This window comes from Pelodiscus sinensis, chromosome 1, assembly GCF_052426305.1.
Source record: "Pelodiscus sinensis isolate ZL-2025 chromosome 1, ASM5242630v1, whole genome shotgun sequence".
Lineage (NCBI taxonomy): Eukaryota > Metazoa > Chordata > Testudines > Trionychidae > Pelodiscus > Pelodiscus sinensis.
Genome location: NC_143052.1, coordinates 82,180,642 through 82,427,329, shown reverse-complemented (window position 1 = coordinate 82,427,329; position 246,688 = coordinate 82,180,642). Strand labels below are relative to the sequence as shown.

General features: G+C 43.3%; 2 protein-coding genes and 1 long non-coding RNA gene across 6 annotated transcripts; 2 read left to right on the top strand and 1 right to left on the bottom strand.

The window, feature by feature from the left end:
* Nucleotides 1-3,142: 3,142 nt before the first annotated feature.
* Nucleotides 3,143-51,197, top strand: CEP83 (centrosomal protein 83). Of its 3 annotated transcripts, XM_075933359.2 has the most exons (17): nucleotides 3,143-3,622; nucleotides 15,160-15,429; nucleotides 16,015-16,165; nucleotides 20,038-20,130; nucleotides 20,303-20,434; nucleotides 22,711-22,962; nucleotides 24,750-24,881; nucleotides 29,596-29,710; nucleotides 31,853-31,997; nucleotides 32,150-32,299; nucleotides 33,020-33,095; nucleotides 35,582-35,739; nucleotides 39,721-39,850; nucleotides 43,142-43,245; nucleotides 48,650-48,827; nucleotides 49,689-49,921; nucleotides 50,991-51,197. In XM_075933359.2, the coding sequence occupies exons 2-16, from the start codon at nucleotides 15,278-15,280 to the stop codon at nucleotides 49,872-49,874; spliced, it is 2,154 nt and encodes a 717-aa protein (XP_075789474.2). In that variant the 5' UTR covers nucleotides 3,143-3,622; nucleotides 15,160-15,277; the 3' UTR covers nucleotides 49,875-49,921; nucleotides 50,991-51,197. The 3 variants fall into 3 exon arrangements, with proteins under 3 accessions (XP_075789474.2, XP_075789459.2, XP_089636471.1); XM_075933344.2 differs by having other exon boundaries at nucleotides 49,689-51,197; XM_089780345.1 differs by lacking the exon at nucleotides 3,143-3,622 and adding an exon at nucleotides 10,736-10,757 and having other exon boundaries at nucleotides 49,689-51,197.
* Nucleotides 51,198-55,851: 4,654 nt separating this feature from the next.
* On the bottom strand, nucleotides 55,852-141,742 carry PLXNC1 (plexin C1). 2 transcript variants are annotated; one of them, XM_075933330.2, is made up of 31 exons: nucleotides 140,626-141,742; nucleotides 124,919-125,047; nucleotides 122,726-122,860; nucleotides 120,147-120,247; nucleotides 110,854-110,968; nucleotides 107,297-107,456; nucleotides 103,291-103,351; nucleotides 101,347-101,446; nucleotides 101,144-101,227; nucleotides 94,655-94,794; nucleotides 91,858-92,037; nucleotides 90,621-90,708; nucleotides 89,886-90,089; nucleotides 89,598-89,789; nucleotides 87,999-88,101; nucleotides 86,097-86,198; nucleotides 85,635-85,738; nucleotides 81,534-81,587; nucleotides 80,103-80,227; nucleotides 79,313-79,511; nucleotides 76,408-76,554; nucleotides 69,087-69,264; nucleotides 68,035-68,138; nucleotides 65,089-65,143; nucleotides 64,065-64,096; nucleotides 63,876-63,974; nucleotides 61,740-61,903; nucleotides 61,114-61,261; nucleotides 60,738-60,875; nucleotides 60,580-60,654; nucleotides 55,852-58,418 (listed from the first exon to the last, which is right to left on the bottom strand). In XM_075933330.2, exons 1-31 carry the CDS (start codon nucleotides 141,595-141,597, stop codon nucleotides 58,314-58,316), a joined length of 4,593 nt encoding a protein of 1,530 aa, XP_075789445.2. In that variant the 5' UTR covers nucleotides 141,598-141,742; the 3' UTR covers nucleotides 55,852-58,313. The 2 variants fall into 2 exon arrangements, with proteins under 2 accessions (XP_075789445.2, XP_075789448.2); XM_075933333.2 differs by lacking the exon at nucleotides 55,852-58,418 and adding an exon at nucleotides 58,425-58,892.
* Nucleotides 141,743-179,094: 37,352 nt separating this feature from the next.
* On the top strand, nucleotides 179,095-186,805 carry LOC142830159 (uncharacterized). The gene is made up of 3 exons (XR_012905149.2): nucleotides 179,095-182,823; nucleotides 185,917-186,341; nucleotides 186,666-186,805. It is a non-coding gene; the product is annotated as an uncharacterized LOC142830159 (long non-coding RNA).
* The last annotated feature ends 59,883 nt before the right edge of the window (nucleotides 186,806-246,688 follow it).

Below are 246,688 nucleotides of genomic sequence, written 5' to 3'. Positions count from 1 at the left end.
TAGGTGTTCGTCTGTGTGGGATTGGAGCAGATCCGGTTGTATCTTAGGGCTTAGCTGTAGACAATTGTGATATGTATCCTGGATAGAAGCTACAAGCATATAGATAAGAATGGCAGTCTGTAGGCTTCTGGTATAGGATGGTATTTATTTGTACTGTAGCATACAAGAAGTAATGGACTCCTCCAGGTTGAGGCTGATAGTTGGGTCAAAATTGTTGAACTCCCTGTGAAATTCATGATAGGGATGTAAGTGAGTAGTCGAGGAGTACTTGACTCCTCGCTTCCCCCTGCCACCCTCATTCCCACTGCCTCTGTATGAGTGGTAGCAAGGGGCTGAGAATAGGAGCTGGTGCTGGGGGGAGCTGTCTTAAAAGCTGGTTCCTCCCAGCACAGTCTCCACAGTGCCACCCATTCCCCCCTCCCCCCACACACTGCCTCCTTGAGAAGCAGTGGGGAGCGGGGGGTAGGGGAGGCTGTCCTGGCTACAGCCAGTTGGGCCACTATGAACAGGGGCTGCTGGACCCAGCAAAAGCTGGGACTGAGCAGTGCCGGCTCACGTGTATCCAGGATTGCTAAGCCTCTGCATTTTAAATTTAGTGAGAGCCAGGGGGCTTTAGTTGCAGCAGTGCAACCTTACTTAAGGGTCATGGAGATATCACTGACCCTAGAATGTGGTACTCACAGTGATGATGCACAAAGTGGGAAAAAAACATGATTGAACTACAGAGCAGGGCTGACGCAAAAAATCATTTCCTTTTAAATGAAACATTTGATATGGAAATCAGGAGTAACAGTACTTATTGAATCCTATGGGGCCTTTTAAACTATTCTTTTTTTCTGACAACACTTTACAGTTCTGTAAAACTACTGGGCTTTACATCCAAACTAATCTTAAGTTTTTAAAACAAAATTTTTGACTTTGGAGAAGAAACTTATCTATATTCATGTTATTTTAGTATTGTAAAATACTTTTATAAATCTGAATGCTTTTCTTCCTAAAAGCTCCAGTTCCCATTTTACTACTAAAATTGTCAAGATATTTATCATGACCGAATGATTATAAAATGTATATAAAACTATCAATTTCTACATGATTTAATCTAAAATGAAACACATATTAAACTATTTTACCTACACTTACTGTGCTAGATCTTTTGGAAATAATTATGACAGCCTGTTCCATACCTAGCATTACAGCAACCTCTAGAGGAATTAATTGTAACTGTAATTCTTTATCCAGATTTATTTTAAAAGAGGTGATATTTAACTTGTTTTTGGTGTGGGTTTTTTTGTATGGGGCTTGGAACATGAGTGAATCACATTTTGTCATATGCTTTCACATCCCTAGTCTGTATAACCATGTGGGTTAACTGGTGAGCCTACTATTTGTTAGAATGTATTTGTTCTTGTTAAACAGTTGTGTAATGGGGTATAGGCATTAGTGACATCCACCTGACATGATCTGGATCCATTGTTGAGTATGAAATATGTCTAGCTACACGTAGGGATGTTAGATAGCTGGTAATAGAATAACTGCATGAATTCTTACAGTTAGTTGACTATTTTACAGGCCCTGGGGGCGGGGCTGGCAGCCAGTGTGCTCCTGATCCCATGCACAAGGTGCCAGGTGGGAGTTGGTCCATGAGAGAAGCCAGTTTAAAAACCAGCTCCCCTTGTGGAGCAGCTCCCTCCCACCCTGCAGTCTCTGATACACAGGCAGCAGCTCAGGGTGACAACAGCCTCCGTCCATGGCAGGCCCAAGCTAGAAACCCAAGAGAAATCTGTCTGCAGCAAGCCAGGGCCTGCCATGGGCAGAGGCTGCTTTGCAGTAGCCTCCCCTGTACCCACACCCTGCCTCTGATAGAGGCTAGGGGTGTAAAAGAGTAGTCGATCAGTCGACTACCCGATAAGCCTAAGCTTACTGGAGTCAACTATTTGCATTCCCCCCCTTGCTGCCTCTATGGCAGCAAGGAAGGCGAGTAGGAGCCCGTGCTAGGGGGAGCCAGCTTAAAAGCTGGTTCCTCCCAGCACTGTCTGTGGTGCTGCTTGCCCCTCTGTGCTGCTGCCTCTCTCAGAAGCAGCAGTGCGTGGGGGCCAGGGGAGTCTGCTCTAGCTCCTATTCACGAGGGGTCCCAGCTACCTGCTGAGACCCCCCCCCCCCACAGACAGCGGCTGCTGGACCCAGCAAGCCAGAACTGAGCAAGCCCGGCTCAGCCCAGCTCACACTGGGTCTAGAAGCTACCCCTGCTGCGACTCCATAGTTTAAATGTAGTAGGAACCAGGCTGCCTGCACAACCAGCTTACTACATTTAAACTGCAGAGCCACAGTGGGGGTAGCTCCTTCTGAGAATCTTCCCTTAATCACTAATCATGTAGTTGCTACAAACTTTATGGACTACATGATTACCCACTTCTTAATAGAGGCAGCAGTGCTGGGACAGGTGGCACTGTGGAGCCAGTGCTGGGGGGAACCAGCTCCTGGCCCCCCCCTTGCTGCCTCTAATACAGATGCAGCAAGGGGGGTGGAATGTGAGTAGTCAACTAGCGTAACAGACAAGCGCAGGCTAATTGGTTAATTGTCTAGTCAGCTACTCATTGACATCCCTAGCTACAGGTTGAACCTCCCTGACCCATATTTCCCTAGTCCAGCAACATCAATACCCTAGTGAGTGCTCCAGCCCCATGGGGTAGACCAGCAGGCTCTAGTCATGAGTGTTGCAAGACCAGAGACGAGCAGAGCCTTGGTGCCCCAGCAGCACCCTTGCACCCTGGGGATTGTTGGAACCCCAGCTGGCCAGCAGAGCAAAAGGGGAGCCCTGGCCAGCTGGTGGAAGGGCGCTCCAGCAATCTGGGGGCTAGCAGTGGATGTCCAGCACTGGGGGGTGGGTGGGAAGAGGCTGGAAAGAGAGTGCATTGCAGTGGTAGCAGAAAAGCCTCCTACAGTGCCTGAGCCGGGTTTCCTATTGCAGTTGTAAATCCCCCCTTCAGGGCCAGCAGTTAGGTGGTGGATGGAAAAACTCTGCCTGTTCCCTCCACCCACCAGGGTGGCTACTCGCCTCCTGGGAGAGTGGAGCCTACAGCAGCGTGGGACGTGCCGCCGTGGCCCTTTATGACACATGGGCAGTCACAGTGGGGGGGGGGTGCAGTTTACGAGACTGTAACCTGTGCTTGATACAAAGAATGTTACATGTCAATCAGCACTAGCACATTCTGCCTGTGAACGTACAAGAGCCCCCCCCAGCGCAGTGTTTCACCGCCCGGAGCCACGCAGCGGGGCTGACCCGTTCCCGGGCGCAGGCCAGGCCGGAGGCTGCGGTGGGGAGGAAAGCGCCGCCGGGCAGGGGCACAGCCCGGGCCTTAGCGCCCTTCTCGGCGGGGGGCGGGGCCCAACGTTCGCGCGCCGCAGTCGCGAGCCGGTTTCCACAGCAACCCCTCGCGGCTCTGCGCCCATCGCTTCCGCGTTCCCGTGAGGCTCAGCGCGCGGCCGGCCGGGGGGAGGCGGAGGGCTCCCGAGCGGGGTCACAGGCGGAATGGGGAAGGGGCGGAGCGGGCCGCCGGAGCGGGAGGCGAGGCGCCATTTTTAAACTCTCTTGGAGGCGGCTGCTGCCGGTAGCGGATCCCGGGTGAGTGAGGGGGCGGCTCGGGGCCTCTTGCGCGGCGGCGTCCCGCAGGGCGGAGCGGTCTCTGCCTGCTCCGCTCTCCGCCGCGGGCGGGGCTCGCCGGCCCCGCTAGGGCCTTGTGCCCGGCGCTGCACGGACCCAGGCCCCCCGCCTGGGGGGAGTTGCCCGGGGGCTCCGTGGTGCCGCGAGGGGGACACAAGCCGGGCCTGCGGGGCGCTGCCTGTCGGGGGGTCGTTTCCTTCCATGGGTGCTGGGGCGCGCGGGCGGTGCTGGCTCCTCGCCGGCTTGGGATGCCGCACGGCCCCGGGCATGGGTGTGAGGGGGCGAGAAGGCGATGGCCAGTGGGTTGGCAAGTGGCGGGAGAAAATCATCCGGGCGGGAGCGAGCTTGCAGGGTCGCTGCGAATTGAATCTGCTCGTCAGCCTAAGGATGTGAACGACTAGTCGCTCCTGGCCTCCCCCGACTTGCTGCCTCTGTCAGAAAGCAGCAGCAGCAGCAAGGGGTGGGGAGAGCAGGAGGTGCTTCAAAGGGGCAGTGCCCTGTGGAGCCTGGGGCCAAACCCTATGCTCCATGCGGTGTTGCCATTTTGAAATGCCACATCGAGCATGGGGTCTGCTGCTTTCAAAGGCCAGTGCAGCCCTTGGCCAGCTGGGAGTCCCTAGCTGGTCCTGGTATACATCAGGCCTTTCAAAGCAGCAGTGGAGCCTGGGGTCAATCAGAGACTCTCCCTGACTCTGGGATCTATGCAGCACTGCGGATTTGAAACCCCAGTTGGAGCACAGCTCCCTGCTACCCACAGCACTTTCACCCAACCCTGAGGTTAGCCTTATCGACTAAGCAAATAGTTGATGCAAATTTCATCGACTATTCAATTAGCTGATTAATCTAAATTTAACATCCCTACATCAGCCCCCATGAACAGCATAGCTTTTGTAATGAAACCTGCAGGATGCATAAGCACAGCAATGTGGGTTGTAATTGCTATAACAGGGCTACTCATTTTTCTAGTGTAATTGAAACCAGGAAGGTCTGTAGAAATGTGACCTTATCAGCACAATGTGCATTGTGAAATTAATATTATAATTATCTATTGCTTCTGTGGTGGTTTTAAATAGCCCATTGCTATCTTAGAACTATATAGTTCACACATTATGGAAGTGGTGACAGTTGAACTGATATTGGTGCCTCTGTTTCAATATATATAAGAGCTTTAAAAATATTTTGCAGAAGGGGTGAGGTAATCTCTACCTTGTCTGTTTAATATCCTAGGACAGGTCTGCAGCCAAATATGGCTCGTTTGTCATTTCCAAAATACACAACTTTTTAAATGAAAAATTAATTCAAAATTTAAAAAATGTGAAATTACTCATGTCAAGATAATTATTTTTTGTCTATTTCACCTTTAGCTGTTCATTGTAATAACCATCCATCCTCTCTCACTCATTGGGGGTCATGCATAGTCTCTTTTTTTTTTTTTTTTTTTTCCCCCGATTGGTCCATGATAGTGAACTCTATAACCCCTAACAGTAAAAATAGCAAAGAGTAAGAGGGGTGATGAGTACCAAAAATGTCAAAAGGAATGAACATAAGAATGGCCATACTGGGTCAGACCAAAGGTCCGTCCAGCCCAGTATCCTGTCTGCTGACAGTGGCCAATGCCCTAGAGGGAGTGAAGCAAACAGGAAATGATCAAGTGATCGCTCTCCTGCCATCCATCTTCATTCTCTGACAAACAGGCTAGGGACACCGTTCCTTACCCATTCTGGCTAATAGCCATTAATGGGCTTAACCTCCATGAATTTATCTAGTTCTCTTTTTAAATCTTGTTATAGTCCTAGCCTTCACAACCTCGTCAGACAAGGAGTTCCACAGGTTGACTGTGCGCTGTGTGAAGAAGAACTTCCTTTTATTTGTTTTAAACCTGCTGCCCATTAATTTCATTTGGTGGCCCCTAGTTCTTATATTATGGAAACAAGTAAATAACTTTTCCTTATTCTCTTTCTGCACGCCACTCATGATTTTATAGACCTCTATCATAACCCCCTTTAGTCTTCTCTTTTCCAAGCTGAAAAATCCCAGTCTCTTTAATCTCTCCTCATATGGGACCCATTCCAAACCCCTAATCATTTTAGTTGCCCTTATTTGAACCTTTTCTAATGCCAGTATATCTTTTTTGAGATGGAGACCACTTCTGTACACAGTATTCCAGATGTGGGCGTACCATGGATTTATATAAGAGCAATAAGATATTCTCCATCTTATTTTCTATCCCTTTTTTAATGATTCCTAACATCCTGTTTGCTTTTTTGACTGCCACTGCACACTGCCTGGATGTCTTCAAAGAACTATCCATGGTGACTCCAATATCTCTTTCCTGATTAGCTGTAGCTAAATTAGCTCCCATCTTATATGTAGTTGGGGTTATTTTTTCCAATGTGCTTTACTATACATTTATCCACATTAAATTTCATTTGCCATTTTGTTGCCTAGTCAATTAGTTTGGTGAGATCTTTTTGAAGTTCTTCACAGTCTGCTTTGGTCTTAACTACCTTGAGCAGTTTAGTATTATCTGCAGACTTTGCCACCTCACTGTTTATCCCTTTCTCCAGACCATTTATGAATAAGTTGAATGGGATTGGTCCTAGAACTGACTCTTGGTGAACAGCATTAGTTAACCCTCTCCATTCTGAAAATTTACCATTTATTCCTACCCTTTGTTTCCTGTCTTTTAACCAGTTCTCAGTCAATGAAAGGATCTTCAGCCTTTGGTGAGGGACCTTGTCAAAGGCTTTCTGGAAATCTAAGTACATTATATCTACTGGATCCCTCTTGTCCACATGTTTGTTAACCCCTTCAAAGAACTCTAATAGATTAGTAAGACACGATTTCTCAACCATGTTGACTTTTGTCCCCAAAATTATGTTCTTCTATGTGTCTGACAATTTTAATCTTTACTATTGTTTCAGCTAATTTGCCTGATACTGACGTTAGACTTACCAGTCTGTAATTGCTGGGATCGCCTCTAGAGCCCTTTTTAAATATTGGCGTTATATTAGCTATCTTCCAGTCGTTGGGTACAGAAGCTGATTTAAAGGATAGGTTACAAACCATAGTTAATAGTTCCACAATTTCACATTTGAGTTCTTTCAGAACTCTTGGGTGAATGCCATCTGGTCCCGGTGACTTGTTACTGTTAAGTTTATCAATTAATTCCAAAACTTCCTCTAATGACACTTCAATGTGAGAGAGGTGCTCAGATTTGTCACTAACAAAGGACGGGTCAGGTTTGGGAATCTCCCTAACATCCTCAGCCGTGAAGACTGAAGCAAAGAATTCATTTAGTTTCTCTGCAATGACTTTATCGTCTTTAAGTGCTCCTTTTGTATCTCAAACGTCTAGGGGCCCCACTGGTTGCTTAGCAGGCTTCCTGCTCCTGTTGTACTTAAAAACATTTTGTTACCTGTGGAGTTTTTGGCTAACTGTTCTTCAAACTCCTCTTTAGCTTTTCTTATTACATTTTTACATTTAATTTGGCATTGTTTATGCTCCTTACTATTTACCTCACTAGGATTTGACTTCCACTTTTTAAAAGATGTCTTTTTATCTCTCGCTGCTTCTTTTACATGGTGGTTAAGCCACGGTGGCTCTTTTTTAGTTCTTCTATGTTTTTTAATTTGGGGTATACATTTAATTTGGGCCTCTATTATGGTGTCTTTGAAAAGTGTCCATGCAGCTTGAAGGGATTTTACTTTAGTCACTGTACCTTTTAATTTCTGTTTAACTAACCTCCTCATTTTTGCATAGTTTCTATGGAACATATTGATTCATTTAAGATTTTTACTTCATTTGATTCTAAATTTTCTTTCACATATAGTTCCGCTCCCCCCACCCGCACGACTAGTTCTGTCCTTCCGATATATTTTGTACCCTAGAATGATTGTGTCCCATTGATTGTTTCACTCCACCAGGTTTCTGTGATGCCTATTATATCAGTATCCTCCTTTAACACAAGGCACTCTCGTTCACCCATTTTTTTTAGACTTCTTGCATTTGTGTACAATCACTTTAAAAACTTGTCACTATTTAGTTGTCTGCCCTTTTCTGATGTGTCAAATTCTTTTTTATGTGAATGTTTTTCATCTGATCTGGCCCATACTTTATCCTCTTCCATCCTCTCCTCCTGACTAAAACCTAGAGAATCTCTATCACTAGACTCTCCTCTAAAAGACGTCTCTGTCGGATCCACGTGCTCCTCCACACCAATCGGCTTTCCCCATCTCTTAGTTTAAAAACTGCTCTGCGACCTTTTTAATGTTAAGTGCCAGCAGTCTGGATCCACTATGGTTTAGGTGGAGCCCATCCTTCCTGTATAGGCTCCCCCTATCCCAAAAGTTTCCCCAGTTCCTTATAAAGCTGAATCCCTCTCCCTACACCATCATCTCATCCACGCATTCAGACACTGAAGCTCTGCCTGCCTACCTGGCCCTGTGTGTGGAGCTGGAAGCATTTCCAAGAATGCCACCACAGAGGTCCTGGATTTCAGTCTCTTTCCTAGCAGCCTAAATTTGGCTTCCAGTACATCTGTACTTGTCACACAACACCAGGACATCTCCAACTGTAACTTGAGATCATTGTTCCTTGTTCTGCTATCCGTCACTACTGAGAATAGCCTCTCTCCATCTTCTTTAGAACCTCCCTTTAGGAACTTGGAGGCTGCTTATCAAATCCCCCCTCTTTCCTTCTGCAGACTAAATAAACCCAAATCTCTTAGCATCTTCTCGTAAGTCATGTGCTCCAGCCCCCTAATAATTTTGCTTGCCCTCCGCCAGACTCTCTCCAGTGCGTCCACATCCCTTCTGTAGTGGGGGGCTCAGAATTGGACACAGTTCTCCAGATGTGGCCTCACTGGAACTGAATAAAGGGGAATAATCACTTCTCTGGATCTCCTGGTAATGCTCCTCCTAATGAACCCTAAAATGCCATTAGCCTTCTTGGCTACAAGGTCACACTGTTGACTCATATCCAACCTCTGTAATTGTAATTCCCAGGTCCTTTCTGCTGAACTACTACTTAGCCAGTTAGTCCCCAGCCTGTAAGAGTGCTTGAAATTCTTCCACTCCAGGTGCAGAACTCTACCCTTGTCCTTGTTGAACCTCATCAGATTTCTTTTGTCCCAATCCTCTAATCCAGTGGTTTTCAAACTTTTTGGGCTCTGGAGCCCTTTACATACATAAAAATATATGCGGAGCCCCAGCAGTACACTGATTGTATGTGTTGTACCTATCAATGTTTCCAGTTTGTCAACCTCGCAGAGCCCCTGGAGATGTCTCGCGGAGCCCTGGGGCTCCATGGAGCACAGTTTGAGAAACACTGCTCTAATGTGTCTAGGTCACTCTGGACCCTATCCTTGCCCTCCAACGTATCTACCTCTCCCCCTTGTTACTTCCTTTTTTCAGTATTGGAGATTTGAGCTGCATTTAGTTCTTGCATGAAGCATGCTTTGTCATACCCATTTAGGCAGGAATACACTCATTAATAAGCCTATAAAGATGAGATGCATATTATATTTATAAAGTAAATATAAGAGTGTTTGAATAATACACAATTCCAGAGTATTACATTTGTCCCATCTCAATACAATAGGTGTTGTATATTCAATAATATCTGTTTATAAAAATATTTATGTAGGTATTGCTATTGTATTCCTCGCTGTGGCATATATCAGAGAATGTTCTGTTTCTCTCTCCATTTGTTGTTTCTCGTTGGTGGATAGGTGTTTTGTTTTTGGTTTTTATGGGATGGGTAGGTCAAATCAGTGACTTTCACGATGCTTTGAATTTCCTCCAGTGATGAGTGCCTCAGTCATTAGTATGTTCCCAAGAGAGCTGTGTTTCCTGCAGCAGAGAGTCTTATTCTGTTGGGCTGATTAGTAGTATTAATTGACACTATCACAGGTGCTCTGAGAGGTCATGTTAGGTAATCACAGGGAGATGGTACTGACTTTGCATTCTAGAAAACTGAAATAAGTATGTAAACAGTTTATTCTATACATTATATGAAACTACTGTTTAATTTTACGGTAATAACTTTTTTAAAAAGTCTGATGCAGTTAGCTGACAATGTGGAACACCACTTGTCCTTTTTGCATTGATTGCAAAATTATAACCAGCCTTGTTATCTAACTGTATTGATCATAGAAGTGTTAAAATATGGTAATATTTTGTAGGTTCGACAAGTCTATAGTGATGGAAGCAGAACCATGAATGAGCTATGGAGATAATCTGAAACGATGGTTATGCCTAGGGTCCTACCAAATTCACAGCCATGAAAAACATTGCCGTCTGTAAAATCTGGTCTCCCCCATGAAATCTGCCCTTTTGAGTGCTTTTACGCCTATTTCAGGAATGGAGAACCTACAGCCTGGGAGCTAGATGCAGCCTTGATCTGGCCCACGTGGCTTAAGGCTCTCCTCCCACAGGTGGGGCTGAGGGAATGGGAGTGCAGAGGAAGCTAGTACCACCACTTGCTGGCAGGGGGTTGCTTTCAGAAGCAGTGCTGACATAGCAATGCCATGCTATGACACTCTTGCTTCTGTAGTGCTTCTGTAGTACTCCAGTCCGGCTGCCAGCTCTGAAGGCAGCGCCACCACCTATGGTAATACAGAAGTAAGAGTAGTAGTTTTGCAACCTCTGCCCTTACAATAACCTTGATCCTCCTTTTTGGATCAAGAGGACCTCTACAATTACAATGCTTTGGAGTTTTCAAAATTTAAATTGGTACGATTATATAATTTTCTCTAAATTCAGGTTGACTTAGTTACCATTTGCAAATAATTGTGATATGGTGAGAACCTGAAGCAAAAGTTGTAGTCCACTTTTTTTTTTTTTAGATTGATACATTCTGTCTCCACTTAAGTGAGAGGGATTATGAGGGACGGAATTAAGGCGGTTGGAAGTCTAGCAGGAAGCGTATTCACCTTAGCATTTTATTCTCTCTCTAACATTTTAAAGTACATATTAAGGTTTTTTTTTTTTTAAGGGAACACACCCACCTACTGATCTGTTTTACCGATTTAAAGAATTGACACCTATTCCTGCAGGTATATGTATGCAGGATGATGTGTTAAAAAGTTTTGCAGGTATGAATTTGGGATGGCTGTTTTAGTCAGGCACAACATGCCACCAAATATTTTATATGCCAGATATTTTACAGAAAAAGTATCTTTAGAAATGCTTGAGTGTGTTAATTTGAACTATATAAATATTTCAGATTTCTGTTTTTCTGAAATTAGATAATCTTAGTTATATTATGATAAGTTAAAATGTGTACAGTCCCTAGAGGGAGAGGAAAATTATAACTAATTTTAGAACTCTCTTAAAAAAAATCCAAAGTTGTGTATGTACTATTTCATCTTGTTGCAGATTTAATGTGCAGTAAGTATATGGCTTATTCCATTAGCTGGAAGTAATGCTTGGCTTACTAATGTATAATGCTCACAATAGTAGCCCTGATAAGACAATTCAATATTTTTACTTATCCAAGAGTGAATATTGCCTGTCCTGGAGCATGGACTGATGTAATTTGGTAGGAGAAATTCCTTGTTGGAATGCAAACCAAAGAAACATTTATTTAGCATATTGTTTTTGTTTTTTAAATGGTGATTAGACTGAATATTAGTCACTGACCATGGATTGATCAGCAAAGTGCTGCTTAAATGGTAATAGGTGTGCGTAATATGCAATGTAACATTCAGATGGCAACTATGTGTATGTACTTGCTAGGGATGTCAAAGGTTAACTGGTAAGCATCACCCTAAATGGTTAACTGGTAACTGGTCGCAACTGGCACAGCTACTTGCCGGCTATGGATAGGGGGCTATTCTTATCCCCCCTAGCTGGGAGCCCACCGCAGACAGGGACTGCTCTCATCTAGAGAAGCCCCTGTCCACAGCAGGCCCACGTGCCCTGCAGAAAAGGGCTGCTGTGGCATCCAGAGCACCATATCACAATGTGCACTTGGAGTCCAGGCACATCATAAGCAGGGGCTGCACCGGTGGGGGCTGGGAGCTAGGAGGCAGCATAGGACTGGGGGTGCAAGCCCCACAGGCTGTGGGATGCTGCTGCCTTACTGGAGCGGTCCCCAGCCCTGGATCCCACTTTAGTCAGTTAACTGGCTAATCATTAGGCTAACCTAACGTTAACCAATTAACTGATTAACCAGTATTTTACATCCCTAGTAATGCAAGTCAGTGTTTCCTAAACTGACAGCTTCAGACTTCTATGCAGATTTTTAAATCTACCACAAGATGTCACTGTAACCTAAAACAGATTGGTTTCTTTAAGTAGTACCATGGACTGTTCTGATGTTTTAAAAACATACTTTGTAAACACAGAATGTCACAGATTAGTTGGGCTTTGCTTATTTGCTTGTTTATTATCTCTAAAAATTGTTTTCACAATTCCAAAGCTTGGAGCTTGAAATTTAGTTTCATGGCAATACAGATCTGTGCCATAGTACAGTTAAATTTTAGTGCTGGCATTCTTTTCAGATGGCAGCTTCTAGCTTGGAAATTCCTCAGTGTTGCCTTGATTTTCTTCATCTGGAAGATTTGCTGTCCTAAATGTTCTTGGTAGCCCTCAGAATGTTGATCTGTTTTTGACCACCTGTCCTTGCACAGCTATTGCTGCGCTTATTGAGAAATATTATACAGTTGTACTTGTAATTGCTGTCTGATCCTTATTCTTGCTCTTGAAAAGCCTGGGTTGAACAGTAGATTTGTTTATTCAGAGGGTTCTTTGGAATTTGTTATCGAAGGATTATTGTACAACTTTGGAAAAGCAGTGGCAAGGAGAACAGTCACTGGAAGAATAACAAAACATGTAGATGGTATCATGAGCTTTCATGGGTATAACCCACTTCTTCAGATCGGAAGAAGTGTGTTGTATCCATGAAAGCTCATGATACTATCTACATGTTTTGTTACTCTTTAAGGTGCTGCTACACTTTTTGTTGTTGGTTTTTTTTTTTTTAGTTTTTCCAGTTACAGACTAACCACGATACCTCTCTGAAGCACGGTCACAGTTCTAATTTCTTCCTCCTGTGGGCTAGTTTGGTCAAGACTATCCAAAAGAAAAGCAAATCATTTCTGGCATTTTTCCTGTATCAGCACTTCAACTGTTACCAGAACTGGTATATCTGACCGTAATTTTAGTAATGTCAGGAAAAATCTCAGGACAGAAATTAAGGTTGACAAAGCCTTGCATTTCATAGCCATTATTTTATAATGGACAAGAGTGGGTGGTGCAGAGTTAAGCAACCTTGGCTTCTCTCCCCCAGGTGTGGCAGCCCTAGCCTGCTCTGGCTCTCTCCCCCAAGCCTCTGTGGGGTTGGGCTGGACTGATGCTGGCCTGGATTTCTCCTCCTGGCTGCCAGGGGGTTGGGCCGAAGCTGAGGCTCTTTTCCTCCTCTCTGGAGGGTCTGAGGCCTCCCTGGCCTTCTGTCGCCCAGAGGCCACTCCTGCTCTTACCCCCAAGCCCCTCTCTCCCACTGGCCCTGGCTCTTCCCCCTGGTCCTGAGGCCACCTCTGCTCTTGCCCCTCAGCTCCTTCCACCCACACTCACCAGCCCTGGCTCTTTCCTCCCCCCCAGCCACCAGGGAGGATGGCCAGGGCAAGGTTGGCCTAGCTCTCCCCCTGACCTAGGGGGCGTATAATGGGGCTAAGGTAAGGTGCAGGGAGGAGGCGTGGCTCCCTCCCTTCTGGATCCCCGGAGAGGGGGAGGTCCTCTGGAGCACCAGGGAGAGGAGGAACAGAGAGGCCATTTGGCTTCCTTCCCACCCCCAAACACTGGAGGAGGGGAGCGGAGGGAGGAAAAGCCACACAGATTCAGCCCCTGGCTCCTGGAACGCTGGGGAGAGGGGGAGAGGAAAGGCCGTAAAGCTCCTGGGCCATGCAGCTCACGGCTTTGGGTCTTTCCAGGAGGGGGGCCACTCCAGGGCATCAGCTGAGCACTGGGGAGAGTGGAGGGAGGGAGAGAGGGAGGAAGGGGGCAGGTGGGGCATAGTGCCATGATGATGTCACTGTCATCCCACAGGAAAACCTTTTTTATATATAGATAATGTGGTACGTGTTTTTCCTCTGTGCGCGAAGCACATGATTTTTGAGTAAAGTCTTGTAGATTGAAATACTTTCTTCAGAATAAAATTAACATTAAAATGGATCTACCAGAGTTTAGTGAGGGTTGGAATGCTGGAAAACGAGTTATGTAGAAGGTCCTCGTTGATTTGGATGATGATTGTCACTAATTGTGGCCGAATTGGGGACAAGACACAAAAAATGGCAGAAAAGTAATAATGGACCTTTAGTTACTGGTGGTAATTTGGAAAAGCCAGAAAAGACCTATTTGCTTAAGAAAAAATATAAACACTCAAGTATTATGAGACGCCTAGTAACTTTTTAATAATCAGATATTTTGCTGCACTTATGTTACTGTCATTTATATCCAGAGCTGATAGTGAGAGATTAATATTGCAGAATCTGCAATTTCCACAATATCATAAATTAAATAGGGCCTTCGTTATACACAGCACCTCAACTATGTTTGAAAACAACTTAAAGTACTTTGCTGTAACAATACCTAAAGTTTAAGGAACTAGATTTGGAGTGGGAGGAAATAAAAATACTTTAAAAATAGAAATAGCAAATCGAATTGTCTGCATTAAGACTCATGCATTGTCAGCACTGGGATTTTACTCATCAGTGTAGCTGCACCAACAGCTGAAATCAAATAGCCAAGGTTAAAGAAGTTATGAAGCTTTGCAACATCACTCTCTATATATTAAAAAAAATTTCCTTTGGGATGACAGAGTGACATCATACGTCACTCTGTGTCCCGTAGCTCCTCCCTCTGCCCTCAGCTGCTTTGCCTCCCCTGTGCTCCAGGGAAAAGTGAGGAGAGCTGGGGTTGGCCTGGCCTCGCCCCCCCCTCCCCCTCAGTGGCTGGGGAGAGAGCCAGGTGAGTCTTTGGCCCAGCAATGCTTCATGCCGGCCCTTCCCAGCGTCCAGGGACAGAGAGGGTAAGGACTGGGACCTCCCCAGAAGCCTGGGGGGAAGCTGGGCACGACTTTGCCCCAGGCGGCCAGGTGGGCTCAAGAGCCAGGGCTGACAGGGGGCGAGGGCCCAAGAGGTGGGGCTACCTCCACCTCTTGGGGGGGGAAAGAACAGTTGGGGTCAGGGTGGCATAAGACACCCCCCCTCCCCCAGTGGATGGGAGGAGGAGAAGAGGCGGAGCCACCCTGGGCCCTCTCCAGTAGCTGAGGGCAGAAGGGAAGGGCCAGAGTGGCCTTGGACCCTTCCCAGCAGCTGGCAGGGGAGAAGAGCTGGGGTTGGGGTGGCCTTGGCCCCAGGCCCTCCCTGGCCAAGAGGGGAGTTGGCAAGTTTAGCAAGCATGTGTGCAGCCCCTTAGTGAAAGAATAAAATAGTGTGAAGCCTTTTGAACCATGAATGAGTATTACTAATTAATTGCACATGTGTTTTTTAACAGGTAATTTGGCCTCCTGGGATGCTGTCAAGAGTAAAAGTGGATGGAATCCTTCTGAAAGTGGTAGATTTGGGCTAAACTAATTTTTACCTGGTTGTCAACTCAATAATATTTAGCCGGAATGGATGCTTTCAACAACATACTTCCTCCAATAAGTGGAAACAGTGATCTTGTTGGTTCACAAGCAGAAATACAAAAACTTTTAATTGATGAAAGAATGAGGTGTGAAAATCACAAAACAAATTATCAAACTCTAAAGGCAGAGCATACAAGGTACAGTATTCAAATGTCTATTTTCCTTATTTTGTTTGAACTACTAAAAGGTAAAATTAAATATTGGAAGGAAGGGTTTTAGTTTTAGCTAGTTACTTTCTGACTTTAATTTGTAATAGTAGCAATATAAGTATTTACAGGAGTTAGGCATAATTCTGTAACTTGCTCCATCAAAGGAAGGCTTTGATTATTAAAATGCTCAGTGTCCTATAGAAATGTATGTTACTTCTCAAATTTATGCTTAAGGATGAGTTCGACTGTCAGTTTTCTAAAATAATACTTTCATTGGTTATAACAGTAATTTAAAAATCTCAACATATGCCAGGTGAGAGAGTTCTTGAAATTATTGCATATTTACAGATGCACTGAATATTTCAGAATTTAACAACATAATCATGTCAAATTAATTTTTGGGGGGTTGTGAAGGATACCCAGTAAGTATATTGTCAGATTTAATGTTTCTCTACTTTTGCTTCTGTATCTCTCTTATTATTTGACTTCAGATTAATCAGCAGAAGAAAGATCTGATGTTATAGAAGTTTAATGGGCATTCTTAGTCTAAAATAAAAATTTTATATTTTGCAGATTACAGGATGAGTATACAAAATCACAGAATGAGTTCAAACGGTTGTTAGCTGAAAAGCAAACCATCCATGAAAAATTTCAGTTTCTTCTTGCTGAGATCCGAGGGGAATTATTAGATAAAACTAGGGAACTAGAGGAACTGAAGATGCAGGTGAGATAATAGTTACCAGAACTTACTATGAATTTTGCAGAAATTCTGCAGAAACATTTCTATAATCTTTATCAATGTTACATATTTTAGCTTTGGCTTTTCTTTCTACTTGTTATATTGTCTCTCTTGCAGCCATGTACTCAAATCCTCAACTGAGTTGTGCTCCTATTGTAATTTGGCAGGAGCAGAAATGAAATGACAGTTAAAACTCCTAGTATCGTTTATATTTTCTAAATTAGTAGTCTCAAACTTGAAGCCTCTGAGTGCAATGGACTGCAAAGAAAAAAGAAAGACATTATTTAGCACACACACAATTTCCTATACAGGCAGTCCCCGGGTTACATACAAGATAGGGACTGTAGGTTTGTTCTTAAGTTGAATTTGTATGTAAGTCGGAACTGGTACATATTGTAGGGGAAACTCTAGCCAAACATTTCTCCAGAGCTCAGTTTTATTCTCCCACACCTCACTTCCCTCAGTCCTTTATTCTCAAGCTGAGGTGTCTGCTGAGAAAGCCGCTCCGCGTCTCCCTGGTCTGCTGGGGGGGGGGGGGGAGGGCGCTAGCTTCGTGTCTCTCTGGTCTGCTGGGGGGAAGCAGCTAGTGCGGGGTTGCCTCACCCCGTTTGTAAGTAGGGATCCGTTGTAAGTTGGATCCATGTAACCTGGGGACTGCCTGTATTCCCCCATGGGTTTGCCACAGCAAAACAGTCATGGCTTCTTGGTGTGACACACACCCTATCTGGGAGTATTTAGAAAAAAATTGTTTCTTGTGTAAAAAGGGAAAATGTGTCAAGTGTAAGCAGTGCAGGAAGATGATGCAGGGCCTAGTTGCAAGAATGAACCATCATAAGGAAAACTGCTTATTAGGAGAAGATGATGTAAATGAAGATATGGATATGGCTGACTGGATCAACTGGTTAGAAACTCAAATAATTCACTTTACAAACCTCTATGCCTTGTAGTATAAATATTATTTTACAAGTAAATTCCCAAACTTTTTGCTGTATTAGATGTTGCTAGAAAAAGAGGTTTAGCATAGCTAATCCTTATGGCTTGTTTAATTAACTAGGTTTAGCGTTTCACTCAAGTATACAATACAAAAAGCTGCAGTAAGGGAAATCTAGAGTTGCCAGTTGCAAATGACTGTCATTTTCTTATTTTATATTGCATAATATATGCCCCTTATTTTGGAACATTATGGCCACAGACCATAATGGTGATGCCATAAGTACTGTTCCCTATTTTGCTTCAGTATATCTCAGCTTTTCCAAAGAAACCCCCTTCTAGACTTGTTTTCTCAAAAAGCAGAAGTGCCAGTAAATTCAGTAGCTCTTAATCCAAAATTAAATGCACTCTAAGCACAGTCTCTTAGCTTTTTTGGTAACTTGATTTAAATCAGTGGGTTTTTTTGGTGATTTAAATCAATCCATCCCGATTTAAAGGTATTTTGGCAGTCAGCTTCATGGTTTTATGTTAGCTATTCAACTGTCAGTGAAATCGCTTTCTAGCATTCTTTCTGAGCAAACCTATATCTCTTGAATCAATCCTTCTGCCAGTCAACATTTGCCTCAGGTTCTTGACTTACATTTTAACAGTGGTATCAGCCTTCCTCAACTGGGATGGGATTGTAATGATCCTGTTCCTGTGTGACACATTCAGATGGGTTCTTTAGTTTCTTTTGCATCTGCAGTCTGCTTGTCGGATTATGAAGGCCTGTGTGATCCTTTCTCCTGAATATAAAAACTAGGGCTGCCAAACGATTAAAAAATTTAATCGCGATTAATTGCGCGCTCCTCCCCTTTGAAACGCCACAGTGGCATTTCAACAGGGCAGTGCTGTGTGGAGCCTAGGATCAGCTGGAGTCCCCAGCTGACCCCAGGCTCCATGCAGTGCTGCCCCTTGGGAAGCACCGTGGAGGCGTTTCCAAAGGGCATCCTGTTAGAAGCTCGGCTCCGCTGTTCGAAGGACCTTTGAAGTGCTGGAGCCAGAGCTGTCTCGAATTATTTTGGCACCCGGGTGTGCGCACGGCGCATGTGCTGCCCAGTCGCTGGTGCGCAGCCCGCGGCCCGCCCCCGGGGTGCATGGCGCATGCGTTGCCTGGCCTGGCCACCACTGCTGGTACGCAGTGCCTGGCCATGCAGGGCCCCGCAATTGTGGGGGGAAGGGCGCTGCTGGCCGGCACCATGGGGATGGTGGGGAGCTGGTACTGCAGGAGCCGGGTGCACTGCACCTGATGGCAGCTATAAGGGACGCCGTGCGCCCCTTACAGCTGCCATCAGGTGTCCCCCATCGGTTGGTGCCCTGGGCAGCTGCTCTGCTCGCCCACCCCTTAGTCCAGCCCTGGCTGGAGCAGTACTTCAAAAAGGCTTTGCAACTGGAGCCGGGGATCAGCTGGGCACTCCTGCTGATCCCTGGCTCTGCTTGCGCTGCTCCTTTGAAGTTCTGTTTTGGTGCTTTAAAGGGGCAGCACATTAGGAGCCTGGGATCAGCTGGGGACTCCAGCTGATCCTCGGCTTTGCCTGCGATTAATATGTTAAAAAAATTAACATGTTACTCCTGTCCTGAGTTAATCGCAGGCGTTAACACAGGTCAATTGATAGCCCTAATAAAAACATCAATTCCTAGTAATTTAATATAATTTGGTCAGGGAAAGACAATCCTATCTGATAGAAAATTCTAAAGATCTGTCTTCCCCACAGTTCATTCAAAATATACTGAAGTAGATAAATCTTTTTACTGCTTCTGGAGTGGGTCTTTAGAGTCTGAAACACTTTTGGGGCTCAGAATGGCAGAAGACAAGTAGACCTTCTCAGGGATTTTCTACTTATGGGAGGCAATTGAGAGTTGGTACAGGAGCTGCCTTGCAATCCACCATCTTGCCATGTTGGATTTAAGCCATTGTGGTCTGGGCTTTTCTAAAAGAATTTTAGGAGCATTTGTTCTAGTATTTGTAGGAGTCACTTTTTGACTCTCAAGGTTGAGAGAGTTCTTAAAGGCAGGCTACGTAACTGTAAAATTTTTTTTAATGAATTGACCTATTCTATTAATTCTATCTAATTCTAGTAAATCAAAATGGAGACATTCTAAACACTCTTCCCACCTTTTCCCCACATTTCTGTTTGTTGCTAATAGTAATGCTACATTTCTCTAGTGCATTGAAATCCAGTCAAAATTAAATGATGGGTGCAACTCTGGCCAATCTGATTTGATGTATGCAAAAGCAGACACCAACAGAGGTTAAAAATTGTCTAATTTAAGAAATATTGTAACTGAGAGCAGAATGATCTATAGTCTTTAAAAACAACAACACTTTTTTTCTAGTGTGGAGAACTGTAACCCAAAATCTTTCCTTCGTCATCAGGAAAATAAGAATGCAGTAAGACCATGCCAATTGCACTTCTCTGAGGGATTTTTCTTTTCTTCCTTGGTCTGTACTTATCGATGGTATCTTCATTCTTCTGAATCTATTCAGAACATTTTAATTTAATAAAGAAATGAGCAAATCACTGAAAAAAATAAGTGTGAAGAAAGCAAGCCCTTTACTATTTGAGCCTTAGACTTGAACTACAGCCTTATCTGAAGAACATGAAAGATGAGGGGTAGTGGCTGGATTTATTTTATATATACTTAATATTGTTAGCCTTTGCTATGTTAATGTTTTCACTCAGAAAACACATCAATTATAGTTGGATTGATTAGCTTTATTTGAAGTAGGAAAAAACTTAATTTTATAAATGGCATGCATTCATAAATAATTTTTTTAAAATTGTATATGTAAGTTTCATTGCCCAACATTTGTTTTCCAATATCAATTGTTTAATATGACTCTTTGATTACTATTCTATTGTACATTTGTTTTGTGTATATGACAGGTACTAACTCCTCAAAAGCTGGAGTTGTTAAAAGCACAAATACAACATGAATTGGAAACCCCTATGAGAGAACGCTTTCGGAAGTTAGATGAAGTAAGTAAGGAGTATTTAACTTTGTTTCCTGTAGATTAAGGGAAGGGTTTCCCCTCCAACCCTCCTGAAAGGTGTCAGGAAAATTCTATGGAATCTTCAGGAAATAAGTATTTACTTTTATATGTTTATCTACTTTTGTGCTCAAGTGAATCTCTCCCACTTTCTAATTTAGGAGGTAGAAAAATACAGAACTGAATATAACAAACTTCGTTATGAACATACGTTCCTCAAATCAGAATTTGAACACCAGAAGGAAGAACATACACGTATTTTAGAAGAGAAAAAAATGAAGTATGATTCTGAGGTAGGTAGAGAATACATAACGTAAGCTATACCATTATAGAAGTAAAATATTTGAGGTGTTTATTTTTTTAATGTAACTTTAACTATTCTTAAAATTTTGTCATTGTTTGTACTCTTTTAATATGCTATCCAAGTACTCTCAGCTTTCTTAAATTGTATGAACTGTCATGGCCTGGTCCATAACAATTTATATCAGTTTGTACAAGATACCTTGCAGGAATATCAGTTGTCCTTTTGCAAATACAGGCTTGTCTTTAAATAGCAGCTAATAACAATGTTTGCATACCTTTTTGAATTAACTTTGAGAGATTTATATAGATCAGTACATCTTCAATCCTAAATTAGTAGCTCTAATTGTCTAAATATATGTAAGTATAAAATGTAGGTTATATACCTGGTTACTAACCCAAGAAAAGGGCAGCAGGAAATACGAAGGTGAGCAGGAAAACTTGTCCTTCAAGTGTCTCAGTATCCTTTTGTTTGCCACTTCTGAAAAATTTTCCTGATCTCTCCGCTATAAATCCCCTAATCTGTTTCAAAATTTGTCTTTACCTACCATTTACCTTTTGGGTAAAATATTAGATGATCAGTTTTGTTTGTAGTCAACTTTTCAAGAAAGAGACTAAACTGAAAATGCAAATATTTGGACGAGTATGTATATACTTACCAATTGCATCCTCAGATGTATCTCTTGCATATTATATTTACATGCTTACCTGAAAATTTAGCCAGAAGTTATATCTATTCTGAGACCTACAGTATGTGGCTCTGTTATAATATGCACAATCAAGACTTGTGTCTAAAACTAATTCAGGTCTTCTCTCATCAACATCTTAAGATTTGAGAATCACAGTTCAGCTTTTGAAGCTTTGCAGTTCAAAATCTACATTTGTGTCAGAATTATAGGTGAAATTATTTCCACACTCTTATTGCAAAGACTGCTTTGCTTTGTTTTCCATCTTACAGTTAAAACACGGTAACTTCACCAAACTTTCCAAAATCAGAAACTGGGGTCTGATCCACACTGAAGAGTGAGGTAGACATAAGACAGGTTATGTCAAACTAATTGTCAGTCTACACACTACAGCCTTGCTCTCTTCAATGTATGTGCCCTATGACACCAACATAACTCCATCTCCACAAGAGGTGTAAGGCTTATGTGGTTTAGGATAATGCAGTGTCCATGTAGATGCTGCATTACTTACATTGGCTGTCATTTTTGTCAGTTTCACAACTCTATGCCAGAGCTGTGAAATGGAGAAGAAAGCTGCAGGGCAGGTTGCCTCAGACTCCCTGCTTCTAGCCAGACTGCACCTGCCCCACTCCAAGCCCTATTGCCCCCTTAGCTCTCAGCTTCCCACTGATGGGTAGCAGAGAACCGAGATCTGGAGAGTGAGCCTCTCTTAACCTCTCTTAAGTCCATGGAAGCACTCCTGTGGAGGGGACATACTACTGACTGGAGGAAGATAGTGTGGACATGAACAACTACAGTAATTACTGTGGTGGTAGTAAGTCAGTCTACAAAAAGGTGGCTTACCTTTCTAGTGTAGACATGCCCTGACTATGTAAGTTCTCAACTGGCAGGCTCTTGCGGAAGGGACAGTCCTTCTTGCCATTGACTGAGAGCATGTCTACATTGCAACGAGACACCTGCAGCTGGGCTGAAGGCTTTTTAATTGTGGTGTAGATATTTGGGATAGGGTTACAGACAGAGTTCTGGGATCCTCTCTCACAGGAATCTTGTAGCCTTCTCTCCAGCCAGATCCCGAACATCTACACTGCAGTTAAACAGCCCCTTAATTTGAAGCTGGCTGAGGCCAGTCATGGGTTTTTTAATTGCAGGTGCCGACTGGCCCACTTTTGTTTCCTTCACAACTGCCAGGCTGAAGTCCCATTGTAGTGGTTCTGCAGATCTTATTACTCAACAAAATTAACATGAGTTAATGCCTGTGATTAACACAGGGCAGAATTAACATGTTAAAAAAATTAACGGTGTTTCAAAGAGAGCGCCGAGTGAAGCCCGGGATCAGCTGTGTGGTGCTGGCCCTTTGAAACGCCGCAGCGGCATTTCAAAGGGGCAACGCAACGTGGAGCCTGAGGTCAGCTGGAGTCCCATTATTATTTAACAATGCGATTAATTGTGATAAATGTTTTTAATCGCGGTTAATATTTTTTAATCATGAGACAGCCCTATTAACATTTAAATGCACATAGACTTCTCTATTTAATGCAAATTGCTTAATGTAACAATTATATATTTTTCTGTGTAACTATTAGATAGCAAGACTGGATAAAGATAAAGAAGAACTGCATAATCAGCTGCTTAGTGTTGATCCCACAAGAGACAATAAGCGCGTGGAGGTACTCCTAAGAGAAAAGGCTCAGCTACATCAAAAATTAAAAGGTTTAGAAGCTGAGGTAGCAGAACTAAGAGCAGAGAGAGAAAATAGTGGTATGCAAGCAGAAAATGTTCAAAGAATACAGGTACGACAGTTGGCAGAGATGCAGGCTACAATGAGATCTCTGGAGGTAAGAAGTATGTCTCCCAGTGGAACATTTAAAATAAGTTTGAGTAGGCTCTGGTTCTATGTACATGGTAAAAAATTTAAAATTTTGCATTTTCCACACTTGCAATGACTTAAAATTATAAGTATATAGTATCTCTAACTCTGTCATAGAATTGGCTACATGTTAATTGAAAGAGTCTTATAGACCAGTGTTTCTCAACCAGTGGTAAGAGTACCCTTAGGAGCACTTGAGAGAAGACTGGGGGGGGCGTACATCAACACAACTTAAATTTGGAGAAAACTGAATTTTTGTTTTAAGTTTTACAGCCTTTATTATTTTTGTACTTTTTACACCCAAAAATGTCATTGCCCGCCTGGCTATGATTAAGTTGTTTAAACAAATGTGTTGAAATTGCAGAAAAAAAATTGTCTGAAAACTGTAGCTACTAGGGGTACTTAAAAAAAAATTTTTTTTTTTGAAAAAAGTGTATTTTATGAAAAAAAGGTGAGAAACACTGTTATAGACTGTCCCTTCTCACCCACACAATCCTATTTGCAATCACTTAAGATGCATGTGTGAACAGCAGTTGATTAACTGGAATATAATACTGAGATAGTGTGTTTTAATTGTATTTAATACAGCACAAAGTGTTGTCCTTTTGAAAAATGTTAATTATATGATCTTCTATTGCTCTTACTTTAATCATCCCCAGTCGTGTTCATGTGTCTTCTTCCTTGCTTACCATGTATTACCTATCTCCTGCACATGTTGCCACAACTTTGTAGTTTTCTTTTCTTGTTCCCTTGCACATACTTCCCTGCTATAATGTCCGGTCTTCTGTATATGCTTTATAGGTTTCTCTTCTCCACTGAACATTTCTTACTGGTTTGGGTAGCTGCAGCCCCTAGTGAGGCTTGTAATCTTCCCATATTCTTCACTACTAAAGGGTGACCAGGCATCCCAATTTTATAGGATCGGGGGCTGTCTTTTATAGGCACCTATTAAACTCCTGCCCCTTGTCTCAGTTTTTCACAATTACTATATGGTCACTGCAATGAGCTGTAATCCTGTAAAAGCAGCTGGGAACAAGGAAGAACCAGCATGTTATGCCTACCATATTGCTGTGGATTACAACCAATGGGTGTGAAGACCCCAAACACTGCTGTAGATTTTTTTTTTAAATGGGGAAGATATCTTAAAGAGCTATCAAAATGCACTTCAGTATGCTTATTTCTACTCTAATCTTAATTTAGGAATTAAAAAAATTATTACAGAAAAATAACTTGATTGAAGGTCAATGTCCTAGGTTAAGCATCTACTTGAAATTTTACTAATATGCTGTCTCCGAACACCGCAAAATACTCAAATTTGTTATTTATCCTTCATAATACTGACTTTACAGAGATATACTGTAAATTGTTTTTTGCTGGGCTGTGTATCTACAAAAGTCTTTTTTTGGAGCACTGCTCATAGACTTTTATAGCCTAATAGGTTACTGGTTGAGGGTATAAGTACCTATCACTTCTAACCACTCCTTGGTTCCTTTTAGCTCCAGAAGGCATAAGCAATATAGGGTGTGAATGAACATCGGAAGAGGCAGTGTAGTTGGAGAACAAGTGTTACTCGGAGTAAATTAGAGACTGAACATATTGTGTAACAAACCTCTATTACATATTCATATGTAAGCTGGTAATGCCCAAAAGCCCTCATCATAATTGGGACTCACATTTGTACACTGTATAACGCAATCTCAAAAAAGAGTTGCTGCTCTAAAGAGCTTATAAATACTTTTTTTTTTTTAATTCAAGGCAGAAAAGCAGTCAGCTAAGCTCCAGACTGATCACATTGAAAAAGAACTACAAATGAGTAATGAGCAGAATACTCTCTTAACCAGCAAATTGCACAAAGCTGAACGAGAAATCAATGCCTTGACCACTAAAGTAAGTACTTTCCTGATATCAGCAATATATTTTCACATCTGGTTTCATGCTGAGAAAGGGCAGTTTCATCTGACTTTTTTTAAAACCATACTTCATTTTTTCCCTTTCGGAATTTATAGTAACTGTAATAAATGCTGTTTAATTATAGCTGGCAGGACACATATGGCATCTGTAATGCTACAGATAAACATCACTATAATTGTCTCTGGAGGCTGAAATTTTATCCTTATCTCATTTTGCGGATTTTTATTTTGTTTTTTTTATAATATGGTGCTTAAAGAGCCATGTTTTAATACCATACTAGGTTTTTCTAACAGTTAATAAAATATACTTTGTGCTATCAAATAAGGGTTGTGTTTTCTTACTTCAATAAAAATAATCAGGCTGTAGTAACAAATCTAAACAAACAGTGCTAGAACTTGAAATTAAAAAAAATTGGATTATCAAGATTTGGTTTCTGGTGATTTTAAAAAAAAATAATTCTAGCTAAGAACAAGAGCAATACTACTTGTCTAATGAATCATTCACTTTATAGACTGAAGTAAAGAACTCTGTTTTGTATTTTCCTTTTCTCGTGGAACTGGTCTAAAAAAATGCTTACCTGGTAGCTTTCTTCTAGCAGTCAAAACAGAACTTAATTTTCAACAAACAATATTTGATTTAATGTTAGCTTTGCTTCTCGTTTGAATATCAGAAAATATAATGTAGAATCGTATATAAAAAACCAAGCCTCTGCATTTCCTTGGGAACAAGAAATTTGTTATCCATGTCCTTTAACTAGAGCAAATCAATCCTGGACCACAGTGACAGTATGATTACAGATTAAAAAAATAACAAAATTTGCTGAAAGTGTGCAGGTATTAGTTTTCAAGTCTGTTGTTTTCAAGTCTTTGTCAATAAAGAAAGCAATATTTGGGTGAACCAATGTGTAGTATATTACTGGATAACAGCTGTGGCCTCCTACTGTTGAGTAGGAATAAGTTCTCTTTGTTCCTTTCAATTGAAAGAGTTGCCTCAGTGTGGGGCTTAATGCAAACATGAAATAGAGAATTCTTCTCATGTTTTATTTATGAAGAGTATCGGTCATTCAAGGAGATAGAAAGATTTAAAGTGAAGGAAGTATGTGGCAAATTGTGGTTAAAATAGTTAAAACTTCTGAAATTAGCATCCTTAATTGACGCTAATTAAACAGATCATAACACTTTCAGAGTAATTTATGGACAGAAAACAACTTAAGTATCTGGAAATGCTTAAAGAAATTAAGATTCTTATTTTGTTGTTCCAACCAGTATACATCTAGTTGCTATTCTATTACTTTTTTCCTCAAATAAATGGGAACAAGACCTAAAATAATCTGAGTTGACCCAACAGTACCAAATGGAAACTCAGAATTTTTTTTTGGTTCAGTTACTGCATCACTCACTTTCTTACCACACCACATTTGAGGTGAAACTAAATATAGCAGATTTAGACACACAGGCAGAACTAAATTATTAATAGATTTTCAATACCACCAAATGATACAGAAACAAATTAGCTGTTTATATAAAAGATAAATATGACCCAGAATTCTAATCACTGCTTGGACAGACATTAATTTAACAATGTTCACCACTTCTCCCCACGACTTCTTGGAGAAAATTCCAATAGAAATTAATTCTACAAAGTAAACCTTAATACTTTCAGTTTCTCCTGGAGAGACTGTGGTTACGTTGCCCACATCATTTCTGAGATGTCCACAGATTCACAACTTATGGTCTTACGTACACATTATTATTCAGAATACCTTCAATGCAGTTTTCTTTTAAAACTTTTTTAAACCAGAAACAAAATCTGAAACACTAGTCTACTGCCTTTGGGAACATACCATTCAAAATGTTACATTATTGAGCAGCTGTTTTCACCATAATATGAGTAAAAAAATTAGACATCTAATATGAGAAATGTGAGCGGAGGAGTCCAAATATAACAGTCCCAGAACTGGTTCAAGATGAGCTTAAGTATACCCAATACTTACAATACAAATCAACCAAAAAGACCTCGACCCTGAACTATGTTTCCCCATGAAAAGTCTAACCTTCTGTAGGGAGAGGATAAAACTGCACCAAACAATCCACGTGCAACCTACTCCCGTAACATGCCACAACTAGTTCTTATTTATCTAATAGTTTGATCTTTTTATTTATATTACAGTAGCATCTGGGGCTCTATCAAGATAGACATTGTATGAGCAAATAAGAAGAAAACCCCTCTCCCAGAAAGTGTGTGTCAGATAATGTTTTAAAAAAGGAAAATGAGTTAAACACTGTCTTGCCCTTCCATCCCTTTTCTGTCTTGTTTGCTCTAAGGATGTTAAGTATTGATTAATTTACTAGTCAAGTAATCAATGGAATTTCCATCGACTAGTTGTTAAGGAAAGGCACATTAAGTGCTCACTTCCAGCTCAGGCTGCACAACTGAGCACAACTGCTGGCTGCCACTATGCACTCTTAAAAAGCACAGAGAGGAGCTGGCATGCAAAGATGTGGGTTCATTCTCTGGTCCTCTGCTGAGTCTCAGGACAACCCTCATGCTGCCACTCTGTATTTTTTTTTTAAAGGGATGCAGCAGCTGGCTTGTGCTGAGACAGACAGACTGGATGCTGCTGTTGTGTCCCTTAAAAAATGCAGAGGCGCAGCGCGTGTGTGGGGGTGGGGAGGAAGGAGCAACTGCCACTGCTGTGTCTCTTTTAAAAATGCAGAAGGGCAGTGTGAGGGTTATCCTGAGACCTAGCAGGGGACCAGAAAATGAGCCGGCGTCTTTATACACCAGCTCCACTCTGTCCCTTTAAGAGTGTAGGGTGGAGTGGAAGGAAGGAGAGTGGTGGAGTAGTTGATAGTGCTACCTGATAAGCTCCTGCTTATCAGGTAATCGACTACTCCTTCACATCCTTAGTTTGCTTCCCATCAGAAGCTGTACAAGAGCATGAAGCCTTGGGCTTGTGTTCTTATTTGTAAGACCACAGAAGTGTTGAGGAGTTTGACTAGGTAGTAGTGTTATTGGAAGGTAAAAACTTCCACCTAAGCATGCCTGCTCCAAGAATGCATGCATTTGAATGCACAGGTGATTTATGTATCCTCTAGGGTTTGTGCCTCAGAAAGAGCCTTAAGTATTTGCTGAATAGTGTTTTAAGATGTTCTCAAGTTCATATTTAAGCATCCCAAATCCACAGTGTAGTTACTTAATAAGCTATTGTGTCATTCTTAACCTTTTACAACTCGTAAGTGCTAGCAGGTTGTAATTACATTTGTCATTGCAAATGGATTTTCATTATAAGTGCTTTCCTCCAGATATTTAATTCTCACTGACCATGTAATTACTGTGCAGTAAGAACCTAAACTATAGAAATTTTCATGTAGGCAGCAATTACCGTTAGTGATTTGCTGTCCAATTTAAACCTACTTATTTTATGAGGCAATTTTATGCATTACAGTTTCAGAAAAGATGCATCTGGTTTCAAATTATTTTAAAATTAATGAACAATTGTAAGAAGAACACTAGGTAGCAATCTGTAACTCCTAGATCAATGTTTCCCAAATGGTGTTCCGTGGAACCCCAGGGATAGGACCATGCCTCCCATCCACCTTCCCACAAATCTCAGTAGTGGAAGTGGAAGAGGTACTCTGTGAAGGCACTGGTGGCTGACACTGTGGACACCAAATAGCCTTTTCACTGCTGCACTCTGTGAGCAGTGCTGTAACTGCCAGCGCTTTACAGATGCCAGTGTGAATATGGCCTTAGTTTAAGATTTGCTTTAAAGATATTTCATTAGTGTATTTCTGAAGATTATAAAATCACAACACTAAAAAATTGTGATTTCCCCTGCCCCTCTTCCGTCGCCTCCCCCTAAGGTGCCATTGAGCATAGGAGCACCAGTTTAATAGTACTGCGTAGGGCTCCATAATCCTAAGCATGGCCCTTTTTGAGGTTGTAAATGAGTTTTGGTTTCTATGTGTGGATGTTTGTAAGTCAGATATTTGTATCTCCGGGAATGCCTTTATATTAATAGCCTTATTGCTATGGGCATATGGGATTTATAACATCATTAATCTGGATGCTTGGTTACTCTGAAGTGGCTGTATGAAAAACAGTGGATGAAAATAATTTGTTGAACCTTCCTAATCAGGCCTTATATAGTCTGGCAACACCCCTGGTCTGGCATGGTCAGTGACCTCATGGGAGCACTCACTGGGACAAGCCATCAGGCTGGAGCGAGGAGTGTTGCTGGGCTAGCACGCCGGGGAACAGCAGAGTCCCCGGGGGCTGGAGGAAAGTGCAGGCCCAGGCAGCAGTGGAGCCTCCAGGGGAAAGTGGAGCTCTCGGTGGCTGGGGAGCAGCAGAGCCACCAAGGGAAAGTGAAGCCTCAGCTGCTGCCAAGAGAAAGCAGGGTAGTTGGGGAAAATCAGGGCAATAGGGCAGCCTGGGGAGGAGAGCAGAACCCCAGATGGCTGGCAAAAAGGGGAGTCCTGAGCCACGCTGTCTTCTCCTGGTTTGAGACTTGTCAGGTCCCAAGGGTGCTGGACCAGGGAGGTTCAAACTGTATATATTCTGCAATAAGCATCGATTGCCATTGTTTAAAGTATTTTATCGTAAGCAAGATGTTATATAAAAGCTTGGATCATAGTAATGGCTAGGATGTAATATTAGTGATTTGGTTTTATTTTCTAATTAACAGGTAGATGAACTTAAGCATTCACACAAATTAGAAGTAACTAATGTCAGACTGGAGGCAGCAAGAGCCAAGAGTGAGGTAGAAAGAGAGAGAAACAAGATTCAAAGCGAAATGGATGGTAATGTGTAATTAGTTTCTAATGGTTTCTGTTAAAACTTGCAGCTCCTATCACACTACAATAAAAATTAACCTCAGAAGAAACAGTCTAGTCTAGTGCAGATAGTCAATCTGAAAATTAATTTGCTGTCTAAAAACATTGTTGTATGCCCTTATCCATCAAGTATAGAGCGTGTGTATGAATGACTCCCAGTTTATGTAAGTAATGAACCCGGGAGACATTTTAGCATAATCTGTGTTTATTTGCATATTACATACCATGTGTTGTCAATTTTATTGAATCTTGCCAAATTGTATAGCCATTGTCTTTTTCTCTATTATAATTAGTGTTTTGAACTAAGGTTTTTATGCCTATAGAAGACTGCCACCAGGACCTCCTATATTCTGTTATTCTAGAGCTATGGAACTTGCCACAGGGCTAAACTCAAGGATCTAGGCTTTCATTTGAAGAAAATATAATAGTTTTGGGGGGTGTAAATGCCAAAGCTTTCAGGAGGCACTTTAAATATCAACACAGTTCACTGAAGCATTTTAGCAGAATTTTTCACTTTATCCAGCAATCCCAAAATAAATCCCTCATTTTCCTGGATGAAAAAAGCAGCTGTCAAAATCTCTAACTCTCTCCCTTGTCCCTCTCTCTTCCCTCCAAAAAACTTCAAGAAATACAGAAATATAGTTATTTACTGTGAATACAAAAATGTGTACACAGTTTATTGAAAACTGAAAATGCAAGAACAAAGTAAAACAATTAATTTACTTTTAAAATATGTAACGTGTATATTTAATTACTTACTTTGATATTTAATTCCACAAACTAGGGTGTAAAAAAAATCACAGTTAATCAGTTTACCAGTTAACTGACTAAGCAGGATCCTGGTGGAGAATCGCTCCAACCTGGCTGGAGCAGATCTCAAAATGCGGGGGCCGGAGCTACGACCATCTCCTAGTCCCCTGCTTGTGGGGCAGCTGGGCTCCCTGTGGATGGAAGCTGCTCTGGATGAAAGCAGCCCTTGTCTGTGGCAGACCCCCTGTAGGACTGGAGCAGCCCTCTGCCCTCGCAGGTGGGGATCTGCTCTAGCCCCCAACAATTATTGATTAACTTTTCACATCCCTACCACATAACCCTTCAGTTTTAAACTTACCTGAAACTATTGTAGAATTTCCAATCTCTTACTGGATTGCCTGAGTACATGGGCTCTGAATATCACGTTAGTTTTCTCATTTCACTCTTCTCCCTATTTTGTGATTCTGAATGACTATGGTTGATAACTTTGCCACTACTGTTTATAGTTCCACAAATCTGTTGTCCCTTATTACTGGTATGTGGTACATCAGAGTTTGAGGTTTTAAATATACACAATATTTTTCTCTCACTTCTATGCGCTAACCAGTTCATTAAAGTTCCATTAGTGATTTTATTATTAGTTTCCTATCAACTTCTGCTTATACTCTGTAGGTATAATGCATTTGTTTTCTTAACCCTTCCATATCCACAATGGAATGTTTTATCCAGAAGCATTTATTTAGTTAATATGGCTGTTTAGTAAATCTAAATAGCAGACTCGGGTCTTAATGCAAGTCTGAGCTGTTTATTTTAGTATTTTTAGAAAAACGGTTAGTAATTATTACATAAGAATTGGCCTCTAAATGTGCTGTCTGTTTTAAAGTATTGTTATTTAACAATGATAAGGCATGACATTTTGGGCATGTCTAGACTACGTTTTAATTTAGAAAGAAATTAAAGAAATAAATCTTCCAATTGCTTTTTCGAAAGCGGGTATTTCGAAAGTGAAAGCAGTCTGGATGCTTTTTTTCGAGGGGAGAAAAACCCTTTTTCGAAAAACTGCGTGAACCTCCTTTTTTAAGGAAGAGCAGGGTTTGTTTTTTTTTTTTAAAAAGGTTTTTCTTCCGAAAAAGTGTCCATACTACTTTCACTTTAAAAAGACCCACTTTAAAAATGCTCCGATGAAGATATGTAAATTCCCAGGGAAATTAAAACATAGTCTAGACATGCCCTTCATGTCTTTAAAATGCTTGAATATTTGTGCGTGAACAGTAGATAGTTTGATTTTTAATCAGTGTTTGTAAAATGATATTTAATACATTCAATATTTCATGCTGATGTATATGTTGTATAAAACAGGATTGCATTCAGACAATGAAATTCTCAAGGCAGCTGTCGAACGTCACAAAGTGCTTTTAGTAGAAAAGGATCGTGAGCTCATTCGTAAAGTACAAGCTGCCAGAGAAGAAGGCTTTCAAAAACTTGCAGCATTACAGGAAGAGAAGTATGTTCTCTTTTTTTACTGCTCCTTTTTAAAAAAAGAATAGGGTAGAGCATGAGTTAAGCAACTTGTTTTAATATTACATTTAACTGCATATTTTTGCCGTCATTTTGTCCTTGTAATAGTTCTTGTGTAAATATTGAATATTATTTCAGATTAGAACTTGAGAACAGGTTAGCAGAGTTAGAAAAAATGAAAGTTGAACAAGATGCTTGGAGGCAATCTGAAAAGGATGAATATGAAGAGAAATTGCGTGTTATGCAGCTGGCAGAAGAGTCTAGCAGAAGGGAGCTTCAGAATGTTAGGTAATGTATGTGTTTTTTTTTAAAAAAACTTGTTTAAAATATACAATGTATATTTTTGAAATATTGTTTGATTTTTTTGTTTATATTCAGTAAAAAGGATTACACTTAAGGAGTAGGGTGTTGTTAAATTATACCACTAATCAGTATGATCACTCTGGCAGAAAAAAGGCAAACAAAGAATTTATAGTTTGAAAAACAAAACTCCAAGTAGGTTGCAGAATATATATATTTTTTTCAATAAGTGATGTTTAAGTAATTGTTTTAATTAGTTAAATGTTAAAAACTGATCTTCTGGTGCCCACAGCAGATGAAAGCACTCTTTCACCTCCCCTCCCCAAGTTGGGCTTTTGTAACGTGACAAATCAGGAGGCCCTTATTTGATGCTCCTCCTCTATATGCTCTCTGTTTTGTACAAGTTTTATCTTAGCAATTGTCAAAGTGATGTTCTACAACTTTGTCACGTCCATGCACCTCAGGGTTAAGTCAAGGATGTATAAAATGAGGCAAAACATAGGAATCCTTGACATTAGTATAGTGCTAATCATACAGTAGAAACATGGCTTCTTTTATAATTAATGCTCGAATATATTATTCAGTCATCAGCCTTGCAAAAGGTTAAACAGATTGACATGTTTAACTACTAACAATCTGAATAGTTACCTTCTAGAATAGTTACATTTTTATTCAGACAAAAATAATTATACCTATATTGAATTTTAGGTTAAAACTTCAACAGCAAATTATTCAATCTGAGGAGTTAGAAAAAGAAAAAAGTGAAAATACTGATCTTAAACAGGTAAGCATTTGTATCACTCTATGATATTTTATTTTGAAAGGTCTTCATCTCTTAATTTGTTTAAATCAAAACTCTGTGGTCCATCTCAGGACTTTACTACATAAGCCACAACATCAGGGGCTCATACAGTTGTATATCCTCTAATGTGATATATGCCAGCGATGCCCCTTTGCAACGTATATTGGCCAAATCGTACAATCTCTGCGACAAAGGATAAATGGACTCAAATCAGACGTCAGAAATGGTAACACACACAAACCCGTAAGGGAACATTTTAACCTACCTAGACCCACTCAGTCATGGATTTAAAAGTAGCCATTCTTGTACAAAGGAATTTCACTAACCAGTTACAGAAAGAATCTGCAGAATTGATTTAATGTACAGATTTGCAGTTTCCTTGGGCCTAAACAAAGACATGAATCAGTTGGCACATTACAAAACCAATATCTCCTCCATTAACATCTGCATTTCCACATCAAAAGCTATGTATGGGACACAACCATCACTTAATGTGAGTCCTGCAAGTAACAGGTACTACTTTTGGTGTTATATATGTCTCTTGGTTTCCATTCCAATTCATGTGATTGAGTGGGTTTTACCCACAAAGCTCATGATTCTATATATTTTGGTTAGTCTCTAAGGTGCCATAGGATTATTTTTAAAGCTACAGACTAACTCAGTTACCCCTCTGAGATTTCAAACTCTTATGATTTATAGTGAAACATTTTTTTTTAATCCTTTTTAAAATTGTGTGCAAAAATGTATAGAGGGCAGGCATTTTCTGAGCCCATATCAACTGATTTATCAAAGTATTTGTGTATTCTCGCAATTTCAGAACTCAGAATGTTGCTGGTCCTTTGGCCTAATAAATACTGTTAACTGGAGACCCAGGTTCTATACACTAAGCCTATATCTAAACAAGAGTGTTATTTCAAAATAACCAAGCGTTATTTTGAAATAATGTCAAAATACTGCCAAGCTGGAAGACTTCTTACCCCAAATCCTGTAACCCTCATTGTATGAGGAGTAAAGGAAGTTGGAGGAAGAGTGCTCTATTTTGAAATAAGTGCTTCATAGACACTCCCAATTTCGAAATAAGCTATGCAATTGATGTAGCTCAATTTGCGTAGATTATTTCAAGTTAAGCCCTGTTGTATTAGATGCACTCTCTTATAAGTTGCTTCTGGACAATACTTTGCATTTACATTGTGCCTCTCTCCCAAGGGTATCTAAATACTTTACAAACATAGGTGAATAAACTCAGGTGAAATGGCTTACCAGAATTGCACCATGAACTAGTAACAGTGTATAAAAATACAATCCTAAATTTCCTAACTCCTGAAAAGCCATGTTGTCTCCTGTGTAATTAATTAACCTAACAGAACCTTAAGGAAAAGGGGACTGCAGTACGTATTTCATGCTTCCATAAAATCCAGTTATAAAGCTGTATCTTTGAAAAAGCTGGCTACTTATTTAGCCAGAGTGAATTTACCAATCACAGTTTCAGCTGAAAGGAAAAATAGGTAGATGTCTACAGTGAGAAAGATCAGTTCAGATAAAAGACATTAGTAACTAACTGTCTCTTAAAAAGCTCATTTCTCATAGAAAAAGTCAGTAAAACTATCAAAAATATTCAAGTATTGGCCAAACTCTGCTCCAGGTGAAGTCTGGTAAAAATTCTTTCTTCAATGGGAGCGGAGTCAGACCGGTACTTAACACTCCTGAAAATCCCACACATTAACTTAAGAAGAAAGTGAGTGCTGTGCCCTATTGCGCAGATGCTCTCTTCCAGATAAGCATGGAGGGGAAATAAAGCCCAGGTTTGGTTACCCAGCAATCTTCTAACACAAAAAACAATACATAGTATTTTTCACTGTTGACACTGTGAAAGAGATTTATGAAAGAGATTTAAATTTATAATTCTGGCACTTGCATGAGATTCAATTAATTACCAGATTTTAAGTGTGGTCTAATACTCCAAAACTTCTGCAATTTACATTTATCTTCTAAAATTTCATAACAGCTATGTTATGGGTGAAAAGGTACTCGTATTATGTGCCCTTGGTTTCAGACACATGTAATTTACCCCACCAAAAAAAAAAAAATCCCTTTTGGACTAAAATTTCTCATAGTTGTTTACAGTCAGGAGGTGAATCTGCTTGTGGTTTGTTTTTTTAGAGTTTAAGGACAATCCATTTAGTGATTTTTGAGTTAAATGTGTGGCAAAAATTTGTTCACGTTAAAAAAAAAATTGTTTGTGTTTTCTACACTTGCAGCTGACATGGAGGGAGGTTATGCAGGGGAGTGCAGAGATCATACTCCCCTTCACAGTCATTTAAAGTTGGGTCACAAACCTGGCCCTTTGTGTTTTTGCATAATTGACTTATTTTGTTAAATTTGTCTGTGATGCTTCAATAATTTGAGTGTTGATTTCTCACTTCTGGGCTGTGTTATGTCCAATAAAAGCTTACATATTTCTTTGGTAGCAAATTAATGATTTACAACTCCAAGTGGCCTCACTGTCTCAGTCTGAAAGCGACTTGCTTGAGTCTAATCAAAAGCTGAAGGAAATGTTGGAGAGATTAAAACAAGAATGTCGCAATGCAAGAAGTCAAGCAGAAAAAGCTCAGCTAGAAGCAGAGAAGTATGGTTTGCTTTTTCATCTGTTTTAATTCAATTTTTTTCCCACGTAGGCATGTAATTCTTTAATAGTATTTCTCACCACTGGCATGACTTACAATGTAATGAAGCCCCTTTTTGTCCAGATCTTCTTGCTAGTATCATGAAAAAAGTGAGAGTTCTTAAATGTGCTTTTAATTTCAACTTCCTAGTGTAAAAATAGATTTCTGCCTTGTAATAGATTTAACAGTATGCATATGCATCCATTTGACTTTCACTTATCGGTTACTAGGGGGCTGCGCCTCCTGCTCTCTATGCTCGCCAATCCCCCTGTCTCTGTGGGGAGGTGTCTGGCCACGGGGGAGGGTGCTAGAGCAGGTCGTGGGTGTGGGGTCTTAGTGAAACAGGCAAGTGAGGGTGCTGGGGATGTGAGGTCTTGGCAGGGTGGTGAAGTGAGGGGATTAGGGGTCAAAGGTCTCAGCTTGGGGTGGGATGTGAGTGAACAGGCTTGGAGTGCAGAGTCTCAGCCAAGGGTATGTGTGAGGGGGTTGGGAGTGTGGGGTCTCAGCCTAGGGAGTATGTGAGGGGTTTGGGAGGGCTCACGGCCTCCCGAAGCACCAGGGAGGCCACGCAGCTCCTCCCCTCTAGCACCAGGGAGGTAGGGAGGGAGGAGGCCGAGTGGCGGGGTGCAGAGTGACATGATGATGTCACTCTGTCGTCCCACAGGACTTTATATATATAAAAAACAATATTATATATAAGACAGACAATTAACCCTTGTTGAAGTGTGTCATGGCTCCTTCCCCACTCTGGCATGATAAATGCAGAAGTGGGGGCCAGCAAGTGTACCCCAAAGCCTTATCTACCAGGCTTTGGTATAAAACTTCCCCCAAGATCTTAAAAACCTAGATCTTGGGAATAAAACTTCCGCTGCCACCACCCAAATGTTGCTAAAGAAACCAGGGGAAAGATCATTTGGGAAATCTTCCCCCTAAGACAAAAATCAGGGCACACCATTAACCACTGCCAGGTTAATAAAAGAAAAGAAAGAACTTTTATTATTACAACAATATTCTGGTTGCAAGTATAATGACTGGAGAGGAAGGTAACAAAATATACTCATGGAGAAACTCCATGGGCCTAGAACTTAGTTACAAAGAAAAGCCAAAATATCTTTTAAACAGTGCCAGATCTCAGATCCCATACCCAATCCTTAAAACAATAAAACCTAACGAAACTGCCTAAACTTTACCCTACTTACAGAAAATGAAGAATGGTGTTTTGGAGAGAGAGAGAGACATGCTTGTCCCTCTCTGTAGCTGCAGAGAACTCACAGAGAGACAAAAGGGAGAAAAGAAAAAAACCCAAATTCCTTTGTCCCAGTTTGAAAAGTCCCACCTACATTCCTATTGGTCACTCCACCTGGCTAGGTGTAGTTAACCCCTTAATCCCCAGGCTGCTGGCTAACCCTCATAATCATGACAAAGTGATTTAAATATTTGGGGTGAAATTCTGGTTGCCATTGACATGGGTACAAAACTTCCAATGACTTTGGTAGTGCCAGGATTTCCCTTATGGCTTCTGTCATAGCAATAGATAAAGGCAAAAATGTAATCTTTATGTACTTTGAAAGGGGTTTCAAGAATCACCCCAGCCTTTTCTTCAGAGTGTTCTGCTTTCTATGTGGTAGATGCATTTACTTTAAGTAACTCCTATCAGATTGTAAAGTGAAAATCTAGTCAACAATTCTGACATACTCAAAACTGAACGATTTTTTGGTTCTTTCCTGAACCTACCAGTGGCATTGGTATGTTCAATAAGAACTTGGTAATAAACACTGAAGGAAACAGAATAGTGATAGAAATGTAGCCGTGTTAGTCTGGGGTAGTTGAAGCAAAATGCAGGACACAATGTAGCACTTTAAAGACTAACAAGATGGTTTATTAGATGATGAGCTTTCGTGGGCCAGACCCACTTCCTCAGATCAAATAGTGGAAGAAAGTAGTCACAACCATATATACCAAAGGATACCATTTAAAAAAAAATGAACAAATATGAAAAGGACAAATCACATTGCAGAACAGGAGGGGGATGCGGGGGGGGGGGGAGGAAGGAAGGTAAGTGTCTGTGAATTGATGATATTAGAGGTAGGGAGAGTGGGATGTTTGTGAGTTAATGGTATTAGAGGTGATAATTGGGGAAACTATCTTGGTAATGGGTGAGATCGTTCAAATGTTTAAGTCCTTGTTGGAAAGTGTCGAATTTTAACATGAATGACAGTTCAGAGGATTCCCTTTCAAGTGCAGATGTAAAAGGTCTTTGTAGCAGAATGCAGGTGGTTAAGTCATTGAGAGAGTGTCCTTTCTGGTTAAAATGGCAAGAAACTGTTTTCTCTTTGTGATCTTGTCTGATATCTGTTTTGTGGGCATTAATCCTTTGGCGAAGTGTCTGAGATGTTTGTCCAATGTACATAGCAGACGGACACTTTCGGCACATGATAGCATAGATTATATTTCTGGATGCGCAGGAATATGTGTTCTTGATCTTATAACTCACTTGGTTAGGTCCAATAATGGTATCAGCAGAATGAATATGTGGACAAAGCTGGCAACGGGGTTTGTTGCAAGGGAAGGTACCAGGGTTGGTATTAGTGTGGTATGTCCTGTGGTGGTTGGTAAGAATCATCTTGAGGTTAGGTGGTTGTCTATAGGAGACTATGGGTCTGTCTCCCAGAGCCTCTTTGAGTATGGTATCCTGTTCCAATATAGGCTGTAGTTTATTGATAATGTGTTGGACAGGTTTAAGTTGGGGGTTGTAGGTGATGACAAGTGGTGTTCTATTGTTGGTTTTCTTGGGTCTGTCTTGAAGTAGATGGTTTCTAGGTATTCGTCTGGCTCTTTCAATTTGCTTTTTTATTTCTCTGGGTGGGTAGTTGAGATTTTGAGTTGAAGGAAACAGAGATTCTTATCCAGGGCAAGCTTGCCTACAAGCCTTCTTTCTTGGAACTTAAAGACTGCGACTAGACCCTTGTTAGTTAGAAAAACATTAGGAAAGTTTTCAATAAAATACTAAATTGTTATAAACATGGTAGTTATTTCCTTTTATAGTTTTGTTCTTTGTTTTTAAATAAGTGCATTTCCCAAAGCAAGAAGCCACATACCAGAAGATATATGTGTTTGGCCTTATCTGTGATTTGATTGACCAAGAACTATGGTGGGTGTTGCTTTTGTTCAGAAGAGCAGTAAACTGTGTTACAGCAACCCACCCTTGTCTATTCATGCATTCGCAAGGTAGACCGCTCTTGTAACTACAGTTTGGCACTGCTCTGGTCACTCTTCACTAGACTGTAATGTGGCTCTCACAGGAAAAGGCAGAAATTTGTCCTGTGCACTAGGGATGTAAAATCCTGTTTTAATTTAACTGGTTAAACATTCTGTTTAACTGGTAAACTGATTAAGGGAGAGATGGGCAGGCTGGAGTGGTGGCTGGACCAGCGCCCTCTCCCATCCCTCCTCTCCCCCTCTGCGGGCAGGGACTGGTCCAGACCAGCCCTTTCTGTAGTGGGCCCATGGTAAACGGGCTGCTCCAGATGACAGGAGCAGTCCCTGCCTACAACACACTAGGGCCCTCCTCAAAGCTGGAGCAGCCCATTCCCAGGTGGGGGCTGCTCCAGCCCCCACTGTTTACTAGTTAACCAGTTAACCTTTCATGTCCCTATTGTACATATAATTTATGGATTATCAAAATGCTAATCCAAAGGACAAGCCTGTTTACAAAATTAAGCACTTTATTTGAATTAAGCCAATAATGAAGTAAATTCAGAAGTTCAAATTTGTTGAATTTCAAGCACAGTTCAAAATTGTTAGCTATTTCAAACATATGGTTGGTTCATGAAGGAATAGTGGGTGGAGTAAAGTGTATATGTCAGGGATCCTAGATGCTGATATTTATTTAAAAGAATTAAGTGTTTTGATTACAACACCACTCTTTAATGTTCTTCTCCCAGGATGTTGGAAGACAAACGTGTAGAGTGGTTGGAAGAAAAGCATAAACTTATTCAGCGTACTACAGAAAAAGAAGAGAAGTATGACCAGGTAAAAGAGAAACTACACCGGGCTGCTATTGCTCAAAAAAAGGTATGTTGACTGTTTGCTTCAGTGCTTATGAAGGGACAGAAAGCTCAGTTCTCAGTTTAGGTGTGCAGACTTATTTTTATATTGACTTTTTAATTCCAGCATCTATGTGATTACATGTATAATAGCAAAATATACCAGGTGCTTCAAGATAGGCATAATTTCATGTATTTGAGGTGACAGTGGTTGTAATATGTTGTAATAGGAGCCAACCATGTTCTTCAATTAAATACTTTAGGTCAGCCTGGAGATGGACCAAGAATTAACCAATAGGCTGTTGTTAGATGCTAGCAGGATGACATTTCCCTTTTCAGTAATATCTAGATGGTACATTGTTCATATCCAATCTGCTACATCCCCACATGTTAATACTATTAATGGAAATATTGAATTTTGTATTTTTGTTTCCCCTAATATTGCATGCTATGGAACATTAGCACAAAAGGAGAAACTGGTTATTATTTATTCCAACTTCACATGTTTTAGCTCTTAATAAAGCTCAGGATTAGTTAGTAATTTCATGTACCATAAAGACACATACAGGATGCCTGCAACTAGTTTATAAAACATAAAGCTGATGTTATTGATGTCATCATTAGCAAGTGATGTTAGAGAGGAAATAAAATCTATGCTGTTTATATTACTAAACAGTTGCAAATGATGAGCTTATGAGTATGTCTATCAATTTGTCATTGTCTTATACAAGACTTAGTAGCTCTTTCATTTTCCCAACAGGAGGTTTGGAATTGTCTATAACAGCAGATTCTCATCCCACAGCCCAATTTGCACACAGTTGAAGTTCAGCTGTGTTATAAAAAAAGAAAAAATTCAGAATCTGTTGCTCTGATCTAGCAGGGGGTGCAGTACTGGCTGAGGCAGACACAATGTCTTGCAGCCAGCACCAGCATTCGTGCCAGCAGGGGGCTGGTGAGCACCTGGGGAGAAGGGATGGAAGAGTGGTCTAGGGCTATGAACACCAACCAGTCAATCGCGAATGACTGGTCGATCCCGAGGCCTCGAACAGTAGGTCCTGAGGCGTTTTGGGCCTCCCATTTCCCCCCCACCCCCAAGAAGCCCCACTACCTACCTTGAGCAACAATGGAGGTAGTGGCAATTTCCCATGGGGTGGACGGAAGTCCTACAGCTGCGCGTCACTTCCAGGGGTTCCAGAAATGCGTTAGCTGCTTCCTTGCCCCAGCTCCCTGGCGTTCTGGGAACTTACCGGGTAAGTCCCCAGAGGTGCGCACTGGGACTTCCCTTCTCTGCGGGAGGGGGAGTCAGGCCCGGAGGGGGCATGCCACGGAGGCTTCCTTGCTCCGTGGGGGAGAGGAGGTCGGCCCTGAGGACTTGCATGCGCGGGCTTCTCTGCTCCGCGGGATGGAGGAGGAGTGGGAGTCAGGTCCGGTGGAGGTGTGTGACGGGGCTTCCTTCCTCCATGGGGAGGTCGGCCCTGGAGGGACCGTGCAATGGAGGCTTCTCTCCGAGGCTGGTATAGGGGACTCCCTGCCTCCACTGGCACCTGGCCTCCGAACCTTGTCCGCACTCTCCAGCCCCCCTGTTCCCTGCCCCCTGTCCCCCTGCTGCAGAAACCAGTCCCCACTAGCACCCTACCCCCTACTGCAGAAACCTGTTCCCCTACCCTCTGCTGCAGAAACCTGTCCTCCTGGCACCCTGTTCCCTCTCCCCTACTCCCAGCCACAGAACCCTGCCCCCCACTGGCACCCTGTTCCCTGCCCCAGCACCCACTAGCATTCTTCCCCAGTACCATGTCCCCTGCTCCCAAACTGATTTTTCTGTGTCAGTGACCCTGACTCAAGACAGGTTCCCTGCCCTTCTTATAAATAAAGACAATGCAGAAGCTTTTTGTGTTTGACATAGTATTTTATTTAAAAATGAAGCCTGGCCAACAAACCCCCAATTGGGGCCAAGCCCCCATTTGGCCACAACCACTCCTGCATTCCCCCTTCCTCAGACCCTAGATCTGAGCCTATCATACACTGGAACCCCCTGCTCTGAGCCCCTCACATACTCCAACCCAAATTCCTGCACCCTCACATCCACAAGTCTGTGGCTTGCCTAGTACCCCAACACTGCCCAGCCTGGAGCCCTCTCCCTGAGCCAGCGTCCCCTTTTCTACCTCCTCCTGCATCCAGATTTCCTCCCAGAGCTTACACCTCTCGCCCCTTCCCACACCCAAATCCCTCATTCCCACCCCAGAACCCACATATCCTGTCTCAACCCAGCGAGGATACGGCTAGACTGCAGGAATTTTTCAGGATTCTGGAGATATCCCATAAACACTCTTCTGCATCCAGAGATACGTTTGTTCTTCCGCTTTTTTTAGTGGAAGAGTAAACATGCTCTTTCAGTTACCCCTATATTCCTCTTTCCATGAGGAATAAGGGGGCTTCCAAAAGAAGGGGTTTTTCTGACATTTGGTCCAGTCTAGACAGGCCAAATGTTGGAAAAACCTCTTCCTACAGAAAAATTGGGGGAAAAAAATCAGCAGTATAAAGATTGGGGATAGCAAGTGATGGAGAGGAGGAGAATAGAGAGGGCGGGGCTTCAAGGAAGGGGCAGGGCGGTAGATCTTGGCTTGGTCTGTCATTTAAAAAGTGATCTTGGGTGTAAAAAGGTTGGAGACCACTGGTCTAGGGGTTTGCCCCAGTGCTATACTACTCCCAGCTGGCTCTCAGCATCTGGTGGGCACTCCATTCCTGGACCAATGCCATGTGTCTCAGCTGCATGGCCCCACAAAGCAGGATCCAGACCTGGCTGCTGCCTGTCTCTGCATGGTAGAGTATGGCTCTTCTTCTAGCTCCACTTTGGGGGTTGCGTGGAGGGACACTGGGCACAGGGAACTGTGGGCAGAGGACATTAGGCATAGGGGACTGGGTGATTTGTCGGGGGTGCTGTAGTTCTCAACCTCTAACCCATTTAACACTTCGTGAGCCTCAATGATAAACAGCTTGAGAACCTATTCAGACAAATTGATACTTTGTGTGTTGCTGTTTTATGTCATTAACACTGGGCATTTGGGGAACTAACCCTCTTTTTTGATACTCACTTTGATTTAGCAAAGTAATGTATGGAAAGCAAATATGTGCTTATGGGTTTGTTTGGGGTTTCCCCCCCCCCCACCATTTTCAACAAAAATACATCTCTTTATAAGGAAATGCTAAAAACTATGGAATCTTGTAACTGAAATGCAAGTGCAAAGTATTAGTGACTTGATCAAAGTGATTGTAACTGTTGACACAGTTTCTAAGTGTTCAAAATATGTGTGTTTGACAGAGAAAGGCTCTCAATGACAACAAACAAAAGAGGCTGCAAGAGAAAATAGAACTCTTGGAAGCAAAGAGAGAAGAACTAGAAACAGAAAACCAGGTGTTAAATAGGTAATAAAATATTAGATTTTGTTACAGTTGGTCCTTAGAATTGTAAACCAGTTATTTTGATGTACTTTGTTTCTAAATTGAATAATGTAATAATTCTTTACATTAATAGACACAAAATATTGGAGAGGATGTGTATAACTTACAGATTAGTCACTGGGGCCCAATCCAACTGCATCCTTGTGGGCAGACCTCTGACCCTACATGGAGACCCATTGAAGTCCATGTGGTGTTGTAGGATCAGGACTAGGTGGAACGAGGTGTACCGGTAGTTCGGAATAGGAATTCTAGTCCGAACTACCTAGTTCGAGCCCCGTGTAGCCGCGCTGCACGGGGTTCGAACCAGCGGGGTTTTAAAAATGGCGGCTCCCCGCTTATGCAAATGAAGCCCGGGAAATTCAAATCCCAGGCTTCATTTGCAAGTGCGGTATGCCTACATTACCCTCCTAGTTCGAACTAGGAGGGTAGTGTAGACATACCCTAAGATATTCTCTGATTCTTTATCCCTTTCATAATGATTCCTAACAGTCTGTTTGCTTTTTTGTCTGCTGCTGCACATTGAGTGGATGTTTTCAGAGAACTATCCACGATGACTCCAAGATCTCTCCCTTGAGTGGTAATAGCTAATTAAGTCCTCATCATTTTATACGTATTGTTGGGAATAAAAAAAATAGTAGAAGAACTAAAAAAGAGCCAATGTGGCTTGGCTTAACCATGTAAAAGAAACAGTGAGAGATAAAGACATCTTTTAAAAAGTGGAAGTCAGATCCTAGTGAGGTAAATAGAAAGGAGCCTAAACACTGCCAAATTAAGTGTAAAAATGTAATAAGAAAAGCCAAAAAGGAGTTTGAAAAACAGCTAGCCAAAAACTCGAAAGGTAATAAAATGTTTTTCAAGTACATCAGAAGCAGGAAGCCTGCTAAACAACCAGAGGCCTCTGGGCAATCGAGATGCAAAAGGAGTACTTAAAGACGATAAAGTCATTGTGGAGAAACTGAATTCTTTGCTTCAGTCTTCATGGCTGAGCATGTTAGGGAAATTCCCAAACCTGACCCATCCTTTGTAGGTGACACATCTGAGGACTTGTCACAGATTGAAGAGTCATTAGAGCTCATTTTGGAATTAATTGATAAACTTAACAGTAACAAGTAACCGGGACCAGATGGCATTCACCCAAGAGTTCTGAAAGAACTCAAATGTGAAATTGTGGAACTATTAACTATGGTTTGTAACCTATCCTTTAAATCAGCTTCTGTACCCAACGACTGGAAGTTAGCTAATGTAACGCCAATATTTAAAAAGGGCTCTAGAGGCAATCCCGGAAATTACAGACTGGTAAGTCTAACGTCAGTACCGGGCAAATTATTTGAAACAATAGTAAAGATTAAAATTGTCAGATACATAGAAGAACATAATTTGTTGGGCAAAAGTCAACATGGTTTCTGTAAAGGGAAATCATGTCTTACTAATCTAATAGAGTTCTTTGAAGGAGTCAACAAACGTGGACAAGGGGAATCCAGTAGATCTAGTGCACTTAGATTTCCAGAAAGGCTTTGACAAGGTCCCTCACCAAAGGCTCTTACATAAATTAAGTTGTCATTGGATAAGAGGAAAGATCCTTTCATGGACTTGAGAACTGGTTAAAAGACAGGAAACAAAGGGTAGAAATAAATGGTAAATTTTCAGAATGGAGAGGGATAACTAATGGTGTTCCCCAAGAATCAGTCCTAGGATCAATCCTATTCAACTTATTCATAAATGATCCGGAGAAAGGGGTAATCAGTGAGGTGGCAAAGTTTGCAGATGATACTAAACTGCTCAAGGTAGTTGAGACCAAAGCAGACCATGAAGAACTTCAAAAAGATCTCACCAAACTAAGTGACTAGGCAACAAAATGGCAAATGAAATTTAATGTGGATAAATGTAAAGTAATGCACATTGGAAAAAATAACCCCAACTATACATATAATATGATGGGGACTAATTTAGCTACAGCTAATCAGGAAAGAGATCTTGGAGTCATTGTGGATAGTTCTCTGAAGACGTCCACACAGTGTGCAGCGGCAGTCAAAAAAGCAAACAATGTTAGGAATCATTTAAAAAAAGGACAGAGAATATCTTATTGCCCTTATATAAATCCATAGTACGCCCACATCTTGAATACTGCGTACAGATGTGGTCTCATCTCAAAAAAGATATACTGTCAGTAGAAAAGGTTCAAAGAAGGGCAACTAAAATGATTAGGCATTGGGAACAGGTCCCATATGAGGAGAGATTAAAAAGACTGGTGCTTTTCAGCTTGGAAAAGAGGAGACTAAGGGGGGATATGATAGAGGTCTATAAAATCATGAGTGGTGTAGAGAAAGTGAATAAGGAAAAGTTATTTACTTGTTCCCATAATATAAGAACTAGGGGCCACCAAATGAAACTAATGGGCAGGAGGTTTAACACAAATAAAAGGAAGTTCTTCTTCACACAGTGCATAGTCAATCTGTGGAACTCCTTGCCTGAGGATGTTGTGAAGGCTAGGACTATAACAGGGTTTAAAGGAGAACCTCTATGAATTTATCTAGTTAAGTCCAAATGGCTATTAGCCAGTATGGGTAAGGAATGGTGTGTCCCTAGCTTCTGTTTGTCAGAGGGTGGAGATGGATAGTAGGAGAGAGATCGCTTGATCACATTACCTGTTCAATTCACTCCCTCTGGGACACCTGGCATTTGCCACTGTCGGCAGACAGGGTACTGGGCTGGATGGACCTTTGGTCTGACCCATATGGCCATTCTTATGTTCTTGTGCATTATTTTGTAATTAACATTAAAATTTATCTGCCATTTTGTCGCCCAGTCACCTAGTTTTTGCGAGATCCTTTTGAAGCACTTCACGGTCTGCTTTGGACTTAACTGTCTTGAGCAGTGTAGTATCATTGCAAATCTTGCCACCTCACTATCCCATTCTCCAGATCATTTATGAATATGTTGAATAGGATTGGTCCTTATAGGATACCATTAGTTACCTCTCTCCATTCTGAAAACCTACTGTTTGTTACCTAGCTTGTAACCAGTTATCAGTCCATGGGAGGACCTTCCCTCTTATCCCATGACCGCTCACTTTGCTTTAGAGCCTTTGATGAGAGATCTTGTTAGAGAATTTCTGGAAATCTAAATACACTATATCCACTGAATGTATGTTGTCAAGTATCAGAGGGGTAGCCGTGTTAGTCTGAATCTGCAAAAGCGGAATCTGACATGCATCTGACGAAGTGGGTCTTTGCTCACAAAAGCTTATGCTCCTACACTTCAGTTAGTCTATAAGATGCCACAGGACTCCTCGCTGAATTTATGTTGTCCACGTGCTTGTTAACCCTCTCAAAGTATTCTCGTGGATTAGTGAGGCATGATTTCCATGTTGACTTTACCTCAACAAATTATGTTCATTTATATGCATGAAAGTTCTGTTCTTTACCAGGGAAATTGGTTGAAACCATAACACTGAAGTTAGACTTACCAGTCTGTAATTGCCAGGATCAACTTAGCATTTCACAGTCACTGTCACTCTCCTGGTCAGGTGGTCGGTAATAGATCACATTGCTATATTCATATTATTAGAGCATGGAATTATTATCTATACAAATTCTATGGTACAGTTTGGTCATTTAAGAGTTTTACTTCATTTGATTCTACGCTTTCTTTCACATATATTGCCACTCCCCCAACAACACTACCTGTTCTCTCTCTGATATATTTTGTACCCTGGTATTACTATGTCCATTGATTATCCTGATTCACCTATTTTCTGTGATGCCTATTTTTTCAATATCTTCATTCAATGAGGCACTCTAGTTCACCCATCTTATTATTTAAATTTCTAGTGTTTGTATATAAGCACTTCAAAAGCTTATCACTATTTAGCTGCCTACTAAAATGTTGGCAGCTAACCTAATGAAATTGAATGCAACTTTTTCATTTTGTTTCTTATCTGATCTTACACAGATCTTATCTTTTATCCTCTCCTCTTTACTAGGACATAGAGAATTTTTATTAATAGATCCTTCCCTAATGGATGTCTCTGTCCAGTCCATGTGCTCCTCTGCACCTATTGGCTTTCTCCCCTGCCTTTAGTTTAAAAACTGCTCTACAGCAGTTTTAATTTTAAGTGCCAGCAGTCTGGTTCCATTTAGGTTTAGATGATGTGCATCCTTCCTGTATAGGCTCCTCCTTTCCAAAAGGACAAGCAACTGATTTGGTTTTCACTTTAACAAATCCTTGGTGTACCAATTGCCTGACATGTCCATCCAACTTAGACTGGAAATGAAACACTGGTCTCCATCCTTACTTTCCTTTAGTGCTTAATTTGTAAAGAAAGAGGTGCCAATGGTCAAGCAGTAATGACGGCATCCCTGCACAGCATAATCTGGTGTCCTTGTGACAGAAGAGGTGCCAAGAATGCACCTCAGCATGAAAAGAGGCACTGTAGTTGAGCTCCAGCACAAATCAAGCTCTGCTTTCCTTGTAAATTTCACTGAGTGGCAGCTATGCTCTGTTCTACACTTTTTAGAGAGTAGGTTCAACATTTGATGTGTAAAATAGGGAACTACTGCCTGAGGGGAGTAAGAGGATGATTAGATCATGTTAGTGGGCCAAGAAGGCAAATTATCTGTTTCTTGTCCTGCTCAGTGACAAAAAATTCTTCCAGGAGAGACTGGCTTTCACCCTGTGGTTGAATGCACTGGTCAGTTAACAGATAGTGGGGTACACACACAGTGATGTTCATTCTCTTATGCTAGTTAGACACTGATCAGACTGCAGTAGGAGGATTGCATCAGAAGGTTCTATTGCAATCATATTTTGGACAGTTGGGGAAAGAGGCTATAAAGAGTGTGTGACCGTATCAGGAGTCTCTTGAGGAGGAGGACTGGGAATAACAGTGCTAAGGGAAGGTTAAAAGAAATAGCAGGGTTCAGTGTGTGAGACGAGTAGCATCACAGATGTGCATATAATTGGGAGGGAAAAACAGGGAAACAACCCAGCAGGATGTAAAAGAACCGGTCTAAAATCCGCTTGAGGGAGTTCCTAGGTATTCCACTACCTTTAGAGCATATGGAGGGTCTAACTCATCTTTGAATTAAAAAGTAGTCTTAACTATAGTGCTGCTCACTAATGTGAATGTGACATTAACATTTATATTTATTTTTCTGCTGCTGAGTACATTCTAAATCTATAAGTCTATATTTTATATCATTTGAGATTAAAATTTGGGAAGTCCCTTTTACAGCACAAAGTGCTTCTTTTTGTACTATACACATCCAATCTGAAGCAGTTTTTATTGGAAGTGTATCTAGCAATGTGTTAGAGAGAGATGATTCTGTGATATGGACTCTAAGCATTTTGAAAATATCTTATTTCATAGACAGAACGTTCCCTATGAAGAATACACACGCCTTCAGAAAAGACTAAAGGATTTACAGCGCAGACACGATGAATTCCGGAGTTTAATTCTGGTTACTAACATACCGTCACTCAAAAGAGTCAACGGGATCTCGTCTACTTTAGTTCCCAGGCCTGAAATAACTTTTCCCCATGTGCAGGTGATGATGTAGTAACTATTACTTACATTCACATTATTTCATATAGTGTAGCAAAGGATGGAGTTGGTTACTAAACTGGGGCATAAATAGTGGTTACAAAAGTGGTTTCTGCACTAATAGTCTAGGCTATTTAAGCTAGTAATCAGACATACTGTTTATAAGCATAAAGGGAGGAGTAATGCCATCATTGTGGCCTAATAATGCTCAATACATAGATGGTAATCTTTTGCTTCATTTTTGTTACGCAATTACAAAAATTGGTGGTGGTGGTGGTTTGTGGATAGCGTTTTAGACTTATCTGGGCAGTCTGTTGCTGTGTTGTATCAAGAACTGTTTTAATTTTGTGAAAGTGCTCCCATCTCTAGAGCAGCTATCCTGACTTTACTACTTTTTTCCTTGTGCAGATTTTATTCAGTGCTTTGCCAAAAACATATTTGTATGTGTCTCAGATTAGAAGAAAGAATGGAATACATTCTGCATTGTTTTGTAGTGAAGCCACGGTAGAAGAGTCAGCTCCCTTTGCTTCCCTCTGACCACATAGTTTGCTTTTCCCTTGAGAGGTTGCACTGATGTTGGCTCTTGCCTCTCCAGCTGTGTCCATTTGTTAGTTTCTGATGTGCATTGCCCAGGTAGCACTCCTCATTCATATATACATTCCCCACTGCTGTTCATGTTAATGTCAGGGGCAATGTTTGAAAGCCAATAAAATAATTTAAAGCAACAAATCTTTTTTTCACATAAGTAACTTTAAAAGCACTTTTTTTAAGTAAAGGGGACAGGGAGTAGGGGACAATGCTCTTGCCAGGGTTACAAAATGTAATTTTTTTTTTTTTTTTTTTGCGCGTTGTCCCTAACTCCAAGGAGGAACAGCATCAAAGGGAGCTCTCTCTACTTCGCAAGCGACTGGAAGATCTGGAAACCACACAGAAAAAACAGCTGGAAGAGCTTGGCCCGTATGGAGAGCGAGTTAGGCTAGGAGTGCACTGTGACTCTAGTAGAAGCAGGATGGTTGAGGAGGATGATCTACAAAATGACGACTCCAAATAATGCCTGCAAATCTTAACTACCACTTGACTTCACTCTCTTTTTCTTGTGTAGGTTTTATTGAGTGCTTTGCCAAAAAATATTTTTATGTACCTCAGATTAGAAGAAAGTATGAAATATATTCTCCATAGTTCTGTATTTTTGATAGAATCCAATGCGTTTAGTCAAAATCATAATTCAAGATAAAGTCTAGACTTTGAGAAATTTGTCTTCCAGGTTACATGTATAGCTAAAAAATATGTAATGATTGTGTTGCACAAAAATGATTCTTTAAAAAGAATTGTCAAATTTGAGGTTGCATTGTGAGCCATTTAAAAAAAAAAAAACTTGTTTGGAAAAATCTCTTGGAATAACTGTTTCTTCAGGGATCTTCCCTGCCCTTTCATGCCTTCCTCCCCACTAGGGATGGAAAAACAATTTAGTTTAGTCATTTAATCAAGTCGATGGATTTTCCATCAACTTGTTGATTAGCTGATAAGTGGAGAGGTGCACCAGGTTTAGTTCCCATCCTGGGAACTAACCCTGCTGAGGCTGTATTAAGAGCCTGTTGGCTCTTAATACATTTAAAAGGCTAAAGTGCAGCAGGAGGGACTGAGTGTGAGCCAGGACAGCTGATTCCTGGCTCACGCAGGGTCCCCCACCCTCACTGCGCCCCAGCCTTTTAAATGTATTTAAATATTCAGCTGGAATCAGCTGTTCCAGCTCGGGCAGTGTCCCTCCTATTGCGCTGTAGCCTTTTAAAGAGCTATACATATAACCTTAATACGTTTAAAAGGCAGGTGTGCAGGAGGTGGGACCCTGCGTGAGCTAGGAATCAACTGATTCCAGGCTCGCGCCTAGTCCCCACTACCACCCTGCCTTCTGCAGAGATGGTGCTGGGGGGAACTGGCTTTTAAGTTAGTTCCCCCCAAGCACCAGCTCCTGTTCCCCCCCCTCCCCACCCTTGCTGCCTCTGATAAAGGCAACAAGGGGGGGAGCACCTAGTTGAGGGACTAGTTGACTATCTGATACAGGATTTTGCGTGATACAGGATTTGCAAAGAGATGAGAGAGGAAAATGGGTGAGACTTTGGACCCAAATGAAGCGTAACAATGTACCTTTTGTATTTTTATATTGCAGTGGCTTAAAAACGAAGTTATGGGAGGACATGGGCTAAGTAACAATCAAGGTTTTTATCAAATGCCGCATTATAGATGAAGTATGACTATTTGCCTTATATTTTTTACAGAAGTCTCAGTTTGTGTTGATTAATGTATTGTGTGTCATTGTTTACTTATTCCTGATCACATCTATTTATTCAAGGTTTAATATATTTTTTTAACTCTCCATCTTTTTATATTTGTTTTTCATTTAACTAAAGAATTGGTTTATCAGGGTGCTGATTGGATACCAGAAAACAACTTAGTCCCCTATGAAAATTGAAATCTTCCTGGTAATGCAGGAATGGGTTCTCTTTCCTAGGTCATGTGCCTGAAGCTGTGTCTTAAACAAGCACATGTTCTATTTCTTTACATAAGGAGATACAGTTAGCTGATAGTATTAAGTACTACAATGGTATGAAAAAAAGTGGCTGAATCTCAGACTCTAACACCTTTCCATTAGCATCTATCCACATTTCTCTTCTCCCCAACCCCTACATTTCAGATCCTCCCAGAAGTGCACATGTTTGAACACTACCTCTTTCTGGGAAAAATCTAAAATTCCACACTTACTTTCTAAAGAATAAGCTGTATTCATGTACCAAGCGTATAATTATAATTGTTTATCATAGTGGATGTTGTTTCTAAAATCTTTAGAAGTGATCTGCTATAATTTGATCCTTGATTGTATTTGCGCTAGGTTTCCCAAATTTAATGCACATTAAAATGTATGTATATTAGTACTGTGATATACATATTCAGATATAACATGTAATGGGCAGAAATAAAATCTGAACACTTTAACCTCTCTCCGCAGCTACGTAGTATTCAATAAGAAAAGGCTTTGTTGTAGGAACAACTATCACTTTGTCAGAGGTAATTTACACAGTCTAGGTACCTCTTTGGAGCCTGGTTCCTGCATGGAAAAAGAGAGGGCCATGACAAGAGTAAGGACAAAACAGTCTCTTCACAGGTTTAGGGGGCCCTTCCCCACAGATCCTGATGCTCTAGGGGTTTGGGAAGCCAAAGCCATGTTCCTACACTGGCTCTTTATACATTCCTTTTGACAAGACTTGTTAGAAACCCTGCAAAGTAAATCTCCCTTCCCTTCTGTGAACTAACACTTCTGACAACAGGCCTTGACAAGCTGAACACACATTTTAAATGGGCCATTTAAATGCTGGTATTGAGAATGGCATTCTGGCACTGATCTCAAGCCTTAGTACACTGAAATCATAGTTCTGCTGCTCAAAACTACATTGCTGAACTCAGAATGAATCTACTTGTCCTGCATTCTTCCCAACAGCTGCTACCTCTCTTGGAACACATACAGGGGATGCCCCCACCTCCCACTTCCTATACAGCTGCAGAAAGGCAGTAGCTCAGGGTTTCATGCCAGTAACTCTCCACCGCACTGTCAGCTGATGTGGTGTGGCACGTGTCTGTTTTGTGTTTCTGCTTCCAAGAAGGAAGAAAGATTTGTCATTTAGCTGGTTAGTAGGGCTCACATTAGAATCACAATAGATTAGAAGTCTAACTTATGAGCAATAGTGTGTTATACCGTAGTCACTTAACCCAGGTGTTATTAGAAACCAAGTCTGTTGTGAGATGTTCCTCCTAAAGTAACCATGTTTTGACTTGAACATTAGGAATTAAAAAAAAAACACTCAAGGACAAAATAAGATAGTTAACTAAATTTTAAATACATTTATTCTGAATATCATAGACATCTGGATGCATCTCTGCAATTATTTGAAACATCTATTTTAAACAGCTTAAGTTCTGTACAAGAGACTATTTTACATGTTAGAAGAATTTAACATTACATTATATTAACTGCAAAATAATGCTTTGCAAGCTAGTGTTAGAGGGGTTGGTTAACTATTTATGAACAGTATTTGTTTTTGTAACGTATTTTCAGATGTTTTACAGGCATATTGTTTCCGTTAGAGCTGCTACAGTTACAATTACCAGTTATCTGAAGGATTGCTTTAATCCACAGACTTTCCAGAACAGATACATGAGTTGACAGTTGATGTTCGCTGGGTGATGAAATATCCGTTGAGTATAAATAAGTGCATTCCTTAATGGTTTACAGTCTCACCCAAGATTCTCAACCAAGCTACAAACACTTCATTATACATTTAATTACACTGTGGAAGACCCACTTCACAGGTTAGTAAGCACCTATGTAGGTTTAAACTATTCACTAAAAATTGGAGTAAAGCTAATGCCAAGACTTACACTTGTATCTTACACAAGAACCAGATTCTTGCATTTTATGTATCACACCTGCTTCTCCATTTTACCTACACTCATAAGTAATGATTATAGACAACAAGCAGTGGCCAAACAGCACTCATTTCTCTAGCCCTCTAATGACACAATGATTATGAGGATCTGCCAGAAGAGGGCTAGTTCTATTTCTTCCACCTGCGAGCATGGTACCTCAAACAGCACTGTTTCTGCATCTGCTAATGAGGTGCTCCTGGATGGCAGCCTTCACTACATCGGGCTACACAGGAGGTACAGTTGTGCAAAAGATTGAATTTCCTTTTACAGAACAGTCAAGGGCAAGCTGAACTCCTTCCTGCTAGGCAGGCCTCACAAATCTGCCCCACACCTATAATATTCACTTCAAATATTCCATTTAAAAACAGCTAAGGTGAATAGCTGTGTGTGACAATTGTATCCACATGTGCTTCTTTTGCTTTTGCCAGCTGGTTGCCCCACTTCAAACCCTCCTCTCCCCCCCCCCCCCCCCAAGAACAGTTCCCATATTCTGCCCCCTTCCCTGAGCCACCTCCTGCTTGCTCATTTCTTCCCCTTCTACATAAAGGCAATGAGGGGGATGCAGAGAGGACTGAGTGTCAGAGCAGTCTCACTCAACTAAAAAGGTAGGGCAGCTATTTAAGACCTGAGGGGGGGTACATAGCCAGCCCCAGCCATCTGTATGGGTGCTGGGTGGTACTCTAGTTTTTTCTCTCCTGGTACTGGAGCCCCTGAATACCCACAGAGTTGGTGCACCAATGGGTAAGAGGGTGAAACCACCCTGAAACTATTTTTTACCACTGGGCCTCATTGCCCTTCATAAAATCTGCTTTGTGAGCTAAAGTGGAACTAGCTAAAAGCAAGTAAGTTTTTTCTAATTACAAAATTGTTCTGGGTAAATTACTGAAACTAATTAACTAAACCTATGCAAAAGAAAGTACGCTTAGTCCAGTACTACAAAACTGCCCCAGTAAGTGGTGCTGTAGCTAGTAATAAAAAGCTCACATTAAACAGATGGATATAGACTGTCACACATTGCCATATGTTCAACCCCCTGCCATCTCCCTTACAAGAAGGGTTGCCATGCAACAATGTTTTACTTCTGTTTGGATGCCAATGTTGTCTAAAGTATTCATTGGCCACCAAAAGCAGAAGTAAAAAATTCAGTTGCATGGCAACTCTTCTTGTAAGGGAGATGCAAGGGGTTGAACATATGGAGAGAGGCATCAAGTTATCAGACTCAGTCAGGACTGCCTTCTCAGCCACCTTGTCAGGCTGCAGTGGCTCTCAGCCCAGCCCCAGAACAGAGGGAGCCTGGCTGTGTGTGTTATGGTGGGTGCAGCGGCAGGGCCTGGGGCAAGTCTAATTTCTAGCAGTTAGAAAGAGGGCCTGGTGCTTACTGGACTATGTTCAATGCTTACTGTGTAAGGTATTTGAAAACTCCATTTGCTCCTGCTTATTTTTCTGGTAAAATGTGGCAATGCTGTAAGAGAGAAATCTGACTCTGGTATTAACCAGACCATGTTCTGGGGGGCAGTCCTAACCGAGTTTCCTAGACACAAAAGGATGGCCAACAGCTCAGCCAGGGGTCAACCAGATTAATTGGCCAACCACCTGATTAAGTGGCCACGCTTCAGCAGGAGACACACAGTGGGCAGAAAAATCTACATTCTGACACGGGTTTCTAGCCCCACCAACTCTGTGTCCTGCACAGCAGCAGATTATTTTTGTGCAAGAAGAGAAAGTCCTAGATAAGGAGAGCTCAGAAGGCCAAATCATCTTTTCCTTGCTCACTACCCATAGCATCTATGCCGAAACAGCACGGGTGTGTCTAGACTGGCAAGATTTTGTGCAAAAGCAATTGCTTTTGCGCAAAAGCTTGCCAGCTGTCTACACTGGCCGCTTGCATTTGCACAAGAACACTGACTTTGTAATGTACGAAATCATTGCTTCTTGCACAAATACTTTCATGCTCCCACTCGGGGGAAAAAAAGCCCTCTTGTGCAAGAATAATTGCTCAAGAGGGCCAGTGTAGACAGGGAAGAACTGTTTTGCACAAAAAAAGCCCTGCTGGCTAAAATGGCGATAGGGGCTTTCTTGTGCAAAATCGCATCTAGACTGGCCATGGATGCTTTTGCACAAAAGCATTCTTGCCAATCTAGATGCTCTTTTGTGGAAATACTTAACGGAAAAGTTTTTCCATTAAGTATTTCTGCAAAATCATGCTGGTCTAGATGTAGCCCACTGGACTAGGAGAGAAAGAGATCCTGAATTAAAGAGATTTAGTGAGAAGGCTTCTGGAACATAGGGGCTGCGTCTAGACTGGCATGATTTTGCGGAAATACTTTTAACGGAAAAGTATTGCGCAAGCGAGCATCTATACTGGCATGTGCCTTTGCACAAAAGCATCTGTGCCAGTGTAGACGCTCGCTTGCGCAAGAAAGCGCTGATGGCCATTTTAGCCATCGGGCTTTCTTGCACAAGACATTAACATTGCTGTCTACACTAGTCCACTTGCGCATGAGGGTTATCCTTACACGGGAGCGTCAGAGTATTTGTGCAAGAACCACACATTACAAAATCAGTGTTCTTGTGCAAATACTCGTGGCCGGTGTAGACAGGCAGCAATTAGCTTTTAGGTGGGTTTTACATTTTATTTCCTTGTCACTAAGTCTGCCACATAATGTCACATTACTTGCAGTCCCCTAAAAATCTTTAAATTTGTTTTATCTATCTGTGTTGGTGTTTGGGGCACTCATTTGAGAGACTATTGATAGAAAATGATATGCACAAATCTTAAAGGACATAACTTGTATTATCCAGTCTACACATTTCTGGGGGAAAGTCTGGGATAGGCGTTTACTTGCAGTGCTCTTCAGTGTAATTCAGGGATGGCTTGTGATAGCACCTAGCCCATAGAGCTGGGAGGGAGCTGCATGCTAGTGGCTCTAAGAGCAGATCAGGTGTGGGAGTTCTCACAGTGAAGCAGCGTAAAAGGCATGGCAGAGGGACACAGCTATCCAGCAGGCGTGACTGTACCTTGGGTATGTCATACAATGTTTTTACAGTGGATACATTCCGTGAACTACAACCATCATATAAAAGGTGGGGTTATCCATGCTACTCAAAGTGTGAATTAAGGCTCCTGTGGGGGGCGGGAGGAGGAATGGAAAGGAAGTAGAGCTACAGTCAACCTCCCCAGTTAATAGCCAAGCCTTGCTGATCCCAGGGAGTGGTTAGCATGCCTCAGATATGGAGATGCATAGTCTGTTTGGCACTGCCTGGTCAACCCATAGCATTGCCTACAGATATCAGAGCTAGTGTTAATGGTGCCTGCTATCCTCAGAGTGAGGCAGTCAGTACCAGCAGGACTCCTAGGAGCTATATTGTCTGGGGTGCACTATAAAGGGGCTCTTCATACACATGGCTGCTCAGAGCCCTAGAGTACCAACCAGCTCAAGGACCATGCTTCCTCCTTCAGGAAGATACTGCACCATTCTTTTCCCCTTCTCTACTCCTCTTCTGGCAAGTGGTTGATGACGCAAACTCAGTGCAGGGTTTCCTAAGTAACTGTTACCCCTTTGTGTTTTGCTGTGAAAGGCAATAGATCCTTTAATCTCATACCATGTCTAGCAGAAAGCTTTACCCTTAGAGAGCCTAGCTGTACAGCAATTTAAAATAGGTCAAAAAAATGTAGCTACAAAACAGTTCCAATGTGTAGCACAGACAGGCCCTTACTTATGTGCTATTGGCCGAAGCCCTGCAAGCACCAAAATGGAACTACATTGCATTGGGAATCCCAGTTATTACTGCAATATACATGAGTCCTGAGCTGAATCTGGAGGCCTATAGGACTTTAAGGCAGTCAGGCAAAGATCTCACTAGCAAAGCCCAGCTCTACTGTAAGTATAAAAAAGTAGCACCATATACACAGCAGTAACAACATTGGAAACTATGATCAACTTGCTTTTTTGCAATGTCTTAGAATAACACTAAATGTCCAACAGAACATTTCACTTGTATTCTCAGCTATACTACTAGTTTTATACATTAGAGAACGTAGTAGCCATGGAGAAAACTATCACATGGAGTCCTCTGGTCCACTAAAGTAATTTACTAATCTGAACTGTAACAGTAACTCTTCTGTCACCCAAATATCCAACCTCCATTTGACATAGGACGGCTCTGGTGAAATAACTGGAATGTGCTAATGCAGTGTAATTAGATACTGTCATCAAACATAAATGTGTTCAAGAGTGTCTTGATCCTCTCAAATCTTATTAAAAAATAAGGACGGTACACTATGGAAAATGTGCTTGGAACAAACAGTTGATTGTACCAGCAACCTAATGACGGACGTTTGGATTCTTTCACAGTGAGAATTTCTAAAACAAGAACCAATATACCTTGAGTTTAAAAAAAAAAAATCCCTGGAATCTCTTAGCCAGCCTTATTGTAAATACTCAATTGACTGGTTGTAAGAGCTACTCTTATATCGTTTTCAAACAAACCCAGCACATCTTTATGCTTAAGGGAGAACAAGGGAGGGAAACTGTACTTAAAATAGTATTGAAGGCTGCACTTTTCACCCATAGATCAATGAGATGTCAGGGTGTATGATCAATTAGCAATATTCTCTGTTGATAAGGTGGCAGTGATCTACAAGAAACAAGCTTACATGAAAGTTTCTCTAACTTACAGTGAGCACACTGGGTGCTGGAGGACCATTGTTTTTTTCTGCATGTTTGTTTAATCTTAAAACATGGGGCAGACTTTCAGATCGGAAGAGCTAGGCACAAAAAATTTGTGTATATATTAAGCAAGTTGTACATATGAGCATCGGGTTCACGTGCACTTTTACTTGCCCATATTTGAAAGTCTAGCCCTGTTGTTTATACTGTAAATGGTCACAGAAGAGACCAGTGTCCACATGTTAAAAAAGAAACACATAACCAGCCAAAATACTAGTTTGGTATCAGGACCTCTAGTTTAGAAATTCACCACATCATAGTCATGGGCCTGTATGCTTTGTTCACATCCACTTGCATTTTTTCTTTTCTTCAAATAAGGCTTTTACATGCAGGAGATCTTTCTGGGCATCTTCTAGTCCTTGTTCTTTCTCTAGTTTATGCAGAATCTGTCAACAATTAATTAGAAAAAGGTGGGGTTTTTTTTGCTACTTGTTTTAAGCACACACTTCTCATCTGAAGGTATCAGTGGTAAGAATCATCTGAACTTGTGCCTATAACTTTTTTTTCAAACGTTAACACACTATTTCTATGCCTTGTTTCACAAGTCATTACAATCGCAGGATCTATAACGCTTCTGCTGAAAATAGCAACCACAGTTTCAAAAAAAATACCCTCCTGCCCCACCCTTGACTTAGTAAATGCAAGGTCAGCACACTACCTGCAGCACAGTCTAATTTAGAATTGCTCCTGTACATCACCCTCAGGGTCCTGTGTAAGTCGGTGTTGTCCAGGTGTATCACTTCCTATAAATAATACACTTGGCCTTGGGCCAAAGGATGTGAAGTAGAGCAGTGCTGCACTTTAAAACACACCTTGCTGGCATTTAAATCCATAATGTGGCATAGGAAGGACCTCTAAGCCTGTAGATACCACAGATTAATAAAACATAATTACTAGGTTAGCGGCAATTGTAATTTAAGGTTCTGGAGGCAACAGTTTAAGTACCTCAATAAAGACAGATGAAAGACATTTAAAAGGCACCAGTAGAGTCATTTAACAATTATCTTAAATGGCAAAGGACATGCTTGGATGCAGAATCCAGGTAAGTTGAGCTGGAAACTAATCAGCAGAATCTGCTAGTGCTATGTTCTGTAGGAGGGTCAGATCTGCTAGAAATGCCCCACACAACTCTATACTATAGTCTCACTTCTCTGCCCCTCCTCCCCCCTCCAAATGTCTCCCACATCTCTCCAGGGCCAGGCTCAGATCAGCACCTTTACTTCATTCACCCAGAGTGGGGGAGCCCAAAATCAAAGCAGGGTGCAGGGAATTTTCTGACATGGAGAATAGTCCTCCGTGCTGGAACATACTGAGCAGGAATTGACTCTGCTTTGGTGTGAAATTTAGCTCCTGGATTGAATAAAATGATAACCATACCAATGACAATGAATTCTGGCTCAGCTCCACAATAGCAGATAGGCTCTTACCTTCTATTGAAAACAACAGGAGTTAGGAGACTAAATAACGGGGGGAGGAGGGGTCTAGGCTTCTAATTTTACTTGATCTAGCACACCAAACCCCAGACAGTTCCAGACTCTCCAGGGAAATGCAAACCACAACCAGAAAGGACACTCTCTCAATGACTTAACCACCTGCATTCTGCTACAAAGACCTTTTACATCTGCACTTGAAAGGGAATCCTCTGAACTGTCATTCATGTTAAAATTTGACACTTTCCAACAAGGACTTAACAAACATTTGAACTATCTCACCCATTACCAAGATAGTTTCCCCAATTATCACCTCTAATACCATTAACTCACAAACATCCCACTCTCCCTACCACTAATATCATCAATTCACAGACACTTACCTTCCTTCCTTCCCCCCCCCCCTGCATCCTCCTCCTGTTCTGCAATATGATTTGTCCTTTTCATATTTGTTCATTTTTTTTAATTGTATCCTTTGGTATATATGGTTGTGACTACTTTCTTCCACTATTTGATCTGAGGAAGTGGGTCTGGCCCACGAAAGCTCATCATCTAATAAACCATCTTGTTAGTCTTTAAAGTGCTACATTGTCCTGCATTTTGCTTCAACTACCCCAGACTAACACAGCTACATTTCTATCACAACCCTCTGTGCACTGTGACTTCTATTTAAGAATCACTCAGCAATATTTCCAAACCTTTTGGGACAGGAAACATAAAACACAGTGTCCTTCTGCAACTGCTGGGGGAACTTAAAGTCACTTTGGAAAGTGGTGGCAGGGAATAAGATATGTTCCAACAGCTTAGTCCAAAGATGGTATAAATACAGGACATTTACCCCCATGCCAGATATTGGTTCTTCACAGAGTCAAACAATATCTGATTCTCAGTGCACAGAGGGTTGTGGGTTACATTTCCCTGTAGAGTCTGGAACTGTCTGGGGTTTGATGTGCTCGATCACATAGCATTACAAGCCTAGATCCCCCATTCTCCAGTTACCAGTAGCCTCTCTCTGACATTTTCTTGGAGGGTTTCCAGACTAGACACTGCTTAGCTTGAAAAGTCAAAGCTGTAACTCTCCATTAACTGCATAAATAGGAATAATATATAGTCTTACTTCATCAAAATATTTTGCTATGTATTTGTAGATTTCAGTCAAGGCCACATCTTCATTAAATTCATTTTCATGTTTCTAAAGAAGAAAAGAGCTGATGAAACAGTTTTGTTTTTTAAAAAGTAACAAAGTCAGTGAAATATCTGCTTTTTTAATGATACCTTAGATTCCTGAGTTAAAAATTCTTCTGCTTCTGAGGGCAATAGAGGCAAATCCCTGATGGCTTTATAGTAAGCTTTTACCTCCTCCTTGTACAGTGGAATATCCTTAGCATAGAGAAGTTTATTTGTTGGTGCTTCCTTAAAAAGAAAACATTATGAAAACTTGTAAATTCGTAGAAAATTCTTTCAAAGCAACATCTACCTAGATTGTTCAATTTGTTATTTTCCTATGAGATAGAGTAACAAAGGGTGAAATAGAGGAGTTTCACCACTGACTTTTTCACTTGAGCCAGGATTTCATTAAAAAAGCATTACACAGTTTAAAATAACATTTTTGGTCAGAAAACAGCAAAATAATATGAAGGCAAGGCATTACCTTTCCCAACTGTTGTTCTGTTAGAGAAAAGGCATCCATGAAAGCTTGTGCAATTACTGACAAACAGCCATCTATATGTGGTGTCTTTTTAATATCAAAGACAAACTGAGGGTTCTTTAATATGTTCACCCAGAAGCGAAGAGGAAGACTAATCAAAGAAAGGACAAACACTTTAAATTCAGCAGTGTATATCAGATGACTAGCACCATACTGACAGGCACAATTCTCAGCTACTCATTCATGCAGTAACAAGCATTAGTGAATGCCACAAAGCTACCACACCAGTCAAAGCCTCTCTGGATTTGTAAAGACTTCCTTTGGATAAGGACATCGGTGTTTTAAATCAAATTTCTAGAAGCTATGATGCTGCATATCAGAATCTAACTGATATATTAGAGCTCCAGGCAGATAGATAACTTGGATCCATGCAGTCAAACCACAAAAACCAGTGAGCAATACTCAATTTTAACTACGTGATACATTTTTTTCACAAACAGCAAGAGGGCTAGATTGTTTGCTTCATCACTAAAGTTACAGCATTAACTCCAAGACAGATTATATAATAAAGTGTAAGCAACCTGTTCCAATTCCATTTATGTACAGTAAGAACACACACACACACAAACCTGTTGGTTTTCCATATATGGACCACATCAGGATCTGTAATTTTTTTACTTTCAGCCTGAGCATCCAAAAAGTCAAAAAAGTATTTGATGGCAATTGGAGCTTTATTGTTGGGTAAACTCCAAATGCTTTTAAAGAGGTTTTCAACAACTAAATGGATTGCAACCTGAAAAGCAAGAAAATGAGTCCTGTTAATACAAGTTAAAAGGACAACCTTTCTCCAGATGGAAAAGGGAGCTGAAACACAATCCAAGTGAAACATACATAGAAATTAAGGTGAGGGGTTGATGCATGTGTATGCATGCACTCATACACTCTATAGTATAGGTAAAATTGACTTAACAGGCATGGAGAGAAACAGAAACAGCGAAGAAAACCTGGAGAATTATCACCATCAGCAATGCTAATGGCTCCCCAGTGATGCTATGTTTCATCAACAGGGAGAATTGTGGCAAATGTAAAGATGAACTCTATGTTAGAGGAGGGACTGTCTTGAGCTCTTTCCTGCTTCTTTCAAATACATCAGGTAACACCACACAATTGTAACAGAATTTTTTTACCTTTTCCAAAAAGATACTTGAGATCAGAAATACCTCAGGCGCTCACTTTATTATTTTTTGGGAGGGAAAGGTCTTATCAAGATTTCTAGAGGACCTGACTAATGATGTCACATGAGAGTGTAAACCAAGCTGTTGTTCTACTGCCCTGGTTCACAACTGAGAGAAGAGGTGTTGTTTGTTTGTTTTGCATCTTAAGACTCAACAACAGCAGGGCCAGGCAGTTAATAAAAATGTATGGACACTATTCAGACATTATTAAGGCAGCGGGAACAGCAAAAAACATAACATTATGAAAGCTAAAAGTATAACTGGGTTTAAAAGATGAATTTGACAACTACATAAAGAACAGGTTTATCATTCATCAGGATGGTCAAGGACTCAATCTCTGAACCTCCAACTGCTAGGAGCTGGGACGAGAGTTCATACAATGTGGCCCAACATAACAACATTTCATTTAGTCCATGGTACATACATACAGCATGTTAGTGTAATAGTTTCAAAGCATTGTTTTAGTCTCCTGCTCACACTGGATGCAGTATATTATTATAAGGTAGCAGATGATTAATTTCCTTTAAAGAACTTTAAGACTATTTCTGTTTTGTGGTTTCTCAGCCTCTAAAAACTGATCTTTTCCACAGCAGCTAGATTCTAGGTCAGTTTGCCAACAATACTAGGCATCAAGAATTGCAGGACCAGGATTGATTTTTTTGGATCTTGGTCTTCATTCTCTTTTGAAAGTACCCTGACATATTCTGGGTGTTTTCATAACCCTAATCATTACAGACTGCTCGATTTAAGGCCATGTTTGAACGCCTAAACACAGAATTTAATCCAGTAAGAGACCTGATAAGAATGCTGTTGCTAAGAGCTTTTAATTTATATTATGTTGCATTTATTTCAGATAACTCACTCTCATATAGTAAGGTTGTGGGGATTTTTGATAATGATGGTGGGGAATGTTTCTAAAATTATGGACTGTACGAATTAGATCCCTGCACTCTAAACATTATGATCTACTTTTTCAACAGTAACTTATATTTTTAAAAATAATAATGGGTGCACAGCGCTTTCTATAAAGCAGACGCTTTCAAGGTATCTCAAGCAGGATACCCAAAGTCTCAAATAATTTTAGAACACTTAGGCCATAGTCTATGCATCCAGAAAGTGAAATCCCGGCTCTATGGAAGACAACAGTAAAACTCACACTAGCTTCAACAGGGTCGGGTTTCACCAAAATTTTTATAAACACTGACCTCTCCTTTGCCTAATATAACAAGTAGGAACCCCATTTCCTCCAGTAACTACAATCGTAATCCTCAAAAGGCCAGGAGAATAATTGGTCTCATAATTATGCTGAGATGGTCGAATGCTTTACTAGATTGCTATCTTAGGGCTCCACTTTGCCAATCTGTAAAATATAGTTAGTTGTGAGAGTGATAAAAATCTGCAGCTAGTAGTGATTTTACTGTTTAACATTGTCATACACGTACATCCGGTTTGCATAATAATTTCCATTCCATTTTTTGTCATGTCAAGCATGCAACCCAGCCTACCCCAAAATGAATCCTGAATTATTACCTTGGTAGATAGCAGCTTTGTCAAATACATTTCTTTCATTTCAAATTTCTGTTTTCCTTTGTGCATTGCTCCCTGTGGCTCCTCAGAATCAGGTAAAATCTACAGGAAGGGAAAGACAGATATTATCCTGATATAATCATGCAGGCATTAGATATATGAACCATTACGTGGCTGGTTAATTTAACTCACCAAATGGCAGTGGTCATTAGCATATTCTGCATCTAAGCAATGGGAAAAGAATAAAAAGCATGAATGGCTGTCAGTTAAATGCACGCCACAATGGCTATATCTTTATTTTGGGCTATGCACCCATGCCAGGAAGTAAGACCTTCACTATACATTTTAGGCAGGCTATCAGACTGTAGGTGAGAGTTCACAGGTCCTGCATTTCACTTACTCCCTCTACATAAGTGGGCAGGGAGGGGTTAGGGAAATGAACAGAGCCATGTTTCCAATTGCCCCTTCCTTCTGTGGCCAGCAAACTGAGCCAGCCCTGGGCTATCATAATTTGTTGCTGGTGTAGGACAGTAGGAAATTACTTCTCTCTTGGTGCAAGGTGGGGGGCATGATGGAATTGTAACTCCAAAATGTTAATAGTGGTACAATTTTGTAATGCTGACAAATCCTGAAAGGGAGATGGAAGTCAGCTTCTGCCTGGGACAGCCTGTGTAGGGGAAGCATGGTTTACAGAAAAGAGACCAACAGTGAATGGCATGGGAGAGAGCAACTTCAGCATGCAGCAATCCTAGACCACACTCAGTGTTGCTTGACATCTACCATGTATCTTGTACTTACTGGTGTGTTATTGAAATAGCTGAGTCAAAAATTCTAGGTTTACTAAGTGCTTAATGGAGCTGCCTTGAAGTTCTGTCTTTAACTGCTTACTGTTCTAGTTCATACAATTGTTCATAAGTTTCCTGTGCACCATTTACATTTTCATTAGACAACAGTTGTGATGTTTATACTTCTTTGCCTTGCCATCTAGCCACTCAATCTCTGTGTCTTTTGATCTCTTCTTCCCAATGCCCTGTGGAGGTGTTGCCTGTCAGGCTCAGAGCAAGATTAAAATGGATGTCCCTGTTCTCAGTTACAGTTCAATGTCAAGTTTTTAGTATTGTACCTCTGAGATATAAACTACTATAAACACAACTTTCTACAACTTTATTACAGTCTTAATATACAAAATAAATAAATAATTCAGTTCCTTTGTTACCTGATGTGAAATTAGTTTCCTTTTTAAAGACTTTTATAGTTGCTCCATCTGAAATCTGAAAGCACAAACAAATACCTCTTACTGAAATATATGTCCATAATTAACGAAGCCCTAGGTTTCACTTCCTCATCCCTACGATACACCTCAAATCATACAAAATGTGAGTTGTACTGGCATTATCCATTCTCAGCATAGCACACATAGCTCACTACACATTTAGGCCCAGATCCTCAAAGGTATTTTGGCTCCCAAGTCTCATTGATTGCATCAACTTTGAAGATCTGGGCCTTAAAGCCTTATTTTCAGAGATGCTGGGCTTTAACTGGAGTAACAGAAATTCATCACCTCTGAAAATCAACTGCTAAGGCTTTCCTCCTTGCCAGATTTAGCTGGTTTATCTATGCTCTGCATCTATCTCCTTAGGTTTCATTAATCTTTCCCTGTTTTCTGCTCTCCCTTCACATTCCTACATCTGTGGATTCCCTACAGGGTTGATACAATAAAGATTTGCAACCCCTTAGCCTGGCTTCCCACCAAACCCCTTCCCATGTGGGGATGATGCAGTGAAGGCAAAGGATGCCTTTGTTTACTCTTCGCAAAGGAGGCTGAGATCTGCATTTTGCAGATGATGAGGCCTCAAGTTCCTAATAGTTAACTTCCAGTCTTCAATTTCCAAAGGGATGAAGATCAAACTTGTGTATTGTAGCTTTCTTCACTTCAGCTGCCTGGAGACTTCTAGGAAAATCCTCATCCTCCCTCTATGAATAAATTCCAATGTGAAGGCAGTAAATCTCCTCTTAAAAAGAAACTGGTGAGTCATACTGTTACTGTCAAAGAATGGATCCAAAGCCAATCCTGTGTAGTGCTAAGTGTAGTCAGTTGTTGAATTCTTTGCTTTGCCAAGTGCCTGCACACTCTGCTCTATAATTACAAAAACAGCTGTCCAACCCCATGAAGGAGCTCTGCCAAAATAATTTAAATGCCTTTTATAGCCTTGGCAGGCAGCCCACTGCTGGGAAGCAGCATGAGCATGAAGATACTTTGTAGAAAGCTGTGCCCTCTAGGAATGTGAACGTTTAACCAGTTAACAAGTAAGGTTAGCCACGGGCAGGGGGCTGCTCCAGCCCTTCCGGGGGACCTAACGCAGTCCTGGGCTGCTTCAGTATCCAGAACAGCCTCTGTCTATGGGGGACCCTCCGCAAGTAGGGGCTACTCCAGCATCCACTCCAGCCCCCCCACCAATCCCACCTTTAACTGGTTAAACAATATGTTTAAGTGGTTAACCAATTAAAAAAATGTCTTGTGCCAAAGAAATCTTGCCCTTACACTTGTTCCTGGGAGGCAGACACAGAGTATTTTATAAGTATATTGATAAAGAATAGGTTTCCTATGATAATGCAGTGTTTTGCAGTTCATCCAGAGCTGTAGGGATGTTTCAGCATATAGTATGTTAAGACCACTCTAAAACTGGGCAAATTTGTTAGGACTAAATTGTGATTTGCACCAGGTACCCATATGAGAGAGAGAGAATCCCCCTTAACCCTCTGTGTGAGTGACGTGCACCACAGAACTGGTTAGTTTACTCCCTTCTTGGAGTGGAGGCACATGGAATAAGCAAAGCCTTGGTGCTAGGCCCTCACACTCATAAGCCCAGAGGGCAGATTAACTCTAATATACACCAGCTACTGCCCAGGGTTGTCGTCATCATCCTTCACACCCACTGGCGCGTAGGGCAGCAAAGGGTAAGAGGTACAGGGAGGGAATTATGGTTCCCTATAGAAAGTGATGCCAGGAGTGCAGGGCTGCCCCCTACAATGAATCATGTATCTGTGACAAAAGTCAGCCCTTAATGGGAAAAAAGTTTCTCTTTTCTGTTGTTATTTTGACCAAATCCGCCATTTCTTCCTCCACAATATATAAACAGTGAGGCCCTTCTTTTTTGTCCTGATGCTTCAGTTGCTTGTTCATGATCTCATCATTTCCACAGGCATATTATTAATTTATAAGATGCACAGTTTCATGTATCTGTAACATGGGGCATGTGCCTTTCAGAACAGCTAAAGAGGAAGCAGTCTGCCTTTCAGTGTGCCTCTCATTCAGCCCTCTAGGCTTCTTGTCCTCTTATCCACAGAAAACTGTTGTTTGAATGAGGGATCACTGGATCTCACATCTGATTCAAATTGCTTCAGTTTTGTGCCCCTAGAATTCACTGGTGGCTCTGAAGTCTGGGTCATGTAAAATCTGCAACTGGAGAACAGGTGTGTAAGCTGTTTACCAGCTCTGTACTTGCCTGGGGAGCAAGCAAGTAATCTCTTGTCTTGCCTCTTTGTCAAGAGGCTGCTTTTAGGAGAAAGTGTCAGAGATCTTGTAAAAAAACACATCAGTGCCTCCCCTGAATATGCATGCCCTGATGTGCCATTTGTGAATAGTTCCATTAAAGGAGCATACAACACTTCCTAAAGGTGAGGAGCTACTTCTTCTTCTCTTTTTTTTTCCAGTAAGAAAAAAAAACAATAAAGCCCTAAGAAATGAAATGTGGAAGCTCTATATTAATGCAATGTTAAGGTGCTGGGTTTAAAATTTAAAAGAAAAAGAGTTGGGTAAAACAAAAATTGAGAACCTAAGTATTCGGAAGTGACTGGTATTTTGCATGTTTCTGATTCTGGACACTGAACCTCAGACATTTTAATGACTATTATTCACTGGACTGCACTGCCAAATATAGCATATGTGAGCTACCTAATGGGTATTATTCCTTAATAAAACCACCTCTCCACAAGTAACATGAAATAGCATGTGACTCAACACTAAGAACATTTCATAACTATTGATTGTGATAAAAATTTGTCTAGGTATCCACATGTGGTCACTCTACAGAGTTTTCCCCACCTTGGTGAATATTGGGAGAAATAGGCTCCTAATTTGATGCACTAGTCTGGTTCCTACCTCATAGTGACCTATGGTGTTTAGCTTTGTTATCCCATCTTCCAGAATCACAGTGGAACCATCTATATCTAACAGTTCTCTATGCTGCGCACCAGTCTGAAGTTCTGTAAAACAATGATATTGAAATAGAAGTTACACGCTAAACCTGGTCCAATGAAATGAATATTTGTAAAGCAAAAGATGGCACAGTTATTTTATTATTTTTGACAAATGGTTCCAATCTGAGTTCTACTAACCACAGTCCATGTACTAATTTCCATGAGCATGACTTGTATGCCCTGCCAGTAGAAACCCTTTGTACACTTATGGGTCTCTGGCTGATGAGGTTACTGGAAGTGGCTCACCTTATCTTACTCAAGCCACAATCCAGACAAGAGCTCTCAGCCATCAAGCCCAAATGAATGTTTCAGATGTATCTTATGGAATTGTTTCTAAAACTGGATCGCTGGATGAACCTGTTTCTTTTAGCCATACAGTTTATATAGCCATTTCAGATCAAGATTCTATGATCGTGAGGCATGCTGTTTTCCATCTGCCTTTGAAATGATCTCACTCCTCGTCCCCTTTGGCAGTCTCTTATAGTTATTTGAGTTTTCTTAGTGGCTGCCTGCGTAGGATAGTAAAAGAAAACAGCAGTGCCATGGGGAAAGAAAGAGCCTAGTTTTGGCTGCAGTTGAGAATATTTTTGCTATTGTGATACCCTATGCACATGACTTAGTGCTATTCTGTTGTACAAATGTGTTCTGTCACTGTTGCTGTGTCCATACCGGGGGGGGGGGGGGGGTATGGACACAGCTAACATGTGTTAGCTAATGTTTGTTAATAACTTTGTGCAAGTAAAGGCAGTTGTGGTTTTAACACAGGAACTCATAAATATAAAATCCTGGGGGCAAGCACAGAGTTATAGCCTTACTAGCTGTATGAATTAACCAGAATTAATTATGACAAAGCCAAATCAACTAATAGCAGCCAAAGCCAGTGACAGGACGTAGGAATCTTCACAGAGACAGCAGCAAACAGAAGAGGATAATGGAAATATAACACTCTCTTACCAAGACCAGTTTCACTGAGCTGAAGACCATAAAGAGAGCCATTCTTATTTAGAAATGCTTGAAAGATCTTGTCTTTGGCCTGCCCTATGGTATCACAATCCAGAACATTAACTTGGATATTAAGACACGTATCTGAACTCTCATTTTCTGGGATTTTTTCAAAGACGACATTCAGTGCCTGCAATAATACAAATGTTGTTCAAATCTACAGAGAATGAGATGGGCTTCACAGTTGCAAACATGCAGATCAGGTTAGACATATGACAAGCTATCACTTATTTAAACTATTTTTCCAATCATAATGTTTGTTTGGTGGAATTAAATAATGAATCAGTGAGATCTAATTAATTCACAGTGTTTGAAGGATCACTGACATGCATGTGTATGTTTTCAAATATGCATTTTTTCTTCTACATGTGTGCCAATGTATGCATTGAGTTACCACTGAAGACCAGAAGAAAGTATACACCCTAAAATATGCATTTGTTTGGTATATATGGGATTCCTAGAAAATAAAGTTGCACAAGAATAAAAGCTTGAGAAGCAAGCGGCCATAATAAGCATTTTTGTCTCTTAAATTGGAAGGGATGTTAAAATACACATCACTGATCAGCATCTATTGTTATTGATGAGAAGAACATATCACAAGCACCTATGGAAATTTGCATCCATCAGAATCCAAGTATTTCTTCACCACTCACTTGCCACACCCACTGGCAAGAGGGTGTGGTGGCAAGTGAGTGGTGCAAGTTAAGTACAAAGCCATCTATTCACATATTGTTTGGAATCTGATTTGAATGAGGAGGTCTACACAGTTCATAATCATGTGTGTCTGGGAGCCAGCTTGTTTGCCAGACTATACTCAGAATGGGGTCAGCCCACTAGTAGGCCACATCCATGGACCATACCTGAAATGTTCTGCTAGCCACAGGAGGAGAACAGAAGGGAGAGGGAGATGAGTGTGGATGCATGACTAGGTTTAAGTTTGAGGCAGTGATAACAAAGCTTTGCTAATATTGTAAGATGCTTGTGTGTATACGACTAGATGATTAACAGATAAGCCTAGGTTTATTGGTTAATCCTCTCAACTACACATATTTCCCTCCCCTCCATCCCCCCGCTGCCTCTATATCAGAAGCAGCAGGGGGAGGCAGGAGCTGGTCTGATAGAGGCAGCAGAGTGAAGGGTGAGGGGCAGGCAGAAGCTGATACATATGGGGAGCTAGCTTAAAACAGAGGCGGCAGGGGTGGGGGCAGCAGCATGGTGGGGGGAAAGGAGGCTGTCACAAAGCAGCCTCTGGTCCATGGTGGGCCTGGGCTCCCTGCAGATAGAGGCTGCTCCACAGCAGCAGCCCATGTCCGCAGGGGGTCCGAGCTCCCCACAGACATGGGCTGCTCCATGCCAGAGTAGCCTCTGTCTGTGGGGAGCTCGGACCTCCTGTGGACAGGGTCTGCTGCCATCCAGTGCTGCTGCCTCTGTATCAGGGGCAGCAGCATGGGTCAGCAGGCGGGAGCTGGTCTGCATGGATAGCCACTTTAAAAACTGCCTCCCCTCGCAGACCAGCTCCTGCCTGCCACCCCGTGCTGCTGCCTCTGATAGAGAGGCAGCAGTGTTGAGTGGCAGGGGGCTCCCCAGGAGCGGGGTTGGGAGCGCACTGGCTGCTGGCCCTGCCACTAGGGACTATCAAATAGTTGTGTACCTGCTAAAATTTGATGTGGTTACACAACTATTCAATTACACTCTATCTATCATCCCTAATTTGCTTATACCATGTTAGCATCTGTTCCATGTGTGACAGAAACAAATGTTTTAAAAGTCTGTCACTGAATGCAAGCCACAGAGGAAAAACTAATGTAATAACGCTCTACATTTAAGCAGCTGAACACATGTTCTAATAAACCTCTCACTGAAACATGAGGATCGTGGGTGTGACTCACTAGAGGAAAGATTGTTAAAAGAGGAAGCAACTAAAAATGTCATTTTTTTCCTTTCTACTCTCATGAGAGCAGGAGACAAGTTAGCCTCAAGCCATTGTGTGCGCCTGTTTTCTCTTCCAGATTTAGAGATATAATTATAATAGATGTCGAGTGTGGGTTTTTTTGTTTTTTAAATCAGCCATGAGTGGAAACTACTACATTGTGCTAAGGAAAGAAAAGGAAATTAATGTCTCTTTTGGTTCTTAACTTCCCTCTTTCTACAAAAACAGATGGAGTATAAAAAACAAGATTACAAAACTGCAGATGTCAGGATTTAATGAACAATACAATATGATGTAATTGAAGTAACTGAGAATGATTTAATCAGGACATAGAGATGCTTAATTACCAGAGTAATTAAGGACAAACTGAAAGAACCAACTGAGTGGAACAGGAGGAGATACGGTCATGGTGAGGGAGGACATTGCACCTAAAGAAAGAAATGAGTATTGGCTGAGATGCTTTGCAGTGACTTTGATGCAGAATAACCACAAAAAGAAAATATACATGACTTACACTTAGGGCCTGATCCAAAGTTTTATGATCTCGATGGAAGTCTCACCATCAACTTCAACAGGCTTTGGATCATAACATTAAACAATAGAATCATTTGGGCAAAAATTACTTAATATTTTATCTACGGCCTGATCTAAGGTCACTGAAGTCTATGGGAAGACTCCCATGGGATCAGTGGCTCTCAAACTTACTTGATCAGCACCCCCTCCCCCCATTCTTTGTATCTGTTGTTGTTCATGGCCCTCTGGCCCAAGTACATATACTGCCACCCAGCTCTGAAGGCAGTGCTGCATCAGCAGTGGTACAGAAGGCTGGCAATGTGAAAAAGATATTCATGAATATCACTTTTCTCAGCAGACTTAGTGCCCCATGGGTATCCTTCATTCTGCACTATTGCCCTGGCGCTGACAAAGCCCTGCTGCCTCCACCTAAGGGACTGGGGAAGAAGGTGAGCTAAAGCTCATGTGGCAGGATTTGGGCTATCCCCCTTATTCCCACCTATTGCATGAGCACTAGCCACCTGGGACAAACACCCCAGAAAGAAAAAAAAAACATAGCTCGTGCCTCCACTGACACATCCCCATGGCACTCTAGTTCATTCCTCTGCTAGTAGCTGGATTTTAAACTAAACACATTCAAGGGTGCTTACTGAGTCGTAAATGAAAGCCGATTCCTCTTCACCTTCTTGCAAATGTGTTTTATGGTTTAGCTGATTTTCCTATAATAGCATTGTCCCCACAAAATAATACAAACTTCCTTGTTTCAATCTGACACGCTCTTGTTTTTGGAGTAACAAGAAAAGTTATGTTTCCTCTGTCCTTATAGGTTAATGCTACAGACTAAACACATTTCTCTCCCCATCAATTAGTAAAGCTTTTAGCAGGCTGGCCAGCAGCCTGGCTCAGTTTTGGCTCATGGTGGGTCCAGGACCTATCTTTGCTGTGGCTCTGCATTTAAAGTGTATTAGGAGTTGGGCAGGCAGGCAGCCTGGCTCTAGGGTTGCCAGGTGTCCGGTACTGACCCAGATAGTCCGGTATTTTTGCCTCCTGTCCGGTAAAAAAAATCAGAAAATACCAGACACCTAAAATATCCGGTATTTTCTGATTTTTTTCCTTGCCAGGAGGCAAAAATACCAGACACCTGGCAACCCTACACACACTCAGCAACCGAACCCACGAACCCAGTCCCTCCTCCCCCAGACCTCCCTCTTACCTGGCTCGGATCAGGAAAACAAGATGGCCACCGGCAAAAAGCCTCAAAGGCTTTTCTTAAAGGGGCCATGCTTTTTTATTATTATTATTTTTTTTTGCTTAATAACTCTCAGGGATCCTCCCCCCCCCCCCCCGCAACAACTTTGGTCTCCCCCCCTTTTTTTCCCTCAACTGAATTTTTTCCCCAGTGTTTTTTTTGGGGGGGGAGGGGAGTATTTGGTATTTTTGGTTAAACCATCTGGCAACCCTACCTGGCTCAGTTCCAGTTCAAACCAGGTCCAGGAGCTCAGATCTGCCCCTGCCCACCCCCGCCAAGACAGGGGCTGCTGCCACCCACACTGCTGCCTCTTTATCAGAGGCAGCAGCATAGGGCGGCAAGCAGCCAGTCTGCAAGAGGAGCTAGTTTTTAAACTGGCTCCCCTCATGGACTAGCTCCAGCCTAGCACTCCACACTGCTGCTGGCCCTGCCCCCAGGGACTATAGAGTAGTCAACTAACTGATAAGAATTCAATTAACCAATATTTAACATCCCTAATCAGAACCCAATGGAATAAGGTAGGCCTGGGTCCTTCTACCCCTCATAGGTTCTTTGGCCTCGCTGCCCGGAGGACAATGGCAGCTCCCTAATCTCTGACTCCTAGGCCTTGCTACCTGACCACGCGACATCACATTCAACAAAGGAAGGCATTCTCCCCTGTAATGTGGTCACAGTTTTTTCCCCACCCATCAGGGAGGGAGACCACTTCCCCTCTCTCCAATGCTTGTGGGGCAAGTCAGTTCAGGGGGGAATTAGCTGACAGTTCTGGCCTACAGTCAGGCTGAGCAGCAGACAATCTATATGCCTGGAGGCTCAATCAGGGACAGTGCAGTAAACAGTTAATGTCTCTGGCCTACAATCAGGTAGAATGATGCAGCAGTCTAGCAGGATCAGCTCTCTGGTAGGACAGAGGGTCAGCAAAACTGTCTGGTGTCCTTGCTTGGGCAGGCAACCAATGCAGATTCTTGGCCTAAAGGTGGGGAGGCTGCCACCCTCTGCGGTGAGGTGGTAGGAGGGATTGGCACAGGCCCACATGAATCCACTGCATCCCAGTTCAGGCCATAACATGACATATCCCTGAGAGACGTAAGAATCTTGTGTGGAAGGGTTTCTTTTTTGGGAAAAACGGAAGTGGCTACACTGCTTCCTTTTGTGCAAAATCCTCTTGCACAAAAAGAATCCGCAGAAAATATGCTAATGATGTCGTGACTCATGCTAATGAATCCCTCATTCACATATTTTCTGCCACAAAAACTTGCAGTGTAGACAAAGCCACAGCGAAAAGAGAATAGGTCTGAAAGCTGATATTCCCTTATTACAGTTCAGGGCAACAACATTTGTGCTGTCCCTCTTTGCTCCTTTAAGGACACCCACTCTAGACTCCTGTCTCTCTCCCACTCCTGATGGGGTTTTTCCCCCAGGCTTCTGAGTTCCCTGCCTATGCTGAGAGACTCCCAGCATACCAGACTGTTTAAACATGCTACCATCTGTGCTCTGCTTTCTCTTCAAGAGGCTAGGAACAGCACAATTGCCAGAAGTTTGATGCTATCATCCAGATCTTTATAAGCAAGCAATTTATTCTTAAGGTAAAAGCATTACAGAAAAAAACACATAAAAACAATGTAAGTTCCTATAAGAATAGTATAAGCTAACTAGCAGTGACCCGTCAGTCATACAAAGCTCTAATCGGTCAAGTCTTCCGACCTCTCCATAGGGATTGATGTCCTACCTCAGACAGATGTTCCTATCCATATCATTGCTGGATAAGAAAGAATCAGTTTAAACTTGTAGAACAGTAATAGAGATGTAGCCGTGTTAGTCTGGTCTTGTTGAAACAAAAGACAGGACCTATGCAGCACTTTAAAGACTAACAAGATGGTTTATTAGGTGATGAGCTTTCATGGGCCAGACCCACTTCCTCAATTTGATCTGAGGAAGTGGGTCTGGCCCATGAAAGCTCATCACTTAATAAACCATCTTGTTAGTCTTTAAAGTGCTACACAGTCCTGCTTTTTGTTTCAGTTTAAACTTGGGCTTTTTATTCAAAAGTCACTTCTTTGCCTGTTGGCCTCTGAAGAATCCAGTTTGACTGGGTACATATGAGCCAGCTCTGGAGGTGAGCTGCTGTAGTAAGCCTCCCCTGCGGAATTACATACAATCCCTAGCACACAATGGTACATAAATGTAATAAAGTAAGATCGCCCAAAGATATTGCAGGAAATTGCCGTATCTGTCACAACCTTCACAGAGAATGTCCTTCCTCTCTTCTACACCCATCAAATGCTGGTCTGGATTAGCTCAAGTTTGTGTAATTTCCTGTTTAAAATATATGTTTTACTCTAGGCCAGACTGAATGAACCTGGAGCAGGGTTTTGGACCACATTCTAACAAAAGTTATCAGTTTCCCACTTCCTCTTCTGTTCACAATCACACAGGCCAATTCATTCTTCCATGTAGAATTACACAAACCATTTTCTCTCCCTTTTCTGACAGCAAAATGGCTACATGGCAACAGAAGCAACTGCGTACTTGAAAAACCAGGAAAGCATTAGGTTAGCTTTCACTGAGTGCTCAATACCTACGCTTCTTAACTGCTTTTGAAAATCTCACCCTTAAAATAGTTTTAACTTATTTCAATGTGTTTTAGTGTGAGAAATAAGGAGAACCAATGTCATGGGCCTTGTCCCTTCTCTGTGGGCCACTAGCATTTGGTGCATGGATCACAATTGGGAAACCCCAGTTCTAGACAGTTAATAGGTTTTATATGCAGAACAGTAAATGTGCAGCACCAAATATTTGTTACAAACCAGTAAAAGAAAAAGGAAAGAAAGAAAGAAAGTGCAAGGTGTCATAGCACAGAGGATAGAGAAAATGTTTAATTAAAGTTTTGCAATCAGCTTTTTTTTTAAATATCTTGGTAATTCAGCTTGAAAGTACCTTCAGTAGTAGCTATATTGCAGTTATAAATGCAAAATGTTAAGAACAAATCTGTGGATAGAGGAAAGTTTTAACACCACCTTCCTGGAATTTTATGATTTAGCTAAATTTCATAGAAACCTTGTTTTCAAATCAAGCAAGTAATTAAAATCCACCACACTCAACCTTACTAATTTGCAGCTAATGACAGGAAGGCCCACAATGAATTACTAAATTATGAGGATTATTGAATAAGCAAACAATAAAATCACCAGTATCCAGCATCACAAATTTTCCAGTATATATTTGAGAAGTGTAATCTAGTTTTAAATCTCTATTTCAATGCTTCCCTGTGTACTTACAAATGTTCTGTATTATAATTTATTACCAGAATAAACCTGAAGTACCATGAGACCTCGATACAGTGTTTTGCTATTTTATCACTGCTGTGAAGTGGAGAGTATCAGATTGATGAAACATGGGTTAATTCATATCTACTATGTTCTGAAACTGTGTTAATGATCACTTTTTTTTTTGCCCACATTTATCATAACCATCACTGCAGTATCTAAGAGCCTTAATTTAGCATCCCAACATAAGAAGAATGTTGTGGATTCTTTCAAAACATTTCAATATTTGGAGGAAAAGCAACTTAGCAAACATACCACTGGTTTGAATTCGGTCACTTGCCACAGAAGCCAGTCTTCATTTAGTGTATACAGGGCTTTGCAAGTGATTACATCTACTGGACCTTTGTTTATCCTCTGATTGAGGGCAGTCACAAGCTTATAAAATGGTTCTCCAACTGTCTCCTAAGAAATAAAACCAAACACACTCAAACAACAGCTTTAGCTCTTTTTCTGCATTTCCACTGAATCTGCAGTGGGACATCAACAATCTGAAGCCAATCAAATTAACTTCCTTTTTGGCCAAGTTGCGCAGCTGTCTAACAATTAAAAATAATTTCTGTCCAGATTTATCTGCTCTTTTGTAAGTCCTCTTCCCTTTCTCTTAATTCAATGGTAAGAGTCAGCTGGAGCTCTCAGAAGGTCCGGCCACCTTTTCCTAGCTACAAGGGATCCAACCACCCCAAGCTACCCATTGCTCCTCAGCCCCACGAAGAGGGTTGGAGGTGAAAGACAGGATTCCTCTGACTCTCCTCTAGCTCTATATTTGGTTCCTGGGAAAAAGGCTTAGGTCACTAGGCTCAAACCACCTTGTGGCTGTACTAGTAATAAACACCCTCTTGCAGGCCCTAAGGCAAACAACATGACTTCCCTGCAGAATAGGGCATGGGAGAGACGTCATCATATCAGTACACAAAATAACCCCAAACAATAAAATTGTACACAATATGCAACCAAATAGGCTAAATTAAACATACTGTAAAAGAAGAGAGCTAATTTCCCCCTAACCTTTTACAGTTCTATTAATCATAGAGTTATCTGTAACAAGAACAGGTAAAAAATTCGAACAGAAGTCAGGTTTTCAAAATGACAGTGTCCCTTTAAAATCTCTCAAAGCATAGTTCTACAGTAGCTTCAAGGAAGAATGCAATGTGTACCCTCTAACTAAAAGTGACTCTTGATAAGAAAATATTGATGGGATTTGGATTAATAATATGTAAACCACCAGAAGAAAATGTTGACTAATCACAGTTAACTCACATGATTAACTCAAAAATTAATCACAATTAAGGCACTGTTAACTAATAAACCACCAAGTGAAATTTATTAAATATTTTTGATTTTTTCTACATTTTCAGATATAGATTGAACCTCTCTAGTCTAACACACTTGGGACCTGACCAATGCTGAACCAGAGAATTTGCCAGACCACGGGAGGTCAATATTGTCTAGCATTACCAATGCTTCTGCTGATTTCTGGACTCTTAGAAGACATTTAGGGGTAAATCAGAGCTAAATAACAGCACAGATCCAGGACTGACAGCTGTAAACAAACTTTATGGGACCATGGGAAACTTGGCCAAGCCCAGGATAAGTGGACATCTGGCTAACTAAAATCATACTGTACCACAGATAGTGCTGAAACAGAGAGGTTCAACCTGCATATTGATTTCTATTTCAACACAGAATACAAAGTGTACAGTGCTGACTTTATATTATTTTTATTATAAATCTTTGCATTGTAAAAATTATAAACAGAATAGAATTCTTTAGTCCATCTCAAACAAGTATTATAGCGCAGAGGTTTTCAAACTCTGGATTGTGACTTGTAAGGGCAAGCTGCTAGCTGGATGTACGATGCTTTGGTTATCTGCATCTCTGCAGAAACTGGTGATCGCTGCTCCCATTGGCTGCAAATCATCATTACTGGTCAATGGGAGCTGCAGAAAGTAATATCCCCATCCACACGGTTTCCCACAACTTCCACTGGTCATGAATGGCGATCTACTGCCAACAGGGGCTGTGATCGCCTGTACCTGTAGAAGCACAGATAAATAAAGCATCTCATGGCCAGCTAGTAGCTTGCCCTTAAAAGCCGTGACCCTTTGAAAACCCCTGCTATAGTGGAATCTCTTCATTGTGCAAGTGAATCTTTGAAATGTAGATTTTTTTTTACATAACTGCACTCAAAACTAAAACAGAAAATTATAGAGCCTACAATTTCACTTAGCTCTGCTTCTTGCTCAGCCAAGTGCTAAGACAAACAAGTTTGTTTGCATTTACGGGAGATAATGCTGCTTTCTTCTTATTTACAATATCACCTGAAAGTGAGAACAGACATTTGCATGGAACTTTTGTAGCCAGCTTTGTATGGTATGTGCCAGATATCTTACACATTCATAGGCCTCTTCATGCTTTGGCCACCACCCAAAAGACATCCTTTCATATTGATAAAGCTCATTAAATATAATGTATTAATTAAATTTGTTACTGGACTTCTTGGGGAGAATTGTATGTATCCTGTTCTGTTTTACCCACATTCTGCCATACAGTTCATATTATAGCAGTCTCAGATAATGATTCAGCACACACTTTCACAGCAGATTTGGCAAAACAAAAAGAAGGTACCAAGATGTGATTTCTAAAAATAGCTACATCACTTGACCCAAGGTTAAAGAATCTGAAATGTTGTCCAAAATCTCAGAGAGATGTGATGTGAAGCCTGCTTTCAGAAGTCTTAGAAGAGAAACACTGTGATGCGGCCATTAGAGGACCCAAACCACCAGAAAAGAAAATCAACCTTCTGCTGGTGGCATCTGACTCAGATGATGAAAATGTGCCTTCTGCTCTGCTTTGGACCATTATCAGATAGAACCTGCCATCAGCATGAATATATTTTCTCTGGAATGGTGGATGAAGCATGAAGAGACACACAAATCTTTAGCACATCTGACACAAATATCTTGTGATGTCAGCTACAACAGTATTATGCAAATGCCTGTTCTCCTTTTCAGGTAACATTGTAAAGAATAAGCGGACAGTATTATCTCCTGCAAATTGTAACCTAACTTGTTTGTTGTAGCAATTGTCCAAACAAGAAATCAGCATGCTCTGTTGAAAATATTCATCATTCTAGTGTCTGAGTAAAAGATGTCAAACTTACCCGAAGAAAACCAGAAAGGCAAATAGACATCCAGTTTGTCAGGAGTTTTTCTACAACAGATTCTGTGCGCCTTAGCATGAGCTTAGGTTGCGTGTTGCTAGACTGCTCCATCAAGTCCCTGGTCAAGACTTCTAGAATATGGGTTAGGTAGACTAGTTTACTTTGTAGTGCAATAGTCAAGAAGGATGCAAACAAGCACCTGGTTACACAAAATAAAAAAGTCATAGCTAAAAGGTTTGGAATTTGCTTTTTGAATAATCTAAGACAATATAAAGGTGATCCTAAGCCTTTCAAAACAGCTTATAGCAAAATTATTTCAAAGAAACATTCACCTTTCAATTAAGCCTGTATGCTGAACCTTCATTTTTAGATACCCGAACACTCACCACTAAAGTCCATATAAAATTTAAAGTACACATTTAAATTTAAAAGGATTATCCTATCCAGCAATTTTAAAAAAATGTATTACATGTGTCCGAATTTAATTCTGAAGACAAATAGCTTCCATGTCAATGAAAGAAAAGTTCCAAATTATAAAAAAACAAAAAACAAAACTGTTTGCTCTGAAGTGCTCTGGTATTTTGCTGGTTCAGAACCTAACCAACAAGCATTTATAAATCTTCTGATTGCATTTTAGTGGATTGCTGCATGATGAAGAAGGTAGAAAAATACTTTGGAAAAGCTTAAATCTCCTTTGTATGTTGTGAAAACTATACTTGTGTGTCATAATCCAGCTTGTTTTTCTTTTAATTTTAGGGGTTGAAGATCAGAAGGTTTAATCATACTATACCTGTCTTTCACAGAGAAACTTTTCTGTTTTTCAAGGGTGTGAATGAGTGTGACAAGAACATTCTTGTTACAAATTAAAGCATGCAACATGGTGAGGCTTTCATCCTTTTGCTTGTGATCTCTGCTCTAGAAAAGTGAAATAAAAATAAAGCAAATTAAAGTTGGGTAGAACATGTCCTTAATTTTTAGAAATGAGAGTAAACAACACACAAGATTAAATCCTGGACCCACTGACATCAATGGGTGTTTTGCCAATGTCAATAGGGTCAAGTTTTCACCCAGAGCGTATCTGTATATATGTGTACATACGTACATATGTACGTACGTGCGCACGCACGCACACACACACACAGAGGCAGTGTGCCTACAGTTAAAGTTGCCTGATACTTCCCATTACCAATACTGTTTTCATATACAGGCAGTCCCCGAGTTACGCGGATCCGACTTATGTCGGATCTGCACTTATGAACGAGGCTTTCTCGCCCCGGAGTTCACAGGCAGCGGGACCGCCCAGAGCGCAGCGGTCCCGCCACCTCGACCTCCGGGGCAAGAAAAGTTGCTCCAGGTGCCCCTGGTCTGCTGGGGACCGTCTCCAGCAGACCAGGGACACCTGGAGCAAAGCCGGGGAGGCGGAGGAGTTCCGCACCTCTGAGGCTTTGCTGTGGCAAAGCCGGGGAGGCGCGGGACTCCGCTGCCGCTGCGGCTTTGCTCCCGGTGTCCCTGCTCTGCTGGAGACGGTCCCCAGCAGACCAGAGGCACCGGGAGCAAAACGGCAGCGGCGGCGGGGTCCCGCGCCTCTGAGGCTTTGCCACAGCAAAGCCTCAGAGGTGCGGGACCCCTCCGCTTCCCTGGCTTTGCTCCAGGTGTCCCTGGTCTGCTGGGGACCGTCTCCAGCAGACCAGGGACACGGGGAGCAAAGCCGCTGTGGCTTTGCTCCCCGTGTCCCTGGTCTGCTGGGGGGGGGGCGCAGCTAGTGCGCCCCTCCCCAGCAGACCAGGCTTTTGTTGTGGACCCTGGGGTAGAGCAGCTGGGGTGCTGCCGGGTTGGTCCTGCAGGGACCTACCTGGCAGCCCAGCTGTTCTGTCCCAGGCTCGAGATTCAGCTGCTGTTGAAACCTGTAGTCAGCCCCTGGTCAGTTTCAGCAGCAGCGGCTGAATCTGGAGCCAGTTCCAACGTACATACAAATTCAACTTAAGAACAAACCTATAGTCCCTATCTTGTACATAACCCGGAGACTGCCTGTATACGTCTATGTAACTGCAATATATACATAAAACCATGTGACTTTCCACTACATAGAAAGGAATGTAGAGAACATTTAATCTGACTGATCATTTGGAAGATGCTCTGATTCTATGGTGATGACCATAATCACATGTGGAGAGAAAGAATAACCAATACATAAAAGAAAAATTACGTTACATAAACTTACCGGTGGCACATTAGCGTGCATGTCTTCAATGAAAATAGATGCAAAGCCACCTGACTAAAATAAAAAACAGGTGATAGATTGCTGTTAGAAATATCAAAGACTAAACACATACCCAAGTTTATGTATTCTGCATTGTGATTTCTGCAAAGGTTCTGCCACATAACATATACCAAAGGTCAACTGCAAAGAGAAACTCAGGATTGAGCTAGGTCAGATTTATTGGTATGCTGCTGAATGCACTCAGCTCAGTCATGCTCTAAAATGCCATAGGAAAAACTGTTTAAAAATCTGCTGCTTTTCCAGGTATGCGTACAACCTAGGATGCATTATTCCAGGATATCACTATACAGTGGTATGAATCTTCTGGATGACAGTCAGGGACCCCTTTGTCTTAGCCAATTTTTGAGTTTTCTCTACAGTTATTATTGCTGCTGACACTTTTCATACACTTGCCATCCATGGATCTCGAAGTTAAGTATAGCTTCCCACAAATCAGTATCATTAAACCACAGAGGAAACATAGGGGACTCTGGGTCCCACTAACACCTGGCCAGCACTATGCTGCAAACCTTGCTTGCTGTCAGCAGAAGCATCCCAAGCATACGTGTTAAAAGAGATCAGTTTCCTAACTGCTTTAGCAGCAGGAGTTAGCAGAGCTTCACAGTCCATGAAGTTCTGACATCAGTACTGTATCTTTGGCCTGCAAACTCATTCATACATGAGTGTTAAATATACAGGCTAATGTAATAAGGTTTTTGAAAAAAATATATAAATAGCAAAACAAGCAATAGTTAAAGTACTAGAGTTAATGAAAATCAAAGCTGCAGCGGCTAGATATAGGGTTAAGTAACATAAGAAGCTGAAATATATGAGATAAGCATGGCATATGGCAGCTGTCACCCTGACCACTTTGATAACACATGACATATTCCACTCCCCATCCTGTTTATTTCACAAGAGTGTTAAGATTTTTGTTGAGGAGTGAGCAGAAAGAACAGATGTACTCCTAAAAATAATAATATTTTCATGCTAATATCACTGGCAAAACAAAACAAAAGAAAAAAACGCAGAATTTATAGCAACAAGAGCCCTGCTATGATAGTCTCTCAGCTGCAGATTGGCACAACTTCCCTGGCGTTGGTGGAGTTATTTCTGTTTTACTCTGCTTTAATTTAAATCAATCTCTTATTTGAAAAGTTTTATGAATAATATTTAGTATTCATATTACAATTTCAATGTTGGATCCCACTGTACTATGACCTATACAAACCATCTAGGGCCACGTTCTCCTTTGAGCCAGCTATTCAAAGTATTTTAAAGTATTTAAAATCACAAAGTATTATGATGCTCTGAGAAAATTAGTTTGTATACCAGAGATGGGCAATAAAACAGCGGCGGTTCGCCAAGGCTAGCTCCTGGCACGCCTCTATATTTATCTGCGCCTCTTTAGGCATGGGTCATTGCAGCTCCCATTGGCTGGGGTTCGCCATTCCCAGCTAATAGCAGTGGAGGGAAGTGGCGCGGAATGGGATGTGAGCACCCGTACCTGAAGAGATGCAGGTAAACATAGTGGCAGAGCCCTGGTGTACCGGGTCTGGCCTGCGAGCCAGTATTTCCCACCCCTGATGTATGCTTAAAAACTCGTGGGCTTTGGTTATTCTCATAATATTAGCCAATTAGCCCGTCATAAGACAGGATTTTCAGGTCTCTCCTCCACTTCGGTCTTCTCTCCTGAGCCTCCGGTCTCTCGCTCCGTCTCTCTATGTCAATCTCTCTCCTCCTCCTATTGCCTCCCCACCTTTCTCCCCCACCTTCTACCTCTCTCTCCGTCTCTCTCTTTCTCTTCTCCCCCTCCTGCCTCTCACTCTCTCTCTCTGCTCTCCTCTGTTTCTGTCGGGGATGCATGCTCATCCAGGCCCCGTCCCCTGGGCGTGTACATCACTGCCCCGCCCCCTTCACCTCCCGCTGTGGTGCTCAGCTGACTTCTGCACCGCTCAGCCAGGCCGCCACGTGGGAGGAAGCGGCGCAAACGGCCTCCCTCTCTCTTCTCCTCCTACTGCCTCACCCTCTCTCTCTATCTCTCTCAGCTCTCAGCCGCCTCCTGCCTCTCTCTCCATCTCTCTCTCTTTCTCTTCTCCTCCTCCCACCTTTCACTCTGTGTTTCTCTTCTCCTCCTCCTGCTGCATCTCTCTCACTCACTCTCTGGCTGTCCTCCGCCTCCTCCATTCTCTTCTCGGTCTCCTCCACATCCTCTGCGTCTACTCCGCTTTCCTCTTTTTGAATCCGGTGCCCTTTCCTGACTTCAGAGACGCATGTTCGTCCAGGCCCTGCCCCCTCCAGCTGTTACCTCTGGGCAGCACTGTTGCCTCCTGCCATGTCACTCGTTGACTTCTGCGCTCCTCAGCCAAGCTGCCGCGTGGGGGCACATGGTGCAAGTGGCCATTTGGGGTCTGCGCTCCCCAGGCAGCACAGGGCTGAACGGCGCAGAAATCAGCCGAGTGCCGCGGTGGGAGGCAACAGCGCCACCCAGAAAGAACAGCCAGCATTTCAGCGTTACAGAGTCACAGACATTGGGCTACTATATATATGATAACTTTCAAAAAATATTGAAAGCTGGTATTTTCTTATACAATTTGGTATCATTCCAGATATTCCAGGGAAGTTATTTACCCCATTCTTCTCATGCTATTAAATGTCATGATGCCACAAGAAACACTCACCCCATTTCAGAAAATATATAAACACTTGCTTAAGCCAGCCCCTATTTAGGACAACATTATGGCATATGCTTAAAGTGGAGCATGTGCTTAGTCAACAAGAAGTCCGGTGGCACCTTAAAGACTACTAGATTTATTCAGGTATAAGCTTTCATGGGCATAAAAGCTTTCTGGGTTTTTGCCCACATAAATCTGATAGTCTTTTAGGAGACACAAGATTCCTGGTTGTTTTACAGACTAACACAGTTACCTCTCTGACACATGTGCTTAATGCAATCCTGAATTGGGACCACTGTCCATTCTCTAAACATTTCTGGCAAGGTAATCTGTTATTTGAAACAATACATCAACATCCCTTTAGATTTCTAATTTCCTACTTTTAATTTAATTTACTGAAATTAATTCATATGCAGGCTTGTAAGAGAATTTTTAAGGACTCCTCTTCATCCTTCTGTTAGTTTAACAGTTTAAGTTAACTTAAGTTTTGTACAGGCCAGTGAGTGTGTGATAGATAAAAAGCAACAAATAAAATGCAGGTTTGGGAATGACAATCTAGCAAGACAAAGCAATGATAGAGTCTTATGTGGCACACAAAATCATTAAAACACATAGATATTAAGAGAACTCTATGGTACTTTTAATTAAAAAATTAGACTTAGAGCATATAAAGTTGTAAAGAACCTACAATCAATAGATCTAAATACACCCCTGCAGTGTTTTCCCAGCACTATTCTACTGGGTTTGGAGTAGTATACAGGCAGTCCCCGAGTTACGCGGATCCGACTTATGTCGGATCCGCACTTACGAACGGGTCTCTCTCGCCCCGGAGCGCGCAGGCAGCGGGACCGCCCAGAGTGCAGCGGTCCCGCCACCTCGACCTCCGGGGCGAGAAAAGCTGCTCCGGGTGCCCGTGGTCTGCTGGGGACCGTCTCCAGCAGACCACGGACACCTGGAGCAAAGCCGGGGAGGCGGAGGGGTCCCGCGCTTCTGAGGCTTTGCTCTGGCTTTGCTGGCGGCTTTGCTCCCGGTGTCCCTGGTCTGCTGGAGATGGTCCCCAGCAGACCAGAGGCACCGGGAGCAAAGCCAGGGAGGTGGAGGGGTCCCGCGCCTCCCCGGCTTTGCCAGAGCAAAGCCTCAGAGGCGCGGGACCCCTCCGCCTCCCCGGCTTTGCTCCCAGTGTCCCTGGTCTGCTGGAGACGGTCCCCAGCAGACCAGAGGCACCGGGAGCAAAGCAGGGGAGGCGGAGGGGACTGCCTGTACAAGGTTTCCTGTGAAAATCATATACAATTACAGGGTGGTACTTATACAAGCTATTTGGTCTTTACTTGACAATTACCTTCATTACTGTGGAAGGATTACACCTAAAAGACTAGCAATCATTTACCTCTGGGAAGAAAGTTCTAAGAGCAAAATGTTTGTAGTCGAGGAAGGGAACTGTTCCAAAATTATCCACCACATCTAACTGATCCATCTGTAGTTCTGCAAATCCTGAAATAACAACCCCTTGGAATGTTAGTTTAAATAACACAAAATTATCTTCACAATTAAAGCTTTCAATATGGTCTTGAAAAGATGTTCTTAAAAGCAATTTTAAGACGATGTATTATTTTTCTAGCTGAATTTCTGTGGCATGGAAATCCATGATTGGATGCATTTTTTTAATCTCCAGTTTTGCTGAAGTACACTGTTACATGTAATGCTATTAGCTTCTACTAAACACCAACATTAACAAGGAACTCGGATATTCACATTACAAACTATTCTATTTCCGTTTAATGGAGCCTATGAAACAAAAGATTTTAAAAATGCGAATCTCTTAAAACAAAAGAAAGCTGTGCAGACCTACCATCACGTATTTTCTTTCGAATGTCCCATTCTAACAGTTCGATTTGTTGACTCATTTTACGAGTTAACTGTTTGGATTTATACCTAGTTACTACGATTGCCACTTTAAAAAAAAGAGAGAAAATTGCATTAGCTACTGAATATTGAAATACAGGCAGTCCCCGGGTTACGTACAAGATAGGGACTGTAGGTTTGTTCTTAAGTTGAATTTGTATGTAAGTTGGAACTGGTACATATTGTAGGGGAAACTCTAGCCAAACATTTCTCCAGAGCTCAGTTTTATTCTCCCACCCCTCACTTCCCTCAGTCCTTTATTCTCAAGCTGAGGTGTCTGCTGAGAAAAGCCGCTCTGCGTCTTCCTGGTCTGCTGGGGGGGGGGGAGCGCTAGCTTCGCGTCTCCCTGGTCTGCTGGGGGGAAGCAGCTAGTGCGGGGTTGCCTCACCCCGTTTGTAAGTAGGGATCCGATGTAAGTCGGATCCATGTAACCCGGGGACTGCCTGTATGCCAAACAAATCTACTTTATATACCAATACTAACAATAAAACATCTAACTGATCCCATCTGTAGTTCTGCAAATCCTGAAATAACAACCCCTTGGAATGTTAGTTTAAATAACACAAAATTATCTTCACAATTAAAGCTTTCAATATGAGCTTGAAAAGATGTTCTCTGCTTCACCTCTTACCACTAATTCTCTGCTTCATCTCTTGCCACACCCTGTTCCTGCTCTGCTCCTCTATAGCTTTAGCCCAGACCTTGGCCTGTACCCAACCTTGTTCCTATCCTGTCCCAGCTTTGCTCCTGCCTCAGAACCAGCCCTGCTCCTGTCTTCCCTGATATCTGGTCATCTGGTTCCAACCGTTGGCACTGACTTCTGACTCCAACTCTGTCTCAACCCTTTTGGACTCTAACGTGTGTTATGGCCTTCGGCCCTAGGTCCTAATTCATATCTTGTCTTAACTCTTGGCTCTTAACTTTGGCTTTCAGACTCCGACCACCAAACCTGACTCCACTAGGCTTGACTGCTTACCCCACAGTCTGCTCACAATAGGATCCCATTGTGCAAGGCATTTTTTATGACATGCTCCTTTTATTTAGATTTCAGATTGATCAGGCTGACTTTTTTTTTTTTAAAACAGATACACTCAAATCTGCATACTAAGCAGAAGCATCTGACAAGACAGTGGGATAGCACTCCTCAAACTTGACTGATTTTACAAGAAAGAAAAATATTTTAAGTTGGCACATGTATTTCCAAATTGCTTAGTTAACACTTGTGAGAGAGGAGAGGTATTGACAACAGTTGCAGTAAAGGCTGAGACATGCCTCTTGCTCCAAAAACATGGCTGAGTAAAGGTATGGCAAAATTAAAATACTGAAAAAATGGTTGGAAAAAATAAACAACTGACCAAACAACCTACAACCAATTAAAGGCAGGAAGTGTCTAAAATGGGATTATATCATAACCATTGTTTGAAGTTAAGCAACTGTCCTGGGAACATTTGTCCTTCGGGAGCTTTGTTTTGACAAGTGGGAAGGCGCTAACTTATGATGTAGGAATATAGGCCCAGATCGCCAGAGGTATATAGGTACCCAACTCCCTCTGATTTCAATGGGAATCAGGCACCTAAAGATCTTTGAGGATTGCGACGGTAGTTCCTAGATCTTGAACGATGCATTTCCTGGAAAAACTGACTACTGAAATAGCCTTGTTACATCTTGTAGTCTGTGAAGATGAACTTCACCAACAAGCAAAAAATCTACCTAACTGTTCCCAGCTGAACCTGGAAAAAATATCAGACTTTCTGTGATCATCCTGTGCAATCCCAGACACTTTTAAGGTATATACAGTAACTATCTCTTTCAGCATAATCAAAAACTAATAATACATAACAGTACTTACCAACAATTACACCCAGTAATAAGATAGGTAGCAAAGTAAGAACATACAAGTACTTGTGCAATGATTTCTTTTCAACTTCCTGCATAAAGTTTCCTAAGCTGACCTAATGGAAAAATATACAGCTGTATTAGTGGACTCCAACTACTGTACTCTATTCCATGTTTGCAAAAGCCACGGTCAATGAATAAAGTAACCTGTCTCTTTAGATGAAGTGATGAACCCAGACCATGTAAATCAATGGGAAGGAAGAAGCAGTTTGGAAATACATGTATAAACTGTTCCAAACGTAACATTTATTGTATCTGATGTTAAACCAAAAGAACAGAACTATCTTGTGGGAAAAAATGTCAAACCACTGACAACAAGCCAAAATGCTGCCATCACTTCTACCTCAAACTAGCCACACTGAAATTAATGTGATATAAGCAAAGGCAGATTTTGGCCTCAGGGCAGCCAAATATCTACACTCACCAGATCACTGCAAACAAAATTGCTGGCATTTTCAAGAGAGTGAAAACAAGCTTTCACAAACCAAAACTGCTCTTTTCATTACAATAGTGATAGAAATGTAGCCGCATTAGTCTGGTGTAGCTGAAACAAAAAACAGGACTATGTAGCACTTTAAAGACTAACAAGATGGTTTATTAGGTGATGAGCTTTCGTGGACCAGACCCACTTCCTCAGATCAAAATAGTAGAAGAAAATTGTCACAACTATATATACCAAAGGATACAATTAAAAAATGAACACATATGAAAAGGCCAAATCAAATTTCAGAACAGAAGGGAGATGGGGGGAGGTAAATGTCAGTGAGCTAATGATATTAGAGGTGATAATTGGGGAAGTATTATCTTACCCATTACAAAGATAGCTTCCCCAATTATCACCTCTAATATCATTAGCTCACAGACATTTACCTCCCCCCCCATCCCCCTTCTGTTCTGAAATTTGATTTGGCCTTTTCATATTTGTTCATTTTTTTAATTGTATCCTTTGGTATATATGGTTGTGACAATTTTATTCCACTTTTCATTACAGATATCCCTCCCTGATTAGCAGAAAGACAATAACAACATCAAATCAACACCAAAGGAAAACAGTTCTGATGGAGGCCTTGCACCAAACCTTGATCCTTTCCTTGCTCTTACAGAGGCTCACAGCTCTCTAGCCCCGCCCCAGCATTCATTATCTCCCATGGGAAATTTCTTCAGCTAATAGAGCTTCACGTTTACAGTTCTACTAAGTGCACACTGAAGGTGGCACAAAGCGTGCACCTTGCCTTCGGCATTGTTTCTGCTCCCGGGAGGCTTGAGGGAGGCCGAACTTAGTCCCATGAGACACTGTGATGAGTTCACAGGCCTTGAAGTTCTCATATAGCTCATCAGAGACACATGGTCTTTCAAGTTCACCTAAACCTGAATGTGTGCAATGTCACAGCAAGATAACCTGTCTGTGAAATATTTTAGGTAAGATATGGTATCATGCTAATTCAGTTTTTAATTATAAAGGATATCTACAATCAGCTAATTAACATCTTGAGACCTATTTTAGAAGCATTAAAAACAAACAATGGTAAATTACTACAGAATTTTTACTCACATAAACTTTCACTGTGGATAACTCAATCTTTCCCAGTTTTTTCCTTTCAGCTTTGCACAGTATAGTACTACGATCTGTGGTTCTGGTAATATTTTGAACTGTGAAGTTTATAGTTTCTAAAACTGCGCCATTCATGTGTGAGAGAGTAACTTTAATCTCATTTTCAGAAATATCTAAGATGTCATTTTTTTTCTGAAGAGAACAATTGAAATAGGAAACTGTTATTAAATGTAGTAAAACTTAAAACTATCACGTGTGAATTTTTGTTTGATATTTTTAAAAACTTACATATAATTTTAATTCCAGATGGGGGTCCATCTCAGTATGGAGTTGATATTCAATAAATACTGGATCAGGATGATATTGTAACTTCATACAAGGTATAAGGACATTTTCCACTTTTAGTGACACATTAACAATTTTAAGACTTTTAAAAGATAGTAAAGCTGGTGATTGGAAACTACATGAACTTTTTCCAGAACATCCAAAGATCTAGGATAAACAGCAAAAGTGTCAGTGCTGAAGTTTTTCAAGAACTTTACAGTGAGAAACTAAGGCTCTCAACGCATTTCAAAATCCTGCAGAAATCACATGGGAAACCGATAAACTTCAAATATAGTGCAAAGACTATTGGTCTTAAATAAATGTTGTTTTCTGTACTGGTCATTTTTGATCTTTTAAGCACCAGTCAGAGTGCCTGCTATGCTCTCCTCTAAGTCTGCATCTATGTTGATGATGAAGAAGATTGCTGCAGTGCAAGGCCTTTCAGGAAGTGAAGAAACAGGAAAACAGAATCTTTAGAACTTTGAGGCCTTGGAGTATTATGCGTGGGAACTAACTATTTTAAACCTTGATTCTGCAAATTTTTTAGTACATACATAATTTTACTGATATGAGTAGTCCAATTGGACTACTCACATGAGTAAAGTTAAGCACGTGTGTAAGCTTTTGAAAGAGCTTAAGAACAAAAGCGATTCCTTTAAAAACACATATTTTGTTATTGCAAAGAAGTTCAAGACTTACAGTAATATCTGTTCTCTGGTCATCTGAAATAATGATACTGTCTGTCACATTAAAATTCCTCCCACAGAGGATTATGTTGCGACCGCCACTATAAAAAGAATTTTTAAAATTGAGGGGTTAATGTTAGTGTTTCCCCACAAATAAATAACATATCTTGTTTTTTGCTGTTTACATTTCAAACTTTTTACTCATGAAGTTACAGTGTATAACATTTTTGCCTTGGTAACAGCAAATAAAATAAAAACAAGTTGCAGGGGTATTTAATTTGTATGACTGATTTCCAATTTTACAAAGTTATGTTTGGAAGCACTTAAAAAGGATACATACATGCCTCTTTCATGGTACAAATCCTGTTTGCTCACAAGAAATCTAGTGCAAGACCCAAATGATCTAATAATGTACAGGTATGTACTACTTCTCAGTTAGTTATACATTTTCCTCCAATCACATAGTAACAATGCATTTACTTGTATAAACCAAGATTGTACTCACTAAGGCCTAATGAAAGAGATCAACCTTGAGCAAGGAACATCAGGCTGTTTTGATGCTCCTGGAGCAACCTAGGACTAGGACAATTCCTGATATCTTTTAGTAGGAGTTGAGGGTGAAGAGCACTTCACAAGAAGCTTCTGGCAATTTGGCCCAAAGACAAGTCAGTGGGGGCATTTTATACATATTAATCAAGGAAGGGGAATTTTCATTTTATGTTCAATTGACTTTCTTTTTTAGATACCTTTAACAAGAGGAAGAAATTCTGCAGCTAGTCTTCAGAAGATGAAGGGGAAATTCACAATGTATGGCCAAAATAAATTAGAGGTGAAAACCAAAATATATTTGTGCTACCCTTGACTTTCATTTTAGATCGCAGTATAGTACCAAGATTTATTTTTCATTTACTATTAAGTAGGGTTAGAAAAATAGTTTTGTACTTTAAAAGAAAACGGATACATTTGTGGTAGTTACAGCGATCATCTTTGCACATCAAATACTGCTTTAATTCAACTCACTGGATATATTCTTTCATGGCTTATAATGAAATGAGTTACATCAGTGATTAACTGGATTATGGGACCAGAACCTTATTTTTTATAAAGAAGTACAGCTTCATTGTAATCTAGTACAGCTATCCCAATTTATATCAACTGAAGACCTGGCAGCCAATTAAGTTTGCTAATATTAACATAACATGACTAAACTTTAAGTCTATAAAAATTAAACAAACAAAAACAAGAATTACCTGGCCCAGGTGATGTTTGGCTCCATTTTAGTACATGATGGCTTAGAGACATAATACACTGTGATTGGTGTTGAACATTTACCCCTATTGGCCTTTATGCATACTCTCTTGGCCTCTTTGCGTCTAGGTGGGAAAGAGAATCTCGCATGTGTGTCATTTAACACCTTGCTGATTGGTATGCTGGAGGAAAAAGAAAAACAATGTAGATGTTTTTGAAGCATTTTAACTACGACGGAGATACTCAACCTGTGACTCTAGAGTTACATGTGCATGTTTAGAGCCCCAAAGGGAAGTTCTTGTAGAATCCCTGAGTCTGATCACAGCACACACGTCATGCAATCCAACTAGCACCAAACAAACTGATAGAAGACCCCATCATCTTTCCATGTTACTATAGGCAGGCCATAAAATGAAGAGATGGAGAGAGGAGAAAATGACTCTCCTAGAAAGAAGTTACTCACTTCGTGCAGTAACGATGGTTCTCTGAGGGACACACATACCAAAGAACCACCATTACTACACGAGCATCCCTATGGATATTCCAGGGCAGGTAACTCCTTAGTAGTGCCCACCACTGGAGGCAGGGACTTTGGAGTGAAACCTGTTAAGGATGATAGCATGTAAGCACTACATTTGTCATCTGCAGCTGATTCCCCCAGGAGGGCATAGTGTTCTTCAGGAATGATGCCCAAGTTACTGCTCTGCAGATTTCTGATATAGGCATTCCCTGGGAGAAGGCAATCGATGAGAAGATCAATCTTGTAGAACACACGCATATTTGCACTGTTGGTAACAAAATATAACGCAGCCTGAGCCTAGTGTTCCCTCTAAGCTGTGTAGCAGCCCAGTTTCTTAGGTGATTAATCATCATGCAGCAGACTGACTATGTGGGGCTGATTAATCACCTGTGAAGCTGTGTTGTTGCGCAGCTTAGAGGGAACACTGGCTGAGACCCCCTGGGGCAGTCTCCAAGCAGAAATTGCTGTACTTTGGATCTATCTGCAACAGAGAGGAAGTGTCTCGGAGATGTTCTGAAAACTCTTGTCCTGTCCAAATAGAAGGCCAGGGCTCTCATGACATTAAGCATAGAACGGATGGCTTCTCTTTTATCCTGATGAGATTTGGGATAAAAGGTTGGAAGCTGAATGTGGAAGTCACCTGGCGAGTGAAGCCTGACCTTGGGAATGAGCCTTCAGAGCCGCCATTTCCCCTATCCTTCCTGCAGAGGTGATGGTGATGAGGAACGCTGTTTTCATAGATGGCGTATGCTTGCCCTTTTAGCATTTGCTTGAGGATCTCACTGTGGATTAGGAAGTCTGGGTTCTGAAAGGAGGTTCATTATGCTCTTGAGAAACCTCTTTGTAGTTGGATGGGGGAAGACTGAGTAATCTACCTGTTGATGGAAGGCTGCAACTCCTCATTTTTGGCCCCACCCCAAAGTCTAGGGGCCCACCACAAAATCTAACTGCCCTTAAGTCTCAAAATAGTTAATCCAAATAGTAAATAGTTAATGGTTACTACAGGCAAGTTGAGCAGGCTCTTTTTTGGCTTTTGTGTGGCCCTCACCTGATTTTTCTGAGGGTCAATGGCCCCTGACAGAAAAAAGCTTCCCTGCTCTTGATCTAGGGCAATCTAGTCTATTTCATTAAGGGTTACACTGTGCAATTCTTATTCACATCGGTGAACAGGCACTCATACAAACAGCCCCACTGAGTACTGCCTAGTCTATGCCCTCCGTTGCCACGCGAGTCTCCAGCAGCAGTGTAAGAACATAAGAACAGCCATACTGGGTCAAACCAAAGGTCTGTCTAGCCCACTATCCTGTCTGCTGACAGTGGCCAATACCAGAGCCCCAGAGGGAGGGAACACAACAGGAAATCCTCACGTGATCCCTCCCGTCACCCATTTCCAGACAATTTCCAGCAGAGTTTGAAGACTGGTTGGGGTTTGTTGGGCTGGATCAAAACATGTCTGAGCCATGCCCCAACTATTTTCTGCCTGCTGCAAAGCACAGAGGGGCAAAGGCAGCCTGGACATGAGATAGGTGAGCTTTCAGAACATCCCTCCCTAGTACTATGGGTTGAACCAGGATCACTTTGGCAGCTCCAGGATCCAGAATGAGAAGTGCAAATTGCCCCACCTGCACACCCAAACCATCCCTTTGTCTGTGCACTGATGTAGGACTGTGTTTCCTCCAGTCTTTTCAGTGAGAGTTGAGAGCTACCGTACCTTATAGGATGTGTTCAGCTAATTAAAAGATACTCCATTCATGTATCAAGGGTGAGGAACCTGAGGCCCAGAGGTCAGATGCAGCCCCTGGCTTGCCTAGATATGGCCTCCGAGGCTCGGGGCTCCTCTCCCAGCCTGCTATTGTGTTCTCCCTCTCCCTCAGACCCCACACCCCAAGCATGCTTCCCAGGAGCCCCCTCCCACACACTGAACCCCTCATTTTGACCCCACCCCAGAGCCTGGAGGGGCACAAAATATACTAGCATGGACCCATCCTAGGCTCTGGTGTGTGAGGGGAATGTGTGATGTGTGGAATGTCTTTCTCCTCCTCAGTCGGGAGGGCCCTCACTTTTGTGCAGTCCTCGACTGATTTTTCTGTGGGTCAGTGACCCCTGACCCCAAAAAAGTTTCCCCACCCCTAACAGGCTACATTTTTCCCTTGAGTATAAGTCAATAAGAGCTGCTTACCTGACTGTGCATCTAAAGACAAAATTTGGCTCTGGGGTATGTGTGTAATTATCACTGCACTAAAAACAGAAACATAAATATCTGTCTCAATTGGACTCACATATCTTGTTTGCAGCCACTGGTTCCAGACAACACCACTGTAATGTTTGATGCTATTGTAAAGTTTCCTCCTGTGATTATCACTTCCTTTTTTCCTAACACTGATATCCATAAAGGTTCTATGGAAGCAATGCTGATAAGCTATTGGAAACAAACAAAATCAGGTAAAAAAAAAACAAGCTATTGAAGAAAGTGTTACGCTTATGCATTTAAAATATTTTAAAATGAATCAGAATAATCTTTCTTGTTAATTGTCACATATTTGAGTCTGATCCTGAGAGGTGCTGAACAACCACAACTCCTTTTCAAGTCGTCTAATTTTAGCAATGTTATATTTGCATTTCTATTGAAATAAAAATTACCAACAGGAAGTGTAATGTAACTTATTGAAAGACATTTGTGACAAATATCCACTTTTAAAAGCAGCTTTATATGTTACTGCTAACAATTCAGAAACAACACAACCAAATGTAACTGTATCCAATGTCTTGAAAATGGTATGGCTGGGTAGAATTCTAGAATGAAAAGACAAGAAACAGGATAAAGCTGGGCTCACTGGATACTTTTTAAAGCCATACACAGACAATTGAGTACTATATAGCCAAATTTAAGGAAAAGGTATTTACGTATGCATCTTCCTGTGTATAAAAATGACAATCCATGTGATGGTATACCAATAGCTTGCTAGTAATGCTGTAAGGAACATGGCCAATTTTAATAATCACACTTCTTTCTGGACTTTTTTTTTTTTTTTACTTACTATTGATACAAAAATAACATTTTCTCTAATGTTTTCAATTTATTTGGTGCATTCGACAGCAGTGTATGTGCAGTTAGCCATATCCACTGTGTAATAATCAGTTAATCAGTTTCCTCTGTGCATTTTTCACACAACAGAGGCAAGAAAAAAAATCTTAGAAAAAAAAAGCTATGTGTTTCAAGCTGGCTGGGACTTTCATGGGTACATGATTTTTAACTATTTGTTTTTTAAGTTAGCTGCATTACAAGTTAAAAATGACCCTTTAGGATTTCGAGTTTGGTGATTATCCAGATTTTTAAATGAGTCTGCTTGTGGGCACACCCATTTGACACATTCTCTTGCCCAGCTTACAGCTTGGTTCAGCGTGGTTACTGAAGTATCAAAAACTTCTACCATGTATTCTCCAGTTCACTTCATGCATGTAGTGAGCTGGATCCTCTGATTCCCTCTCCCCACAGGAACCAACTATCTCCTGGGGACATCTGTTTGGCAGGTCGCACAAGGGGGCTAAGTCAGAGTATCTAAACAAATAGCTCTGGGTTTGTTTCTCAGGAGTTTGCTGAGAAGCAACTCTCTGGATCCACCGCCCTTCCTGGGTGTATTTCCTGACAAAAATACTTTTCAATTAACTGGGCAAATGCATACAGAAACTATACCAACAATACAGCTAACACATAATGTTCATAAATTGTTACAGGCAACTCCAAATACGTCATAGATGCTTGTAAAAATTAAGAGCTCCATACTGTTAGTGCTCCATACTCTGTTTATGGTTGCCCTTTGGTACCTTGGATGCATTCAAAATATCAAGTTCACACTCACTAAAAATCTCTGAAAACAACAAGTAGTCCTGTGCCAACCTTAGGATATGTCTAGACTACAGGTGTTTTTTTTTTTTTTTAAATGGCCTTTTTTCGAAAAAAAACTTCCCCTGCCTCTAGACTGCTGCTCTGTTCTTTTGAAAGTAAATTGAAAGAACGCAGCAGTTTTTTTGACCACAGAAAACCTCGTTTTACAAGGAATAACGCCTTTTTTCAATAGTGCTCTTTTGAAAAAAGGTGCTATGTAATGCAAACTGCTTTTTCGAAAGAGAGCATCCAGACCGCCTGGGTGCTCTCTTTCGAAAAAGTGACTTGCTTTTTCGAAAGTACTGGTTGTAGTCTATATGCTCTTTTTTGAAAGAGGCTTGCAGTCTAGACATAGCCTTAGTGACTAACAAAAATATATATAATATCATGAGCTATCGAGGGCAAATAACACTTTTTCAAGCTTATCTGAAGAAATGGGTTTTGTCCACAAAAGGTCAAGATACTACATATTACATATAAATATTTGTTAGTCTCTAAGGTGTGACAGGATCACTCATAGTTTTTAAAGTTACAGACTAACACAGCTAACCCTCTAAGACATTTTAAACATCTCTGAAGAGTTAAGATCACTCCACCCCCTGCAATGTAATTAACTGTGCTGCTGGCAATAGTAGGGATGTCACCATAAGAAGCAGACACAAAGAACAGCTAAGAGCATGAGCCACCGTTTTTGTGCTGTGGTTAGTTCCACAGATTTGAATTGCAGCATTTACCTGCCTGAACTCCAGCTATATGCACTGTGTCATGGGTAGCCGTGATGAATGGTTATGTGATTAGTTGGGGCAGGCTGGCATAAACATTACTGTGTAGAAGGAGATGTGTACAGGTGGTGTCAGGTATTCCTCATTACAGCACTGCATTCCCTCAGGCCGTAGTGTCCAATACGCTAGCTGCTAGCCACAAGTGGCTATTTGGCTGGTTGAGTGTGGCTAGTTTGCTACAGTAGCACTATAGTGGCTACTGCTTCAGAACTGGTTAGACACCACAGCCCTAGGCTGTGTCAGGAGCAGTGCCAAGGGTCTTCTTCTCACTAGGTCCTTGGCCACAGAATGCACTCTCTTGCCTGCCTTTGTTGCCTCTACAAAGTCTGAATCTGAAAATGACATGAACAGCTCATGTTGGGGGGAAAAGCAGTGGATGTGTATCAGAAAACCTGGGACCCAATGAGCCAGCAACTTGCTTTCCTCTGATCAATTTGAGTCTCATTATTCAGGAAATAGATGAAGCCACGAGTCATGGATTTTAAAGCACACTGGGTATGTCTACACTACCCTCCTAGTTCGAACTAGGAGGGTAATGTATGCATACCGCACTTGCTAATGAAGCCCGGGATTTGAATTTCCCGGGCTTCATTAGCATAAGCGGGGAGCCGCCATTTTTAAATCCCCGCTGCTTCGAACCCCGTGTAGCGCGGCTACACGGGGCTCAAACTAGGTAGTTCGGACTAGGGTGCCTATTCCGAACTACCGGTACACCTCGTTTCACGAGGAGTACCGGTAGTTCGGAATAGGACCCTAGTCCGAACTACCTAGTTCGAGCCCCGTGTAGCCGCGCTACACGGGGTTCGAAGCAGCGGGGATTTAAAAATGGCGGCTCCCCGCTTATGCTAATGAAGCCCGGGAAATTCAAATCCCGGGCTTCATTAGCAAGTGCGGTATGCATACATTACCCCGCTAGTTCGAACTAGCGGGGTAGTGTAGACATACCCACTGAATAGTCACCTTTTAAACACTGACTTCTACCTTTAAATATAATGCAGGGCCTTATTCTCCATCACTCTGTTCCTGAACTGTGTGTACATCAGAGGATGGGAGGCAGGGAACCTCTGGTGCTTTAAAGCTATGACACATCCCATATTTAGGGTCTTCAACACAGGCCTGTCTCACCTCTAAAGTAAGACAACAGTTTCAGGGGTGCTTTAATTTCCACCCTGAATACCTGGGTCCCCTACAAGCCCTGGGAAGCAGAGAAGAATTACAGAGCAGTAGATTCTGGCATACCCGCAACATGTCAACAACCAACACTCTACACCTGGGAGTGGAAGCCGAGCGAGTGTAAAGCTCTTATGCCAGCTCTGCCTTGGCTAGGAAGGCCCTCTTCACAGGGAACAACCTCAGGGGGTCATTTCCATCCCAGTGAGATCCTTCACCTTGCCAGAGCACCATAAAAGGTCATTCACAGAACAGAGTAACAAGTCCCATTAGCAAGGAGGATTGCTCTAAGCTAGGGATGAGGAACAGATTTTTTTTTTGGAGGGGGGGGTGGCAGAGTCAGGGACCAATGGCCCACTGAAAAATCAATTGAGGGCTGCACACAAATGAGAAGCAACAAAAAAAACCAACCAAACAAACAAACAAAAAAACCCTCACTGAGACAGCCCCCAACGGAAAAGGAGAAAGACATTCTCCACATTCCCCTCACACACCAGAGCCTGGGTGTGTGTGTGTGGGAGGGGAGAGGGATTGGAGGAGGGAAGGTGTCCAGGAGCACCAGCGAAGGCTGCCCTGGAGCCTCAGGGGCCAGATCCAGGCAAGCCAGGGATTGCATTAGGCCGCCAGGCCTTAGGTTCCTCACCCCTGTTCTAAGCTTCATTTTACTGCCAACATATACGAAAGAGGGTACAAGTTCAGCAACGAAAAGGAGCTCATAGTAGAGGCATGTTGGGTACTTAATTTAAATGATATCTACTTGTTAATAAGAAATAATCAACAGAAAGATGCTTAAAGTTTCACTGCAAAAAATGCTTTTCCTGGGCTAAATGGCATTAGCTTCCTCACTGAACACAAAATCAAAGTTTTAGTGCTGATATTCAGAGCTCTGACCAGTGCTGACCCAAGATACTTGGGCAACTGTCTTGCTACGTGACTGCTGACTGCCCACAACACCTGAGTTCCTTAGGAACAATGAAACTATGATCTCATGACTGTGGGAGAGGCAGATGTGTCAGCAGCCAGCCAATGTCTAGATCACACACTTCTGCATCACAGCACCACAGCTATATTCCCCACTTGAACATGCAAAACTCATTTCTTCAATGTGGCTGAATGAGAAATTGCCACCAATAACAGGGAGAACAGAAAAGAAACATGTGACATTTTAAAACATTTGTAAGGCACACAGCTACCGCACTGATAAATGTAGTATAAATGCTCAGAAAGATATATAAAGAAAGGGAGCTTGCGGTCAGAGCCGCAGGACTTGGAGATGTTAGGCCATATCTTTAGCCGGTGTAAATCTGCACATGGTCACAGATTTTGATGGAGTTACTCCGATTTACACCAGTGGTTACCTGGCCCACTCTAATCCAAATGGCATATCATCTCAACTAGTGCTGAGGGAAGCATCCTGGGAAAAAGGCTTTTATTGCAACTTGGAAGGTGTAGACAACATTGCCCCATTATAGACCAGCTAGTTCATAGGCACAGTTCCCTCCCTCAGCTCACTAGATACCTTTCAGAGAAGTACTAGCCATCCTTACTCTACCCTTGCAGCCCAGTACCCTGCAGCCAAATTATGACCGTGTCCTGTATGGATCAACAATGGGTAGAGGTTTTCAGGTGACCGATCCTCCTTTCTAGAGCTTCTATGCAAGCAGTGTTCCCTGTAAGCTGAGCAGTTGGGCAGCCACGCAGGAGAGATTCAAATGCCGCCCAGCTGATTAACAGAGATCCCACAGCCGGCAGCGTGTGTTTCTACTAGTGGTACACATCTGCACATTCCTTGGTGCATGTAACAAAAATTATTCTACCCCTGATGCAAACAATTAGAGGGAACACTGTGTGCAAGTCCAACTATTATTTGACCCTAGAGTTCTAAAGACAAAATAAAAATGTCAGAACTTCAGGATAAGAAAAAGCAAGATCTCAACTGCATTTTTAAAGCCCTTGAATGCTCTGAGTTTAAAACACTATCTGCCTTTCTATGGCTTTTAATGCTTCAACAGCTTTGTCCATAACTGTGTCTCCAAGATAAGGCATGTGGGGCAAATTAATGCACTTGGAAACAAGGCATAGAGGAGCTTGCTCTTTTCTCTCTGGAGTGTTAGCATTCTATGCACACATCAATTCTGCAGTAGTAATGTTCAGAAGTGCACATACTACAGTCCCATTTTCCTGTTTGAAAAACAAAAGTAATAATATTTTGTTCAAAATATTAACATCAAGCATTGCAGCTGGACTGAGAGGGTAACTCATTTTATTGTGTAAGGAATTAGGCAGACATATCAGAGAAGTAAAGACAAGAATGCTATATTCCCCCTTAGCATCTATTTATTGCAGCCATCCTAACTCGTAGAAAATGAGAAACCAAGTAGATAATAATATTCTGTTTGCCTACAGCAAATCACCAGACCACTGGTAGCTAAGATAAGTAGCACTAACTGAGATTATTGAAATTTATCAAACATTTTGTTTTGAGCCATCAAGAAAGCGAGAACGATCTTGTGGTTAAGGTATTTAGGCCACTAGTTTCCGGTTCTGTCACAGAATCCTTGTGTGACTTTGCACAGATCATTTGATCTCTTTTTGATCTCACTTCACTATTTGTAGAATACATCTGGTCATACTTCCAACTCCCCTTTGTCTAGGTACGTTGCATGCTGTTTAAGTGAAATACTCACTCATTCTAGGTATATTTACAACACAATAACAGGGAGGAGACTGAATCCTCACTGGAGCCACTCAGTGCTATTTAATATAAATACAAATAATAATCAACAAACTCGTGCAATAATTCTATACCCAATTAATTATAACTACCCTTGCCTTCCTTCCAACCTTTTTCTCCTTTTATATGAGCTTTCTCCCCGATCAATGTGGGCAATTTGTGCATCATTTAAATCAGTCTCAAAATGGCAGCTAACCTTTGACATCTGTGTAGTAGCTTCCATTGGGGAATCAGTGGTGGCTGGCACATTCCCTTGTTTGTCAAACCCATGACAATCATCCTGAAAAATTCAAAACATTCTGTCACATTAAAACGAATATGAAACGTACATTTGCTCAAATTTAAAAAAAAAAAGGTACCACAGAAAATGTTATGTTCTGTAAATCCAAAGCATTGTACCTGATCTTGCCCAGAATCATCAGGCTTACAGGCAGCAAAGGGAGAGAGATGCTTTACTGTACACAAGGTGCAATTACCGGTGTAGATACATTTTTGGCAACTGGCAATATATAAAACAGATAGTTTGCATCAAATATAGGGATCAAGCAAATAGGTTAAGAAATACATTTGTGAACATAAAATTTCAAGTTATGCAAAGAAGTACAAACCTAACAACACTGTGAATCTGTAAACTATATTAAAACGAGCAAAACACTTACATTATAATCTCCATAGGTCCAGCATTCTACCCACCAAGGAGAATGAAGAGAGGCTCCCTGCAACTCCTCCATATCCCAGTTTACCCAATCAATGTTGATTGGAATCTGGCCCTTAGATTGCAGGGAACTTCCTTACCAGATAGTTTTCTCATTTTGAGGGCATGCTAAGTGATTAACAGAATCATAGCTCAGCAGTTGAGAGTGAGATTTATGAGAAATGTGAAGGAAAGAGAAAATGTTGGGTTGCATTTAGCTGTAGCCTTTTGAAGTTCCTTACGGGCAGGAAGGGCACAGGTTTCCTCCTCCCCTATCCCACATCAATATACCAGCTATCACAGGTAAGGGCCAGTATCAGAGAATTATCCATCCTCCAGAAATGAGAGGCTGTTCCTGGAACAAGGCAGAGTGTGAATGTCTTCATAAGTGTTCATCATTTAACTCCTCCACAGGAGAGGGGTAGGCTCCAAAATGGAATACCATAGTTAGCCAGCACATATGCCAGTCTGACTATTCTGATGTTTATTACAGTCAGAAAAGAGAAAAAAGTGTTAATTAAGAAGTACAGGAACACTGGACATAAAACTGAAAGGGACTGCCTTGCATCATTAAATCCAGTCCCCTGCTATCACAGGCAACCCTGTCACATATATATATAATCTTGTTCATAATATACCCACATCCTGTGTGAGTAACTCCTACTGCTTTCAGTAAGACTATATCTACACTACAAGGTTTTTGCGCAAAAACTGGCAGAGCGTCCACACCTCAAGCACGTTTTTGCTCAAAAAAACCCAAACAAACAGTAAATGGGCAGGACAGAGGGCTTTTGCCCCACGAGAAATAACTCCTTTTTGCGCTACATCTCTTGCCCAAAAAGGTGTGTGTGGACACTCCACAGGGATTTCTTGCACAAAAAGAGTCTATCACAAAAAGCACAGGTGCTTTGATGGCCATTCTTGTGCAAGAACGTCCATGCAGTGTGGACGCTGTCTTGCGCAAAAGCACATTGCTTTTGCCATGCACTTTTGAGGTATGGATGCACTTTTGCGCAAGAAGTTTTTTGCGGAAGATCTCTTCTGCAAAAAACTTCTTGTGCAATACCCCTGCAGTGTAGACAAAGCCCATGAGTTCTCAGTGCAAAATGGGCACAGAATACATATGTTCCTAAACAATGGTTGTGTACATATAAGTGCTCCTCAGGTTTCGATATTACTATTATTTCATTAAGTGTTACTTTCTGTTGTTAACATCCCATCAAATGGCATCCCTCTTAGAAGCAAACTCCATAAGATGAACTTCACACACTTTTCTGGATCTTTTGTCTCCGTCCATTCATGTTAGACCACAGGAGGGAACTACATGGCCCTTAGTCCTTACACAGGCAAAATGTCTGCTGATTTCCAAGTGACAGCCTTTATTATTTCAGTGGGATTTAGCATTGTTGTAACAACTCTTCAATAGCTGCCAGGGTCTTATAAGCTCAAATGATAAAAAGAGATATTTCTTAAAACAGACACAACGTGAAAGCAACTTTATAAAGCCACAAAAGAGAGGGGAGGAAAAAGACAAGGGGATTTCTTGGCCTCTGGTAAAGTATCTCCCTTTTTAAACACTTAGAATAATAAGATGAACACACCACAGATATGCAGCCCTTCACAAACATACTTAGAAAATAAATTCTTACTTTTTCAACTGGAATGTTTCTGACAAATTCCAAGAATCAAAGATGAATGTCACTTCAACAGCTGGAATAGATGAAAAGAATTATCTATATTAGATGTATGCTGGTTACCTTTCTACAAAAAAATAACTGAATATTCATTGACAATCTTAGCAGCCAATTACAACAAGCTGCATCCTGATTGGTATGTTCGTCTTCTCTTTCCCCCTCCTTTCCTCTAACACACACACTTTTGTTTTATATAACAACATTTTGTTTTTCTACAGCACCTTCCATCCAAAATTCTCAAAGCACTTCACACTTTCCTGATTTAAGCTTGACATCAATCCTGTGAGGTAGAAAGGCAATATTACCTTCATGCTAACAGATGAGGCAACTCCCACAGAGAAACTGACTTCCCCAAGCTTACATAATATGTCTGTAGCAAAATCAGCGTTTCCCAACTTCCAATCTTGTGCTTTAACCACCAGACAGGTGGTTCTCTTCACAACCAATACTTGGTCTCACTCTGGTTTCAACCCCCTCTACAGACTGTGCTGGTTTCAACCCCCTCTACAGACTGTGTTTATTAGGTGATGAGCTTTCGTGGGCCAGACCCACTTCCTCAGACCCACTTTCGTCTGGCCCACAAAAGCTCATCACCTAATAAACCATCTTGTTAATCTTTAAAGTGCTACATAGTTCTGTCTTTAATTGGTCATAATTCACCATTCATTGATAACTGCTTGAATGGAGGGAAGGGAAATAATTAAGGAAAGATATTTTGCTGCTTCTGGTGGAATTTCTTTAAACTACAAAAAACAAAGTACTTTTACACCTGGCTGTGGAAAAACAGCTGTTAGTCTCAGGATGAGCTGGATTGAGTGCAAGAAGAACAATCTGCTTTTTGAATGCATCAGATTGCATTGAGTAATACAAGTTGAACTTCTCGGCTATGTCTACACTGCACCCGTTTGGCACAAGAAATATGTAAATGAGGCTCTGTTTTGACTCAAGAGGCTTTTGAGCAAAAAGGAGCCATCTACAGGGCTCCTTTTTGTGCAAAACTTCCGCATTTTTTCAGGAAGAACGTCTCCTGCGTAAAAGCCTCTTGCACAAAAACAGAGTCTCATTAATTATGCAAATGAGGCATGGCGATATTCCAACCCTTGCCTCATTTGCATATTTTTTGCACAAAACAGGCGCAGTCTAGACATAGCCCTCTAGTCTGGCATCCTGGGGACTTGACTGGTGCTGAACCAGAGAATCTGCTGAACCACAGATGGTCAATACTGTGTAGCAGCATTACCAATACTTCCACTGCTTACTGAGCTCTTAGAAGACATTTAGTGATAAATTAGAGCTAAAGAACAGTACAGAATACTGAGAACCAGGACTGGTAGACTGAAATAAACTTTGTGGAATTGTGGGAAACTTGGCCACATCCATGACAAATGCCACATCTTAACCTCGTGGCATAGCGAGGGAAGGCAGGGTGAGGGGGGAGAGTTGCTCCTGGGTGCCACTCTAGGGGATGCCAATTTAGTCCCTTCTGCTCCCCGTGTCATCCCTCGGATTGCCTGCTCCTCCTCCACCTGCTACCGCCAGCTGGAGCCTCTTCCCCGCTTCTCTGCCCCCAGCTCAACCGTCCTCCATTTCTGTTGGTGGGTTAGTGCATGCTAGGCCTAGCCCCAGACCGGAGGGAAGACACGATACAGTCTTGGGCTCAGCTGTGTGCCAGGTTTGGGGCCCTGCCATGTGATGGGGCGGGGGGGGGGGGGGGAAGGAAGGACACATAACACCTTCGCTATGCCTCTGGACAAATGGACCTAAAATTATGCTGGACCACGGATGTTGTTGGACCAGAGAGTAGTGGACTAGAAAGGTTCAACCTGTAGTTGTTTTCATAACATTTTCCCAGGTCAGAAGATCACAGGAGTCTCTCAAAGGCCCTGTCTCTCAAGGTGAGGGCAATGTAATACCAAGTAATGTGTACTTTTCAACATATTTGCCACACTCATGGTTTATTAGTAACTGCTCTGTAGCAGGAGTCATAACTAGTAACACGGCAGTGGCACCTACGGGCTCTAGTTGAGTTCAGGGCCCCTTTTGTGTGAGGAATTATACAAACACACACTAAGCAACAGAAACTTCCCCCAGAAAAAAGAGAGGAAAAAGTGACAAATTCTACTACTGTGCTAACATAGCTCATGGGAAGAAGAAGTGAGCTGTGCCCTCAAAAGCTCATGAAACCATCTATGTTTTTTGTTAATCTCTAAGGTGCTGCAGGACTATTTGTTGTTGTTTTAAGTTTTTTCAATTACTGAATAACATTGCTACCCCTCTGAAACTTATGGCTCATGGGAGTGGGTCAATAATAAGCATTATAAAAGTTCCTAATATATTTATGACAGTACTTGTATTTTTAAAAGTCCATGAATATGTATTTACAAAGGAACACAACTCCATCTGTACAGAGCTCTTTGTGGGGTTGGAGTCCACAATAAAATAAAAAATGTTCATAAATTAAAGCGGAGGTTTCATTTATCCCTTTACAAGTGAGGATCTGATCTATGCATCTCTAAGGCTACAATGCCTAAGAAAAGAGAAAAAGTTAATGCTGGAGTTAGAGCAGCTACTTTAAACTTCCTTATCTCACGTTTTTATCAAACTCTCAGTACTATTTAAAGATGTTTTATTTTTGTGTTGACTCATATGACTGCACCTTTGCCTTTCATTTGTTTTAGAGCGCTCTTTTTTGTTTCCACCAATAGTTTCTAGTGGAATAAAAAACCCCGATGAAACAGATCTTTAAAAGATCCATATGTATCCACACAGATCCATGAAAATTGTACAGGAAAAAAATGTTACTAACTGAACAGAAACAGGTTTCATAGATTACCTTCTGAACTATCTTGGGACTGAATCCTGAATTCCAGAAAGTGAATTTCAAACCTGTAATAATTCGCAGCCTCATTCTAAGACTTACACTCATCTTGTCAGGAAACATTCCACAGGACCTATATACTCTAGCAGAATTATTCAGATTTCTAATACTCAGAACTAAGTGCTTGTGAACAAAGCCATGGACTAAGCATTACTGCAGAATGATGCAATAAATAATGAATGAAATCAATAACAGATTTGTTCACAGTCAATTCATTGTCATTTGCAGGCAATTTATAAACACACAGAGGGAAAAAATTGTCAAATAAATTATTCTTTATAATTATTCACTATTTAACCCTGTTTTTTTCTATAATCTACAGGTGATAAATGTACTGGACATGTATTAAAACACTTGTTTCCTACAAGCAGTTAAACCAGTCCGAAAATGTTTACTAATGTTAAACTATAATTCAGATATGCATACTCATTTTTCTCTCATTTTACACGATAAGAGTAGTAAAAGACAATTTTTTCTCTCCCACGTGAGATCAGAATTTGATTCTTAACCACTAATTCACATTAGTTTTCAACATCTTTTGCCAGTAGCCTCCAAAGCTGTTTTCCAATAAAAAGTTAAGAGATTTTATGAGTGGGTTTTCACCACACATTTCATAAGTATAGACAAAATCAACCCTGCCTTCAGTTTAATTCAGATTAAAGTCAATAGGACAGAATTGAGCCCAAAGCAAGTATAATCATGAATGTATGTCTGATGACAGCTATCCGCCATAGCAGGGGCTGCACCAAGGACTTCCAGAGCTAAAAAAACTGAACTAGTACAACCTGAGCTAAGGAGTCAAGACTTAGGAGATGGCAGCTGATACAACTCAATTCTCTGCAGATTGGCACAGAAGGGAAGCTGTAACATCTTCAGTACAGGGTTACACGTTAATAACAAGAAAATGATCAAATACACCCTAATATGTTCAAATTACTTGCCAAAATAAGAATCAAGTGTTTTTCATATAAAAATCCTGAATACAATGTACGAGCTTCATTTCTGCTCTCTGGTCATGTATTCACAGTTAGCTTTAAACAGCAGTAAAGAATAATGAATGATAAGGATGCTACACAAACATACCGGTCTCACTTAAGGCTGCATTATTTAGCTCACATGAACAGTTCATGATTTGTGGCTTTTCCTTCTTACAAAGCACTTGGTTTGTTTTTATATTTTTCACAATACAAACTAGGTGGTTTATGGAGTGTGTTGAAACATCTCCAACTGCTGTCACAACGATCTAAAATAAGTAAAAATACAACTGATTACTTGCAGTATTTATTAAATTGCCTTCCTACCTTCACACAAGTTCAAATTATATAAAGTGCAAAACACCAAAAACAAAAACAAAAAAACCAAACAAGAACCACACATCCTAGCATGTCAGAAGCAGACAGGTTCATCAGAGGTCTATCAAAGCAGGGAAGGATACAAAAAATGATGTAGATGAGAGCTATTACCCTTCTGAAATGTTATTATCAGAGATGTGTGAATAAGGAGCAAAATTATTTGTTATTGTTTTGACAAGTGTTTAACTGAATTCTGTTTTGACCATATTATGCTCTTTTAGATTTCCCTTTCACAAACATCTGTGCAGGTCTATACAAATGTTCATAGAAAATTAATTTTAGATCTATATCCAAAATGCATTTAATTACAACACAATCTGTTTTGTACTGAATTTGGTGGAAGTAATTTAATTAATGTTAGCTCATGCAATCAAGAACCAAATGGATATCATGCAAATTAAGTGGTCAATCACATAGCTTAAAAAGTGAACACTCAAAGCAATACTTGTAGTGAACAGATAGGGTATGGCTAACCTACATCCCTCTGTCGAAAGAGGGATGTAAATTAGGCAAATCAAAAGTGCAAATGAAGCGGGAATTTAAATATCCTGCACTTTATTTGCATAATCACATCACAGCAGTCTTTCGAAAAAGGGTATTTCAAAAGTGAAAGCGCCATCTTTGAAATAAAACCCCTTTTTCGAAAGATCCCATACTCCTCAAAAATGAGGTTTACAGGCTCTTGAGCAAAAGGGTTTTTTTTTCGACAAGTGGCCCCATCTACATAGGGCTTGTTATCGCAAAACTTCTTCCGCAAAAAGGACTGGAAGAAGATATGCAAATGAGAGCACGAGATATGTAAATATGTGCTCCATTTGCATTTCCTCTTCCACAAAAAACAGGCAGTGTAGACATAGCCAGAGTGTTTAGCAAACATATTTTGATCTTTTTCTTAGGGTACGTCTACATGCAAGCTTATTTTGGAAAAAGCTAATCCAGAAGATATCTTCCGGAATAGCATATTTTGAAAAAGAGCATCCACACTACAGGAAAGCCTCAAAATTAGTCCGAGGCAGGCTCCCCTAATGTGGATGTGCTATCTTGATTTAGAGCCCCAGGAGGAACTGAGGAGGAATAACTTAGAATGGCCTTGGTGAGGAGCTATTTCGACATAGCAGCAGTGGAGCATCCACACATACCCTCTTCCAAAAGGAAGAGGAATTATTCCTCATGAAATGAGGTTTAACAATGTTGGAAAAAGCCCTCCATTATTTCAATTTTGTTTTGAAATAACACAATAGCTGTATGGACGCTAGTATTGTTTTTCTGGAATAACAGTGCAGTGTAGACACACCCTATTATTGATAGAAATAGGTCACAGAAATGGAGGAATTAAGAAGAGAGAAGCAAAATCAACCATGCTACTGGAGTGACTGATGTAAGAGGAAAGGTTAACAGAGATAAAAATGAATAGACTGGCAAAGAAACAACTAAGCTGGGGGACATGATACCAGATTCCAAGGATTTATGATTCAATCCACAAAAAGAGGCAGAACTATTTAAATGGTACAGGGAATATAACAATATAAAGGGAGAAAGTTAAGACTGAACACCAGAAAAAAATTCTAAAGATCTACCAAAGAAGGTGTGAAAGTCGCATCAATATTCATATATAAAATCAGAACCCACAACATACTTTTTCCCCTAACAGGAGGATACTTTTCCAGATCCTATAGAATTCTATCCTATCATAGTGCATAGAACACTGGGCTGGGACTTGCTGGTGATCTTGGGCAAGTGACTTCACTTCTCTCTGTCACAGTTTCCATGCAAGGGAATAACAATACTTACCACTTTTGTAAAGCACTCAGGGTATGTCTACACTACAGAGTTTTGTCAGGAAAACGGCCATTTTTCTGACAAAACTTGAAGCAAGTCCACACTGCAACTGCATTCTTTCACAAGTAAATTGAAAGAACAGAGGGGTTTTTCCAGTATTGGTAATCCTCATTCTACAAGGAAGAATGCCTTTTTATGAAAGCGCTCTTTTGCAAAAAGGTGTGTGTTGACAGGGAAAGAGGGAGTTTTTTTCAAAAGAAGAGGATAGAGTAAATGCCCTGGTAGCTATTCTGTCTATAGCCATCACTATTTATATGCGAGATAGTGTCCAGGCAGTCTGGAACCTATCTTTCGAAAAAGCACATCGCTTTTTCGATGCACTTTTGCAGTGTGGACGCTCTCTTTCACAAGAAGTTTTTTTGGAAGATTGTGCAAGAAGCCTGTAGTTTAGGCATAGCCTCAGATCTACTGACAAAAAGCACTGTGCAAAAGCTAGACATTAGAATTATATATTAATAATAATATATAATTAATAATCAGGGTCTGACAAATACGCTTATCTACTCGCCCATGGCGAGTAGATTTCAGCTGGTTGCCCCTTTCACCGGCAGTTTGCGCATGCACAGTGTAGGTCTGGCGCATGTGCATTGTGGGGCTAGCGAGAGGTTTTTGCCACAATCGTTGAGCCCTGTTAATAATAATTAATAATTATGTAGGTCGTTTAGAGTAATTTTTATAGAATCTTACTGATTTCATCCCTACTGAGTTCTCTATGGGCTTCCACCTGTAAATTTATTCTATTTCTCATTCCTAGGATCCTGTGATTTTTTTTTCTCTATTCATTTTCATCTCAATGTTTTTGCAAACATTAGTGTCATGGTCTCAAAGGTCATGTTTGAGTTTGCATTCATGTGCTGCAAGTGTTTTTAGACTTCTTATAAAACTTGGTACCCAGTTAATGAATATTTCATAAGTTTCAGAGGGGTAGCCATGTTTCATAGACACTCACTGGATAATGTAAGTGATAAAATCACAATACTGTATAACTAAATCACTCTCTTGGTCAGCATAATGAGGAACTGAATCAGCACAATAAAGTAAGACCTTATGACCTATCTCCTGGCAGAGAAGCAAAGCAGTAGAAGGGAACCCTCTATCGTATCTATAAATTCACCCAGATAAGAGTCTCCAATATATTTGTCAGGTTTGAGATGACAGGTGCTGCTTCATGTTGTGCAGTGTCCAAAAGAAGAAACTACAGGGAGTAGCCGAGTTAGTCTGTATAGGATAAACTTAAAAAACAACAAATGGTCTGGTAGCACTTTATAGACTAACAAAACATATATATGGTACCATGCGCTTTTGTGGGTATGACACCATCTATATGTTTTGTTAGACTATAAAGTGCTACCAGACCATTTGTTGTTTCAAAAGAAGAAAGTTACTGTCAGTGATGCAATAGCACATTTAAAATAACAAATACATACACACAAAATTGTTTTTACATACCTTGTTTCTATCAATTTGAGGTGTCTGGATTGTAAGACATTTACCAGCTTCATGTGAAATGTTAACCCAGTCTCTTGAGTTATTTGCATGTGAACAATTTCCTTTTAAAGTGCATCTAAAAAAAGCCCAATAGATATACAAAATTTCACTAGCCAATACTCGTTTATAGTGCCATATGCAGTACTTTAATTTATTCAGCATCTTACTGATTTTTAACAGGAACACGGCTTCTACCACAAAAAGTTACAGGAAAACTGTCAGAAAAATCTGAGTCATATTTAGCGTTTCAAAATAAATACATAGCACATTCATTTATGCACTTAGACCCTGATTCAGCAAAGTACAGTATTCTGAAGTCAATGGGAGTTAATCAGATCTGTAAGTGCATTTCTAAATAAAGATGGTCTTAGGGGGTCTGAAGTGTGGTCCAAAGTCCACTGATGCCAATGAGACTATTTCCATGGACTCTAATGAACCTCTATTTCTGACCTGGTGTGTCAAAATATACTTGCCAGTATTAAAGTATAAAATAAATCTGGGGTGGGATGAGATAGGTACATGAAGTTCAATTAATATCAAATTGTTGTAGCCAACAAACGCTTTAAATCAGACTGCACGGAAGTATGTTGGTACAGAAGACCATGGGGATACTAGGAATTTTTTACATAAGAACATAAGAACAGCCGTACTGGGTCAGACCAAAGGTCCATCTAGCCCAGTATCCTGTCTGCCAACAGTGGCCAGTACCAGGTGCCTCAGAGAGGGTGGACCGAAGACAATGATCAAGCGATTTGTCTCATGCCATCCCTCTCCAGAATCTGACAAACAGAGGCCAAGGACACCATTTTATCCCCTGGCTAATAGCTTTTTATGGACCTAACCTCCATGAATGTTTTTAAATGTTTTATTAAAGCATTCATTTCCAGGAGGCAAATAACAAAACTATTCTAAATTCCTTTATTAGAATCACGTGGAATGAAAACTATAATGCCTCAACCCTGAAAACATTTATGTGTTTGATTAAATTCCCTTAAATGGAACTGCTCACGTACCTACAACTAAGCATGCTTGCAGAACTGGGGCTTTAATTAATAAATTTCTCAAATAACGGATCCTAACAGAGAACTTGATGGGATTTTTCAGGATGAACTATATAAAAGTATGTTTAAATAAATACTCAATATCCTAAAAGGAAAAGCACATAGAAGGCTTTTAAAAAAATGACCACAATGTCTCTCAAGATGCCAACAATATAAAGAGAGTGAAGCAAGAGGCCACTTTCTATGTGCTCTAACACAGGAATTTTAAATCCTGTTGCACCAGAATCTGCTTGAGGCCTTCACAGACAATGATCAGATTCTAACCTTACTGCAAGAAATTAACGATGTGGTTGACTAGGCTTGACTTGAACTAAATGGGACAAACTCAGCTCTCATGTACACTAACTTCAGTGGGATCACATAAAAGTAGTATTAGACCTACTGAATGAAAAGCTTGCTCTAGAGATGTAAAATGTGAACCAGTAAGCATTAAGGTTAGCAGTTAACTCGCATTAACTGTCAACCCCCATGTTGACTGGCCCCTCCGGCCACAGTCAGCCCAAGTGGCTCCAGCCTTTATCAGCCCAGCCCCAACCGCCCAGAATGGCCCTAGCCCCACTCCATGTAATCAGTTAACCATTTAAATAAAATATTTTAAATCATTTAAATGGTTAACTTTTAAAACAATATTCACCTCCCTAGTTTAATCAAATGTACTCAGTGTTACAGAAATAAGGAATACAAAGCTCTATATCTAGCTTATCTTGCAGGTTAGGTTATAAATAGGGAGACAGACTAACTTCAGCAAGTTAATATTAATAGAAAGCAAGACCGGGATCAGTAAAACTGAATTTATTTAATGATATCAAGGGCAAAGATGTTTGGATCTATACTACGGACTATCAGAATATTAAGTTTCTGTGATTTAAATAAGGAAATTCTAACACCTACATGGCAAAAACAAGAAATTATATTTCCTAAATTCTGTTTGTTTCAAGTCCTGGATAATGTGTCTTTCTCTGCCATAAAGGTGGCCTTTAATGCTCATGCACAGTACTAAGCAGAAAGTTAATTTTATAGGAAATGTAATTAACGGAACTGAAGTTGTGTATTTTAATTCAATTTTACTCAGTAATGTAGACATAGCCTAAGAGTCCTCCAAATACTGTCCCACAGTTCCCCAGTCCCTGTGACAGTGACTCCTCTTCTCACAATTTTAAATTCCTTTTCCCATGGTGAAAGCTCAGCAGTCTGCCTCTTTTCCCTCTTCTAACAAAACCCCATGTTTCTGAAATGCCCTCTCCTAGCTGCCTACCTTTACAAACACATTTGACAGCTCACTTAGTAAAGTTCTGTTTGTAGAAGAATCACAGTATCTTTATTACTTCACACCAAATATTATAGAATACATAGTGGCAATCAAGAAACCAAACAGTACTTAAAAATGTACATCATACACTCCAGAATTCAGAGTGGTAGGAAAACACTCAGCCATATGTATAAATGTGCAGCAAGCACAATGCAACTTCTAGTGGAAGAGAAAGCCCCAGGCATAGCAATATTGCAGAAAACACAACAAAATAGATGCCCACAGGCAAAAACTAAAACAATAAATACTTTAAACTACAGAAGAGAGACACTTCCTCAAGACAGAAAGAGGGAATATCAATGTGGCTAACTGTAAAAATGATCTTTATCCTCCCTCAAATCCATAGCCCTATTTTGGGCTCTTGTAATAGCCCTGGAGTCTGGCAGTTCAATCCCAACAGACAGCTACTCCACCTTGCCCTTCCATCCTGGTAGTAGCTTTTCTCTTTGCTTCACATATATTATCCCTATCATGCAACATGCAGCTTTAACTACTGGGGTTTATTCTAGCTGAAATCTAATCTAGCGAATAAAACTACACCGAAACCATTCAATCTATCAAACACATTCCATAGTCATTCTGTGCCCACTGAGCCTGTAGTTAAAGCTTTCCTTGGTACTGTAAAGGTGGCCAGTGTGCCACTTCGTGAGACAGGGGAACAAGATGTAGACTAGGTCCCCCAGAATAACTACTGGCATTTCCACATCACCAACGGCAATCCGCTGGTCTGGATAGACTATCACTACATTCAGCTCTCTCAGAATTCCTGTTCTCATAGATGAGAGCATGATGCACCTTCCCTAACCAGACTGCATTGATTTCAGTGAAGTGGTCCTGGTGATCCACTAGCACAGTGTTTCTAAAACTTTTTAAGACCGAGGAACACCAAACAAGAATTTTTTTTATGAGGAACATCAAGGATTTTTTTGTTGAGAAAAAAAATAAAATAAAAGGGGTCGAGGGGAAAGTTATTGAGGAAAAAAAATCACCTGCCCTTTTAAAGGCAGCCATTTTGAATTCTGTTGTTCTCCATGGCACACCTCCAACTGCCAATGTGCCAAAGAACACTGCACTAGCACTTGCTTTACCTTAGAAATTAGCCCTTTCTCTTGGTGTACTTACTAGCCCAGTGGACTGGAGATAATATAGGGATGTGTGTTCCATTTATCATTCCACCATAGTGAGTAAACCCAACCATTGCAAACCCATCTACTAGTTCTTGCATATTTCCCAAAGCCACAGTTCTGCACTGCAGGAAACAATTAATGGTCTCCCATACATGCGTAACAATGGCCTTCATTGTGGATTTTTCAACTCCAAAATGATTTCTCACTGACCAATAGCAATCTGGAACTGCAAGCTTCCAGAGCATGATCACAACCACTTCCTTACCATTGGTGCAACTCTCATTCTGGTGTCCTGGCACTATTGGGCTGGGAAGAGCTCAGCACCAAGTAAGGATGTAAGAGTTTAACTGCAGAGCCTCAGCTTATCAGTTTCCATAACAGTTAAACTCTTCTGCTCAAGGCATGTGCCAACTCTTGAATACTGGCCCCACTCCTGGGGAGCTGGCTGCACTGTGAGATCGGCAGTATACTACAGAGCCCATAGCGAGTCTAGCATTATTAATGGTTACATGGTTACTTTTTAAAAACCTTTTTTACATCCCTAGCACTGAAATACAGAAACGTGGCCTTTTGCATCTGAAAGTTCTGCAGCCACTGCTCATCATCCCATATCTGTGGTATGATGCAATCCCACCTGCCAATGCTCATTTTTTGGGCCCAGAAGTAGTGCTCCACCATCTGCAACTGCTCTTTGAACACTGCTAGCATGAATGTATCGGTTACCCAAATGGTTACACATGGTTCCCAAATCTGACTCCCAGGGAGCCGGCTGCCACCCCATGTATAACCACTGAAATTTCCAGCGGGTACATGGTTAGCAAATTACATGCATTTTAACATCCCTATCCCGGACCTTGAGCTTCCTCCTACAGTCCTCCCAGATCCTGCACCCCCTCCTTCACCCAGTCTCCTGCCCCAGGTCAAAACTCCCTCCTTCACTCAAACTCCCTGACAAATCCCAAACACTCCTGCAACCCCATCCCTTACTCCAAAATCCCTTCTGCACCCAACCTTCATCCCAGCCCCTGCATCTTCTCCATTAATATAATGGAAGATGGGAACCAGTTATATGATATTATAGTTAAATGATAGTGGTTTTCATGTATCTAAAAGGGTATCACAAGGAGGAGGGAGAAAAATTGTTCTCCTTGGCCTCTGATGATAGAACAAGAAGCAATGGACTTAAATTGCAACAAGGGAGGTTTAGGTTGGACATTAGGAAAAACTTCAAAGCAGTTAAACACTGGAATAAATTGCCTAGGGAGGTTGTGGAATCGCCATCTCTGGAGATATTTAAAAGCAGGCTGGATAGGCATCTATCAGGGATAGGCATCTATCAGGGACGGTCTAGACCAGGCATGTCAAACAGGCCTCTGGGGGGCCACATGAGGCTCAATCAAAATTTTTTGTGGACCGCCACTACATTTTATAAAAGAATAAAGTACGGCCCACTGGCTGCTTAGAACATGTGGCCAAGGGCAGATTACAGTCGGCTGGGCTGCTTTGCACTGGGTGCCCCAGCACGTTCTCACAGCCGGCCACGGTGCTCATGCTGCCCCCGCACCTGAGGAAGAAATGTGTGGTAGCGGCAGTGGCTCTGGGACCCAGGCATTCAGTTGGGGGTGTGGGGGAGCTGGGAATGCCTGGCTCTGGGGGAAGGGGGAGACATTAGGTTAGGGGGGCCTGGGAGTGCCTGGCTCTGGGGGAGGGATGAGACATTGGGTTAGAGAGGGAGGGTGGGGGCTCTGGGGAAGCAGAGAGGGATATTTTGTTAAAATGTTTTTTTTTATTTATTTATTCCCAAACAAAATCATAAAATGTACATTAATTTTATATCAATATGTCAATTTTTTGCAATTGTATGAATATTATGTTTATGTGAAGTCTCAAACTTACAAAGTATCTGAAATTTTCACAGATGTCTGTTCTATTTTATTTCAACAAAACAAGTTATGTATCATATAAAAAATTAAAAAGTACCTTCAATGTATATTTAAATTAAAATTTATTTTGTATGGGCAAATAATAATTTTACACAACAAATTATTGTATTATATTAAAACAAGACCTGAAAAAATATTATAAAAATATACCTAAATATACCTAAAACATAATCTATAAGAATAAATAATTATGACTTTCTAATAGAAGTACATTTTCTTTGGTTGTCCTGAAAGCTATCAGTTTTTGTTTGTGCGTCCCTCAGTAGGCTTTAAGTTTGCCATGCCTGGTCTAGACAGTATTGGGTCCTGCCATGAGGGCAGGGGACTGGACTCAATGACCTCTCGAGGTCCCTTCCAGTTCTAGTGTTCTATGATTCTGAGTTTAGAAGGCAGAGACAGGGAGTGGCTGGGAGCAAGTGGGAGATTTGACACTCTAGGGGGTATGGTCCATTTTAAACTTTTGCAATTAATTTTAGAATGAGATTTGCGAAATGCATGAATTTGTGTACCGATAGATGCAGAACTGAAAATCTGTCACATTGTTACCAGCAAGTAAAATATTTATTCCTTTGAAGATCCTTTTTCACAATGCATATCACTTCATTCATATAGCAGAGTAGCTAAGTGCAAAGATTCATTACTGTACGACTAAATCAATAAAGGACCTTTTCCTAGTTTACCACTGTGTTAACCAAAGAGGGTTTTTGGTTTTCTGTACTGTATCTCTTTATTGTCTTGCAGTAAAATGCTAGTTTCCTGATGCAAAAGGACATCCCTTTCTGAAAAAAATGTGGCCTGACTTCAAAGATGCTGATCTATTAATTTCTCACGGAAGACAATGGGAGCTGCAAGCATGCCGCATATTTGAAAATTAAGTTGTTCTTCAATAAGAAAGCAACAAGGAGTCCTGTAGCACCTTATAGACCAACAGATGTATTGAAGCATAAGCTTCCGTGAGCAAAGACCCACTTCCTTTTGCTCACGAAAGCTTATGCTCCAATACATCTGTTAGTATAAGGTGCTACAGGACTCCTTGTCGTTTTTGCAGATCCAGACTAACATGGCACGTTGTATTCTTTTCCTACGTGAAATGTATAACTATTAACAGCCACGATTAGATTCATTTTCACATACTTCAGTTAAGAACAGATTTACATGTGGAAATTAAGTACTGTTCCAGATGAAAGGCCCAATTCTGTTTTGACAGACTGTAAATGGGAATTTATACTCCCATCCTCATTTAAAGAAAAGTAGGAAAAAGTTAAAAAAAAAAAACGCCACCAAAAACGACATTATATAAATGTGATAAGATGTGCACATTTTCACATCAGAACACCATTATTTAAATCAATACTGATAATTGTATCCCTTTAAAAACAGGATATAATACATTTTATTCAAATAAAGAGAAAATGGATCAAAGAAATAAACATTTATCCTTAGGTAAAAAAGCAGATAAGGATAAATTATTGTACACAAAACAATCTGCACTCTGCCTTGTTATAATAATACCTTTTATCTGCTGACAACACCAACTGTTCTTCTGGCACGTGATAAAGATGAATTACAGGGTATATTGTTTTCTTGTGGAAAATGCCTCCACCTCTTTCTAAAAATTCACTTTCACCCTCAATTTGCAAAAATAAATCTATTAATACTGAAAAATGTGTGGGTGTCACATAGGTTGCATATTACAGTAATTTGGTTCCTTTGAAATGCAGGTTTTCTTTCTCTCCAACAGATGGAAACTTTGGTGGTCTCCCTTCACATGCAAAAGATTTACTGACTAACTGTCCTCATTTATAAACTTCTCAAACAGAAAACCTGAAAAGCTCAACAAGGGTAACATAACTTAAAAAAAGAACATAAAAAAACCATAGGAAGTGTCAAACTGGGTCAGACTCATAGTCCAGCTAGTGCCCTATCTTCTGAGACTGTCTTGTCCCATATGTATGCTGCATGGGCAATAAACATAACAGGTTGAGTGATCCATTCCCTGTTGTCTACTCACAGCTTCTGTCAGTCAGAGATTTAGGGACCCTGAGAGCCTGCAGTGGCATCCCTGAGCATTTTAGCTAATAGCTATTGTTCAATCTATCCTCCATAATAATGAACCTGTCCTCCATTAACAACATAGTTTGGGTGGAATATCTGTTCTGGGTCAGCAGAAGACAACATGGATCAAACAAATTAAAAGTTGCTAGATGACTTTCCATCAATATCTGCCTACAACAACCCAAAAAAGTGGGTTTTCTACAACAGTCTGTTAACATCAATGCAAAATTTACTGCAGTCTGTCAAACCTTCCCAAGCAACTTCAAATAAATTAATAAAGTAACAAAACTTATAGCAAAAATGAGAGGCTGAGATACTTAGGAAAATGTTCTCTAGTGACCTAGAAGAGAATAAGGCAATAGTTCTGATACAATTAACCCTAATTGCTGAAGGAGATCCAGGACTTTATTTATATTGTCAAATACAAAATATGTTTATCGTTAACAAGAGGGTGTTTGGACACCTGTTCACAATCTAATACAACAAATGATTATAAAAACAAAACAAGAATTTGCTCTTCTCACCAATTCTACATACATTTCATTGGGTGATTCTAAATGTAAAGAGATTAGCCCAGCCTGTGGAAGGCTTGGAGCCCCTTCTCATGTGACAGGAAACATGTCACATATTCATAGCTGAAGGACTTCAAAAAATCCCCATATATCTGAAGAGCCACTTACGGCTTGTCTATATTTAAAACACAACAGTGGCACAGCAACACTGCCGCATCTGAGCCACTCTAGCATTTCACTGTAGATATTACTTGTGTTGATGGAAGATGTTCTGTAGGCATAGGTAATCCACCTCCCTAAGAGGCAATTGCTAGGTTGAAGAAAGAATTTTTCTGTCACACTAGCACAGGGGTGGGCAAAAGGGCCTCTGTGGGCCACATCCAGCCTTCCAAGCAGATTGATCTGGCTCACAGAGGCCCTTCTGCTCCCTGATCCCCAGACCAATTAGGACCTGGGGAAGCGCATGAAGTTTCCTCCACCCTGCCAGGAGCGCACGGCTCCTGGTAGTGCAGGAGGAGACTTTGCGCGCTCCCCCGCCCCCCAAACCCTGATTGACCTGAGGGGCGGGGGAATATGCAAAGTTTCCTCCACCCCGCCCCCGCCCTATGAGGAGTGAGCAGCACATAGAAGCACCACATGCTCCAGGCAGGGTGGGAGGAGGCTGTGTGTGCTCTTCCACTCCCAGGCCAATCAGGGTCTGGGGGCTGAGGAACAGCGCGAAGTTTCCTTCGCTCTACCCCCACCCTGCAAGGAGCGTGCAGAGCTTAGAAGCACCATGTGCTCCTAGCAGGGTGGGAGGAAACTTCACGCACTCCCCCACCCCGAAGCCCTGACTGGCCAGGGACAGAAAGGAAAGCATACAAAGTCTCCTCCCATTGCCAGGGGCATGGGTGCCTAGGAGGAACCTCTGGGGGGGGGGGCAATCATGGTTAGGGGGTGGGGAAGCAGGGAAGTATCTTGGCCCTGCTCCTTCTGCTTGAGGCCCCACTCTTTCCGGTGTGGCCCAGGGCCACTTCAGAAATTTTTGAAGTAGCCCCCGGCAAAAAATTATTGACCACCCCCTGCATTAGCACCATCAACACCAAGAAAGGGGAGGTGTTGAGTTGGCATAACTTTGTCTCTCAACTTTGAGCTGTACTGATGTAAATTCCTGTGCAGACCAGGCATAAGTTAATTTTGAATACAGCCCTGAATTATTACAAGTCAACATTTAATTATGTATGAAAGTATAAAATACCAGACAATACCTTTTCCTTAAATAACACCATCCACAGTGTGGATCCTTTGCAGACAAACACTCTTTACAGGAACCATACTTATTGCAGTTTGCAACCGGTATTCTTCTCACCTAAAAATACAGAAAGCAATAACTTGTACTGAACCTTACTAACTCTGCTCAAAAGGGCAAATCAGAGTTTTCATGACCCTCTCCCCTTTGCCTTTAAAAATATTCAGCAATTAAGTGATGTATTTAAAAATAGATATCCAGTTGATATATATGGAGTTTCCTCATTGGATAACTCATAAAATAGGGTACATTTTAGTTCTGAAAGCTAGCTATTAGGTGCAAACATCTGAAACATCCCATTCCATGATAAGTGGGAGAAATATTGGAGTAGCAAAGTAAATTATATGCAACAGAAAGGGAATTTCCCCTCTCTGGATATTCACATCTCCACACCAAATGCTATGAACAGCCCACTTCCACCGGGACTTGTTTAGCTTCAGTATCAAAAGCAACTTATTCCTTATATATACCCCTACTTCTATAATTTCCACTCTAATAATCTGATAAAGTGGAATTTACCCATGAAACTTCATGCTCAGATAAATCGGTTAGTCTCCAAGGTGCCACAGAACTGCTTGTTTTTGCAAATACAGGCTAACATGGCTACCCCTCTGAGAAAGGGATATGTTTCTAATGAATCTTCCAGTTTAGCAGAGGATGAATTTCTTAAAAATTTAAATGGTACAATGACTGTGCATACAAAAACCATATGCAAAAAATGCATCTTTTCATGCAAGTAGATTTGCATGTATGTATGGGTAATTGCACAGGCAAACTAGTACAAATGAATGAAATTATGAAACATGAAGGCAAAATTACATTTCAGTGTGCAAAAATAAATTACTATGGATATGTGTACATTTGAAAATTTATCTCTAATATTCAAATTACATCTTTTCAAAATGAAATAAATGAAAAATATGAACCTATGAACATTATTTATAAATGCTAAGCATTTTCCTGATTTAAAATATTCGCTTATAAATTGTATTGCAGTCATTAAGATTGTTTTGCTTTTGGTAGTTTTGCTTAAACCCTTGATCAACTCTTCTTCCAAATATTTATAACATAACCCAAAGTATTAGAAGGTCTCTGGGAAAAATCAGGAATTCAGATCAGTAGGGGGAACTTGCTAGTGAACTTAAAAGTCTGTATTCAAGATCAGAAGTCTCCTTTTATGAATGATCTTGCTAAGCCCATAAGCAAGGTTGTGGAGAGGTGGTTATTTCTGAAAGCCATTGTTTCTCTATAGTAATTTGCTCTTCCAACAAAATTAGTGATCAAACTTTTTCTTATAAAAATAGGTGTAGATCTTTAGAATAGTAATTTTTTGCACTTTAAGAGTCTCTAATTCTTGAAAGTCAAGGGGTGTTTATAACAATTTGCAATAATTCAGATATATTTGTATCCTAAAATCTGATTTTCACTGGTACTGAAGAGACTTTATCTTAAGGGAAGACATTAAGGTAATGGGTGAAATCCTGCCCCACTGAAATGAATGGGAGTTTTGCCACTGACTTCAATAAGACTAGGATTTCACATCTGTATCTCTAGTTAACATAACTCAATAGTATAGACTGCAAACGCTATTGTCAATCTCTATACATTATAGAGAACAAGCCCTCTGGCTCAGAGAAACTTGTTCCCACAGAGTTCACAAGACCTGTTCATCAGCAGGTCTTCTCCTACGCAGCTTGAATTCGACCCTGACTGGTTCCAAACACTCAAGTCTCAATCCAGAAAAACACTTAATGAGCTTTAACTTTAATCGGGACTACTCCCGCAATGGGACCACATAAAAGTAAGCATTGGTTTAAGTTCCTGTTTGGATCAGAGAAAAAGTACTCAGCAGCACGTAGAACCAAGCCTATTATTAACTCTGCAGGTCTAGAGTCAAACTTTGGGTGATGCAGGCAAGCTTTGGTTAACTGCTGGGTTCCTGTTATCCCTCTCCAGCTCATCTAATGAAGTGGGTTTTGCTCGTGATACTATATATATTTTTGTTAGTCTCTAAAGTACAATGGGACTACTTGTTTTTGAAGTTACGGACTAACATGGCTACTCCTCCAAAGTTTGACTGTAATTCAAATGAAAGTTTTACTTATAAAATGACAGAACATGTACAGGCAGTCCCCGGGTTACATGGATCCGACTTACATTGGATCCCTACTTACAAACGGGGTGAGGCAAGCCCGCACTAGCTGCTTCCCCCCAGCAGACCAGGGAGACGCGAAGCTAGCGCCCTTCCCCCCCCCCCCCCAGCAGACCAGGGAGACGCGGAGCGGCTTTTCTCAGCAGACACCTCAGCTTGAGAATAAAGGACTGAGGGAAGTGAGGTGTGGGAGAATAAAACTGAGCTCTGGAGAAATGTTTGGCTAGAGTTTCCCCTACAATATGTACCAGTTCCGACTTACATACAAATTCTGCTTAAGAACAAACCTACAGTCCCTATCTTGTACGTAACCCAGGGACTGCCTGTAATAAAGTCTTTGATATAGCAGTTAATGATTTAATCATTTTATCTTGTACTGTACCAACCTCATCAGCAGATGTCAGATATATGTAGTCACTATCCAGTGGGTCAAGTATAAGTTTGGGAAAAACTGGAGTTTCTCCTTCAATTTCATATAAAATCTCTGGGCAGTTCGGTTCCATTTTGTTGTTAAGAATAGCCTGAAAACATGAGATGTAAAATTAGCCATGAAACCCCTTGATTAACAAGAAGAGAGTTAATATTATCATCATCGTAAATCCTTTCCATGCTCTGACAGTGGCTACATCATTAGATCACTTAAGAGGACTTCTTGTAACCTGATTTCTTTACAAATATGTCTGGTTCTCATAATGCAAAAAGTTGGAGGAAAAGAACCATACCTTCTGTAGCTCAGAAACTGGATATATTTTGTACTGAATCTGAATCTTGAAATAGGATAAGTACTGTAATTTTTATGAGTTTTTTCATCACTTTTTTTATCACTAACTGACATTAACATCAAACAAGGAGGAAGAATAGATAGAGATCTATATTATGTTAACTGTGTAGTAATTTCTATTGGTAGAGGGAAGGATACAGGGGTCCACAGTATGAGCTAAGGTCTAAGAGGTAGCCTGTTGGTCCCCAAACTTTTAATGTCAGCCCCCACCTGATCCCTGTCCAGGCACACCCCCAGGAGTCAGGTCATGGCTTTCAGTGAATGTGGGGCACAGAAGGGTAAAGGGGTTGAGTCTGGGGCCAGAGCTGCTGCCATATCTAGGACAGCTGCAGCCTGGGAGCAAGTGGGGTCGGCAACTGGGGACACATGCACAGCTGCAGCCAAGCCAGGAAGTAGTCTCAGCCACGAGTCAGGCCTGCATCAGGAGGCAGGACTAGAGCACTCACTCCCTGGTCCCTGCTGTGTCTACCCTGAAGGTTCTGCCACACGCTGCTAGGGGGTCAATCACACAGTTTGTGGACCACTGAAGTGGACAGATCTTATGCCTTTTCCTTCTCTTAGAAAGTGGAAAGTGGTCCCTACCCTGCCTTATGGTCAGCCCCCTAACTCCATGGGTACTCGCAAAGGCAAAGACTACCTGGGTAGAAGCTCCATGCTGCTACATTGCAACCAAACTCAAATGTACCCTAAAGCCCTTGATAGTACAGCTCTTGTGTTAGCTCCATGGACCACTGCTTCTCAGATGTTCCCCTAAGAGGGATGAGTTTCCATACCATGAAAAGGAAACTACACAAGTTATTGTTGGCTCTGTCTCCCATAACACAAGTTGTTTTGCTCTACACTTTTGAAGTGGATGCGAGGATGCTATTCCCCTTCCATACCTCATTCAACCCAAATCCACAGGTTTCTACACCTCCCCTCTCACAAAAGATAAAGGAGTAGGGGACCCAAAAACATGTAAATGTTTATATTAATCAGAAAACTAACATCAGCACAAAGTTTGCCTTAAATTTTATTTCTTATTTCCACAAACAAGACTAAGGAACGGAGACACATTCATGGTCACCAATGAACTACAGAAACAGGGAATCCTTCATTCCATATTTTAATCATCAAAAATTAGTCCCCAGCACACTGGAATCAAATAGGAAAGTTTTTCATAGTATGTTCTATTTTACTCCAGCTGTATGCTTAATAAAAACAAAAAAATCATTTTTTGCAGTCAAGACAGGAAATGCACTGTTACAGAACTCTAGAAAAAAAAATGTAAAATAAAAAAGACAGTTGCCTTCTGGGTTTGATAGTGAGATAGGAAGCCTTTCATTTCTAAACAAGTTATTCAAAACAAGTAAAGTTCAACTGCTCAGTCTTGGCAAAATGAGTCTGGTGTTAGTTCCTAATGAACAGATATCCACACTGCGCCAAAAAGCTGTTTTTTAACAACTAGAGAAATCTAACAGTATTTTGTCTCCACTGATAAGCATATACTAACAATAAATTAAGACCAGTAGGTAATATTTAATTAGTGAAATATATCTGTGGATTTTAAGAAGGACACAATCTCATGTGGATATTATTTTGTTCTCTGTGTACAAACCAGTGGGTTGTAACCCAATAATTACTCATTTGAAGTTTTGGAAAGCAAAAGTAATTTTTCTTTAAAATGCAAACAAAACAGAATACAGAAGTGCCCAGGTGATTATGTTAGATTACTATGCAATGTATAAAATGGAACTCAGAAAACATTTACTCATTAAAACATACTGATCAGGAGGGAAAAATTGCACATTCCACTAACCTTCAGTAACTGTCCATCTCTTGTTCCCAAAAACAAAACTGTCTTGTTCAAAATTACAGTAGCATAAACAGCTGATAAATCAGAGTGAATTAAGGTAGGAGACGTTTTGACCGGTGATATCTGCTTTCGCTGAAAATCAGATGAGAGAACATATGAAAAACATTATTCAACTATACTGTAAAATGTAATTTTAAAAAATTAATTTGTGGGAAACTGCTCAGTGCCATCCCCTTATGGGCCACAAGTTTTGGAGGTATTTTTATTCTCAACAGGGTGTCAACACAACATACTCTTGGAAATGTAGAAAAAAAAAAAAGGACTGTCACATTTCTAATACATACAACTTGGACTGTTTAGCCATTGATTTCAAAGGGACAAAGGTCTGACATAAAATCAAGTACTTAAGGAGTATGTAAATTTGCCATAGCTTAACTTCTTTTTATGCAGATGTAAGCATTACATCATCTATATATTATACATTTGACACTGTCTGTGAGTCTGTCTGTTTGCAAGTCCATTTGCTCAAGAACTCCTCTGAAACTATAAGAACTAGGACCACTAAATGTAGTATGCATCTTCCTCTTATCCTAACTTAAAGAAAGGTCAGACTTTAATTGTTCCAAGAAAATGGAAAGTGCCAGGAATGGGACTGTTTTTCATAACATGGAAAGGGAGGGGCACAGAGAGAAGGGACACAATACTGAGAGTGGCCCCTAGGGGCAGCTTCATAACCAAGGGAGTGTTGCCCGCAGATCTGGGGCTCTGCCATCCGGCACACCAACAGACCGGGTAAGTAGCCTCCCAGCCCTAAACCCTTCCCTGCCCTGGGCCGTTGACTGCAGTGCCAGAGGGGAAGGATGAGAGAAGGTCCCTGGAGGCTGAGAGAGGTGCTGGGGACAGAGAAGACCCCTGGTGGCCAGGCCAATGGCTGGGGGGGAAGGCCCCACAAATTGGGATGCCCCATCCTGAATCCATCCTCACCCCCCAATCCTCACTTTTGCACACCCCCCCACCTCCAGTCTCTTGCCCTGCCCGACCCCCACCCCGCATATCCTCAAGGCCCTGATGTTACTCCTGCAACCCCCACACCACAAGCCCGCTGCCCTGAAGGACCTGGGCAACGCCAGGTACATCTTCTAGGATACGTCTACACTACAACATTAATTCAAACTAACTTAGTTTGAATTAGTTAATTTGAACTAAGCTAATTCGAACTAACGGATCTAGACTAAAAAACTAGTTCGAATTAGCGTTTTGCTAATTCGAACTAGCATGTCCTCACGAGTGGACCCTGAACCGGGGTTAAGGATGGCCGGAAGCAGTGCCGGCAGGGCATCAGAGGAGGACTTAGAGCGTGGAGATGCTGTCTCAGGCTAGCCGAGGGCTGCGCTTAAAGGGACCCGACCCCCACCCCGGGCAGACAGTTCTCAGGGGTGCCCTGCTTGCAAAGCAGTCCTGGCTTGGAGTGCCCGGACTACCCACACTGGGCACATCACAGCACTCGGCCATCAGCCCGGCTGTACTTGCCGCAGGCTGCCATCTGGGGAGAGGGAGCAATTGGGGGGCTGCAGGAGAGCTTCCACCCCCAGAAGCCCACAGAGCCAGCCCAGTCCTCCCCATCGGGGGCTTGTGCCCCAGTCCTCCCTCACCTCCTTCCACTTACCCTTCCCTAGCCCCTCTTCCTGATGTACAAAATAAAGATAACGTGTGGACAAAACTAGAAACTCTGTTTATTTAACAAAACTCGGGGAAACTGGGAAAAGGAGGTGGGAGAGGGGAAGAGAGAGGGTGGGAGAGGGGAGGGGGAAAACTGGGAGGAGGGAGCTGAAAGGGGGAAACAAGGGAAAGGAGGGGGTGGGGAAACTGAAGGATCAGGGGTGGGGGTCCCGCCGGGCCGACCGCCACCCAGTACAGCGAGGGAGGGGGCCTCGGCATCCCCGGGGGGATGGGGTGGAGGGTGCAGAGGTTGAGGTGGGGGGTGTGAACATTGAGGAAGAGGTTGTGGGGGTTGAGGAGGGAGAGGTGGGAGGGGGGCAGGAGTGGGAGGAGGGACAGCAGTTGGGGGGGCAGCAGGCGCAGGACCAGCATGGGGCACCATGTTCTGCAGCAGGAGCTGCAGGTTGGTGCTCAGCCCTCGGAGCTCAGCCAGCAGCTCGTGGCGGACCTGCAGGTCTTCCCTCATCCAGGCCTGTAGTGTGCGGTGCACGGCTCGCAGGGCCCCCAGGTGCTGGTCCCGGTACTCCTGCTCCGTGCTGGCGGTCCGGAGCAGGCCGCAGGTGCGGGACCATGTCCCGGGCGGGGTGGTGCGCCCTGCACGAGCAGCTGGTGCAGCTGTAGAGAAAGAAGAGAAGTGGTCAGTTCTCCCTGGGGACGCAGAGGATGATGCCCAGCCCCCTCCCCCACTCCGCAACGTGAGGGTGACCATGTCCTGCACCGTCACAGCCGCTGTGCTTGTACAGAGGCCATGGTCAGGATGTCTGGCTCTCCCCGGGACTGGGAGCTGCCCCAAGACCGCACCCATGTCCCTGTGCCATGTATAGTGTGGCCGGGGCGGCGAGGGGGAGGGGAGATGTCCCCTGCCTCCGTGTAGAGGGGACATGTGAAGGGAAAGCATCCTGCTGGGTCCTGCCCCGGGGTTGGGAGCATGTCATGGCTCTTTGCACAAGCATGTGCCTATTGGGCAATGGCCCCTGGGTGTCATGCAGCTGGAGCCACCTGCCCAAGGGTGGCATGGCACGTGCTCGCACGTGCACAGGTGTCTGCGTGATCCGTGGAAGGCATGGCCCATGCACGCGGTCTCTGGTCTCCCTCCCACCTCCCCCCCCCCGAACTACTTAATTCAAACTACTTACCCGGTATGGTCTCCCTGGACGACCCTGCTGGAACAGCTGGCGGTGGCCCCTCCGGTGCGCCCAGGTCAGGGCCCTCTGGTCCCGGCTCGAAGTCCCCCGGGCTGGCACGGACCGCCCTGCCCCCCAAGAGTTGGTGGAGGGCAGCGAAGTAGGGGCAGGTGGCAGCCCCTGCAGCGGCGCCGCCCCTTGTGGCCCTGGCGTACCCCTGCTGCAGCTGTTTCACCTTAATTCGCACCTGCTCCTGGGTGCGCCTGTGTCCCCTGCTGGCCATGGCGGCTGCTATTCGGCCATAGACGGCCGCGTTCCTCCTCCTAGTGCGGAGATCATGGACATTGGGGGCCTGCCCCCAAACCTCAATGAGGTCCATGACCTCCGCACTAGACCAGGAGGCCGCGCGCCGTCTACGGCCCCTGGCTGGCCCCTGGGTGCTTGGGGACTGGGCAGGGGACGGCTCACTGCCACTGGCTACCTGGCTCATTGTGGGGCCACTGGCTCAGGGGCAGAGATTGCTGGCAGGGCTGGCTGACTCCAGTGCCGTCTGGCCAGAGTCTACCCCTTTAAGGGCCCGGGGCTGCGGGAGAGGAGAAGAGTTTTCCTGGTTGTGCCCAGAGAGGCCACCAGGGGGAACCTGGGAAGGGCTAGCCTCCCACTAGTTCGAACTAAAGGGCTACACAGCCCTTAGTTCAAACTAGTAAGTTCGAACTAGGCTTAATCCTCGTAAAATGAGGTTTATCTCGTTCGAACTAAGCGCTCCGTTAGTTCGAATTAAGTTCGAACTAACGGAGCGCTAGTGTAGCGCCTATGAAAGTTAGTTCGAACTAACGTCCGTTAGTTCGAACTAACTTTGTAGTGTAGACATACCCCTAGATACTAACATAAAAGGGTAGGGAAAGGAAGGATCAAAGCAAATAGTCATTTATTCCTTGATACGCTCTGGATATCTGTCTATGAAGCCTGTTATTGACACTACTTCTCTAGCCAGTTGTCTACATGTCCATTTCTACTACACCATGTTGCAAAGCTGCCCTGCTACTTTTAAGTCTATAATACCCAGGTCTGTTATGAACTGCTGATCCACAATCCATACAGTCCTAAGTGTGCTTTCAGCTGGTGACACCTTTCATAGAGCCTTGCCTCAGACCTGAAGTATGCTCAGCAGCCTTGTTTAATGAATGCTGTTATCCAGGATGGCAGCAGGTATAGATTTAAACAAACAAGTATTGTTGTTTTTTTCTCTTGCCAGAGAATGAAGTGCTTCACCCTTCCTTTTTCGGTTTCCTGCTTTGCAGTAAAGGAAGCTGAAGCTCATATCACATATTGCTGGAACATAAGAACTAGAAAGTGCCGTACAATTTGTGACACCGCAAACATTAAATACAGTTTATTCCCTGGCTTCCCTCTTCATAATAAATCTGTTACACATAAGATTCCATATTTAATTTAGATACAGTTTCAGACTTTATGATAAAAATAGAACAATAATCAAATACTATAGCACAAATTTTAAAACTTAGTGAAGGTAATTATGTAATATAGAATTATGTATTATTATAGAAGGCTATAATGTATTATTATAGAAATATTTTAATAAATTAATGATTTTATTAAGAGGGTAGGCCAAAATACTGGTTAAAGATTTATACTACAGAGACAAAAAACAAAAACAACAGTATTTGATCCACTGTGTCTAAACAAACTGCAACTCTTGAATTTCAATTCTAAGCATCACCCATAATTCTTTGTTGAAGCTGAGTTGTAAAATTATATTCATTTATGAAAGTGCATGGGCAACTCCAGCATAATAAAACTTAGGGCAATATCACTTCAGAAAATTCTTTATATCTCATGCAAAAATGTGCACTCTATTATCAATTGTATTATAGGAACAATACAATTGTATTCCTCCCCGGAACCTCTACCAAGATGAAGGCTTCATTGTGCTATATGTTATCGAAAAACATAGTCAGAGCCATTCCTTACTCCAGCTGACTAACATAAAGCCCCAGCTTGGACACTAATCCTTGGACAGGATTCCTACACCTGTATGGAGCTTCATCTAAGTCAGGAACCTAACTAGGTCCCTTGCATAATCTAATCATAAACAAAGGATGGGAGAGGAGCAGCATTATTCCCCCCTCCCCCCCGACATTCTACAACTGAGAATTTTAGAAAAGTTACACTTCTTCCCTAGTTCACTAAGAAAACTCATGACAGAGCATGCCAAGTCCAGTGATTTAGCCACAAGATCATCCTCTCATGTAGAGATAATATTTTTCTCTGATGTGAATCCACTCTCAACTAAAATATTTTCCTGTAACTTAGTTACTTTCAATTAGTTTGAAGAAAGCACATTTGAAAAAAAATTGATTAACTTTCATACTAAAAAATATACATCTTTTTTCAAGGGTCTAGAAAACCCCCCAGAGAAACAGTGATGCATCAATACAGAAATGCAAAGCATTCAAGGTAGGCATTAGACTTCTGTACAATGGTGCTCTGTTTAAATAAGGAAATCATATGATTGCAAGGATTTTAAGAGAAAAAAGTTAATTGACCTTTCATTTTTTAACAGATCAGAGGATGACAAACTTGAACAATTAGCCCATCAGTGAATTTTAGTTAAGGGTAAGGAGTTAGAAGGTCACTAACTGTTGCAAGATTGGATTTCGATGGGACCATACTGATTTTTTCAGGGTGCTCTATTCAAGAGTGAAAGGAAGACAAGCGATTTGCTGTGTCTTGCAGAACCTGAACAGTTAAACCCTGGAAGGAAGAGGAACATCCTAGACACTGAAACACTATTAAGGACGTTAAGGAGCAGTTATTTGGCTAATCATGTAGTTGATACAATTTGTATTGACTCCACAATTAGTCAATAATGAGACCTACTCTGCAGAGCTGCAGTGAGCATAGTTCCCAGAGCTGATATGAGCTGGGACTGAGCAATCCCTGTCTGCAGGGGGACCCCACAGACACACTGCTGCTGAAGCAAGCATCCCCTATGCCTCCCCCGGCTGCCTTTGATAGAGGCAGCAGTGGGGGAGGGGTGGGAAGCAGCACCACAAAGACAGTGCTGGGGGGAACCAGCTTTTAAGCCAGCTCCCCCAAGCACCAGCTCCTGTTTCCACCTCCTTTGCTGCCTGTCTTAGAGAGGCAGCAAGGGGCAGGGAGTGAGTATTGAGTGCTCAATTACCCGATAAGCTTAGCCTTATCAGATAGTCGAGTATTCAACTACTCGCTACAACCCTAAACACCATATGATTGAGTTTTATTTAATGTACATAGTAGTAGATGAGCAGTGCCATTCTTTAGCATCCTCTCTGTCTGAAGAAGCAACCCTGATAAATTTGAGAGACATCACCCAAGTTCACCTTTCTAGATAGAGGGTCACTGTAATATTAAGCTTACACAGATGATGAAAGGGGAAATTGGTTTGGTGGGCCATCAAAACAAAAACTTGCCTTCAATCTTTATAACCTATTTCCTATCTTGCCCCCCTCCCTCCGGGGTGCAGCTCTTATTTCTTTCATCCATCTCATACTTTTTTCAATGCTTTTTTTTTTTTTTAAACCAGACCTTTTATTTATTTCACTACAATAAACTGGGTTATAGCAGTACAGGCTTCCCAAAATTTTTACTTTCGTAAAAGTAAAACCAGTCTTGATTCAGCCTTTAAATACATTTGGAACTTTCTCTATGCTTTGTTAGCCATACTTGACCATTTCAAGAAAGGTACCAAGAAAAGTTCATCCTGTCCAACATGGGTGTTATTTCCAGATTTTAAATCCCACTGTTCTGTTTTGTTCTATACTCCTCAATCCCCTTCACTTTCACAAACAAGCCCAGATGTCTCCTGGATTAATTTAGGATGTGCTTCAACCACCTCATCTAGCAAGGTATTTATGACCCTTTGCATGAAATGTATTTATTCATGATCTATATTTTACATAAATTTCACATTTCTTCTCCTCTGAGTACATCTGTGACTGCTAAATACAAGCCTCTGTTTTCGGTCTTGATTTTGTTTAAATGTTTTAGATTGCAAACTCCTTGGGGGTTTCTCACAGAGAAAGCTGTTGCCTGCCATTTCAGCCAGATTGATCATTCACTTAATGACCTTAAAACATGCATATTACTTCAAAGAGACTTTAACTCCAGACTTCAACGAGAAGCTTCAGAATTATCATTCATGCTTAAATTTGACACTTTATGTATGGGTTTAAACAAAGACTCTAATTATCTCACCCATTACAAAGATAGCTTCCCCAATTATCACCCCTAATGTCATTACATCACGGAAACATCCCCTATTATCACCCCTATGTCACTACCTCACAGAAACTTACCTTCCCTTCTCACCCCCACTCTGTTCTAAATTTGATTTGTCAATTTCACATGCGTTCATTTTTTTTATTGTATTACTTTGGTATATATGATTGTGCTGATTTTCTTCCACATATGGATCTGAGGAAGTGGGTCTGGCCCACGAAAGCTCATCACCTAATAAACCATCTTGTTAGTCTGTAAAGTGCTACATAGTCCTGTCTTTTTTTTCAGCTACACCAGACTAATACGGCTGCATCTCTATCACTACTCCTTGGGGAAATGACAGTGTTTTCCTGTTTGTACAGTTCCAAACTTAATGCAGCTGCTCAGTAAGCAAAGATACAGAGCCAGATCATTAGCTGATTTAAATGGACACAGCTCTGCTAACTTCACTGGAACTGTACCTATTCACACCAACTGAGGATCAATCTGGTCCATAACTTCTCATTCCTACTTGTCCCCACTATGTGTAGTAAAATAGGACCTATTTTATTTTTGCAATGTATCAAGTAGATTCTCTCTCTCCTTTAGTATGTTCATTCCCTTGGAATAATTAGTTAGCAGACACTTTGCACCTAGGACAGTAACAGATACATCTCAGAAGAGAATTCCTTGCCTAAGCTAAATTGATTCTAATAATTCACCTAGATCAGGGCTACTCAACACATGGCCCATGGGCAGCATGCGGCCCGCGGTCCATTTGTTTGCGACCTGCAGTGCAATTAGGGTTGATATGTGTTTTAGTAGTTAAATTCCTGGACTGCTGTGAAGCCAAAACAAAAATGTAGTCAATATAAGGGTCTTCTGTTGATATGTGCTTTAGTAATTAAATTCCTGGACTGTCATTGCTCATAAAAGGTGCTGTCATATGGGTGGAAATCGGGTAAATATTGCATTTTATTAATATCAGCAGAACTAACTTAAATGGGGCCTGCATGTTATATAGTCTTGCCCTAATTTTTGGATTCATGCCCATCATTGTGAAAGAATCTATTTGCACATATATTTGCATGTATAAGCAGCCAGACTTAAGTTGCCTCCATCAGCTTATGCTGTGAGTATCATTGTGGCCCCCAGGGCTTCCACATTTGAGTAGCCCTGATCTAGACTATTCATATCTGAGACTGTAAACTCTCTCAGAAGCATTATTACCATGCAGATTCCCTCAAAATAACATGAAATGTAGCAATTGGCTCAGGATACAGTGCCTATGAGAAATGTCTAGCAAACATTTGTGCAATGGCATAATGCTGTTTTTCTACTGAATGTAGATTTTGGAACAGTGCCCTCCTCCCCGGGGGGCTGACAGCTCTGTCTGGGGACTTGCAGGCTCTATGGTGGGACTAGGGCTGAGGGATTTGTGGTGTAGGCTGACCCGAGGATGCAACAGGGAGAGAGGGCTTCCCTCAGCCTTCTCTCCCCATAGCAGCACCTGTGGCAGACCAGGGCCAGGGCCAGGGGAGAGGCATCTCTCCCAGTGACAGCTCTGGGCTGGAGAGAGGTGCCTATTCCCACCCACAACAGGCCAGGGGCTGGGAGAAAGATGCCTCTTCCAAGTACAACCCCTAACCTATGTCTTTCCCTTCCCCAGCCAAGCTGCTCTTGCTCCCAGTCTCTGCCCAGCCTTCCCTCACCGCATTCCCCCCTTCACCTCCCTGTGTCCCCCCACAAGGTTTCTCTCCATTGCACCCCTACTCCCATCCATCCTGAAAGTCTCTCCTGAATTCCCCCAACCTCCGTTCAGCGCCTCCTGCATCCCCCTCCTGCCCTCGCCTCACACATTCCTATTCTCCCTCTTATCTGTCACTGCCTGTCTTCAGCCCCCTCCCAACACCTCTAGGGCTGGCTCCCCCTGCCCTGCCCATGCTGGGAGCGGGTGGCAGCTTTCCTGGGCCCTGGGCAGGGATTGCAGCCAGTTTCACTGGGGCCCGCCCCTGGGCAGGGATTGCAGCCAGCTTCACTGGGAGCAGCCTGGGGCCAATTCCTCCCCCCTGCAGCCCCAGGGTACCAAGAGCACCACTCCTGGTGGTGGTGGGGGGGGGGGGTCTCTTTTACCTGCCCCCCAAGCACTGCCTACCCTGGGGCACTGGCTACTGGGTCCTAGCAAGCAACCCGCCACTCTGCAGTGTGCCACAACCTAGCACCGGTCCGTGGACTGACAGTTGGCAGCCACTGATCTCACAGTTTACAGGATTCCTGTGGCTTAATTCTCATCTGGAACAGTGACATTTTTGGCACTCATTGCTGTGGAATACAAATATTTAATCAGTGATTACTGGGATCCATTTTGGTCAATTTCATGGTCATTAGATTTTAAAAATCATAAATGTCATGATTTGAGCTATTTAAATCTAAAATCTCAGTGTTGTATGGGTCCTGACCAAAAGACGGATTGGAGAGGTTTATAAGGTTACTGTAGAGGGGGTTGAAATACGGCTATTCTCACTGCTGCTGGAGGCAGTGAGGTCTTCAGAGTTGGGCATCTCATGAGTGGTGGCAGCTGGCCAGGAGCCCAGCTCCAAAGGCCAGAAGCAGTGCAGAAATAAGGATGGCATAATATGGTATTGCCATTCTGCACTGTTGCCGCCAGAGCTGGGCCCTCAGTCAGCAGCCACTGCTCTCTGGCTACACACCTCTGAAGGCACCAGTGCAAAAGTAAGAGTGAAACACCCCCTCCCCCCCAAATAACCTTGTAGCTCCCCAGCAACTTCCTTTGGGGTCAGGACCCGAACTTAAAAAACTCTGGTCTTCCCTCATTAAATCTGTAATGCATAGAATAAAAGCACACAAAGACCAGATTTCATGGGGGGAGATCAAGTTTCGTAGTCCATGACATGTTTTCCATGCCTGTGAATTTATTAGGGCCCTATGACAATCTCTAGTGACATATATTTGCTATGGAAGCCTATAGAATTATCAAACACTAAACATAACACTCTCTCAGTTTGGTAATCTGCATTGAATGACTGAACTACTACAAAACTAATATAAAACAGTATTTTGAAAAACCTAAATCTTTTCTTAAGAGGCTCCTTGAGGGACTGCTATACAAAAATTTAAATCCTTTATCTCTGTAAATTAATCAACCAGATTCTCTGCTATACTGATTTGGTTCAATTCTATTGACTTCCATACTTTGACTTCAACAGAACTATGTCAATTTACACCATCTAAGAAATGGATCCAAGGTTTCTAGTCATGCCTGATGAATTAAGGGACATATACTACAAAATCTACCTACTAATGTCTTATGACTGTATGAGCAAAAGGATTGTTACAACTCATAAGCAATATGACATAACAGACAGCAAACCAGCAAAAAGCTCTTATCCTTCAGCAGCCATTTAGATCTTAATATTTTATAACACAGAAGCATCTTAATATACAATATGGCAAACGCTCCTCTTCACCATATAGATACACACTTGAATAAGAATTGTACACTGAGAATTTTCCTTATAAGACTGCTCATTCCTTTTGTTTGCAACTGCTGAAATTACTTCCAGGTTCTTAAATGTAGAGAGGTAACATCCTAAGCTGCTCTTTTTAAGTATGCCCTCCTGCAGATGGTCTCTAATTTAAATTCTCAGTATTTACAGGGTCATGTCTGCTAATCTATTATGCACATAATCTCTCACCAGGATTTGATATTCTAGTAGTTTCTATATGGCATGCTCAAAGCCCACAAAAAGGAAAGACTCTCAGGGTATGTCTACACAGCTGGGCTAAATTGACACAGCTACATCAATTGCTTAGCTGAAGTTGAAATACTTTAATTCAGCTTTTAGCTTTTAACACAGCAGGAAGTTGAAGGAAGAACGCTCTTCCTTCGACTTCCCTTACTCCTTATGAAATGAGGGGTATCATGAGTCAAAATAAGAAGTCCTCCAGCTGAACGTTATTATGAAATAACACTACTGTATAGACATACCCTCACTGACTTCAAAGGTCATTCGAACAGATACCCAGTGGCTGTGTCTACACTGGCCACATAAAACGGAAAAGCCATGCAGATCAGGTAAGTCAGGATAGGGAAATCCGCGGGGGATTTAAATATCCCCCGCGGATTTAAATAAACATGTCTGCCACTTTTTTCCGGCTTGGGGAAAAGCCGGTAAAAAAGCGTCTAGACTGGCGCGATCCTCCGGAAAAAAGCCCTTTTCCGGAGGATCTCTTATTCCTACCTCAGGTAGGGCTTTTTTCCGGAGGATCGCGCCAGTCTAGATGCTTTTTTTCCGGCTTTTCCCCAAGCCGGAAAAAAAGCGGTGGACATGTTTATTTAAATCCGCGGGGGATATTTAAATCCCCCGCGGATTTCCCTATCCTGACTTACCTGATCTGCATGGCTTTTCCGTTTTATGTGGCCAGTGTAGACACAGCCAGTGTGTTTCATGTATTTTAGCCAAAAAGCTCCCATTTCAGAATTGCATGCTTCAAAAAATGCTCACTGGCATGCAGACAAATTTCTGAAAACAAATTCAGATTTAATTTGGTGATTTTGCATTTGAAAAAGCATTCATTGTTCTGAGAATAGAAGGTGCTTATCTGTATATAGTTTCTATTTTGGTGTTCATTAAGACATATATTTCAGTTGTATTTTTAATTAGATATACCCAAAATTAAGGCAACAGAAATTTGGATCAGAGAAAAATTAATCAGAGCAAAAGGTTACAAAACTGCATAAATGATGCTTAGTTCATCAGAGAGCTATAAATTGTATATATATCGTATATTGTTATACATGTAGCAACATAGCACAAAATGCCATGTGAAAATCCCACTATATGAAATCAAAGCATAATTGGTCCAGTCATACAGCCAAAAATGCAACATATGACATAATGAGCATTGGAGTCATTTTTAAAAGTACTTGTTTGGAATGCTACTCTTAAATCAATTGCTAGAGCGCAAGCACAATTCCGGTCAGCTATAATAGCAATATTATGTCAATCACACACCCTGATACACCCACATCCCCTCTGCTTTCAGCCCAGTAAAGTATTAACATCTATTCTTAATTTTAATCATGAACAGTTCCTTTCAAGTCAGCTTGATTATCGGCATGCTTAATGTTAAGCACCTGCTGAAGTGTTTTGCTAGATTAGAGCCAGAGTGTTCATTCCATTTAAACTTTCAGTTTAAATGGAATATGCAAACCACTGTAGCATGAAATGTAGGTATATAATTGATCCAGTGTGCATATCCCCCTAGCAAAACAAACCCTTTGCATATTACTCAGAACCACAACACACAGGCAACATTCAGGAAGTGCAAGCAGTGGTGTGAATGTGAACAAGTGGGAAATTCCCACACAAGTCAGAAGAGTGCTGTCACAAAGCTGTGGCTTATAACTATTTTACTGTTGCTGAGGGCTGCACTCCAATATAGTACCACTTTGAGAGCCAACATGATAGGTCTAAGTACACAGGCCTGGATGGACCATACTATTTCACTGATTTAGAACACAGTAAAGATAACTAGGATTTGCAATTTATTTTGAATTTAAGAGTTGCTGCAAAAGGCAGGGCTCTGTTCAGATAAGTCCACCAGCCATACGAAAGCTTAGAGCTCCAATTCCAGGAAGCAGTAATAATACAACATATTTTGGTGCCATGACTGCAGCCAGATAAGAACCACTGCCCACTATCTGCTGTGTTTCCATTCATCTTCTATGATGCACAGTTGATGTTCTGGGATACACAGTTCTCCTTCATGCCCAAAAGCCTTTTTGATTTTTAAGTTTTGCATACTCAGTGACAATTTGTGGGGTTTTGTTTTGTTTTTTGGCAGATTTTGAACCCATGCACACTTCTGACTCAAAAGGGCATCACTTTATGGAAGTGAGCCACCTTGCACTTTGAGTGGCAAGGACAGAAGAATGCATGTAGAAATATCTGGAAGATAAAGAATGCAAGCATGAAGTGAGCACACATGTTCTGTGTTTGCCTATTCTAGAAGCTGGTGTAAAATAACTTTTAAAAACTGAATTGCATTTGTTTTTATGCCTTTCCTGTAAATGTATATAATTAATTAATTATACTAAAGGGAATATCATGCCTCCTTTGGGGTTGGCATCATACAACAATTTTGCCATGGTATAACACAAACTCAAGATTTATATAATCTAGCAAAATGTTAAACATGACTGTACTACCAGTGTAGGTAGGAACCAGAGATGATTAACACTGTCAGTTGGGCATGATTAGCTCTAGAGTTCCAATTAGTGACATGTTAAAACATAGTGATAAGTCTATATTGTCTGCAATGTTGTGTTTAGCATCATGTTAAATAACACAACTGCTCATGGTCATATTCTAATACAACCTAATTTTCCAGTAAAGATAAGCCTTTTGAAAGATGGAATTTATTGCTATAATAATGAGACTATAGTTGTAATCTAAGCCAGAACTAGTCCTCAAAATAATGAATGTCAGTGTACCATATTTAGATATTTAGATAACATAGTGATGATGACAGCCTTATAGACTCTAGTACAGGTTGAACTTCTCTAGTATGGCACCTCTGGTCCAGCAACATCCATGGTCCGGCATAATTTTAGTTAACTGGATGTCCACTTATCATGGGCATGGCCAAATTTCCCATAAAGTTTGTTATAGCCATCAATCCTGGATGTTAGTGTTCTGTGCTGTTATTTAGTTCTAATTTACTCCTAAATGTCTTCTAAGAGCTCAGAAATATTGGTAATGCTGCTAGACAATAATGACCTCCCATGGTTCAGCAAATTCTCTGGTTTGGCACCAGTCAGGTTCCAAGGGTGCTGAACTAGAAACGTTCAACCTATATTTGCACTGCCTTACACCCATTTTCCTAAAAGTCACAACTATAGTTCTCTAGTATTTCTGATATGTGAGTTGTCCAAAATATGTATTCAGGGTTGGGGTTTTTTTGTGGATTGCTATTGGAAGTATATTATTCACTTTTGCAATGGATTAGAGTCTCACCAAAAAAAAAAAAAAATCTTAGAGCGCCAATAAAGAAATCATGTAAATACTTAATAATGAAAGAACCAGAATCCAACATTCAATTTCTTATTAACCATTGTTTGGGAAGGGGAGAGTTTTTATTAACTCGTTTCATTAATTTTACCATCAGTAATCAAAACAATCAAAGTGAGTTACTGACACCTGAAAACGGAGGGTGAAATCCTGGGTCCACCAACATCAGTGGGAGTTTTGCCACTAATTTCCACACAGCCAAGATTTCATCCACCTAGTCTTACAATTCCATGTAGAAGGGGACAGATTTTTAATTATATTTGATGTGCCTAGCTATTTTTAATATATTTGACACTTATATTGCAGCTTTTATTTGGAAAGGTCTCAGACTGCTTCCCTAATGGTGGTTAGGATAGCAACTTCTCATGCAGTTTCCAAAATACTTTGTCCATTACTGGAGGAAGCTGCCCAATGGAGAAGAGGCAGGGGATCAAACTGCGGAATGCTTGGGTGTTGGAGGATCTGTCAGAGATCAGTTCTCTCTCAACAGAGGGCTGGTCCCCCTGGTTCTCTTTCCCATTCCTTTGTGCTCCACTGGCCACAGCCCCCAGAATACCACAGGGCATTGGGTTCCACAGTGCACAAGAGCCCCGCAGAAGCAGTATTTCACGCTGAGTTCATTTTCCAGCAAATTTCCCGCACAATTTACCAGAAAATAAAGCAAGGCATGGTTAGTCATTCTAGCCCTCCAGTCTTGTGTGGATCCCTGACTCCACAGATGTTAAAATGACAGGAGTGAGAGTGTTGGAGAAGTGGTTGACCCGGGAATCTCCCACAGGATAATTAATACAAGCCCAAGGTTAGAAGGCAGGATTTGGCTTTATGCTTCTAAAAAGCAATGCCTCTGTGGAGAGGAGTAGCAGCCAACATCTACTGTTGTTGCCTTTCCCCTAAGCTCTGTCCACTCGTCTGGCTGGCCTTAGTCTGTATGCCCATTAAAGCAGGGAATATCCTTGAAGGACTGGAAAGCACGGGGCAGTGGGCACTGACATAAATAAGTAATACATAATGTGAACAAGACAGACCCTCAACACACTTCACAACAGCAGTAAATGTAGCAGGCCAAATTAATCTTTGATGTAACTTTAATGATTCCACCAGTCTTGGGTTTCTGCCTAAGTGAAATCTTTAGTATTCATAATTACTATTTATACAGCTGTGGGGGAGGTGAAGCATGACTAGATGGCAGGAGGATGTAGGAGGCTGAGCCCTAGGGACTCTGAAGCAAGGTTCTCCTCAACTGCAATCCTGGTCCTAACCTTTCTTTGAGATGTAACCCCGAGCGGGTCTCTCTCTTCCCAGCTCTGTAAGGGAAATGACACGACCTACCTCAGGGGCCAGCCACCACACAATGCCTAGAGGACACACAAAGCTCTAGCCATTCTCTGTAGAGCCAGGTCCCTGGGCGCGGGCTCCGGCTCAGAATTCCCCTGGCGTCCAGGGGCTTTCGGACGGGGATTTTGGCGGGGGCCAGCTCCGCGGGACGCTTAAGCGAAGTCAAGGGGAGACTCACACAATTGGGGGATTCATTGATTATCATCTGATCGCGGCAGTTGCTGCCTGTCGTCCCGCTGTGGTTAACCATCTCCTGCGTGCTGAAGATGCAGAGGGCGGTAGAGTTCCAGCTCCTGTCGCTCTGCTTGGTGCTGAAGACCCCGGCCCACCAGCCCTCCGCCCCCAGGAGGCTGGAGGAGAGCAGGATGCCGCGGCCGCCACAGTCCAGGCGCACCTCTCCGAAGTGGTTGAAGACGAGGGCGGACTTCTCCGGGATCCGCAGCAGGGCCACGCTGGGCTGCGCCTCTGCCTCGCCGAGGGGGTAGTATGGGAAGAAGAGGTGCTTGTCCCACAGGAAGGCGTCCACGAAGTGCAGAGGCGGCTCCTTGCGCTTCACCGTCGCCGAGTCCCCGCTGGTGAGGCTCAGGTCCTGCAGCCGGCGCATGGTGAGCGCCGTGTTGGCGTCCGAGACCGAGGACACGCAGATGGTCTTCACTTTGGGCACCTGGTAGGCGGCGGCCAGCGCCAGGTAGCGCTCGGTGTCTTCCAGCGGCGCGAAGAGCAGCCCGGTGGTGGAGCCTTGCGGCAGGCAGCTCACCACCTCGCTCTGGTTGGTCTGCGGCTGCAGGTTGCTCAGCTGCCGCACCTGGCAGCTGCCGCCGTGCAGCGTCCAGCCGGTGAGCAGGCGGTCGCCCTGCAGGTCGGGCAGCAGCAGCTTGTTGCGGGTGCCCGCCGGGTGAGTGCAGTTCTGCGCCCCCTCCAGGAGCCGGAGGCCGAGCTGCTCCTGCAGGGACGGGGACAGCTTGTACAGGCAGTTGCCGCCCGCCAGCAGGAGGCTGTCCCCGGTCGCCGCGATGTTGTCGATAGACAGAGGCTGGGGCAGGGCGAAGCGCTGCTGGCTCATCACCACCCCGGCCCCCGCCAGGGCGAGCAGCAGGGGCAGCGCCTGGGGCGCGGCGGGGCCCGGGTGCCGGGGATCCTTCCTGGGCATGGCCGGCTCCTCGCTCGGCTCCGCTGCGGCTCTAGCTGCCTGGCGGCGGCCCCATACTGTGCCGCGGGGCGGGAGAGACGCTGTGTCGTTCAGCCCCAGCTTCCTCTGTCAGGCTGCGGCGATGGGAAGTTCCTCTCCGGGAGGCAGGGCTGGGCTCCTGGGTGGGGGCTTGGGCCTTATTTTTGCTCTTGCGCAAGTTTCCTTCCCCACGCAGCGGCACACCCTGTGCCCTCAGGAGCCGGAGGGTGGCGGGGGCCGCTGCCACCTGCCCAGCTCTGCTCTTGGCTGCCCTGCAAACCCTACCGTAGGGGCTCCTGCTGTGGGGGAAGCATCCGATAGCTTCTCAGCCTAGATGGGAGCGAAGCACACCTGTGCGCCCTGCAGCCGGGGGGGGGGGGAGGAGGGAATGGAGGTTCCACGAGAGCATGGTTGATGCCCTCTTGGATTAGAGGGATCAGTGAAAAACCAGGATTTGGGGAAGGAGGGAGGTACAGTTGCATAAAACAAAGCCACTGATAGCAGGATGGTTTTGACAACATCGGGACATCTGATCACCCTAATTTGGACTGCCAGGCTGACCCCAAGTTGTAAATCTCTTGCGGGTGGGAGGAAATAACTTCGGAACCAGGGGCTCCACACACTGCTGATTTTCCAACATGGATTATTAGACAGTAGCCCTGGCCCCCAGGGAATGGTTATGGCTGTGACTTTTTCTAACCACCTCACTTTTACTACAGAGACCTATTAGGAGTTTTCACAACAACTTTTAGTGGCCTGGCATTGGAGCCCCTAACTTTTGCTGACAGGCACTTAGACAGTTTTTCCTAAAATACTTAATTTTAGGGGGAAAAATACATGTCCAAATCAGTGTAATTTATTTCTATAGGGAGTGTTGTATACTCAGTAATAAAAATACAGTTGTGTCTATTCATTACTGGATCTACACAGAATAGAAACATAAAGAAGGTGTTTGTAGATTCTTGTCTTTTTTTATTTCTTTTGATTCTTTGGTTGTTTTAGACTTGCTAGCTCGTAACTTTGCTTTCCTAAAAAGTGATACTGGTGTGTTAATATCACTTTTTTACAGTTTCCTGACTAGCTTCTAAAGTCTGCTGTGAAAAGTCACATTAACTGACATACAAACATCACTTTTCACTGCAGACTTTGTCCCCAAGTGCAGACCTGGTCTAACCCAAACTATGGTATGCAGCTCCAGCTACATGACTAGCAGACTGGAGTTGACGCTCCTGTCGATTTCCCTTGCTCCTCATGACCTGGTAGAGTACCAGATTCAACAGGAGTATGATCAGCTGTCAATTTAGTGAGTTTTTACTAGACCCATTAAATTGCCCCCTAGGGAAGTCAATCTCTGCAGCTTCAATCTCTGGTAAGCGGAGACAAGGCTTTACTCAGCCACAGGAAGCTTGGGGTCAAATTAAGCACTGATGAGGAAATAAGTAGGGAGACAGGAGCAATATAGGGAATGAACAGGAGCCCGGAGAGTCAGAGAGGATCTGGGGGTGCTGAGGGAGGCAGTGAGGGTCAGGGACAATGTGGTAAATGGGTGAGGGGACAGGGTGTAATGGGGGACAGCGCCTACCTCTGCACAGTCAGGGTCTGAGCCTGAAGCCCTATGGATAGAGCCTGATGGCCAGCAAAGGCAGCAGGTCCAGGGGCAATGGGGAAGGGATGGTAAACTCCCCAGCTGGAGCCTGCTGCCTACCACCCCAAGGCTGAGGCCTGACCCTACCACTTCCAGGAAGATGGGGAATCCACTGGCTGGCTGCTCCTCCAATGTTTCTTCAGAGGAGGACAGGGTCTAAACCCTTGCTGGAGGGTCCAGTGGAGGAGCTGCCTTCTCCCTCCCTCCCCCACCCCATAACAACCCTTGAGGCCATAGGTGATAACGTCTTCTCTAAACAGGGTATTTGACCCACCCCAGGCCCCGTCCCCATTTCATCCTCTTCTCCAAGCAGCAGCCCACCTCTTCCCAGCCCTGCTCTTTCCTGCCTCTCTCCCTCCCTCCCCCAAGTGCACTCCATCCCTGCCCTTCCACCTCCTGGAGTGTCCTGCACACTGCAGAACAGTTGTACATGGTGGGCGAGAGGGGCTCAGAGCAGGGGGAGCAGAGGGTAGAGCTTGGCTGACAGCGGGTTCTGAACACCTGCTCATTTTTTCCATGGATGCCCCTGCCTGGAATTCCCACGTAATTGACACCTATGCAGGAGGCTGTAGCTGCAAGAAAAACCCTTGATGGCCACAGGAGGCCATGAGAGGTGCTTTGACAAATCCTGCCCTAGTTGGCTTCTTAAACCCAAATATTGGTGTAATAAGAGGAGGGCCTGAAACAAAAGTGCATGTTAGTTAGGCCTCATTCCAGGCCTGTGCAACAATGGACAAAACTTGGCTAATATAAAGCAAAGCTAAGCTGTGAGTAAGAGGCAGGCCCCTGCTCACAGAACCTGGTATGAATTGGGTTGAGGATGCAAAATATGAATTGGTAGTAGGCCCAGGTATAGAACAGTAATTGGTACTGATTGTAAGTTGAAAGCACATTCCAGAGGATGGTTCCACCAGCTCATTAAAAAAAGACCTTGGTACCCACACTCCCCATAGATACCAACCGAAGTTTAGGAAAGGGTCTAAACTGACAGTATGATGGTCAGAGATATTCTAATCGAACCACAAGGTGCAGGGGTGATGGGTGGTATATAAGCATCAGAGGGTTGTAGCCTGACACGTCTGGAGTGACGTGTAACTTGTTTGTACCTGTATATAAAGTGGTGATCGGGGGGGGGGGGGGGGGAGGCGGGCAGTGGAGGTCTCCCACTGATCAAGTCCGTCCATTGTTATGGGTTACATATGGATCAGTAGAGTCCTCTGACAACTATTACAGTACTTTGCTTAACTATAAACCTGTCTGGGCACCTTCAATCCTTATCTGATTTGTGGTCCTTGAGGGTTCTCTCAAAGTCTTCTGTGTTAGCTAATTGTGCAAGTCAACAAGGCACACATCTTTGAGCACACTCGCAAGCAGCCTTTTGGTTATCATCATTGATGGAGCAGGAACCCATTAGGACAACCTCGCCTGAATAGCTACAATAGGCTTCTGCTTTCAGAGCATATCCAGGCTAATTTGGGATTCTTGCTAACATTTATTTCAATGCAGGATGGCCCTTCACACACCGTCATTAAATTAAAATAGGGGATTTTATATACATTTTTCTGTCTCCCTAGGAGCTGCAAAATCCCCACACTACTAATTTCAAGGAATCATAAAACTGTGATCCTTTCTACCTCTAGTTCTGTTAGAGTGGCATTTTCATAACAGTAGGGTAAATTAATCCCAGACTAAATTCCCCTTGTGGATATAGGATTACATTGAATATTGTGTTTTTTGCTTCCTTTCCTATGCTGTTGCAACACATTGCTGAATGTGATTAAACAGTTGCTGCAATTCACTCCCCAAAAGGTAGTTGCAGTGATTTTTATTTTGTCTGTTAATAATTGTAAAGCCTGTTGTGAGTCCATCTTTGGGTGGCAGTTGTCTAATTTAGTGCTTCCTTCTGCAAGGTGCTGAGCACTGTGAACTCCTGCTGCAGGCATGGATGCTCAGCACCTCGTAGGACTGGCCCTTTCGACTGTGTGCTCTTTGAAGCCTTCTAGATCATTTCCAGTAACGACCTCAACAAAGCAGAACCAAGTATTGCATGCTCAGCAAACAGCTTTTGCTGAGTCCTAAATAAAGATATATTTATGCAAGAAAAGAAACAATATTTTATCAACATCTCCTGAAACTTCTCCCACCCTACTGGGGCAGATTTTAATACTACAGGGGCAGTGTGAAGTAGCCTTAAATGTAAATAAGAATCTGGGCCCAAATTTGCAAATAGAGGGTAAAACACAATTTAAATACATACATTTCCTTCCCCAAAGTGAAGACTGCATCCTTCAGCAGTAATTGCTTAAGGCAATGTATTTTTCCCTGGATCTGAAGCAACACTTAGCACTAGCACTTTTCTGGTTGCAGCAATCAGTATTTTATGAGAACATTAACTGGAGAATGGTCTATGGCAGTGTTTCTCAAAGTGGTCTGCGAAACCACGTTGAGAAACTGTTAACTAGCTGTGCAGGTTTGTTTACTTACTAGTGCCACAGCCACGGAGCTTCACAGCTCCTATTGGCTCAGTTTCGCTGTTCGCTGTTTGCAGCCAAGGGGAGCTGTGGGAAGCCATATCAGTGTGGCCAGTTAGCAGACCACTTTGAGAAACACCGATCTATGGTAAGGCTCATGAGCCAGGTCTGATAGTTTTTGACAGTGGATGGCAGTAAAATGTTTTCAGATTTATAAATGGAGCTTGGGTAACAATACAACAGTTAAGATTGTTTTGGGAATATGCATCATCATATTTTACAAATGTACTTTTACTTAAGGGATTGGCTGCACTCCACAGTTACAATTTTTACTCCCTTGTACTTTAATTTTTCATACTTACTAATTATCGGTCATTCCTTTGTATACAATAGCAGCAACGTTCACTTAAAGTCACCACACACTTGTCTGCTAATCCACAGGATATCTGCAATCTTAGTCAACTGCCAACTATGGTATGAAGTTATGAAATTGGTAATGGCTGGGTGACTAATGACAAATGTTGCAATTGTACATAAAAGTGAACATTGATATTTGCATGTGCCACAAGATTGTGAAATAGTGAAATCATAGAAAAGAGTTGAAAGGCACTTACTGTGCAACTCCATACTGAAGTTGCTGGTAACAATTCCATAGTAAAAAGCTGAGGTAAATTCTGAACTTTAAAGCAGAAGTTCATCATTTGTTATTTATTCCTTGGAGAATTCTGCATGAGAGAGAATCCATGTCAGAAAAATGGGGAAGCAAAGAATTCAGTGAGAAACAAACACCCCTTTCTCAGCAGCCTGGATGCATCCGTTTGAGTGCCCGGAGCAACCAACAAAGATATAAATCAGCATACAGGGCACTGGGCATGTGTGCTTGAGGAGATATCATTTATCTCTAAGGCCTGGGGGCAAGGACTGGTGAGCATACATCCATGCAAGTGAGCAATACTCTAGCCTCGTCACTTGCTTGCTGTTGTGGCACATTTGCCGTGTAGGGCTGGGGCATCAGGTTGTTCATCATTCGGTATGAGGCAGGCCTCGGCAGCTGGGAGAGGCTGTGGGGGGGAAGAGGAGAAAACGCCCCTGGTGGCTGGAGGTAAGAAGTAGAGAAAAGGCCTGTGCCAGATGGGACCCCCTGCCCTGAGCTCCTCCTCACCCCCCAACCCTCAATTTCCCACCTCCAGAATTCTGCCTTGAAGGACCCAGGCAATGCCAGGTAAGTCTTCTAGTAAAATATATATTAATTACATTTGTGACTAACTCCTTGGGAGAGAATTATCCGCATGCTGTTCTGTTTTACCTTCATTCTGCCACACATTTCATGTTATAACAGTCTTGGATTATCATTCAGCACATGTGCATTTTAAGAACACTTTCGCAGCAGATCTGACAAAATGCAAAGAAGGTGCCAATGTGAGATTTCTAAAAATAGGTACAGCACTTGGCCCATGGTTTAAGAATCTGAAGTGCTGTCTCAGGTTTTGGACAAGGGGCGGAGCATGCTTTCAGAAGTCTGAAAAGAGCAACACTAACATGGAAACTACAAAATCCAAACCCCCCCCCCCCCCCCCCAAAAAAAAAAGAGAAAGTCAGCCTTCTGCTGGTGGTATTTGACTCAGCTGATGAAAATGAGCATGTTGGTCCACTCTGCTTTGAATCATTACTGAGTAGAACCTATCATCAACATGGACGCATATCCTCTGGAATGGTGGTTGAAGCATGAAGGGACACAAATCTTTAGAACATCTGGTATAAAATGTCTTGCAATGCTAGATACAACAGTGCCATGCAAATGCATGTTCTCATTTGACTTTGTAAACAAGCCGGCAGCCTTATCTCCTGCAGATTGTAACCAAACTTGCTTGAGCAATACGCTGAACACAAAGGATTAAGTGAAATGCAGGCTCCAAAATTTTATATTGTTTTCTTATTGAATGCAATTTTTTGGCATAATTCTTCATTTAGAAGAAGAACAACTTGCATGATAAAGAGATCATACTACAATACTTGCATTAGGTGAATTGAAAAAACACGTTTTTTTTTAAAAACAGGGCAAGTATTTGTAATAAAAAATAAATATGAAGTGACACTATGTGCTGTCATAATTGAAAGATATATTTGTAAATGTAGAAAACATTCAAAATATTTAAATAAATGGTATTCCATTATTGTTTAACATCACAATTTATTTTAAAATCACTTGACACTAATTTCCTATTTTTGTTTGTGTAACTGAAGACTGCTTAAGAAGAAGCATCACAGGACAGATCTGAAGGAGATAGCTGACCACAAACCAAATGAGTCAAAAATGTAAAACTTTTGCCAAAAAAATCCCAAACAGACATCCAACACCACCACCGCCACCAAAAAAAAAAAAAAAAAAAAAAAAAAAAGCAGTGAAGGTCATTCTTGGTTGTATTAACAAGAGTATTGTTTGAAAGAATTATTGGGTTTTGCTCTCTAATCATCCCAGATAAGGACTCATCTGGAGTACTGTGCTCAGTTCTGCGCATTACATTTCAGGAAAGATGTGGACAAGTCCAGAGGAGAGAAACAAAAATGATTATTGGTCTAGAAAATATGGCCTACATGGAAAGACTGAAAAAAAACTGAGTTTGAAGAAGAGATGGCTGAGAGGGAGGCATTACTGTCTTTGAGATTGTTATAAAGAGGAGAGTGATAACCTGTTTTCCTTAACCATTGAGGGCAGAACAGGCAATGGGTTTAAATTACAGCAAAAGGGATTTAGACTAGACATTACAACATCCTGCCTATAAGGGTGGATACTAGAACAAATTACCTAGAGAGGTTGTGGAATGCCCATCTTTAAGGATTTTAAAGACAAATAGCTGTCAAGGATGGTTTAGTTGGCCTACCAACTTGGCCTACTAGATGGCTACCAAGATCCCTTTCAGTCCTACATTTCTGTGATTTTTCCCTTCCCTATTCACTTTTCATTTTGAGTCAAACACACACCCACCACAAAACACATGCACTTCCATCCAATCCTTTCCCAATGTCTAGGCTTCAGTTTTAACAAATCATGTCAATAAACAGTGGCAACACATGGGGATTGGGGGCTGAGGGGACCCATGCTCCTCCAGATTCCACAGGCAGGAGCAGCAAGGGGCCAAGATCCTCTGTGTGGCCCTGCAGAGGGGTGCTTGGTGCCCTGCACTCACCAGCAGCAGCGAGGCGAGAGGGAAAGCAAAGCTCCACTCTTCAGCAGAGGCACCATTTCAGATTTTGGTGGGGGTGGCCGACCTGTGCATGTTGTGATGGGGGAGGACAGTACAAGCATGGGGCAGCAGACTGAGGAAAAGAGGCTTTAGCAGTGTTACTGAGCATGCTCATACAAACCAATCAACCCTATCCTCCTCCCACCACACATTTAATCTCTATCCATGAACTACTAAGGCACTGGAAAACTTCATTTTTGGGCAGACAACTTAGCAATTAACTGACAGGAGCACTGTATCCAATTCCTATATAAAAGAAAAAGATTAAATATTAGACCTATTCAGCTCTAATACTAACATATGCTGACATCTTGTGGCAAGTCACTTGAGGAACACTGGTTAGTCTTAAAATTTTAATATACTTAGTTACTAACTCTGTGGAAAGAGAGAGACCAACGCCCTATCTGGACTCCTAGATGCTCTCTCAGCTCTGGAAGGGGAATGGGGGCTTGTGGGTTACAGCAAGAGGCAGATACTCTTATATAGAGCTGAAACGTATCAGACTGGGTCAGACCAATCATCCTTCTAGCCCTGTATCCTGTCTTCCAATAGTGGCCAATGCCCTGTGCTTCAGAAGGAATAAATAGAAGAGGCAATCTTCATGATCCATCCCCCATCACATGTTTGTTTTAAATCTGCTGCCTATATATTTAATTGGGTCAGTTAAGCTTCTTGTGTTCTGTTAATGAAGGAATAGATTGCATTTACTTATTCTTGTTAATCTCTCCTCATATGGAAGCTGTTCCTTACCCTTAATCATTCCGGTGCCCGTTCTGTACTGTCTCCAAATACAATATATCTTTTTAGATGGAGTGATCAAATCTGCATACAGTATTTAAGATGTGGGCATACAGTGACTTTATATAGAGGTAATATGGTATTTTGTCTTATTAACTATTCCTTTCCTAATCATTCCCAATTTTCTGTTAGCTTTTTAGTTTTTAGACTGCCATTGCACATTGAAGAGATGTTTTCAGGGAACTGTCCACAATGATTCCAAGATCTTTCTTAAATGGTAAATAGCTATTTTAGACCCCATCATTTTTGTTTGTAGAGTTAGGATTATATTTTTCCCCATGTACATTACTTTGCATTTATCAACACTGAATTCCATCTGCCCTTATGTTGCACAATCACCCAGTTTTGTGAGATCCCTTTTTATAACTCTTTGACGTCAGGTTTGGATTAGTCACTATATACTGCTTTTTCAAGAACATTTAAAAGTTCAATAGCAGTGATCCATATGCAAATCCCAACAGCACAACACTCATTCCTACTCCCCCCCCCCATCTCTGGCAGTGTTTTCGTGATAATCTTACTTGAATGACCAGTCTTTTGTCATTCTTCATCACTCTGCCTCCCTCTTTTTATAACAAACTCCCTGCCCCAAAGGCAAAGTTGCAAACAACTCAAACTCTGTTGTAGTTAAAAACCATCTCTGAAGTCAGGGCAGACCTCAAGTATGAAATCCAGGGGGTTCAAACTCAAGAGGGAGGCTATTGTCCCTCTAGCCCCCCCCCCCCCCATAAATGGTGCCCTTGTACCTCAGGCTGCCAGCTCCATCGTTCTGGGGAGGGGCGGAACCCACCATTGGTGAGTGCAAAAGGTCTGACCCCTACTAGCAGCATCCACTAATCCCCAGGGCCAAGTTGCTCAGGGAAGGGGATCTGGGGGGAAAACAGGTAGGGCAGGGCCTTGGGCAGTGAGAGAGTTGCCCTGCACTTTCCTGGTGGCACAGGGAAGAGTCATGGGGCGGGGTGTGGGGGCAGGATGGCACATAGGAAGGATGCAGGGGGAGGGGGGAGACACTGGCTAACCAGTCACCCCTGCTAGTAAGAATATTTGCCTGAGAGAGAAGGGAATCAACATGTCTATAGAATGTGTATTATATGCTCATGTGTAATTACTTCAGAAACTTCCATTTTGATTCTTACATTAGACTAGCACATTTACTCAATGTTGCTTGGGACCTTAAGGAGGAGCTCAAGGCAGGGGGCTGTGTGTGCTTGTGGCAGAGAGGGCTGAAGCATCCCCTCCCCTGAGGTTTATACCAGGGCTGCTTGCTCTTCCCCTTCTTGTCCCTATCAGGGAACAAATGCAAAGTTCAAAGCTCACCCAGCCGGATCAAAGAATACAGAAAACTGTCAGGTCTTTATCTCAATTAATGTTGGGGGGGGGGGGGGAAAATGAAAATGTACATGCTTCATTTAAATCATTGATCTGGAGTGGGGCCAGGGAAGAGGGGTTCAGTATGCAGGCTGCCCCAGGAAGAGAGAGCTATCCCAGCCCCCTCTCTCCTGGCTGCAAGCTGCTGTGGTAAGAAGTGCCTCTCCATTGCTGCTGCAGCTTCAGCAGGCATAGCTGGGGGGAGGGGGCATGATCCCTGACAGGGGCAGGTCCAGGTTATCTACCCCCTGTTCTTCCCAGACCGAGTGAGGAATGAAGCAACGTGTGCACTTTCCTCTCACTCCCTAATGAAGGGGAGCAGCCAGCAATGTTCCTGTATGAACTGGGGGAGGGGGGTGCTTCAGCTCCCTCCCCTCCCCCCCCATCTAAAAGGAGCCTGAGGGGTAGGAGGCTCAAGGCTGGGGCATTCCCAGATGGGAGACACCCAGCCTGTCCCTTTCACCTGCTTGGTGATTCTGTCTCTTTTCTGTATGGTTTTATGAGAAGCAACCGCATTCCAGGCACATTTCATTTTCCTGGCACAACCAAACACCTTGCTTTAAGTTATAAGAGGAATCTATATACCAAATTTGGCAGTCCTAAATCTTACCAGTTAGGAGAAATTCTTGAACAGACAAACTCTCTCAAATATATAGTCAATGGATGGTAAGCGGCTACAAAGGGGTAGAGTTAATGTGGGATTTTGACTATGCAAAGTATTACTTTTGTAAAGGTATGTATATTAGCAGTCTGTATAACTGAATATGTATGTTGAATATACATCAAATACATGATGAATATATATCATATACTTTCCCTTAAGTCTTGCTTTCCATGCTTTTTAATGCTATTGGATAGAAAACTTAAAATTTGTAAGGAAGAGAACCCATTCTCCGCAAGCAAGTGAAAGCCCTTCTCTTTAGCAATAAAATTCTGCTTGGGCAATTTAAATGAAATGAAATGACTTAGCAGAAAAAGGCTTGTAGTCAGCAGGCTTGCATCCTCTTCCTCAGGATTCATGTTTATAGCAAGGCAATGAAAGAAGATCTCTTAAGGAGGAGGGAAACTGAACACTCCCAGTCCTGGTGTTCAGCTCAGACCTGCAGCCCTCAGCTGTGAAACAGCCTTCTAAAAGGCACTCTCTCTCCAATCAGTCTCCCAAGCAACCTTTCATATATAGCCCTTTCATAAGCAGGGAGGGGAAGCTGTCCAAGGTTGAGCTCTCATGCCCAAGTAGGAGATAGTGCCCACACAGCATACATCACCTACTCCATTTCCCTGCATCCTTTTTCGGTTTTGTTTTTGCTTGTAGAGACTCATGGTGGGAACAAGATGTAAAGATCTGACAAGAACGCATCAAGCTACCAGATATTAGGGCACAGATCCTCCAGAGTGCTTGCCGTTTTGTCCACCAGGCATTGCAACAGCTAACCACTAGGCAGCCTGCTGACTAATGGAGTCCTCAGCTCTGAATTAGGCTCCCAGCTCGCCATACAAGCCCCCAGGAGGGAGTTAGGTTCCTAAGAGAGGGATTCTCAGAAGCCAGCAAGCTGAGTGGAAAGCTGCTGAAGCTAGTCAGGAGTGATATGGCTGAGAGGAGATGCAGGGAAAAGGGAGGAATTTAGGTGTCTAAATAGGAGACTAAGTACACTTGGCTGACAGGTACCGCCTTCTGCCTAGGATCCTTAGCCATGAACCTGCTTCTGGAATGAGGCGTCAAAGTCAGGTCAGCAGCTTAGGTAGCCTATATCCTAAATATGAAACCACATTTCTCTCTTTCATTGTTCTACCTTAAACAATTCTTTCCACATGCTCACCATACCCTTCTGTGTGCCTCAGATGTCTTATATAAATGCTGCCTGCCTCCCCGCTCTCTCTCTCACCTCTTCATGTACCCACCATCAGTGATTGGTGCCAGCTCACCTGCTGCAGGGTCTGACAGATCTAAGGTGTGCTCAGAGCACCTCTACAGGATTGGGCCCACTCGTGAATTAAGTGTTCCCCTGTCTAGTCTGAGAATCCTGCTTCAGATCCTTTGGTTTGAGCTAGGATCGGAGAGGCTCATTAGCTGTGGGGTGGCATCAGGACTTTGGTGGCTTTGAGAGTGCCAATTAGCAGAAACTAGGCAGCATGAGGACTCAGGCAGCAGCAGAGTGGTGGTTTTGAGACGGTCCACTCAAATGGGGGACTTAGGTACCTACATACCTTTGTGGATCTGGGCCTAACTGCCCAAAGATTGAGCTCTAGAAATAAATATTCTTTTCTCTCCCACGGATATTTTTAGAAATGAGAACAGCTTTCCTTCACTTGACTTTTTTGAACACTTGACATAGTAGAACAGTTTCTATAGGGAACAATTTACCAAGCTTTCCTAAGTGTCAGTGGCCTTGTAACAAGCAGTTCGCTAAAGTCAGTCCACAAAGCTGAGTCATTAATTTATTTCCAGCTGCCTTTATTAAAGGCTATTGAATTCACCAAGAAAAGTTTCAGTTGTATTTTCAGAAGTTATGAAAATATAGTTTGACAAATGTTCCTCACTCTGTTCCTTCACTGAGTTAAAACCCATAATACAGAAGCCACTGGCTGAAATTATCATTCGTTATTTGTCAATGTAATGCTTGTTGTTCAATGCAGTGCACTACCCTGTATTTAACAGTGATGGGTCTGAAAGGCAGAAGTAATAGGAGACTTGCATATCTTTTCTTTCCCTTTACAATTTTTTTCCCCCTCACTAAATTCATTCTGAAAATGATTTGAAGGATGCTGGCTCTGCCACTGTTTACATTTATAGAGTAGGAACAGTGTTTGGAAGAGCTATGGTAAATAATTCAGCTTAATACCAGCTGGAACAGTGGCTGCCAGACACTTTATTGAAGTTCCTATTGTAATGGATCTGTGCCCAGCCTTCCATTCCTTCCCCCCACCCTCTTGTTTTAGTGTTTTTAAAATTTGTTTTTCTATTTAAAAAAACAAAACAGGATGGCTACGTCTACACTGGCCCCTTCTCCGGAAGGGGCATGTAAATTTCATGAGTCGTAGTAGGGAAATGCGCGGGGGATTTAAATATCCCCCGCGGCATTTAAATAAAAATGTCCGCCGCTTTTTTCCGGCTTTTAAAAAAGCCGGAAAAGAGCGTCTACACTGGCCCCGATCCTCCGGAAAAAGCGCCCTTTTCCGGAGGCTCTTATTCCTACTTCAGGAATAAGAGCCTCCGGAAAAGGGCGCTTTTTCCGGAGGATCGGGGCCAGTGTAGACGCTCTTTTCCGGCTTTTTTAAAAGCCGGAAAAAAGCGGCGGACATTTTTATTTAAATGCCGCGGGGGATATTTAAATCCCCCGCGCATTTCCCTACTACGACTCATGAAATTTACATGCCCCTTCCGGAGAAGGGACCAGTGTAGACGTAGCCGATTAGTTCTTTCCTCTGGTGGAAATTGTCTATCACCAAACATTACTGTGTTCACACAAGCCCATGGTGACCTCTCTCTCATTTTCCCACTCACCAAAAGGCTTGCATTCGGTGTAGTTCAAGAACTGGGAGTTAGCTGATGACTCTTCAGTGCATGTTTGCTTACACCATGAAGGCTAAGCTGAGGCCTGGTCTACACTTACCTGGAGATCAATCTTCTGGAGTTCGATTTAGCAGGTCTAGTAAGGACCCATTAAAATTGACCACTGACAGTGTCCCCATTGACCCTGATACTGCACCGGGTTGCAAGGAGTAAAGAAAATCACTGGAGAGTTTTTCCTGTCTATCTCCCACAATGGTGACACTACAGAAATTGGACTTAAGGCACAATGGACTCCAGCTATGCTATTCTGATAGCTGGAGTTGTGTATCTTAAGTTGACTCTCTGCCCCAGTGTAGACCTGGCCTTTGCCCTGGGAGTGGTGAACTGAAGAGACGTTTGGCCCAGTGGGAGGCTGTCCATGCAAACTTCTTCCATCACATTAGAGAAATTGCCTGTTTTCCCCTAACTCCACTGTTCATGGAAAAAACTCCTTTTGCACCTGTATGCAGGTGGATATCAGATGAGGGGAGGGGAGTAATAGTAGGATCTGGGACCAAGCAGCTTCACCACAATACAGATGCTACTGAGCCAATTTATTTTCTGGAGGAATATCTTGCTTATTTCTCTCTCGCAAAGAACATTTACAGCTCATTGTTTGGTTAGGGCTCAACATTGGGGCAAAATATTTTTCAAGAACATGAAGAGTTTATTGTACAATGCACAAATGAATAGTGGCTTAAACCTTAGACCCTAAATGCATTGCAACATGTTAGGTGTCGTTTCCATTGTACTTCAACACATCCTCAACTAATGAGTTGGAAGAGCCAAAATAGGATTGCCTTCTTTGCTGAGCATTGTATTGCTCTTCCTCTCCTAGCCTAGAGTTTTGTTTACACTATGCAGCTTTTGGAGACAAGACTTTGTCAACACAACCCTGTCACTAAAAGTCGGTGGGTGTGAATGCTGTTTGTTGGCACTTTGAGGACAAAATATTTCTAGCCCCCATGAGTGGCTTTTGCTTTGTTGGCAGAGGAATGCTCCAGTGTTCACACCTGCCACATTGGCAAGGGAGAGAGAGCAAAGCACCCCTGATTGACAGAAGTTTTGTTGATTAATTGCAAGTGCAGACAAAGCTCCAGATGAGATATGTTGTCATAGCTCCACTGAGTTCAATAGAGCTATGATAATTTGATGGAATTATGATAATTTACCCAAATTGAAATATTTTCCTGTATTGGGATAGATTCTCAATCTACTTAGAGCAACTAAGGGTACATCTAGACTGTGGCATCTAAACTCCGCCATGTCCAGGGAACGCGTTTGCTCTTCTGCTTTTTTTGTGGAAGAGCCAACGTGCTCTCTCAGAGAGCCCTGTATACCTCATTCTATGAGGAATAAGGGCTCCTCCAAAAGCGGAGGCTTTTCCGTCATTTGGCCCCATCTAGACAAGGCCAAACAACAGAAAAGCCTCTTCCAGAAAAGCAATCGGAAAAAGCCTATAATGTAGACGTAGCCTAATTGTTCATACAATTTGTAGTTTATGATGTCCATTAAAAGTTGAAGATTTTTCTCATTCTTTCATTTCACTCACAAAACAATCTAATAGGAAACTTCCTTTCTAAATAGCTCTGTATTATAAGGACAGTGATGAACAGCTAAGCATATATATTGCAGCTGTAAAATCCTATTTAAGGAGTTAACCAGTTAAATGTTAGGTTTAACTAGTTAACCAATTAAGTGGGATTCCAATTAGGGCGGGAGCCAGTAACCCTGTGTGTGGGCACAGCTGGGCTGCTCCCAGACACCAGTTAAGCATCACTTGGTAGCAGCTGAAGTTTTCCAGGTGTGCATGGCTGCCCTTTCTGTACACACCCAGAACATGCCTGTCATCATTTTCTTAAAGCTCATGTAAAAAGTAAAGAAACAGCAATACTGCACAAGTATGGTATATTTAAGGTCTGTGTTGAGGCCAGTTCTTATACAATAGTGCAAGTGGAGGGAGAAAGCAAAACAAAACAAAAATACAGTCCTGGTCAGGTCTGCTCTGTGTTAGTACAGCTAGTCCGCTTTGAATGGTTCCCCTTCTCCTTCCTTTTACTGGCCAGCTACTTGAGAAATGTTTCACTCAGGCACAACACTTCCAGGACCTTGTCCTAGGGTGATGCCACTCTGCATCCATCCAACAGGGGCCACTGCTTAAAGCCACGTTTCTCAAACAGTGGGTCCTGACCCCCTGGGGAGGTCACGAGCAACTTGGAGGAGAAGGGGAGGTGTCACGGTATCACAAAGTTTGAGAACCCCTGGCTTACAGTAAACAACTGAGTTTGACAGCCTCTTGGAATCCATGTTTTTAAAGGATAGTTGGAAATGCACACATGTATCATATTCATGTTTGGAATGGTTTGATATATATTCAGAGAGACACTACCACCATACTAGTGAAACCTGGGGACTACCTGTGCAACATTCTCAAGACTGATGCTATCATTTCAAGCTAATGACAATACAATTGAACCCCATGCCAGTGGTTCTCAGCTGAAGTTCTCAGCCTGTCTGGTGTTACAGTTGCTTGTGCCCAGGGCAGAAAGCCAAAGTTCCTCCACGCAGGACTGCAGCTCCAAGCCCCACCACCCAAGGCTGAAACGGAAGCCTGAACAACTTAGTCTTGTGATCATCAGATCCTGGGCAGTTGCTCCCAGCTTGCTACCCTGTAACACTGGCCCTAGCTTTCAAAAGCAGAAAACCAGTTGTTGTGGCACAGCTGCACCATGAAGTTCGTATAGCATGTCGGGGGTGGGGGAAACTCAAAGAAAAAGGTTGAGAACTGCTGTCCTATGCCATCCTTTTCCTTACCATTCCACCCTTTTCCTTGTCTGTATTCTTTCTTGCTCATCCTCCCCATCTCTCTTCAGATCTGTTTTTTCCCCTCTTTCACATCTCTTCTGAGCCACCTCCATTTTACAGGGCTCAGAGCTGAATTTGGAAGCTAAATTCAGTCATTAGAAGGTTAAAGGACTAGAGGCCCATGTATCAAACCTATGTTGCATCAGAGAAGATGAAGACTTTCTGGGTAGAAGTCAGCATTCGATACTGCAGACATGACAGACTGAAGACCCAGAAAGGGCAGTATGGAATAGGGAAGGAAATTGGTAGCATGAAACCTCCAGGAGAAGACAGACAACTGATAACACATCAAGCCTTCAGACCGCCACCACTTCCTGCTTCTCCACATAGGAACTAACAGTACAGCCAAGAGTGACCTTGAACATGTCACTGCAGATTATGTTGCTCTGGGAAGAACCACCAAGGAGTTTGGACGAGAACACAACATGCTCCTCATCCTCCCTGTTGAAGGAAAAGGTCCAGGTAGGGATCATCCAATTGTGGAAGAAAACATGTGATTGCGCAGGTGGGGGGAATCGGAGAGAGGCCTTTGGATTCTTTGACCATGGGATGATGTTCTAGGCACAAGGATTGCTAGGAAGAGATGGGATCCACCTAACAGAGGGAAGGGCATCTTCACAGGCAGGCTTGTAAGCCTAGTGAAGAGGGCTTTCAACTAGGTTTATCAGGGGATTGTGACCTAATCCCTAAGGTAAGTGGAATACCAGGAGGAAACACAAGGAGGAAGGTGCAACAGAAGAGGACCCCTGATTCATACAGAGAAGTTAGGACAACCAGCCAGTTATCTAAAGAGTCTGTACATGTACGCAAGAAGCCTGGGAAACAAGAAGGAAGAATTAGACGTCCTGGCACAAAGAACTATGACTTGATTAGAATAAGTGAGACTTGGTGGGATGGCTCACATGATTGGAGCACAGTCATGGAAGGGTATAAACTGTTCAGCAAAGACAGGCAGGGGAGGAAAGGTGTAGGAGTTGCACTGTATGGGTATGTCTACACTTGCCCCCTACTTCGGACTAGGGAGACAAACAAAGCATACCGGCGTTGCTAGTGAAGCATGGGATTTAAATATCCCGCGTTTGATTAGCATATTCGCGGCCGGTCGCCATTTTAAAAAGACGTTAGCCTGAATTAACTCACCGCGTGTAGACGCAGTATTCCGATCCAAAACCCTTCCCTCAAATTAACTGTTATTCCTCATTGCACGAGGAGTAACAGTTAATTCGAGGGAAGGGTTTTGGATCAGACTACTGCATCTACACACGGTGAGTTAAAATTCAGGCTACCGGCTTTTTAAAATGGTGACCAGCTGCAAATATGCTAATCAAGCACAGAATATTTAAATCCTGCGCTTCACTAGCAACTTCGGTATGCTTTGTTTGTCTCCCTAGTCCGAAGTAGGGGGCAAGTGTAGACATACCCTATGTAAGAGAGCAGTGTGATTGCTCAGAATAAATTGGGAAAGAAGCCGGTTGAGACTCTTTGGATTATATTTAGAGGTGGAAGCAACAGGGGTGATGTTGTGGCTGGTGTCTATTACAGACCACCAGATCAGGTGGATGAGGTAAACAAGGCTTATGTCAGACAACTAAGAGAAGCTTCCAGATCACAGGCCCTGGTTCTCATGGGGGACTTGAATCATCCTGACATCTGTTGGGAGACCAATACTGCAGTACACAGACAATCCAGGAAGTTTTTCGAGACTGTTGGGGACATCATCCTGGTACAAGTGCTTAAGGAACCAACAAGGAGCCCATGCGTGGCTTGACCTGCTGCTCACAAACAGGAAGGAACTAGTAGGGGAAGTAGAGATAGTAGGCAACCTGGGAAACAGTGATCATGAGATGGTTGATTTTAGGATCCTGACTAAAGAAAGAAAGGAGAGCAGCAAAATACACACCCTGGACAAGCACCGAATCCCGCACTTGGGATGGAACAATTCCAAACATTGTTACAGCCTGGGAACTGAATGGCTAAGCAGCAGTTTAGCAGAAAAGGACTTGGGGATAACAGCAGATGAGAAGCTGGATAGTAGTCAACAGTGTGCCCTGGTATCCAAGAAGGCCAATGGCATATTTAGGGAGCACTGGGAGGAGCATTGGCAGCAGATCTAGAGAAGTGATTATTCCCCTTTATTCAGCACTGGTGAGGCCACATCTGTAGTACTGTGTCTAATTCTCTCCCCCTCCCCTGCTGCATTACAGAAAGAATATGGGCTCATTGGAGAAGGCAATGAAAATTATTAGGAAGCTGGAGCTCTTGACTTATGGAGGAGAGGCTGAAGGATTTGGGCTTATTTTGTCTACAGAAGAGAAGAGGGAGGAGGGATTAATAGCAGCCTTTAGCTACCTAAAGGGGGGTTCCAAAAAGGATAGAGAGGGGCTGTTCTCAGTAGTGACAGATGGCAGAACAAGGAGCAATTGTCTCAAATTTCAGTGCGGGAGGTTTAGGTTTGATATTAGGAAAAGCTATTTCACTAGGAGGGTGGTAAAGCACTGGAATGGGTTACCTATGGAGGTAGTGGAATCTCCATCCCTAGGGGTATGTCTACACTACCCTGCTAGTTCGAACTAGCGGGGTAACGTAGGCATACCGCACTTGCAAATGAAGCCTGGGATTTGAATTTCCCGGGCTTCATTTGCCTAAGCGGGGCTCCGCCATTTTTAAAACCCCGCTCGTTCGAACCCTGTGGCGCGCGGCTACACGGGGCACGAACTAAGTAGCTCGAACTAGGCTTCCTAGTTCGAACTACCGTTACTCCTCGTGGAATGAGGAGTAACGGTAGTTCGAACTAAGAAGCCTAGTTCGAACTACCTAGTTCGTGCCCCGTGTAGCCACGTGGCACAGGGTTCAAACGAGCGGGGTTTTAAAAATGGCGGAGCCCCGCTTAGGCAAATGAAGCCCGGGAAATTCAAATCCCGGGCTTCATTTGCAAGTGCGGTATGCCTACATTACCCTCCTAGTTCGAACTAGGAGGGTAGTGTAGACATACCCTAGAGGTTTAAGAGCATGTCTACACAGCAAGCCATTATTTCAAAATAATGTTGAAACGGAGAACTTCTTACTTCAAGTCCTGTAACCCTCATTGCATGACGAGTAAGGGAAGTCGAAGTAAGAATATTCTTCCTTTGACTTCCTGCAGTGAAGACAGCACCAAAAGCCGAATTAAGCTACAGGTGGTCCCTGACTTGCAACACGATCGGTTCTTAGGGAAGTGTCGCAAGTCGGAGGCATTGTAACTCGAACCCTCATTTGTGATAGGCATCATGCACCATCGTAAATTCAGGGTGAGGACATAAGTTGGGGGTTTTCGGCCCCTTCCACACTTACAAAAATGGTTGTAAGTGCAAGAGGGTCGCAACTTAAGACGGTTGCATCTTGGGGGTTTCCTGTATTTCAACTGCAGCTATGCAATTGACATAGCTGAAGTTACATAACTTAATTTGACTTTTAGCCTGCTGTGTAGACATGGGGCTTGTCCGCCTCGACAAAGCCCTGGCTGGGATGATTTAGTTAGGATTGGTCCTGCTTGGAGTAGGGAGTTGGACTCAATGACCTTCTTAGGTCTCTTCCAACCCTAGGATTCTATGAAATGGGGTATTTTAGTACTACTTGAAGTCAATGCAACACTAACAACAGAATTGCTACTGATTCCCAGTTAATTGATCAAACAGTGACTAGGGTAAGTAGTGAGCAGCTAGATACCCGAATTTTCTGTTTTTATAAAGGAACATTAGAGGTATATTCTAAGACAGAGGATGTTGACTTTACAGGACTAGATAAAGTCTCTGGATGTTCAATTGCCACATGCAAGTAGTGTCTTTGGATCTAAGCACTGGGGGAAATGAATGACCTGCTGTGGTTTTACTTTTAGGTGTGGAATAAATGCAGAAGTTCCTTCGACATCAGTTTGAGGTAATCGGACACTAAAAATCCCAACCACAAAGAGGAAGGCGGCAAAATATTCTAGTTCTCTGCAGATCTCAGTACACTTTTTCAGCTTCCTTGTTTCAAATCTGTCTACTTGCACAAAACCAACATCCTATCAAAGGGTGCTCAACACAGGATGACAGAATGAGGAAGTTGCCACTGCTGGTTTTTAAAGCTTGTTTGAAGGTCATAAGAATGTCCATGCTGAGTCAGAACAATGGTCCATCTAGCCAAGTGTTTCTCAACCTTTTTTTTTAATAAAGTACCCCCCCCTTTTTTTTTAAAGTATCCCCAGTACCTACAGTTTTCAGACAAAAATTTTTCCTACCATTGCAACACATTTGTTTAAACAACTTATCGTAGCCAGGTGGATGATGAAATTTCTGGGTATAAAAAGTACAAAAACAAAAATTCAGTTCTCCAAATGTCAGTTGTGTTGACATACTCCCCAAACTTCTCTCGAGTACCCCCTAAGGGTACTTGTACCACTGGTTGAGAAACACTGATCTAGCCCAATATTCTATCTTCCAACAGTGGTCAGTGCCAGACATTTTCAGAAGGAATGAACAGAACAGGGAAATTATTGAATGATCCATCTCCAGCCCCAGCTTCTGGCAATCAGAGATTTAGGGATACCCACAGTATGGGGTTGCATCTCTGGACATCCTGGCTAATAACTTCCTGGAGCATCCATGGTAATCTAATAATTTTTTAAGCCCAGTTCCATTTTTGGCTTTCACAACCTTCCTTGGGAACAAATTCCCCAGGTTGAATGTGTGTTTTGTAGTGACATACGGTCTCATGATTGTTTTAAGCCTTCTGCTTATGAATTTAATTGGGTACCCCCTGCTTCTTGTGGTATATGAAGGGAGCAGGGGGCCAAGACCTCATTGCTTTTAAAAGAGGATATGCACTCACCCTTATGACTGACTGGTTAAAAAGTGACAGCGATGGGTGGAAAGGACAGCACCGTGTGAAGAAGTAGCCACAAGTCTGGCACTTCCTCTTTTTTAGGAAGATTCAGCCGCTCCTGTGATGGGGTAGATAACACTTCCTAATTCACTGTCTCCCTGCCCTTCATGATTTTACAGACTTCTATCATATGCCTACTGTGTCCATGGGTGCTGGAACTAGTGGTGCAGTAGTGCCACTTGAAGTGGTTTCCATCATGTATAGGGTATACAGTAGGAGGCAATGGCCCCCTCACTATACAAACTGTTCCAGTGCCCCTGCCTTAGTCATCACTTTTCTATGCTAAACAGTCCCACTCGTTCATCTCTCTTCAGAGGGAACCGGTTCCACACCTCTAATCATGTTTGTTGCTCTTCTGTGTAGTTTTTCCAATTCTAATTTCTCCTTTTGAGATGGGATGATCAGATGCACACTGCTCCAGGTGGTGTGCCATAGATTTATCGAATGGCATTACGATGCTGTCCATGTAATCTATCCCCTTTCTAGTGGTTCTTAACATAGTTAATATGGTTTCATTTTTGGACTGTGGCAACCAGGGCCATTCCTAGAGGAGTGGAGTGCCTGGGGCAACCTGCCCCTTCCAAACTCCGCCCTCACCTCACCCCCTTCTCCAAGCTTCCCACTCCTGCTCCAGCCTTCCACCCCTCCACCCCCATTGAGCCCTAAAGCCCCCTCCTCTGAGATTACCCGGGTGCCTGGCACGGGGCAGCAGGAGCAGTTGGGCCAGCACACTAATCATGGCAATGGGAGCCATTGGAAGTGGAGCAATACAGCAGCCTTCTCTCTTCCACTGTGAACCCGCAGGCCGGTCGCTCTGCTTCACGGCGGTGGCTTGAGTAGCGGAGCAGGCTGGGTCAGAGCTGGCCTGAGCCATTCGCGTGGCCCTGGGAGCGCGGCGCCGCCCCCAGGAGTGCAACGCATGCACGGCCCCGCCCCCGGACACACGGTGCTCCCCGGGCACCCAGCACATGCGTGGTCCCACCCCCGCCCGGCCCGGCCGCCCCTACAATGGGGCACCCTGGGCAGTAGCCCGGTTGGCCCGTACCTTGGGCTGGCTCTGGGCTGGGTGGCTCCGTTTCCCTCCACCATAGTGAAACGGAGCAACCTGGCTGGGAGATAGTGGCGTGTACAGCAGGCTGCTCCATTGCTCCGCTTCCTGCAGCTCTCCTCACCACAGGAATAGTCATTAAGTGGTAATGAAACCATTTAACATGCACGTGCCAACCCTATTTACTGACAAACACAGCTGAGCATTACTAGAGGTCTACAGTGCAGATGGGGTATAGGGGGGAAGACAGGACCTGGGCAGGGTGGGGTCACAGTCTGGGGATCTTGCCTCCCCAAACAGCTGCTTCACCCACCGCCCATGGCGAGAGGGTTTGGACTAGAACAATTTGATTCACTTCCTAAATGCTGCAGTCAGACATCTGCACGTCTTTGCTGACAGATCTTTGGTTGAAAATTTGCACTCAGCTCTACCACTTGCTCATCTGCAGCCCCATACCAGGTTTTTCAGAGTTGCCACTGTAGGCTGAATTTGTAACCTTCCCCCTCCTCTTTGTTTGTTCCCTCAGGTTAAATTTTTTTGAGAGTGGCTTTTATTCTAATGGTGTCCAAACATTTTTTTATTGTGCTGTTATCCGGCACGTAGCTACTTCAATTTATAAATCCCCAAACAAAGTAATCAGCTCATTAAAAATACTTGGGCTCATGTTATGGGCTAAAAACAGCTGGGTAGCCATTGGGCTTGGCTCTGAAATCTGACATACTGAGTGAGGGAAGGCAGTTCCATAGCCTAAACAGCAACATCTACACTTCTGTTTTTAACACCATAGCACGATCCTGAGTTTGTAGACCTGGGCTTTAAAGCTCATAGGCTATGGCTACACTACATGCTTTGCCAAAAGAGGCAATGCAAATGAAGTGCTCATTAGCATTCTCACGTTTTATTTGCATACTCATTCAGTTTTTGCACAAAAACAAGCAGTGTGGATGTTTCCTTTTCACGCAAAACCCCCTTTTTGTGCAAGATCCTGTCAAAGCAAAAAACGCTCCTCTGTTTAGGTAGCTAACAAACAGCTTTATTAATTAATAAAGCACAGCATGAGCCAAATGTGGTCCCAGCAAAGCCGGGCCCAGAAAGGCTGGCTAATACAATTAATCCTAGTATTTTATATCCTTAACCAAACAAGTCTGACGTCAGGGCAAGAAATCAAAGCGAACTTCAAAGAGGAATTATTATCAGCAGAGAAAGAAACAGGTTTAGAGGGAGTTCGAGCTTCAGCTCAAAATAGTTCATTAACACATTCCAACAGTGCATCCTTCTGGCCTCTCCCCACCTCGGTGAAGGCCAGTTCACTCCCTCTAGTGTACGTGCAGACACAAGAAACTGAAGTGGCTTTTGTTATACAGAATGGCTTCTAGCTAAATATGAAATGGTTTCTACAATCCTTATGCCTTTCCTGGCAAAAAAAAGGGGGTTTTGCGCAAAAAGGAAATGTCCACGCTGCTTGTTTTTGCGCAAAAACCTCTTGCGCAAAAATGGAACGAAAGAGAGTATGCAAATGAAGCACAAGGAAATGCTAATCCATGCTTCATTTGCATTGCCTCTTTCGGCAAAGCATGTAGTGTAGCCATAGCCACAGCGAGTGATGTCCTAAGCTTTGTCTATTCTTATGCAGAGACTGACACTCCGGAGATTGAACTTCTGGGATTCAATTTAGCAGGTCTAGTAAGAACCCACTAAATCAAATTCTGAGGGCAGCCCCATCAACTCTGGTACTCCACACGATTGTGAGGAGAAAGGAAAGTTGACAGGAGAATTGCTCTCATCGACCTCCCACAGCAGGGCTGCCCCAGAAACTCGGTTTAAGATGTGTGAACTCCAGCCATGCAATTCTCGTAGCTGGAGTTGTGCATCTTAAATTTCTCCCCAGTGTAGACATGGCCTTAGTAAAATTTTCTTTATTGTCAGGAGTCTCTGTAAGCTGTTTCATACAGCTGGGGTCCATGAAGGTACACAGGCTTGTGCTGCAGCAAAATTTGCTAGATCAGAGGCATGGAGAAGAGTCCCACTGAATAGGAGTTTTGCCATTGACTTGACTGGGGCTAGGATTTTAGCCAGGGCACATATCTTTTAGAAGCCAGTTTTTAAAAGAGCAGTATAAACCTCCTATTAGCAGTACTTCACTGTATTTCTCTGAAGGGCTACTGCTTAAGGCAGTATCAGCATCTTATATTTGATAGATTATCTTTGACTATTTTTATTTGCTAGAATGTACTTATGGACATAGGCAAACAGTATGCATTTTTTCTTAAGCATGGGCCATTTCTCAGTACATTTTCCTTTCCATTCACAGTTCTGGATCACTGCTCCTGCTGTTAGTACTCTTGTAACTTCCCTGTAGTAAATACAGCAATTGCTTCCATGGAAAAGTAATATTAGAAAAGCGTTTTGTGTAGAGTTAGATTATTAAGTCAATAAAACTCAGATTTTTAAAGATATTTAGACACTGCTGCACTCAGTGTTGCAACATCTCAGTGATGCAGGAGCCTAAATTTCTCTTACAAAAGGGTATTTAGGCATCTAAATTCCACTGGTCAATAGGATTTAGTCCCTTAAATTGGGGGGGGAGGGGCTGCGAGAATGAGCTGGGCAAAGCCTAATCTTTAAAAGTTTGAGTCTTAGGCTATGTCTAGACTGCAGGCTTCTTTCAGAAGAACCTTTTTTCGGAAGAGATCTTTTAAAAAAAAAACCACGCATCTACACACAAAAGTGCATCGAAAATGCGATCTGCTTTTTTGAAAGATAGCGTCCATACTGAATGGTCGCTGACTTGCATTTAAGTTGTGATTACTGTGGACGGAGTGACCACCAGGGCACCTGTGCTTTTTCCTCTTTTCTTTCAAAAGAACTCCCTCTTCCCTATCCATACACACTTTTTTCTGTAAGAGCCTTTTTGGAAAAACTCCTCTTCCTCGTAAAAAGAGAATTACCAATGCCAGAAAAAAACCTCTGTTCTTTCAATTTACTTTCAGAAGAACTCAATTGCAGTGTGGACATAACTCAGGCTTTGTTGGAAAAACAGCCGTTTTTCCTGACAAAACTCTATAGTGTAGACATACCTTCTGTCTTTTGGGGGAAGCATGCATAGCAGTTTCCTCTTGCTCCTCATTTCATTGTAACCCACCACCTGCAACCTGGTCAGTGTTCTCTCAGCTAGAAAGAAGACAGCCAGCACCTTGTAACCAACAGATTTGTGGACCTCAAGTTGGAAACATTTGGTCTACACAGGAAAAAAACCTGATTGTTCAGTTGAGTAGCCACTGGGTGTCACTACTGATTCAGTTGATGACAGTTGATCATTCAAAAGAAACTGAAATGATAACCCCGAGGTCCAAATTTTTTTTTTCAAACAAACGTAAATTTTGGGAGGCTGCCTGTGTAGATATTTACAAAAATGCCTCTTTTCTACAAGTACTTTCATCAGCTGAATCAGTGGTGACACCCAGTGGCTACGCAACTGAACGATCAGTTTTTTTTCTGTGTAGAAAGGATCTGGCCTCGGGCCATATTTTGCCCAGCCCTGCAGTAGTGCAACCATCCCACCTACAATACTCTTGTGACTTGCTATGACTCTTTTTGAGTCAGGACCCCCAAAATTACAACACTGTAAAATTTCATATTTAATAGCTGAAATCATGATGTTTGCTTTTTAAAATCCTATGGCCATTAAGTTGACCAATACGGACCCTGAATCTGATTGGACCCTATATATGTTGAAGCGTATGTATAATCCTAAAAAAGTTTCATCACATAAGTTAATACAAACTATCCATTTCCCCCCTCAATGTTTATAAAATATATGGGATTTTAATGCTTTGTTTTTATACAAAAAAATTCTTCCCAGGTCACCTTTTACTTATGGACTTTAATACAAGATTGTTCTCTTTCCAAGAAATATCTTGCATGTGTTTATAGTTAACAAGACAGAATGGTTTGGTTACATTAGCATAAAATAAATACAGAACTTAGGGAGTGGGGCGGAGTCCATTTTTTAAAATAAAAAACAGACAAGGGAAGGAAGAAGCACAGCATAACTGCAAGAGGTGCTTCTGAAACAGATGGAATAGCAGCTATAGTCTGGTGTGCAAGAACCATGCATGTTCCATGGACAACTGAGATTCTTTTCCCTTGGAGATCTCCCAATCACAATACTGGCCAAGCCCAACCTTGCTTATATATGTTATGAGGTTCAACAACAGCATGCACCATACCAGTAGGCTAATGACTTTGTTGATCTAGTCACGGATGCCTCAAGGACATGAGCAGGCATCAAACTCAGATCTCCCATATAACACTGCAGAGCACCAAGCCACTACATATGGAGAAATCTTTCCAAGTAAAATGTGTGAAAGGCATATTTAAACAATCATTAAGAGACCAATGGAATAACTGCTCTGCCCTGGTAGTAAGAGACCATCAAAGAGAGGACTGCACGAGTAATTATACAGCAGTGCCCTGAATCATTAAGGCCAACTATTTGTCGTCAGAAGCAGCAAGCCTAGATAAGAAATTACTAAGTGATTACTTCCAGTTCCAAAAAAGTAGCCCTGAATCTCAGGCCTGATCTTGCTGCCATTGAAATCATTGGCAAAACTTCTACTGATTTCAGTGGAGACCAAAGCAGGGACATAGATTATTCTACCTGTCTGAAGATATCTGATCACTTTCCAAGCACCCAACTACTGCTAGACCAATAACAACATACTGGGATTCCTACAACATATTTTTCTTGGATGTGCTTAATTCAAATGATGTACGTACAATTATGTTAACTGTTTTAAAGCTGACACATCACTAACCAACCAAAAGTGATGGGGGAGGGGGCTCACTGGGCTAGTGAAGACAGACACCGAATAGCATTCACCCCACAGCCCTGCTAAAGGCTATGGAATATGAGCTAGACTCTCTGTACTGTGAATGGAGAAATCATTCTGCATTTCTTCAACCACCAAGTTATCATTGCTTTGTCTCATAAGCCTGTAGTTGTATTATAGTCTTTCAAAAGTACATTCCTTTAAATGTTGCCAAGACACTAAGCCCTTCACAAGAATATTTACATACACCATTTTGGAAGCCTTGATATCAGAGGGTGTGTTCTACTGCACTTATGTGATGTGACTGTAGCTGAAGACGACATAGCCAACAAGTTTTAAATGAGCTAGTTCAGGTCCCAGAGCAGCAAAGCCCTAGCAGCGCAGGCTGGGTACTGTACAAGCCAACCCAGAATCCTAAACGATGACTTGCAGGGGCAGCTTAGGCTGATGTCCAAGTTGCCATGACTTCACTACAGCAAGGCCTGAGCTAACAAAATTAAAGCTAAGCTCCGTTTGCAAGTGGCAGTCACACCCCAAGGCTGTGTCTACACTGGCATGAATTTCCGGAACTGCTTAAAACGGAATACTATTCCGTTTTCAGTTTTTCCAGAAAAGAAGCGTCTATATTGGCAGGCTGCTTTTCCGGAAAAGCCCTTTTTCCAGAAAAGCGTCTGTGGGCAATGTAGACGCGCTTTTCCGGAAAAGAGCCCCGATCGCCATTTTCGCAATCGGGGCTTTTTTCCGGAAAAAGACTACTGGGCTGTCTACACTGGCCCTTTTCCAGAACAGTGTTCCGGAATAAGGACTTATGCCCGAGCGGGAGCAGAATAGTTTTTCCCGGAATAACGGCTGATTTTGTATAGTAGAGCGTTGTTGCTTTTCCGGAAATTCAAGGGCCAGTGTAGACCGCTTGCAGCTTATTCCAGAAAAGCGGCTGCAGTGCACACATTCCCTGAGTTGTTTTGGAGTTGTCCAAAGGAAAAAGAAAAAAATCTTAATTGTATTTTAATGGGTTAATATTAATGTTCCTCCCGCAATGACTCACAGGTTTTCAAAATAATTCACTTTCAGTCTAATTGCCATGCATTCTTGCACTGTAATAGTCATATATCCAGGTTAAGACTGTCTTCATGATGCAGTTTAAGATGAATGGCCTGGCACTTCATGCATGCAAAAAACTAACCTCAGGATATTAACTAAGATATTTACAAAGGGTACAAATAACTTTCCACTCGAACTAGAAGGCCATAATACATTAGATAGCATCATACTTTAACCTAATATGATCCATTCTAATTTCTGAGATCCACAGCTTATGTTAACTAATGCATTCTGCCAAAGCCCTGGAATCATGTCCTACATATTGCAGTAATGCTTTCCAGAAGAATTTCAATTTGCAAATAACTAAGGGATAACACTACTCCTTCTGTTACTAGCAGTGTTGGGCCATTTGCCAGTCCATAAGCAGCACAAGCATTTTGGTGTTTAGTATTCCCATCTGTTTAGAAAGCCTGAGGGTGAATTGTTATCAGAAACAGTATGTGAGTTTTCTTATTACATGTCTGAGATGTTATGACACATTTTGTCACAACACAAGCCAGTAGGGATGGGAGGATTCCTTAACCCTGACTCCTGAAACCAATGAAATTCTAAGTGCTTGGCTTTTGCCCAGTCTCAATCTGAGTATACAACTTTACACACAAAACAGCATTTTTGCCCACCTCCCAACAAAGTATTCAACATGTACGTGAGAATTCATCTTAAACACCTGTACAAACACTGATCCAGTAAACACACAATATTACATTACACTATTAACTTAGAATCTTTTTTTTTTTTAAAGGCAGCTGTCCCCTCCCTCCCCCACTAAATAGGAATACATGACTTCCTTTCCACTCCCTTCCCATGAGGATTTATAGAGGGTGTGTGTGTGGGGGGAGGGGGGGGTAGACATATTGGGCTGCAAGCAGAGACTTCCTGGAGCCCTTTGCCCCAATTCCATTCCATTCCGTCCTATCCTATCCTTTGAACAGCCTTTTGATTGGGCTACATGCAGCTAGGTCTCCCTGCATTCGTCTTCTCCCAATAATCTTTACGGGAGGGTGTGGATGGGGCAAATGATCAGCCCTTGAGATGCCTGGCCATTTGTGCTGGGGGCAGCTAATTGCAGCGGGATTGGATACCAGTACCCTTCATGTGTTCTTAGCCAGTGGCTGTGCCCTTTCCCTCCCTTTGCAGTGTTTTCAGTTAGATGAAGGAGGGAGGCTGAGGTAGGTCTTCTTTTACTTCAGAACTGCAAGTCTTCTAAGAAAGGAGTATGAGGGCAGAACTGTCTGGTCCCTGGCATCTCCAGGCCTACCAGGAGAATTGCATTAGTATTGCCATTGGGAGCTCTGAGCACCCTCAACTCCCACTGAAAGTGCTCAGTATATTGCAGGGTTGAACCCATACCGCATCTGCATTCCACAGTTAGCCTACATAGAATGTAACGATTGCACAGGAAGGGCATTTTACTTGCCTGATGGAGTTCCCACCATCTAAAGCAGGCTGCTCCAGGGATCCATCCAGAATGTAAGGAAGGTCTATTGAGATTCCTGCAAGTTGGCAAAGTCACCTCCCCGCTCTGACCTCCCCCTTCCCCTCTTATTGCCAAAGGCAAGCCTTGCAAGCTGGGTGAGGCACTGTGCTAGTGTGAGCTTGTCACAGACTATCCAAAATAATCTCTTCTCTCACTGAGGGTACCTGTCAGTTCCAAAACCACAGCAATTACTTTCATAACAATTGATCATCTCAATTGAACAGATAACTGAGGAAGAGTGAAGTGGCCCCCAAATGCAGGTAGCTCTTACATAGTCATTATCTGTGCTTTAAAAAGAGGGAAAATTATTATTAGTTATTTGTATTGTGATAGTGCCCAAGAGCCTTACTCTTAGATTAGAACCCCATTGTACTTAGTGCTGCACAGATTTTCAACTGCCTCTTAGTGGTAATTAATCATATTCTTGACAAACTATGCAGCCTCCTCTCTGACAACCCTGCTTGACTCCAGGAGGACAGAAGCTTCTGGTCACTCAAATGCAGTACAAGATGCAGAGTGCTCTTGCGCCTCTCTTTCCTGTTCATGTCCTTGCACAGAGGAGTATGGTGGAACATGTACTGTGCATGCAACATATGGGACTCAATCCTGCAAGGCGCAAGAGCACCTTCAGCTCCTGTTGGCTTCAATTCCTTGCAGATTGAAGCCCATAAACACACTGAGGCTCTTTTAAAAATAAATATTCAGTGGTCACTATCATCAATAAGTTATTCATCTATTTCCCTCCCTATTAAACCAATAATAGACATTTTTAAAGTACAAAAGCTTCAGGGGGTAGCCAAGTTAGTCTGTAACTGTAAACATTTAAACAATGAATAGTCTAGTAGCACTTTAAAAAACTAACAAAACACGTAGATGGTATCCTGAGTTTTCGTGGGCAAAACCCACTTCAGATTTTTTAAGGTCAACGTTACACTTGTCATCCAGGACTCTCTCACAATCGCTTTTGTCTCATTTTACCAAGTTTTCACCTCATTTCAATACTGTTATGCAAATCAATCGTATATTCTAGTAGCCTACAGAATAATTACTCTTGCTAAGGGAAAAGAAAGAATCTGGATCTGCTTTGTCATATATTTAGGGCTACTGTTTTTTTTATTTTAACCAGTGCACACTGATAACAGCCTAATGCAAATCAAACAAAAATAAAAAATTGGTGTTCATCCAATAAACATCAGAAAACAGAAATAGTTACTTTTAGGTAAGAGCTTGTCTACACAGAGCACCAATGCAGACTGTGGGGTGAGATTGCGAAAGGGCATTAACATTGTGCATTAGTTGGTCTCCATAGGCCGTGCTGATGCACTCCAATAGTTCTCTAGTGCATTTCAATGTAGTGCAGTTTCAAATAGTTTTACATTAAAGTGTCATAGGGAACATTATTCAGATTACTTGTTACAGGAGCGTATACTGTAATGAGTTGTGTATATAATGGATATTTCTCAGACGATGGATACAAAAAGAAACTCCTAACCTTCCCCTGCATTTTTGACAGCAATAAAAAAAATTGCTAAAAATAAGCCTCCTCTTCTCCCCCGGGAAAATAACCTCCCCATGACAGGTGGAATATTGGTAGGGCTTCTAAGAAAGAAGGGAAAGGGTAACAAAAGGACTAAGAGGGCAGTAAACTCTACATGTACAATCTGATATTTGATTGTTGTAAATCAGTAACTTCACTGGCTGTAATGGAGCTATGCTGGTTACCATCAGCTGGAAGATCCGGCCAATGGAGTAGATAATAGTTAATACCGAAACAGTTCTATTGACTTAGGGCCAGATTGTGTCCAACCAACACAGATGCATGGAGCTACCTCTTCCTCTTCCTCCCATGCACCTGTGCAGGGGCCCTGCTCCTTCCTGTTGTCCCACAAAGACAGGAGATACTTGAAAGGAGCCAGGGAGAGAAGGGATGCATAAAAGGTTCCAGCTCCTCAGTGGGCAACACATTCTGCACCCTCCAGCGCTACCAGAGAGATCCTACAAAGGACGCAGCCAGAATTTCTTCTGGGGACAGCAACTGCCATAGGGTCTCCTCTGTGCCTGCACAGCAAACATAGGGTGCCAAATTAAGGCACAATCAAACTCTGAGCTAGTGTTTGCAGCATGTGATTTGGCTGCTGCCCACGGCTTGAAACAGATGGTGGAAAAGCAATAAGGTTGGCATGCTCTATAATTTAGATAACTAGGCTATAACAGGCAATGCGTTGAACAGCACAAACAGCACCATCATGATGAAATGACATTTCTAGCAATGAAAAAGAGAAGTTACAATAATACTCTATTTTTTCTTACAATTTTCTCTTTGCACACCATTTTAGCTAATGCAAAAGCCATGCCTACCTTGCCATGAAAGCACTTATGGGGCAAGGGAAAGGGGACGGAGGGGTGGGGGGGAAAACTATGTCCTTGCAACAGTATTGATTGTTGATGCTACCACTGTGCATTTCATAGACAAGACAGAATTTCAGAGGCACCATTTAATGAAGTGATAGAGTGGAAGGTTTTTCCTTTACAGATAACAAAACAAACAATCTTTATTGACTGGAAACATTAGTTTCATTATTATGGCTATCTTGATCAAAGTTTTGCTTCCTGGGATTAAGTTTTGTATTTTCTGAGAAATGTATTTTCTGAGAAATGTTCTTTGCAATGTTTCGTCTTCACCCTCTATGAGCAAAAGGCACACTAACCATGAATCCAAGGTATATATTTAAGACCCCATATTCTTTGCAGCAAGGTGCTTGTATCTTGGGGCACTCGGGGTATGTCTAGACTACATGGCTCTGTCGCCAGAGCTATGTAGATTAGTTTACTAGACATACCCAAATGAAGCGGCGATTTAAATAATCACCACTTCATTTAAATTAAAATGACTGCCGCGCTGAGCCAGTCAGCTGTTTGACAGCTCAGCGCGCTAGTCTGGACGCTCCATGGTCGACATCAAAGGCATTTGTCGACCACCCTGGTAAACCACGAGGCATAACGGGGCGGTTGACAAATGCCTTTGATGTCGACCACGGAGCGTCCAGACTAGCGCGCTGAGCCGTCAAACAGCTGATTGGCTCAGCGCGGCAGTCATTTTAATTTAAATGAAGCGGCGATTATTTAAATTGCCGCTTCATTTGGGTATGTCTAGTAAACTAATCTACATGGCTCTGGCGACAGAGCCATGTAGTCTAGACACACCTTCAGAGACCCGGTCTGCACAGGGGAGTTATTTCAAAATAACAAGCAAGGTGTCCACACTACCAAGCCTGTTATTTCAAAATCATAACTCCTGCTTTCTTTGGGGAATAAACTTATTTCAAAATAACATCCGAAATAACTATTTTGAAATAATTTCTTAGTGTAGACATGCCCAGATGGTAAATGCTATACCATCTTCAAGTACATTTGAAAAGAAAAAAAAATAATTCTTTAAATAGGCACATGAATTCATAGAAGCCCCACTCTTATCTGAATTTTAAATTTAATGTATGTGTCCACACTGATTCTATTGCCAAAGTGTCACTCAGTCAACAACCCAATAAGGTGCACAGAGTAGAGCAGTGGTCTCCAAACTTTTTACACCCAAGATCCCTTTTTAAATGTGAGGGCAAGCCAAGATCTATCCCGAGACGCCACCTCTTCAAGTCCCCACCCACTCTGTTCCCCTCCTCTCCATCACTTGCTATCCCCAGCCCTTACTCACACTCACTGGGTTGAGACAGGAGATGCAGGCTCTGGGGTGGGAATGAGGGATTTGGGAATGGGAAGGGATGAGAGGTGCAAGCTCTGGGAGGGAATTTGGGTGCAAAAGAAGGTGGAGAGGGGGATGCTGGCTCAGAGACGGGGCTCCAGGCTGGAGTGTGTTGGGGTTAGAATGCTGAGCAAGCCACAGGCCTGTGGATGTGGGGGTTCAGGAGTTTGGGTTGGGCTTTATGAGGGGTTCAGGTGGGGGGCTGGGGTATATGAGGGGCTCAGGACACAGGTCTGAGATGTATGAATGGCATAGGAGTATTGTGGCAGAAGACTGGGGATGTGGGGGGTGCAGGAGTCTGGGAATGTGGGAGGCTCAGAGCAGGGGGGGTCAAGTGTATGATGGGCTCAGAGTTGGGGGTCTGTGAGGGTACAAGGATTTTATGATGCTACGGCCAGATGGGGGCTTGTTGGCCAGGCTTCATTTTTAAATAAAATATTATTTTAAACACGAAACATTTCAACATTGTCTTTATTTATTAGAGGGGCAGGAAACCTGTTTTGGGTCAGGGGCCACTGACCCACAGAAAAATCTGTCAGAGACCATACAAGTGAGATGCAAAAAAACCAACCCAGACTAAAAACCCCCAAGCCTCACTGATGTAGCCCCAACTGAGACACCCCACTCCCCTGGCACTCCAGCCCAATGGGGAGGGTAGGTAGGACTGAAGTTCAAGGCTTCAGGCCAGATTAATTCTTCTGGGGTTCCTGGGTTAGTGGTTTTTATGGGCTATTCTACGCTCTGAGGTGGGGCCAAAAATGAGGGATCCAGTGTGCATGACAGGGCTGCCAGTGAGTGGCACAGATATCGGGGTGCAGAATCTGGGTGGAAAGTTGGGTATAAGAGCAAGATGGGGTTAGGTGTCTGGCCAGGAGGGAGGGGGAAGGAGCAGGGGAGTGTCTGGCCAGGGAGTGGCAACAGGGTCCTGGTGGGAGTCTGGCCTGGGCCAGGGTGCTGGTGGGCATCTGGCCAGGGACCAGTAGCAGCTCAGCTGGTACCTAGGGGTCTCCAGGGCCAAGGAGCTCTGGGGCAGGATCTGCAGGTAGCACTGGAAGCAGCACAAGTGCGTCTTCTTTACGGAATTCAGCCACTCCAGATCCTGCGCTACCATCTTAACTATTCCCCCTTCTCTCAGGAGCATGGGGAAGAAAGGAAGACAAGAAAGGGCACACACACTGCTGTGGGCAGGGGAGGAGCAGGCACTTCCTTCCCTGTGCTGCCTTCCTCCACAATAGACAAAATGCAAGAATGTCATAGCACCTTATTACTGAAAAATTGCTTACAATTGCATGGCAAAATTGAGAGAGTAAGCAATTGTTTAGAGTATAAATATTGTACTTACATTGCAGTGGACAGTATGTAAAGTCATATAAACATGTCATTATCTGTAAAAAGCATCACTAGTGCTTTTTATGTAGTCTGTTGTAAAGCTAGGCAAATATCTAGCTGAGTTGTTGGACCCCCGGAAGGCCTCTGTGTATCCCCAGAGAGTTACATACTCCTGGTTGAGAACCTCTGGCTTCAGGGACCCATGGGAGGTAGCGGGGCATCTGTAGGGTAGCCCCTTGCCTCTGCACTGTGCTCAGCCAACTGCAAGCCATAAGCAGCATCTCTCCTACTGAAAACCTAGAACTCTACAAATAAGACAGTCCAACTGTATTCCCAAGCCTTCCAGTTTCAGTATACTCAATTATTTCTTCTCAACCCCCTCCTAACTCTTCCTTTATCACTGCTACACATTTTACCAATATGGTACAGGATGGAATTGTATCACTTTTTAAAAAGATGAGAAGTAAAGAAATCAGGGTTCAACTGGGAAGTGTTGGCTTGACTTACAGCTGAATGGGCAGGCACTAAGAGCCAGCCTAATAATATGAGCACTAGTGTCATTTTCATGTCATCTTTGTTGGAGTCATTGGCATTGCTTCAGATTTACACTAGGATAAATAAAAATGTGGCTCAAAGCTTCAGTTTCTATTTGACACTGATACCATATATATTTGTACTCGCTGGTACAAGATTAATCAAGCTTGTGATGCTTCTTCAGGAAGGTAGCTACACCAAGATCTTGTTCATAATCAATACGTTATATAATCTCCATGATAGATGTTCAATAACAGACTTCTAGCATTGCTGCACTGAAAATCCATGCCTCCCTTATGACACACCTGAGGACTAATAATGCTCAATACACAGATGTAACATCTCATTGCTTGCTGAGCCATAGCCAGTCCAATTAGCACCATGATATACTGTGTGGGAGGGAAAGTTATGTACAAACCATGACTTTAAACAGTTTTTCTCAGTGTGCCCTGCAGAGGAAGGATTAGTGTTGGTGTGTAAGCTGCATTCCCTCCTTCCCCACCATTATGACTTATCAGATCCACTGGTGTAAAAGTAGGAATTTTACTTAACTGCAAGTTCAGCATGCTTGTTCTTCAGGTCAATCTTCTCTTTTCTAAGAATCTACACAGCAAAAAAATATAATGGATGCCTATTCTTGCTGGTTCCTTAGGCACTGCTGGAATAAACATGACTAATAATTCAAAATGCAATTGGAATCACACCCTTTCACCTGGTTTTTGTTAACCTTAAGACCCCTAGCATCCGCCTCACCTGTGTGTGAATTTAAAGTCATCCCACATGACCTAAAAAGAGCTGCAGACCTTTATATGAACCTGGGCACTGATTTGAGTTTAATAACAAAGCCCAACAGCAGTTGAGCTTAAGTAGTTTAAGACTCTAGTTAGGACTTCAGATAGGGAGCAAGCAGCAACAAAGAGCCAACAATTCTTCTTTGTAGGCATGTGTTACTGGGTTAAAAAAAAAAGAGTGCACCTGGTGCCACCAAAATTGAGATAATTACAGGCAGAATTGTTTCTAAGGAGAAAGCAAATCCCATCCTCAGGGTAATTCCATTAGCCGCAGGACAGTTATAAAAGGGATTATTTAAAATCAGAATGCTTTTATGTTTTCCATAGTAAGACAGCTGCTCTTAAACAGTAGATCACATGAAATGTGCTCCTCCTGAAAGCCTTTAGAGACCTGCTTCTTTCATACAGTAATTTTGATTTTCACCAGCTGGCAATTCCTTTGGAAAAACAAAGTGATATGCTGCAATGGAATTGGGAAAGTAATTCAAACTAATCATTTTGGGATACATTTTGCTTCTCTTTTTATGAATTATTCTGTGGATTTTGCAATATTCTGTAATTTGCTGGGCTCTTCTAAATATTTGGAAAATAGTTCTTGTTCTGTAGCTTGTTCGTGAATAGTTTATTATAAGTAATTGGATTTCAAAATGAAAACTATTCTGGTTAGAAACAAAGCGGATCAAAGCTGTTCGCTGTCTTGGACTCTGGTTTCCAGAGCAAGCTTTCATGTGCACAAAATCAAGATTAACTTTCATTGAATATTTCAAATTTCACTGGGCCAGAAAAAATTCCCTCCGGTAAACTCACGTCAAAAATATTTTTTGAAAATGGAACACAAATGCAGTGCAAACTTAATCTAAGTAAATTCATTAAAACAATTCATAAAGAAAGAGCGGGGTATTTTTTTAGCAGGGTATTTATTTGCTCACTGGTAGTAGCAGCTTTAAAAAAAAATCTCATCTCAGAACAGAAATATATCCAAAAACTTGTACTTAAAGGCATACTAATAGGCTGCATCTACACTGGCATGATTTTGCGCAAATACTTTTAACAGAAAAGTTTTTCTGTTAAAAGTATTTGTGCAAGAGAATGTCTACAGTGGAATGTGCTTTTGCGCAAAAGCATCCGTGCCAGTGTAGATGCTCTCTTGTGCAAGAAAGCTGCAATGGCTATTTTTGCCATCGGGCTTTCTTGCGCAAGAAATTAACATTGCCTGTCTACACTGGCCTCTTGCGCAAGAATACTTGTGCAAGAGGGCTTATCCCTGAGCGGGAGCTTCAGAGTATTTGCGCAAGAAGCACTGATTTCGTACATTAGAACGTTGGTGTTCTTGCGCAAATATTCGCGGCCAGTGTAGACAGGTGGCAAGAATTTGTGCAAAAGCAGCTGCTTTTGCACAAAATCTTGCCAATGTAAACACAATCAGGCCCACTGACAGGACAGTGGCAGCAGACAGAGTTCAAATTCCCTTTGAATTGCTGCTCAACACTGCTCTGAGGACTTGGAAGGGTGTGTGTGCCATGGTCTGGATAATGCTAAGGGCTGGTTGTCCTCACCCCAAAACCCCACCCCTCCTCACATGCACCTTAGCCTGAGGGCCACTATGGCTATTAGCCCCACTGGAAACAACTTTATAAAAAGCTCAGTTCCACACTGGGAAAGGTTTTCAGGCTACAGCCTCTTTTTTATCCACCATGGGCTGTCTCTGCCCTCTCTTGCTGTGATAAAGCACAAGGGGAAAGAACACAGGCAGCAAGAGAGGAACCAAGAACTGAAGCGAACCTTGATATTAAAGCATCCCAGAGATAACTGAGGTCCAGGAAAGAGCAAGCCAAGGTGTGAAATACCAACTTTGCCCAGTACATGCCCAATCTATGAAGCTGAAATTAGAGAGCCACATATTGGATTTATGAGGAGCCGTAACCCGACACCAACTCTTGGAAGTCAAGTAGGTGGGAGGGCAGTCAATTTATCATTAGGACATTTATTGGTATCCTGATAGCTGCAACAAAACCAAATGTTTGGCTTGCAGCTCTCCTAAATTTTACACAATATTTTATTTTAAATCTCAGCTCTACCAGTCCTGAGGAAGCTTTCTATTGGACACATTAAGGGCAATCTTTCTGACATTTCAGGGGTACCATAAATCTTGTTCCTATTGCAAGTTTTATCATGCATTAATCTGAGGATAGAGAATGAGCAGAAAGCTTTATAGGGAATAATCGTAATTGTTCAATTGTAGGCTATTACTTTTGACAAATACTATTTTGAATCCAAGTTTGAGTAATTCCAAGAATTCCAACCCACAGCATATAAATACTCTGAAAATACTCATTTTGAACACACCAGACGTGACTGCCGAGGGCATGTATACCATCTGCACTCTAAAAAGCTGGAGCGCAGCCCACATTTGCAAGTGATAATTGCAGTTTGTATGGAGTTGATAAAAATAAGTATGTTCTAATAGGACCAAAAAAATTGCTATTACCATGGAAACCATATTGTCAAAGTCAAAAACCATGACACCTTTGTGGCAAATTTTTGATGGGCATGGAAAAAACTCAAAAGTACACCGTGGGTTTTTTTAAAATGTGTGCTGCCACCACTGCCAGCACCTGACTCACCAGGAAGGTATGCCTGTTTCCTGGCACAGAGAATTTTTAGATTGCAAAATTTTGGTGACAAAATTAATGTTGGCACACAGAAGTCTCCAAAAAAATAAAGCCACTAAAGTGTGTTTACACTAGCTCCCGATCATGGCCACATTTTTAGCTCCTCCGCAGACAGTCTGAGCAATGCATGGTGGGTATGCATCCCACAGTGCCTAACAATTCCTTCTTTCAGTAGGTACCGTGAGAACATGGAACAGAGCGCAGTGCAACTTGGGAAAACATAAAACATCCTGTCAAGAACCATTTTGTTTCCAAGCCCTTCAGGGCGTTTCACTCCTAGCCATTTGTAAAACTGCCACTCTTTGCTGTGCATGCTAGCATTGGCTGTGGGAAATCATGGATCCCACATTTCTATGCCAAAGTGATGTGTAACTTGTTTGTACCTGTATCCTGGAGGGGATGTCTTTGTCCAGCCTAGGGGGCAGTGGGACCGCCCACTGAATGAGTTGGTCCATTGTCAGGTAGTACATATGCGTAGTAGTTTGGTAGAATCTACTGACATTTATTACTGTACTTCATTTAACAATAAATCTGACCAGGCACCTTCAGTCCTTACCTGATTTTTGTGGTCTTTGGGGGCTCTTTTGGAGTCTGCTTTGGTGGCTATTTGCGCAAGCCAACACGGGACACAGAGGAGCATATGCATGTAGCCAAACAGTTATCACTGACGGAGCAGGAGACCTGTCAGGAATTCACCCCAGTGAATCCTGTTTACTACAAGAGGCATCTTTCATTTCTCTTTCCCATCTCTCCTCCTTTCTCTGTGCTTGAATTGAGGAATGATTCAAAACGTCCATACAATTGCCCCCCTATTTTGCCTCAGTTTTCTCCTCAGTTGATCCAGTCTATCAGCGGGAAAAGTTTTCTGAGTTGTCAAGGGCTCCTCTGCAACCTTGTTTACATTTCAAAATAAGGTTGAATTGATTCAAGTTGATATATATTTTTAGCACCCAGTTTTGTAAAGTTGAAGGTGAATGTCACCACTGTGTGCAAGACTTTGACACAGTGCATCCCCAGTAGGTTGGCTACCGTCAACTTTGACAATGGTGCATTGTGGGTAGCTAACCCACAGTTCCTGCTGCCCCTTTGTGTTTTGGGTTATGCTCACACTGCCCAATGGCATCAAAACGGTTCAGTAGGTGGTTCTGGGTACATGTTTTCAACATCCCATAATATGCTCATCTCCTCTCTCCCCCCTGCTTGAAAGCAACGGCAGTCTTTTTGTGCCCTTTTTTCCCTGGGTATCTGTGCAGATACCATAGCAGGATAAGCATGGAATACATTCAGCAGCAAAGTGCTATGGCATTCATAGCAAACATCTTGCACTTTGTGCTGCAGTACGTCCAGAGTCTATCCAGGACCCACCAGAACGAGGAAGAATCTGAGGAGGCCATGAAAAGACTGTTGCGTGAAACACATAAGTGATGGTGGCATTCGATCCTATTGACACAGTAGGATGCTGATTCTGGTGCCATGAGACAAGCACAGACTGGTGGAACCTCACAGTTATAAAGCTACGGAACAATCAGCCGTGGCTGCAAAACTTTCACATGCATAAGGACGCTGTCACAGAAGTTTGCAAATTGCTTCTCCTGCCCTAAAGCACTGCTACACCAGGATGAGACTTGCTTTGACAGGGGAGAAGCAAGTGGCAATAGCTCTGTGGATGCTTGCAATGCCAGACATCTCCTGGTCAGTTGGGAATCAATGTAGAATGGGGAAACCTGCAGTGGGGGCTACTGGGATCAAAGTAGCCCAGGCAAATCAATATCCTTCTGCTACAAAGGATAGTGACTTTAGGGAATGTGCAGGATAGAGTGGATGATTTGCCACATTAGGATTCCCTAACTGTGGTAGGGTGATAGCTGGTATGCACATCCCTGTCTTTGAACATGACCACCTTGTGAAAGAGTACATAAACCCCCAGGGGTATGTCTCAATTGTGTTGCATGTGCTAGTGGATCCCAAGGGCCACTTCACTGACATCAGCACAGGCTAGTCGGGAACGGTGTATGATGTGCACATCTCTAAGAGCTCCAGTCTTTTAAGAAAGCTTCAAGATGGAACTTTCTTCCCAGACCAGAAAATTACCATTGGAGGCATTGAAATGTCAATACCTATCCTTGGAGACCCAACTCACCCTTTCCTCCCATGACTCATGAAGCTGTACACAGGTAGCCTGGACTGCAGTAAGGAGAAGTTCAACTACAGGCTGAGCCAGTGCAGAATGGGGGTACAGTGTGCTTTTGGGCATTTAAAGGGAAGATTTCACAGTTTGACTAGATTAGACTTCAGCAAAAGTAACTTTCCCATTGTTGTGACAGCCTGCTGTGAGCTCCATAATTTCTTTGAGAGTAAGGGGGGAAATTTGATGCCAGGGTGGGTGGCCAAGGCACAGTGTCTAGCCACTGATTATGAGCAGCCAGATGTCAGGGCAATAAAGAGAGTACATCAAGGGGCACTGTAAATCACTGAGGCTTTGAAAAACAGCTTTGTGAATGACTAGATAGCAATATGACAGTCATGTGTGTTGCTCTTAATGAGGTGCCCCTTGCCTGTGAACACCCCTCCCCTACTAGCAGGCAACACAAGCAGTAAAGAGACTGTTGTTGAGAAATTATGCATTTTTATTTAGGGAACACAGGGAAGCAGGGACAGAAAAGGAGTTGTGGGACACATCCCAGGACTCTGAGTGTGAATCAGCCCTTGATCTCCCCTGTCTCACATCCTAGGGCCCCTGAGAGGAGGCGGCTCTGGATGTTGAAGAGGAAGAAATGATGGTCATCATGCACTGGAGGGAGTGTCTGTGCATCTGGCTCTCTGGTGAGTCTACTGTGTGCATCATCAGCTCCCCCATGACTGTCATAACATTCTGCTGTGTCTTCACCTCATGTTCCTTGCTCACTTTTCTGTCCTCGTGCTCTGCTTGCATCTCCTGTGGCAGCATTTTTCCTCTACCTCACTTAATGGTGCCCTGTCCAAGTGGGTGCATTTGCTCATTGAACAGGTTATCCCTAGTACATTTTTGCTTTCGGATTGGCTCGCTATTGCACCCACTGTAACAAAAAGCGAAGGGCAGACTTTACAGCAGATACACTATGGAGTGCAGAACCTAGTCTCTTCGCATAATGGGACATCTGTCCAAGACAACAGGCATGGGTTAGTTACAAGACCAAAGTTATACTTTTAAGCACTCATTATGCAGCAGGTTCACCACTGAGATCTGAGAGCAGCTGGACAGGTCAGGGCTTAGTCTTTTGCTTTTGCTGTGAAGGCATGTGTGACACAGCGCTTGTGAACAGCAGCTCGGCAAGGATCTGTGTTTGCAAAGGGGGGACCACAGTGGTCTGGCGGCAGGGCAGGGACTCATGCAGACACCAAGGAGCCTGCGGGTGGGAGGAGGCGGTGGTCCGGGCATGATAGAAAGACAGGGACTCACGTTGACATCAAGGATCCAGGGAAAAGGAGAGCTGGGTGTGACAGTAGGACAGGGGTTCATGTAGAACTTGCAGGCTCAGGGCTCACACAGAAACTGAAGAGCCTGCAGGGGAAGAGGGTCTGGGCATACAGGAAAAGGAATTTAAAGTTCCCAGAGCTTACAAGGGGATGGGTTGCTGTATTCCTAGTTGCAGTGCAGTGGAGTTCAAAGTGCTGCCCAGAGTGGCTTCTTAGGCATTGTGGGAAACATCCTGGAGTTCAATATAGGAAAAAAAAAAAAGCAAGCTTCCAGTGGTACACACTGCATGATTGCCAACAGTAAAGGGAGGAGGAGAGGAAAAAATCCCCCGGAGGTGGAAGTTGTGTGTCACCAAAACTGGATTTTTTTTTAAACTTGTGTTGTGTAGCAGTGTAAATGCTACCACAGTTTTTTGCCCAAAAGGAGGTTTTGGCAACAAAATGTTCCAGTGTAGACATGCCCTTAGAGTTCTGAATTTATCAAGAAACACTGCACAAGAACCATTACTATACACTGTGAACAAACTAGCCATTTTGATAATCTCTATACTCAGTCATCTCTTTTCTCTCCCAATACTGTTTGCCACAATGAACAGCAGACTGCGAGTTCCTCAGAAAAACAAAGTGGGTTAAGTGATACTAGATGGGTGAAGTTAATCCAATAAAAAGTCTCATCTCCTAGGGCAGGGGTGGGTGAAAGGGCCTCCGTGGGCCAGATCTGGCCTGCCAAGCAGGTAGCCAATTAGGGCCTGGGGGCAGGGGAGCACCTGAAGCCTTCTCCGCTCTGCCCCCTCCTGCGAGCAGTGCACGGCGGGGGCAGAGCAGAGAAGGCTTTGTACGCTTCCCTGCCCCCAGGCCTTAACTGGCCTGGGGATGGGGAGTGCATGAAGCCTCCTCCCACCCTGCCAGGAGCACGTGGTGCTATTCGCAGGGCTGGGGGGAGGGGGAGAGCGGAGGAGGTTTTGTGCGCTCCCCTGCCCACAGGCCAATCAGGGCCTAGGGGTAGGAGAGCTGCATGAAACTTTTTTCGCCTTGCCCCGGCCTTGCGAGGAGCCGGTGGCACTTCAAAACGCAGGGCGGGAGGAGGCTTCGTGCGCCTGGGGGTGGGGAAGCATGCCTAGTGGGAAGGGGAGGCAAAGGGACTCCCCCACCAGATTGGTCTGGGGGTGGGGTATCCCCACCCCGTCCCATTTAGGCTCCGTCCCTTCCTGTGTAGGCCACGCCCCTTCCGGAGTGGCCTGGGCTACTTCAAAAAGTTTTGAAGTGGCCCCCAGGCAAAAATTATTGCCCACCCCTGTCCTAGGGCCAGCATAGCTACCGACAACACCACCATTGCACGCTAGGTTCTAGCAAACAATGCAAATTCTGCTGGTATAGCATTATGACTTGGGCAAACATTCAGTAGGTATAAAAAATTGATTACATGGAAAACATTCAGATACTTCAAGTCTTTTTGGCTGAGACTGAAAGCTGGATGGGCTCTCTCTAAGCATTGGAATAAAAGTTTGACACACGGGTGTTCCGAGAAGAAACTGGGACTGAATTTTCAAAAGGAACTAGTGATTTTAGATACCTCTGTTTTCGGGTCCTCAGCTTTAGGCAGTATAAAGTGACCCAGTGTTCAGGAAGTGCTAGGAAACTGCCCTCTGAAAAATCTCCCAAATTGAGGCACATAAAATCGTGAACTTTTTAAAAAAATTATTCCCCAGATTTTGTTGCCTGGCTCCAACCACATGACCTGGGTCTGCATGGGAGGCAATGATTACAGGCCCCCATTCAGTCCAATGCTTAAGAATGTGCATAACTTTAAGCAAATCCCATAATTCAGGCTATATCTAGACCAGTGTTTCTCAACCTTTTTTTATTATAAAAGTACCCCTTTTTTAAAAAAAATATATAAGGACCCCCAGTAACTACAGTTTTCAGACACACATTTTTTTTCTACCATTGCAACACATTTGTTTAAACAACTTAATCATAGCTGGGCAGGCGATTAAATGTTTGGGTGTAAAAAGTACAAAAATAATAAAGCGCTGTAAAACTTAAAACAAAAATTCAGTTTTCTCCAAATTTCAGTTTTCTCCAAATTTCAGTTGTGTTGACGACTTCTCTTGAGTACTCCTAAGGGTACTCGTACCACTAGTTGAAAAACACTGGTCTAGATTGCAGGCTTCTTTTGGAAGAAGCTTTTTGGAAGAGATTGTCCGGAAAAACTTTTTTCGAAAGAGAGTGTCCACATTGATTGGATGCTATCTCGCATATAAGGCCACCCGGAATCAGTTCAGGCAGGGCATTAGGTGAGCAGCTGCTTCTGAGTGCTGTTGCCTAAGGCTAGCTAAGACGCATGCTTAAAGGGACCCACCCCTCCCCTTGAACAGCCGTTTCTCCACTTCTGCTGCGTGCTCGTCTACCTCTCTGAGGGACAGCAAACCTTTATCAGTACTCGCTCTGGTTACCCAGATTTTGGATGCCACAACATTCTTCTAGCAATGAAGCTGGAGCTGCCCCAGGCACGTGATGGCACCACATGGCCATGATGCAGTTTGTGCTGCCTTCTTGGCCCTGCACAAGCTTGACACCGAGCTCATCATTGAGACCCTCTCCCTGTGTGCGGGAGCAAGACCCTGGCAACCACACCCCACAGTGTGGAGACGGTTCTGGAGGCTGGATACCCGTTCCAAATGGTGGGACCAGCTGGTTATGGAGCGGTGAGGTGACCAGCAGTGGCTCCAAACCTTCTGCATGCAGAAGGCCACCGTCATGGAGCTGTGTGCCTGGCTCGCCCCTGCCCTCCGACGACGGGACACCCACCTGCAGCCCGCCATCTCCCTGGAGAAGTGGGTCGCCATCGCCGCCTGGAAGCTCGCCACTCCAGACAGTTACCGGTCAGTGGGCAACCATTTCAGTGTGGGGAAGTCCACCGTTGGGGTTCTCCTCAGGGAGGTAGGGCACTCTTGGGCTGCAGTCACTGCAGGGTGAAGAGAGGGTGAGAGTCCTGGAAAGAGGGCCCTAGGGAAAAGAGGGTGGGCTAATCCTAACACTGAACCTCGTCCCCGGGGGTTCGTGCCATCCCACCCTCACACAGCCCTGCTGCTGGCAGGTGTGACCCCTGGGATGTTGGGTGGGGGAGGGGGGAGTAGCGGGGCACCTCCCAAGGGCTCAGGCACTCCCTCTCATTCTCTGTTTTGTGTGTTTATCTCCTTCTGCAGGTTGGGAGGGCCATCAACTCTATCCTGCTGCACAGGGTCTTCCGCCTGGAAGACCTGGACCTGATTGTGGCTGGATTTGCCACCCTGGGGTTCCCTAACTGCAGGGGAGCGATTGATGGAACCCACATCCCAATCCATGCACCACATCATCAAACCGCTCAGTACATTAACAGGAAGGGCTATTTCTCCATGGTGCTGAAGGCCCTGGTCGACCACCATGGACAGTTTACAGATATTATCATCGGGTGGTCGGGCAGGGGACAGGACACCCATGTATTTAGAATCTCCAGCCTCTACATGAAGCTGGCACATTCTTCTCCTGGTGTGACTTTGGAGTTGGGGATGTGCAGATGCCACTGTGCATCGTTGGGGTCTTGGCCTACCCCTTGATGCCATGGCTGATGAAGCCATACACCAGCCACCTGACCAATTTAATGCCCACCTCAGCCGGGCCCGCATGCTGGTCGAATGCGCCTTAGGACGCCTGAAGGCGTGGTTCAGTGCCTCCTGACCCGCCTCGACGTCAGAGAGCGCAACATCTCTGAGGTGGTGTCAGCGTGTTGTGTCCTCCTCAACACTGTGGAGAGGAAGGGGGAGGTCTTCCTACCAGGAAGGAGCGCAGAGGCCAGCTGCGAAGGGAAGACTTTCAAACAGCCGCAGACAGCTGCCACCCGCCAGGCCCATCAGTTGGGGATGCGCATCCGGGAGGTAGAGTTTCTATCAAGGACCCTAGTAACCTCTGCCTTGCTCCACTATCCCTTTTCCACCTCAACCCCTCACTTCCCCCATCCCGAACACTCAATAAACACATCTGTTTTGATTTGAACAAAACAAACTTTGCATTTCTTTTAAAATAAAATAAGCTGGAGAAGAGGGGGCTGAGAACCTGGATGGGGGAGGGAGGCTCAGGGCTGAGAGTGGCCCAGGGGCAGCTGGAAGTGCCACCTCGAGTCTGGGGACCTCAGCGAACTTGGGATTAGGTGGGGCCTGGGACAACAGAGGGTTGGGCAGGAGGGGGTCAGGGATGGCGGGGGAGGGGACAGAGGCATCACTTGGAGTTAGGGGGATGGGCATAGCAGGGTGGCAAGAGGATGGGAGGCAGGATCAGGGACAGCAGCTGGGTGAGCCATCCTTTCCCACATGATGGCACATGTGTTGTCCCCTGCTGCACAAGCTGGTCCCACATGCGGCTCCACCACTCAGCATCCTCCCAGACCTTCTGGGCCAGGATTTGCTGCATGTCACACAGAACACCCACCTGCTGCCTCAGGTGGTTCTTATACACCCTCGTGCGTTTTCAGCTCCCCCAGGGTCAGGCGGCTGCCTTGGCTGGCGTGGATCGTCCCTCAGCGAAGGTTGGTCCGGCTGTGGAGAATAAAGAGGAAGAGACAGTCAGTCATCCCTGCAGACACTGTCCCTAAGGCCGTGCCCTCCTCCGTGAACAGTGATCAACAGTCCTCGGGCCACAGGACAGAGATGTTCTGGGAGCAAGGCCATGTGTGGCCTGCACAGCAGGCCCTGTTTCACAGGGGCCCCGAGATACCCAGAGGACCATGCTGCCCGCTTCCCCCTGCCCCATCCCCTGGACAAGCAGGCAAGGGAAATGTCTGGCCACAGTGGGATCCCATGGGTGCGAGAGGGGTCTGGAGCACACTGGCCTTCCATGGGGTCCGCGCACACACCTGTGCTTGGCAGTGCTGTCCGCGGGAGCAGGCAGTGCCTTGCATATACAGGCATGACCGTATGCTGTGTGCGGCACTCCTCTGTCTGTGTGGGGTTGTGCCTGGGCTTTTGTGCCCAGCCTGCTTCCAATAGTGGCTGGGGATGGGAGTGCATCCCCCCCAGGAGTCAGATGTGCGTGTGGCCTCCCCGAGCCTGTGAACAGGAGTCCAGGGGTGCTCCAGGGCTGCCTCCTGTGGCTGCGTGGCGCAGACTGGCACCGCACGTGCTTCCACGATGTCCAGACCGAGAAGGCCAAGTGAAGATCACATCCCCATCCCCTCTGCACCCGCCTCCCCTACCCTGTGTGTGTGTGTGTGTGTGTGTGTGTGTAAAACTGAGAGCACTCGCCTGATGATCCCTCCCCACCATCAGAGGATGCCTGCGACACGTCCAGGCCCTGGGATACCGGCATGAGGGTGAGGGTAACTGTACTGCAGAGCCGGCCCAAGCTATGGGCTGACCGGGCTACCGCCCGGGATGCCCCATTGTAGGAGGGCCGCACAGGGCTGCGCATTCATCACATTCCCGGGGGTGGCGCAGCACTCCCAGGGCCTGGGGCTCACGAATGGCTCAGGCCAGCCCTGCCGTACTGGCCATGTCTTCCTTCTCCTGCACCTCATGTTCCTTGTCCTCCTCCTCCTTCTCAGCGGGTGCTCCCTCTGGAGCTCCTGGAAATAGGGGCAGGAATGGGGTTATACCCCAGAGCGAGAGCTGCGCTCCCTGGCCCTGGCATAGCTCCTTCACCTTACTCCAGACCTGTTCTAAGGTCCAGGGGAGGGTGTCCCCTCTCCACCAGGGCCTCTGCCATCCTGCTATAGATATTGACATTTCTGCGCCGGGAGCAGAGATCCTGCAGGGTCTCCTCCTCCCCCACAGCTCGAGGAAGGACAGTATTTCCTCTCCGGGCCAGGAGAGAGAATGCCCTTTGCTGCCTGTGGTTGGGTCCTGGGAGCCCTGGTGTTGCTCCTTGTGAGGGCCAGGAGGATCTTGGGGGGCTCGTGACTGAGCCCTGGGTCCAATTAAGTGTGGCAGAGAGAGCTGCGCAGACAGGTGCTGCTCCCAGAGCTGGCTTTCTGCCACAAGACTTGTCCCGGAGCCTGCAGCTTTAAGAGCTGCTGAGACAGGAACTATAGAGTTCTGATTACTTTGGATGGAATGGCCACCAGGGCACCTGTGCTATTTCCTACCCAGAGGCCTCTTCTTTCAGGAAAAAAAGGCCTCTTCCATGTCCACACATGCCTTTTTCTGAAAGAGCTCTTTCGGAAAAGGTGTTCTTCGTAGACAGAGGTTTACCTCAGTCAGAAAAACCCCTCTGTTCTTTTGACTTTCTGTCAAAAGAACACAATAGCCGTGTGGACGTAAGTGTAGTTTTGGCATTTCTGTGCCGGGTAGACATACCCTCAGTGAAGTTCCATCGGCCCAGGGTCACTTATCTGACTGGGGCATAAGACAGCAAGTTGTGGAATTAATTATTTAATTTTGCTTTTGCATACCAGTGCATCTCAAGAGTACTTCTGTCAAAGTCAATCAATTTATGGCGGAGTAAGGGAGAGCTGCATCAGGCAATGTGTTTCATTTAAAGTTCCAGATTGACAGACTGTACGCTATGCACGACTCAGAGAAGAAAGTGTGTATGGAGTACAAGGGGAAACTTCCAAGACTATTGTTTTAAAAAAATTAGAAATGCCGTTAAGAAGGAAAAGACAGGAAAGGTCAAGGGAGGGAAAAGTGACATGGGCTGAGCAATCAAATATTTACAAAACAATTCTAAAAGCAATTGTACATTTTATAGCCAAAACATTTTAAACACTTGCATATTTCTCCACTGATTTTTGGGACTACTTGAAATACATTTAATTTAGGCCCTGAGCCAGCAAAGTACTTAAGTATTTTTGTACTAAAGTATTCCCTTTAATGTTAATGGGACTGCTTATGTGCTTAAAAGTTAAGCATATGCTCAAGTGTTTGGTTGGACCAGGGCCCTGGTGAATTTGAAATTTTGCTTGTTAAAGGACTTTAAAACCCTTCCCTCTTTCCTATTGAGAAGGCAGCAGACTCAAATTGGAAAGTAAACACTGTATTAGAAACATCAGGCACAGAAGCTGCCGGGGGAGCTGGTGGCTGTGGAGTAGAGGTATTAAGAAAAAAAATATTTTAAATCACAAATATATGAAAACTGATGATCACTAAGCCACAACATGGAACACAAGACTGGTCAGTTGAGGGTCAGCCCTTCCTTTTTGACAGTTTGCTGTGATGTAAAACACTCTTGCATTTGTCTAGAACAGGGGTCTCCAATATTTTTAATCACAAAATCACTTTTTCAATTTAAGTGCAAAGTAAGATCTACCTGAAACCCCAATACCCTAGCCCTGCTTCCTTCCCACCCTTTCTTTGAGGCCCTGCCCCTGCTCCACACCACCTCTGAGGCCTCACCCTGCTCACTCCATTCCCTGTCCTCCCCTATCCTCTCACTTTCACCAGGCTGGGGTAGGGGTTGGGGTGCAGGCTTTGGTCTTGAGCCAAGGAGTTTGTAGTGAGGAAGGGGATCCACACTTAGCCCATGGTGGGGGATTGGGGTCCAGGAGGGGTTTCAGGGTGCAAGCTTTGGGAAGAAGTTTGGGGCAGGTAGACTGCAACATAGAGGGCAGGAAGGGCAACTGAAGAGCCAGCGTTTGAGAGCTTCCTGGCCAAACTACTCAGGATCACCTGACAGAGGCTCCAAGACCTACTGGTAGATCCCGATCTACTGGTTGGTGATCACTGGTCTAGAAAGTGAGAGCTATGACAACATCCATAAAATGTAGCTGTTACTATATAATCCTTGTCACGTCTAACTCTTAAATCTCTGTAATGAGCAGATGGATCAAGCAAATCAGAAATAATTGTGTCTTGCAAGCAATGTTTCCTCTAATTTTTTCCAATCCATGTGCAGAATAAATTTTGTTATATGTACCAAGGCATGTGCAGATGTGCTCCACCAATAAACACACATGTGGGTGATTGTGAGTGCTCTGCTAATCAGCTAGGTGGCATTTGAATCTTTCCTGAATGATTGCAAAAGTACACAGCTTACAGGGAATACTAATTGTAAGGTAGGAAGATCTGATGCCATAGAGCCAACCTCAGCCTTTGAAGTTATCATCTGTCCTCCTGCCCACTGCCTTTGATTTATTGACTTATTTTATGGTTCATAATCACAGCTTATTTAATAAACAGAATAAAATATCTGATAACCATCTTCTAGACTTGCACAGTTTATTTTCATTTGCCACTCTGCAGAATCAAAGGGTGAGAAGAGGCTGGCTGTTATGACAAATATGATGAAAAACAGCAGTAAAGAATAAAAGACACAGCACTACTTAATTCTCCGTTCTGTATTATAAATTTAGATTTGCTCTATAATTTGAGCCATTGCCTGCAAAACAGACCCACAGCCCTCATGACTGGTGAAAGCCAACCATATCACCTGATACCTACTGCTAATGCAAATCAAGAGCCATGTAACCTGCACAGTTCAGCATTATTCTCATGGGCACTGTGAGCACAGGGCACATGATCCTGGCATATTTGCAAAGCTGCAAGGTGAGCGATGGGGAATAGCATTATTCCTTGGAGCACAGAGCACTGTTGGACATAAAAAGGAACAATTCAAGTGGACAGTGGTGTGCAGGGAGCAGCTGGAGAGGGTGGAGTGCTGGATGTGGGGTGGAGAAACAAGCACTGACTGAGGGGATTGCATTACCATGCCGGTTTGGGAGGATGAACAGTGGCTATTTGCACAGTTTCTTTTTATTTGCCACTCTGCAGAATCAAAGGGTGAGAAGGGGCTGGCTGTTATGACAAATATGATGAAAACAACAATAAAAAATAAGAGACACAGCACTACTTAATTCACAAGGCCATGTTCCTGGATCTCTGTGTTGAGCGTGCCCCAGTCCTCCAGCGCAGGACACCAAAATGAGAGCTGCAGTGACAGATAAGGTACGTGGCAATTGCACTGTGGAAACTGGGTGTGCTAGATAGCTACTGATCATTTAGGAGTCATTTTAGAGCTGTGAAATCCATCACAGGGGCTGTTGTGAGGCGAGTGTGCAGGGTTATTCATTTTCTCCTGCACTGCAGGACAGTAACACTGGGCAGTGTGCAGGACGTAGTGGATGGTTTTGCAGATAGGGAACCCCATTCCTGCAAGTGGGGTGATGGAGGGCACACAGCCTCAGGTAAGCACCAGACCTCCTTGTCAACAGAAAGGTCTCCTCCTCTCTGGCAATGCAAATTTTGGTGGATCACTGGGTATGGTTTACTGACATCCGAGTGGGCCGATCACGGGAGGTGCATCTTTAAGAACGCAACTTTCTGAATAGGCCTGCAAGTACAGATTCTTTTTACTGACTGGCAGGTTGCTATGGAAAATACTGAATACCAGTATACAGGACTATGTAGCACTTTAAAGACTAACAAGATGGTTTATTAGATGAGCTTTCGTGGACCAGACCTTTGGCGAAGTGTCCGAGACGTTTGTCCAATGTACAAAGCACACAGACACTTTCGGCACATGATAGCATAAATTATATTTCTGGATGCGCAGGAATATGTGATCTTGATCTTATAACTCACTTGGTTAGGTCCAATAATGGTATCAGCAGAGTGAATATGTGGACAAAGCTGGCAATGGGGTTTGTTGCAAGGGAAGGTACCAGGGTTGGTATTAGTGTGATATGTCCTGTGGTTGTTGGTAAGAATCATCTTGAGGTTAGGTTAGGTGGTTGTCTATAGGAGACCACCTAACCTCAAGATGATTCTTACCAACAACCACAGGACATATCACACTAATACCAACCCTGGTACCAACCCTGGTACCTTCCCTTGCAACAAACCCCGTGACAGCTGAATGTGCCCTTGGTTGTTTGAAGTGTTACTGACAGTGTTTGCTTATAAAATTGGAGCTTGGTGAGAAAAACATCCCAATGGCTCTAGCTGCCTGCTGTTGCCTACCTGAGATCTATGAAGGAGTTTCTGCTGGGGTGAAGTGTGGAGATGACTGCAACAGAGTCAGAAACTTATTCTGTCTCCCTGCACAGGTGGATCCCCAGGTCGCCTGCCCCCCCATACTCCTCTTTCTCGTGATCACAGCAAGGGCCAATGGCTCTGGCTTCTTGGAAGTATCCATGATGCTATTGAAGAGGGTGGCAGAATCTCCACTGAGGATAGAATGCAACTCTTTGTAAGATCTATTGTTTGCTTCCTGGGCTGCCTGGTACGCCTGCTGCAGCTGCTTGGCTTTCACACCGCACTGTTGCTGGTCCTTGTTGTAGTCCTTCTCCTGCACATATCCCGAGCAATCTGCTCAGAGACGTCATCATTCCTGCGATTGGATGGGAGCTGCGCCTGCACGGCCCCTTCTCCCCACAAGCCCAGGAAGTTCCACAGAGTGTAGCTGGCATAGTCAACTGGGCAGCTAAGCACAACAAACTGCTAGATGTGCTTGCCACGTCGAACTTTAATAACGTGAAAGATTTCCTGTCTCCTTGACACTTGGGCAGCAGAGTTCACAATGGTGACCACAGCAGTCAGTGTGGAGCATTACGGGACACCTCTTGGAGACCAGTAACAGTTGATATAAGTCATGCACAGGGCCATTCCTACTGCTAGGCAAAACACACAGCTGTGTAGGGCACCACAACATTTGGGGCACCAAATTTCCCTAAATTTCATGGTGCCTTATATAGCCACATGCTGCTGATGGGCTCCACCATCCCCAACCTCAGCCCCCAGCTGTCCCCCTGCTCGCCCAACTCAGTGCCAGTCCAACTGCCCCACCTCATATTCTGGCTGCTCCCCTCATCCCACTCAGCGCCAGTCTGGTATCCCCCCTCCTTCCAGGCCTCAGAGCCCAGCCCCTGCTCACCAGGAGAAGGAGAGCTGCCCCCTGAGCAGGGGGAGCTGCACATTGGGCAGCTAAAGAGAAGCGGCACTTTCCCCCTTAAAAGTGCTGCTTCTCTCCAGCCTGGCTCCAGGTTGCCAGCTCAATCACTACACTAAATGGCATCCAGTCCATCTGTTCCAGGAGAGTTGGCAACCCTGCTCCCCATCTGTGTAAGGCACCAGTAGGGACGGCCCTGTTAGTGCAGTATCTACACATTGTATCAGCCCTGATTACATCAAACTGACTCTATACCACACACAAGGAGGTGAAGTTATTAAGCCAGCATATCGGGCACCTCACCTCATTCCTGTCCAGTCAGCTGCACCTCCAGAATCATTCCTGTAATTTACTTTCCTACTTCAGTGGAACAGTCAACCCACTGGTGCAGTCTGCTCTCCTTTACACAGATTTATCTCTAGTAAGGCTCTGGTGACTTCAGTGGAGTTGCTCCAGATTCGGGCCCTGATTCAGCATGTTGGTTTTGTCCCATTCAGAAGATCCCCTGTATCTACCAAAAGCCCCATTTAAGTTAAGGGACCTCCAGCTGGCTGGACTCACTACAGGATCAGAGTCACACACACTGTCACAGAGTTGAATTAAGCTCTGTGACGTTTTGGCATGGTACGTTCTCATGTTCTTCTGTCTACCTTCCCCAGTTTAAAACTATAAACAATTCAACACTTCTCTGCCTGCTTTAATTTCCAAAATATTAGGAACCACACACACACACACACACACACACACACAATCATATACCGTGCAATTACTGATCTGGATCAAATATATTACTGCAGTGTAGATAGCCATGAATATGCAAGTATGGGCATACAAGAGAGCAAAAAACAGAGCTTTTAAGAGAAGACTAGAACACAAAATAGAATTTTCCTGGCCACTGTATTGGAGTACAGCACATGATGAAGAGCAACAATGGTATTAGAAAACCACAATAAAAACAAAAACAAATATTATTGTAAAATTTATGTTACCACAAAAGCCATAGCGGGTTTCACAGTGAAGAATGTTTTCCTGCTTCAGAGCTAGTCTGAGAAAGAGGCACTCTAGTTTTCTAGAGGTCTTTTTTCTCTAAAGACTTTTTTAGTGTATTCTTGGATTTAGCTATTCTTAAGGCAGCTAGTGAAAAGGCTGTAAGTAATTGCAAGAATTGTTTTATATAGAAAGAACTCTAAAACAACTCACATTTCTCTCACGTAATATGACTTTATAATTTAGATCTAGACCAAATTATTCATCCACTTGAGAAGCCTGTTACAATGTTTATGATAAAAGGTTCCATTTCTAAGCCAAATTTGATCTTCAAAGGAGGCAGTTTAAACACAATTTGAAACTTATAGCAGGTGAATCTAATTGTTAGTTACCTCAGAAAGAAAAAGAAGCCATGAAAACCGGACTAACTTTGCAGGCATGCAGAAAGCAGGCATATAATAGAGAAAGAATTATGTAAAACTCCCTTACACCTCTCCATTGGGTAGCTACAGTGACTTTGAATACACACAGTTTTTTCTTGATCACTTATCACAGTGGGATAGGACTTGTGAAGAAGAAATTATATGATCCATTAACCTACATGAATCACAAGGCTGCAATGGGATTGAGGTGGTTGTAGGATGTCATTTGTGAGTGGACAAAATCAAAGCATTCATCAGCCCAGAAGGTAAATATGACACTGGTCTGCAGACTTGTAAGTCAGTAAGAGATATTTATAGCATGTTACGTATGTGTAGGCACACTAATATGATCTGTGACACGTGGCCAAGAATGGGTTAAGTATCCTGCAGGATAAACTACCAAAATTCAGTCTTTCAGGATATACTGATAGATGAGGTTTCTGGTTTTGAGTGTTTATGTATACATTGTTAGAGGTTAACAATGTAGCCAAATGATTCTAGTCTATACTCTGTTCATCTCTCTTTGAAGTGTATAGCAAATCATTGCCAAATGATGGGAAATGGGCAATTGCCTTATGCTAATCTGTGCAGCTACTTACCAGTAATACTTAGGAAATAAATCTCCATGATTGCCTATTGTTTGCCTAAAGACTCTGAACTGTGAAGAGAAGCCTGGGATTGTATAAAGACCTTTGGGGCCTGATTCTTTTTATATCAGCTTTTCTTGATGCTTGATCAGGGAAAGCTTTACGAAACTCCCATTCCATATGGATCACCCTGAATATAGGCGTTGGGTTATAACCTAGGGACTAATTCTGTAAGAACTCTTTGGAACTACAAAACTCCACATCTCTACTATGAATCTGATCTCAAAGCTGTATTTATGTTGGTATGTGTGCTGACCTGTTTTAAGCAATACCCTTTTTTTCTATTGTAATAAATATTAACTTAGTTAATATGAATTGGTTCTAAGTGTGTATTTGGGGCAAGAGCTGAAATATTCATTGACTTGGGAGGTAATGTGTTTAATCCTTTGGGATTGGCAGAACTTTATTTGACTTGGATATTTAGATGGATGCCAAAGGCTAGGTTGCTTTGGTTAAGGGAACTGTGTTTTGGTTTCTGGCTAACCAGTAGGGTGTTATAGAAGTTGTTTTATGCTGGCTTGGTCAATTTAAGTACTGGAATACCAGCTCTGGGAATTGGCTGCTCCATTTTTTTGCAGTTCACCATAGGCAACTGCTGGGGAGGGACACAGAGGCGGCACCAGTCACATGACCACCCCATCCCACCTGTGACGTGACATAACTACCTGGGGGGGAAGCAGGAACAAATGGTGTGTGTGTGTTTAAAGTCAGGTTGGCTAGGACAAAGCCAAAAATAGGTACTTTCCGGGCCAAAATGGGACATACCAAATCCCAGCAGCCATATGGGGGAAGCAAGAGAGGGTGCAGGGAGCCCATTCCAACACACAGCTCCCCAATACAGAAGGCAGCCATAATATGGGGCAGATGCTGAGGAGCAGCAGCAGGTTAGGAGGCACTAGTGCTGTCAGGGATGCAACCAAAAGGAGAAATGGAAGGAGCTAGCCAGAGCACTTCCCTCTGGCCAGCAGTGGCAGGAGATCAATGGTGGAAAAGCAGACTGCAGCTGTTTTTAAGATGTAGCAAGAGCTGCTGCTGTTCGCTGCTCTCCGCAACATAGAACGGGGGACATGTCTGTGAGCAGAGGCAGCAAGTTTGTATAATATTTGGTGGTGCCCAGAATGGGTCCAGGCCCCACTCCCACCTCTGCCTCAGCTATCACTTTTCCAAGCTGAAAAGTCCCAGCCTTCTTTATTTTCTGCTCCATACCCCTAATCATTTTGTTGTCTTTCTCTGTAGCTTTTTCAATTTCCATATATCTCTTTTGAGATGGGGTGACCAGATCTTAGCATTCAAGGTATGGGTGTAACATGGATGTATATAGAGGAATTACGATACTTCATCTGTTTCCAAATATGCTGTTAGATTTTTTGACTGCCACTGTACATGGTATTGATGTTTTCAGAAAAATATTCATGACGACTCCCAGATCTTTCTTGAGGAGTAAGAACTAATTGCATGTAGAATTAGGATTATTATTTCTGCTGTGCATTACTTTGCATTTACATTCTTTATCAGTTTTGAAGCCTTAATACAAGAACTAATAACTAACCAGTTGAAAAAATTCATGCAGAATATTTGCTCAATATCATTGTTCTTACAATGTGACACTTATCACTCTCAAACTCCCATGGACTTTTTCATTTATATTGCCAGCTAGAAAATTATAAAGCAATCAAGAATATGCACTCAATTTGTATTGTTAAAAAAAATTATTAAATCTAAAGTAATTGAGTTTCCCCTCAAACATAATTTTAAACCATGGAATAACTAACAAATTCGAAAACAAATTTGTTTTGGCACTAGCTTAAAAAAAGAAAAGAAAACTTTGAAAGTAATAATTAGAATTAAAATCTTACAAAAGATAGGAAACCCCTGTTGGCCAATCAGCTCTAAAACACCTGACAGTGTATTTCCAGTAGATAAAAATGTTACCACCTTTTCCCAACAGCAATGTGTTTTCTTGTCCTATGAAGTTACTCAGTATTACAATGTTCACGACATTATTTCTAACCTATTTATACAGTGAATTTGATATTCCCCCAGCACAAATGAAAACAAGCTTCAAGGTACAATAGGTACTGGAAGCAGAGGTGTGGGGGTGCTGTAAAACCCCACCCTAAGTTTAGGGCCCTCGCACTGTGCAGCTGGCCCCATGCCTGGGGCTCCACAGCCTGGGTCAGTGAGGGGCCATAGACAGGGATAAGGGGAGGTGCAGTTCAGTACCCCTACCCTAAGAAGAAGTGTGACGGACCGGGCCGGGTCTGGGCACAGCTGAGGGCGTCCACTCAGGGCAAATTGCTCAAATTCGGGGCTCCTTACAGCCCCAGACTGGAGACCTTCCCAAATAGGCCGCAAACCAGTCCCACAGAGCGCTTCGGCTGTCTGCTTGAAGCCTCACGAGCAAAACCCCTCTGACAATCCAGCAATATCCATGCCCCAGAAGGCCCCGGGCCTCATATACAGGTGAGGGGTCTTAGCACCCAACCTCACCTACCCTGAACAAGTTCTGTCCAGTTCCAAGAAACCAGCCACAGATCCCAGTCCAATTTACTCTATGGATTTTACCCACAAACCAAACCAAATGCTGAGCCAATCCTTTAAAATCTACAATCTAAAGGTTTATTGCTACAAGAAAGAAAAGCATGAGAGTAAGGATGTTAAAGTATCATACATTACATGAATCGAATCTCCCAGTTCTCGATGCAGGCTCTAGCAGAGATGTTATAGCTGCTGGCTTAAAAGTCCTTGTTGCACATCCTATGGCAGGATGGGTCCACAGTTCTTCCCGGCTCGTGATTCCCTGCGAGATTGCATCTGGGGTCAGAAGCAGATCTGAAGACCAAGATGGAGTCAGCCACATGGCATATTTATCCCCTCTTTCCAGGTTTCTTTCAACTGGCTAGAGTCACATGGCCAGTGGTCAGGTGTGTCTTTGGCCTCCAGAGATCCATTGTTCCCTGGAGACTTGCTCATTAGCATGTTAACAGGCAAACATTACTGGCCCATTACTCAGCCACATATAGAGAAATATTCAGTACTCATACAAAGTACATGCTTATAATTAAGTACATGCCTAGGAATTATTAGGATAGAGATAGAAAATAAGACCCAGAATATCTTACTGCCCCTGTATAAAACTATGGTACGCCCACATCTTGAATACTGTGTACAGATGTGGTCTCCTCACCTCAAAAAAGATATTTTGGCCTTGGAAAGGGTTCAGAAAAGGGCAACTAAAATGATTAGGGGTTTGGAACGGGTTCCATATGAGGAGAGATTAAAGCGACTGGGACTTTTCAGTTTAGAAGAGAGGAGACTGAGGGGGGATATGATAGAAGTATATAAAATCATGAGTGGTATGGAGAGGGCCGATAAAGAAAAATTATTAGTTCCCTAAATAGAAGAACTAGAGGACACCAAATGAAATTAATGGGGAGCAGGTTTAAAACTAATAAAAGAAAGTTCTTCTTCACACAGCGTGTAGTCAACCTGTGGAACTCCTTGCCAGAGGAGGATGTGAAGGCTAGGACTACAATAGAGTTTAAAGAGAAGCTAGATAATTTCATGGAGGTTAGGTCCATAAAAGGCTATTAGCCAGGAGATAAAATGGTGTCCTTGGCCTCTGTTTGTCAGAGGCTGGAGAGGGATGGCAGGAGACAAATCGCTTGATCATTGTCTTCGGCCCACCCTTTCTGGGGCACCTGGTGCTGGCCACTGTCGGCAGACAGGATACTGGGCTAGATGGACCTTTGGTCTGACCCAGTACGGCCGTACTTATGTTCTTATAAATTCACCCACAGACATTATACAATCACATGAGTAGCATACAGAGAATCAGAAGAAAGTACGCTTCTATTTGACACCTCACATGACCCCCTTTGTGCCACTTTTGGGGCCAACACCTCCCCCCATGGGTGCAGCAGTGATCTGGCTGCTTCCCTAAAATTCAGTAACATGACAAGAAGGTTCGCAACAGAATCCTGAACAGAGAGGGAGGAACCTATCTCTGCATTTACACTCCTGGCTAATTTAGCTAGCTAAGCAGGGAACTGCTTAACTTCTGAGAAGCCTTTCCCTTAGGCACTGTACAGTGCAGTGATCCTGGGCACCTAACTCAGGGCTGAGGATTACATGAGGTGGAAGGCCACCTAGTGGCTAGGTGTTGCAATGCTGAGAATGCCTCAGTATGTTTGAGGAGTTGGGCATAAGAATTTTCTTTTTTCCAGTCCTAGTCAGAAAGCTGCACCCAGACACGATTCACTCAGGATCCTAGCGAACACAGTGTTGGTAGGCAAGCCATTCATGCCATATCAAACCAGACAGTCCTGCTTTTCTACAGCCTGTCGTCTTTTCACTACTCAGCCAAAATCTGGGTGGCTTTTTGTTTGATATCAAATAGAGGAATGCCATTTTTAAGGTAAGTCATCCTTAAAATGTGCGTGGGGTCGCACCACATGTGTCCAAGGAGAAAACAGGTAGGTCTTAAAAATGAAACCCCTGTGCGGCATGACCTCAGACACATGGTATTTCCATGAGTCACACTGGTAGGGAGTGTGGCCTTGTCAGAAGGGGAAGTCCCGCACCATTTCTGGCAGTACCAGAACCCAGATGCTGCACTATTATGTTGCATGTAGTTTTTACAGTGAAAGTTTTAAAAATAGCAAAAGGCTGAATCAGCAGTAGAGAAGAGGAGAGGTGGAAACCCAAGTAAGACAGAATAGCCTCTGAATATGCCTTCAAATGTCTCAAGTACCATACCAAATGTCGGCTGTTAATAGAAAAGATTTCTTGTTAAACTTCCTGGGATCCCTTTGTGATTCATGCCTCCTGATACAGACAGCGTGACATTTGTAATGCTAGGTAAAAACACACAAAATCACAGAACCCCAAGCTCGAACTACCCTTTTCTTCTGCATTAATATTTTCCCGCCTCCTAAGAACCTGTGAACAGGAGGCTAGTATGTGTAATTTTTGCCATGCTACTGTCTCTCTTATATTTAAGTAGGCCTGATTCTCCATTCTGCACTACGCCCTTTGATAACAGCACAACCCCATTGAAATCTATGGCATTGTGCTTGCATAACACTGGTGTAATAGGAGAATCAAGTCCCTAATAATCTTTTATGAAGGACTTCACACCAAGATATGACAAGGCAACATCTCAACCTGTCTTCTGCTCTGTCGACAGACTCAGAGCCCTTCCATTGTTAGATACCCAGGGGCATAAGGATCTTGCAGAAAAAGAAGTTTTTGTGCACAAAGAAAACATCCATGCTGCTCATTTTTACGCAAAACCACAGCGCAAAAATGGATTTGCAGAAAATATGCAAATGAGAGTGACTTATGCAAATGAGTCCTTCATTTGCATATTTTCTGCTAAGAAAAAACTTATAGTGTAGACATAGCCCAAGCGACTAAGACTTGACATCTGTATTTCAAAAAACTGTAGTGCCACTAATCCCTTAGCACGTGATATAAGTGTGTTCTGCTATAATTAGATCTTGGAAATTATCACAGTGTAGTGGTTATAAATGCTACATTTTGTGGAGCCTGCTGCTCTTAAAGGCTTATGGTTTACCTCTCATGGCTGTGATCATGTTTGGATTTATATCAGAATTAATTCAAGACATTAAGGCTCAGCTTTGCTTTCAATTTCGTGTTTGTTCATTCATAGCAGCAGATGAGAGAGTTAGTAAAATCTCAAATTTGTTTCAAAATAAAGTTTATTACTGTTTTGCCCCTTAGGTGGTAGTAATAATAAAAAGGACACAGGGAAAAAGACAACCCAATAATCCAGGATTTATGGGTCTCCTATAGGCTGATGTTATGTTCTAGCTAGGGTTTCCACAAGACATAGCTGAGACTGCACTGCACATGCAAGCTGATAGGTCACTGGAAGTCAGACCCAGGCAACTGGCTGTGGCAGAAATGTATAGCCTTTTATAATAGATTGCTTTTTAAGCAATAATGGGTTAAAATGTCCCCAGCTGAGCCTGCACCTTAGGGGCATTCAGAACCTATTAATAAAGTCATTGTGCAAGAACCTTACTTAAGCTGTACAGGGGAGTTGTAGAGACTAGTTCACTAAGACTCTCTTATTCTATACTTTTTATTTTGGTCAGAGCTCAAGACTTTAAAATCTTAAATATAGTTCATATGGACCACCCTCTGGAAGAGGGCACAGAGTCTTTTAGATGACATGGAGTTCTTTGTTTGGTTTCCAACTTTCGGTGTATGTGTAGATCTGGAAAGCGTACAAGAGAATGTGAGTCTCCATTTAACTCTCCTGTGCTTCCCTGCCCAGACAACAAGCTGATGACAGAAGGTCTTGTTCTTTTATGCCATCTGATTCTTATGTGCCACTCAGGCAGTAGCAGTGAAACACTCTCTAGCTGATAATTCCCCCACCAGGCACAGCTAGCTCCTATGCCAACCACCCCAGCAAAGAGTCTACTTCAGGAGTAGGAGGGAGAATATAAGAAGTGGGGCGGAGCACATCTCCAGGATCACAGCCCAATGTTGTAAGTTAGAGCAGCCCCTAGTGGTGCTCCAGCACAGCCCACTATGCTGGGTGCTGTACAAACACGTGCTAAAAGATAGTCGGTTCTCTGAAGAGTTACAACCTAAGTCCCTGATTCTGCATATACATATGCATGTTCACCTGTGTACACATGAATAGCTCCATTGATTGCAGCAAAAAGGAAATTGCAGCATTGAGGCATAATTTAAAACAAGATACTACAAGAGAGAATGAAGGAGGTAGGATGAGGGTAAAGTGTTAGAAACACACTTTCACAGTTGGATGATTTCAAGTCGAGGGTATTTTTATTCATTCTTTATTTCTAGTCCCTGCTGTCCTCAGCCCAGCTGGTTGTCCAGTATCAAGATTACACTGTTGTCATTTCATTGTTTTGCTTGTTAGGTTCTGTACTAGCTCTCCCCACACTTCTCTTCACTTCTTCCTTCTGCTTCTGTGTTTCAGTTGCTCCTTTCCCCCAGAATCATTCTTTTCATTCCTTCCGATATTTGTCTCACTTTTTCCACATCCTGTCATAAAGTGATTTCTTGAAGCCACACGGAGTGCCTCTGTTATTTTCTTTCCCTCTGTAAACACTCAGATTTGTCCATTGTCGCTGCTTAGAAAACTCCAGAACGATTTCATGTTTACAACAACTACAATGAAACATGGCTAAGGGACAGCATTTGTGCATGCCTCTGCCAGTGTTGAGGGAGGCAGCATGGACCAAAGAATAAGGCATTAAACTGGTCAGCAGGACATGGATTCTGTTCTCCAGTGTGACCTTAGTGATGCTAGTGCATGGGGAGGTTACCTATCTGTAAGCAGGGCTAATATGAAGTGATTTGAAATCTGTTGGTCAAGCGTGCTAAATAAGGGCAAGGCATTATTTCTTATTCTTACGAATTGTCAAAAGAAAGCCACATATATATATGGCTGAGTAATGGCCTACCCACCCTCAGAAATCCATAGGTGCAGCCCAGTGTGGCACTGGGGATGTATCCTGTCTTAATGTCCTCTTCACTGAGGCAGCAATAGGCTCATTTTAATAGCCTGGGGGCAAGCAGAAGCTGTCTCCTTTTGACAGGAGCAAATACAATACATAGTTCTTAAGAAACTAACCACCAGGCACTGGTTGAGCCCCCAAACTTAAGTTTAACTAACCTAGTCTCTAGTCAGATCCATCTCCTAGAGTCTGTGAGGAAGCTACCATTCACTACAGTCTGCGTGGCTTCTACTGCCCTCTGACCTCCTCAGCCTCCTGTTTATATAGCCCAGGGCAGGGCAAGGCCCCTTTGATTATACTCCAGGCTGTCCCAGCTGCAGGGCCAACTTGTCCGTTAAGGGTAGCAGGACATATCTCTTAGGACATATCAACACTGTGGACCTTACAGCAGTATCATGCCAGTGCTGTAAAAATCTGTGTGGGCATGCTGTGCCAGCCAGGGAGAGTACTCCTGCCTGCATAATTAAACCACACCAATGAGCAGAAGTAGCTATGTTGGTGGGAAGAGTGTCTCCCACTGGCATAGCCCTGTCCACACTGGTGCTTTTGTCAGTGGAACTTATGTTACTCAGGGGTGTGTCCCCCCCCCCCCCCCCCCACCCACACACACATAGAACCTTGTCATTCCATTGATTTTGATGCCGAACTCAGTGGTACAATACTGCGCTAAGACTGGGAGAGGCATTGCTGATGTCACGATTTAGAAAGGGATGCAGTCAGATTAAAAATCAACCAGGACTGAATAGCTGTTCCTTTTTGGAAATGAAAGTGTCACTTTTTTTTTTAAACCTAAATACCCATCTCAATAAATTATCCTTGCACCTTTTCCTGCCAGCAGAAACCTCTCCCTACTGCAGCAGGAGATTTTTAGATTACAATTCCCCTGCTACTTCCTGAGGAAGATGTGGCTGCCAGCTCACTATTTAAATCAACTTTTAACTAGTCTACTTAAATGTCATAGTGTTAAATTAAAATTAAAGCAATGGCACTAGAGTGACTAGATTAAAGCATGGGGCCAGTTTGTGTTGACCCTCATGCTGGGATATTACTGAGGCAAGGATGCAAGGAGCCTCACACAAGCACTGGGCTCAGTGACCATCTGTGCTGGTGGGACACAAAGACTGTGCTTGGAGAGTGGCAAAGGCAGCGCTCACCTCTCCAAGATCTACTACCTGAAGCAACACACCTAATCTCAGGGCAGCTGGATGTTTCTGCTAATATGATCTGCAATGAAATAGATAAAGAACTTCCTCTCTCTTTCATGAACATTAAGCAGGGATGACACCGGTGAATTCCAATGAATCACACCTGTCTCAACTGATGTGCAAGTGAAATCAGCATCAGGACCACTGTTTAGTTTGTCTGTCTGGCAGACTCTCAAGGCGGCAACACTGCATCCCATTATATTCTGGTTTCTTAGCAACCATAAGGACTAGATGCCATTGTTGTTGTTTTTAAATGAAAGCTTACATTTTACAAAAACTGATGGACGCCTTACTAGCACATCTCTGATGGTCCCATCTGCTCAGTCTCTCTTGAACAGAAGTAGTTATAAGCCTGCTAATAGCTCACAGAATGTACTCAAGGAAGATTAAAAGAGGACATTTTGGATGGTCAGCTGACTGAAGAGTTTAAGAGATAACAGTAATTAATCATGGTACTGCTGACGTTTTAAAAAGAGATCAAACAAGGGTGTTATTAGGGCACTCAGTCTTCTTGGTTAAAAAATGTGTGTGTATTTTGTATCATCTTTCTCTAAAGATCTGCCCAAATAGGGGTTGGGGAGAGGGTTTTGTTTTTTTTTTAAGATTCTGGAGCTAAATTTCAAATCAGCCCACTGTTTTAATGTTTGGCACACAGCTATCTTTCTGGGCAGGCTGCCAAAAGTCATAAAATTAAGTAGAAATTTTGAGTTTGAAGTGTAATTTTGTCAAATTAGTTTAATCTGGACCAAGGCCAAGAAAAAACAGCTGTGGAAGAGATTGGAAGTTACGCTTCAAAATGGTGAGAGAAGATGAGAAATAATTAATTCAAAAGCTGTATGAATTAGCACAGACATCTGACAGGTGAATGCAAGTACTTTTTGAAGGAGACATTAACAACAGTCAGAACAATTTTGGTTAAGTAAGTCATTCCAGAAGGCATAATTTCACACATTGCTAAAATGCCCATTGTTGGAGCTGGCCTGTCATTTGCAGACACTAGAAAATAAAGAAATACATTGGATTCCCTTTAAACTGAAGCCAGTGTCCTCCCTCAGATAGGATAATTTTGGACCTGAATCTAATCGTACTTACATGGAAGACAATGGAGTTACACCACTTCAAACCAGTGTGACAACTGAAGTGCCTGATCTAAACAATATATTTACCTCAGTGGACATTAGATCAGGCCTTAAATATGGAAGACATCAGTTACATTTGTTTAGTTTGATAAAGGCATCTATACATATGCTTCAGGTGCCAGTGATAGTCTGTGACCACACTGTTTCTAAGCAAAATATTTCAAGCACAGTTGAAGGCTGCATTTTCACCAAAGCAATGTGAGAAAAAAGTAGAGACAGAGAGCAAAGACTCATTCTCTCCCTCTGTAGCCAGACAAGCCTCCTCCTCCCCTCCCCCCGGTCACATTCATCTTGTTTTCCCCTCTGAGGTGCCTGGAGAATGCAGGGCAGAGAAGGAGCAATAATATCAGTATAATCTTTGAAAGTCTTGACAGGAGGCCCAGATATGCCAGCTCACCTAGTGACCCTGGATGGCTGTAAACAAAGATATGGCAATTGTTAACCAAGAGGCTGCAGAGGCGTGCCCTTGACTGAAACCTATATTAATACAAACACACACTGTCCAGGGGGAGGAATCTCCCGCCCAGTAAAAAAAATGCCCAGTACTCACAATTTAGTTCTCTCTCTTGCAAGTGTAAATTAAGTTGAAACTCCCTTGTAAGAACTGGAGTCACAAAGACGGACCAACACAATTTGGCATCTTAGATAAGAAAGAGGATACGGGCCCCTATGGGTATAAAGATGGGTCCAGCAGCACATTTACTCTGAGTGTCAATCTACCATCTATCTGCTGGTTGGGTTAGGTGATTGGCCTCCTGAGGTTCCACGGGGATGCCCACCTCGAATTCGTCTTTCCTAGGAATTGAGGGACCGGCCCTGGCCTGATACGCTGGAGTCGAGAGGCACAGAAGGGGGTAAAAATTGTACCTGGATGTGTCCTTTGTCTTAAGTGTACACATAGACTTAGAGCTCTTTAAAGATTAAGCTGTCACTTGGTACCATTATTTCTATTTTCTATCTTTATTTTCTTTGTAACCATTTTTAAGATCTATATGTGCTAGTAGTTATGAAATAGAGCAATAGCCACTGTAACCATATGATTTATAAGCTTCTTTAATAAACCTGTAACTGTGTAAGCTTTAACCTGACTCCTTCAGTTGCTGTAACAGAACCAAGCACAATTTAAAAGAACTCCAGCAGATCATAAGGAACAGATATAGGCAGAGCTGGGCATTTGGATCATGTCGCTTCCAGGGTACAGATCCGTAGGGGCATCTCAGCCTTCCCTAGGCCGCCCGCTGCGAAGGGATCATGTATCCTATCAGTCAAAGTCTGAGGTGTAATAAGCTCTCCCTGTAAACTCTGGGGTGTCTGTCGGCCTGTTGGCTGCCCGCCGCGAAGGGACCTGGTCCTAGAGGTCAAAGACATGGACGTTAAACTTCTCAGGGCGCCCGTCGGTCTTTCCTAAGGCCACCCGCTGCGACGGGACCTTGTGTCCCAGCAGTTGAAGACTCAGGTGTAACACACACACACACTGTCTTGACCATCGGCTGACACCCTCTTGTGCTCCACAGCTGGTTACTCATGATCTTCTAGTACCTGGATTATACAATTTTCTCCAGACTACAGCTGCAGTATGCGCTAACTACTGTACCTCAAATGCGGTGAGGTGCATTTTGGGCATCAGACAACAGAGCTAAGCCTGTGTAAAAGGCAAATGGAACGTTCTTTGAAAGTGGAGTGGAACTTCTGGTCCAGAACGTGCTCTTAATGCTCAAGGAGGATTTCTGAGTCAGAGAGAATACCTCGTGCAGAACAGCCTTCCTTAAACCTTACCTGATATAAACCCATAATCTATACCACAGGACATTTGTTTCAGCCATAATCTGCACGTGTGTGCAAAATGAATTAAAGTTCTCAGTTCATTTTGCCAACCCAATGGTATTAAAGTTCATACAGTGAATTTCATGAGATGCCTATGAGAAAGTTTGCAATTTAAACTAAAATTTCTGGTTTCTCAGTGTCTTCTAGATAATGATTTCTGAGTATGAAGCAAACAAACACTGGACTGTCAGTTAACTTGGCCATTCATCAGAAATTAGAGATGATGAAAAACTATCAGATCCTCTAAGCCATCCACCTGCAAACATAGGATACATATTCCACAGACTGAGGCCATGTGGTGATTTTTAGTTGTTGGGTGACTAAACAGTGTTGTAAATTACATATTAGGTGGGTCAGGAAAGGATGTATGTGCAAAAGTGGTGTCCCTTGCACCACTCTGGCATTCAGTGATTGTGCAATAATTTACATTCATATGTATGAGTGAGAAATTGAGAGGGACACAGAGTGGAACCAAAAGGGCCATTAAAATGGAGTGTAAGATACAGTATGAATGTGTGTCCACGTATGCACTTTTCAGAATTTGAAAGTCTCTCTGAAATGGAAGGAAATAATTAGTACTAGTTTACAAATCAAGAATTTGTTATACAATATGCATCATTTATAAAGCATTTGAACTGGAAAACGAGAAATGACTGTTGAAGCCACAAAGAGAACATGATGGAGAAACTTCTTTTTCTTGTTTTATGAATATGGTTTGTTATGATGAAACCCTGGCTGATTTCCAGTCCAACATAAGGCAATTATTAAATAAGAGAAAGCAGGATTTAAAATATGAAAAGTGGTACCTGTCAGAGTTCAAAATACTAAACAAGAAGAAAGGTAACTCCCTTCTTTGGAAGTTGGTTTTAATTTTTTAATTATATTAATTTATCTCCTTTGGGGCCAGTGATCTGTTTGTCCTCCTCAGCTGTCCAGTAATATTGTTTGAAAAACCCAGTGTAAACAGCTGTGGTCACTAAACAAAGTAATATAAAAGAAAAAAGAGCAACAAAAGTCCACTTGACCATCTATAGACACGAGGCCAAATCCAGCCCTAGTATGAGCATAAGGAAGGATGCTTGAATCAAACTGAATATGGCTCATGATGTTTGTTAGCCCTGAAGGCAAAGGGGAACTTCAGAGGACGTCTCCCCCAGATGGAAATATAACAAATAAAATTGCTGATGGCAGTTTTCTAGAAGTCACTATGGAGAGAGGTACACACTTTCATTTAAAAAAGAATATTTCGTTTTGTAGTTCTTATGGGTCGAACTGGGTATCATAAGCTATGAATGAACTTCAAAGATCTGGTTTCTGGTTAAGCAGAGATTGATTCTTAAAATCTTAATAGAGTAATGTTTCCTCTGATGTCAATATTGTCAGGTAAAATGACAAATACACTCCACGGCTGTGTCTAGACTGGCCACTTTTTCCGGAAAAATCATCTGCTTTTCCGGAAAAACTTGCCAGCTGTCTACACTGGCCACTTGAATTTCCGCAAAAGCACTGACGATCTCATGTAAGATTGTCAGTGCTTTTGCGGAAATACTATGCTGCTCCCATTCGGGCAAAAGTCTTTTTCCGAAAAACTTTTGCGGAAAAGGGCCAGTGTAGACAGCAGAGATTTGTTTTCTGCAAAAAAGCCCCGATCGCGAAAATGGCGATCGGAGCTTTTTTGCGGAAAAGCGCATCTAGATTGGCCACGGACACTTTTCTGCAAAAAGTGCTTTTGTGGAAAAGCGTCCTGCCAATCTAGACTCGCTTTTCCGAAAATGCTTTTAACGGAAAACTTTTCCGTTACAAACATTTCCGGGAAATCATGCCAGTGTAGACATAGCCCACTAGTTTAACTATCTTGTTTTGGGAGTTTCCATTACCCAGATTAGTAGCAGTTCAAACTTATTTCCAAATTTCCTTTAGCAAAATGATCTTCCTTAAAACCATCATACCCACACTGGCACCTGCAGTTAAGAGTAATATAAAAATCTTGGTAACCAAACCTGCTGTTTGCTAATTCTCATTTCCACTTCCCTGGTTGAAATATAGAAGCTATAGCAACAACCTTGGACCACTACCATGTGGGCCCAGAGATGGGAACATGGAACACCAGGGTGCCAGGATCTGCTATTTGCCAGTTGAGTGCATTAGTGCACATTGCAAGTCTGTTTCCTTCTATGCTGATTGGTAGTCAGCAGTGTTCCCTCTAAGATTTTCAATCCTTGGGTGGGTTAAATTTCAACCCTCCCAAAAGAAAATTCATGTGCAACACCAATATGGAAGTAGCGTGTGGATGTGCACCCACCAGTACAAACAAAAACCCTAGATATAAATATATATTTTAAATAGTCCCTAGGTGTGGTACAAAATATATTAAAAACAAGAGATAATTAATAAGGAGCAATGCTTATGATTATTTAATATGAAATCAAAGACAAACAAAATTAACACGTCCCTTGGCTGAAGAAGTGGGTTGTGCCCATGAAAGCTCATGATACTATTTATGTATTTTTGTTAGTCTAAGGTGCTACAGGAACAGAACTCTACCAGATAGCAAAGACCTGGCCTTAATGCAATACAATTTACCATGTATTAATTAGTAACACGGGATTTAAAAAAAATAATTAAGATCAGAGTTTTAGGTCTCTGCAACACTCAAAAAAAAATTGGTAAAATAATCTTTGTTCTTTGTTAACCTTAAGCTATTAACACAGGGGTGGGCAATAATTTTTGATGGGTGGGCCACTCCAAGAATTTGGTAAGTGGTTGAGAGCCAAACTATATTAATGGCAGAGGTGCAGGGGGTCCAGGATGGAAGTTGGGTGCAGAAAGGAGCTTGGGGTAAGGGATTGGGGCATGGGATCTGGGAGGGAGAGTTTGGGTGAAGGAGAGGATCATAACTGGGGGCAATGAACTGGGGTGAGGAGAGGGTACAGATCTTGGGAGGGGAGTGCACGGATTTGGGCTGTGACCAGGGATACCAGGTTGGGGTGCAAACTCTGAGGGGGGTTGTGACCTGAGAAGGGGATGCAGTGTATAGGGGCTGGATCAGGGGAGCAAAAGTCTTGGGTTACATAGGGTGGGGCTGGGGTGCTAGAGACAACTCTAGTTGGGAGAACTTACCTAGCTCCAAGCCAGCAGCCCAGCAAGTACCTTCCAGCCCCTGGTGCTGCAGGAGCCATGTTTATTGCTCTAAACTGATTGGTGAGGAAGCAGGGGCACTTCCCATGCTGCCTGTCCTGCAAACAAGCAGCTGCTATTGGTTGAAACTGGCCAATGGGCGCTAAGGAAGGGCGGGAGACGCATGAAAAGCCTGTCTCCCCTCTATCCAGGCTCTCACCATTCACAGACACACAGGTGGGCCCTGCACCTGGCTTCAATGAGTGCCAAGGAGCCGGCTGAGGCTCTCGCGGCTGGGTCAGGCCCACAGATATCTTTTCCCCAGCCCTGGCGTAGAGGCTGGAGCCAGCTTTTCCATTTGTAGCAGGCAGTGGCTGCAGCAGCTGCTGCTGCTTCTACTCCTGCTCCTCTGAGAGGGCTAATGTCCTGCTCCCCCTTCCAATCAGCTGAGCTCCCTGCCTGTGCAGGGAGCTCTGAATCTCTATATGGGGCTCAGAAAAGGGCTGCGCACCCATGCAGCTTACAAGGAACCTTGGTAGTCAGCTACCTGTTTCCTAAAGCTGGCTGAAGGATCCAAGCAGCAATCGGGGCACTCCGCACAAAGGCCTCAGTGGAGTTGCCAAGCTTACCTGCACCTGCAGATTAGACACCCTGAGAAAGGGGTCACTTACGAGGCCCTTTTCTGTTAAGATACAAAGCAGGAACCAGTGAGTCCTTCCATTGCCACTACATGGCAGAGAGGGGAGCATGGGAAAACAGGGAATTAAGATGCAGTATAAATGTTCCAAATATTAATTTGACATTACAACCTGGTCTGTCGAGAGCAACTCTTGGCCTTGGAGTAGAAAAGTCAATGAGCCCCTATGCACACATAAGCTGCATCTGTGTGGACATGGTTCCCCCAACATTTGGGTGGGGTAGGGGCTGCATCTGCACTGGCTGGTGCCCAGGGAGCTGCCAGTTGAGCTGCTGGCTGTACTCTTCTAGCACAGCCAGAGCTCCCACATGCATGCCTGATAGGGTTGCCAACTGCCTAATCACACAAAACCAAAGACCTTGGCGACCTCTTCCTCCTCCCCCCCCAACCCCCATTTCCTGAAGCCATGCCTGTTCCACCCTCTTCTCCAAAGACCTGCACCTGCTCACTTCATCCCCTCTTCCTCTAACACTTACTCTTCCCCATCCTACATTCACCGCTTGGGGTAAGGGGTTGGGATGTGGGAGGGGATGAGGAGTGCAGGCTCTGGGCTGGGTCAAGGGGTTGAACTTACCTCAGGTGATTCCCAAAAGTGATTGGCACATACCTCTGGCAGTGCCTTTTTGGCTGGGAAGTTAGGGGGTCTTCTCTTGCTGCTGCCTGCAGGAATCACCTGCAATTCCCATTGGTTGCAGTTCCCAGCCAATGGGAGCAGCAGAGTCGGTGCTTGGGGCAAGGGCTGCACATGGAACAACCCTTCTCCCCTAAGTTGTGTGCAGCCAGAGTAGGTAGGAAGCCTGCCTTAGCCCCACTGCACTGCCTGTCATGATGACAGCGGCTGGGGACCCCCAGACCCTTTAAAATCACCTGACTCCCTAGGTAATTGACACCTTTGCCTTCCCCATCAGTGGGCCTTTTCATGGCACACAGAAGCCATATGAAAAGTAACATGTAATGCTGGTGGAAACAAATGGATAGTGTCACTATAAAGATAAAGAGGAGTGATCCCGGCCTTTGTTATGTTTAGTTGTGTGTTTGATTGGTGGGAATTTGGAGTTAGCTAATCCTAATTTTCATCTACCCTTTCCCTAGGGCTTTTGAGGTTGGGAATGCAGTGGAAGGAAAAATTGGGTTGTTGTTGAATAATTAGCCAGCTCCTGTCATGTTCCCAGTCCCAGCAATGTGCTATGCTGAACACAATCCATGTGAAAAGCAACAAAGATGGCAACATCATGGCCCCAGTTAGAATCTGGGGTAGGACCAATTCAACTGAATATCCAAACAGCTGTTCTGTGGTTCATTCAACCCTATAGGTCAATATGATGTTTATCTTTTTATACACAAAACTGAAGTGATGGCGATGCTTTAATTCCTCTGTTTAAGAAGGAAGATCTTTTCTTGGCTTATAAATCCTTCCAGTCTCCTTCCAAAAGAAAAATGTAAATCATCTGAAAGGAACTGTGGCAAATGTAGTTTTACTTCAAAACAAGAGAAGGCTCTGTTCCCAGAGAGTATTTATCAGTGGTTCACAATCAAGCTGGAAGGGCATATTGAGTGTGGTCTCAGAGGGACCATGTTTGGATCAAGTTTTGTGCTATATCTTCATCAGATAATGGCAAAGAGAGTACACTTATCAAATCTGCAGATGATGCTAAGTAGGGTGGGGGTGGAAAGGGCTGCATATGCTTTGAAGGATAGGATTCAAATGGACAGACTGGAGAATTGGTCTGAAGTAAATAGGGTGAAATTCAATTCAATAAGGACAAATGCAGAGTACTCCACAGAGAAAGGAACAATCAGTTGCACACATACAAAGTGGGAATTGACTGCCTGGGCAGGAGTACTGCAGTGAGGGACCTGGGGGGTCATAATGCACCACAAACTAACTATGAGTTAAAGGTGTAACATTACTGCAAAAAAAGTGAATATAATTCTGTGATGTGTTACCAGGAGTGATGTAATACATGAGAAGTCATTCTTCCACTCTTCTCCACACTGATTAGGCCTCAACTGGAATATTGTGTCTAGTTCTCAAATACATAAAAGGTTATTATAAGGAGAGGGAAAAACTGTGTTTCTTCGTTTTTAAAGATAAGACAAGAAGCAATTGGCTTAAATTTCAGAAAGAAAGGTTTAGGTTGGACAAAACTTCCTGTCAAGTTGGCTAAGCCCTGGAATAAATTGCCCAGGGACGTTGTGGAATATCTGTCATTGGAGATTTTAAAGAGCAGGCTAGACAGACAACTGGGGATGGTCTGGATCAGGGCTGGGCAACATGCAGCCCAGGAGCCAGATCCGGCCCGCCTAACACTTTGATCCGGCCCGTGGACTGCATCTGGCCATTTTCTATTTATATCCCACTGCCTGTGCCACTGAATTTCCAGGAAGTGGCTCAGGCAGCAGGATCCTATTTAAATAGTTCCCAGCTCCCAGTCATGTGCTACCCCAGCAGGGACTGGAGCCATGAGCCTTTTAAATAGCTGCATCGATCCCGAGTGGCTGGCAGGCAGGTGGGGCCAGGAGCCACGAGCCCTTTGCAATATTTTTAATTCAAAGCCACTGGCCCTAGACAAGTCTGGGGGGAGGCAAGTCCCTTGCCCTGCCCCTTCTGCAACAGGCACTGCCCCTTGCATGGGTGAGGCCGGCCCATGCCCATGTTCCAAGAGTCATTAAGTGTCCCCCCCCCACAAAAATTACTGCCCACCCCTGGTCTAGATAGTGCTTGGTTCTGCCCTGAGCACTGGGGACTGAACTAGATGGCTTCTCAAGGTCCCTTCCAGTCCTATGATTCTATGATTTTATATGCAATTCTCAGAGCAAACTCAATGGAAAACAATGGCATTATTGTTAGTGTTACATATTTTAAAACAAAAAGATCTGGGTCAAGAGGACGGGGCTTATCTTGAAGTAACAATGCAAGTACAATATGGAGAAGTGAGCCAAATGTAGGCAAGCAAAGGACCAGTCTTCTCAAAACTGCCTACATGTCTGATTGCCTAAGGCTGGGGCCACGGCATGGCTTCCCCCAGCTGCTAGAGAGAGATGAGGCCATGGCACGGCAGTCCAGCTTCCTGCACCTGCCAGGGAGGGATAGGACAGCAGCATGGCTTCCCCTGCCCACTGGGGAAGAATGGGAGAATGAAGAGTGGATCCCCTCTTGGGTGCACTAGAACTAGCAAGCTCTCAAAGGGTTGAGAAATTGTTTTTCTAACTGTTCTGCCACTGTGCCATTTGATCACTTTATTCATGGGGGTAGTTTGCTACCTCATTGGTTCCCCCCAACTTCTTGTCCTTGGTTTGGAGGCTGGTAGCGTAGCATAATCAACACTGTGCCATCAGCCCGTTACCACACCATAATGTATCGACTGCCACCTTTATTTGCATTCAGCATTGCAGTATCATTTTTTTATTTTTTCTCTCAGACTTTTATAGACAACACTTTCTGGTTAGTTTTTGTCCAGGTTAGTACTTGATTGGGAACATGTACTCAGTCTTATCTATGGCATCAGCTCCCAGTTTGTTAATGCCACACACAGACAGAACTGGGCCAATTCACTGCCTTCCTTCAGTGAGTACAAAGCATGGTTTGGGGTTTGGAGGTGGGGAGAGGAAAACCCCATACTGTCCTTCCTGGAAATTTCCCCAGATCATTCCAGAATGCAGGCAGTGACAAATTTCCTTTGAAGAGAAAATGTCTTATTGGTTAGTTAATCCTGGTAAATGCATCTGCAGAGGCTCGGTCAGTTACACACATCTTTTTGGAATTTCATAATAGAAACTATCATTTGCTTCTTTCTTTTCAACTGTCACCCAAATGTATAGAAGGCCATTTATATACTGTGAGTGACACACTACCATGTGTCTTTAGCAATAACGAGTTTAGAGATTGATCAGGGAGATGTGCTGTGTGCATGGACACATAAACCCTTATGATATCAGGTTATACTTTTTAAACAGTTGTTAAAACTGTCAAGAGGTTAAAATTTCAGTGTCTTTTCTCCATGCTGTTAAGGGGTGCATGGCTGATTAGATTTTATTCTTCTATAGGAAACTTAAAATCTTAGTTCCACTCATTTCTGGTCTTTAAAAATCCACTGACATTTTTCACAAGAGGTAGGTGTTAATATGGTGCCCTACTTACATTTCAATGTAGACAAATATATATTTTGCTTCTCTGCATTCTGTCCCTCCTCCCTAGACTTGTAGATTCAGGCATTATTAATGCTTTATGTAGCATTCTAAATTTAGACTATGTAGCACTGAAATTGGAGGGCAGGGGAGTTACATTGGATTAAATATGAAAGGAAAATCAGGGGCTGGCTATTGTACTGTTAAAGTAATTCAGGATATTAGCAGTAACAAGCAAATATATGTTATGTGACGGCTAATAAAATGTTGATGAGCATAGAGTTACCCAACTTTTATAAGGTTCTTCCTATGCCATTATAATGGATCTAAGAGGACACAGGGCTGCAGAAGTGTAAATCCAGAGTTATTTCACAGAAGTCAGTTTATATTGGTGTAAATAAAAGCAGAAATTGGCTGGTAACACTTGCTGTGAAACAGAGAATTTGTCAGAGCCTCTCTCATCAAATTCTCCTTAGAGCATATCCAAAAGTGAAAACATTTTTCAAATGCAAACTCCATTGAAATCAATGGGTTTTGATACCTACAAGTTGTGTACAGGCAACCCCTGACTTACAACTGCCCAACTTACGACCCCCCCACATTTACGACCTTTTTTTTCATGTGCAATAGCTCGTAAAATGCCCTCCCCCCCAATTTACGTCCGCAGCTTGCATTTACAACAGCATACGATGCAGACTCCACGCATCATCCCAAAACAGGAAATGTACCAGGTCAGACTCACCAGTCTGCAGCTGCTGCTTGAACTGCACACATCTCCACCAAATCGGTCTTCAATTTTTATTTATTTTTGTGCATTATTTGAACTATTTAGTTTAGTTTTCCTCCATTTGTGTAATCAGTTTTAGTATCTTTAGGGTATGAAATGGGTTTCCAGGAACGGCACCACCATTTATAACATTGCGCATATGGGAAATAAGGGTTCGACTTACGACAGCTTGACTTACAACAGTACTCCAGGAACCAATTAGGTCATAAGTGTGGGGGTCGCTTGTAACATTCATTTCATAAAAGGTGATAAAATGAGAAAAAATGTAATAAAAAGAATTCTTTAAAAGTCCAGGGACAAAAATAAATAGTGGGAAGATCTAAGATTAGAAAGCTTATCTTAAATACTAGGGTTCACTTTTAATGCCAGTAATGGAAAATGCCTACAAGCATTCCTAGAAGCATAAATAACAATAGTAATTCAATTACTGTGGGTGCCCTTAAAAAGCATCGCGGAATAGAAAGTTTCCACCAGGTCCAGGGAGTCTGTGAAATGGAGAAATCCACTAAAATTAGCAGAATCTTTCAAACCAGAGGAACTTTAAATTCACCCATTGTATTTGCTATTGTTAATAATTATAGATTGCCAAAGTGGGCACTTTTTGGATTTCAGAGCAGGGATCGTCTCTTCTTATGTGCTTACAAGTCTGGTATAAATGAATAACATGATGACTAAAGACATCAAGCCAGGACAAGGAAAAGTAAGGTGAGATGACAAGTAGAGTGACAAGGACAAGGGGGAATGCTTTGGGGAGAGTAGGTTTAGATTCTGTCTACAACTTTTCTTTATCCAGTCATGATCAGGCAGAGAAGAATCAACTAAGAATGCCAGTAATGAGATCAATGGTGGAAGGTGGGTTTTGAGGAGTGTGAGGACACTGGACATGTACAGGACATGGGAAAATTTGCCAGCTGCAATTGTTTTTTAGCATATTATTATTATTTCTATTACACTAACACTGAAAGGCCTCAACCAAGATCAGCCGCCTCATTGTGCTGGGAACCGAACAAGCACATAGTAAGAGACAGCCCCTGCCTCAAAGAATTTACACTCTAAGTAGACAAGACAGACACAGCAGGAGAGAAAGAAAGTATCATCATCTTTATTTCACACACAGGGAACTGAGAGACAAAGAGATTGTATGTAACCTGCTCAGGATGTCACATTCTGCAGTGAAATCTGGATTAGTGAGAGGTTGGGTCATCCCATGCCCCAAGTGTCTGTGTTAAGCAGTACTAGTTCTGCAAATCTGATTCCAGCAGCCAGCTTGTCATACCCCAGCTACACTCTGGTATCTAGCTAAGTAATGCCAACACACTCACCATACTGAATTTTCCTAGTATCACATGCTCTGTAATGTCCAGCCCTTTCCTGGACCATTAAGAAAAACAATAAAGATTCATTTACTCCTATAAAGGGTCAATAACCAGCAACTTATCAATAGAATTTTGCTCTTGCTTTACTTTAGCCATTTTAAAATTAATAACCCTACCAGGTTTCCTGTTGTAGGCAGTATACATCCATATCTCTTAGAGCAAACCCACACCTGTTTGCCTAAGAGCCCATCTCACCACCCTAATTATCAACTTATTTTACTTTGCTAAATGGGTTTTCAAAGAAATGCTAAACTCTGTTAATTTTCTTTTCTTTGTAAGAACTACAGATACACACAGCTGAATATTTTGAGCTTTCCTATCAGAGATGAAAAAAAACCATTAAAACCTTATTTCTGTATATCTTGAAAAGCCTAGTAATTTTCTCCATCTTTTTCAAGAAACAGCATTCATTTGCAGCTGTTATTTAACAAGATTTGTGTCATTTACAAGCATTTGTAATCCACAGTCTCCAAATAAATATAACTCAAATGTAATTATGAGTAGGAAGCACACTTGCTTTCTTCTCTCTTTCTCTCTCCCGCGCCCTCCCTTATATAAACACACAAAAAGAAATCTAGAAAACTATTTGTAGAATCTATCTTCTTTATGTTAGTTTAACTTGAACTGTGTGAAGCTTTTACAAACTAGATGATATTTCTGTAAGGGTATGCCTACTCTACAGGAGTAGGTCGAATTAAGATACACAACTTCAGCTACATTAATTGCGTAGCTGAAGTCAAAGTACCTTAACTCGACTTTTGGCACTGTCTACACTGCAGGAAGTCAAAGGGAGAACACTCTCCCTTCAACTTCCCTTGCTCCTTGTGGAAGCAGGACTACCGGCGTCAACTGGAGCACCTTCAGTTCGAATTAGCTGTCTTAACTAGACCCACTCATTCAAACCCTGGAAGATGGACAGCAGCAGCTTTGATTTTCTCTGTAGTGTAGACATATCCTAAATTACTATAATACACAGACCCGTGACAAAGTTAATACATTTGACATTAAAGGTGAATTTGAAAAATATTATGCACTGATATTTGTGTATGCTAATTTTTGGAATTGAAGAGGGAAAGTAGGTTTTAAAGTTTTCACATACAGTATTGAAGCTATTCCAAGGTATGTTTTCAGTTACATTACTGCAAATCCAGAATAACTAGATTAAATGGAGTTATTCCTAATTAATATGAGCATAAATGAGAGCAGAGTTTGGCGATCAATTTGGCTATCAAGGAAACTCAAACTGGAATTTATTCTAAAAAGTTTTATACTAAGAACTAAGGCTGAAATCCATGGGACAGATCCTGACTTGACTTCCATCAAGAATCTGACCTGATTTTTCTAAACAGAAATGAAAAAAATCATCAAAAAGGAGTAAACAAATCAACCTCCCAAAGACTGGATATTTTAGCAGGCTAGTCACAGGATACATAGTCTGTAACCTCTCTGTCTTTGGATTCAAAGGTCCCAAACAATGAATGGAAAAATTCATGACTCATTTCTGTGGCAGTACCCAGTCACTCTTGACACTGTTCTGGTGTAATTAATTGGAGTTTCAGTGCCCATAGTGCTGGCCCAGCTGCTGTTGCCCAGCTCTCTGCAACACATCTCAGCCGCTCATTGGAGGAGCCAGCCTTGGATTTTTCTTTGCTGTGTAGACATATCCTGGGTTCCTTCCTTGAAATTTTTCTATACACAAATTTTCATGAAAAAAATAAAAATAAGCTAACAGTATAAGGCACCTTTATTCTGATATAACTGTGTCCACACCAGGATTTTTATTAATAAAACTATGCTGGCAAAAAGCCACCCCTAACTCACAGGCTGTGTCTACATTGGCACCCCTTTCTGGAAAAGGGCTTGAAAGTAGGAATAAGAGATCTTCCAGAAAAGGGCTTATTTTCCGAAAGATCGCGTCTAGACTGGCGCTTTTCTCCAGCATAACCCCGAGCCAGAAAAAAGCGACAGCCACGTTCATGCAAATACCGCAGGGGATATTTAAATCCCCCACGGATTTGCAATTCTGAAGTGTCTCATTAGCATCCCTTTTCTGGAAAGGGGTGCCAATGTAGACACAGCCTGTACATTGTTATGCCAGTAAAACTTTTTTAGTGTAGACCAGCCAGTCTCATTGAAAGTCAATGGATTTAGATTTCTACGTCATTTGGTCTCAACTGGTTTATTTGTGGCCCTGTTCCTTTAATGTACCACATGCCTGTTATTACTGGTGACGGTTTTATTGCACCGCTCAGAAATTGCACAGGGTTTACATTTAGTATCAGTATCTTGGTGAATCAGTACAGGCTGGAGGCCCAGCATAGAACAGATCATCAGAACATCAGAAGGTACATTCTAAACTCTGGCCTTACCAAATGCTACAAAACCTTGTTCACGGCAAACACAAATGCCAGCTTCACTGCTGGATAGAGCTTTTGGAACCTCCTTGAGGAAACAGAATGAGCTTCTCAGCCACCCAGGGATGGCTTCACACATACACACTGCTGTTTTTCTATTACAGTATTTGAGTTATCTAAAAAGGGTGTTGGCAAATGAGCATGAAAGGAAATGCAGAATCAGAATAAAAAGCAGTCTCTTCCCTAGCAAAGGAACGTTTGCTGGTCTATGTTTCTGTACAAAGGCGGGTCACACAAGCTCGGCTCTTTCAAGTGAGCTCCAGTTTTCTATGATTTCCTGCTTTCTTGGCTCTGGTGTCTATCTATGGTCTCTGTGCAGAATTCCAATGATGTTGATAGGGTTTCTACATCTGAAATTCTCAGGTGCAGTCAGTTTGCTTTCCTAAACTAACCTGTTTTTTCAAGTTCATTTCTGACTGCCCCTGTTGAAGCAGACAACAGGTGGACTGACACTGTGACTACAGTCCACCTGACTACCTTGGGCATCACCATGACAAGGGACAACAGTCAGGTTCAAAAGGGCAGACATTGGGTTCAGGGCAGTGTGGCCTACTGGCCAGAGTCAGTACAGCTGCTCTTGGGGTCAGAGTCAGAAAAGTGGGATACCACCTGGTGGGTGAAGCATGGAGGAGAAGGGGTAGAGGGCATGGGGGTAGAGGGACCCAGCCCCTCCCTCTCCACTGGGTCCTGGGCTAGGACCCTGTCAGTAGTGAGTGTGGTCACCACCCCTCAGCAGGGAAGTTACTGCAACACACTGACTTTCCTCAGGTGCAAGGTACCGCTCCTCACTTCATCCCCTTACCATGAGTCCTGGATCTGGGCTCCTTTCATTGTCAGGGTCTCCAACCTCTTTATAGCTTGTTGGGACTCTGACTCCTCGTGACTGTTTGTGGTGTCTGGTCTGGGCCTCAGGTCAGGGGCTGAAGGCTCCAGCTGCTCTTCTTTATACTGCAGGTTGGACCTCCCTAGTCTAGCACCCTTGGGACCTAAATGGTGGACCAGGGGAGGTCAAGGCTCCTCTCTGGGCTGTGGACTTCCCCAGAGCCTGGGCTTCCATCTCCGGTGCAGGCCCTGTACCGGGGCTCCGAGGGTCAGCCTCCTCTGGCTGGGATTCCCCTCAGCCACTGCCAGCCCCTCTCCACCCGGGTTCCTGGCCAGGCCGGAGCTTCCCACAGGCCCCTCTGCCGCTGAGGTTCTGGGTTGGGACTGGGGCATGGGATTCCCTCTGGCTGCCACTGGACCCGCTCCTACGAGGATCTCCCCAGGCCACCACTGGCTCCATTTCCACTGGAGTTCCAAGATAGGGATTCCCGCACCCACTGCCAGCTCAGCTGCTGCCTGAGTTCCCGACTGGGGTGGGGGCTTCTTCTCAGCCTCCGCAGGGACTCCCTGGCCTGTGGTTCCCCAGGGCTGGGCTCCCCACCACCACAGTGCCAGCACCCCTGCCAGTCCAGATGGGACTCCACAGCACCTGCAGGACTCCCAGCTGGCTTATGCTCCTCGCCTCTGTGGCTCTCTTGTCCAGCAACATCTGTGGGCCTTCCTTCCAGACCACGGATGTTGCCAGACCTGAGAGTCTTGGATCTGGGAGGTTCAACCCGTAGTACAGCATTTGGAGCATGCCCAGTCTGGTTTAAGGGGCATTACTTCTGCTGACTATAATACGGGATTAACCCTTTCTTGCATCGTACAGGTACTCATGCCCCATCACACTGGCCCTGTTTCATTATCAACAACTAAATGATCATTGTGTGAGAGCACATCAAAACTGTTGCATTTCTTCCTGGGTGCGGCATTGTTGTAACTATTGTAACTATACAACATTGTTGTACCCCCATTGTGAGCTCAAATGTAAAAAGTACATGAACATTCATAAGATGTTATAATAATATTGAAAAACAGGTGAAGTTGTTTACACCGATGAGGGTTGTCATGAATGCAAAAGAACCAGATGAAGCTGGATTAGTCAAAACCAAAAATGCCATGTTGATATAATTCAAGGACTGTTGAAATCTGGTGAAAACAGAAGACACGGAACCGAAAGTGACAAGACCCAAATTGCTGTGAGAGATATTAGGCATAACTGGTGGTCAAAATAATGAAGGAGATGAACTATGATGTCCACTTTTCCCCTTTTTGAATTCCTTAAAAAGGCACTTTGAAAATGAAAGATTTGATCAGTTTTGTTTAGCTCTCCCTCCCGTCTTCCAACCCACCATTGCTCATCCCTGCACTGCCAGCACTACAACTCATACTGGCTTCTCTTGACTCATCTGAAGGGCTTTTTTCTTGAGAGGAAGACTGGCTCACCTTAATCTTGTTCAAGGAATTTTGTTTTCACCTGTGAATGTTGAAAGTCATCACATCACGGGACATCCAATCCTCAGCCCATCAATGGGGATATCTAAATCAACTATGTGATTGTCATCCAACCTGGCCTAGTCTAAGAAGAAAAGATCCAGTCAGATGAGGCCCCAACCAGATCATAAACCAGGATCCTAGCACCAGGTGGTGAGGTTGACCTGCCAGCCAAAAACATTCATAACCAGCTGTCCAGCATTCAAAAAACATCAACCAAAGCCATATTTCACCAATTTTTTCAGTCCTCTCTCTCCTCCACATTAGGTCTTGTTTGTTAAGAACTGGATAAGTAAATGCTCCCTACACATCATGATTGCCTGAGGGTAAAATTAACCTTTTTCTTTTCATCAAAGAAAGGTTGTTCTTGAAAATAAGAAACCGACATTTTGCCTTTAAAAGGAAATTGTAATGGGGCATCTACCCTGCATTGGCCCTTTCAGAGTAAAACCCAGTCCTGGGAGAGGGCTGAGCGCAAAGCCTGCAGCGAAGGCAGATATTGCCAATTAGGGCCCAGCTGCGGCTGTATAAATAAAGACTCTTGGCGGGAAGAGAGGAGACACACTTGCTCTGGCTGGGGAGCAGGAGGGACCTGGCTGCTAAGGAAGCTGAAGGCTTCCTGAGACACACCAGTGCTGGGAAAGGCAGGCAAATATTGGTCCACCTGGACAAAAGTTTCTTCCTGCATGCTCTCTATTTGTAGTCTTGTTTGCTGGAGGAGCAGCCTGTTGCCTTTTCCTCGCATATTGTCTGTTTATCTCTTGCCTGGGTATTGTTTATACCAGTGTTTCTGAACCTATTTTTTTTTTTATAAAGTACCCCTTTTTAAAAAAAAATTATAAGTACCCCCAGGACCTACAGTTTTCAGACACACCATTTTTTTCTACCATTGCAACACATTTTTAAACACCTTAATCATAGCCAGGTGGAGGATGACATTTCTGGGTGTAAAAAGTGCAAAAATAATAAAGCGCTGTAAACTTAAAACAAAAATTCACTTTTCTCCAAATTTCAGTTGTGTTGATGTTACCCACCCTCCCTCAACTTCTCTCAAGTACTCCTAAGGGTACTCATACCACTGGTTGAGAAACCCTGGTTTATAACAACACCAGAGCAATTGGAGATTTCATTGTGCTCTAATTACTGTTCTGAGAACCAGTATGCAGGAGTGCAGTAAAGCTGTGTGATTTGTAATAAAAAAGTGGAAGTTCAAACAGTCTTCATGGAGCACTCTTTTCACATATGAGAAGCCCCTGGGTGAAAAAGTTAGCTCTGAGGGCAGAGCTACACTGCAAATAAAAACTCGGGGCTGGTCCATGCCAACAGACTCGGGCTAAGGGGCTGTTTAACTGTGGTATAGATGTTCAAGCTCAAGCTGCAGTCCATGCTCTGTGACTTTCCCATCTAGACGTCCTAGAGCCTGCATCCAATCATAGTTTAACAGCACCATATAGTCCAAACCCTGTGATCCTGAGTCAGCTGGCAAGGGTCATTCCTAGGTCTTTTCTTGCAGTGTTGATACACCCTGAGACAGAGGGAGAGGGACATTCTGGTTGCCAATAGTAAGAAACCAAGAGGATGAAATCTCATTGGCATGCATAATGTGAAAATCTCTTGAGATGGAGACCCAACAAAACAGACATCTGCTCTGCCCATTTCGCTTCTATGACTCTATATAGATACATATGCTGCACAAGGCAAACATATGCCCAACAATGCTAACAATATAATGACACAAAGTAAATCATTCTGTCGCTTACGCTATTCCTCCAAAATGTGAAAGCGCTTGGCAATATGTTCAGAAGGCCTGAGCGTTACCACATACGTGGCAATCTTTCTGGTCTTAACGCAAGAGCTTTTCTGTATTGAAAATGATTTCTCCTCACCCTCATGCTTGAAACAAAGCAGGAGAAGATGATCGTATGAAATAACAAATGTGAGGAAGACAAGATTGCAGGAAAGGTAGACAATATTGTTGGATACTTAATCTTCCACCTCCTGTGGGCCTTATTGTGGTCATCACAGATCTTGGAAAAGGGAAGAGATAGAAGAGAGAATAGGAAATGCTCGTGTGCCAGCTTGTGGCTGAGAAGCCTCAGGACCTGGTGTAGCTATATGGCAAGGAGAGTGACAAATTGGAATGCTGGTTGAGATTGCCTGGAGACAACACACTTTTGTGGCAGTACCACTGGACTTGCAAGGGGCAGCCCATTGACCAAGCGAGCGCCATTGGCTAGCATGCACAGGTGGGCAGAGTCATTGCCATTTGGCTAATTCATACCAATGTATGTGTGATAGAAGGGAGCAGTGCTTGTTGGGGGTGTGCAGAGATAAGCTGTAAATTGTCCATGGAGCTATAACAACTTACATGAGCTGAAGAGCTGCATAAGTCTAGGGAACAGCTGCATACATTTAGCTGTTTACCAGTGTAACTCCATGGAAATCAGTGGAGTTACACCGATGGACAACTGAGGTAACAGAAGGACAAATCAGGCCCAGGGTGGTTACAAGGCCATTTTGATGATATATTTTCACTCTGAATCCAAGGTGTGTCCAAGAGTCAAGTGTTTTTCTTGCCAAGAGCATTTCTGCCACTCTCTTTTGATTTCATATATGACTTTTAAGACACCTTTGTTTTACTGCAAATGTGGCTCCATAGAACTTCCTTGACTATTTGAAACAAAACACATTTATAAAATAGAGTGGATACTATTGCTATTTTTAAACTCTCATAAAAAACTCACAAAAAATCAATCAATCAGCAGGGAAAAATGAATAATGACTAAAGTAAACTGCAAGGAGACTCTCATTAGGTCTACAATTTAAGCTTTTCACGTGGTGAATCATGTTGGCTGTGTCTAGACTGGCAAGTTTTTCCGCAAAATCATCTGCAAAACGCTAATTCGAACTAGTTTTTTAGTGTGGATCCGTTAGTTCGAATTAGCTTAGTTCGAATTAACTAATTCGAACTAAGTTAGTTCGAATTAACGTTGTAGTGTAGACGTACCCTAAGAGAGACACAATGACTTGTCTGCATGCAAGGAGACATAATAACTTGGCTCCACTGGGTACAGTATGAAAATATCAGATGGTTTGCTGTCAGCAGCAGCTAGGCAAAGAAGCCTGGAGAATGTCAGAAGCTGTGCTGCCTACCCGAAAGCAAAAAAGCAGCTGTCTGAATCAGCCAACGAAAGCTGTAAGCAGATGCTGGCTGGATGTGTGGAGTAGTAGGATCAGCATGAAGGACGTTCAAGCAGGAGGAAAATAGAGCTCACTGCTAGACTAAAGAAAATAACGTTTGGTTTCATTTATAAAAAATTTGCTATCTGGTCATTGTGGTTTTCTGTGAGGAAGATTATGATGAACATTAGAATTCCAATCTAGGGTGTAATTTAAGTAAAAGAATTAGCTTCCTCCTTTAAGCAATGGAAGCATGTTGAGCAGGATGGCTCCGGAGGCTGCTAACAGGCAACACCTTAGCTCTAGGCCACTAGTTCAGGTAATAAGGACACATGGCAAATCTGTAGCATCCTTCATCCAAAGACCTCAAAATGTTCTACAGCAGTAGTGGGCAGCCTGCAAGCCACATGCAGTCCATTGGGGTTTTATGTGCAGCCTGCATGACATTTTGTTTATCATTGCCTATACACAGGATTGCCAGATTCTGCTGATTTCTGCATCCAATCAAAGTGCTACTATGGTTCAATCAGCATACCCTGCAAATTCTAGGACACACACGCAATTAGCAAAACTACCATATCCTGGGAGACCGTAGTCTTGTGGCCTAATGAGATGACAGAGGGCATTCACATGGCCCACTCACTAGCCTAAGTGGTCCATTGCTGCTTTAAAGCATTAACTGAACTTTGTAAAAATCATGTTTAGAAGGTAATGAGAAATAAGTATCACTTAATTCCCCACAGAAATGCAACCATCTCGGAAAAGGAACACAGCATCTGTTTAACAACACACAGCAATATGCACAACAATTGACAGGAAGTGACCACTGTTTAAATCTTTCCTGGATTAGAATGTGGTCAGGACATTGGGGCAAAATGCCATGGAATCTCTGAATGAAAACAAATGATGTGGACCTCCATTGTATATCTTATCCATAAAATGGCATCCCTAAGAGACCTGCATCCCTTAATGCAAAGACAATGCACTAGTTCAGTAATAATATTAATTTGAATTTATACAGCTTAGATTCAGCTTCACATGTTTTTCAAACCAGAGTACAAATTTCAACTAGTTTAGACGCAAGAGTTCCTTCCACTGAATAACCTATACACTTCCTGCAATGTTTGGATAGGTGACCTCCATGCAACACCAAATGCCATCCTAGAATCATTCCACATAGCCTGTGAGAATTGACAATATCATGACACAACCTGGTATGGCTGCTGGTCAACAGAGAAATCTGGTTGGTAGTAACCAAAAACCAACTCTGGTAGGTAGTAACCAAAAGGCCTTATCATGAAGTGAGTTGGCGGTCTCAATATAGTTTTAGTGGACAAGTGATCACATCATAAAACTGGCAAAACTGGCATTCTTGGCAGCAACCTCAGGGGCCAAGGACTGAGCCCGCTTCAGTGTAAAATCAAGGGTGGCTTTGTCATTGGCCATAGTGGAAGCTAAGTTGAAACCTGAATAGGTCTGGAAATTCAATTTTCCTCTCACCCTTTAAAGGTGGCTCCTCCAGAAAAGGTTTGAGGTACATGAATAATGAAATATCTGAAAGGCTGCCCTTGCTATACCTGTTCTATGCACTCTTCCTAGGTCTGTTAATCTCCATCCAGACTTTCATAAGAACCAAAACCAAATCACTTTCCAAGAAAAATGGGCAACATTTTGGCCTTGCCCCTACACCAGAGCAGAGACTATTTGAAACATGGAGATGCTAGGCAGTTTCACCAATAGCAATGTTCTACACAGCACCCAAAACTCAAAATAAGAGATGCAATTTGCGCTATACAAATTGTGTAGCTTATTTCAAGTCTATTTCAAAATAACGTATTTTGTCATTTGCCGCTGTCTACACAGCACCAAATTTCAAAATACAGTGCTACTTCGAGCCATCCCTTACTCTTCGTACAATGAGGTTTACAGGGATGGCGAAATAGCGTGTCTGCTATATTTCAAAATAGCAGACGTGTTCCAAAGACGTGGGGTAGCTGTGTAGACATATCCCTAGAGAATGAAGATGCATGACTGGGAAACCTCATGGAGCAGGAGACTTCAAATCCCTTGTGCTCAAATTGGGGTCTTGCTTTTTTCCCTCAATTTCATTTCAGCTATTTAATTGTTGTTTACCTCTCTTAAAGCTGAATCTAAGAGTCTAGAAACCAGCCTGTAGTGGACAGCCTGCAACACAGTGTAACCTGCATGGTAGAAAGGAAGAGATGTGGGAACATAGGAAAGGTAAGTAGTACAGGGCTCTTCAGTGTGTTAGAGAGGAAGAACTAAACTGGTGGGCTCCTTCCAATTCTCTGAGGAGAGGTATCTGCATATTACAAAAGCCATATCAGAAAGATGTACCAACTGGAACTTTAGTTATGCATCTCAGTAGACACCATGATAGTCCATCTAGATTAAAGTTGAAGAGCATTAGTGGGGCACCTAGAGGAACCCTATCCTCCTGCGGTTGCTTTTTAGATAAATCACTTCAGACTCAAAAAAGAGTGCCGAGTTTAAAAATGTAAATGCCTGAGCCTCTTTCACATTACACTAAGAAAAGGAGACCTTACTGAGAAGTCAAGGACAAATAAAATATATTAAAAATGTCAATGACCGTTTTCTTGGTGATTTATAATCTAAAGAAGTAAACTTTGTCAAGTAACCCTATAGGAGACAATCCAGTAGTGCAAAGCTGCTGTTTCAAATTGATTTCTTTATTGAGCTCAGACAGCCAAGCAGAAGGGCTGTTTCCAGCATTAGTCACTCATTGTAGAGTGTCCATTTCACAGAATTCCCCTCCCCCTCCCCCACCAAGAAAACAGGGTATGCATTTAATGTGAACTTAGCATGGCTAATCATGAATGATGAGATCTGATGGTATGAAATGAATAATCCTTGCAAAAGGCCTAGTGTGCTGGCCTGTTTGCTGCATTAGTCAAACAGCTAATTGGTGTCAGCTACATTGGTGTAAATCCAGAGTGATTTCAGTGGAGAGCCTCTGGATTTACAACAGCAGGATTTGCCCATTTTGACAGGTTACCACTAAACCAAAATCAAAGAATATGGGATGACTTGGTAGATTGGCAATAAGATATCAAATTCTTTACTTCTGACTCCCTAATTCAACCCAGCTCATGTCAGTAGTGGACAAATGTTGCCATGTGGTAGCAGTTTGATTGATTACATGAACTGGGTTAGTTCAGGAATTGGGACCTACAGCAGAGCCAGTCTCTGGGCTACTTAACAAGTGCAGCTGGCCTGTAGCAGGCTGCCTAAGTGGCTACACCAGCTGATTGGTGAGAAGAGTCAGCAGATTGGCTCTTATATGCAGCAGCAGTGCAATGGTTGTTAGGGTTGACAACAATCCAGGCTTGTCCTGGAATCTCCAGGAATTAAAGTTTATGTCATGCGATGAAATCTCCAGGAACATATTCTACCATAACTGGCAACTGTGGGCTGTGTAAAGCACTTGTCCACAGCTGCAATAACTCCTCTGCCTGCTTGTTCCCAGCCCACCTCCTCTCCCAGACTGGGCCCTGCTCCACCCCTGCCTTGCCCCACATGAGGTAACCCGGCTCTGACTCATGGCTCCAATTCCTGACTTCTGACTCCTGCTCTGCCCCTGCTCTAGTAAGCCTGATTCCTGCTCCAACTATTGATGGCTCACATCCTGCCTTGGACAGTCTCTGTTCCCCCAGAACCCAGCATACAAGCATCCACATCTCAGAACTGCCCTCACATCTGCCATTAATCACCATATTTGTTGGCAGTCTCAGCAAAGAAGCCAAGAACTGAATGTGCACAGAGAACTACTTTCACATTTCCCTAAAGATAGGCCCTCTTTAGAAGGGCTCAGGTTATAAGGCAGCACATTGGGAGGTAGCTTGCATCATCTCTATGTGCGCTGTAACTCTTCTGTGGATAAACAGAGGATTTTAGTTTACAGGGCTATCTATCTGGCACTTTTGACAAACACCAAAAGTGAAATTCACTCATGTGCAGTAAGCCCCTGGGAGGCCTAGTTTACACTACAGCAGGCCATCAATCTAAGTTACACAACTTCAGCTACGCCGATAGCTGACTACATAGCTGAAGTCAAAGTCCTTAGATCTGCTTACAAGCTGTCACTGCTACGGTGAGTTGATGGCAGATACTCTCCTGGGTGACTCCACCTATGCTTCTCATCCTAGCCAAGCACTGGAATTGACGGGAGAGTGCTCAGTGGTCCATTTATCAAAAACATGATAAATCGACCCCTGCTGGATGGATCACTGCCTGTCGATCGAGTGGGTAATTGTGACAAACCTCCTATGAAAACTCAGTGTGTTCTGCAGCCTGGTCAATTAGTCCCAAGTGTTCCACTGCCCCTGATTGCCTCTGCTGGTTCTAAACCAGCCCCTCCCTGTTATTCTAGAAGCAGAAATCTCCTCAGTCTGAGGCTTATATATCTCCTCTCCACTATTTTTTATACCCCTCTTTTGGCTCCTCCAGAACCTCTTGTTGAGGTTCTGGCTGCACTTCTCCCCTCACCTGTTAATTTATGTACACCCCATCCATGGCCCCACAAAGTCGCAGGACCTCCTCGTCAACCTCCTCCTGGCTATAGCCAAGATGGCAATTTACAAGACCAGGGAGCAGAGGTTGGCTGGGTGAGGGGGCTGCGACTGGGGGGGTTATTTCTACTCCTGTATCCGTTCGTGCATCCGGGCAGAGTTCCACTGGGCAATGTCCACTGGCTCTCTCGAGACTTTTGAGGGGCACAGAGTGCTGTCCAGGGTTCTCTGCTCAGTGTCTCCCTCGTTTTGACCCTATGACCTCCACACCCGTCCCTGTTTTCTCTTATTTGTCCTCAGTAATCATTTGGCATTCTGGGCTCTGTGGACCTTCCCCGTAGGCTGTGGGGAGTCCTTTAGATGTGGGCAGACTAACGCCCCCCTCCCCCCTCCCCCGGAATCCAATAGGACTAGTTTTTATAGCCTTCTGTTCTGACCCTATCACAGTAATGAAGACATGTCCTAAGAGTGAGATGGAAGTGGGCATATAGGCCTTGTGTGGGACCTTTGCACAGAACTTCATTCTGAAGTTGCACTTGCACTCCAGCGTGGGCTCGCCCACCCAGTAACCCAGGCACACCCACCCAGTGGCTGAGGTTTTTAAAAATAAAAATCCCTTTAAATAATTTAGGCTTTGGGAGGAAGGAGTTGCTATATTGTTTTGGTTTTTCTCTCTTTTTCTGTAGGTCCAGTTAGCTGGTAGGCAATTTGCGTTAAAGTATTAAAAGAAGCTTTTTCTTCCTTGAGATTTTTGGGTGTGGTGAGATTTACTAGTAGTGGTTCTATGAGCTAAATTGTCCAACTGACAATTGGTTTTGGTTTACACAGGACTCAACACAGGTGGGATCCTTTGAACATGGCCTCCACTGGGAACATGCTCCACAATGGCGAGGCATCTCCCAAGCGGGGGAGCATGGAAAGATGCAAGCGGACAGGCTGGCTGGAACAGACGGGTACAGGGAAGAGGTGCTGGGAGCATCAGGGCATTGTGGGAAGTGCTTTGCATTCATGCCTGTCAGAGTGAAAGAAGCTATTTGCATATATTTGCATGTATATTCAAACATACTTAAACTGCAGCACTCATCATGTGCTGTGAGTATCATTGTGGCTCCCGGGGCTTCCAAAGTTGAGTAGCCCTGATCTAGATCCTACTTTGAAGTAGGAATAAGATCCTCCGGAAAAGGGCGCTTTTTCCAGAGGATCGGGGCCAGTGTAGACGCTCTTTTCTGGCTTTTCTAAAAGCCGGAAAAAAGCGGCGGACATTTTTATTTAAATGCCGCGGGGGATATTTAAATCCCCCGCGGATTTCCCTATTGCGATCTCTGAAATTAACATGCCCCTTCCGGAAAAGGGGCCAGTGTCGACGTAGCCAAGGTGATAAACCCATTGTGGAGAAACTAAATGAATTATTTGCATCAATCTTTGCAGCTGAGGATGTGAGGGAGATTCCCAAACTCGAGCCATTCTTTCTGGTGACAAATCTGAGGAACTGTCCCAGATTGAGGTGTTATTAAAGGAGGCTTTGGTATGAAGTAATAAACAGTAAATAAGTCACCAGGACTAGATGGCATTCACCCAAGAGTTGTGAAGGAACTCATATGTGAAATTGCAGAATGACTAATTGTAGTTTGCAACCTATCATTTAAATCAGCTTCTCTGCCAAATAACTGAAGGAGAACTAATGACACACTAATTTTTAAAAAAGGCTCCAGAAGTGAGCTTACCAATTACAGGCTAGGAAGACTGACTTAAATACTGGGCAAACTGGCTGAAACTATAGTAAAGATTAAAATTGTCAGACACATAGATGAACTTGATTTCTTGGGGAAGGTTTTTGTAAATGGAAATAATGTCTTACTAATTACTAGAATTCTAGGAGGGGGTCTACAAGCATGTGGACAAGGGGAAATCCAGTGGATACAGTGTCCTTAGATTTTCAGAATGCCTTTGACAAGATATCTCACCAAAAATTCATAGGCAAAGTGAACTGTCATGAGATAACAGGGCCTCTCATGGACTGGTAACTGGTAACTGGATTAAAGACAGGAAATAAAGGGTATGAATAAATGGTCAGTTTTCAGTATGGAGAGAGGTAAATAGTGGTGTCCCCCAGAGGATGTTGTGAATACAATATTGGGGGGGGGGAAGAACTAGCTAAGTTTATTGAGGATAAGTCCATCAGTGGCAATAAGACAGGATGGGCAGGGATTATGTCCCTAGTCTCTGTTTGCCAGAAACTGGGATTGGACAACAGGGAATGGATCATTTGATCATTATCTATTCTCTCATTCCATCTGAGGCACCTGGCATTGGCCATTGTTGGAAAGCAGGATACTGGCCTAGATGGACCTTTGGTCTGACCAAATATGGCCGTTCTTATGTTCTTATGAGATTGAGTGTAAGTAAGGGAAACTGAGGGAAAATCACCTCCCCCTGCCCCAAGTGACATAAATTACACCAACTTAAGTGCCAATATGGAAAGAGCTTTGGGGCTGGAGTAGATAAGTGGAGGGGACAGCTCTCTCCAATCAGCTGAGAGCAGCTACACTAGAGAATTTACAGGAGCATAGTGTTGATGCAGCTGTGCTGCTTTAAACTCAGATAGCCCTGTCCTTAGTCAGACATGGATTTCTGTCTTCTGAAAGCCAGACACAACTGCTGTGTTCCCAAGCCCGAATGAATGCTCAGCACCATGAGCTAAGAGTAATGTTTCCTGCCATGAATCCACTGTCATATCTTACTCAAAGCTGTTGGCCTATCACCAACCACAACCTGTTAGATTTTGTACGGAGGAAAGTGCTGTCTAATCTGCATCAACTAGAATGTGACTGTCAAGCACATACTTGAATGCCACTTCCAGTGCAACAGTATATGTCCTAAATATGCTGCACTCAGTGTTGCACTGAGTGAAACCCCGCACACAAGAAAATGACTTCACATTATTGACTAAGTTCCAGTAAGAAAACAATCACAGAGGCAAAAAGCTAGCCAGACACAGGTGATTGCCATCTGGGCCTGCATTGTACGTGGAATTTGATGCTAATGACAGGATAAGAAGTCATACTTATTGGCAACATAGTGGACTCAGTTACTTCCTATTTAAATACTGAAAAGCAAGGCAATGAACAACTGTGTATGGAAGCAAGTGGCAAGAAAGTATTCCTCTCCCTTTTTACTGGTTACATTTAGTGCTTAAGAACCTTAGGTAAGAGTCAATAACAATACTCACCCCCTCTACAGCTCTCATGGCCTGAGTTCCCGAAGCCCTGAAACAGATTCTGGTTTTTCAGTCACTATCTCAGCTTCTAAATATAACCTGTGATCCAGTCCAGGCTTTCTGCAGATCTCTACTGGAAGGAAGCCATTTTTCTTGAATGCATTTCCAAGAAAGCAGTTGACAGGCTTGGCACAGCTATTCCTGGAAATGTTCAATAGGTCATCCTCTGGAAAGGAGTGCTGACTGATGGAACTGAACAGACTTTTTTTCTTAGCTCCACACACCTCTCACTGCTCCTTATCATGGCTCGTTTGGAACCTTATACCCAATACTATCTGCGGTAATTAGCCTGATTACGGATTCTTCGTGTCTTGTTTCCTTTCTGGCAGAACACAGCCACAACTCTTTGGCTGTTGCCAGGGGGCTTGCTGCTAAATGAAGATAGACAGCCTATGTCTATAAACGACAACATTACCTATTTGATCACATTGGTGCAGTGGAAACACACCACTAAAACACCAGGGGGAATTCTGAGACACTTATTCTGGAAAAAACTTTCCGGCTTGCATGTGTGAACTCTGAGCTAAAGCACGCAAGAAAGGCCATTTGTTTTCACCTTTTGCACCATTTCCCTCTTCACCTTCATCCATTTCCAGACTGCAAGGCCAAAGGGGACCATTACGATGGTCTCATCTGACGTCCCATATCGCACAGGCCAGAGGACGTCACTGAAAAATGAAGCTAATAGTGGAGTCCTTGGGGTTAGAAAGTTGCCCCATATTAAGAATGCTGACTAGAGATACCTAAAAATCCCCCCCCCCTTTTTTTATAGTTTCTTCTTTAGCTTTAAGGGTTTCACTCAGTGTTGTTTGTAATAAGTCTGACAATATTTGTCTCCTTTACCAGTTCTGTGCTAGATCCTGGCATCTGATGATAGATGAGAAAGCTGGCCTAGGCACCTTCCACAATTCCTATCCTTGCTCACACATATGCTGGCGGCAGGGCAGGATCCCTACCTACCATTCAGATATAGTGTGAGGAAGAGCCATCTGCTATGCAGACCACCTAAGGACAAAGGGGAGTAGTCATCTAAGGGACACCTCCAGCCTCTCAGCAGCATTTATTTATCTAGCTCAGTGCCAATTGTTGCAAGATGTCAATTACTGTGTTAGCTCAGCACCAGCCTTGAGTCCATACTGTTCTTTTTTTCAGAAGAGCAACCAAATGCATCCTCTACTACAAGGGGCCCTGGGCCTGTTTTTGTGAAGTTCTGCTCTGTTGGGCAGCATTTTGGCAGCACAAATACCCTGGAGACTGTTCCTGCTCCTTCTATTTGCACTAGCCAGGGGCGGCTAGGGGTCATCAGCATGTGGCAAAATTGCATTTATTTTCTCCCCAAGTCCAAAGAGCATTAAATGGCTGTTTGGGTTTAACTTTGACCAAGGTAGCCCCCTATCACGTTAAAGGACCTTTGTGTCTCTGTCAGCACAGCTTGATGCTGATAATGCTGCCGTCAGAAGCAGCCGCAATAACGTGATGCTTTCTGTTTCCAGTCCCATGAAATCAGTGCCTATTCAAAGAATCATAGAATCATAGAACACTAGAACTGGAAGGGACCTCGAGAGGTCATTGAGTCCCCTGCCCTCACTGCAGGACCCAGTACTGTTTAGACCTATCGTTGTTTTTCTTTTTCACATTCTTTCCCAACAATACAGTGTGACTACAGAAGTTAAGAAACAATCAAAACACCTTGGCTGTGTCTGCACTGGCATGAATTTCCGGAAATGCTTAAAACAAAATAGTTTTCGTTATAAGTATTTCTGGAAAAAGAACGTCTACATTTGCAGGCTGCTTTTCCGGAAAAGCCCCTTTTCCGGAAAAGCATCTGTGGCCAATGTAGACGCGCTTTTCCGGAAAAGAGCCCCGATCGTCATTTTCGCGATCGGGGCTTTTTTCCGGAAAAGACTACTGGGCTGTCTACACTGGCCCTTTTCCGGAACAGTATTCCGGAAAAAGGACTTATGCCCGAGCGGGAGCAGTGTAGCTTTTCCGGAATAGCGGCTGATTTTGTACAGTAGAGCATCATTGCTTTTCCGGAAATTCAAGGGCCAGTGTAGACAGCTCGCAGCTTATTCTGGAAAAGCGGCTGATTTTCCGGAATAAGTGGCCCAGTGTAGACACAGCCCTTAGGAATTCAGAACAATCGCCATCTCTCGCATATAGGCACGGGAACTAAAGGTGTAGGGGGTCCTGCAGCACCTTCAGGTTCCCAGCCTAGCGCCTGGGGTCCAACTGCTGGCCCTGTGTGCTAGGGACTCTGCTTACAGCCCCTTGCATCAGGTTCCTGACTGTTGCCCGGTATACCAAGGACTCTGTTGCCAGCCCAGCATGCTGGGATTCCAGTTCAGTAACATTTTCGTTCTGTGCTATGTGAGATTCCCTTTCAAAATGTCTTCCATTCTGCAGCTCATGAATACAACTGTTCACTGAGCCTAAATTTCCAAATGATTCTCCAGGGGCTGAGTTTTTCCCCCTCTTCAATTCAACACACAAATATTATGCTTGCTGTCTGCAAGGAATCTAATTGCCTCAATTTATGTAAAAGCATCAAGTCACAAATGTTCATCCAAATCTATTTTCAGGTATTGGATAGAACAGTGGAAAATAAAATTGTTTTTAATAAAGAACCACAAAATTGGATATTCATTTCCTCCTTTTCTTTGGTCTTTTAAAGTGCTTTTCATTTGCAGAATTCAAAGCACATTACAAAGATTGGCTAGTGAGTATTATTACTCCCATTTTACAGATGGAAAGACTAAGGCCTGGAGAGGGGAAATGATTTGACCAGTTACAACGAGTCTCCTGCCTCTTAGTAGCAAGCCCTGTACACAGAACCACAAAGCCCCAGTATGGTCAGCCCATTAGTACATATGAGCAGCCCTGAAGTTTGAGTCAGGATATGACTTTTCCCAGAGTTTGGGGGAATGTATGAATCAGGGGGATTTTGATATGGACTTCTAGCTTGGGGAGGGGGAATCTCTTTTAAAACAAGTTTCCTCTCTTTCTATTTAAAAACTCACAAACCTCTATCCACTGTGTTTTCTTAACCCACCAGCTTCTAGAATTTGTCAGGCTGCACTGATACCTCACTCATGCCCAGTCATCATCATTATGCAGTGTGGTTAATATATCTGGGAGTGATGCGCCTCACGGCCCTGGTGGATCAGTATTCATTTAAAATGATAGAGCTGAGAAAGGGGTTGAAACACCGCTGTACTCAGTGGCCCCAAACAAACCCACTTTTATTCAAAATGACTCTTTTAGGGTAGTTACCTACTAATATGTTGACACACTAAAATGTTGTGCCAGATCCTTTAGTTCAGCATCAGTTCATTTTGAGATGTTCCTTTTGTGTTTCATGTAGTTTTTTCAAAATATTTACAATACAGTCATTTGGCATTGCATTAGTTAGCCCTTGAAACTGTTCATACAACTTTCTCTGAGGCTATGGCTACACTGTAGCCATCTTCCGGAAAAGCTTATGCAAATGAAGTGCAGCATGCAATATCACTGTGCTTTATTTGCATAATTAATTAGCAGCCGCTTTTGCGTAAGAGGCTTTTGCACAAAAAGGAGCTGTGTAGACAGCTCCTTTTTGTGCAAAAACCTCCTCTTATGCAAGAGCCATTCTTCCTCATTTTTTCAGGAAGAACGGCTCTTGTGCAGGGGGAGTCTTTTGCACAAAAAGGAGCTGTTTACACAGCTCCTTTTGGCACAAAAGCCTCTTGCGCAAAAGCGGTTGCTAATTAATTATGCAAATGAAGCACAGTGATATTCCACGCCACGCTTCATTTGCATAAGCTTTTCCTCAAAAAGGCTACAGTGTAACCTTAGTCTGAGAGCTGATGAGCCCACTGGAATGAAGGAATGGGAGATGAAAGATCAGTGCTTCATATCTGATTCTCCCCTTTGGGTACTGCAGCACATGGATCGTGTAGAATGGCTCACTGCTATGGGAGCTTTGCAGCAAACAAAACATGATGAGTAAAGAATAGAATATTAACCTGGCCTGTGAGAAACTATTTAAACAATCCTTTATATGAATCTGTGGCAGCCAAGCTTCAATTCTGTGGAAAACATGGTTCATGATGGAAATGCAACTTTTTTTATCATTTTTTGCAGCTGCAGGAGTGTTACTCCTCCCCTAAGAAACAAGCTTTTTGCTGGCTTACACAGAATTTAGTAGTGAGAATTGTTTGCCTTTCCCAGACAACTCAGTGGCTTCTAATCACAGAATACTAGAACTGGAAGGGACCACAAGATATCATCAAATCCAGTCCCCAGCACCCATGGCAGGACTGAGAACCATCTACATCATTCCTGACAGATGTCTGTATAACTTACTCTTATATATCTCCAATGATGGAGATTACGCAACCTCACTAGGCAATTTATTCCCTTAACTTCTCTGACAGTTAGGAAGTTTTTCCTAATGTCCAACCTAAACCTCCCTTGCTGCAATTTAAGCCCATTGCTTCTTGTCCAGTCATCAGAGGTGAAGGAGAACAATTTTCCGCTTGAATTTGCGCAAGAACACTAACGATCTAATGTAAGATTGTCAGTGTTCTTGCACAAATACTATTGTGCTCCCGCTCAGGGATAAGCCCTCTTGCGCTAATGTATTTGCGCAAGAGGGCCAGTGTAGATAGGGGAGGGCTGTTTTGCGCAAAAAAGCCCCGATGGTGAAAATGGTGATCGGGGCTTTCTTGCGCAAAACCGCGTCTAGATTGGCATGGCTGCTTTTCCGCAAAAAGTCCTGCCTGATACAGACGCAGTTACACGGGGTGGCAGGGGGCTCCCCTTGGAGTGGGACCAGGAGCGCACTGGCTGCCAGCCCTGCCCATGGAGCCTATTGAATAGTTATGTAACCAATAACATTTTGTGTGGTTACATACCTAGTCAATTACCCTATAGCTGACATCCTTACTGAAAACTGTTATCCAGCTAGTCATGTACCCAGTTCAAGTGACCATTATTGCTGTTTTATCTTCTGGCTTAATAGTCAGGGCTTTTAAGTCTATTTAGCAATGCCTGCTTTGCTTACATCAGTATCTCCCTATGATCTGCATTGCTTAGGGCTAATAGTTGTGAAGGCCTCCCAGAGTTTTGCAGAACAAGCAGTAATGCCCAGGTGTGCGGTGAAGGTAACAAAATATGCCCTGACTTTTTAGGAATAGACATAGTTAATAATAAAGAGCTGCCTGAAGTCTTCTGCATGGCTGCTTCTCTATTATGTGTAATGAATTTTTAATAGCAGGGAGGAGTGAGAAATATTTAGGAAGCAATGCAAGGCAGCACCCAATTCAAGTTTTTTAACATTTTGTAACAGTGAAAGAGGGCCCATCACGAAAAGCAAAATGGGACATTTCATGAGCCAAAGAACAAAGTAAAGAGTGGGTATTCACAGGCTCTGCACATTTCCACCCATAGGTCTACTCTGTATGGGTTGGAAACACACTTAATATGTGTTTGTATTAGTAGTTTTGCAGGAGACTTGTGGCTTTATTGTTCTATTCCAAAGCTCCTCCCTTTTTATAGTAGAGAAACATTTTGTGTAGATCCACAGCTATGTCTGTAAGGGTATGTCTACACTACAAAGTTAATTCGAACTAACAGCCATTAGTTCAAATTAACTTTAATAGGGACTACACATGCAAACCGCTATTTTGAATTTAATTCAAAATAGCGGAGCGCTTAATTCGAACTAGGTAAACCTCATTCTACGAGGACTAACGCCTAGTTCGAATTAAGTAGTTCAAATTAAGGGCTGTGTAGCCACTTAATTCGAACTAGTGGGAGGCTAGCCCTCCCCAGCTTTCCCTGGTGGCCACTCTGGGCACAACCAGGAAAACTTTTCTGCCCCCCTCCCAGCCCCGGAGCCCTTAAAGGGGCACAGTCTGGCTACAGTGCTTGTGCCAGTTGCAAACCTGCCAGTACCCAGCCAGCAGACCCTGCACCTGGCACGGGATGAGCCAGCCACCCATTGCCACTCAGCCCTCCACCTCTTCCCAGGACCAGACTGGCGGCTCCCAGGAGCCTGCCTGGGGCTGCAAAAGGCGGGCGCCTGCCTGGTCTAGTGCGGAGATCGTGGACCTCATTGAGGTTTGGGGGGAGGCCTCCAATGCCCACGACCTCCGCACTAGGCACAGGAAAGTGGCCATCTACAGCTGCATGGCTGCCAGCCTGGCCACCAGAGGCTACATGCGGAACCAGGAGCAGGTCCGTTGCAAAATTAAGGACCTGCAGCAGGCCTACTCCAGGGCCTCCCAACCAGGGGCAGACCCAGAGGCCTGCCCTCACTTTGAGGCCCTGGACCGCATCCTGGGGGCTCACACAGTCCATGCCCCCTGGGTGGTGATTGACCCTGGGGCAGAAATGGAGGAAGAGGAGGACGCTGAGAGCCAGGAGCTGCAGGAGTCTGCAGGGAGCCTGCCCAGGACCCAGGGCCCCTGAGTCATCCCACAGAGCACATCTGCTGTGTCATCGGAGGCCGGGGAGGGCTCCACATGTGAGTGCCATCATGCTCCCTGTGACAGCTTTTTATGGGTGCGAACGCCCCCATCCTGGCCGGGCAGGGGGGTTCGGCGGACCCGCCATCTAGGGTTACCCATTACTGTCCCAGGTTCGAGTGCGATCACCCGGCCGGAGGCCCGGACCAGGGTTCGGCGAACTCACTGCCCTGGCCCTCCTGGGGGAAAGAGGGGGAGGAAGGGTCCCTGGGTTCAGTCAGACAGTAAAACAAAGGGGGGAAGGGAGGGAACTCCCGGCGGCCTGTCCGGAGGCAAGGTCCGCGCCGGGAGTTGGGATACGGAGTATTAAGCGTCTTACTGCGCAGTTTCAGTTGCCCGTCATCTGCCAAGCCGCAGGTGGCTCTGACGGGACTTGCAGGGCAGATCGAGACTATGCGTGGAGGGGCGGGGTGTGGGGGACCCGGGCCCACCCTCTCCACCGGGTCCCAGCCCGGGGGCCCTAAGTGGGGGAACAATGGAGGCGTTCCTCCCACGACAGGTGGGGACTATCCCCATAACGCACCTGTCCACGGGCGCCAGAAGGGCCCTGCCCCGGGCTCCTTCCACTCCCCGCTCCTGTCCGCCCTGCTGGCATGCCTGCCGGAGGCGCTTACCCCGCCCGAAGCGTCAGCCCCGTCCGGCTGCCGTCCTGGGGGTTCCGGCATTGGCCTTCTGGTCCTCCAACGGGGGGGGGGGGGGTCTCCGCCTGGTTGCGGGGTCCTGGCGGCTCCACCTGGTGCCACCTCTAGCTGCTCTGCCCGGCCGCTTTTGAAGCGGCCCGGGCCAGGATGCCGGGGACGTTGGCTCCGCCCCCCGGGCATCCTCACGCTCCGTGGCGTGGGGGTCGGGGCTTGCCGCCCTGCCCCCAGCCCTGTGCGGCCCCGTACGGCCGGCGCACTGCTCAGGCGCCCAGCACACCTGCCGCAGCCGCTCCTGGCCCCGCGTTCCCTGGTGCGGGGCAGGGCGCTTCTCCCCGGGTCGGGTTTCCGCCCAAGCGGGGTTGCCCCAGTCTCCCGGGCCACCTGCCCGCTCACCTGGCACCAGGGGGGGCGCTTCCCACCCTGGGGTGAGTGCGGACCCCGCCGGGTCCGTCACACTCCCCTTATGTGTACGGGGGTGTGTGTGTGGAGAGGGAGCCCAGGGACCGTGCGCCTGGGCCTTGCCCACCATGGAGCAGCAGCTGGGTGTCATGCAGGGGCCCTGGCCCGTTCCCCACGCGCTGACCTTGCCTTGCAGAGGGGGGCTGGGTTTCACCCACTGTGTTCCCAGGGAGAACTGACCACTGCTCGTTTCACCACAGCCGCAGCATCTGGGACTGCAGGACGCACCACCCCGCCTGCAACAGCCACCCGCACCCGGGCCAGCAGGCGCGCCAGGAACCTGGAGAACTACCAGCAGCGGTACCTGCGGGTACTGGGGCAGCAGCTGTGCACCCAGAAGCACTGGGTCTGGGAGGACCTGTGGCTGCGACAGCAGAGCTTGGAGGTGCTGGAGGATCAGGGCCGGGCCCTCCGAGGCCACCTCCACACCCTGGTGGACAGATTCCTGCCTCCTCCTGCTTCAGCTCCTGTGGCCGCCACAGCTCTCAGTCCTCCTCCCACTCCTGCTCCCCCTCCCACTTCCTCCGCCCCCCGTCCCTCCTGCCCCACCCTCCACATCCTCTCCCCTCCTCCCCCGATGCCTCCGCACCTGCAGTGCTGTGAGACGGGAGAGCCAGCAAGACCCCGCACACTGAGCTTTCCCTTCCCTTCTTCCTCTTCCTCCCCCTTCCAGCTCCCTCCTCCTAGGTTTCTCCCTCCCCTCTCCCACCTTCATTCCTCCCTCCCCCCACCCCAGTGATGTAAAATAAAAGAATTTTTGTTGTCAAAACAGGTGCCTTTATTTGACATTAGGAAGGAGGGTTAGGAAGGGGACAGGGGAAGGAGGTGAGGGTGGAAAAAGGCCCCAGTGGGGCATGCAGGGAGAGTACAGTCCTCTTCCACCAGGAAGCTCTCCCACAGAGATTCCCGGATCTGGATGGTCCCGCGCTGGGCCTCCCGGATGGTGGCGGTGTGGGGCTGCACGTACTGGCTCGCCAAGTGTTCCACCTCAGCCATCCAGGCTGGCAGGAAAGCCTCCCCCTTCCACTCATATAAATTGTGCAGCACACAACATGCTGCCACCATGGGAGGGATATTGTGCTTGGCGAGGTCGAGGCAGGTGAGGAGGCATCGGAATCGGGCTTCCAGGTGTCCGAAGGCCCCCTTCTCCACGATGTGGGCCCTGGTGAGCCTGGCATTGAAGGCCTGCCGGGAGGGGTTGAGGTGTCCCGTGTAGGGCTTAATTAGCCAGGGCTGTAGGGGGTAGGCCGCATCCCCCACCAGGCAGACGGGCATGTCCACGTCCCCGACCCTGATGTGGCATGCAGCCTCTGGCACACGGAGGAGTTGCAGAATACCCTGGCGTCGTGTGCCTTGCCGGACCAGCCCACATTAATGTCCGTGAACTGGCCCCAGTGGTCAGACATGGCCTGCAGGATGATGGAGAAGTACCCCTTGAGCTTGATGTACTGGGAGGCCTGGTGTTCTAGGGCACGGATGGGGATGTGTGTCCTGTCGATCATCCCCTCGCAGTTGGGAAAGCTGAGGGCACCGAACCCCTGGATGACTGTGTCCGGGTCGGTGAGGTGGACCACCCTGTGGAGCAGCACCCTGTTGATGGCCTTGACCACCTGCATAGAGACACACCAAACTGCAAAACACTGGGGTGCCTGGGTGGCTGGAAGTGTTCATTCCCTGGCACTGCCCTGCACCCCACTCCTAGAAGTGACCCCCACCACGATCCTGGCCACTGCGGGTGGCGTGTAGTACGGCCGGGACTGACCGAACCCTCCCGTGCGGGGCACTTTCGCCTCCTCCCCCCCCGTTTTCCCTGGGGTGGCCCATCCCCTCTTTGCAGTCTCCCTCCCCCTCCGGCCCAGTGGCCGGTGAGTGCTGTGCCTGCATGAGCACTGTTCCGACGGTGGATCTCCCCATGCCGAACTGGTTCCCGACGGATCGGTAGCTGTCCGGCGTGGAGAGCTTCCACAGGGCGATGGCCACATGCTTCTGGAGGGGGATGGAGGGCCTCATGCGAGTGTCCCGTTGCCACAGAGCAGGGGCGAGCCACTCACAAAGCTCCAGGAAGGTGTCCTTCTTCATCCTGAAATTCTGGGTCCATTGTCTGTCTCCCCAGCACTCCAGGATGATGCGGTCCCACCAGTCGCTGCTGGTGTCCAGACGCCAGATGCAGCGGGGCACGCTGGCATCTGGGTGCTGCTGCGGCTCCTCCACAGCCCCCAGGGAGGGCAGGTGGAGAGGCAGGGGGCTGACGTGCACCAGGTGGTGCCAGGCAGCCTCCAGCCATTGCTGGCAGGCTTGCAGCAGCAAGTCCAAAAACTGGACCAGCATGCCCAGGGCAAGCTCTGGCTCCATGGTGCCAACTGCAGCGGCATCCCCAATGGGAACCACCGACACAGGCAGGCGGAGAGGAAAACGCTTTGCTGTCCCTCGGCGAGGTAGGTAAGCAAGTGGAAAAGCTGAGAACTGGCTGTTCAGGGGGGTCACTTTAAGCACGAGCCTCAGATAGCCTCAGACAGCAGCCACACAAAGCAACTACTGACCTGATGCCCTGCCAGAACCGGTTTCAGCTGCCCTTAAATGTGACCCAGCGTTTAATCAGTGTGGACGCGCTATTTCAAATTAGCAAAACGCTAATCGAATTAGTTTTTAGGTCTAGATGCACTAATTCGAATTAGCTTATTTCGAATGAACTAATTTGAAATGTTAGTTCGAATTAGCGCTGTAGTGTAGACATACCCTAACTGACTTTAGTGGTGCACAGTATTTTGTCCCACTATCTCTAAAGGATTTTCTGTGTGTGTGAATTCTTTATGAAAATGAATAGTTCCTTTTTCCAGGGAAGCTAACGAGGTGGCTTACTGGAGATGTAAACCATTATCATTCTGTGAGAATTGAAAGGCCTCCCAAAGACTGCCGGCAGTTTCTCCCTAATGCCACTCTGCACTGATGGGATAAGCAGCGTGGGTGTCTGATAATGTATTTTTAATGATGGATTTACAGAGGCATGGAGCATTCTCAGCTCCTAGTAAAGTTGCAGTTGTTCAATCCTTCTGATGATCAGATCCTTTAATCTCTTGGGTATGTCTCCACTGCAGTTAAAAAGCTGGCCAATGTTAGCTGACTCAGGCTCATGGGACTTGGGCTAAGGGGTTGTTTAACTGTGGTGTACATGTGTGAAATCATGCTGGAGGCCATGTTCTAGGACCCGATGAGGTGGGAAGGTCCCAGAAGTTAGGATGAACATCTATATTCATTAAACAGCCCCTTAGCCATAGCCTCAGTCAGCTGGCGTGAGTCTGACACTGGTAAACCTCCTTTAGAGACAAATTCTTTGAGGGGCACGTCTCTACCCCAACTCAGCAATCCAGGGCCACAAATTGTGGCCCTGAGACATTTCACTACTGCTTCCTTGCTTCCTAGAACATCTGTTCTGGGATCAGTCTTATGGTAACCGCGTAAGTTACTTTTTATGAGACAACAGATTCTCCAGATACCAAAAAACTCCATCCTGTCAGAGAGCTTTGGGCTGTAGGGTTCCGGATCCACACCAATCCACTTGATAAGCAATCATAGTGCCAAAATCTGCCCCCTACAAAGCACATCCCATGTGGTCACTGGAATCATTCTTAGGCAGCTACTGTCATTCTCTATATGGCCCTCAGAGTTGCCTGGAGTGCACCATGTGGCAATTTAAAGGGTCTGGGGGCTCCACCCACTCCCACTGCTGTAATAGCAGCTGTGGCAGCTGGGAGACCCAGGCCTGGCAACTTTCCCCTTTCTTCTCCCCTCCTATTGGTGGGCCTGGGCACCACTACAGGTTTCAACTATTAGGGGTATATTGTTGTGTGACAAAACTCCAATTCCTTTCCTCTTCCTGTTATAGGAAACTAAGGGTCTGGCCTGTACTACCAGTTGTGTCTTTGTTTCCTAGATGAGGGTAATTCCAATTTTTTCAGACATGCTTTTATCTCATCTCCACCTCCTTCATTCTTAAGAGGAGCAACTCGTATGCCAGGTAACAATTTTTCTCTCTCTTTAGGGTTGCTGGATTTTCCTTAGACCACAACATGGTGTTCCTACAGTCATGGTATTATTGCTACTCTTGGGTGATGCCTTTGGCTTGTTTTCCATCTTCTATTACTATTATAACTCCAGCATAATTCAAGAAATACGGCTCCCCTCCTCTAAATTGTTCCTTCTGATTAGCTGTATCTGTGTCTTATTTTTAACATAAGCATACCCACTCCTGGATACTCTGTCATAGAGGCAGCTTCTTAAAACATCGTCATTTGCCAACAGGCAAAGAAGGAAACTGTGGCCTTTCCTGTACCATTGTTTAACAAATGCTGACTTTTTAATGGCAACCACTGTTATTTGACAAAGAAAGCTGAATTTGCCATCTCACACAGAAGGCCAAAATCATCGCTTCTGGAACTTTAATTGGGCTACACTGGAGATGAGTTTAAGTCAGACATTTTTAGGTGTGCATGTCATCACCTTATGCACAAAAAGTTGTTAGGGTCATTCAGCTTCACCTCAAACCCAGAGGCGCCTGGTTGTTAACACATAATTCATCCAGCCTTATTTATATAAAAAGATGCTCAAGAGGTTTAAAAAACAGGTTTTTGTTGACTTTTCATTTAGTTGCTCAAGGAACTAGCTATGATGATTGACAATCATTTCACAGGATAATCTTAACTCCTGATAGTCAAACCTGATGTTTGACTAACCATAAAGCCAAGAAAATATAGTTAAAACAAAGGCAAAAAAATTGGGCACCAGTTGATACAAAGTCCTAAATGAATATCATTCCAGATTTTATCTTTATGTTGAAAACAACTGGCTGCACTGGTGTCTAAGTTAAAAATGAATGGATACCCCAAACACAGAATTTCATTGCTACATTGATTTTATCTTTACTATTGCTTTCCTCTATTTTTGGTGATGTCATTTTTTGTTTTACAGAAATGGCACCCATCATCTTTTGTAGGAAGCTCGCATGACCCAAATAACTTGTAGCAAGCAAGAAAAATGTATGTACTCCAAGAAAGGCTTCTATTACACTGCTACATAAAATACAATACATGTTTTGGCATGTTTTATGTAACAGCAGAAGATTAAACTACAATCCTATC

Excerpts from the sequence above, each read along its gene's own strand:
- CEP83 (XM_075933359.2), top strand. The coding sequence starts at position 15,278 with ATGGATGCTTTCAACAACATACTTCCTCCAATAAGTGGAAACAGTGAT. Across the intron at positions 32,300-33,019 it reads AGGGAGCTTCAGAATGTTAG|GTTAAAACTTCAACAGCAAA; the intron begins GTAATGTATGTG and ends ATTGAATTTTAG. Across the intron at positions 35,740-39,720 it reads GCTCAGCTAGAAGCAGAGAA|GATGTTGGAAGACAAACGTG; the intron begins GTATGGTTTGCT and ends TTCTTCTCCCAG.
- PLXNC1 (XM_075933330.2), bottom strand. The coding sequence starts at position 141,597 with ATGCCCAGGAAGGATCCCCGGCACCCGGGCCCCGCCGCGCCCCAGGCG. Across the intron at positions 120,248-122,725 it reads ATCTGACATCTGCTGATGAG|GTGAGAAGAATACCGGTTGC; the intron begins GTTGGTACAGTA and ends CTGTATTTTTAG. Across the intron at positions 85,739-86,096 it reads TCGAAAGAAAATACGTGATG|GATTTGCAGAACTACAGATG; the intron begins GTAGGTCTGCAC and ends TTGTTATTTCAG.